At 41.8% G+C, this 251,481-nt stretch overlaps 7 protein-coding genes and 1 long non-coding RNA gene across 20 annotated transcripts; 4 read left to right on the plus strand and 4 right to left on the minus strand.

Annotated features, from left to right (window-relative positions):
• Nucleotides 1–1,176: 1,176 nt before the first annotated feature.
• LOC118398155 (ectonucleotide pyrophosphatase/phosphodiesterase family member 2-like) lies at nucleotides 1,177–36,749 on the minus strand. 2 transcript variants are annotated; one of them, XM_035793220.2, is made up of 26 exons: nucleotides 36,344–36,749; nucleotides 34,785–34,890; nucleotides 34,187–34,342; nucleotides 33,506–33,631; nucleotides 33,015–33,075; nucleotides 32,645–32,742; nucleotides 32,191–32,270; nucleotides 31,852–31,971; nucleotides 31,556–31,611; nucleotides 30,839–30,904; nucleotides 28,854–28,926; nucleotides 28,417–28,525; nucleotides 27,867–27,992; nucleotides 27,699–27,730; nucleotides 27,435–27,562; nucleotides 27,218–27,302; nucleotides 27,024–27,111; nucleotides 26,692–26,861; nucleotides 22,845–22,890; nucleotides 22,473–22,529; nucleotides 21,295–21,434; nucleotides 20,471–20,612; nucleotides 20,159–20,236; nucleotides 19,207–19,339; nucleotides 8,368–8,521; nucleotides 1,177–2,986 (listed from the first exon to the last, which is right to left on the minus strand). In XM_035793220.2, the coding sequence occupies exons 1-26, from the start codon at nucleotides 36,359–36,361 to the stop codon at nucleotides 2,816–2,818; spliced, it is 2,619 nt and encodes an 872-aa protein (XP_035649113.1). In that variant the 5' UTR covers nucleotides 36,362–36,749; the 3' UTR covers nucleotides 1,177–2,815. The 2 variants fall into 2 exon arrangements, with proteins under 2 accessions (XP_035649113.1, XP_035649114.1); XM_035793221.2 differs by lacking the exon at nucleotides 22,473–22,529 and having other exon boundaries at nucleotides 36,344–36,741.
• A 17,007-nt stretch (nucleotides 36,750–53,756) lies between these two features.
• LOC118398156 (DEP domain-containing mTOR-interacting protein-like) lies at nucleotides 53,757–55,977 on the plus strand. The gene is made up of 5 exons (XM_035793222.2): nucleotides 53,757–53,976; nucleotides 54,704–54,835; nucleotides 54,962–55,032; nucleotides 55,184–55,288; nucleotides 55,469–55,977. The coding sequence occupies exons 1-5, from the start codon at nucleotides 53,958–53,960 to the stop codon at nucleotides 55,595–55,597; spliced, it is 456 nt and encodes a 151-aa protein (XP_035649115.1). The 5' UTR covers nucleotides 53,757–53,957; the 3' UTR covers nucleotides 55,598–55,977.
• A 3,295-nt stretch (nucleotides 55,978–59,272) lies between these two features.
• LOC118398157 (collagen alpha-1(XIV) chain-like) lies at nucleotides 59,273–160,106 on the plus strand. Of its 8 annotated transcripts, none has more exons than XM_052470417.1 (48): nucleotides 59,273–59,441; nucleotides 62,120–62,245; nucleotides 65,861–65,977; nucleotides 69,072–69,212; nucleotides 69,387–69,479; nucleotides 83,717–83,869; nucleotides 84,194–84,313; nucleotides 84,591–84,755; nucleotides 85,078–85,239; nucleotides 86,348–86,635; nucleotides 88,290–88,435; nucleotides 90,345–90,474; nucleotides 98,069–98,208; nucleotides 98,526–98,652; nucleotides 98,996–99,135; nucleotides 99,633–99,765; nucleotides 100,118–100,186; nucleotides 102,087–102,229; nucleotides 104,606–104,735; nucleotides 106,149–106,271; nucleotides 107,905–108,054; nucleotides 110,576–110,692; nucleotides 118,356–118,502; nucleotides 122,584–122,658; nucleotides 124,166–124,305; nucleotides 124,795–124,918; nucleotides 126,000–126,143; nucleotides 126,308–126,472; nucleotides 126,578–126,616; nucleotides 127,019–127,157; nucleotides 127,768–127,910; nucleotides 128,211–128,320; nucleotides 130,182–130,340; nucleotides 131,105–131,182; nucleotides 131,465–131,551; nucleotides 131,805–131,858; nucleotides 133,167–133,262; nucleotides 134,247–134,300; nucleotides 135,128–135,181; nucleotides 138,413–138,466; nucleotides 138,763–138,834; nucleotides 139,829–139,864; nucleotides 141,632–141,698; nucleotides 141,912–142,100; nucleotides 143,282–143,359; nucleotides 144,552–144,707; nucleotides 156,349–156,417; nucleotides 158,618–158,767. In XM_052470417.1, the coding sequence occupies exons 2-47, from the start codon at nucleotides 62,155–62,157 to the stop codon at nucleotides 156,381–156,383; spliced, it is 5,373 nt and encodes a 1,790-aa protein (XP_052326377.1). In that variant the 5' UTR covers nucleotides 59,273–59,441; nucleotides 62,120–62,154; the 3' UTR covers nucleotides 156,384–156,417; nucleotides 158,618–158,767. The 8 variants fall into 8 exon arrangements, with proteins under 8 accessions (XP_052326377.1, XP_052326379.1, XP_052326378.1 ...); XM_052470419.1 differs by having other exon boundaries at nucleotides 156,355–156,417; XM_052470418.1 differs by having other exon boundaries at nucleotides 158,570–158,717.
• On the plus strand, nucleotides 70,462–82,885 carry LOC127909379 (uncharacterized). The gene is made up of 2 exons (XR_008070980.1): nucleotides 70,462–71,029; nucleotides 80,095–82,885. It is a non-coding gene; the product is annotated as an uncharacterized LOC127909379 (long non-coding RNA).
• Nucleotides 160,107–170,111: 10,005 nt separating the features above from the next.
• LOC118398158 (zinc fingers and homeoboxes protein 2-like) lies at nucleotides 170,112–197,423 on the plus strand. Its single transcript, XM_035793224.2, has 4 exons — nucleotides 170,112–170,265; nucleotides 181,904–182,039; nucleotides 193,161–196,157; nucleotides 196,456–197,423. The coding sequence occupies exon 3, from the start codon at nucleotides 193,332–193,334 to the stop codon at nucleotides 196,152–196,154; it is 2,823 nt and encodes a 940-aa protein (XP_035649117.1). The 5' UTR covers nucleotides 170,112–170,265; nucleotides 181,904–182,039; nucleotides 193,161–193,331; the 3' UTR covers nucleotides 196,155–196,157; nucleotides 196,456–197,423.
• A 10,034-nt stretch (nucleotides 197,424–207,457) lies between these two features.
• On the minus strand, nucleotides 207,458–214,757 carry LOC118398159 (zinc fingers and homeoboxes protein 1-like). Its single transcript, XM_035793225.2, has 3 exons — nucleotides 214,388–214,757; nucleotides 211,003–213,793; nucleotides 207,458–210,762 (listed from the first exon to the last, which is right to left on the minus strand). The coding sequence occupies exon 2, from the start codon at nucleotides 213,660–213,662 to the stop codon at nucleotides 211,017–211,019; it is 2,646 nt and encodes an 881-aa protein (XP_035649118.1). The 5' UTR covers nucleotides 213,663–213,793; nucleotides 214,388–214,757; the 3' UTR covers nucleotides 207,458–210,762; nucleotides 211,003–211,016.
• Nucleotides 214,758–215,465: 708 nt separating this feature from the next.
• LOC118398161 (ATPase family AAA domain-containing protein 2-like) lies at nucleotides 215,466–231,079 on the minus strand. Its single transcript, XM_035793226.2, is given in 29 exon segments — nucleotides 215,466–215,977; nucleotides 216,181–216,309; nucleotides 216,498–216,622; nucleotides 218,206–218,346; nucleotides 218,979–219,101; nucleotides 219,422–219,581; nucleotides 219,900–220,063; nucleotides 220,066–220,095; nucleotides 220,213–220,348; nucleotides 220,555–220,740; nucleotides 221,005–221,191; nucleotides 221,324–221,441; nucleotides 221,660–221,974; nucleotides 222,179–222,269; nucleotides 222,404–222,563; nucleotides 222,677–222,765; nucleotides 223,000–223,174; nucleotides 223,476–223,591; nucleotides 223,729–223,837; nucleotides 224,443–224,535; nucleotides 224,674–224,691; nucleotides 224,978–225,095; nucleotides 227,803–227,943; nucleotides 228,029–228,107; nucleotides 229,208–229,283; nucleotides 229,645–229,750; nucleotides 229,963–230,012; nucleotides 230,303–230,397; nucleotides 230,645–231,079. Coding segments are annotated over 29 exon segments (3,480 nt in total). The 5' UTR covers nucleotides 230,762–231,079; the 3' UTR covers nucleotides 215,466–215,944.
• Nucleotides 231,080–234,891: 3,812 nt separating this feature from the next.
• LOC118398162 (zinc finger protein 239-like) lies at nucleotides 234,892–241,564 on the minus strand. Of its 5 annotated transcripts, none has more exons than XM_035793228.2 (2): nucleotides 241,093–241,564; nucleotides 234,892–237,107 (listed from the first exon to the last, which is right to left on the minus strand). In XM_035793228.2, exons 1-2 carry the CDS (start codon nucleotides 241,307–241,309, stop codon nucleotides 236,236–236,238), a joined length of 1,089 nt encoding a protein of 362 aa, XP_035649121.1. In that variant the 5' UTR covers nucleotides 241,310–241,564; the 3' UTR covers nucleotides 234,892–236,235. The 5 variants fall into 5 exon arrangements, 2 of the variants coding, with proteins under 2 accessions (XP_035649121.1, XP_035649123.1); XM_035793230.2 differs by lacking the exon at nucleotides 241,093–241,564 and adding an exon at nucleotides 239,520–239,846; XR_004828573.1 differs by lacking the exon at nucleotides 234,892–237,107 and adding an exon at nucleotides 240,396–240,723.
• Between the last annotated feature and the right edge of the window lie 9,917 nt (nucleotides 241,565–251,481).

Consider the following 251,481-nt stretch of genomic DNA (forward strand, 5'->3'; position numbering starts at 1 on the left):
TAAGAGCAGTTGGAGGCCATGGAAGGAGTGTTGTATGGCATTGAGGCTCGTCTGAAGGTTAATTAACACAGTGTCCAAAGAGGGGCCAGAAGTATACAGAATGGTATCGTCTGCATAGAGGTGGATCAGAGAATCACCAACAGCAAGATCGACATCATTGATGTACACAGAGAAGAGTCGGCCCGAGAATTGAACCCTGTGGCAGCACCATAGAGACTGCTAGAGGTCCAGACAACAGGCCCTCCGATTTGACAACCAAGGCTGTTGAGTCTGCCGATAAGAATACGGTGATTGACAGAGTCAAAAGCCTTGGCTTGTTCAATGAAGACGGCTGCACAGTACTATCTTTTATCGATGGCGGTTATGATATCGTTTAGGACCTTGAGCGTGGCTGAGGTGCACCCATGACCAGCTCGGAAACCAGATTGCATTGCGAAGAAGGTACGATGGGATTCAAAATGGTCGGTGATCTGTTTGGTCATTTGGCTTTCGAAGACTTTAGAAAGGCAGGGCAGGATGAATATAGGTCTGTAACAGTTTGGGTCTAGAGTGTCTCCCCCTTTGAAGAGGGGGGTGACCGCGGCCCTGACTCCCTGACTGTTTGATAGCATTTTGTGGAAGACAACCCAGACATTATCGGACGGGCCTGAGTGCTTTATACAATAAAAAGGGCCACACTTTGACACCCGGCGAACTAGTGTCGATATCATCCACAAATTAAATTATGAACCAGGACTACCACGATTTACTGGCACCAAATACAAAGCCTAACGGCTCTTTGAAGGAAATCAACACTTCCACTGAAGGAGGGAACGGCGCTTCGTACATTATCTGGACTTTGCAAAGCCAGTCATCTAAATCTGACATAACAACCACCCAGATTTTAGTGGGTAGCTTGCACAATCGTTTCTCATGGACAAACAGCCAATCATAAACAGCCCTGAATACTAATTACATTGGTAACCAGTTTATAATAGCAATAAAGCACGAGGGGTGTGGTATATTAGCCATATACCACACCCCTAAGGTTCAAATATTGACTAGATGGTGCTCTCAAATGTCTCTATACATAACATTAGTTCTGAACTATTTTTGGCGTGCCAGGCTTCCTACTGTATAACCAGTTATTTTAATTTCATGGTTATTGAAACAAAAATGACTCAAATGCTCATCTGCAACATTATAAGAATTTATTCTGATCAGAACCTTGCCACATGTTAATAATACACCATTTAGAAGGCAAAAACATAACCAGATACCAGATACAATGGAGGTTGTATTAAGTGACATGAAAATGTTTGTTAATTGTGCTGAATCTGTAGGACTTTCAATGAGTCAAGTGTTCTGCAAGCAGGGCCGTTATCAGTAGTAGATTTAGTACAGTACACTCAAAGCCAAACTGCCAAACACAGCACTTGACTCCACTGTCATAAGCATCATATACCAGTTGCTAAAGTTACGTTATAACACAGTTATAAGAGCACTTTTAACACCCATAATGCCAATGCACACCACTAGCCTGTTAGCTAACCTGAACAACACTATGTCACCAATAAAGTATTACAGAAAATTGTCATTGGTGTCTCGACTGTTTTTAACATTTGCTGTGTCATCCTTATGTAAACCTTATGTAAGTGTAGGAGGTGGCAATAAAGTCTTCACACCAATTACAAAGACACGTCAGGCTATAGTAGATCATCACTCTGCAGTATTAATAGATATAACCAGTGGTGTAAAGTACTTAAGTAAAAATACTTCAAATTACTACTTAAGTCGTTTTTTGGGGTACCTGTGCTTTAATTCACTATAAATATTTTTGACAACTTTTACTCTTACTTCACTACAATCCTAAAGAAAATAATGTACTTTTTTACTCCATATATTTTCCCTGACACCCAAAAGTACTGGTTGCATTTTGAATACTTAGCAGGACAGGAAAATGGTCAAATTCACGCACTTATCAAGAGAACGTCCCTGGTCATCCCTACTGCCTTTGATCTGGCGTACTCACTAATCATACATGCTTCATTTGTAAATGATGTCTGAGTGTTGGTGTACCCCTAGCTCTACGTAAATTTTAAAAACAAGAAAATGGTGCCATCTGGTTTGCTTAATATAAAGAATTTTAAATGATTTATACTTTTGATACTTAAGTATATTTTAACAATTACATTTACCTTTGATACTTAGGTATATTTAAAACCAAACACGTTTAAACTTTTACTCAAGTAGTATTTCACTAGGGGACTTTCAATTTTCTATTAAAGATACCTTTACTTTTACTCAAGTATGACAATTGGGTACTTTTTCCACCACTGGATATGACATCATCTTCCTGCAACCGAAAGCTTCCATTAACCTAATCCAACCCATTCCTCCACTTCCCCAAACAAACACTTAATTCACAACACAACACTTTCTCTCAAACCATACACAACAAAAGTCTAACTCCACTCCTATTTCGAACACAAGAGCTCTCTGGATTAGTGTGACGAAGTGGCAGCATTATTATCCTCTACATAATAAATATGACAAATACTATAAAAAATATACACCTAAGGATCAGACATGTACTGGGGAGAGAGAAAGAGAAAGAGAGAGACCCCACTGGGCACACACGGTTTGAATCAAAGTTGTTTTTCACGTCATTTCAATGAAATGACATTGAACCAACGTGTAATAGACGTTGAATTTACATCTGTGCCCAGTGGGACAAAGAGGGGCGAGACAAAGAGTGGAAGTGAAACACAGTATGAAATTTGAGAAGAGAAAACGATACAGAGATACAGTGAGAGTGAGTTTGTGTGTGTCTGTTTTAGGTGTCACTCTCGAAGGTGTGCAGGTAGGTCTTGAGGGAGAGGATCTGGGTGTAGTTCAGGGTGGTGGAGCGGTACATGTCCAGCCCTGTGAGGATCTCCACGTCTCTGACCCGCGCTGTGTGCAGCTTCAGCAGCTCCTCCACCCACTGCGACTCGTCCTCTGAGCTCTGCAGGACCACCACAAGACGAGATGAACATATTTTGTATGTGTGTTACATATAAATCGTATGTCATTTGGGCATTATCAGCTGGCTCATTCAATCTCGGTATTATTTATAGAAAGCATTTCAAAAGACTACACACAGCGTTACAAGGTCATCAATATTGATAGAGCGGAAATTACAATGACGTTACCAGAAAAAAATAGAGCTGCATTGATAGGAATCCCACTATATGACTGTCACAAGTAGGGCTGTTGCAGTGACGGTATCATCACCACACCGGCGGGTCACGAAGGCAGGAAGGCAGTCAAATTCCACATGACCGTTTAGTCATGGTATTTAGTCTTCTCCAAGCTCTGATGCTGCTGCTGGTCATTAGTAGCCTACTAAACTTGCTAACTGTCTGGTACTCAGCACTCTATTGTCCCTGTAATCACTCTGACATCAATGCAAATGTATTCGAAAATGTCATCAAACACTTCATGGGAGCCCATGAGCTCATTGTTGTGCAACTTTTCTATAGGCTATACAATTGCGGGAGAAAACAGAGTGATGGCCGCAAAAATAAAAGAGGAGGATCTCATCAGCATTCTATAGGCTAGGCCTACTCTATTTCTCAACTTTCCTAATATTAAGCATCTTACTTATATTTACAACAGGAGTATAGCCTACCTGATTGCCATGAAAATAAACCACAGGGAAAAGCGTCCTTTTTACTATTTAAGTGCATATTTTAAATAAAAGATTTGCCGCTGCCCCTGTTTTGATACAGGTGCAAGATAATGGTCCATTCTAAATCAATACAAATGTCACACATATATTATTTAGTATATATAAAGACAGGATTAAATCAAGAATAGTCTGATTGGTGACAATATTAGCCTATCACTTGTGAATTATATATTATCACTTGTGAATGATGCCCAGCATAAGAAACAATGGCCTTTTTTGAAAACTTTTTTCCTATCATGGTGGTAGTCTACACCTCATGTAGCCCAGCCCATAGGCCTATATAAGATTAGTAGCACAACTAAAGTGGCCAAATAACTTCTTAACATTAAGCACATGAATCCGCTTTACAAGGGGTGTAGAGCCTAACTGGCATATATAAGCAGTACGTGAGTTTCAAGTTTGGAGAAGATACATTTCACCATAGAAACCTTTATAATTAAAGCATTACATGCATATTTTCATTTGCAGTCACTTTTGATAATGGTGTTTTCCGCTAATGGAACATTCACGCTTACAGCCTACTACCATGTGCACATTGCTGAGCTTATAATGTGAAAAAAATAGCCTAATAGTTTACTAATATTTTACGCTACACTTTCTGATCTGTTGCTTCAACCACGTTGCATAAAAAACGTTTTTTGATGCTAGTGGTTCTATTGATTTGGGATCTATCCCATTCCATAACTGTCCCAGACTATGTTTGGAACATATACAGAATAGAATAGGTTGACTTTTGTACTAGGGGGCATAGTAGATTGACATAGGCTAGTGCTTTTGCTGTTCGTTAGGCCTACTCATCTTGTTGGTAAATGTGGACAGTTCTTCCAATATCTTCAATATGCACCTTGGAATTGGATAAGGACGTGCGCAGTTGCGTCCCAGATGTGTCTGTCTTCACTTGTAGCCTGTGAGAAAGACCTGTTCACGTGAACGCCTCTAAGTCAGAATCCCCCCTAAACGTAATGATACTGTAGCGCCGTGGAGCTTCGGTCGGCCCGGGATAGCCTGCCTCTTTTGGCAGGTGAGTAGAGCCGTTCGTGACAGGGTCGGGGTGCGGCAGAATGAGTTGCCGCCCCTCTCCTGATGCGCACCGCATGTTCGGATTGCGCAGCACACTCAGGGAGAAGGGCACAATGCAGAACCACTGACATCGTGGGATGAGTGGTCATGTAGCCTCAGACGATTAATTACAGTAAGTTCAGTAAAAGTTACAGACCGATAAGTGGTCATGGTCATGTAGCCTCAGACGAGCAATTACAGTAAGTTCAGTACCTAATCCATCAATTACAGTAAGTATAAAAAATATAAAGGATGATTATTCTTCCGATACACACTGGCAAATGGATGGATTAGGTATTGTCAACAGGGTTGTTGTCTCTAGTGTGTGTGTGGGCTGGTTAACACTGGGATAAAGTGATTAAAGTTAACGGTATAACTAATACAATAATTGGCTTATGGAAGCACTTCTCTAAGCGAGAGAAAGGTATATTATATATTTCCATATAAGCTATTTATGCTATATTTTATATTCTTGATCCTAATGATATAGACCTAGGTGTAAAACAGCTGAGGTGATAGAGCAATGACCCTGGAATAAAAAACATCATGTGTAGGGTGGAGAGAGGGTTGGTTTTACAAGTTTACTCACGCCGGATTGTCACTACTGCATGTGTTCTTGGCTGTCGTGCCGTGGCTGTGTCGGAATCCATTGTGAGTTTGAACTTGAGTATGCCTTCCCATTAAAGAGTGCCCGGTGTTGGCTTGCAGTTGCCTCTAGCACAGCCATTGTATGATACAACAGGATATAAGTTCATGCCTAAGACACATTTTTACTGGCAGTCATTTAGCGGCCGTTAGAATCTACGTTCCTTGTTCCTTTTACTGTCGGAATATAACATGATATAATGAAGACTCCATTAAATATGTCTTGCATGTAATGGACATAAAAAATGACTGGTCTTGCGATATATTTATGTCGTTTTCTCTTTTTACTTTTTTTTTTAAACGAACAACTGTATCCCATGAACTGAGCAGGCTAGGCTGACATGCTTATAGCCTGCTAGGACGTTCAAATATGATCATTCATGTATATGTATATACAACCTATCTCCTGATTCTGCCTCCTCAACCCTCCTCTCCTCCCTTTCTGCATCCTTTGACTCTCTATGTCCCCTATCTTCCAGGCCGGCTCGGTCCTCCCCTCCCGCTCCGTGGCTCGACGACTCATTGCGAGCTCACAGAACAGGGCTCCGGGCAGCCGAGCGGAAATGGAGGAAAACTCGCCTCCCTGCGGACCTGGCATCCTTTCGCTCCCTCCTCTCTACATTTTCCTCCTCTGTCTCTGCTGCTAAAGCCACTTTCTACCACTCTAAATTCCAAGCATCTGCCTCTAACCCTAGGAAGCTCTTTGCCACCTTCTCCTCCCTCCTGAATCCTCCTCCCCTCCCCCCTCCTCCTCTCTGCAGATGACTTCGTCAACCATTTTGAAAAGAAGGTCGACGACATCCGATCCTCGCTTGCTAAGTCAAACGACGCCGCTGGTTCTGCTCACACTGCCCTACCCTGTGCTCTGACCTCTTTCTCCCTCTCTCTCCAGATGAAATCTCGCGTCTTGTGACAGCCGGCCGCCCAACAACCTGCCCGCTCGACCCTATCCCCTCCTCTCTTCTCCAGACCATTTCCGGAGACCTTCTCCCTTACCTCACCTCGCTCATCAACTCATCCCTGACCGCTGGCTACGTCCCTTCCGTCTTCAAGAGAGCGAGAGTTGCACCCCTTCTGAAAAAACCTACACTCGATCCCTCCGATGTCAACAACTACAGACCAGTATCCCTTCTTTCTTTTCTCTCCAAAACTCTTGAACGTGCCGTCCTTGGCCAGCTCTCCCGCTATCTCTATCAGAATGACCTTCTTGATCCAAATCAGTCAGGTTTCAAGACTGGTCATTCAACTGAGACTGCTCTTCTCTGTATCACGGAGGCGCTCCGTACTGCTAAAGCTAACTCTCTCTCCTCTGCTCTCATCCTTCTAGACCTATCGGCTGCCTTCGATACTGTGAACCATCAGATCCTCCTCTCCACCCTCTCCGAGTTGGGCATCTCCGGCGCGGCCCACGCTTGGATTGCGTCCTACCTGACAGGTCGCTCCTACCAGGTGGCGTGGCGAGAATCTGTCTCCTCACCACGCGCTCTCACCACTGGTGTCCCCAGGGCTCTGTTCTAGGCCCTCTCCTATTCTCGCTATACACCAAGTCACTTGGCTCTGTCATAACCTCACATGGTCTCTCCTATCATTGCTATGCAGACGACACACAATTAATCTTCTCCTTTCCCCCTTCTGATGACCAGGTGGCGAATCGCATCTCTGCATGTCTGGCAGACATATCAGTGTGGATGACGGATCACCACCTCAAGCTGAACCTCGGCAAGACGGAGCTGCTCTTCCTCCCGGGAAGGACTGCCCGTTCCATGATCTCGCCATCACGGTTGACAACTCCATTGTGTCCTCCTCCCAGAGCGCTAAGAACCTTGGCGTGATCCTGGACAACACCCTGTCGTTCTCAACTAACATCAAGGCGGTGGCCCGTTCCTGTAGGTTCATGCTCTACAACATCCGCAGAGTACGACCCTGCCTCACACAGGAAGCGGCGCAGGTCCTAATCCAGGCACTTGTCATCTCCCGTCTGGATTACTGCAACTCGCTGTTGGCTGGGCTCGCTGCCTGTGCCATTAAACCCCTACAACTCATCCAGAATGCCGCAGCCCGTCTGGTGTTCAACCTTCCCAAGTTCTCTCACGTCACCCCGCTCCTCCGCTCTCTCCACTGGCTTCCAGTTGAAGCTCGCATCCGCTACAAGACCATGGTGCTTGCCTACGGAGCTGTGAGGGGAACGGCACCTCAGTACCTCCAGGCTCTGATCAGGCCCTACACCCAAACAAGGGCACTGCGTTCATCCACCTCTGGCCTGCTCGCCTCCCTACCACTGAGGAAGTACAGTTCCCGCTCAGCCCAGTCAAAACTGTTCGCTGCTCTGGCTCCCCAATGGTGGAACACACTCCCTCACGACGCCAGGACAGCGGAGTCAATCACCACCTTCCGGAGACACCTGAAACCCCACCTCTTTAAGGAATACCTAGGATAGGATAAAGTAATCCTTCTCACCCCCCTTAAAAGATTTAGATGCACTATTGTAAAGTGGCTGTTCCACTGGATGTCATAAGGTGAATGCACCAATTTGTAAGTCGCTCTGGATAAGAGCGTCTGCTAAATGACTTAAATGTAAATGTAAATATAGATTATAACTTCTCATTTCCGACTAATTGAAAATTATTTTTTCTATAAAGTATCGCCCTATCTTAAACAAGCCATACAAAGCTGGTTACAATTTCAGTTTTATCCTCCAGAAAAGGAAGAACAAATATTACAACAAATGCTATGGTTAAACTCAAATATATTGATTAATAAAAAAAGGTAAATAGGTAAATACCTTGTAATGGTGTGTGGTGAAATACATACATATTTAGAAATTGTTTTTGGGATTCTATTTCTATGGGTTCTGTATTCTAGATCTGTGGTTTATGACAATTTCTTGAGTAGGCTTCTTCAAGCAGAGAGACAGCCATAGACATAGTGCCCCTATGTGGTGAGAGAATTACCTTGCAGCTCTCGTCGTTGTCTGAGCGGTGGGGTAGGAGGAAGGAGAAGACATTGAGGGGGCCGTCACACACCCCGGCCGTCTGGTTGACATCCTGACAGCTGGTGATCACTACATAGTAGTGTGTAGGGACTGGAGCCGAGACTGCGGCGTATCTGGGGGTCATATGTGGGCCACAGTCATAAGTAGTCACGTTAATGAAGATACAGGCAAGCACACACACGCACACACACACACATGGAAGGGTGGCAGGCTGTTAAGCTAGCTGTTAAGAGCATTGGGTCAGTAACCGAAAGGTTGTTGGTCCAATTCCCTGAGTCAGCAAGGTGGAAAAATCTGCCGTTCATGAACAAAGCAATTAACCTGCAACAAGAACTGCTGAAGTGTTCATTTAGGCAGCCCTTTGCAACTGTCTGATTCAATGGGAGACATATTTTGATTGAATGCACTGAGCTGTGCAACTGACTAGGTATTACGCTTTTCTTTTACACAGAAAGACGCACTATTGCAGACACAAAAACAAACATGATCAGAGGAACCTGACCTGGTAGGTCTTAGTTTTTTTTATAGCTTGGCTACCATTTTCACAAATATGTGGTGAATTTTCTAAATCTTAGAACAAAACTCCAAATTGGTAACACGTGTAACAGCCAGTTTTACATCCAACACTTTTTTTTATTGTACATTAATTTTGTTTGTAGACATCTTTTACCACACAGCCATTGATCCAAAATGTTTACTGTGAAATATAATGAGTACATTGGTTTAATCACAAAAACAGAACGATATCTTTGCAATTGAGTAATTTTAACAAAGTTAATCCAATAGAAAAACATGTAAGATACATGTTCCAAAATTGTCCTTTAAATGCAGTACACTACAGTACTGTAAACTACAGTACATTACACTGTTTTCACATTAGGCAGTATACTTGCACTACCCATAAAAATGTACTGACCATCAAATGTCCATAATGTCTATCCCATGTGTGATCAAAGGTGTGATCATTGAAGACATCTTTCACAATGTAATGAATTGAAAGAAATGAAAGAAAAAAAACATAATATTTAGCAGCACTAGTTTGCATCAAGCCTGTCTAGAGTATTTGGCCATAAGTTGTCATCGAAATCACAGTAAATATCCTCATTGTTCATGCAGCTGCGGAAAAACCTGGCGAATCCAAGCCTGACATACTGCAGGTCTGGATTGAAATCATTGCATGCCTCATCCATGGCCTTCCACCTGTATTGTAATCGTATATTGTATTTTACAGTATTGTATTGTACTTCTGTATTGTAGTGGTCCTGTACGTGGTTCAGTTCATAAGAGCATGGGTCAACCAACTAGAGTTTTGTGTTTGACTCCCACTGTGGTCACATACCAAAATGTATGGACTGTTGTCACTTTGGATATAAGTGTGTGCTATATAAACGGCATATATTATGGTATTACAGTACTGTATAGGCCAATGCAATTTTAGTAAAGCAGTGTGAACCCCCCCCCACAATCATCAAAAAGATCCCAGCAACTTCATTTTGGATACAGTGCCTTCAGAAAGTATTCAAAACCCCTTGATTTATTACACATGTTGTTGTGTTTCAGCCTGAATTCAAAATCTATTAAATTAAAAAGATTCTACACACAATAACCAATGACAAAGTGAAAACATGTTTTTTGACATTTTTACAAATGTATTGAAAATGAAATACCAAAAAGGCATGTTGAAGACTATGGGCATAAGGCAAACGATTATGTGATTTGATGAGACAAAAATGTAGATCTTTGGCCTGAATGCAAATCGCTATGTCTGGAGAAAACCAGACGCAGCTCATCACCCGTCTAACACCATCCCTACCGTGAAGCATCATGCTATGGGGATGCTTTTCAGCAGAAGGGACTGCAAGACTGGTAAGAATAGAGGGAACAATGAATGGAGACAAATACAGGCAAAGCCTTGATGTGAACCTGCTTCAGAGTGCAAATGACCTTAGACTGTTGCAAAGATTTAGGTCCCAACAGGACAATGACGCCAAGCAAACAGCCAAGTCAATGCTGGAATGGCTTCAGAATGTGAAAGTCCTTGAAAGTCCAAACTCGTCCAAAGTCTAGACTTGAATCTCATTGAAAATCTTTGGAAAGACTTGAAGATTGTTGTTCACAGCCGCTCCCCATCTAACTTAACAGAGCTTGAGAAAATCTACAGGGAAGAAATCCTGATGTGCAAAGCTGATACAGACATATCCAAGATGACTCAAAGCTGTAATCTCCGCCCAAAGTTGCTTCTACAAAGTATGGACTCAGGGGTGTGAATAGTTATGCAAATAAGATATTTCTGTATTCCATTTTCAATAAATTTGCAAACATTTCTAAAAACATGTTTTCACTTTGTCATTATGAAATATTGTGTGTAGATGGATGAACAAAAAACGATTTAATCCATTTTGAATTCAAGCTGTAACACAAGAAAATGTGGATTAAGTCAAGGGGTATGAATACTTTCTAAAGGCACTGTGCATGTTTAATGTATAGTGGATGCATTTGTCTTGTTTTGAACTTATTGGATTATTTCGTATTGGTATTGTATTGATATTGTATTACTCCACTTTAGGAGCTACAAACACAAGCATTTCGCTGCACCTGCTGTAGCATCTGCTAATCTGTGTACCCGAACAATAAACTTTCAGATCATTTGATTTGTTACATACAGTACATTTCTGATCTTGATTTGTATTTTTGAATCAAAATATCATCATTATACTTTTTATGTTTCTACTTTACAGACATTTTCAAAATCTGTGCTAGACAAACCAGTTCACACCCTGGTCTGTTTCACCTGTCTTTGTGATTGTCTCCACCCCCTCCAGGTGTCGCCCATCTTCCCCATTATCCCCTGTGTATTTATACCTGTGTTCTCTGTAATAGTACAATATATCAAAAGTAATGTGAGCTTTGAATTGTGACAGGTAATTACTTTATAAGAACATGTATTGCCATCTTAAAATGTATTTCTAGATGAAACAATGATCAAATTTGGTGAAAAGGTGACTGTATGATTTTGTGTGTTATACTTGTACTGTTCAGAGTTTTGAAACAACTGCCTTTTTAATTATAACTTTTAGTTTTGTACTAAGTGTTGTAAAAATGTACCACATGAAAATTGCACCAAAGCGATAAAAAAACTGTTGTAAATAAACAGCATGCCAGTTACAATTTCCTTGAACCAGAATGAGGCTCTCTCCTCACTATATTGTTAATTAACTAAGGAATTACCATCTTCAGACAATCTGCAGATAATTGATGTCTGGAGCTCAGTAGTAAAAGTTTGCAAATCAGGGAGCCAGATGAAGGCTTGCTTACCAAAAAGAGATGTTAAAAAAGAGCCGTTTGTTCGCGAAAGACTCATCACTACTGGCTACACACGGAGTAATAGAAAAACGCCCGCGCCACACAAACAGGAACGGGAAATATTGCTGGAAATTGATTAGCAAATATTATGTTAGGTTTGCCTTTTTAAGCCAATGTCATGGCCGTCAAAAGAAGTGGACCAAAGCGCAGCGTGGTGAGCGTACATTTTCCTTTATTATGGAATGACGCCAACAAAACAAGAAACAAGATCAACAACCGTGAAGCTTACGAGGGCTAAGTACCACTAACACAAGTCAACTTCTCACAAATAACAAAGGGGAAAAGGCTGCCTAAGTATGATTCCCAATCAGAGACAACGATAGACAGCTGTCCATGATTGAGAACCATACCCCGCCAAAACATATAACTAAAGAACATAGAATATAGAATGTCCACCCAAATCACACCCTGATCAAACCAAAATAGAGACATAAAAAGGCTCTCTCAGGTCAGGGCGTGACACAATAGTGGCTAACCAGGGGTGGGGTAATGTCAATGTTGCATTGGTTAGATAGTAGCAGGGAGCTTGCTATGTCTGATACTTGTCAGATTTGTTTATGACAGTTTGCGGTAGAACACGTGAAAATTGCATGTACCGTAATTTCCGGACTATAAGCCGCTACTTTATTCCCACGCTTTGAACCTCGCGGTTTATACAATGACGTGGCTAATTTATGGATTTTTCCCGCTTTCACAAGATTCATGCCGCCAAAAAACTGAGCACCGTCACATAATGTGACGTAAATCGAGCGCGCTCAAACTTCCCATCATTCTGATTACGGTAGTCATTTTGTCACCCTCATATGCAGCTTTCAAGTTGAAGGCGATCAATCTGGCTTTTGGAAAAGGAAATAGAGCTGCTGCACGGGAGCTTGGCCTTAATGAGTAAGACGTTGGAAACAGCAGCGTGAGGAACTGACTCAGTGCAAAAAGACAACAAAAGCTTTCAGAGGGAAGAAAAGTTGATGGCCCAAAGTATTTGCAGCCACTCGACATCAGTGTAAATCGTGCATTTAAGGTGGTGCTCCGTGTTCAGTGGGAGGCTTGGATGACAAGTGGGGAGAAATCCTTCACTAAAACAGGCCGCATGCGAAGAGCAACTTATGGTCAAGTCTGCCAGTGGGTCCTGACAGCGTGGAGCATTGTCAAAAAATCCACTATCATCAACGGGTTTGGAAAGGCTGGACTGCTGCATGTTGAAGAGGGCAGCATGAGCTCAGCGGGTAATTTGCCTCCGGATGAAAGTGAAGAGGCGACAATGAAAACGATCCAACATCGGATTAAGCAATTCTGAGGCTATTCAACTCCGACACCGAAGGAGATGACTTCAGTGGTTTCAGTGCACAGGAGGAGGAAGATAGTGACCAATTACTTTCTTGGTAGGCTACTGTTTACTGCTATTTTTTTTTTTACAAGCAGTGTTTCGTTAAAGCATATACATTTTTTTACAAGCCGTGTTTTGTTAAAGCCTATTTATTTTTGTTACAAGCCGTGTTTCGTTTAAAAGCCTATTTATTTTTTTTACAAGCCGTGTTTCGTTTAAAGGCTATGTAAAGTTATTTGTTTCAATGTACCGGTAGGCACCTGCGGCTTAGAGACATGTGTGGCTTATTTATGTACAAAATACATATTTTTTTATAATTCAGCGGGTGCGGCTTATATTCATGTGCGCTTAATAGTCCAGAAATGACGGTACTTTCATGATTGTTTGGTGGCTACTCATAGGTCTGCAAGCTACTGGTAGCTCGCAATCGACCTGTTGGAGACCCTTGATTAATTATGTATTTCGGGCTCCTGAGTGGCACAGTGGTCTGAGGCACTGCATCTCAGTGTCGCTACAGACCCTGGTTTGATTCCAGGCTGTATCCCAACTGGCCGTGATTGGGAGTCCCATAGGGCGGTGCACAATTTGCTCCGCATCGTCCGGATTAGGGTTTGGCCGGGGTACGCTGTCATTGTAAATAAGAATTTGTTATTAATTGACTTGCCTAGTTATGTAAAGGTTCAATAAAAATTATTTAAAAAACAAACAAATCAATCCAGATTACTCCATTGGAACAGCCATAACCATATGAACATAAAAATACAATAACACAAACCTGAGTGAAAGGGCAACATCTTGACCTGTCACTAAGGCTGGGAATTGCCAGTGTCCTCACAACATGATATTATCACGATACTTAGGTGCCAATATTATCTGTATTGCAATTCTCACAATACTATATGAACACTCACCCATAAAAGGATTGATTTCTGACCTCAGCAGTACCAACCTTAACTACGCCATTAGAGGAAAAACAGTAGAAATCGCGAAAAATGCTCTCCAAAATCAACCATTGGGCGCAGGCCTTGTAAAGGGTCTCTCCAGTTTAGCCCTGATGTTTTGCCATCTGAGATTGGCATCGGTCCAATACTGCAGTGCACAGCTGAAGCACGAGCAGGAAATGGTAGACAAAGGGACAGGTGGAGAGAATCGAGGAAAATAATGACAAAAGCAGAAATGGGAAATATTATGCTAGCTGTAGAACTGCGGTTGAAAGCTGAACAATTAAATGTAATTGCAAAAACGTATGATGATGATCGAGCAAACTCTTCAGCAAAATCGTCTTCTACAGGAACAACTCGATTTAGCCAAAACTAAATACGACGATGTCCAAGCCAAAACTAGATTAATCTGACGAGTTATCTACAAACAGGAGCGCGCGACTTGATAAAATGCATGCAGTTTTGTTGAACATTACTCAAAGTAACAATGTTCTACTCCAAATGCTGCAGACCAAAGACGATTAGTTAATGAACACAATGACTAAGTTGGATGACAAATCAGCATAACTCATTAAAGTCGCTGACCAAATGAATGATGAGAGAACTCAGGTGATGAAGATGGAAATATTGATTTCTAAGGAAGTGGGGGAAATCTCATCACTGAATCTCTCGCTACTTACTCAAGACCTCTATCTGCAAACAATGACAGATAAGTATGAGACCGAAGGGAGCAAGTGCTACACTCACATGTCCAAAATCTGCAATGAAGCAGAATACCACCCTTAGGTACCATCTTGAGGAATTCCAGAATGGTCACACACTACAGCTTGACTACCCAACCAAGCAACCGGAGCCCAGTACTCAAAGGAGTACTTTTTTCATCCCCACAGGATGAAGCCAACCCTCTTCGCCCACTTGGCGCGGAATGCCTTGACAAACTCGTCCAAAATTTTCCCACCTCGTTCCAGGTCAGCCAAACGACACAGAGAAATTCCTAGCTGACATAGAGGACGCATTGGATGGCTACCCAAATGCTACGGGTTATAACAGGCTTTACCAGTTGAAGCGAACGTGACGAAGTTCATTAGTCTACAACAGCAACAAATGCTAGATGACTACGCTAAACTTGCCACAGCTTTGAAATTAGAATTCAGTGGTTCTGCGACTCACAAACACAATAGCTCACTGGCTAACACTGTCAAATAAGCTCGTCATGAACACCCACAAGCTTACTATCATAGGCTTCATTCAGCTTACTTTGGCCTACTCACTGAAACAGGAATGGAAGAGCTGTTACCATACAAACAAACACAACGCTAAGAGCCCTGACCAGGAGCACTAAATCCAGTTAGAGGGTAAATTATCAGGTAATGACGCACAAGAACGGTTTCTACCATGAAACCACGACTCCAATAACCACCGCGGTCGAAATAACTGTACAGTACGTCGCCATCGAAGTGACTACCACTACAATCAACCTTTTCGGTACGTAACTGCACCTAACCCACACAAAGTGTCAGAGCACAAGGGTAACAAAGGGTTAAAGGACAATCAAAACATAGACCAATGTCCTCATTTAAAATAAAAAGAAAGATGTTGAAACTTTCACACGCTGAGCTTTGGTCTCATTCCAGGAATTAACAACCTTAGCAAGGACGTTAAAAGAAGATCCCACCACCAAGTGACCCTATCCAGGGCCGTGCCCAGGAGTGGAGGACATCAGGCTTGGACCTATAGACTTTGGTAATGGCAGGGGACAAGACCCTGCCATGGAAGCCCACTCAAAGGCAGAAAAATCGAGGACCTTGAACTAAAGATCAGGCAAATCTTGGACACGACGCACTCCACTTTGTGGGGAATATGTCCACTAAAAGCCACCCCCTATTTTTGGGGACTGCTTAACTTGTCATAGTGCTAATTGATTCGGCACAACCGCTCATCTCTCAAGGGTTCAATGATCCAGAGCCAGTCAGGGAGTCAAGTGAGGAGCTCAACGCAAGATTCCGGAGACTAGGTGCTCACGTTGAGAATCATGCTGAAACAGAGCTAGGGTGTGCTGAGGAGCGTGACCATCCTCAAATCTGTGCTACTAGGAGCTGACTGTGGAAAACCAACCATGGTTTCACAGTATCTGGCCTCCACTGCAATGCAGTCATCCATTTTTATTTTATTTTACCTGTGTAACTAGGCCTCCGTAAGAACACTTATTTTCAATGCCCTGGAACAGTGGGTTAACTGCCATTCAGGCACCATTTGTTATCAGCTGGGGGTTTGAACGCAACCCCGGTTACTAGACCAACGCTCTAACCACTAGGCTACCCTGCCGCCCTGAGGGGCCATGAGGGGTGTCAGGTTTTGCTGCCGGCAGAATCCGATCCAAGTGGATATTACGATAGCTCAACACATTCAAATAGCAAACATGATTGACCATTCTTTTCATGATTTTGAGCCAGCAGTCTCTGAATAAGCAACTTCCCTTATCCTTGAAGTCATGCAGGTGTGATTTGGGTGGGCATTCTAGTTTTCTATTTCTTTGTTGCCCGGGTATGGTTCCCAATCAGAGGCAGCTGTCTATCGTTGTCTGACTGGAAATCATACTTGGGCAGCCTATTTTCTACCTGAGTTTGTGGGATCTTGTTTGTGTGTAGTTGCTTTCTGCACTGCATATAGCTTTACGTTCGTTTTATATTTTGTTGTTTTTTAATTTAAAATAAAAGTATAATGTATGCCTACCACGCTGCACCTTGGTCTCCTTCTAACAACGGATGTAACACATCATACAAACTGAGGCATCAGACTTTGTGAAAATGTATATTTGTGTCATTCTCAAAATGTTTGGCCACGACTGTACACTTCTCAATTTTGGGGTTTGCTTCTGAGTGTTGTATAAAATATATGATAAAATAAGAAACTATTTGTGAGAAGATGATGTTAGCCTTCTAAATGAGAGTATGTTTTTTTATATAAAGTTATAACTAGTCAGTGACCACACCCCGTGAGCATAGACATTTACATCAGCATCATGGAACGCCCCTTTTCTACTCCAGAATAAAATGGCTTGTGACAAAATGTACATTTAGTCAAGATAACAGGGTCCCCACGTTGAAATAGCTATTACTTTAGACCAAAACGCCGGGTGATGCTGGTGTGTGAAGTGGTTTAAACTACAACTCTACAAAAGCACAAGACCAGAGAACATGGAGATCATCCCCACGCTGAAATGGTGAAGAAATCTACCAACTAAAGACCGATTATTCAGGCTGCAGCTGTTTAAATACTTTAGTCTGGTAAATGCATCCGATTTAAGAACATTTTCAAATGGTATTCTGACGTATCCTCTCTAACAACCTACAACCACGAAAGACCTTGGAACTTCTGGAGAACGCAACCAGAGACTCTCTGATGAACTATTATCTAGCAGACGGACCGGCGATCACAGAAAGGGACAACAAAGGCATACACTCGCAAATATGTAAATTGCTATTTATTTTCTAATGAGCGGCTGTTCATGTTCAAAGTATTAGCATTTACATGAGTGTAGTTATGAACTGTAATACAGTGGGTCCACTCTGAGTTTCCCGCTCTTGAGCTGTCCCCACCCTTTTCCTTTGTCTACCAAGCTGTCATATCAGTTTCGTCCACTAGGGACTTTTCCATGTGTCATGTGACTACCCATTGTATAACTAATTGTGTGTGTGTTTATGTAATTTGGGGATTGATTAGTTAGTTAGGAAATAAATAATAAAGCCAATTTGTATATCGCTGATTCATGATTTGATGCTAGGGTTCGTGCAAATATCCAAGAGTTTGCGATGTTCAGAAATTAGCCTGATGAGGTAACAATACACTAATAGAAGACTAATTGATAAGATAATAAAATATCTGAAGCGTCATATTCGGGAAATTAAAAAAAAACATTTTCCCGTGGTGCCCCAACTTCCTAGTTAATTACTATTCCGTGATTCATTGAATTATGGAATAATTACACATAGTGAATTGATTTGATAATATTACAGTCTTCACATTTAATGACAGCAAATGCTACAACACACCAATAAGAAGAAGAGACTTGCTTAGGCCAAGAAACACGAGCAATGGACATTGGACCGGTGGAAATCTGTGCTTTGGTCAAAATTTGAGATTTTTAGTTCCAACCGCCATGTCTTTGTGAGATGCAGAGTAGATGAACGGATGATCTCCGCATGTGTGGTTCCCACCATGAAGCATGGAGGAGGAGTTGTGATGGTGTGGGGTTGCTTTGCTGATGACACTGTCAGTTATTTATTTAGAATTCAAGGCAATACACCATCCCATCTGGTTATCACTTAGTGGGACTATCATATGTTTTTCAACAGGAAAATGACCCAACACACTGTGTAAGGGCCATTTGACCAAGAAGGAGAGTGATGACATCAGATGACCTGGCCACCACAATCACCCGACCTCAACCCAATTGAGATGGTTTGGGATGATTTGGTTGAGAGAATGCCAAGAGTGTGCAAAGCTGTCATCAAGGGAAAGTGACTTTATTAAATATTTGTATTTATTTAACCAGGCATGTCAGTTAAGAACAAATTCTTATTTACAATGACAGCCTAGGAAAAGTGGGCTTGTTCAGGGGTAGAACGACAGATTTTGACCTTGTCAGCTCAGGGACTCGATCTAGCAACCTTTCGGTTACTGGTCCAATGCTCTAACCACTAGGCTACCTGCCACCCCAAATACTTTTAAGAATTTTAACACTATTCTATATTTGTTATTTTATAGTTACTATTTCTAAAATGTAGAAAATGTAAAAATAAAGAAAAACCCTTGAATGAGTAGGTGTGTCCAAACGTTTGACTGGTACTGTTAATAAAGTGTAATTTTGGGATGTAAACTCAAAATGTAAAATTGAATACATTTCAATTCTATATCTGACATGGTACAGGTGTCTTCTTTTTTTAAGCCCATAGCCATGTGTGTGAGGTGTATACTTTTGTTTCAAAGAATCACTCTGTGTGACCCTGATTTAGCTCACTGCAGTAAAGTGAATCTACTGTAGATGTTTGACTGCCGACATTCTTCATGGGATTCAATATGTAAAATCGGTATGCACTCGGTTCGCAAATTACGTTCAGAGGTGCTAAGTGCTCTCGGCCAGCAAACGCTATTGTTCTGAGCCTCTTACTCTTTGATCTTCACGGTGGTGTCCCGGAGGCCATCATAGTTGTTGTCAAAGATGGGACCGGTGACCACATTGATGCCGTTATTCTCCTCTGCGTAGCGCTTGAGAAGAGTCCCCTGGAGGTAGCTCCATATTTCTGCAGAGTTGAAGGGAAAAGAGAAAAAGGTACAAGCAAATGTGGTTTTGTTTTGGTACAGCAAAACAAATAACCAAAACAAATTCTTTCTAACATTGTCTGTAAAACACCTGTTGCATGAATGCATTTGGGACGTTATAAGTACTCATGAACTGAAATTAATTCTTATAGCCAGCCTTGAAAAATACTCTCTAGACTGCATCTGAGTATAGCGTTTTGTGAATACATGTTATTAATGTGGTCTTACACCATTTAAATTATAGCAGGGCACCTTGTAAGCATTTCAAAAGCCAAAGTCTGGTTTAATTTTGATGCACATTCCTTCAAGAAGAAGTAAAACTCATGCCCTGCTCTAAAAGTCCCCAGACAAGGGAACTGCTCTTCACATCCATCTCTACATGAGTGAGTGCGTGGGTGGGTACTGGACGTCTCTCTCCAGTGAGAGGACAATGGGTGTCAGCCTGTCCCTTCTCTCCCAGACCTGAGGTCATCAGACTAGCCTCCTTCCTCACTCCCCCTCCTACCTCTCCCTCCACACATTAGCATGGCCAGTCCAAGCAAAGATACAGCACAACACTCACAGAGGGCCACATGTACTATATACTATGTGATTGGTAACTGTAATAGCTTTGGAGGGAAGCATCTACCAGAGAAAAACAAATATTGAGCAACAAGGATCTCCTTAGAGAACCGATAACAACAACCTGCTTAACAAAACACAGTGGCAGATTTATAAAGCATTTGAACCAGCATTTTCAAATGGGTTGGAAATATACAAATAAAAATGTAATATGTAAATATAAATAAATGAATACTCACTTTTGAATGCAGGGTACATGGGAACGGTGTTTGTGATCAGTGATGCATCATATTTTGATTCAGGAGACAGGGCCAGCTCTAGCATAAAACATGTAAATATATACTTTAATTTACCTCCCATTTAGGCCTGGAAAAAAGCCTGCACACCCCCAAGACCAGGGTCATCTTCATTAGGTACCAAACTGAGTGAAACGGGAGATACTGTCTGAACTTGTCCAATAACATACGTTTGTTTTTATTATGCATTGCAAAACTTTTTGCTTCAGTGTGCCTTAATGAACATGACCCAGGGTGGACTAGTGTGCAACTCACCTGGTGGATAGAGGAAGCCATAGGAGACGTCTGTATCCTGGCTGTAGGTGGTGCAGGCCTGGCTGTGTTCAGGAGGAACCCGCAGGTCTGCTCTCACACACTCACTCATTGGCTCAGTCTCAGGGAGGGGTGTGACTTCTTCCTGGAAGGGAACATGTTCTCATTGGTAACACATTGTGAAATCCCATCGTAAAATGAGATAGAAATGGCAAACACCCATTGTTTACAAACACCCAATACAGTGTTTCTGTGTGTGATTGGGGCCATGTCATTAGTTGATTTGTGTGCTGTATCGTTTCTAAATCTGTATAGGGTTCTGTTAGGTTAGTGTTACGCAAGTCCCTATCCAGGCTCTCTCCCTCCAATAAATCAAAACCAGGCTCATTCTAATACAAAATGCAATTAACCAGTTGAGTCAAAGACCAAAATTACATTTACGATCTCCGAACAGGACTACTAATTGTTTTCATGCATGCTACTCACTGCACCCACTCAAGTAAACAGATACATTTCAAAAGAGCTTTGGAAAGATATGACCTAATACAATGTTTCCAAAATGGTGGCTCCAGACATACTGGTAGGTCCCTGACCAAAGACTGGGCTGGGGCTATAACAATTTTTGTGTGTCTATTCTATGGGTAACAAGAATAGCTACTAGAATAGCCTTATGTGGGTCACAAGTTTTAAAAAAACATTCGGAAACCACTAATCAACTAATCAACATGACAGAGGTCTGAGGACAAACTCTCAAATCATATGGATCGAGTCATTAAATGACTTGAAGTCAGTTTCATTTGTTGTGTTCCATGTGATGAATATCCTACTTGTTTGGGCACTGTGAATGACGTCCATAGGGGCATGGAGAGCTCCTGGCTGTATCCACTGATGAAATCACTGTGGAGGAGGAGGCTGTATGTCGTTTGGAAAATAACCGCTGGTCGACCGAAGGGGAGGTGTGTGGCTTCTGTGGAAACACCAGTTAATCAAGGAAGGAGAGCAGTAGTAAACCTGGGTTCGAAATGAGTCACTTTGTATTTTAATTCTACAGTGTAGCACTCTTTTCATGTTATATTGTCTGAATATTGCATGTTTCACGCATACTACGATTTTCTGGTTGTTGGCATCTTTTAAATTACAGAATGTAAAAAATATGTTTTCACATGTAGACACTGATATGATGCTCGCGATAATAAATGCAGTTATCACATTAGCATTAGTATTAGTATCAGGGTTAGCATTAATATTAGGGTTAGCATTAGCATTAGGGTTAGCATTAGCATTTGCATTAGTTAACGCATTCAAAACCATGGGGAAAATGTGTTGGAGTTGGCTAGAGACACTCAGGAGTGGAAAATGAACATGTGCGTACAATGTGTAAACGCTCTGCACTACGGGTTCTCGACCAATCACATTCACATGGGTTGTCTGTAACCGAGTTGAGTTGGTAAAGCTCACTCTTCAGCTTGAAATACCACCACCTGTGCCATTTAATTGCTTTTCGTGGCTAAGCTGACTAAGGTGTTTCAAGAGGACGGTCACGTGTATTTGCGAGACAGAGGACGCAAGATCAATCCCTCTCAGCAGTGGACTTGTGAGCGAGGAAGCAAAGCTGTTAAGCAAGTAGCATGCCGCCGGTTAAAGTGGTGTCGTGAACCGGATCTGCAGTTGCACTAAGGCTGGGGTTGCTGTGGACTGAGAGGAGCGAGTGTAACCACGTTGAGTTGATAAAGCTCACACCTCAGCTTGAAATACCCCCACCAGCGTCATGGATGTGACACAAGAGGGTGGTCACGTGTTTGGGATACAGAAGACATAAGATCAATCCCAGTTGTGGACGTGTGAGCGAGGAAGCAGAGCTGTTAAGCCACACAATGCCACCGGTTACATGTCAGGTGGTTGCTAAGCTCTTAGTCACTCAGTAAAACGGGAATGTCGGAGTATGAGTTTCAGATTAGTTAAAGGGATAGTTCACTCAAATTACAAAATTACGTAGTTTCCTTACCCTGTGAACAGTTTATGGACAAGGTAAGACAGCAATCCATGCTTTGGTTTTGTTTACCTGGACATTTGTGTCCAAAATCCAATGCAAGTCAATCTCCCCATATTAGCATTTTTCACGTTTCATGTCACACCTTGTCAAGAGAGACTAAGCCAGTTATAATACTTTGAATGCACCACTAACTGATACAATATTTCATAAAAACTGTTAGCCAGGAGATTCTGGAAGTTGATAAATAACCTGCTAACAAACTTTAAAATGGTTTTGATGATTCCACCCTAAATGGTAAGTGGAAAATAAGCTAAAACGTCAAAAAAGATAACTATCCCTTCAAGTAAACTGTAAACGACCACACTCTAAAAGATAGACACTTACCATCTGCTGCTGGGCTGAATCTCTGATTGTTCTCCTCTACTTTGTTCTGTAACAGAAGACAGTGACCTTCAGGGCTCCTGAGTGGCACAGTGGTCTAAGGCACTGCATATCAGTGCAAGAAGTGTCACTACAGTTCCTGGTTCAAATCCAGGCTGTATCACATCTGGCAGTGATTGGGAGTCCAATTGGGCAGTGCACGTTTGGCTGGGGTAGGCCATCATTGTAAATAAGAATTTTGTCTTAACTGACTTGCCTAGTTAAATATATATTTAAAGGCCCAGTGCAGTTACAAATGTGATTTCCTTTGTTTTATAAACGCAGCAAAAAAATAAATGTCCTCTCACTGCCAACTGCAGCAAACTTAACATGTGTAAATATTTGTATGAACATAACAAGATTCAACAACTGAGACATAAACTGAACAATTTCCACAGACATGTGACTAACAGAAATGGAATACTGTGTCCCTGAACAAAGTGGGGGTCAAAATCAAAAGTAATGGGCAGTATCTGGTGTGGCCACCAGCTGCATTAAGTACTGCAGTGAATCTCCTCCTCGTTAACTGCACCAGATTTGCCCGTTCTTGCTGTGAGATGTTACCACACTCTTCCACCAAGGCACCTGCAAGTTCCCGGACATTTCTGGGGAGAATGGCCCTAGCCCTCACCCTGCAATCCAACAGGTCCCAGACGTGCTCAATGGGATTGAGATCCGGGCTCTTCGCTGGCCATGGCAGAACACTGAACGAGCAGTACAGAACGAGCAGTATGGCTGGTGGCATTGTCATGCTGGAGGGTCATGTCAGGATGTGCCTGCAGGAAGGATACCACATGAGGGAGGAGGATGTCTTCCCTGTAACGCACAGCGTTGGGATTGCCTGCAATGTCAACAAGCTCAGTCCGATGATGCTGTGACACACCGCCCCAGACCATGACATACCCTCCACCTCCAAATCGATTCCGCTCCAAAGTACAGGCCTCGGTGTAACGCTCATTCCTTCGACGATAAACGCGAATCTGACCATCACCCCTAGTGAGACAAAACCGCGACTTGTCAGAGAAGAGCACTTTTTGCCAGTCCTGTCTGGCCCAGCAACGGTGGGATTGTGCCCATAGGCGACGTTGTTGCCGGTGATGTCTGTTGAGGACCTGCCTTACAACAGGCCTACAAGCCCTCAGTCCAGCCTCTCTCAGCCTATTGCGGACAGTCTGAGCACTGATGGAGGGATTGTGCGTTCCTGGTGTAACTTGAGCAGTTGTTGTTGCCACCTTGTACCTGTCCCGCAGGTGTGATGTTCAGATGAACCGATCCTGTGCAGGTGTTGTTACACGTGGTCTGCCACTGCGAGAACAATCAGCTGTCCGTCCTGTCTCCCTCTAGCGTGTCTTAGGCCTCTCACAGTACGGACATTGTAATTTATTGCCCTGACCACATCTGCAGTCCTCATGCCTCCTTGCAGCATGCCTAAGGCATGGGACACTGGGCATCTTTCTTTCGGTGTTTTTCAGAGTCAGTATAAAGGCCTCAATAGTGTCCTAGGTTTTCATAATGGTGACCTTAATTGCCTTCCGTCTGTAAGCTGTTAGTGTCTTAACGACCGTTCCATGTTCATTAATTGTTTATGGTACATTGAACAAACATGGGAAACCCTTTACAATGAAGATCTGTGAAGTTATTTGGATTTTTATGAATTATCTTTGAAAGACCGGGTCCTGAAAAAGAGACGTTTCCACACTATGAGGTTGGAATAATACTGTGAAATTGTGAAAATTATGATAATGCACTTTTAGTGCTGTTTAAAAAACACACCTGAAATTTCAGCCTGTTTTAGTGGGATGGAGTTTTGGCCTGCCTGGTGACATCAAATCAAATGTTATTTGTCACATTCGTAGGCCTTACCGCGAAATGCTTAACCAACAATGCAGTTCAAGAAATAGAGTTAAGGAAATATTTACAAAATAAACTAAAGTAAAAAATAAAAATAGTAACACAAGAATATTACATAACAATAATGAGGCTATATACAGGGGGTACCGGTACCGAGTCAATGTGTGCTGTTACAGGTTAGTCGAGGTAATTTGTAAAGTGACTATGCATAGTTAATAAACAGCGAGTAGCAGCAATGTAAAAACAAAGCGGGGGGAGTTACATGTAAATATTCCGAGTGGCCATTTGATCAATTGTTCAGCAGTCTTATGGCTTAGGGCTGAAGCTGTTAAGGAGCCTTTTGGTTTTAAACTTGGCGCTCCAGTACCGCTTGCCGTGCTGTAGCAGAGAGAACAGTCTATGACTTGGGTGACTGCAGTCTTTGACAATTTATCGGGCCTTCCTCTGACACCTCCTAGTATACACAGTGGGGAGAACAAGTATTTGATACACTGCCGATTTTGCAGGTTTTCCTACTTACAAAGCATGTAGAGGTCTGTAATTTTTTATCATAGGTACACTTCAACTGTGAGAGGCGGAATCTAAAACAATCTAAAACAAAAATCCAGAAAATCACATTGATTGTATGATTTTTAAGTAATTGTGAAGACTTACAGAAAACGTTTGACCTCTGTCATTGCCAACAAAGGGTATATAACAAAGTATTGAGATAAACTTTTGTTATTGACCAAATACTTATTTTCCACCATAATTTGAAAATAAATTCATAAAAAATCCTACAATGTGATTTTCTGGATTTTTTTTCTCATTTTGTCTGTCATAGTTGAAGTGTACCTATGATGAAAATTACAGGCCTCTCATCTTTTTAAGTGGGAGAACTTGCACAATTGGTGGCTGACTAAATACTTTTTTGCCCCACTGTAAATAAGAACTCTCTTGGTAGACCGTGTGGTCTAATGCTTATCATGAGGTATTCTACCTCAGGCAAGCAATACCTTGAGACTTCTTTGATATTAGACATCGCGCATCAGCAGTTATTGACAAATAGACACACACCTCCGCCCTCTTCTTACAAGACGTAGCTGCTCTGTCCTGCCGATGTACGGAGAAGCCAGCCAGCTCTATATTATCTGTGTCGTTATTCAACCACATCTCGGTGAAACATAAGATATTACAGTTTTTAATTTCCCTTTGGTAGGATAGTCTCAATCGTAGATCGTCCAGTTTGTTTCCAATGATTGCACGTTGGCCAATAATACGGAGGGAAGTGGTGGTTTACCTACTCGTCGGCAAATTCTTACAAGGCACCCCGCCCTCCTCCACCTTTTCCTCTGTGTTTTCTTCACGCTGATGATGGGGTTTTAGGCCTTGTCTTGACAAAGCAGTATATCCTTCGCGTCGGATTCATTAAAATAAAGTCTTTGTCCAGTTCTAGTTGAGTAATCGCTATTCTGATGTCCAGAAGCTCTTTTTGGTCATAAGAGACGGTAGCAGCAACATTATGTACAAAATGAGTTACAAACAATGCGAAAAAACAAACAAAATAGAACAGTTGGTTAGGAGCCCGTAAAACGGCAGCCATCCCCTCCGGCGCCATTATAAGAAAGAGAGTTCCAAACCTCTCTGTCAATACCAGCTAGTTTTTAGTTTTACCTTCCCTAATCAGAGCAGTTCCAGACAGTCCTAGCTAAATTCTTGCTTGAGAAATTGCTCTTTGATAAGAAGCTATTTTTGTTTATTTTTGAACATTTTAATTGAAAACAACAACAGTAAGGTACTTAATTGTTACCTTTAAGAAGTGATTTCAATAATGTATGTGTCATTAAGTTGAAATAAATGGAAAGGAATTGCAATTTTAATGTAGCTCCCAAATGACCTGAAATTAAAATGGAATGGACCCCAACCCTGTTACTCTATGAAACTCTTTGAGTTGGTTTCCAGTCATGACCTCACCACTGACCTCATTGTCACAGCTACATCCCAAGTCGTAGGTTGTGGCAGAGGTGGCGTCAGAGGTGGTGGGTGCGGTCACTTCCTCTGGCATGATCGGTGTGAAAGGAGGAGCTTTCAGCATGTCATTCAGACTGCCATGGGTTCCATTGTTAGGGGCAGGGACTAAGCCCAGGAGGTCTGGGAAAGAAGGGCATATGAGATGGATGCTACAAAGTTTCCACAGAGACTTTATATTTCCTGGTTATGAAATAACTCTTGTAAATATTGGTTTCAGAGTAATCAGGGGTGCCAACAAATAAGCTCGTACTAGCACTTAATAAGTACAGAAAGAAATCGTACCGCACATGACATTGTACAACTCAATATTTTCAAATTCTGCCACTTTGGTCTGGAACATAAAGCTTGGTCCATAGCCCAAAAAGATTGTCTATATTGGGAACAAACATTGGAAACAATGTAAGCACAAACAGCTAAGAATAGAATACAGTATGTGAAAAATGTTGCACTGATAGAATGTTAATTTAAGTGGTTACCCGCATACTGGTGATCTTATTGTCAAATCCGTGATCACCAAAGAAACCACATCTCCCAGGATGCCTCCTGTTTTCAGGTACTTTCCTGCATCACATAGAAAGAATACACAAAATAAAAAGCATTACACAAATACCAGTTAGTCCACAAATTCCATATAATGCTTTTAACTTAATCTAGTTGAGTTGATAGTATTAGTAGTGTAGAGAAATACAATACCAAGCAACGTGCCACTTTCTCTCCATGAGTAAGTGGACAGCCTCAATTCTGCGGTTGTTGGCGTAGTGAAGCCGTTTCGGGAGGTGTTGTTTCAAGTAAGGCTTAAAGTGCTGGGTTGGCATTTTACACTGAAAAACAAGGTCATTACATGGACTCTGTGACCACACATGTAGATGACTTCCTGTAAGTTCTACACAGCCAGCAAAATATCTAACAAAAACATAATAATTGTTTAGTTTTGTTCGTTTTTTCATGTGCACTTACTGTAAGATTTGCCACAACTACTTTTGGGTCATCTAAAAAAAGTAAACATAAAAAAGTAAAACAGATACATAGGAAAATAAACTAGAAATAAATAAATATGTGTGAACACATTCTAGTTCACACATCTAGCCTGCTACATCCATTCTCTTACAGTACTGTGTAACTCACAGGTGGTTGATTTGGGATCCCGGGCCCGGATTCTCCCAAGAGATCCATGGATCAGATTGATCTCATCCACGTTCACAGGATAGGTACTGAGGAACTCAGTCCTATCACAGTGGGCCTCCTCCATTCCTAGGGGGGAGAGACAAGTTAACATAAGCCAAAATAAACATTATTTTATGCTTGTAAAAAGGTTTTCTGGTTGTAGAGACATCAAATAACCAGATTACAACAAGGTACAATGTTATCAAGACATCAGGGAAAGACATCTGGTTTGGGTGTTATTCAGGGGTGGCAGGTAGCCAAGTGGTTAGAGTGTTGGGCCAGTAACCAAAAGGTTGCTGGATTGAATCCCTGAGCTGACAACGTAAAAATCTGTTGTTCTACCCCTGAACAAGGCAGTTAGCCCACTGTTCCCCGGTAGGGCCTCATTGTAAATAATAATTTGTTCTTAACTGACTTGCCTAGTTAAATTAACAAAATATTAAGTCAGTTAACCAGAGTAGACATAGGCTAGTGCAGATGCAATTCGAAATTGTGGTCTATTCTTCCATACCATGGTCTCCAACGACAATGATGTTGACACAGCGGTGTAGGTTCATCTGCTTCAGGCCATTCAACAGCTGTCCAATGACATTATCAATCTCCCTCAGGGGGTTGTCCAACTACAGCACACAAAACACACCAAGGTTACTACAAGTCATGCCTCAAGAACAATCTCTGGAATTTGTCAATTGTGGTTCATGATAACATTTGACCTGTATTTACAGTATCGATGAGTAAATATCACCGTAGTTAGAGAGCACAGCATTATTTAGCCGGTTAAAATGAGTTGTTCTTACGTGAAACATCCCCCACAACACCCACACCATCCCATAGCGACCTTTAACCATCTTTGGCCTAATTTCGTCCACCAGCCAGTTCTCGCTCTCTCTGTCGAACCAATTTGAGCCTGGGGATGAGGTTATTTCTGGCCCAATCAGAGGAGCTCACCTCATTGCTGAAGGGCCCCAGTCTGTGTCCGAAGGTGTCTGGCTGCTCTGAGTGGACAGCGTACACATAGGGCCTAGAAATAGCACACAGACACACATCTCAACCACTGACCTCAGTACAGACACACAGCTCAACCACTGACCTCAGTACAGACACACAGCTCAACCTCTGACCTCAGTACAGACACACAGCTCAACCACTGACCCCAGTACAGACACACAGCTCAACCACTGACCCCAGTACAGACACACTGCTCAACCACTGACCCATAATTAGTACAGTAACTTGCTTCTCTATTCAGTATCTATTAATACTCTTATATACACTGCTCAAAAAAATAAAGGGAACACTTAAACAACACAATGTAACTCCAAGTCAATCACACTTCTGTGAAATCAAACTGTCCACTTAGGAAGCAACACTGATTGACAATAAATTTCACATGCTGTTGTGCAAATGGAATAGACAACAGGTGGAAATTATAGGCAATTAGCAAGACACCCCTAATAAAGGAGTGGTTCTGCAGATAGTGACCACAGACCACTTCTCACTTTTGAATGCTGGTGGTGCTTTCACTCTAGTGGTAGCATGAGACGGAGTCTACAACCCACACAAGTGGTAGTGCAGCTCATCCAGGATGGCACATCAATGCGAGCTGTGGCAAGAAGGTTTGCTGTGTCTGTCAGCGTAGTGTCCAGAGCATGGATGCACTACCAGGAGACAGGCCAGTACATCAGGAGACGTGGAGGAGGCCGTAGGAGGGCAACAACCCAGCAGCAGGACCGCTACCTCCGCCTTTGTGCAAGGAGGAGCAGGAGGAGCACTGCCAGAGCCCTGCAAAATGACCTCCAGCAGGCCACAAATGTGCATGTGTCTGCTCAAACGGTCAGAAACAGACTCCATGGGGGTGGTATGAGGGCCCGACGTCCACAGGTGGGGGTTGTGCTTACAGCCCAACACCGTGCAGGACGTTTGGCATTTGCCAGAGAACACCAAGATTGGCAAATTCGCCACTGGCGCCCTGTGCTCTTCACAGATGAAAGCAGGTTCACACTGAGCACATGTGACAGACGTGACAGAGTCTGGAGACGCTGTGGAGAACGTTCTGCTGCCTGCAACATCCTCCAGCATGACCGGTTTGGCGGTGGGTCAGTCATTGTGTGGGGTGGCATTTCTTTGGGGGGCCGCACAGCCCTCCATGTGCTCGCCAGAGGTAGCCTGACTGCCATTAGGTACCGAGATGAGATCCTCAGACCCCTTGTGAGACCATATGCTGGTGCGGTTGGCCCTGGGTTCCTCCTAATGCAAGACAATGCTAGACATCATGTGGCTGGAGTGTGTCAGCAGTTCCTGCAAGAGGAAGGCATTGATGCTATGGGCTGGCCCGCCCGTTCCCCAGACCTGAATCCAATTGAGCACATCTGGGGCATCATGTCTCGCTCCATGCACCACAGACTGTCCAGGAGTTGGCGGATGCTTTAGTCCAGGTCTGGGAGGAGATCCCTCAGGAGACCATACGCCACCTCATCAGGAGCATGCCCAGGTTTGTAGGGAGGTCATACAGGCACGTGGAGGCCACACACACTACTGAGCCTTATTTTGACTTGTTTTAAGGACATTACATCAAAGTTGGATCAGCCTGTAGTGTGGTTTTCCACTTTAATTTTGAGTGTGACTCCAAATCCAGACCTCCATGGGTTGATAAATTTGATTTCCATTGATAATTTTTGCGTGATTTTGTTGTCAGCACATTCATCTATGTAAAGAAAAAAGTATTTAATAAGAATATTTCCTTCATTCAGATCTAGGATGTGTTATTTTAGTGTTCCCTTTATTTTTTTGAGCAGTGTATATTAATGCCCCCGCCCCCTCCCAAATTAGTCCATCTGAGTGTCTAGGGGAAATTTGGTTGGACAAATTGGTGGAAGTGAGGTTGGCACAGGTTGATGTTAACATGAAATGAGCATTGGGGATGAATATCTAACCTCTCATCGTCAGGAAGACTTAGCCAACGCAAGATGGTCAGGATTCTCCTCTCCAGTGGAATCACCCTGCAACGACACAGATATGTCAGTCAAATATACTTGCAGGTATCTCATGGTTTAGTTCTAGATTAACTGCATGTTATGGGGGTAAAACATTTTAGAAAAAATCCAAAAGGGTGCCAAAACATAGAAATATCAACCAAAGTGTTCGTCTGGCAGTCTAACGTGGCTCTCATGTGTGTATACTAATTAGCGAAACTTGCTAGCAAAACAAGCTGGGCTCTACGCTACCATGCTTTGAGAGCTCAATGGCCAATGTGTCTGCTTGAATGGGGGGTATTGTTTGTAAAGATGTGCTGTAGGAAGGACCAGCTCCCTCGTGCTTATTAGGTCATAGATATGCAAATGATTTGCGTCATTGCACAAGTAAAATCACAACTTATGTGTATTTATATTGACCCTTATCATCTTTAAACTACGTTTCACCACTCAATGGGGGGGGGGGTGTAAAGATGGTAATACCATGGATCCGTTAGCTATTTGATTTGGAATATTAGGACTCCTTTAGGTATAAAAAATATATATAAAAATGATTTGATACAATATTGAATTTGGCCTTTACTGCTATAGCCCATAGAAACGCACTGAATAACACATTCATAAATGGTAAAACTGACAGTCAAAAAACAAAGTAATTAACAAAGAGAGTGAACACACCATGGCCAGAAGAAGGTGCCTGCCTTCACCCCTTGCTTCTCTGCAGTGATCCAGATCTACAGACATACAGGGAAACAAGCATTGTTCCAAGCACAGATATAAAACATGAGGCATACAGTATGCAAAAAATCCATCCATTCACTTATTATCTTATCCATTCCTAACCACTTGCTACTGCTCCAAGTTGCTTTCTTACACTACAAATGTCCTTGTGCTCCTGCAAACGTATTGGTCTATTTCCCTAAGTTTAAAAAAACGTGTAAGTGTGAAGAATTGGACAGTATCTATACACTCACAGGTTGGCCACCCCACCAGCGGTGGTTCAGTTTCTCCCTCCCCCTCAAGTGGAAATTGGCGTCAAACACGGGGTCGTGCATCGAGTTTCCCACTATTCCATGAGACTCAGGATAAAGCCCCTTAAAAACATCACAACTCACAGAGTTATGAGAGAAACATCATTGAAACATCATTAATCGGCTTGAAAGTTGTTACAATGTTATTATAATGTCGTTACATGTTTTTACACTGTACATGGACATGTATTGGAAACCATCTACTTGAAAACCTATTTTATTTCAAGTTTCAATAAAACAGTGTAAATTCATATGGACATGCATCGGAATAAGTAAACATACCGTGGCAAGAGTATACAAATTGGGGAAAGTTTTGGAGGGGTACACTGGTCGCATGTAGGGTGCATGAGTGCCACATGTTCCTATATGGAAATAAATTAGCCAATGATCAGAAGCCTAGAATCTTTCATCACACTGCATGATAACTAAACACATCCATTCTGATCTAAAACATAATAGAGTAGAGTAGTAGGGTTTTTTCCCCCTCTAGAGACCCCTATGCCTTCTAGGGAGTTTTTCCTAGCCACTGTGCTTCTGCTTCTGCATGGCTTGCTCTTTGGGGTTTTAGACTGGGTATCTGTAAGGTACTTTGTGACAACTGCTAACGTAAAAACAACTTTACAAAATAAATGTGATTGACATGCAAGTTATCTGGGTACTTCACCTTTTCTGCCTTCAATGCCATTAGCTACAGTATGGCCTATCTAGTGTCAGGATGTGAGTGGGAGTGACTTACTCAGTTTCTCCATGTTGGGGATCACTGCTTTGCCCTTCTTCATATAGGAGGCCCGGAACCCATCCACCGACAGCATGATCAGAGGAGGGCGGATAAAACTGGGAAGAATGATCAAATACTCAAAAGCTGTCATGGAAAATGAAATGTTGATAAGATGTCACTTCTTTAGTTTACACAAATTATATGGGAACCATATGGCCTAGCAGTGTTAGGTCAAAAAGTGCCAACAGGGCTACTGGTTCCAGTCCAAGTTGGAGGTGACTGCTCAACTGCTGCCACTTTCCCCAGACCATGAAGCCATTGTCGCTGTTTCTGAGGATAAAATCATAACTAATAAGAAAACATTCTTGAGTTTTTGATTCAAACTTACCCTGCAGGACATTCAGGGCCTGTGATGTCCTCACACTCACCATCCATCCATTTAGTGTCTCCTGCAATAGGAGAATTTGAAAAGTCTAGCACATGATCTAGTAAAAGTCTGTTGCCGATACATTGGAATTTGATTCAAATTAAGAATTTTCTTCACACTGCTTGTTGCAAAGTTTCACTTCTTCATTTCGAAAGTATGAAGATTAGCAAGGTTTGTCAGAGTATGAGGATGATACATATAATACATGTATACCATGAAGAATGTGAAAGTTACTCACAGTTTGCACTTTTTATCGGTTCATTGTAAGCAAACAACATATGTGAAGCTAATGCACTTCTGTCCAAAGGAAGATGCAAGACAAGAACCCAAAGCCCACATCCTATGTCACCTTCTAACCAAATGCCTTCCCATTTGGGTCTCAATATGGAATGAACTGACCTAAATTAACTTTCTTCAACAGCCTTTCAGACATCCCAAGTTTGAGTGTGTACCTTTGCAGAGGGCTTTGTAGTTGGTGCAGCAGTCTCCTTTCTTCAGACAATCTTCTGAGCAGTGGCATGCATGTTCATCATTCCTCATCTCCCCACAGCGATCTTCACTGCACTCAAAGCCACCCGCTGCACCAGGGAAGGGACATAAGAGTCTGTATTCAGCATCAACAACTAGCTACAACAGGACCAGTCATGACTCATGGACCCAAATCAATCAGAAAGCAAATTCAATATCAGCCATTGTTTAATTTGGTTGAATTATTTTCAACAGTAGTGGATGGTTATAATCTGTTCATATTGGGGATTGTAGACTTGGTGGTTCGAGCCCTGAATACTGATTGGCTAAAAGCCATGGTACATCAGACCGTATACCATGGGTAAACATGTATTTTTACTGCTATAATTATGTTGGTAACCAGTTTATAATAGCATTAAGGCACCTCGGGTGTTTGTGGTATACGGCCAATATACCACGGCTAAGGGCTGTATACAGGCACTCCTTGTTGCGTGATGCTTAAGAACAGCCCTTAGCCATGGTATAATAGCAATAATACACTTCGGGTGTTAGTGGTATACGGCCATATAGCACAACCCCTCGGGTCTATTGTGCAATTATACCATGGCACCACAGTAAGAGACACCGTAAGAAAAAATAGTTCAAAGACAAGCTGGTACACAAACCTGTTTTTAAACAGTGCTCATCGAAATCTGAGCAGCAGCTGTAGTAGGTTTTGCACAAGTTGTCACATCTGCAACCTGGCGGTAAAGCTTCTTCCAATTCGAAACATCTGCCCTTACATGATCCTGCTGAGCTCACCCACAGGGAGTCTGAGATAGCTGGGACAAGAGAACACCATTACACAATGCTAAAGAGACACGCCAACTCCAAGTGACTCTGACTCAACTTCCATGGACGTGTCCTCGTATGGATACCACATTCACTAGAAAATACGTCAGTGCATTGAAAATGTAGCCTGGTAAACACAGCTAGTGTGTTGCACATAATAAGCTATGGCATTATGACAAGACAAAGGCAAAAGGCGATCAAGCTGAAGAAAATGTAACGTCAATCTTAAATATTGGGTTACTACAGTTCCAGAAAAAAGGTGCAATATGGAAGAAAATGAACAGTGGTGATGCCAAAGAACCATTTCCATCTTTGAAGGGACAAAACAGTTATATTATTCTCTATTTTACTCTACTGTAATAAAAGCATTATTAGCCAATTGAGTGTCAGGGCAGGAAAGGCCAGATGTCAACACAGAGATGTATTTCTCACTTTTGGTTTGTGGCGGAGATCCTGCATCTTCTCCAGGTCGACTTGCTTGAAAGACATATGCCACACTAACACTGGATCCCGTAAGGAGTGCGAAGAGAACAACTAACTGAGAAGAAGAGATAGATGTCATCCTAAAGCTGTTCATACAACATCAGAATCAAGGAGTCAAGCCTAGACCATGAGGTATTCCACCTGATGAATTCAAACAGATCCAAAAATAATTTTCAACTAGTGCGAAAGTACCAGTTATAGGTAGGTACTGTGACAACTTAGATATTTGTATACTGGTCGATGTCAACGACATTCAAATACTCAAGCTGAGCATGATTTATCTTACACTGTAAAATGTCATCAATGGAATAGTCCCAAAAGTGCACATTTACAGCAAAATCAAGTGCACCTCAAATAGGCTAATAACTATTTGACCTACAGCCTATATTTGACTCTGGTCTAACCATAGCGCCATCATTTTGGCAAATATTTTGTTACTAGAGTATGTACTGTATGTGTTGAGCTTGAAATATGATTCAACAATCATTGAAGAGAGGAACATAATATTTGTTTAGCTTGAAATACTCCTTTAAATTCATCACAACAAGTGGTTGTCTTTTGTTATTCCATAAACAGCCCACGAATTGACGCAGTTTGAAGAGAGGTTTGTTTTCCTAATGGAGAACAGAGCATCTGAATTTAGGTATAAAAACTTAATTATCATGGCAAAATATTTCCTACACAAATGTTGCTTTTTAAAAACTACCCCACATGTTCTTGTATTTTGAACGAGGTAATTTGATATTTGTATAGACCACCAGGTGTATTTATTTAGATTATTATTTATTTTTTACTGGGCTATTGAAACAAATATGTTTATATGTGACATTTTCTGGTGGGGATAAATAAATAAACATCTCAATAAGATGCTGAGTAAATTAAGAGAAGTACATTAAGAGAAGACTTAAATGAATGTGATTAATTATAGGCTAATCAATCTGAACAGACGATTCCTGTCACTCATTTGCGATAATATTGTTTCAAGTTCATCCGAACTGTTGCAGTTAAACTGATACATCTGACACAGGCCTGCCTATTCCGTTTCGGTTGAAACGTTCAAATAATAGCTGGCACCATTTAAAATGAATGAAGAACAATTCGTCACAGAACAGAATGGAGCCTTAGAGTACATGACTGTTCAAAATATTAATCATTAGCCAATTAGCTTGTTTACTTGCCCGGGTAAACAAGTGCGTGTGCCACTATTTACAGACTGTAGCCTATCGACAATTAGGCGTAGCCTACCGACAATTAGGCTATTAATGAATTGTTTATTTTCGTTGAAGACAAAATATTAATGAATAGGATGAATAATTACATACGTTTACTAATAGCCATCTTGCAAGATCTGGACGCCTGTCAATAAGATTCAAAGTACAATTTCTTCCCTACACCTATCAATATGTTGCAAGGACGCATTTAGCATTTTGTCAGGTTGTCCAAAAGAAATCCCAGAATTTCAAGACTACATTTCAGGATACAACAATTATGCAACAACTTTACCGTACCAATTTTCCCAGTAACATGTTCCAAATAGCGTATCCTCCTCTTTAGCATTCCCCAAAAGAGTCCAAAAATTGTGGGCAAAGTCCACCCCTGACCGTTCTGAATCGATGACCAGGGCACAGGGGTTCAGCGCTGTTGAGTTGTCTTGCTCAATTTGCTTTTTGCTGCAAACCAAAGCGGATTAAGTAATGGTGACAGTTGCACTGTGGTACAATGGTGCTGCTGGCAGATGTTCTGTAAACCATAGTCAGCACTAAACTGTGGGTTCACTCGACTCGCGCAATGACAGAGGGAGAGGGAGAGAGAGGCGCTCAGAGAGAGAAGGGGGTGGGTTTTTATAAAAACAACTTTCTCTACTACAGTTTATGTTGAAATGACAGCTGTAAAATCATGTAGCTGCCAACTTTGAGAAAACACCACCCCAAGAACTTGCTTGGAAAAGGCCTTGGGAGCATAGATGAAATTGCCATGGGGATGGGTGTGTGTGTGTCCCCAATGATACATATGCTATATTTTTTTTTTGGGGGGGGCTTGGAGGTCAGAACAACCCCGATAGTATAGAGACATGTCATTAGCAATGTCAACATGTATAGAATTGCGGGAAATTTGCTTTAACAGTTTACTTTGGGCACGAACAAAAGAAATGGGGTGTGCCTTTGGTAGTTCATCGATGTGTGATTTTGGTCATGTGTGCCATGACCAACGTAGCTAGTTTGTTAACTAAGCTAGCCACTTGTAGCTAGCCAGTAACTCCTCCAGTATGTCTTGATGTCATTTCACAGGATTTGTTTTTGGACGGAAGCAGTAGAGATTGGTAAGAAATGGCACTTCTGTTGCCAAATGTCTTATTCATTAATTTATTTAGATTTTTAAGCATTAAATGACCTGGTATGGTGGTGCATTCATCAGTTCTACAGCTTAAAGCGGTTATTTTTGCGTTTTCGCCAACCTTTAAAGTAACTGTCCAGTGTTTGCAGATTTCTTTGAAATATGACCTATAGTTAATTACAGCAGCTTTTCTGTGTTGGAATGGTGTGGGCGTACCCCAACAACAGAATGGTGTGAGCGTATACCGGTCATACAAAATATTCCTGCGAGTAGAACGGTGATTGGCCAAATCATCCTCCTCTATAAGGACATAGCAAGCATTTTTTAACAGCATGTTTGAGATACAAGTTTGAGGTGGGTTTTTTTAAATAGTTTTTTTTCTCCTATTTATGCTGTGGCCACAAATATGAGTATAGGATGAGTCAACAACATTACTTGGGTATGAGTTAAAAGAATATTAACTACTAAAAGTGAGATTTTCACTTTGACTTGAAATTGACACCTTATTGAAATAGGTTTTGAAAATGCATAGAAAAGAACTTCACTTGCCCTTTTGTAATTGCCTGTGTGATGTTGACAGTGTAACACATACCTTTTTAGGTATGAGGCCCTGATTTCATTTACGACAACAAATACTCCCCATTCTGTATAGTTTACCGATCATTCTGTTCTGTTTACTGAGTCAAAGGGGGATGTCACAATGCAAAGGGAACAGTTACTCAATGCTCCTCTCAAGGCTGTCCCAGAAGTATAGAGGGTTCAACCCGCCCACAGGGGCATCTTTCAGTGCATGCTGACATACAGTACAGTACACAATGTTATATTCCGTTCATTTCGCAGGGGCTCTGATTCACAGAATTATAAAGACGCCAATGTTACCAATACTCTGAAATCTGTATTTTTATGGCAGTCAAGCTCTTTACAGGAGCCTCTCTGTCACTGCTTTACTGTTTTGAAACTAATCAGGACAACCTTTGCTTGAGGGCATCCACTCCCTAAAATGTACACTGATGTTATGAAATATTTATGAATCAATGTTTTTTTATCCAGCCGTTGGAGGCTTAGGGAGTCATGGGTAGCTGTTGAATGACACAGCATTAAGACTTAAAGCTTGTCCTGTCTAATTAAGCTATTAGGCCTCTGGAGCATTATCTGGCATGGCCATGGAACAATTTGATTGGACCGTGAACCTCTGCTACATGGAGCTATGCTTACCTCTCTGATCCTACAGGAAGTTGGATTGGATAGGGTTTCAACTTCCATGTCACCTGGGAACTAAATTAATTAAACATTTTCTTTCCCTCTCTCTCACTCTCTGAAAAAGGGCTTCATTCAACTTCCGACACGGACTAAAATGACAGACTGTCTTGGATTGGACACAGTCTCGTTCCCCCTCAGGCTCTGGTTGGCTAACTTTACAATAAGGACACTTATTGGATATGGTTTCTAACAACGCTATCTTGCCATTTTTGACCAGAGAATCCTGCATGTAAGAGCCCTGGAGTTTGTTTTTTCTAACTCCAGATACACACCACAAGTTGAAATGGTTAAAGAAAATACATTAGACAAAGAAGAATATTATGAATTTGTGAGTTTATCACTGCTCCACATGCAGTATTGCTCAAGACCCACCCTGCTTCAGTCTTTGTACAGTCAAAAGTGTCACCCACTATGACAGACCTAAAAGGAAACATTGTTGCTACTCTAGATTAATTGAACATATTAAGAATTGCCCAGGAATAAAATTGACAGTAATATGGTTATAGGAAGTCAGGTCAAGAGTATACTCAAATAAGCTTGTGCTGACATTGCTCTCAAACAATGTGAAAGAGCACACCACTGCACTTTGGACAAAGTTTGTAAATATTTGCCCTACCACACACACACACAGTGTTCACCTGTAACAACGTAAAGATTACTTGTCAGCCTATGAGGCATTTCTCTGATCTTTATTAGCCAGTGTACCTTATTGATGCCATTGGGTTTCTTTCTGACAATGATGGTGTCTGTCAGCTAATCCCAGCAAAGGTCAACCAGACAGTTCAGCTAGGTCCAAATGCCTCAGTTAAAGTGAATGGAAAATATGATTTTATTTGGTGCTTATCCATCTATTTTTGGGGGGGAATGTAGCTGGATCTACGCAAACATTGGAATCATAATGAGACTACTTTTGAGGTCTGCAAACATTATGATTTCGAAGTGGACTGTCCTTTTAAAGACAGCATTGTATATTTGTGTATGTTACCCTTTTCTTAGAATATGTATTCCATGTAATGTTTACAGGAGACTAATCATATAAAAGAACCAAATCTTGCTTGACAGCTAGCTTCCCGCCAGCTTCTAGATTTGGGTCTGCGGGGAAAGGCTGAGATGTTTCGCCTAGTACAAGTGGCAGAACCACGGTGGACAAGTCGGTAGCAGACAAAATCAACATCCCCTCCCTTCTTAAAGCCTCGGCCAAGTCTAAGAGCCAAATGAACCTCTCCTTTTTCCAAAATCCAAAAGATGCCAGCCAGGTGTAGGTACACTCATACAAAATTGTGATTTGTCCAAAGAAACAGTGACACAAAAACCAGAGCACCAGTAGAATTGTTCCTCATAATACTAATATCACATAGCCTATGGACAGATGTAATATTTGACTGTTTTACCTTATTCATGTTGTTTATTGCTCAGTGTGTAGTGGCGAGTTGCGTAGAATTGTGACCACACAGCCCACTAATGTAAGACCATTGACCTACAGTTGAAGTCGGAAGTTTACATTTACATTACATTTACATTTAAGTCATTTAGCAGACGCTCTTATCCAGAGCGACTTACAAATTGGTGCATTCACCTTATGACATCCAGTGGAACAGCCACTTTACAATAGTGCATCTAAATCTTTTAAGGGGGGTGAGAAGGATTACTTTATCCTATCCTAGGTATTCCTTAAAGAGGTGGGGTTTCAGGTGTCTCCGGAAGGTGGTGATTGACTCCGCTGTCCTGGCGTCGTGGGGGACTTTGTTCCACCATTGGGGGGCCAGAGCAGCGAACAGTTTTGACTGGGCTGAGCGGGAACTGTACTTCCTCAGTGGCAGGGAGGCGAGCAGGCCAGAGGTGGATGAACGCAGTGCCCTTGTTTGGGTGTAGGGCCTGATCAGAGCCTGGAGGTACTGAGGTGCCGTTCCCCTCACAGCTCCGTAGGCAAGCACCATGGTCTTGTAGCGGATTACGAGCTTCTGGAAGCCAGTGGAGAGAGCGGAGGAGCAGGGTGACGTGAGAGAACTTGGGAAGGTTGAACACCAGACGGGCTGCAGCGTTCTGGATGAGTTGTAGGGGTTACATACACTTAGGTTGGAGTCATTAAAACTAGTTTTTCAACCACTCCGCAAATTTCTTGTTAACAAACTATAGTTTTGGCAAGACGGTTAGGACATCTACTTTGTGCATGACACAAGTAATTTTTCCAACAATTGTTTACAGATAAATTATTTCACTTATAATTCACTGTATCACAATTCCAGTGGGTCAGAAGTTTACATACACTAAGTTGATTGTGCCTTTAAACAGCTTGGAGAATTCCCCAAAATGATGTCATGGCTTCAGAAGCTTTTGATAGGCTAATTGACATCATTTGAGTCAATTGGAGGTGTACCTGTGGATGTATTTCAAGGCCTACCTTCAAAATCAGTGCCTCTGCTTGACATCATGGGAAAATCAAAAGAAATCAGCCAAGACCTCAGAAAAAAAATTGTAGACCAATTTCCAAACGTCTGAATGTACCACGCTCATCTGTACAAACAATAGTACGCAAGTATGAAGACCATGGGACCACGCAGCCGTCATACCGCTCAGGAAGGAAGTGCGTTCTGTCTCCTAGAGATGAAGGTACTTTGGTGCAAAAAATGCAAATAATCTCAGAACAACAGCAAAGGACCTTGTGAAGATGCTGGAGGAAACAGGTACAACAGTATCTATATCCACAGTAAAAAAAAAAGTCCCATATTGACATAACCTGAAAGGTAAGGAAGAAGCCACTGCTCCAAAACTGCCATAAAAAAAGCCAGACTACGGTTTGCAACTGCACATGGGGACAAAGATCGTATTTTTTGGAGAAATGTCCTCTGGTCTGATGAAAGAAAAGTATAATTATAATCCTCTGACAAATCAACTGTAAATGTAGGTGTTCCTCAAGGTTACGATTTGGGACCACTATTGTTTCACTATATATTTTACCTCTTGGTGATGTCATTCGGAAACATAATGTTAACTTTCACTGCTATGCAGATGACACGCAGCTGTACATTTCGATGAAACATGGTGAAGCCACACAATTGCCCTTCCTGGAAGCCTGTGTTTCAGACATAAGGCTGCAAATTGTCTACTTTTAAACTCAGACAAAACAGATATGCTTGTTCCAGATCCCAAGAAACAAAGAGATCTTCTGTTACATCTGACAATTAATCTTGATGGTTGTACAGTCGTCTCAGATAAAACTGTGAAGGACCTTGGCGTTACTCTGGACCCTGATCTCTCTTTTGACAAACATTAAGACTGTTTCAAGGACAGCTTTTCTCCATCTACGTAACATTGCAAAAATCAGACATTTTCTGTCCAAACATTATGCAGAAAAATTTATCCATGCTTTTGTCACTTCTAGGTTAGACTACTGGAATGCTCTACTTTCCGGCTACCCGGATAAAGCACTCAATAAACTTCAGTTAGTGCTAAACACGGCTGCTAGTATCTTGACTAGAACCAAAAAATGTGATTATATTACTCCAGTGCTAGCCTCTCTACACTGGCTTCCTGTTACGGCAAGGGCTGATTTTTTAGGTTTTACTGCTAACCAACAAAGCATTACATGGGCTTGCTCCTACCTATTTGGTCCTGCCTTACATGTATGCTATGGTCACAAGACACAGGCCTCCTAACTGTCCCTAGAATTTCTAAGCAAATAGCTGGAGGCAGGGCTTTCTCCTATAGAGCTCCATTTTTATGGAATGGTCTGCCTACCCATGTGAGAGACGCAGACTCGGTCTCAACCTTTAAGTCTTCATTGAAGACTCATCTCTTCAGTAGGTTCTTATGATTATGTGTAGTCTGGCCCAGGAGTGTGAAGGTGAATGGAAAGTCACTGGAGCAACGAACCGCCCTTGCTGTCTCTGCCTGGCCGGTTCCCCTCTCCACTGGGATTCTCTGCCTCTAACCCTATTACAGGGGCTGAGTCACTGGCTTACTGGTGCTCTTCCATTCCATCCCTAGGAGGGGTGTGTCACTTGAGTGGGTTGAGTCACTGCCGCGATATTCCTGTCTGGGTTGGCGCCCCCCCTTGGGTTGTGCCGTGGCGGAGATCTTTGTGGGCTATACTCGGCCTTGTCTCAGGATGGTAAGTTGGTGGTTGAAGATACCCTTCTAGTGGTGTGCTTTGGCAAAGTGGGTGGGGTTATATCCTGCCTGTTTGTCCCTGTCCGGGGGTATCGTCGGATGGGGCCACAGTGTCTCCCGACCACTTCTGTCTCAGCCTCCAGTATTCATGCTGCAGTATTTTGTGTCGGGGTGTCACGCCCTGACCTTAGAGAGCCACTTTATTTCTCTATTTGGTTAGGTCAGGGTGTGATGTGGGGTGGGCATTCTATGTTTTCTGTTTCTAAGTTTTGGCCGGGTATGGTTCTCAAAACAGGGACAGCTGTCAATCGTTGTCTGATTGCGAATCATACTTAGGCAGCCTGTTTTTCCACTTTAGTTGTGGGTAGTTATCTTTGTCAGTGGTCTGTATAACCCTAGGAAGCTGCATGTTCGTTTGTGATGTTGCTTGTTTTGTTGGCGACATTCTAAATAAAGGAAAATGTACGCTCACCATGCTGTACCTTGGTCCGGTCATTTCCCTGACGACGTTCGTGACACGGGGGGCTAGGGTCAGTGTGTTATATCTGGAGTATTTCTCCTGTCTTATCCAGTGTCTTGTGTGAATTTAAGTATGCTCTCTCTAATTCTCTCTTTCCCTCTTTATTTCTTTCTCTCTCGGAGCCCCCCAGTCCACCTGGCCATACTGCTGCTCCAGTTTCAACTGTTCTGCCTGCGGCTATGGACCCCTGACCTGGTCATCAACATGCTACCTGTCCCAGACCTGCTGTTTTCAACTTTCTAAAGACAACTGGAGTGGTAGAGATACTCTGAATGATCGGCTATAAAAATCCAACTGACATTTACTCCTGAGGTGCTGACCTGTTGCACCCTCAACATCCACTGTGATTATTATTATTTGACCCTGCTGGTCATCTATGAATGTTTGAACATCTTGGTCATGTACTGTTATAATCTCCACCCGGCACAGCCAGAAGACTGGCCACCCCTCATAGCCCGGTTCCTCTCTAGGTTCTGGGAGTTTTTCCTATCCATCGTGCTTCTACACCTTCATTGCTTGCTGTTTGGGGTTTTAGGCTGGGTTTCTGTACAGCACTTTGAGATATTGTAACAGTTTTCTTCCTCTGAAGGAGAGGAGGACCAAAATGCAGCGTGGTTAGTGTTAAACATCTTTAATAAAGACGATAACCGAGAACACTACAAAAATACAAAACAATAAATGTGAAAACCGAAACAGTCCTGTGTGGTGAAACAAACAGACACGGAAACAAATCACCCACAAAACAACAGTGAAACCCAGGCTACCTAAGTATGATTCTCAATCAGAGACAACTAACGACACCTGCCTCTGATTGAGAACCATACTAGGCTGAACACAGAAAAACAACCTAGACACACAAAACATAGAATGCCCACCCAACTCACGTCCTGACCAACAAAACAAACAATTAACACAATAACTAGGGTCAGAACGTGACAGATATCAGCTGATGTAAGAAGGGCTTATAAATACATTTGATTTAGAACTGTTTGGCCGTAATGACTATCGTTATGTCTGGAGGAAAACGGGGAAGGCTTGCAAGACGAAGAACACCATCCCAACTGTGACGCACAGGGGTGGCAGCATCATGTTGTGGAGGTGCTTTGCTGCAGGAGGGACTGGTTCACTTCACAAAATAGATGGCATCATGAGGTAGGAAAATTATGTGGATATATTGAAGCAACATCTCAAGACATCAGTCAGGAAGTTAAAGCTTGGTCGCAAATGGGTCTTCCAAATGGACAATGACCCCAAGCATACTTCCAAATGGCTTAAGGATAACAAAGTCAAGGAATTGGAGTGGGCATCACAAAGCCCTGACCTCAATCCCATAGAAAATTTGTGGGCAGAACTGAAAAAGCGTGTGCGAGCAAGGAGGCCTACAAACCTGACTCAGTTACACCAGCTCTGTCAGGAGGAATGGGCCAAAATTCACCCAACTTATTGTGGGAAGCTTGTGAAAGGCTACCTGAAACATTTGACCCAAGTTAAACAATTTAAAGGCAATGCTACCAAATTCTAATTGAGTGTATGTAAACTTCTGACTCACTGGGAATGTGATGAAAAAAATAAAAGCTTAAATAAAATCACTCTACTATTATTCTGGCATTTCACATTCTTAAAAGTGGTGATCCTAACTGACCCAAGACAGGGCATTTTTACTAAATGTCAGGAATTATGAAAAACTAAGTTTAAATGTATTTGGCTAAACTTCCGACTTCAACTGTAGTTCAAACAATGTAATGTAACTAAAAAAAACATATTTGAACTTCTTGTACTGCATGCTGAGAGGCCGGTTGAGGGGTATTATTCATTTATTGTATTTTGAAGGCCAAGCCATAGTTCACAAGTTTGAGAATTGTGAGCGTTGGCAGTTTGCTCCTTGAAAGGCTGACAGGTTTGAGGCTGTCTCTATGCTCTGCACAATAAGCAGCTTCAAAAGACATGTCTCCGCATGGAATTAGTATTGTTCATCGGGTGATTCCATATGAGATTGGCCCAAAGATTTTAACTTTGTTTTGGATATTCAAGAAATGAAATCCATAGAAAGGTCATTTTGGGGAAGGATGTTTGGCGTACCTTTGAACTCTGTTTCCCAAATAATTATTGAATTTGGGAAATTTGTTACATTTTGGCCTTACCCAGTCCTTCCTTTAGACACTACAACGATGAAGGCCAAAATGTCACTAATTTCCCCAATTGAATTCATTCTTTCTCAGTAGTCATTTTGGATACAGACTTCAAAAGGTATGCCAAACATGCTTCCCCCAAATGACCTTTCTATGGATTGGTAATGGATAAAAGCACAAGAACTACTGTACGTAAGGTTTGTCCTCTAATGCACTGCCCTTCAAAACTACCACATCCATAATGCCATGGGATATGTTTGCGCTTTTGTGCTTTGTGATGCTCAAGGTACATAGTAGAAGAGGGTCCCTTAACCACAAATCTAAAATCACATAACCCTACTGCCAATTCTAATCTTAACCATTTGTGGGATTAAAAAATATGTTATACTGTGTCAGTTTTCAGGAACTTGAATGTCATTGGAGGAAGGGGAGGAACATTCCTCTATTTAAATTGAATAAAACACATATATCCGCTCTAACCACTAGGCTACCATATTTAGTGATGAGACATGATATTTATTCAGTATAGATTAATCTAAAATTATGTTTTTCCCTTCTATACTGAATAAATATCATGTCTAGTCACTAAATATGGTAGCCTAGTCGTTAGAGCATTGGGCCAATAACTGAAAGTTTGCTGGATTGAGTTCCTGAGCTGACAAGGTAAAAATCTGTTGTTCTGCCCTGGAGCAAGGCAGTTCTGTTCCCTGGGCGCCGAAGACGTGAATGTCGATGAAGGCGGCCTCCCGCACCTCTCTAATTCAAAGGGGTTGGGTTAAATGCAGATAACACATATCAGTTGTACAACTGACTATGTATTCACCCTTTCCTTAAATACAGTATCTGGATAAAAAACACTGTTTTGCAATACAGTATCTGTATTTAAGGAAACAGCACACCCTATTTTCTGTCCTCCTCTAGGTTACTATTCAGTATTTAAAAATGGTTCATGGCTTTATAATTGACACATTCCTGAATTCCCAATTAGTTTGTTAAGCCAATTAACATTTAATGTTAGTTAGCAAGCAAACACAATCTGATACATACACTATACTGTCTATACAAAAGTATGTAGACACCTTCTCAAATGAGTGTATTCGGCTATTTTAGCCAAACCCGTAGCTGATAAGTGTATAAAATTGAGCACACCGCCATGCAATCTCCATAGACAAACACTGGCAGTAGAATGGCCTTACTGACTCGCTCAGTAACTTTCAACTGTAATAGGATGCCACCTTTCCAACAAGTCAGTTCGTCAATATTGTGTCCTGCTAGAGCAGCACCGGTCAACTGTAAATGCTATTATTTTGATGTGGAAACGTCTAGGAGCAACAATGGCTCAGCCATAAGGTGATAGTCCACACAAGCTCACAGAATGGGACCACCAAGTGCGTGTAGCACATAAAAATAGTCTGTCCTCAGTTGCAACACTCACTATCGAGTTCCAAACTGCATCTGGAAGCAATGTCAGCACAATAACTGTTTGTCGGGAGCTTAATGAAATGGGTTTCCATGGCCGAGCAGCCACACACAAGCCTAAGATCACCATAGGCAATGCCAAGCGCCGGCTGGAGTGGTGTAAAGCTCACTGCCATCTGGAGCAGTGGAAACACGTTCGCTGGACTGATGAATCACGCTTCACCATCGGACTGATGGACGGATCTGGGTCTGGTGGATGCCAGGAGAATGCTTCCTGACCAAATGCATAATGTCAACTGTAGAGTTTGGTGGAGGAGGAATAATGGTCAGGGTCTGTTTTTCATGGTTCGGACTAGGCCCCTTAGTTTCAGTAAAGGGAAATCTTAATGCTACAGCATACAATGACATCTAGACGATTCTGTGCTTCCAATTTTGACAACAGTTTGGGGAAAACCCTTTCCTGTTTCAGCATGTCAATGCATCCGTGCACAAAGTGAGGTCCATACAGAAATGGTTTGTTGAGATTGGTGTCAAAGAACTTGACTGGCCTGCTCAGAGCCCTGACCTAAACCCCATCGGACACCTTTGGGATGAATTCGAACGCCGACGCCGAGCCAGGCCTAATCGCCCAACATCAGTGCCCAACCTCACTAATGCTCGTGGCTGAATGGAAGCAAGTTCCAGCAGCAATGTTCCAACAGCTAGTGGAAAGACTTCCCAGAAGAGTGGAGGCTGTTATAGCAGTAAAGGGGGGGGACCAACTCCATATTAATGTCCATGATTTTGGAATGAGATAGTCGACAAGCATGTGTCCACATACCTTTGGTCATGTAGTGTATGTCTTGAATTTTCCCTTCTGTTCTTCTGCTTTCGGCACCCGTATGTTTTCATCTGTCCATTTTTCTATAGTTATTAAACTTATCGGTGGGATATTTTGCAAGTTTCTGGTCAAACTACCCACCATTGCTGTTTTGAAAGGTAACTTGAGTTCTGAATGTTTTACATTACCGAGGGGAGAATGAACAGAACCATTCAGATCTCTTGCAGTAGCAATTGAAATCTTTTCCATCCAATCGATGATTGAATGATCTGACATGCACGTTCAAAAGATTTGTGAATTTGGGGGCATATTTTTGGGAGAGACAATTTTTGCTAGATACTGGTGTAAGGTGCTGCAAGACTTAAAGGGGCAATCAGCAGTTGAAACAATAACAAAGCGTGATCCCTGTCACTGTTTCAGTAAAAGGGTAAGGGATGGAGCTAGAGAAATGTAGCCACTCAAATGTATAGACTTAGCTATGGATGCAAGGACTGATGATCCATGATATAAAACTATAAACATAACCATAGTTTGAGGCAATAGTGTTTGTTTACATTTACTTTATTTACAAACATTGGAGTAAAAAAAGTGTATATTTTGGGTTCTGATGGGGTGCACCAGTTGAACTAAGTTCATGATGCATTTAATTTATATTCTTCATGAATCATTCAGAACATACAGTTGAAGCCGGAAGTTTGTCTACACTTAGGTTGGAGTCATTAAAACTTGTTTTTCAGACACTCCACAAATTTCTTGTTAACAAACTATAGTTTTGGCAAGTCGGTTAGGCCATCTACTTTGTGCATGACACATGTCATTTTTACAACAATTGTTTACAGACAGATTATTTCACTGTATCACAATTCCAGTGGGTCAGAGGTTTACATACACTAAGTTGACTATGCCTTTAAACAGCTTGGAAAATTCCAGAAAATTATGTCATGGCTTTAGAAGTTTCTGATAGGCTAATTGACATCATTTGAGTCAATTGGAGGTGTGCATGCGGATGTATTTCAAATCATATCTTCAAATTCAGTGCCTCTTTGCTTGACATCATGGGAAAATCAAAAGAAATCAGCCGAGACGTCAGAAAAAAATTGTAGACCTCCACAAGTCTGTGGTTCCGTGTGGTAGAGGGGATCAATCCAATTCGCAAAAAAATTGACAGTTATAGAGGCCCAAGAAGAAAAAAAATAATAATAATTGTCCGATAGGTGTATTCAGATAGCAGCCGATAAGACAACGATTAGCAGACCGCAGATGGGCGTTCAGGTAACGTTGTGACGGAGGAGCCAGCTGGATAACAACATCGGTAGTCCAGTTGTGAAGGCCCGGTGGGGCTCCGTGTTGGCAGTAAAACGGGTCCGGATAGGTGATTGTAGCCCAGGAGTGACTGATGGAACACTTCAGCTGGCTAGCTCCGGAATAATTGATGTTTGCTCCGGAATCGACGTAAGCCGATAGTCACATGGATAGCAGCTAGCTAGCTGCGAGATCCAGGTTTAAATGTCCAGAGCTTGCGGTTGAAATCCGGGGACATGGAGAGAAAAATAGGTCCGGTAAGTTCCAGTCCGAGCCGCACCATACAAAACTGGCGATAGATTTAAGCTAAAGGATAGCTGATGACCACAAACCGTGGTTAGCGGAATAGTAACGATTAGCCAGTAAAGAAGCTAACTAGCTTCTGGCTAGCTTCTGTGGAGGATTACAGATTTGAGGTAAATAATACTTTTTCTTTTTTATATAAATTGGTGAGGCGGGTTGCAGGAGAGTGTTTTGAAGATGAGTTTATGGAAAATAAAAAATATATAAAAAGGTATGGGAAGATTATATATATATATATATAGGAAACAAGGACAAAAGACATCTGACTGCTATGCCATCAAATGGACAATGACCCCAAGCATACTTCCAAAGGTGGCAAAATGGCTTAAAGACAACAAAGTCAAAGTATTGGAGTGGCCATTACAAATCCCTGCCTCAATCCCATAGAAAATTTGTGGGCAGAACTGAAAGTGTGCAATCAAGGAGGCCTACAAACCTGACTCAGTTACACCAGCTCTGTCATGAGGAATGGGCCAAAATTCACCCAATGTCACAAACGTTTTAAGAAGCGGACCAAAATGCAGCGTGGTATGTGTTCATTGTGATATTTTAATTAAAGAAAGCACTGAACACAAACCAATAAACGAAAACCGACCGTACCGCTATATACCAAAATGTACTAACATAGACAATCACCCACAATGACAAAACAGGCTACCTAAATATGTTTCCCAATCAGAGACAACGACTAACACCTGCCTCTGATTGAGAACCATATCAGGCCAAACACAGAAACAGACAAGCTAGACATACAACATAGAATGCCCACTCAGATCACACCCTGACCAAACAAAACATAGAAACATACAAAGCAAACTATGGTCAGGGCGTGACACCCAACGTATTGTGGGAAGCTTGTGGAAGGCTACCCGAAACGTTTGCCCCAAGTTAAACAATTTAAAGTCAATGCTACCAAATTCTAATTAAGTGTATGTAAACTTCTGACCCACTGGGAATGTGATGAAAGAATGAAAGCTGAATTAAATCATTCTCTGTACTCTTATTTTGACATTTCACATTCTTAAGATAAAGTGGTGATCCTAATTGACCTAAAACAGGGACATTTTACTAGGATTAAATGTCAGGAATTGTGAGTTTAAATGTATTTGGCTAAGGTGTATGTAAACTTCTGCCTTCAACTGTATCATCAATTTTTAAGTAAAAAAATGTAGGAACTGCAAATTGCCGTTTTAAACAAATTTGCACTTTGGTGCTGTAGCGTCGACAGCTTGATTAAAAATAGGTATTTTTGAAAATAATTTACCAAGTCTAAATCTGACATTGATTTGAATTTAAAGAAAAATACAGTATGATCTACTACCATCTGCATTGGGATTCTTGAACTCCTCATGCTGAAACATACTGTCTCTGCTGGTGAATAGTGGTACTGTCGTAATTTCTACTTCTGTGTAACCTACGGTCATATGTTCTTTGTTACAGCACTGTTGCTGTACGACCACAAATATAATCTGGCTGGATCAGGACTGCTTGTTATTTAACTTGTCCATTGTTAGAAACAAATTTAGATGTCCTCAATAATTATGATCAACAAAATGGTTGTGGTTTGGTAGTCACTGTTAGTCCGTCTATGGCCAGTAGATGGCAATGTCATCTATAATACATGTCCATTTTAGTAATTTAGCAGACACTTATCCACAGAAACTTACAGTAGTGTGTGCATACATTTTTCTACTGGTCCCATGGGAATCAAATCCACAACCCTAGCATTGCAAGTGCCATGCTCTACCAAGTGAGCCACATGGGGGTAATACAAAAAGCACCGTAACAGTGGTCACCAACCCTGGTATTGTTAACACTTTTGCTCAAGCCCTGCACTGCAACACTACATCCAGCTGACCAACCATTGTCTCTTGGAAAGTGTCTCATTCCTTCAACCATCTGTCAACTGACTTTAAATGGCAAATGTTAAAAAAAGCACTGAAATGACACTGTGTGCCTGCTATTGCTATCATGTGGGCCTATAGCAAGGGTGGACTCTGTTACACATGATACAAAGCAAGGACAAATTAAACTACATTTGTGGTTCAAATGTATTACATGTGCTGATAAACAGTAAGTCGTGGTAATACTATCATGTTGACTGTACTGTCATCTTGCAATTCTCTAAACTTAGCTTATCGTCTATATTTTTGTCACTGTTCAGTGCAGGCTTTTATGGTCATCTTGACATGCCTTGAAGGACGTTAGTCCACATACAGCATAGTACATACTTTACAGCTTACTGCACTTTATAAAACAGTGGCCTTATGTGACTCACACACTACCTTTTCTGGAATTCCGGAGGCATCTATCTTTGAGCAGAGCCTAACTGTTAGTATTAGTAGTATAATATCCAGGAACATTCTGTTATTTTATTTGGAGACAAATGGGAAAGAGCTTTGCACTACATGTGGGTTTTATTGAATTGAGCCCTAAGTCTACAGATGAAGGAGCTTAATTTGTGCTAGTTTGTTACAGAAGGAAAATGCAGCAACAAGAAATGTCAATCATAATTCATGGACAGGTTTTTGTAGGGGTTGATGCATTTTTCATTAGGACAAATCAAGTCTGACATTTTAAAGTGGAAATTGCAAACTTTAGAAGCTTTTTGAAACCTTGAATAGCCTACAAGTTTGCATTTCCTGCTGAGGCAACAGAATAGTGATCAAATGAAAATCGTACATCTGTATGTAAGATAAGGCCTATATAAAGTTATTGAGCTGTATGTTTTCTAAATACCAGAGGCAGTGTGTCATCCATATCAGACTTTATCGGCCTATTGATCATGACTCACCTCTATACAGTGGGGTGCCAGGACAACAACCTCTCCCTCAATGTGAGCAAGACAAAGGAGCTGATTGTGTTCTATAGGAAAGGAGGGCCGAACTGGCCCCCATTAACATTGACGGGGCTGAAGTGGAGCTGATTGAGAGTTTCAAGTTCCTTGGTGTCCACATCACCAACGAACTATCATGGTCCAAACACACCAAGACAGTTGTGAAGAGGGCACGACAACACCTTTTCCCCTTCAGGAGACTGAAAATATTTGGTATGTGTCCCCAGATCCTCAAAAGGTTCTACAGCTGCACCATCAAGAGCAGGCCTGGGCAATTCGAGTCATTGGGGGCTTGATTGGTGTCATACTTTTCCCCCATCCCTAGCAAACACACCTGCTTTAAACTAATAGAATTTTTATTAACTGAAGATTAACTGAAGGTTAGTTGATTATTGGAATCAGGTGTGTTAGCTGGGGCTGGGGCAAAAGTGTGACACCAATCAGGCCCCCGAGGATTGGAGTTGCCCAGGCCTGATCAAGAGCATCCTGACAGGTTGCATCACCGCCTGGTATGGCAACTGCTCGGCATCTGACCGTAAAGCGCTACAGAGGGTAGTGCGTACGACCCAGTACATCACTGGGGCCAAGCTTCCTGACATCCAGGACCTATATACTAGGCGATGTCAGAGGAAGGTCCAAAAAATTGTCAAAGACTCCAGTCACCCAAGTCATAGACTGTTCTCTCTGCTACAGCACGGCAAGCGGTACCGGAGCGCCAAGTCTAAGACCAAAAAGGCTCCTTAACAGCTTCTACCCCCAAACCATAAGACTGCTGAACAATTAATCAAATGACCCCCCTTTGTTTTTACACTGTTGTTACTCACTGTTTATTATCTATGCATAGTCACTTTACAGATTAACCTGTACCCACGCACATTTACTTTGTATATAGCCTCGTTATTTTGATGTCATTTTATTGTGTTATTTTTTGATTTGATATTTTAAAAAAAAATTTTTTTTTTAATTTAATAAATATTTTCTTAACTCTATTTCTTGAACTGCATTGTTGGTTAAGGGCTAGTAGGTAAGCATGTTGTATTCGGCGCATGTGAGAAATGACATTTGATTTGATGTATGTCTCTCCTCTCACATTGCTAAAAGGTAAAGAGACATTGCTATTGCAGAATAGAGGTCATTAATGTTATACTACGGATTATGGTGCACTCAGTGTTGGTGTGTGGTCAATGATCATCTTGGTTTGATGATCATCTTGGTTTGTCATTGAATTATACAATAAACTTTCTCTTGGATATAGTTCACATAATCTAGGACGGTGATAGTAAACTATACAGCAAAATCACTGTATCATATTGTTTTAAAAGGGGTTGAACAGGTTCATTGACCTCAATGACACCCAGCAAACTCATGGACACTTTTGTTTCTAGAAACAAGTATGTTTGATCCTATTATGTTCTATTTGCTACTGCTCTTAAATTTCTGATAGCTTATTTGTTTTCAAATGACCAATGCTAATATATAGGCCTGTTATATAATTGGGTAAATACGTTGAATATTGTATTTGTAGAAGCAAATACCTCATGCTGACAACAGCTAGGAATGTTCTTGATTTATCTCACAGAATGCCATTATCACTAGGCCATTATCAGCAGTTTGTTTGTCTATATGTCATTGTGGATGTTGTTGTTGTTGATAATGTTGAACCTTCCTGCTGTCCATGTCTCTCATCCATATACCATGTCAGAGAATGTGTGTGTATGTGTGTGTTTATGTGTGTGTATGTGTAACAGAGAATGTCCAGTCATTCCACTCCATCTTGCCTGACCACAGTGACCAGTGGAAAACTCCACTGTGTCTGTCCCTACCTCCATTAGAGCATTAGTGATCCCAATGCCTTTCTCAGCTCTTATCTCCTACCCTGGGATAGCCTGGCAACAAGGCATCCCTCAACTCCTCCCTCCCTCTCCCTCCCTCCCAGCAAACCTAGACTGTTTACTCTTTCTGGGGGTTAACATTTAACATTTACACCGGAGCACCATAGCTGACTGCAGCATCAGAAATATTAGACAGCAACTTCCCAAGTTACTTGGCACTTTGGCTGGCAAACCTTTGAAGTGAATTTAATTGTATTATGGGACCTCGGACAGCTGGTAAGGGCTACTTTTATTATGTGAGGCAAATATGTGAAAAGTGTTGAGTTTAGGTATATTGGAATTGTCCACAAGTAAATGTGGAACTGTTTTCATTTGTACTTGGGCTCAACTAAGTATTTTTAAATGATCACATTTATTTGTTATTTTGGAGTGATTGAGAACAATTTTATTGATGACAAATGATAGATCAGTCCAATTATATTAAACTATAAATTAGAAGAGCTACAGAACATAGATGAAAGCATTATCACATTGAGTTTGACGGGGGGTGAATTCCACCTTTATTTTATGTGCCATCATAATGGTATGCTGGTGATTGTTATGTAGCTAAGTGCAGTATCCATAGCTACATGGATAGGCTGGTACATAAATATTAGCTTCTCAGGAAGTGTTATTGTGATATCAATCAGGTCAGGGATTGTTGATACAGCACATTGTGTGGCTATATTTGATTAACAGCAGACGCTTAGTTCTTTCAAAACACTCAGATATGAAATGGGAGGCAGGGGGTGTGTGTGGTGTGTGTTTGATGTGTTCTACTATAGATACTACAGCACAGTAAACAGTTCTGAATGTGTGTATGAAATTTCAGAATGAATAACATGGCTTCCTTTCGTTATTAGTGCTTTTTCCTCTCAGTACACTTTGTCAATCACTCTCAATTATACAACATGTATATGTTCTCTCTGTGCGATATCTCTATATATTCTTCTTCTCCTCTCAGTCACTCCATCCAAGGAAAGAAAGATGGTGTCTGGGGCGCATGATAACAGTCTTAGTAGTGGCAACAGTGGGTATTATAACAGAGGCCCCACGCTTACCCCTACCTCACCTGTGCTGTCAAACCCCAAATCAGGTAAGAGTCTCTTTGGTCTTCATCTAAAGCTCTATCACATCCTATCTACTATACAGATTCAATATAAACACCACTGTTCATGATTACACTGAGAACCTGCTAATTAAGTGTTTGTTCCATTGACAGTGCTGAAGAGACAAGTGAGTCCAGAGGAGCTGCAGAGACCAGGAGGCCCATATATAAAGAGGACATTTACAGTACGTTACCACAGTGTTATCTCTTATTCATACCAAAAGCATGAAACTCAACCAAATATCATTCAAATCCATAACCTTTTTCATGAGTACATTATATTTGTGATTTTACTGACTATTTTCTTTTTAAGTAATCTGATCAATCTACCTCCAGATTGTGGGTGATGCGGTGGGCTGGGGATTTGTGGTCAGGGGGAGTAGGCCATGTCACATCCAGGCAGTGGACCCCAGTGGGCCTGCAGCAGCAGTAGGAGTGAAGGTGAGTACCATGGCATTGTGGGACATGTAGTGTAAAGAGCAGCTCCAGTGCCTCCAGGTTGATAGCTTTGTCAAATCAATATTGTTAGATGGGTACGCAATAAACGTCTTCCTCTGCTATATGCAGCTCTCATAAATTATATTCAGTACGTACAATATTTGACCAAAGTCTGTTTTCCAGGTGCGCCAGTTTGTGGTCTCTGTCAATGGTCTGAACGTCCTGTCTCTGGACTACAAGATGGTCAGAAACCTCATCCTCACTGGAAAACGAACCGTGGTCATGGAGATTATGGAGGAGTCTGATTGTTGAGGATGAGGTTGTATTGTATTCGGTTACAGTCAACTTAAGGTCTCAGTCACCCATTGGCTCTTGGAGGCGGAAAGCGTAGAGTAAGAATGTGGACTGTATTGGCCCAAATAAATCCATAGAAACCTTGTGACCTTGATATGGAGCCATATGGACTTAGCTACATCATCGACCTGAGACGAGGGTCACAGAAACAGCGACCCCACAGAAACCTGATGGGCCCCACTGTGAAGACGTGTGTTTACATCATCAGTCCAAGACTGACCAGTGTTCCGTGGTTAACATGGTTCCAGCTTGTGCTTTTGTTCTCTTGAGGCGGTTTAGACTTTTGACCTGTTCGCCTACTCATTGCCATCCCCCTGCTGTTTGCTTTTCCATCCACTCCCTCTTATGCTCCAATAGAGGGTTCCTTCCTAGAAAGACTAGTAATTTAGGTAGTTGTTGATAAGTGAGGTGGCACATATTGTAAACAACTCCATGCTTTCTGACATGGCTGAGGTGTTTTTAAATATAAGTTGTTTTGTTGAATTAGCTTGGCATTTTGCTTTGAATATGTTTGGCATTGAATTCTTAAGTTTGGTAACAGGAGCAATTTAAACATTCTACTTATATTGGCCTGGAAATAGCACAATACTGTCAAACTGCAGACCACATACTGCCAAGCTGCATAAAAAGGCTTGAATGTCATCTCAGTTTCTCAAATCAAATTAAAACAAATCTGATTCCATTGCAATGTTTTTGGAAACCCACAATACTGACAAAAGTTCAAATAATCAGTCAGTAGTAGCCTATCAATATGTTAATCCTTTTTTATTTTTTAAACAACAAATGAATGTATTATGTCAAAGTGAAATAGATAGGTTATAGCAGTGATATTGTGCATATTGTAGAATACTTCAAGTGTAATGCATGATCACATGGTCCAACATAAGGTATGAAGGACCAAAAGCACTAAAGGATGTGTACTTGTATATAGCCATACACTGTAGCCTGACCCTACACATTTGCTATGATCAACTGATCTTTAGAGGGTATTAGTGCAGGCAGGCCAGCAAGCAGTATCTACATTTGTGTTCGTGTTTGATCAGTGTGTAAATATTTAAATTAGCCAATGAATTAATAAAATAAAGTAATTCAATTCAAAATATTAGCAAATGTGTATTTCAATGTATCAATGTTTATGATATGAATCTTTTAAAAAAAAGGAATCACATCAAATGAAGCAAATTATTTTAGCAACATCAAGATTATGGCTAGAATTTTTACTCAGCTTCAATCTAATGGCAATAAAGTAACAGCATGTATTGAACCATGACAGGTACTTTAAACTGCAATAAAATAAGAAATTACCTTGAAGATCAAGATCGACAGGATCACATTGGCATTCATAAATTAAGTGGACATAATATATGGTCAAGGAGAGCATGGTGCTATTAAATCGTAGATTACATAATGAACATAGTATAAGGAACAACATTCAACAACGTAAACAGAACCATAGATTATATATGACTCTGACCACCAGGTGGCAGTATGTACCACATAAACAACTCATATTCGCAAATTGAATATCATTGAATGAACATCCAAATCTCTTTAACAGGCTTTTTCAGTACTTTAATATGTTTTTTTGTTTTGTCATCATGTTTGTTTGATGTCCCATCTGCCACAATAATATTACAATCAATCGATCACATTTATTTATAAAGCCCTTTTTTACATCAGCTTATGTCACAAATAGCTTATACAGAAACCCAGGCTAAAACCCAAAAGAGCAAACAATGCAGATGTAGAAGCAAGGTGGCTAGAAAAAAACTCTAGAAAGGCAGGAACCTAGGAAGAAATCTAGAGGGGAACCAGCTTCTGAGGGGTGAGGGGTGGCCAGTCCTCTTCTGGCTGTGCACAGTGGAGATTATAAGAGTACATGGCCAATAAACAAACTACAAGCTATTTCCCTGCATTATAGATTGTTTTCCCGCATTATAAATAGGGCTGCTATCACTACAGAGTAATAGAGGGATACAAACATATCCATCTTCGCGCCAGTTAGTGTAGGAAATGTAGGTTAAGATATCTCTCTTGAGGGCATTACAGGGGCTAAGGGCTCAATGGTTTAAGTGCAGTAGCATAGCATGCTCTTTAGATGGGTCAGGGCATGTGTCAAGGGCAGAAATAGTGAGCTATTTCAAACTCCATCTAGTGAGGGGATTATTATAAATATGATTCTTTATCACCTCTGTCATGACCATGACCTTGCTGTCACTATACCTAAAACATGGCGTTCCTAACTACCCCTCTGTGCTTATAGAGAAACAGCAGCAGCGTAGCCTAATGGTTAGAGCGTTGGACTAGTAACCGGAAGGTTGCAAGTTCAAACCCCTGAGCTGTCAAGGTACAAATATGTCATTCTGGCCCTGAACAGGCACTTAATTTGTTCTTATCTGACTTAAAGGTAAAAAAAAATAGAGAAACATTTGACATTGGGCCAACTGGGAAAGGTCCGTAGCCTAAGACTGCATAGGGTTACCCATGCTAACTGTACTGCATTCAGTCATCCTTAAGTCAATGATGTGTTAACTGCCCATTGATGAATGAGCAGTAGTTTGATGTGAGATGGTCTAATCAAAACAGCTATCCTGAAGTAAAAAAAATAATAATAATTTCAACAGCAAAAACAGCACTTGCTGTTGAAAAATATATATATATTTTTTTAACTTAACTTTGGGATAGCTGTTTTGATTAGACCATCACATCAAACTACTGCTCATTCATCAATGGACAGTGTGTTTGGAACCATTTAATTAAAAAATGAATTGTGTGAAACATTAAACTTGATTGGATATTCATAAAAAAATGTTTAGGCTGCACTGGAGTGCCATCCTACTCATAACACCAATATTGCAAATTCAGGGGTAACCTGCCAGGGACTCTGACCATCAGTTCAACACCTTAACCATTAGTCCAATAGGTCCAAACATCTTCAAGCAGTTGCTAGGTTGTACTAAGGTTGTTGCTATATGTTCTAAGTTAATAGTATCTTAACTTGGGTGCGTGCTATATGGATCCTTGGGACGCCCCTACCCCATTGAAGTTGACATTTAAAAAGGTTAAGGCTAGGGCTAGGTAAGGGTTATGGTTAAAGGTTAAGATTAGGGCAGGGGTTAAGGTTAGGGTTTTCAGGTATGACAGCCAGATAGATGGAATGCAAACAAATAATAGATATTATCAATTGAAACCTAAAATTGTTGACATATTCAGATTTTGAGAGGACTAGGCTACTCGGAAACCACTCATGTAGCAGGTTCACAGGTAAATATTGTTGTTATAGGCCTACGTAACAACACGAATGTGTGTGTGGGTGTGTATGTAATATAATAATAATAATAATATGCATTATGCCAAGATGCCATATGGCTGGCTGATTAAGCTACCTAAATGTTTCAGCCAAATCAGTACATTCTCCCCTAAGAGGAACGAACAATTGCACGCGCTCGTGCTGACTAGAAGCGCGCGAAAAATACATAAAATGAAAAAAAGGTCGCAGACGAATGTTAAAAACAGGTAGATTGCCCCGCGGGCGGTCAGACATTTATCTGCCTCTATCGAGATTTAACGAGGTGAAGGAATGAATAGCTCAAGGGACGGGTGAATGATTGGCGCAAGGGATGGGTGAATGAATAGCTCAAGGGATGGGTGAACGAATAGCAACGCGGGATACACCCACTTTCTCAAATCTGACACTGAAGAAGCGCGAGCTGAAGATAGTTTGCCAACAGCCGGCGAAGGAAGACACCCATGAGGGGTCCATTTGGAGCAATACTACCTGTAAACAAATGTTTTGAAAAAGGTATGATATATTTTCTTTAGTTTGGGATAAAGTCAGTGTTTTATGTCTACACATTCAAAGTAGAAGTGGTAGGAAGTGGAACGTCACCTGTCAGTGGTGGTCGTGGGGGCGCGTTTGATTTATGCAAATTTGGTTTTGTCAATTTACTTTATCTGTTGTATTTTGTCGATACTGTGTGTTTATCTCATTTATAATTTAAATATAACGTACAGTCGTTTTCAATATTTTCCTCAATCTGTAGGCCTACACGAACCATCATCGAGGATAGTTGACTTCTACTGTGCTTTGCCTGTAGGTTACTCCTGCAATTTCTCAAAAATGCAACGATTAGAATTCTATTTATTAGCCGAGGAGAATGATTTGTCATGTCGAATTGAAGTGCTCTTTGATATGTCAACAAGCCTAATGATGAAGTATTCCTGTTGAAATGTTTGCATAAGTTTGAGATAAAGGTAAAGGTGTGACATCTTTTTTTTTACACCCTCATTTAAAAAAAACAAATACTAATTAATTTTGCATAATTGCATGCATTTTATTCCTGCCACGGTACACTGCAGGATCATGCCACGTTTCAAAGATCCTTTGAATGGTTTATGGGTTTCAGTATGGTTATGTCAAAGTTTAAATGCTTTTGATGAGTTCGTAGTTTCCAAAATTATTTGAAATTTAAATGGGAATTCACTTTTGTATCTAGATTAATAATATTTATTGTATTGCTCTATAACTTATAGGGATGTGCATCTTTCCCTTTCAAGATGATTTATCCATGTGTTTGATGTATTTGATACCATTCCACCCACTCCGCTCCAGCCATTACCACGAGCCCGACCTCCCCCCCAAAAAGTGCCACCAACCTCCTCCCGTGCTAGATACATGAGCTCCAATACGATACAGGAACAATACGTTTTAGTTTGAAATGATTCCATGCGAATTGGTTTGATTAGAGAACGAGTCGAAGCTATTTGGTTTGATGTAATACGATACGATGCACTAACATTTGTTGGGTAAACATGTACATTTTCTAGTCTAAATTCAAATCTGCTGCTGATGGAGCTCATGAAATGGGCCTTTCTGTGCTGGATTTGTGTGTGTGTGTGTGTGTGTAAATTATGTATGTATATGGTGTATGTACAATCTAGGCACTTTAGCTGAGCCATAAGGGAGACAAGGCATCTACCATCCCAATACCACCATCAGATTGGGGGGCAATGTAGCCTAAGTTTTTTGTCCACCCCCCACTTTGGTTCTGAAATTGTCACCCACTAATTAACTTGTCATTTTTGCATATTATGTGTGTTGAGCTACTAATGTATCAATATTAGTTGTTTACAAATTAGTTATGACATAACCAATGAATATATTGCACAACTTTGGATTCCACCCCATCTCAAAATGGAATTGTTTTGACCATTTGGGAGTTTTTACTGAGGGATCTTCTCTTCACCTCTTTCTTTGGCCATGCAGTGTGCCTTGTGTGATTACTGTCCTCATTATGAAATGATCAACTTTACCTTGTGTATCTACAAATAGTTATATACACTGATTGTTTAAAGTAAAACTACCAAAACTATTGCTGATGGTGAACCTGAACAATACAAATAAAATCTATTGTAGTAAGCCCTGTTCAGCAGGTATAGCCAGATGAGAGTTTCCACTGGGTACAGACCTCAGTTCAACGTCTAGTTTTGATTTACATTGGGTTGAGTTTTTAACTACCGTGAATTCAACATCATTGGATTACGTTGAAAAGATGGGTTAAAAAAATACAAAATGCCCTTACGTTAATGACTTTTAGCAAATCCAAACAGTTTTCCACGTTGATTCAACGTCATCACATTGCTTATTTTGGGTTGAAATTATGAGGAAACAACACTGGGTTGTGTCTCAGGTAGCTTAATTTTATACCGGTAAAACACAATTTTCAAAAGCACATAGATAACAATAACCTAGCAAATTAAATAGGTTGTCACTCAACTAATAATGCCTAATATCACACACACAAGCCATTTTAATGTTTGAATTCTGAAGGTGCCACGCAGATGTGCAAGATCAGGAACATGCCGCATTCAGCATGCGAATCTGGGCACAATGTGCTGTTTGACTAGACTACTGATATTGCCTGGGGTTGTTCGGCATGCAAAATGACATTTAGATCAATGACTGTCAACACAGTTACATCTAGTTCGACAGTGAAGGAGAGGACGCATCAGTTGTCACAAAATATTAGGTTTTTGGAAGGTAGAAAGAATGTAATATGAGAAAATAAAATTGTGAACAGACGATTTGTAATGTTGTTACATTTGGACCTGTTTGGGGTCCACAAACCTACGCACTTAATCGGGGACCTATGCATATCTGTGAATTGTTACATCCATAAGAACTTTTCTAATTCCATCCCTTATTTTGAAAATGCATTAAAGGGATAGTTTGAGATTTTCAGTAAAGCTGTTCCAGTTCTAGACTTCCAGTTATTGCGCTAACGCTATTTAGCATTGGCTCGCAAAACTACCTCTAACTTACTTCGTACTGGACGCAGACACATAAAAATGGTATCCACAAGTTCATCTGACTCTGGGAAGGTATAGATAATTGTGAAAACCCCAAATTATCCCTTTAATAATGGAAGTAATTTTTTTCTATAACATCAAGCATTGTCATTCCCTTTAATGTCTCCTCAGGTTTTCTGAGCTCCTCTCCTTTACCAGTGTGAAGGATGCAAGCTATAGGACTGAAGATGTGGGTATGGAGTCCTCTACTCTGTCTGGTTCTTATCTCTCTCTTACCTGTGCAAGCTCAGGGTCAAGGTAAACACAATCGTATAGGCTGCTCCTTATCCTCTGTCGTCTGGTGTGTGTCTTTTTGATGTGCAGCTTTTGTCGAAGTATTTGTCTTTGTGTTGCTGTCACTTTGTGATTATTTTACTTCAAAGGGAAAAGTCACTATCTTCTGGTATATTGGCAGATTTTTGTGTATAATATCACCTCATTAACATTCCATTTGCAGTCGACTCAAGTGCTTTCAGAATGTGCTTTGACATGAACTACCTACCCTTACTGTATATATCTGCCTTTGACCTTAACCTTGTTGATGCGAAGAAGAACAATAACTGCATCCTCAAACAGCTGCAGTTTGTTTATCTGGGCTTGTCTTGACACCGTTGCCGTCCTCAAGTGAAACAAACCACAGCATTCCACAGTATAGTGCCGCTTTGAGTTGTATTGTAGCATTACACCTTGGACAGCATCCATTAGTTGTCGGCAGAAGCCTTCTGTTCTGAAGAGCTGCCCTCTGGTTTAAGATAAACAACCTGTCCCTTTTACAGGTCTGGGTGGCCTGTCAGTTGTCTTCAATAGAAGTTTCCTTCAAAGTACAGTACACCAGAGAGGTTTAACTGAAAGCATCCAGACCTTACGGCGATCAACAAGGGAAGGAGGTCTGGTAACACAGGCCACTGTCACCCAACGGCATGTGGCCACATGCCCATCACCCAATATGCCCCTCCTTATAATCAATCAATCAAATGTATTTATAAAGCCCTTTTTACATCAGCCGATGTCACAAACTGCTATAGAGAAACCCAGCCTAAAACCTCAAACAGAATTCAATGCAGATGTAAAACCACGATGGCGAGGAAAAACTCCCTAGAAAAGCTGGAACCTAGGAAAAAATCTAGAGAGGAACCAGGCCCTGAGGGGTGGCCAGTCCTCTTCTGGTTGTGCCAGGTGGAGATTATAACAGTACATGGCCAAGATGTTCAAATGTTCATAGATGGCCAGCAGGTTCAAATAATAATACGCACAGTGGTTGTAGAGGGTGCAACAGGTCAGCACCTCAGGAGTAAATGTCAGATGGCTTTTCATAGTTGATCATTCAGAGTTCGAGACAGCAGGTGCGGTAGAGAGAGAGAGAGTGTCGAAAACAGCAGGTCCTGGACAAGGTAGCCCGTCTGGTGAACAGGGCAGGGTTCCATAGCCGCAGGCAGAACAGCTGAAACTGGAGCAGCAGCACGACCAGGTGGACTGGGGACAGCAAGGAGTCATCAGGCCAGGTAGTCCTGAGTCATGGTCCTAGGGCCCAGGTCCTGCATGAGAAGAGAGAGAATTAGAGGGAGCATACTTAAATTCACACAGAACACCGGATAAGACAGGAGAAATACTCCAGATATAACAGACTGACCCTAGCCCCCCGACACAAACTATTGCAGCATAATTACTGGAGGCTGAGACAGGAGCGGTCGGGAAACACTGTGGCCCCATCCGACGATACCCCCGGACAGGGCCAACCAGGCAGGATATAACCCCACCCACTTTGCCAAAGCACAGCCCCCACACCACTAGAGGCATATCTTCAAACCACCAACTTACTACGCTGAGACAAGGCAGAGTTTAGCCCACTAAGATCTCCCCCATGGCACGAACCCGAGGGGGGGCGGCAACCCGGACAGGAAGATCACGTCAGTGACTCAACCCACTCAAGTGACACACCCCTCCTAGGGACGGCACGGAAGAGCACCAGTAAGCCAGTGACTCAGCCCCCGTAGTAGGGTTAGAGGCAGAGAATCCCAGTGGAGAGAGGGGAACCGGTCAGGCAGAGACAGCAAGGGCTGTTCGTCTCTCCAGTGCCTTTCCATTTACCTTCACACCCTTGGGCCAGACTACACTCAATCATAGGACCTACTGAAGAGATGAGTCTTCAATAAAGACTTAAAGGTCGAGACCAGGTGGGCGTCTCTCACATGGATAGGCAGACCATTCTATAAAAATTGAGCTCTATAGTAGAAAGCCCTGCCTCCAGCTGTTTGCTTAGAAATTCTAGGGTCAATAAGGAGGCCTGTGTCTTGTGACCATAGAGTACGTGTAGGTATGTACGGCAGGACCAAATCGGAAAGATAGGTAGGAGCAAGCCCATGTAATGCTTTGTGGGTTAGCAGTAAAACCTTAAAATCAGCCCGAGCATTAACAGGAAGTCAGTGTAGAGAGGCTGGCACTGGAGTAACACATTTTCACAGATTATTTAAAATGCATTACACTTTCCATGTCTGACTTGTTCCAAACTTCCCATGGGTGCTTGAGGCCTCATAAACCCTCACCAGCCTTCTGGCTGTTTGCAAAAGACAGCTATGAAAAATATATATAAGAACTTAACCCTATCTTCACACAGGCAAGTATTTTGTCTTGGAGATGTTGTGCTACTAGTTTGTTTTGGAAATGTGCAAATGAATGCAACAAGTCTCTGAAGGTAAAAAAAAAACACACACACAAACAACACAATTTCTAATTCTCTCACTCGGGGAAGCGACATTCTTCATAGAAGAGGTATCTTTTTCCAGAGAGTTAAGCCCTGCTGAATACCCACCCCCCATTTTCAGGTTGGTGAGCTCGGTACAGTATTATCATTTGCATGCACCATCTTCGGGCTCTTTACCTTCTGATGAGTTACCCCTTTCTATGCGCTTGATTGTATTGTTTCCATACCTACATTAATGTCTGAAGGTATTTAAAGGATACATTGGCAAAATATATCTTGCCTGCTCTTAATGAGGACACAAACAAGACAAGTTTGTGTGACTGTTTGCAGTCTTTTCTGTTGTTACCAAATTGGATGGGGAATGTTTTTTTTGGGTGTTTGTTTGTTTTTGTTTGGGATTTGGTAATGCCTATTACTGCCTGATGTGCAGAGCTGATGGGATGTTGACCCAAGAGGAAGTGGTGAAAGTGGTATATCGCTCTACTTGCAGATAGATATCTTCTTGAAGACAGGATTAAATGCTATTCCAGTGCCTTTCAATTTGTTGCTGCTGCAATTGAAAAAAAAAGGCACATTCTACTCTGAAAAGGCCTCAAAGTAAAGAGCACACTCTTTGTAATACAATCTCAATTCGACTGCTCCGGTGAAATGCAATCATGATGAGATCGGGGATGGTACTTTGGTGTTGAGATAAGTGCTTCACAAAAGACCCCCCGCCAAAAGAGATATGAGAGCTATCAATGGCAAAGGAAGGGAGAGAATGTGACTTTGCTTTTTTGTGACATCTGTGGTACTCTTTGAATCTGTATCTTTTTAATTGGCCAAGATTCAATCTTTTAGGACTGTTCAAACACAGATGGAGAGTGCCTGTTACCTCGCCAAACACTGGCTGGAGTTCAATCTAACTGTTTCATAATCACTTTTAACTGGGGAATCTCGAGTTTCATGCATTTCCATTGGCAAAAAAATCCCCAAACCCTTCACACTCTGCTAATTACTGAATTTGGATATTGTTTTTTCAAAAAACTTTGGTTTTTACGCCTTATTGAACTCCAACCACTGTCTTGGTGTCATTAACCATGCATTCAATATTACTTTTGAATACTATATACAAACGCTTCTTGAGTTAGTCAGTTATTGTAAAACTGTGTTTCGTGTCTTTTTTTGTCTAGTTGCCACCCCACGAAGACTTCGTTTCAAAGTCCTGAGCGCAACCCAGCTGCATGTGTCATGGAAAGAACCGAAAGGAGAATTTGAAAGCTACAAATTTATTTATAGCACACAGTCAGGTAAGGTCCAGCAATGAGAACGAACGATCAAGTTACGATTCGGCCCTGAAGGAGGCTGTCTAACTTATGTTGCGTGTTTCACAACAGCTTTATACTTGCCGTGTAGAAAACATAATTACATATCAACTAAACATCAGATGGGTTATTACTCATCTCCTATGACATGAATGTCTTCTGGAGGTTTGACTATAGTCATGATAGTTGGAGTAGGAGTTGAAGAACACACAGACTGATGGGTAATAAATCATGAAGAAAAGAGGAGAGTGGCACACACTTTTGTACACCCATTTTCTTATTGCAGTGAGAGAGCCAATGTTTTTGGCGTGCACTTGCAGTAAAGAAATAGGAGTACTACAGAGTGTGTGATTTTCCTGTATTTTATAGTCACGATGAGAAATTAACCCCAAACATCGATTTTGTAATCTCTAATAATCACTATGATTGATACACCTATTAGGTGACTCACTGTGTAGTACAGCCTACCATTTCACTTCTCAAGTTGTTCTTAAGGAAACATATTAATAAATGGCCCATTCTCAATATATAGATAGACTCCATGACATTCTACCATGGCTTTTACTTTGTCCTTACTTGAAGCTGTAGCTTCAGTGGCTTGCCTGGCCTTGAGTTGGTGTTGATCAAGATAATGGAGTAAGCGTCAGATAAGACTCAGTGAGCAGAGCAGAAGCAGCTGTATCTAAACTGCCTGAGGCCAGCCGGGGCATGGGACACAATCTCATCCCACCCCTGGCACCCTGCTGAACGAGCACATTTCCCCACCAAGCTGGCTTCCTCTGGTGAACTTCTCTTCATGCCAGCTGCAGAATGGAGGATATTTCAACCTTTTCTTCCAGACCTGGGTTCAAATAGTATTTGTTTGTCTTTTTAAATGCTATGAGCTTTTGATCGAGCCTACCTGGAGTACGGGTGGCGAGTCTTGCCCTTTTGGGGCTATTCCGTTGGTTCCTTTGCACCAGGCAAGCTCAATCTAGCGCAGCTGAAGTATTTTAGTATTTTAAAGAAAACTAATGCTATTTGAAACCAGGTCTGATTTCCCTCTTCTCTCTTTCTCTCCACCCCTGCAGTTCAGTGTTTGTCATTGCTCAGAATGGCATTCCAATTGCGGAGTCAGTCAGAGTTTTTATATTACGTGTGGGTTGAAATGGGAGCTCCTGAGAGAGGCTAGTCAGTGAGCCTTTGTTCGTTGAAGAAGACTTGCTTTGACAGAGGGTGACACCCGCAGACATACACAAATCATCATGATTGGGGTGGAATTGAATGCAGCACTGGATTGTGGGTAATAACTCTTACTCCCTTCTCCAACACTTAGGGCTCTATTTTAACAAACCCAATGTAATGGTAAATCTTAGCACTGGCAGTAGCTCTATAGGTTTAGGGGTGTGTCAGACATATTTTTGCTATTTTCACAACCAGAATTATAGCCGTAGTAGACCATTATTTTAGAAACCCTTTATCGATAGTCTCCTTGGCTAATGCATGGCCAGGATAAGAAATATAAATAAAAAGGGGATATCCGCTCACATTTTTACTGCTCCCAAATATGATCTTTTAATACAGCTTTGGTGATTAAGATGTATTTCAAAGCGGTCTCACGGGCCAAACCCTTAATCAATTGTCTTGGGTACTTACTGAATGCATTGGGCAGGACAAATAAAAACAGCCTTCATTGAGAGGAGGGGAAGCAATGCTTGGATTTTAATCAAATGAAAGGAAATGAGGTTGAGGTTTAGGGACACAAAAAGAACACCTCTCTTGTTCCATGTGCATATTTGCGCATATGGGCTCTGTACATCACGGAAGGATAGGCTGCGTTTCTGCTGTCAAAATCCATGTCGTTACTGCTAAGACCAGCTTTTGGTTGGTCTTAAATATCCCCACCAGCGCTGCCTGAAATTGGCATTTTGGTGTACGTTTTTAAGGACACACTTTGCCACCCCTCCCACCTCAGCGCAAGAGAGCTCATATAAAGAAAGGTAAATTACCAATCCTGGCGCATGTGTTTGAAAATAGCAGAGCGCCGGTCTAAATTGCCAATGAGCATGATTTTGACATTGCACTGGCTTAACACCAGCCGAAAATAGAGCCCTTACACTCCCATCTTCGTCAGGTTTGACCGTTATAAGATTCAGGGTAAGGTAAGTGTGACCACTGTGCATTTCTGATGCATTATGTATCATGTATACGGAGTGTGCTGTATCAACATAGACATTTTGCTGAAAAATATAAAACAATCAGTGGTTTTCAAGTATGCTGTGGTACATTCGGAAGTATTGGTCAATAATGCCTATGAATGACCTATGATGGACACACCCCCTCATTACATAGTTTTTTGAATCATCTTTAAACAAGATCTGGCAAGGTATGACACCCCCATTTCTACAACATGCCCACTCACTTCCATTTGCAACGTGTTGCCTTCAGGTCATGCAAAGCAGATGTACCATAATTGTAATAAAGGAGGAACTGAAATATGAGTGTTAAATGTCATGATAATTGTAATTCTGTAGTTCTGTTCTGATATGCAGAACAATAATGACGAAACCTAAGGTCAATGCATAAATAGGACATTTTAGCTACTTAGCTACATTACCTTAAGTGCTTCAATGCTCTGCCAGTGTCAATTGATCTAAATGGATTTTGAATCAGTAGGCGACACTGTGAGTGCATTCTCCTGTTTTTTTTTGAAGAGAGAGACAGTTGAGTGAGTACAACTGAGGTTCTTCATGTACTGTGGGTACTGCTTAAAATAATTCAGGTGTGTTGGAGCGCGGAGGCCTCTCTTTACTTGTCCTGCAGCAGCCGTTTAGCCGCTGACTAGTTCGTTTACTGCCAATATACCCCCGTAGCAGTAGTATCCTTCATTGCGACCAGCACGTCAACATCATTGTCATTCCTGACATTTAACCTGAAAAGGAGATTTCAAAAAAGTCTAATTGAAAATGTTTTTGTTTTTTTAACTCTTTTTATTATGATAAACTAATTTTCAATAGAATGCATTTAATAAACAAATCAGAACACAAGTGAAACCAATTTCTAAGTTTTGGTCTTGTTTGTTACTTTCTTCCAATTACAGATGCAGAGGAGACTGAACTAGAGATGACAAAAAAGGAAGCCAAAGTGATCATAGACTTTGACCCCAGAAAGTTGTACACAGTCAAGGTCACTGCTGTGAAAGGTGCTCAGGAGAGCAAGCCACTTCAAGGAACATTTAAGAGTGAGAAGAGCCTTTTAACTTTTACAGCTTATTCTATGATTTCATGAGGTTGTTTTATCAAAGGAAATAGTTGATCTGTGTGATTGCCATTGTTCTTACATCTTTGACAAAATGTATTCTACAGTATAATGTGTCAATGGAAATGTGTTTGGTTTGTTTCTGCCCAACTTTCAGAGCCTGACAATGAGAACGTACAGCCCCAGAATGTACGACCCAAAAACCAGAAAGACACCAGTGTCACTGAGGAGAACAATGAGATATCTGAAGGTAAGGTGGAAGGTAGGAGTGACCAACCTCTGAAATCTGGAAATTGCTGTGGCTCAGTCTTCAAATCGCAATTCAAAACCTGGATTTCAACCAGGATCTCAGCATAGAGAAGATTCACTTGACGATACACAGGTAAGTTTGAGCTCCAGAGGCCTCTTGGTTGGTGCTGAGGCTATCCCTGGCGGTGGAGTGGACTGCTGTACATTTGTCATTGGGAGTGGATGCGACAATTAGAAAACATTGCCCTTGATATTTCTGTTTGAACTTTTCTGAAGAAGAAAGGCCTTGAATGTGATCCTCATTCCCACTCGCTCTTTGGAGAAACAACTGCAATGTGCTTCATTTCAAGTAGACTTTGAAGGAAAGTTCAGGGTTGGAAAATGGTCAATTAAAAATAAGCACAGTACATTTCAAAGCATTTTGGAGCAATGATCTATTTGTGATTGCTGTGTTGCACAAAACCAAGGTAAACCTTAACTATTTTCCTTTTAAAATGAGCATGACGTTGTTATAAATCTGTCATGACAAATGATCGCCCAGGATCTAAAAACAGGAATGACTAAGTTTACCAACAGTCATCACGAACCACCAAACATGGTTGTAGATGTCTATACAATTTTCAGAGAAGAAACAACAGTAGAATATACACATACATTACATCAAATAAATAGTGCATTAACCCTGATAGAAAGCTGTAGTGTCATAGGAGTCTACAGCTATGTCTCAGGGCTAATACTGAATAGGAGGATTCAGCCCCAAATGAAATAACCTTTACCCTTACAGATGTTATGTATGCAATAGTTGCAGAGGTGTTTTAACACTCGTTCAAACAGATAAAAGAGATGTAAGGGAATAAGTATTGATTCTTTGCAACGGATTGATCTCAAAGTGTCTGAACAGAGTTGTCTGCAAGAAAAAAAAATTCTGCCACATTATTGCAACTTGCCTGTATTCAGCGTTATTTAAAAAAAAAACAGGGATTTTGTAAGAGCTGTTGGTGGGCTGAAACAGGCTATTAGTGGGAGATTTAGGAGTTTGTTTTCAGACAAAGAGCGTAACAGTGTTTATAAAACTCCTGTGGTGTGTGTGTCTCATGGCGACCTGGACCTCGTCTGTGTTTCTGGCATAAAGAGCTATGATTTGGCCGAGGTGTCAAAAAGTAGTTGAGGGAAGGCTTTGCAATTATGGAATGTGGTGTAAGGATCCCTGTGGTGCTTTGAGATCTGCGGTCGATCACCTGCCGTCTCTTAAAATGCCTATGGGTAAAAGACAGAAGGGGGAAACTAACTCAAGATATAATGATGCTGCTTTGGTTTCTCCCTCACTCCATCTTCTTTCTCTCTTTTCCTCCTCTTTCTTTTCCTCTCAAGCTCTCATTTATTCCTCCTCGCTGTTTCTCTCCTTTTTCTCTTTCTCCCTCCCTCTGCACTCTCCCTCGCTCTATCCATTGCATGTAGACAATTGACACAGGCAGCTATCTCCTTGCCCACACTTGCAGAATACCGTTGCTATGTTATCGTGGGGCCCGTTCAAGGATGTCTCCAGCCTTGGTAAGTAAACCCCCTGTAGCTCCCTGCCTGCTTGCCTGCCTGTCTGGGTGTGCAGGGATGCCAGAGGGCATACAGGTGTGCCCAAGGCCTGGCAGACACCTCAGTCCCACACAACCTAGCACTTAGCTCCATGTATATACTCTCTGAACTGGTCCCAGGAAGGATACTAGACTCTGATATTGATGCCCTAATTGAATATTCTGGGGCCAAACTTCTGGGGCCACTTCCGGCGTGGCGGTGGTGTCATAAGGGACATATACAAGTGATTAAGGCCAGATGACTCATGCGTCACCATAGCAGCGCTTATGTTGTGCAGGGGCTCGGGGTTCATTGACACATTATTGAGCAGAAAAATGATTGGTGTCAGTCAGTTAAAGCATAAAATGGCGTAGCTTATGTATGACAAATTTATTTTCAGCCCCGTTTGGCTCAAGAGAAATAGACGGTTATGGGCGTGTGCTGTGTGGTATATTACAGTGCCGTAACATTATCATAGGCATTACTTAACCTCTTAATTTCATTCCAGTTTGTGCTTCCAATGCCAGCTTTTAGGTATATTCTATATGCAGCAGCATAAGCAGTTACCAGTATATCTGAACCGATAACCGCAATCAGTACCAGACCATATCCTTTACCTTTCAGCTAGACTGCTTTTAGTTCCTGCTACCTGCTCAAGTTAGCATTACCTTATCTGCCCTGTCGCGTTGGGGTCAAGGGAAATATTACGCCTCCTCAATGTCCCTTAACTAGCAGGTGGTTGGGGAAGTGGTACAACCAGACATTATTACGCTGCGATGACATGTCCCATTTGTTTAACTTTAATTACACGGTCATTTGTTCACACGGAGGCAATTGGACCGTATCCGGAGAGGCCGGCGAGATAATGAGATCACAGCTTGCTCCTGATGTCCCCCACTCATCAGGGGACCCTAACGAGCTGTAGTGTCGCCCCCAGGAACCACAGGTTATATTTTAAGCATGAAAGACTTTTAGTGGTCTCCAGTAGCCTACAGACAGGGCTGCTTAGAGGACAGAGAGGTTCTCTCTAGTCTCATGAATAACAGCTAAGAGATGTGGACAGAAGATGTAATGGTAGTGGTATCGTTTGAGGCCATGTTTAGTGAAGGAGGAGATCGTTATCTTGCCTTTCTGTTGGTTAAGATGTGATTGAATATCTGTGCAGTAGTGGATAAAAATGTGACAGTTTGCACTAATTCAGTACTAACAGGCATGGATTACTTTCCTAATTCTCTTGGCTGTCTGGAAAACACAGTGTTTTCATAAGACATAAGAACAACCCAAGGTAAAATAATATAGCTACAGTATCTCTGTAACCATGGGCACAGTCACAGACATGGTTTTGAAGGCTGAACTAGTACAAACTGTTGGACTTCTCTGTTCGGTGTCAAAGGCACTAATCAAACTAATTAATTTGTTTGGTAACAGGCTGTTTTTGTACCTTTTATATTCAGCCTTAATGCTGTCCATTTAAGACTTGCAGGAAAACTGTGAAGTGAAAATAATTTGATGGACAAATGGAGCATTGGAACTTTTATGCTGGACACTCAATCAACTCAAATGTATTTATGTAGCCCTTCTTACATCAGCTGATATATCAAAGTGCTGTACAGAAACCCAGCCTAAAACCCCAAACAGCAAGCAATGCAGGTGTAGAAGCACGGTGGCTAGGAAAAACTACAGGTCAGGGTTCCATAGCCGCAGGCAGAACAGTTGAAACTGGAGCAGCAGCACGGCCAGGTGGACTGGGGACAACAAGGAGTCATCATGCCAAGTAGTCCTGAGGCAGGGCCCTAGGGCTCAGGTCCTCCGAGAGAGAGAAAGAAAGAGATAAAGAGAGAATTAGAGAGAGCATACTTAAATTCACACAGGACACCGGATAACACAGGAGAAATACTCCAGATATAACAGACTGCCCCTAGCCCTACTACTACTGGAGGCTGAGACAGGAGGGGTCAGGTGACACTGTGGCCCCATCCGATGATACCCCCGGACAGGGCCAAACAAGCAGGATATAACCCCACCCACTTTGCCAAAGCACAGCCCCCACACCACTAGAGGGATATCTTCAACCACCAACTTACCATCCTGAGACAAGGCCGAGTATAGCCCACAAAGATCTCAGCCACAGCACAACCCAAGGGGGGGCGCCAACCCAGACAGGAAGACCAAGTCAGTGACTCATCCCACTCAAGTGACACACCCCTCCTAGGGACGGCATGGAAGAGAACCAGTAAGCTAGTGACTCAGCCCCTGTAATAGGGTTAGAGGCAGAGAATCCCAGTGGACAGAGGGGAACCGGCCAGGCAGAGACAGCAAGGGCGGTTCGTTGCTCCAGTGACTTTCCATTCACCTTCACACTCCTGGGCCAGTCTACACTCAATCATAAGAACCTACTGAAGAGATGAGTCTTCAATGAAGACTTAAAGGTTGAGACCGAGTCTGCGTCTCTCACATGGGTAGGCAGACCATTCCATAAAAAATGGAGCTCTATAGGAGAAAGCCCTGCCTCCAGCTGTTTGTTTAGAAATTCTAGGGACAATTAGGAGGCCTGTGTCTTGTGACCGTAGCGCGCGTGTAGGTATGTACGGCAGGACCAAATCCGAGAGATAGTTAGGAGCAAGCCCATGTACTGCTTTGTAGGTTAGCAGTAAAACCTTGAAATCAGCCCTTGCCTTAACAGGAAGCCAGTGTTGGGAGGCTAGCACTGGAGTAATATGATCACATTTTTTGGTTCTAGTCAAGATTCTAGCAGCCGTATTTAGCACTAACTGCGGTTTATTTAGTGCTTTATCCAGGTTGTCGGAAAGTAGAGCATTGCAGTAATCTAACCTAGAAGTAACAAAAGCATGGAATAATTCTTCTGCATTTTTTTGGACGGACAATTTCTGATTATTTCAATGTTACGTAAATGGAAAAAAGCTGTCCTTGAAACAGTCTTGATATGTTCGTCAAAAGAGAGATCCTTCACAGTTTTATTTGAGACGACTGTACAACCATCAAGATTAATTGTCAGATTTAACAGAAGATCTCATTGTTTCTTGGGATCTGGAACAAGCATCTCTGTTTTGTCCGAGTTTAAAAGTAGAACATTTGCAGCCATCCACTTCCTTATGTCTGAAACACAGGCTTCCAGCGAGGGAAATTTTGGGGCTTCACCATGTTTCATTGAAATGTACAGCCGTGTGTCATCCGCATAGCTGTGAAAGTTAACATTTTATTTTCGAATGACATCCCCAAGAGGTCAAATATACAGTGAAAACAATAGTGGTCCTAAAACGGAATCTTGAGGAACACCGAAATTTACAGTTGATTTGTCAGAGGACAAACTATTCACAGAGACAAACTGATATCTTTCCGACAGATAAGATCTAAACCAGGCCAGAACTTGAACGTGTAGATCAATTTGGGTTTCCAATCTCTTCAAAAGAATGTGGTGATCGATGGTATCAAAAGCAGCACTAAGGTCTAGGAGAAGGAGGACAGATGCAGAGCCTCGGTCTGACGCCATTAAAAGGTAATTTACCACCTTCGCAAGTGCAGTCTCAGTGCTATGATGGGATCTAAAACCAGACTGAAGCATTTCGTATACATTGTTTGACTTCAGAATTGAAGTGAGTTGCTGCGCAACAGCTTTTTCAAAAAATTTTGAGAGGAATGGGAGATTCGATATAGGCTGATAGTTTTTTATATTTTCTGGGTCAAGGTTGGGCTTTTTCAAGAGAGGCTTTATTACTGCCACTTTTAGTGAGTTTGGTACACATCCGGTGGATAGAGAGCCGTTTATTATTTTCAACATAGGGCCAAGCACAGGAAGCAGCTCTTTTCAGTAGATTAGTTGGAATAGGGTCCAGTATGCAGCTTGAAGGTTTAGAGGCCATGATTATTTTCATCATTGTGTCAAGAGATATAGTACTAAAACACTTGAATGTCTCCCTTGATCCTAGGTCCTGGCTGAGTTGTGCAGACTCAGGACAACTGAGCTTTTGAGGAATATGCAGATTTAAAGAGGAGTCCGTAATTTGCTTTCTAATGATCATGATATTTTCTTCAAAGAAGTTCTTGAATTTATTACAGCTGAAGTGAAAGCCATCCTCTCTTGGGGAATGCTGCTTTTTAGTTAGCTTTGCGACAGTATCAAAAATAAATTTTGGATTGTTCTTAAATAGGATGATCGAGCAGCAATGAGGGCTCTTCGATACTGCACGGTACTGTCTTTCCAAGCTAGTCGGAAGACTTCCAGTATGGTGTGGCGCCATTTCCGTTCCAATTTTCTGGAAGCTTGCTTCAGAGCTCGGGTATTTTCTCTATACCAGGAGCTAGTTTCTTATGACAAATGTTTTTAGGAGTGCAACTGCATCTAGGGTATTGCGCAATGTTAAATTGAGTTCCCCAGTTAGGTGGTTAACTGATTTTTGTCCTCTGACGTCCTTGGGTAGGCCGAGGGCGTCTGGAAGGGCATCAAGGAATCTTTGTGTTGTCTGTGAATTTATAGCACGACTTTTGATGCTCCTTGGTTGGGGTCTGAGCAGATTATTTGTTGCGATTGCAAACGTAATAAAATGGTTGTCCGATAGTCCAGGATTATGAGGAAAAACATTAAGATCCACAACATTTATTCCATTGGACAAAACTAGGTCCAGAGTATGACTGTGGCAGTGAGTCGGTCCGGAGACATGTTAGACAAAACCCACTGAGTCGATGATGGCTCCGAAAGCCTTTTGGAGTGGGTCTGTGGAATTTTCCATGTGAATATTAAAGTCACCAAAAATTAGAATATTATCTGCTATGACTACAAGGTCCGATAGGAATTCAGGGAACTCTGCTGTATATGCTGTATATGCCCAGGAGGCCTTTAAAAAGTAGCTTTAAAAAGTGATTGAGTAGGCTGCATAGATTTCATGACAAGAAGCTCAAAAGATGAAAACGTTGTTGTTTTTTTGTAAATTGAAATTTGCTATCATAAATGTTACGACATTTGTGGGATGCGCAGGGGATATGGTCACTAGTGTAACCAGGAGGTGAGGCCTCATTTAACACAGTAGATTCATCAGGCTTAAGCCATGTTTCAGTCAGGCCAATCACATCAAGATTATGATCAGTGATTAGTTCATTGACTATAACTGCCTTGGAAGTGAGGGATCTAACATTAAGTAGCCCTAAATTGTGATGGAGGTATCACAATCTCTTTCAATAATGTCAGGAATGGAGGAGGTCTTTATTCTAGTGAGATTGCTAAGGCGAACACTGCCATGTTTAGTTTTGCCCAACCTAGGTTGAGGCACAGACACGGTCTCAATGGGGATAGCTGAGCTGACTACACTGACTGTGCTTGTGGCAGACTCCACTAAGCTGGCAGGGCTTGCAGCTCAGCTATCCTAGCCATAAGGCTACCGTTCTCCTGTATATTATGAGTACAGCGATTGCAATTAGAAGGCATCATGTTAATGTTACTACTTAGCTTCGGCTGTTGGAGGTCCTGACGAACCATGTCCAGATAAAGCGTCCGGAGTGAAAAAGTTGAATGATAAAAAGTTGAGTGAGGGGAAAACAAAAAATATAAATGTTAATTAAAAAGTAAAACCGTAAAGTTGTCTGGTAGCAAAGTAAGGTTAGCAACAAAACACACAGCAGCACGTAAACAAGTCTGCAAGTTGTAACCGGAAATGACAGCGATCAGTCAAAAAATGATGAGTGAGATAGGGATACTAGGTATACTACTTCCTATTGAGACAGGCATTGTGTCATTCATAGGATGGTGTTATGATATGTTTTATAACAGTTTCATGGCCAAAAAAATACCTGGCTGGCTCGGTCAGTCAGCTTGTTGTGAAAGGAACCTGTTTACTCTATATGGCTCTAGATCAGGAATGGCCAACATTGATGGGGTTGGAGGCCACAAAAAATTCTGAACTCATCTTGAGGGGCCGCAGTGGATCGCGGGGCTGCGTACCCACATCCAAACCCACACATGCAGTCAGAGTCGGCCGTAGCCTTTTGGGGGCTCTAAGCTAAATTTTGTTGGGCTATTTGAGTGACTGTCAGTGACTGACATAACAAGAGAAAAACTGCTGATGCACAACCAATTTTCAAAATTGCACCTTGTGTATTCTACTATTGATCCGCGGACTTACAAAAGGGGAGCCGCGGGCCTCCAGTTGCCCATCCCCGCTCTAGCTGATGGATACATTGCATACCACTGCAAACTTACAGCATTTATTATGTACAAAATCAGCAAAAAATAAACAACTCAACGCAATTTAATTTCCCCATGCTACAAAACCATGATGAATCAACAAAGCATGCCTCATCGCAGACGGATGCACTGTTCATATAGCCAAATTGAAAGTGAGCAAAAGAGGGCTGTAGCCTAGCCAGAGAGAGTCTGGGATTCCATTAATGTAAGTGCAGGCTTTACTGAGTTATGAATCATGGAGCAAAAGCTCCATCAATGTAACTTGACATTGAAACAGAGTCATTTGGAGGGGATAGGAATGTGACAGGTGACAGATGCTCTCAGGCGGGTAGGCAGGCACCAGTCTAAAGGCACCTAGTTAACCCCCGCCAGAGAGAAGATCCCATGTGATTACGTCCATATGGTCTGGAGGAATTGGCCTCTGTTGACCAGCATCATTCATCATTCATTACACTTTCTGAGAGGTCTCTCTCTCTCACACACACACACACACACACACACACACACACACACACACACACACACACACACACACACACACACACACACACACACACACACACACACACACACACACACACACACACATTCTCACTCTTAAACACAAGCACACAGGTGCTGTCACATCACCCAACACTTCCCGTCTGTTGTTAACTGTTTCTAGCGACAAGTGCATTTGAATATTCGCAGGATGCATCTGGCTTACAGTAATTTCCCCCGGGTTCCCACGACAACGTCTGAACGATGTCACATTGTCTGTTCATTGTTTGTTCTCTGCCAGATGATGCTGACAGATGTTACTTGTTAATCTTCGCTCGATCGACAGCGTGGCCCTTTCTCCATATGTTGCATCGCCTCACAATCACAAAGCCAATACCCAGAGGTGAGGTTTTACCTGTTCCACTCTGCCCCAGTCGCTGTAGTCCCATCACTCACTGGGAGTGTGGCCGTATGGCCTCTCAGCTTAACATCTTCACAAATAGGCTTATGGTATGATGAGGTATGGTGGAAATATGCAGACAGAAGGCCATACATTCTGTAGACACATTTTGGATTTTATTGGACAAAAGGCTTTGAACAAGGTGATTTTTCTGTCACAACAACCTTTATCAGGCAGAGGCTGAAGTAGATTTTAAGTTGATTATTTTTAAAATTAATAATCGAAAGAAATTAGCCTATACCTGCATTGTTTATAGAAATGCGTGAGGGAAAATCCACCTCGACCCCCTAGGGAATAATGAATGCATACACCATCCCATCACTATTAATAAGGCACTGCCCATATCTAAACCCTTACATATTTCAGCCACATATTCCAATATTCCATATACTAGTATAGAATTAAGAGACAACTAGCTTGGCTATTTTGAGGCTTGTATTTATTGCCTCTTGTCTGTGAGATGCCTGTGGGAGGGAAGCATGGAGATTCCTCATGATGGTATGGTCTGCATGATTGAATTATTCTCCTGTATGGTGGAGCTCCTCGAAGACATCTCCTGTGAATAATGTCAACCCTATGAGATGATTAGGGTTTGATTTGCTACTGGGGTATGGGGGAGGGTTGGTGTTGAGCTCCACTGGCTGATCACATCTATTATTGTCAGAGGGAGCTACAGTAGTTCGTTTGGAGTTGTTGCAGTAGTTGTAGTTGCATACATTCATGGTATATGTGACAGGATTTTATATTCTTCTTACTTGATTATTTATAGGAATAAATGTGTGTGTGCGTATGTGTGCACGTGTCACTTTTGTCATAAGTAGCTTTCACTAATCCATCACTTTAACGCTGCAATTTGTTCATACTGTAGATGAATGAGTAGACCTTTGGGGATACCTGCCTAGTGGACACACACGTGTGGAATCTGCAACTGGCTTCTGCACACAACTATTTTGCCCTTTTATGTCTTTGAAGAGGAATGTTAGGCCCTTAGCTTGAGGTTATGGTGTCTTCTCTCCTCTGTGTGTAAATTACACACATTATAAATCTGGATGGGATGAGAGAAAGGTGCATGGACCAGCTTTGACATGGAGAAATGGGAACTCTTGGCTCCCTCTTCCCCTAGGCGTTACCGCAGTCGCCTTAACCCTGACCCCGCCTTGGCCTTGACTGTTGACACTGTGACCCGTCAGAGCCACAAGTGCCTGAGGTTCTCCACTAATAGCTATGTTCTAAAATAATCTCTCCCTCGCCCCTTTCTCCATTCTTACTATCCAACTCTCTACTTTTCAGTATCCTTCTCTCTCGCTCTCCCCCCTATCTATCCACCTGGCTATGTTTGTTGCCCTGCTATTAAAGGCACTCAGACAATGCTCTTTCACTCAGTCCAAAATTGTTCCCTCCAATTGAATGTTCAGAAAACAGAATTCAATTTTGGGAGGTTATTTTATGAGGTTGACACACAAAGCACTTTATACTGTAAAGTTATTTGACGTTTTACTTCCTTTACTAAGGTCTATTATGATGAGATATTGATTGGTTTTCTGGTATAATCTGGAAACTGAAACTCCAGGATTGTACAGACTTGTAAGTAGACCACCCAGACTTGTAGGTAGACCACTCAGTGGTAGGTAGACCACCCAGACCTGTAGGTAGACCACTCAGTCAGTGGTAGGTAGACCACTCTTGGTTTCGTAACATGTTCCAGCCTGGTAAAGCAGTCATTTTATCTGGGGGATAATATTTTTATATTATATTATATTCTCTCTTTTCCAATGAAAAAAGTATGTACAACTGTTTCATTTGTGTATGTTTTGGAATGGATTTGATAACTGAAACACCTTTTTGATTGTAACCATATTTAAATGATGATCTCTACATTGCCTTGATGTTCTGTACGTTCTCTCTCCCCAGAGATAATGAGCAACACTTCCAGAAGATGTCTGTTCACCGAACTCTGAGACTGAATCTGTGTACCACTGCAGCTGTGTGCATGGAATGCTCTATGGGAAAAGTGGCATATACAGTGCCTTCAGAAAGTATTCATACCACTTGACTTATTCCACATTTTGATGTGTTACAGCCTGAATTAAAAATTGATTAAATATATTTTTCTCACCCATCTACTAACAATACCCCATAATGACAAAGTGATTTTATTTTTGCACATTTATTGAAAATGAAATACAGAAAGGTCTCACTTAGATAAGTATTCACACCCCTGAGTCAAAACTTTGTAGGATCACCTTTGGCAGCGTTTACAGCAGTGAGTCTTTAAAGCCTTGTTCAGGCCTTAATGCTCAAATCAGTTTTGTTTTTCAAATCTGTTTTGGACTACTGGCTGTCCAAACAGCAAGTTACAAGTGACCAAATTGGATTTGTGTGTGTTCAGACAGCAGTCATTTGCTGACAAGGCTATGCTAGTTGTCATAGTAACGGGGGGGTGTACAGTGGTGTAGGTTGATTGGTGGTGGTGCTCATGCTTCCTGTCACTCAGAAGTTATGCAGCGGGGCTTCCTGAGTGGCCCAGCGGTCTAAGACACTGCATCACACTGCTAGAGGCATTACTACAGACCTGGGTTCATTCCCGGGCTGTGCCACAACCGGGCCGTGGCCCGCAGTCCCATAGGACGGCGCACAATTGGCCCAGCGTGGTCCGGGTTAGGCTGGTGGGGCTTTACTTGGCTCATCTCGCTCTAGTGACTCCTTGTGGCGGGCTGACTCCTGTCGCCAGTTGAACGGTGTTTCCTCCGGCACATTGGTGCTGGCGGGTGTTAAGGAGCGCAGTTAGGTGGTTCATGTTTTGGAGGATGCATGACTTCGTCGAGCCCGTTGGGGAGTTGCAGCGATGAGACAAGATGGAAAATTGGGGAGAAAAGGCCACTTTTAAAGCCTCAAAAGGATAAGAGGATCCAACTTTCCAACTAACCCTAACCCTAACCCTAACCCTAGTTAACTATTTAGCTTTCTAGCACATTCACTGATTTGTTTGTAAAAATTAACAAGCTAGGTAGCTACCACATGTTCTTTTCTAACTGTCAACAGAGTAGCCTAGCTAGTAAGCAACAAGATATGCCAAATAACAGTCTAAAAAACACTTGATGGCAAATAATCAGATGGCCAGGAATCAGATTTGTACCTGAGCTTCATGGGTGGTTTGAAATGTGGCCTGATATATCAGATTCCATGTGCTTTCTGGCTATTCAGACTGCAGGAAAAGTAACAGATTCTAATTAGATATGCAAATAAATAGGATTTGAGTCACTTCAAACTGCCAATGTGAACACGGCATTAGAGCTTTCCACACCTGGATTGTGTAGCATTTGCCCATTATTATTTACCCAAATTGTCAAGCTCTGTCAAATTGGTTGTTAATCATTGCTAGACAACCACTTTTAGGTCTTGCCATAGATTTTCAAGTAGATTTAAGTCAAAACAGTAACTCGGCCACATTCATTGTCTTCTTGGTAAAAACTCTAGTGTATATTTGGCCATGTGTTTTAGGTTATGGACCTGCTGAAAGGTAAATTAATCTCCCAGTGTCTGGTGGAAAGTAGACTGAACCAGGTTTTCCTCTATGATTTTGCCGGTGCTTAGCTCCATTACATTTATTTTTTATCCTGAAAAACTCCCCAGTCCTTAACGATTACAAGCATACCCATAACATGACGCAGCCTTCACTATACTTGAAATATGCAGAGTGGTACTCAGTAATGTGTTGTATTGGATTTACCCCATAACACTTTATATTCAGGACAAAAAGTTAATTGCCTTGACACATTCTTTTCAGTATTACTTTAGTCCCTTGTTACAAACAGGATGCATGTTTTGGAATATTTTTATTCCGTATAAGGCTTCTTTCTTTTCACTGTCAATTAGGTTAGTTTTGTAGAGTAACTATTCTGTTGTTGATCCATCCTTTTTTTCCCCTATCACTGCCATTAAACTAACTATTTTAAAGTCACCATTGGCCTCATGGTGAAATCAATGAGCTGTTTCCTTCATTTCCGGTAACTTAGTTAGTAATGACGCCTGTATCTTTGTAGTGACTGGGTGTTATGATACACCATCCAATGTGTAAATAATAACTTCACCATGCTCAAAGAGATATTCAATGTCTGCTTTTGTAAATGTTTTACCCATCTACCAATAGGTGCCTTTCTTTGCGAGGCATTGGAAACCTCCCTGGTCTTTGTGGTTCAAATCCACTGCTCGACTGAGGGACCTTACAGATAATTGAATGTGTGGGGTACAGAGATGAGGTAGTCATTAAAAAAATCATGTTAAACACTATTATTGCACACAGAGTGAGTCCGTGGAACTTATTATGTGACTTGTTAAGCACGTATTTACTCCTGACCTTGTTTAGGCTTGATATAACAAAGGCGTTGAATACTTATTGACTCAAGACATTCAAGCTTTTCGTTTCTAATCAAATCTGTAATAAAAAAAAGTGAAAAACATAAATACACTTTGAAATGATGGGGTGTTGTTTGTAGGCCAGTGACAAAATACATCTACATTTAATACATTTTCAAATTCAGGCTGTAACAATGTGGAAAAAGTCAAGGGGTGTGAATACTTTCTGAAGGCACTATACCATTCAGAATCTGAAATCAATCATTGTAATCCACGATAAAGGGTTATGGAATGTTGGATCACTTTTACAGTATTTTGCTTTTAATCAATAAACTGCTGCCCTTTTCTTATTTGTGTCTTTGCTGGTCACACAATTTCACAATTTTCACACACACACACACACATCAGTTTGTATAGGAGAAATATACTGTACAACAAAAATAATAATCTTGATTCCGGGTATATTATTTATTGCGTAAGACTGAAAGCCTGACAGTTTTCTGAACTGTGAAAGTCAAGAGTTTTTTCCTGAACTTAAGATACATAAGCATATTCAATGCAGGTTTGTGCATATCCTGCAGAAACCTTCTGAATCCACACAAAGAGTTCTGGGTCAATGCTTTTCCCTCACACTGAGTGTGTTGGATCAGGATAATAGCGCATTGCTGTCATGTCTGTTTGTGCTCTAATGACAGGCCTGTCTCTACTTAAATGGATTGGCACAGATTGTGAGAGGAGGCATAATGAGATATATTATTATGTGAAAGGCTATGTAGCAAAGTGTTGAAATAAAATGTCACCTAATTAAGGCATATTTTCTTTCATTGACTGGGTGTATTCGTAAGCACTAGAATAATTTAGCATCAATTATACTCTAAATTGTCCTTCAGGGAATTTTGTGGGAAAATGGTTTGAACTGAATAAACAAATGCTTTGGACCTAAGCTGCACTTCAAATAATGAAAAATGAATTTAGAAAAATCATGATAACATTTTAATTCTTTGATTCAGTTTACCTGTATTTGATAAGTTACTCTCTTCAGTGACCTTACTTTCCCCTTTATGCTACAGTAGTGGTGTGTTGTGCATTCTTGTGTTTTATCTAGGTTAATGTTTTAATGCTTTGTCATTAGTATGTTGGTATTAACAGATTTGGTCTGTATTTCTTTCCTTTACAGAGCAGTTCATGTGTAAGACCCCGGCCATTGCAGATATTGTGATCCTGGTGGACGGATCATGGAGTATCGGACGGATAAACTTCCGTCTGGTCCGCATGTTCCTGGAGAATCTGGTTAGCGCCTTCCATGTGGAGTTTGACAAGACACGGATAGGTGAGGAAACAATCTGTCATCTATTCTACTGGTTTCTTTATCATCATCATCATCATCGGTGATGTTTTTTCCCTATCATTGCCATCATCATTATAATTATGAGAAAGCAGTATTGCTAAAGTGCTCATGATTAGATGGTGATAGCCAATTAGCCATATGGCCATGGCCATATCCTGTCTATTCCACCCACTGGAGTCACAGGTACTGTAGTTTCTGTGTTGTCGTGTTGCTGTGTTTCATCTGGGTAATAAATGATTATCGTCAGTACAATAATGGAGTGTGAATGTGTGTTGAGAGAAGCTCATAGTGTTACCCTGTTCACAGGTCTGGCCCAGTACAGTGGTGACCCCAGGATGGAGTGGCACCTGAACACTTTCACCACCAAAGAAGCAGTCATCGACGCTGTGAAGAACCTGCCTTACAAAGGAGGGAACACATTGACGGGTACTAGAAAATAATCCTTTCGTCCTCTGTACTCTGTAATACTACTGAACTCCACATAATACACATTACCCACCTGGCACAAATTACGTTCATTATTTTATTCTACCACATTGTATTAGATGTCCCGATAACATGATTCATCTGTTTTCCATGACATTTTGAGATTTAGACAGGTAACCCAATAATCTTAACAAAGATGCTAATACTGTATGTGACACTCCTCAAGAACCGCTGTGTATGCAGGAGTTAGACAGTATGCTGATATTCTTCTATCTAGGTCTTGCATTGACGTACATCCTGGAGAACAGTTATAAACCTGAGTCCGGATCCAGGGCCGGCGTTCCCAAAATTGGAATCCTGATCACAGATGGGAAGTCTCAAGACGATGTCAGACCCCCGGCTCAGAGTCTGAGAGAGGCGGGAATAGAGCTGTTTGCCATTGGTATGAGACAAAGCCTCATCTTAGTTCTCTCTAAATGCTCATATATTTCTGTAGTTAAAGGGATAGCTTGAATGCAGATGCACTTTTCTTGACGGATGGAGGACAATCTTTCACCTTTAACATTTATATTTATGAAAACTGGTTTGAGTGTGAAGCCACGTGTTCTGACACATGCTCAGTGTAATGATATGAAATCTAGAGATGTCTCATTCTACTCATCCTGATCATCTTTCCCTCTCTTAATGTCGGTATCTCTCTCTCACGCGCTCTCTCTCTCTCCCCCTTTTCCTCCTTCACGCTCTCTACCTCTTTCTCTGCAAAGGTGTGAAGAACGCCGATGAGAAAGAGCTGAAGGCCATCGGCTCACCTCCAGAGGAGACGCATGTCTACAACGTGGCCGACTTCAGCGTCATGAGCTCTATCGTGGAGCGTCTGACCAGGACCGTCTGTGACCGGGTCGAACAGCTCGACAAGGCCATCAAAGGTGAGTCCGATTCAAGAAGAGTAGTAGATTCAGAAAAGAGAATTGAGAAGGTTAAATCCAGACCTGGGTTCAAGTACATGTGTATTTCAGTATCTGCTATTTAAAATCTGTGGTTATGAGTATTTTCAAATGCACAACCCAAAACAAGTACTTCTATTTGAGTCATTAATTGAATGGTTATTTGTAAAAACCAAATAGTCTACCAAAATATATTTGACAGTATTTTCAAATACTTATTTCAAATACTATTTTCAAATACCTGGGTTAAATGCATGGCAGTATATTTGAGTATTTTCAAATACTTTTCAAGTTTTTGTCACCCCGCTCCTCCGCTCTCTCCACTGGCTTCCAGTTGAAGCTCACATCCGCTACAAGACCATGGTGCTTGCCTACGGAGCTGTGAGGGGAACGGCACCTCAGTACCTCCAGGCTCTGATCAGGCCCTACACCCAAACAAGGGCACTGCGTTCATCCACCTCTGGCCTGCTCGCCTCCCTACCACTGAGGAAGTACAGTTCCCACTCAGCCCAGTCAAAACTGTTCGCTGCTCTGGCTCCCCAATGGTGGAACACACTCCCTCACGACGCCAGGACAGCGGAGTCAATCACCACCTTCCGGAGACACCTGAAACCCCACCTCTTTAAGGAATACCTAGGATAGGATAAAGTAATCCTTCTCACCCCCCCCTCCCTTAAAAGATTTAGATGCACTATGGTAAAGTGGCTGTTCCACTGGATGTCATAAGGTGAATGCACCAATTTGTAAGTCGCTCTGGATAAGAGCGTCTGCTAAATGACTTAAATGTCATGTAAATGTAAGTTTATTTTCAAATACATTAAAATATACTTGTCTTTTCAACAAAAATCTATCTGAATACCTACTTCGAATGTATGTGAAAGTAATTGAGATATTTGGAACAGTATTTGAACCCAGGTCTGGTTACATCACAGGTGAGCATCATAGACATTATAGTCATATAGTATCCCTTTTTACAAACAAACAGTGTTTGAAATGTGTCACTTCAGCCATTTCGGAAAAATCCAGATGAAAGCAAACAAATCCATCCTCTCACCCTTTCTCTTTCTTCACCCACCCTACATTCTCTCAGGCGACAGAGGCCCAGAAGTCACCATGACCTCTCCCAGAGGCCTGGTGACCTCAGAGGTGACAGCCAGGAGTTTCCGGGTGTCGTGGACCCACGCCCCAGGGACGGTGGAGAAGTACCGGGTGGTGTACTACCCTGCCAGCGGGGGCCAGCCCGAGGAGAAGGTAGTGCAGGGCACAGTGGACACAGTGGTGCTCAACTACCTCCTCTCCCTGACTGAGTACCAGGTGGCCGTGTTCGCCATCTACGCCAGCTCAGCTAGCGAGGCCCTCCGAGGCAGCGCTACCACATGTAAGTCTAGTTACAAAACTGAATCTCATCTGATTTAGTGAGGGCTAGAAGTTGATGAAGGACAAAGAAATCCCCCTTGGATATCTGTGAATACTAAGTACACAAATTACCTTAAAGGGGTTAAAAGGGGTGGTGAGTAACCTACCACTGTCAGACTGACATACAGATGGAGGAGGAAGAAAGACAATTTACGCCATCCAGTAATGCTGTAAATGCTCTCACTTTTGGAGCGCTTAAGTGTCCCGTATTGCATTTAGGCCTATATTTATGTATTTCTATAGACCAGTAATTTAAGGGAGGGGATGTGGCCACTCTCGGCCAAACAGGTTAACGGGAATGGAGATTACTTTGCTGTGTGAATTGTGAGTTATGCCTGTTAATTTAATTGTTTACAATTTGACTTTTGTTTCTCCATTTACCATGTTACAAAACTGGTTAGCAAACCTACTCTCTTAGAAAAAAGGGTTCCAAAAGGGTTATTCAGCTGTACCCATAGGAGAAACTTTTGAAAAACCCTTTTTGGTTTCAGATCGAACCCTTTTGGGCCCCTATGTAGAAAGTTCTGTGAAAGAGTTCTTTATCGAACCCAAAAGGGTTCTACCTGGAACCAGAAGGGTTATGCCTGGAACCAAAAGGATAATACCTATAACCAAAAGGGTTATACCTGGAACCAAAAGGGTTATGCATGAAACCAAAAGGGTTATACCTGGAACCAAAAAGGGTTTTCAAAGGGTTATCCTATGGGGAGAGCTGAAGAACCATTTTAAGTTCTTGATAGCATCTTATTTTCTAAGTGCATATAAACTCTGGCCAATCAAGGGAAGCTAGGACATACTAACAAGTCTGTAACCTTTGAGTCGAGGTAAGCGAACAGGGTGTTGTATGTCTTTGTCCCTAGTGGAGACAGCATAGCCTACTCACCAGGGTCCAGGGAGAGTTCAGTCGGGACTCTGTAGTCGGCCAGCCCAAGCAGGTTATTAGGTTCAAATAGTGACAAAGATAATAGTATAAAAAAATATTTAAATAAATAAAAAAAGACATACAAAGGAAAAGTATTCAGACACAAATGGTAAAACCCTGCCTGGTCAGGAGGCTACTCCCAATCAGCATCTCAGCTAGATAATCACTCCTACCTGTGAGCAATCACTCCCTACCGGCACTCCAAGCACCTGGCCCGGCTGCTGCTGGGATATAAAGAGGGAAAATGGACTGCTAACTGTGTCCTAACCTCCTCCCTACCTCTAACTCCTGATTAGACAGAACAGGGCTGGAGCAAAAACCTGCATATGCAGTAGGTAAATATTTCATTGTTAGTCTGCACCTGTTGTTTACAAAGCATGTGATGAATAAAATGTGATTTTATCTGAGCTCTCCATGAAGAGGGTTTTGCTAACACTGGTCTACTGGTCTAAGTCATGTCCTAGTCTTAACCCTGCGGGAACTGTGTGTGACCTCTGTGTGACCCATAGAAATAAAATTACTAGAACAGGCTGAAGCGCCTCTGACCTCAGCAACTTGACTGCACCCTCATGGGTACACTCAATTTGATTGATATGGAATTGTAATCCTAAACGTTGACTTGAATGTTGTTGCATGTTCTAGTAATTCTATGTTGTCACCCATATATGACCTATGTGACCCTTGTGTGTTACAGTGGCCCTGCCCACGGTGAACAACCTGGAGCTGTTTGACATCACCCACAACACCATGAGGGCCCGCTGGAGGGTCGCAGAGGGGGCTTCTGGCTTCATGATCCTCTATGCCCCGCTGACCGAGGGAGACGACGCCGATGAGAAGGAGGTGATAAAAAGGAAACAGAAGGGATGATAGAGAAAGGAGGATGAGAAAATGAGAGAGAAGAGGAATGAGATGGTAAAATAAAGACAGAGTGGAGGACAAAAGACTGTCAGAAAGAAAAGGAAAGAAGACAGATGGAGAGGGAGAGAGAAGAGGATGTAAGATATGGAGTGGTTACATTTAAATACAAAGGAAAGTAAAGAAGTAGTAAGAGAGGGAATTTAGACTCAAAGCAAGGAAATATTTAGAAGACACTCTAACTCAGTGTTCGCCAACCTTTTCTGAGTCAAAATGCAAGCCTAGATTTACCGCTCCAATTTTTTTTTTACTTGACTTAAAAAATGTAACCCTATTCAACATTAACCAACTAAAAATGGAATGAGGTTTGTGCAGTAGACTATAGGCCCAATACATTATCACTGCATATTGGCTACACTTGAATTGCCCTGCCAATGTTGTTTTCTTAGAGGTTTTGAAATTATCTAAAATAAATTGTAGGTATATGATCACACTGGTAATAAATAATGTGTTGTATTACTTGAGGCACAGCTTAGTGAGCATAATAATGTGTTTTTTTATTTACTGGACTGATGGCCTGCATCTGATGGTCAGTCTGAGGGGAGGGAGCAGCGGTGAGGCTGTCTATCACTCGACTCACCATCCCTCCTCACTCTCTCACTCCGCTGAGAAAAAAGAGGACACAGTCTCCCTGATGGCCAAACTTAAGTCGCACTGCATTATTTCTGCCTCATGCACCAATTCATGGTGTTTCTCCTATGACCAGAGAAGTGAAATATTCCTCGATATGAAAAAATACACAAGCCGCTAATATATATAATAACAACGCAAGTTTATGGAAAAACCTTGCTGTACTTATTGATTGCAGCTGCAGTGCTGGTTGTAGCGTGAGTGGAAGTAGGGAGCTTGCATTTTATGGCTTATAAAACTATTGAACAAAGTGTTGACAGTGCTGAATAACAACTTAATCATGAACTTAGTCATAAAAACAGCAAGTCTCTAGTCATGATTTTAACATTTTAGAAATCTCACATGATCAACTTTGCTGTGCCTTCGATGCTATGGTGCTATGGTGCGAGGAAACTGTGCAGACACGGTGATCTGAGCTATCTGATTGGCCAGGTGTAGGCCTATAGGTGCACTTGATTTACTCTCTGGGCCTGCCAGGTAGGTTCTACCTTCAGAAACATAAAATGGTTCATAACCTTTTTCTCTTGCTAGGGCTGCTGAATCAAGTGCACCTATTACTAACAGCACAAAACGAAGAAAAAAATAGGAACGCAGGGCATTATCGTTGTTTTTCTTACAGAAATGTTTGGTGTTCGACTAGGAATGGCTTGGAGATCGACCAGTTGGTGACCACTACTCTAACTAGTGCAATGGAAAGGGGGGAGGTGAGATGGAGAGGGAGAGAGAAGTTCCTCCACCCAACAAATTCCACCCATCCTGTTTGTGCTCATTAAAAAATAACACTCTCTAGGCACAGTCATCAGTTCGGGTTCACAGTCTCACTTGCTCAGCCTGTTGGGGCACAACACTTGAATCCTTTTTCAAATAAAGTTATACTGGTTGTTGTCGATCAATTCAGACAGGTATTAAGTGCATATCTCAGTTGTATAGTTAAATGATTCAGCCTCTAGCTAGATTAGCATAAAACAAAAGGAATTCTAGGGCAGAATGCTCCATTCTCTAAAAAGTAGTTATTTCACATTCTTATGTATCACGTCTGGCTGGCTGGCTGGCTCGCTGCCACTTTATCTAGCCATCTTGCCCTCGTCTGTTTGATGCTTGCTTCTGTCTTCATCAACCCCCTGTATATAACTTGTTCCTTTGCCAACTTCTCTGTTTACCTGTCTGTCACCTTGTCTAAGGTCTCTGATGACTGTTTGTACAGGTGAAAGTGGCTGAGACGGTGAACGAAGTGGAACTGGAGAACCTGACCCCAGACACAGAGTACACAGTGACGGTGTACGCCATGTACGGAGAGGAGGCCAGTGACCCTATGACCAGTCAGGAGACCACGCGTGAGTAACCGCCTCATACACTCGTACTCATGCACGTGCATGCACAGATTCACACACGCATGCATAAGCAGGCACACACACATGACAATTCCAGAAACACTGATCTACCCGTAAGAAAACAGGTGTGTCGCTTGTAACAACATGAGTAGATGAAGCTGTCGTAAATAAATGTAAATCTCTATCAGAACATGAGATGGATATCTACCGGCTGAGCATGAGATATTTACTGTAGGTGTTTAGATGTTTGGTTAGCCATCAGGCCTAGTGAATTTGCATACTTCTGCCTGTATCTTGAATGAGCGATATCAAGCCCTGGCAAGCTTTAGAACAAGACCGAACGAACAGGCTGCCAAAACAATGGTGTTTGTGCTGATTTGACATTTCAGAGCTATTTGGGGGCATCATGTTAGTGTTGAAGTTGACAATCTGTCAGTCACCACTTTGCTAATTAATGTGTTATTATCTTTCTTTGAACGTTCGTAAGGGAGATGTCACGACATGTACTGTAGATATACAGTTGTAGTCGGAAGATTACATACACTTAGGTTGTAGTCATTAAACTTGTTTTTCAACCAATCCACAAATTTCTTGTGAACAAACTATAGTTTTGGCAAGTCGGTTAGGACATCTACTTTGTGCATGACACAAGTCATTTTTCCAACAATTGTTTACAGACAGATTATTTCACTTATAACTCATTGTATCACAATTCCAGTGGGTCAGAAGTTTACATACACTAAGTTGACTGTGCCTTTAAACAGCTTGGAAAATTCCAGAAAATTATGTCATGGCTTTAGAAGCTTTTGATAGGCTAATTGACATAATTTGAGTCAATTGGAGGTGTACCTACCATCAAACTCAGTGCCTCTTTGTTTGACATCATGGGAAAATCTTAAGAAATCAGCCAAGACCTCAGAGAAAAAATTGTAGACCTCCAGAGGTCTGGTTCATCCTTGGGAGTAATTCCAAACGCCTGAAGGTACCATGTTCATCTATACAAACAATAGTACGCAAGTATAATCACCATGGGACCATGCAGCCGTCATACCGCTCAGGAAGGTGATGCGTTCTGTCTCCTAGAGATTAACGTACTTTGGTGCGAACAGTGCAATTCAATCCCAGAACAACAGCGAAGGACCTTGTGAAGATGCTGGAGGAAACAGGTACAAAAGTATCTATATCCACAGTAAAACAAGTCCTATATCGATATAACCTGAAAGGCCGCTCAGCAAGGAAGAAGCCACTGCTCCAAAACCGCCATAAAAAAGCCAGACTACGGTTTGCAACTGCACATGGGGACAAAGATCGTACTTTTTGGAGAAATGTCCTCTGGTCTGATGAAGCAAAAATAGAATGGTTTGGCTATAATGACCATCGTTATGTTTGGAAGAAAAAGGGGGAGGCTTGCAAACCAAAGAACACCATTCCAACCGTGAAGCACGGGGGTGGCAGCATCATGTTGTGGGGGTTCTTTGCTGCAGGGGGGACAAAATAGATGGCTTCATGAGGCAGGAAAATTATGTGGATATATTGAAGCAACATCTCAAGACATCAGTCAGGAAGTTAAAGCTTGGTCACAAATGGACAAGCATACTTCCAAAGTTGTGGCAAAATGGCTTCAGGACAACAAAGTCAAGGTATTGGAGTGGCCATCACAAAGCCCTGACCTCAATCCCATATAACTTTGTGGGCTGAACTGAAAAAGTGTGTGCGAGCAAGGAGGCCTACAAACCTGATTCAGTTACACCAGCTCTGTCAGGAGGAATGGGCCAAAATTCACCCAACTTATTGTGGGAAGGTTGTGGAAGGCTACCCAAAACATTTGATCCAAGTTAAACAATTTAAAGGCAAAGCTACCAAATACTAATTGAGTGTATGTAAACTTCTGAACCACTGGGAATGTGAGGAAATAAATAAAAGCTGAAATAAATCGTTCTCTCTACTATTATTCTGGCATTTCACATTCTTAAAATAAAGTGGTGATCCTAATTGACCTAAGACAGGGAATTTGTATTAGGATTAAATATCAGGAATTGTGAAAAACTGAGTTTAAATGTATTTGTTAAGGTGTATGTACACTTCCAACTTCAACTGTATTTGTCGTTCCACGAAATGAGTGCCTTTTGCATCCCTTTGATATTTTAAGTAGAAATTGTGCACCCATATTACATTTTACAAAACTGCTATATTGAATGAAGTGTCCTTTAATATAGACCACATGGAGAATTCAATCAATCAGATTTTTTATATGAATAAAGACTTGCTAAAGTGCCAAAATTCAGCATTCAGACATGTCCCTCCATGCACCCTCTGTCACTTCTAGGAAGATATAAACCCCCTTAACACCATAATTACTCCACGTTTTCACCGTCATTGTAAAGCCCTAGATATTTTGTTGATTTAAAACCTGTTAAGACTCTATACTGCCCCCGTTGGAGAAAGTGCGTACCCATAGTAAAGTGAAAATATTTTTTCCCAAAATTGCTAATATATGCATATAAAAATTATTATTGAATAGAAAACACTCTAAAGTTTCTAAAACCATTAAAATTATGTCTGTATGTAAAGCAGAACTCTCAGGGCAGCCTTTCTCCCAAACTCTCTCTTGTGAAGAGAAAAGTTGGGTCAACTTTGACGTCATGGCCCCCACCCTTCCCAGGCAGCTACCGATCCAGGAACAGTCTCTATCTCTTCAGCGCGATGCCTGCTTTCAAATGGCACGTTCATTGTGAGAATCCCACGAGCCCTCGACGTTTGGCGGGCGAAATTGCTCGTGTCCCTCTGAAAAACAGGCACTCTATTGCGCGCGGCCGATTTGGAGTACGTTCTTTTCCATGATCCAGCATTTGAAGCCGGATTGTCTGTTCGCGCTGATCTTTGTTCTACATGCTAAAAACATCATAAAGCTCGATTTTTCACATTGTTTGACCAGTTTAGTGGACATATAATATGTAAATTGGAAGTTTTGATGCGCAAGAGTGCTGGACCAGAAGTCATTTTGGATGCATTTCAGCCGAAGCTGTTAACATGTGCTAATACAGAGACACACAACGTGAAACCAAACGATGTATTGGGTAAGTATGACTCCTTCTACGTCTTCTGATGGAAGAACATCAAAGGTAAGGGAATATTTATGTGGTTATTTGGTGTTTCTGTGGACTCCAAACGTAGAGGAGACATACTGCTAATATCTGAGCGCCGACTCATAGTATAGCCCAGTGAACGATGTCTGTAACGTTAAAAATAAATGTAATACAGCGGTTGCATTAAGAAGAAGTGTATCTTTGTAAATATATGTAGAACATGTATATTTAGTCATGTTTATTGCTTGTTATCTGACGTTATCTGTCGGAGCTATCATCATTTCTCCTGACATTTGAGTAGCATTTTTTTAAATGTCGTCATTGTAAACAGAGATTTATGGATATAAATGGCATATTATTGAAAAAAAAAAACGTACTGTGTAACATGTAATATTACTGTCATCTGATGAAGATTTTCAAAAGGTTAGTGAATTATTTATTTTTTAATCCTACTTTTAAATTAGATTTTTTCTGGGACAAAATAGCCACCGCTTGCCTTTTGTTTCGGTGGTGATCTAATATAAATATGTGCTATGTTTTCGCCGTAAAACATTTTAGAAATCTGACTTGCTGGATAGATGAACAAGGTGTTTATCTTTCATTTGAGCTATTGGACTTGTTAATGTGTGGAGGTTAAATATTTCTAAGAATTTTTTTTTGCATTGTGTGTTATGGTAATGAGCTTGAGCTGTAGTCACGATCCCGGATCCGGGATGGGGAGTTCTAAGATTAACAAAGTCATTTCTGAAGATTATTATTTATTTAATGTGATTAGTGATTCATTTACATGTGTCCTTCATTTCAACCCTGTTACGTGAACTGAAGTCTCGTTTTAATATTGTGAAACTATTCCTTAATTTTTTTGAAGAAACATTGAACATCTAATAGTCAACTCATTGTGTTAAAGGAGGTGAGCTGGATATATTGTTTTTGTCAATTTTCTAGTGTTTTGTAGTGGAAAACAGCTGGTCAAGCATAACACATCAACCCTTGTAGTGGAAAACAGCCGGTCGAGCATAACACATCAACCCTTGTAGTGGAAAACAGCCGGTCGAGCATAACACATCAACCCTTGTAGTGGAAAACAGCCGGTCAAGCATAACACATCAACCCTTGTAGTGGAAAACAGCCGGTCGAGCATAACACATCAACCCTTGTAGTGGAAAACAGCCGGTCGAGCATAACACATCAACCCTTGTAGTGGAAAACAGCCGGTCAAGCATAACACATCAACCCTTGTAGTGGAAAACAGCCGGTCGAGCATAACACATCAACCCTTGTAGTGGAAAACAGCCGGTCGAGCATAACACATCAACCCATGTAGTGGAAAACAGCCGGTCGAGCACAACACATCAACCCTTGTAGTGGAAAACAGCCGGTCGAGCATAACACATCAACCCTAGATAGACTGGCAAGAAATGTTTTAACAATTTAATTTGTTTTGTAAAACTTACATTCAATTGCCACTCCCTGTTTCACACATCAAGTTTCCATTCCACCTGTCACAATAGGATTTATGGCTGAGTTAAGATGAAATTGTCAACCTTGTTACGGTCATCCCAGTTACATTATTTGGCACTTAATAGGCACTTATTATAGTCATTTTTTGTATGTAACCTCTTGAGATGGGAAAACATGTTTTTTATTAAGTTGAACATGTGCCCTTTATGACAGAATGTTAAAATATAGTAAAATCCAACGTTTTTTGGGGACCAAGTTATACTTCTCAAAAGGCACGGAATGGGTGGAACGACCCTTACAGAGACTTAAAAACAGTTTAGAAAGTAGTTGTCCTTACACGTTTTGTCTGTTTTAAGGCTACAGGATAGTGCCTTAAAGGGATAGTTCACTCAAAATAAAACTTTGTTGGATGTGGTGTAGATCCAGCCTATATGTCTCAACCCTAATAGAATGGGAAAGATAAACACGGTCTTAAATACTGTTAGAATTGAGGTACGTAACATGATATAAATAACATATTGTGTATTCTCAACTCATTTCAACATCTGTCCTATGTCCCACTGTTCAGCAGCCTGATGGAATGAAACTTGCCCTCTCCTATTCTTACTGAACAGTGGGGACCCTTAATCTCCTTCCAGAGGGCAACAACTCGAAACATTGGGCAAGATTGTTGGTGGGGGTCCTCTCTGATGCGCTTGGCATTGGCCCTTGCCCATTTATCGTAGAGGCCCTGAAGCCCCTTGCACTGCAGCCCACAGAGCTTGGAATCCAGGTTCATAGTCTTCCTGTGGACACCTTTATGAGCCACTGACAGCCCTCTGTACCAGACCAGGAACAGAAAGTCAGCACACTCTCTATACGACAAGTGTAGTAGTTGGAGAGTATCCAGGTGTTGACATTTCAGTTGTCTCAGTCTGCGCAGGAGTTGTTGCCACTTTTTATTGATGTTCTGGGTGTTGGCTGTCCATGATGATTGCCAGCCACTGGGGAAAAACTGGTTGAATCAATGTTGTTTCCACGTCATTTCAACCCAAAAATTAAATGTGATGACGTTGAATCAACGTGGAAAATTGATTGGATTTGAAAAAAGTTTCTTCACACTACTTTTAACCTAATTCCAATGACATGGTGAAACTTGTTATTGATTTGACGTTGAATTCACACTAGTTGACAATTCAACCAAATGTACATCAAAACTAGACGCTGAGCTGACGTCTGTGCCCAGTGACCAGGTAAACTCCTCACCCTGTCTACCTGTTTACCACCCAGGACTAGGTGGCTCACTGGGTCTGCCTTTCTCCTGAAATCAATGAGCAGTTATTTTGTTTTGTTGATGTTGAGTGTGAGTGTGAGGTAGTTGTTATTGCACCAGTAATGAATCCTGTTCACTTCTGTTGGGAAATGCAGTCATCTGAGAGGTCGACAACGGCGCTGTCACCTACATATTTCACTGCCAAGCAGTCCCTGTCGGAGACACTCAGATCATTGGTGTATATGGAGAATAAGACTGGGGAGATGCTAGTTCCTTGGGTGGAACCGGTAGATGAACACAGAGGAAGGGATGTTGTGTTGTTGAACTTAGTCCAGCACCCGCAAGGTAATGCTGGGGTCAATCTATAGGTAGGAAAGAAGGTGAGGCTGCATGCAGTTAAAAGCAGCGTAGAAGTCGAGGAAAAGGATGCACACATAAGAGTGAGCCCTCTCCAGGTGTGTCATGGCACTGTGCAACAACGTCAAGACTGCATCCTCCACTGATCTGTTCTTCCTGTATGCAAACTGCGTTGGAATACACTACCGTTCAAAAGTTTGGGGTCACTTAGAAATGTCCTGTTTTTTTTTAAAGAAAAGCGTTTTTTTTTGTCCATTAAAATAACATCACATTGATCCGAAATACAGTGTAGACATTGTTCATGTTGTAAATGACTATTGTAGCTGGAAACGGCAGATTTTTTATGGAATATCTACATAGGCATGCAGAGGTCCATTATCAGCAACCATCACTCCTGTGTTCCAATGGCACGTTGTGTTAGCTAATCCAAGATTATCATTTTAAAAGGCTAATTGATCATTACAAAACCCTTTTGCAATTATGTTAGCACAGCTGAAAACTGTTGTCCTGATTAAAGAAGCAATAAAACTGGCCTTGTTTAGACTAGTTGAGTATCTGGAGCATCAGCATTTGTGGGTTCAATTACAGGGTCAAAATGGCCAGAAACAAATAACTTTATTTTGAAACTCGTCAGTCTATTCTTGTTCTGAGAAATTAAGGCTATTCCATGCGAGAAATTGCCAAGAAACTGAAGATCCTGTACAATGCTGTGTACTACTCCCTTCACAGAACAGTGCAAAGTGGCTCAAACCAGAATAGAAAGAGGAGTGGGAGGCCCCGGTGCACAACTGAGCAAGAAGGCAAGTACATTAGAGTGTCTAGTTTGAGAAACAGACGCCTCACAAGTCCTCAACTGGCAGCTTCATTAAAAAGTACCCCCAAAACACAAGTCTCAACATCAACAGTGAAGAGGTGACTCCGGGATGCTGGCCTTCTAGGATGTTCTTTTAATGGACCAAAAATATGTTTTTCTTTAAAAAATAAGGACATATTTAAGTGACCCCAAAATTTTGAATGATAGTGTAGATCCTTGCCAAACTTTAAAACATTTTTCTCCAACTTTATTTCCAATTCCCTCATGAACCCAGTTCACCTTCACTGCATCCTTTTCATGCTCCCTGCGTCTATAACTAAGTGCTGACCCTGATTTAAATTGAGGTGAATGAAGCGCAGCAAGAAAATCCAGGGAGTAATTCTAAGCAGGACTTCTATCCCTACCTAAAGTGAAGCTCCTTGTTAAATTTTAACTTTGCCAGAGAATGTGTTTTGTGCGCAAAAGGCCATTCTTCTGCCCTTTTGTTCCTCGGAGAGGAACTCTCAAACAAAAAGAGTCACGTCATGCACCGGTGGAAGGGTGACTCAGGTTCTTGTGTTTAATTGCAACAATATTAGGGTTGACCTGTGAGCCGTGTTCCTGTTCTCTGCCCCACTCTTCTCCCAGTACCCCTGATCCCTGCGCGGAACCTGCGCTTCTCCAACGTCGACCACAGCTCTGCCAGACTCACCTGGGAGGCGACGTCCAAGAAGGCCAGCGGTTACCGCATCATGTACGTCAAGACCAATGGAGTGCAGACCAATGAGGTGAGTGCTCACAGCACTTGGCCAATAACGTAGCTGGACTTTAAGCCCATGAATAGATTGTGTTAATGTTAATGTCACACACTTTCCCCCTAAAGAAAAACTTTCAAAAAACAGTTAGCATTTTGCTAACATATAAACCTTATAGAAGGTGATATATAATCTGATATATGATTCTGCCTGATGTATAGAAAAGTAGGCATCACTGGAAGGATAAATACAATAAATAAATATATTTATATACAGTATATATGTTTTATTGTCACATAGAGGGACTCACACTGACTGTTAACCCTGACCTCTCTCTTCGGTGGCTGTAGATGGACGTTGGCCGTATCACCACCCTGTTACTAAGGAACCTGACGTCATTGACCGAGTACACGGTGGCCATCTTTGCTATCTATGATGAGGGCCAGGCAGAGCCCTTGACTGACAGCTTCACTACTAGTAAGACTGCCTCTACCTGTATAAGCAATGTTATTGGCAGCTCTTGGCTTTCAACAACAGCCTTTATAATACAAAAAAGACCATAAATGTTGTGGCTTCTAGAATGTGCCATAGAAATATAATTATTAAAACGGACGTTCCCATTCAATTCAACGTTCCGTGATGGATGGGCATTCTATTTCTCTGGAAAGTGGTACCAAGTCATGAACACTTTCTTACATGTGATAAAGTGTATCTAAAAGAGAGTGCTGACTGAATATGACCACTCATATGTGGGATGCCAAAATGATGTGGAACTCCTTCCATTATTTTGAGGCTTCTTTACCCTTTGTGTCTAAACCAGAGACGGTCCCAGAGCCTCTGAACCTGAGGAGCAGTGAAGTCTCCACAGAAAGCTTCAGGGTCACCTGGGAACACTCAGCCCAAGATGTGGTTCTTTACAGACTCACATGGACCCCCATCAGAGGAGGAGACACTAAAGAGGTCTGTGTCTGGCTGTCTTATCCAGCTGACTGACTGACTGGCTGGCTCGTTGAATGGATGCACAGTTCTCTTTCTGTCTCTTACTGCAATTATGTTTCATTCTGGTGTCTCACATCAGCTACAGAATCTATGACTGCAATTGAATTGTCTCTGCTAGAAGGTTTTCAGCTAAGTGATTTCTCTCAGGTTATGCATGCTGTATTGGAAGTTGTATGACTCACCTCCCAATGCTTGGCATACTTTCTATCACATCCCTGAGCAGTTTAAGATTGACCATCTATCAGGCATTCATTGAATGTTGACACAAAGCCAGTCATGCTAGATACAAATATGGATTGCTTACTTACCTTCTACAGTATGTGTTTGAAGGGTTATTTTGAAGCCCTTTTGGTGACTGTAGAATTCCAGTCCGTAAGTGCATTTGGTAGCAGCAGAAATATCTGACGTTGACTCAACTTCTCAATACATTCTCCTCCCTCCTTCCCTCTATGGTGAAGATGCCAGTGAACGGTAAAATGAATAGCCACCTGCTGACTGGACTGAGGCCCATTACTGAGTACGAGGTCTCTCTGATTGCTGTCTTCAGAAACGAGGAAGAAAGCAACGCTGTGACCCTCACAGAGTCAACAGGTAATTAAAGAAAACTCCACTCCAATCAGGGTTAATTGAACATTGGGGATTGTATTGATTTAGTGTTGCCACTGTGCTACTGCTTGCTCTTTAGGGGCTTTGAGGCGGGTTACGAGTAAGCACTTTGTGACTTTCGATGCATTTGTTAGAATCGTGCATGTCCACCACACACAGCTTATATACATACCCGTGTCTTGTATGTTTGCTACAGTGAGACTGGTCTTGAGAAAGACCTTGGTGCTGAAACATTGTCATTAAACAGTCTAAACTATAGACTCCCCTCTTATTTTTCTTTTGAAGACTCAATGTACACATTTACTTAATTGATCTGACCATTTTGTCTGTTTTTCAGTGGCAAGAACAACGACTACCACAAAAGCTACTACTACCACAACTACCACACAAGCTACCACCACAGCAGGTAAATTAGATTTTTTCAGTCTTGTACTTGTCGTGTCTTTGGCTATGCCGGATTAAGTGATATGACATGCTATTCTATAAGATCCTTTCTCTGGAATTAATATTACCTGATTGAGCTAATCATGTAACTGTAATTAACTAGAAAGTTGGGGCACCACAAAATACTATTTATGGAGCTTTTATCTTCCGAATAAACTCTTAAAGACCTAGTAATATTTTACATCAATAGCAGTCAATATTAATCGTCACCTTATTTCAGTCTCATCTGAAAGTTGTAAATTCTTGGTTATCTTCACGAACCCTTGTAAACAAGTTGAATCAGCAATACAAAATTGGGTTTAATCATTTATTTACGAAATACCTAACTAATCACACAGAATTACATATACACAGAATGAATGATACCTTGATTACAAATTATATCATGAAGGAAAACGTCCCTAGCGGAGGGCACAGATTTGACAGCTGGTTACACAAAGAAAAGGGGCTGGGTTTGAGTGAAAGAGCGGGAAGACTGAGGAACAATGGGAGCGATGTCTCTATCGTAAATACATTATCTTATGCATTCTAAATTACCGCCCATTTGGAAAAGGATTATGCAATAAATATTTACTCTGAACTGCACTTCAGTAGGTTGGGGGTAGATGGAAGGCCGTGTTGCCCAACCGAGTCCTTTGAAAAATGTCTCTGGTGGTAAATTGGATATGTTGTAGTAACATTGTTGTGTGGTAGACGGGATACTCTGTTCTTTCCTAGCCCACGTTTGCAGCTGCTGTTGCTAACTCAATGGCTAGGAGGTATCACTTCTATAGTGAATAAGTTCAAAGTTCATACCATTCGCAACCAAAGCTCACGCTGAGGTTGGCTTAGTTCTGTAGTTGACATGTTAGTCCTTTTAACATATGGACCGTCGTCCTCACATCCTCGGAACAGGAGGTTATATTTTCGTCAAGTCTTTATATAGTGGAGCGAGGAGGATGTGTTTGAAAAGTTTTATAACCCATGTCTCTTCACAGGGGCGGGCCACTGATTGAGCAGAGCCCTAACCTTATGAAAACCCAAATCTCTAATTTGGAAGCTAAAATTACATTTCATCTCTTCACCAATAATTTTATATTCAAACATTTAAATTGAACAACAATTCCATGTGAATCCGATAACTACAATGTGCAGACTTTCCACTGTAGAGTTTATGTCATCATATCATTGATGAGAATGTCTCAGATGACAACCGAACTGACATCATATTCATTAAGTACCACCGCATATGTTCAATTGGTCGGATTACCAGAATATAGTTCATTTCCCCCCACCTTCTGATGTTTCCAGAATATCTCTAAGTTAACCAAGGGATTTTCAAATGTCACATCAGTAGGGTAGAGAGAGGAAAGGGGGGAGAGGTATTTATGACTGTCATAAACCTACCCCCAGGCCAACGTCATGACATACTGTAAAGATTTTTATAAAGGGATTTTTTCGGGAGCTTTTAATAGTATTTTCCCCAACTTGTCCTGTTGATTATAATAGTGATGGTAATGATAATGGATTGCATTTAAATTGTGCTTTTCACTTGGTTTTAAATTGCAACTCACCTCATCAATAATATGTAGCTATGATCTCACCAGGATCTCTGTGTTTTTGTTTGCTGTTTCTTTCTGCACTGTTGCGTCATTAGTCTAATGATATTGTGTTTATTCAAATGTATGCATCCACCCACACCGTCTGCATAGTAAAGCCACCTGGTGTCTCTCTCCTCGCCCCATTTTCCACCTCCCTTTCTCAACTCATCCTTTTCCAACCTCTCCCTCCCTCCACCCTTACTCTCCCTCACTACCCTCTTTTTCTACCTTCCTCCAACCTCCTGTACCCTCTCTCCCTCCCTCCCTTCCTCCTTCACCCAGTTGTGCGTCTGGGTGTGAGGAACCTCCTGCTCAGCGATCACACCACCTTCAGCATGGAGGTGTCCTGGGAGCTGCAGGACCGCAACGTGCGTCAGTACCGCGTCGCCTATGTCACCGCCAGGGGCGATCGTGCCGAGGAGACGGTAAGACGCAAACAAGAAGAATTCCTTTCTTCTCCGTTAGTATGATTCCCAAGATCTCCACAGCCTAGCTCTTTTCAATGTCAGCCCTTCCTCTAATTCATATTTAAGATAAACAAAGTATGACCCCCACCACGCTTCCTAGTATGACCCTCTTATATGGCCACTACAATAAAACCAGCCCCTCGCTCTCCCATTAGCGATAAGCTTACATTGTCTGAATGGATTAGTGTTGATGCCATTCATTCAGCCAGTGTCTCTTGAGAACGCACTGCTCTTGGTGACCTTCCAATGATTAGATATGTATGTATGGGAGAAATTGGGGTTGTATGGTAGTTTGTGGCAGATGCATAGTGATATAGTGTTTAATCAGATTCTTTATCTATTGATGTCAGAATGTTGTCGTCCGCTTTGTATTTGAAAACTGGTGGTGGGAATGTTGTCGATAAGTAGTACTTATCTCTTGTATAAACTTTGCTGGTTTTGTAATGCGGCATCCCAAACCAATGTTACAGCCTCATTGAAAGATAACTTTACAATGCAATCATGACTTTCAATGACAAAACACCAATTCATTCCTAGTCCACTGCTATAGTACAGGAAAACCGGGAAAAGCCACTAACGCCTCGCATTTTGTTTCTGATTTCACTGGCAACTTTCAGCACCACAGCCTGAACAGCTCCCATCCAAACACAGGTTATTGAAGGCCAGCCAGGGAATAAGAGCAGTAGAGTGGAACCCACAGCCATACTTTGTAGTAAAGTTAAGGGGATTGAGAGTTTGCATTCTTCACAGATACTTCATTCCCAACTAGTTTGAACCGGATAAATTATAAATAGTTTGAGGGAGCGACCAAGTTATAATTTTTTTAGGCAACGACGGTAGCACTGGGACTTGGCTACTTGGGTCACACTCCGTCCTGCGGTCCCCCCCTTCGAAAAAGATAGCTGCTATTTTCATCAAGTTGGCCTGAAATTGATTTGTCAAACTCGCCACTTGTCACGGCTGTGGAACTTTTTGGGATGGAGACGAGGCTAGACCGCACACGTTCGGAATGCAAACAGGAATGAGAGGAGGAATGGAGAGTGGATGAGGGAGAAACAGAGACGGAGAGAGAGGGAAGAGGAGGAGACGTGGCTGCAGTCCAAAAATGACAGACATTCTAGGTGATTCTGAAATTAGACAGCCTACATTACGAATTCACAGTGTTCACATGTTGAGTTATGCGTTGTGCCGTACATTAGTCAATTAACTTCTATAGCCTCTATAACTTCTAACTCCTGAAAGTTTAAGTATCTTGTTTGACTATTTTTCCAATTAAATGTACTGATATCAGTGTTTAGATAGACATTGAATTCGAAATGGGGGTATAGACTATTATTAATTACATTTGTTCATAAATTGGGGGCAAAGTACAAAAAAACATACTTTTAATTGTTTACTTTTGTAGTCCGACAGTCCAGGTCTCGTTTCGCCCACTTTTGTCTCTCACCTCTGCCCCTTTGTGCAGGCTGCTATCCTCCTTTATCCCCAAGCACTCCCTGGCTTAACGACCCACAGCCTTTCCTCATTGTGGCAGGAAGTCCATATAAGGCTTGGGGGTGGAGCCAGGTACCTGCAAGATATCTCTCCTCAATTACCACTCCCCTCAGCTCTCCTTGCTGTCTGCCACAGTACATACAGAGATTCATACGCAACCAGAGCCAGTATGATTCAGATATTTTTTTTTGCTCAAGTGCATTCCTGACATGTTCTTAGCTATTTTTGGGAGGAATTCTTCTTTGTCATTAACTGATTCCCCTTCATGCCCTAGACTAGAGATTCTCCTGAATACAGTATCAACTTCCTTCATCTGTGTCTTGTAATCATTCAGTTTACTCAGTCATTTGCTGAATGGTTTTCTTCAGTGTAGCATGTTCATTCATGCACTATCACACGTTATTACACATAACGTAAGGAGATGAAGATTTGCTTGGCTGCAGGTATCCTAGCTGTTAAGAGCGTTGGGCCAGTAACCAAAAGATCACTGGTTCAGAGCCTATTTGAGCAAGGCACAAACCCAATTGCTGCTATTAGTTGCTCTGGAAAAGAGCGGCTGCTAAATTATGTAATGTAAAAGACGTGAAAACGGAAGTCAGATCAATTTCTCTGTTATCACTAAAAACAAAGACATCACAGAGCTCCTATTAGCTAGCCTGATACCAGATATTTTTGGCTGTCTTGCCAACTCCTATGGTCAGACAGGTCTGCTACAAGGCTACAACTCCAGTACATTTAATCACCAGTCACATTGACCCAGCATGTCCCTCCACTCCAGACAATACCAGAACCTTGTCGTCCTCATATTGTGATTGGCAAATGTGTGTGTGTGTGTTCTAGAAAATGGTCCCAGGTGGTCAGAACAGCCTCCTGCTGCAGCCACTGCTGTCTGACATGGAGTACAAGGTGACGGTCACCCCGGTCTACGCCGACGGAGACGGCCCCGGTGTTAGCCGCATGGGACGCACCTGTAAGTCTGTCTGCATGACCTTCTCTCCATGGTGACACGGACTCTGAGATATACAGTACCAGTCAAAAGTTTGGATACATCTACTCATTCCAGGGTTTTTCTTTATTTTTACGATTTTCTACATTGTAGAATAATAGTGAAGACATCAAAACTATGAAATAACACATATGGAATAATGTAGTAACCAAATAAGTGTTAAACAAATCATTCTTAAAAATAGCCACGCTTTGTTTTGATGACAGCTCTGCACGCTCTTTGCACACTGAGTGTACAAAACATTAAGAACACCTGCTATTTCCATGACATAGACTGACTAAATTAATCCAGGTGAAAGCTATGATCCCTTATTGATTGATGTCACCTGTTAAAATCCACTTCAATCAATGTAGATGAAGGGGAGGAGACAGTTTAAGGAAGGATTTTTAAGCCTTGAGACAATTGAGACATGGGTTGTGTATGTGTGCCATTCATAGCGTGAATGTGCAAGACAAAATATGTAAGTGTCTTTGAACAGGGTATGGTAGTAGGTGCCAGGCACTCCCGTTTGAGTGTGTCAAGAACTTAAATGCTGCTGGGTTCTAACGCTTAACAGTCTCCCGTGTGTATCAAGAATGGTCCACCACCCAAAGGACATCCAGCCAACTTGATACAACAGTCGGAAGCATTGGAGTCAACATGGCCAGCAGCCCGCCCCCGGTGGTTGTCAGAAGCTGAAAGCACTCACATCATTAACAAACATTTTTGAATGGAATTCACATTTTCATTCTTTATCTTCCTAAAAAGCTTACATGAGTAATTACTGATTATTTTCCCTGCTCTGAAAATAACAGTCCCTGGACACCAATTTGAAATGTATTGTCCACTTTAAGAATGAAAAATGAGGCAATCCCTCAAACAACAATGTCACATTGAATGTGTGTGTGTGTATATGTATGTGTGTGTGTGTATATGTATGTGTGTGTGTGAATGATTTGTACTGTATGGAAATGGTCTGGAGAAGTCATGCTAACTCTACTGAATCCAGTTGTAATTCAGTCCAATGCTGTGAGTCTGACTCAAAAAGTTAGTAATCTTAAAGCCCATCAGACATGTATCGTGTTTAATTTAAGAACTCCCCAGTGTGCTTCTCCTTTTAGGACAGGAGGATGGAGTGACTCATATGTACACAGAGTTTCTCATCTACAATTCATAACTGTACTTGATGAAAATGTACCTTATTACTGAGTGAGTTCTGTTCTCTCTCTCTCTCTCTCTCTGTCCATTGCTCACTCACTCTATACCTCTATCTCTCTCTCTCTAACTTTCTGTCTGTCTCTTCTGTTCTTTTTCCATGTAACTCTCCCTATATCTATCTGTCTCATGTCTCAATACTTATTTCCCACCTATCCATCTCTTCTTTCATTCATCCTGCAGTGCCACTGTCTGCTCCTAGGAACCTGAGAGTGTCGGAGGAATGGTACAACCGCTTCCGTATCACCTGGGACACACCCCCATCCCCAACTATGGGCTACAGAGTCGTCTACAAACCCATCTCTGGTATGTACACACACATTCATCCCCCCCCACACACAGTACTGATTATTTCTAAAGACAGCCCATCTTACCCACATAAACCCTACATTATCTATACTGATTATTAAAAGCATATATTATACAGTCCATCTCTTCCTTTTACTACTACTACTACTACTACTACTACTATTATTACTACTACTATTACTACTAATTTTACTACTACTACTGCTATTACTACTACTACTACTACTACTATTGCTACTACCACTTTTACTACAACTATTACTATCCACTTTTACTACAACTATTACTATTACTACTACTGCTACAATTACTGCTACTATTACTATTGTTACTACTACCACAATTACTATTACTGCTACTACTACTATTACTACTACTAATACTATTAATACTACTATTACAAGTACTACTATTACTATTACTACTATTGCTATTGCTGTTATTACTACTATTATTGCTGCTACTACCATTGGTCTATTACTACTACTACTATTATTACTACTATCACTACTACTACTACTAGTACCACTACTGCTGTTACTACTACTATCAGTACTCCTACTATTACTATTACTATTACTACTATTAGTATTTTACTACTACTACTACTATCACTACTAGTACTACTACTACTATTACTACTACTACTACTACTACTACCATTACTACTACTACTATTAATATTACTACTAATGTCACTACTATTACTACTACTATCAGTACTCCTACTACTACTATTACTACCACTACTAGTAATAGTACTACTACTACTACTACTATTACTAATACTATTACTATTACTACCACTACTATTACTAATACTAATATTACTAATATTACTACTACTACTACTACTCGTACTGCAACTACTATTACTACTACTATCGGTACTCCTACTACTACTACTATTACTACTACTACTACTAATACTATTAATACTACTATTACTATTACTGCTACTAATTTTACTACTACTGCTACAGTATTGCTATTATTACTACTCTTATTACAACTACTACCATTAGTATATTACTACTACTACTATTATTACTACTATCACTACTAATACTAGTACTACTGCTATTACTACTATTACTACTACTACTACTATTGCTACTACCACTTTTACTACAACTATTAGTATTACTACTACTGCACAAAATGCTTATTAACAGAGAAATACCTATCATGCTATTGATAGGATGCCCTCTCGTAGAGGGCAAAACCGCATTGACACAAAACATATTTAAAACTTTCCACACAATTATGTCTAAAGCTGTTTTCTGACTGACAAGCCACTACACTCAACTCCACTTCACCCTTAATACGATGCAGTATTCATGAAATTCATGCAATCACGGACAGCTGAAAAAAAATCAATAATGTTTTAAATGCTCCTTAGGCGAGAGTAGCCTACGAGTTCTGCAAGCAGTGTGCTGTAGTATGTGTGGTAGTGAATGTGAGCTGTCTATCTCTCACACACACACACACACACACACACACACACACACACACACACACACACACACACACACACACACACACACACACACACACACACACACACACACACACACACACACACACACACACACACACACACACACACACATACCTCTCTTCTCCACAGCTCCGGGACCTGCTTTGGAGACCTTTGTGGGCGAGGACGTGAACACCATGCTGATCCTGAACCTGATGAGTGGTACTGAGTACGGCGTCAGGGTCATCGCCTCCTACACTACCGGCTCCAGCGAGACCCTCACCGGCAAGGCCAGGACATGTGAGTAGACTAGCCCCAGGTAGAATGGGACTTGAGAATGGATACTTTGCATAATAAACAGTTAATGAATCGATAATTCAACTTATTTAACTTATTTAACTCAGCGCCTCCAGGTAGAACGGGACTCCAGAATGGACACTGTGTATACTGTAACTGCATAATTACTTACTTACTTATCCTCTTCATGCCTACAGAACATAACAAACCTTTATACTAAACAGTTTAATACTTACTACAAGATTTTTGGTCACATTGATCGCTCATCAGAAACAAGAAAATTTACATCAAATAATGACATTTTTAGATATTATACCACTTTCGTTAGTCATCATCTTTTTTCCAATCCAATGTAAGGTTGAGTTAGACCCCTCTCTACATTTACACAGAGTGATTAGGGTTCAGTGCCTTGCTCAAGGGCACGTCAACGCATTTTTCACCTATTTGGCTCAGGGATTCGAACCAGAAACTTTTCAGTTACTGGGCCAAAGCTCCTAACCTCTAGACCACCTGCCGCCCCTGTAGGTTGACTGGAACTGTCTGAGTCAGTGTGAATTATTGAGTAGCATAGCTTCACTCCATCAGAGACTGAAGACGCCAAAATGATATCAAGTGGCCAGGCATGCGTGCCTAATGTAGTACCAGTGTCAGCAACTCAGCACTGTAACAGAGATCATTGTCTTATTAGAGCTGGCAGCTCCCAGATAATCAGATTGTAGGGAGGAGTGGAGACTAGAGACTCGCATTCGTTTGCGTTAAGACTACGCTATCACCTTGTGCATAATAATTAAGCAAAGCACGCTTGGGTAGCGTGCAATTTTGAAGGGCATAGATAGCAATATAGCCATCAGGATAGGGGTGTCTCTTGGGTGGAGTTTGATGCCTGACTGACATACAGTGAGCATGTTAATGAACACAGCACTATAATAAGAGAAAATGGGGATGGCTCAATGTCATGTTCAAGATCTCCTTGTCTTACTGTTATTTTTAAATATAGTTGTGTTGTGTATATTTTATGTTATGTAGTATGTAACGCAGTCTACCTTAAACATTGTGAATTTAGTCATATGCATTGTGAAATTAGCATGTTCCAAGGTATGCAGATGAGATTATTTACCAAACAGTTGTGGGTAAATTTGTTTTTGTGACTCTCAGTACAAAACATGGACAAAATTTACTCCCCAAAACACTATATCCACCAATTTTTCACATTTGTGTTTTTTCCTCAGAAATGATTGCTTATGGGTACTTTCATGTGTGTGTAAAATATAACTGTTCTCAGATTTTGATGCATATATTTTAAATGTGTAGTAAAATGTTTGTTTTTTTGCAGAACGCTATATATCCATTGTTTAGCTGGATGCAATGTTCGCATCCTATATATTTAACTGTGATATGTGGTTGTCTCCCTTAGCTATTGTAAGATAAATGCACTTACTGTAAGTCGATCTCGATAAGAGCTTCTGTTAAATGACAACAATGTCAAATGCAAATGTTATACATACAAATCTCATATTACTGTATTGAGTTATTATTATTAGTTTAAAATTTAAATATTGATGTCACAAATGTATAATTTGTACATTTCTTTGTTAAAAATGTAGTTATTTGTTACATTTGACTGTAAAACATAGCTGTACTACTTATTTCTCTGAGAGTGAGGCGGATATATAGCATTTTGCAAAAAAACATAATTATTTGTCTCTCTGAAATTAAACCATCAAGTGATAGATTTTAAACGAATACATGTCTGTCATTGAACAACATGCCATGATTAAATAGTGAAAAAAACATACCAATCTTTTTCATATTTTCTTTAAACAATAAAACCTCATTTACTAACATTTCTGAAAATGGATATGTAGCGTTTTGGAATGAAACTGTACTGTATGTCCCACTGAAATATTCAAACCCATAGCAGCACGCAATAATGAGATTAAGAAATGCATGCATATATTTGCATAAATGGTTTGTACTGTTGATCGTTAGGAGTAACATACCGGCACCATATTTCAACTCTCAAAATAACTTTTACGCAATGAAAAATGCATGCGTGGGTTACGGAAGCCAAGGCTCCATATATTTAGAGTCCAATTCAAATGGAGACATATACTGTGTGGCGATAGATGTACTGCCTGACGGTAAATGTCTGCTCGGTATCGTTAAGGATATGCAGGTCTTGTGCTGTATCATTTTATCACTGGTGTTTTTACCGTCACTGCTCTGGTTAAAGTCAAGTCACGATGACAAGATTACAATCCAATATGTTGCAGTATAGCATTACAGTCTACTGGATACTGATCCATAGACATGCTTTTCAGTATTAGGCCCGTTGTGAAATGGGTTCCAGTATGATATGGTGGATCTGCCACATGCAGGACAACAACAAAGGAGTTGGCTCAAGCAGAGGCAGATCTGGCATCCATGCGCACACTATGTATCTCCTTCAGAGGAGTGGTATGGTTGCCAGTGTGATGTGGTGGATCTATTACAGTAATAATGTGCCTGTCTCTCTCTGTCACAGTGTACCTTGGAGTGACCAATCTGAACACCTACCAGGTGAGGATGACCAGCGTGTGTGCCCAGTGGGGTGCCCACCGCCACGCCACTCTGTACCGTGTGGTCATCGAGTCGCTGCTCAGTGAGTACCGAGCACCACACAAACATACATTATTATCAACTTCCCTGTGCCTTTTGAACCAACAACAGTTTGTTTACGGTATTGAGCATACTAAAAGCAAGTAATTTGTCGTGGCAGGAAAATATCCACACCCTCTCCTTGACAGTATTTTTTTTTTTTTTTTTTCCACCTTTATTTAACCAGGTAGGCTAGTTGAGAACAAGTTCTCATTTACAACTGCGACCTGGTCAAGATAAAGCAAAGCAGTGCGACATAAAACAACAACATAGAGTTACACATAAACAAACGTACAGTCAATAACACAATAGAAAAATCTATCTACAGAGGAGTAGGGAGGCAAGGCAATAAATAGGCCAAATAGGCTAAATAATTATAATTTAGCATTAACAATGCTGTGTTCAGACTTACACTGTACAGTACAGTATATGCAACCAAATCCACATTGGTATTCCCACACACTGACACAGCCACTCTAGTGGAAGGAGGTGATTACCATGCGGCCACACGTCTCCATGTGGATAAGGCTGTCAGCTCACCCCTAAAATCCACATGTGATCCCGGTCAGGAATTATACTCCTGGCAGGGAATCACGGTCGGGACACGGAAGCCTGCCAGGAGGAGGATTCACTTGTAATCCTGACAGAGATTTCACACATCCCAACATAACTGAATAAGGAACTGGGGGATAGTCATTTGTAACATTATTCAAATGCTGTGATATACCATGTTATTGTCACGGCAGATTTCCTTCTCTTCCTCTGAAGAGGTGAAACAAGGATCGGACCAATATGCGGCGTGGTAAGTGTCCATGGTATTTAATAAGAAAACTCAACATGAACACAAATTACAAAACAACAAAGTGAACTGGCAACGAAACAGTCCCGTGTGGCACAAACACAGACACAGGAATCAATCACCCAACAAAATACCCAAAGAACATGGCTGCCTAAATATGGTTCCCAATCAGAGACAACGATAAGCACCTGCCTCTAATTGAGAACCAATCTAGGCAACCATAGACTTAATAAACACCTAGAAAGGAAACAGCCATAGACTTAATAAACACCTAGAAAGGAAACAGCCCCATAAACAAACAAAACCCCCAGACAAGAAAAAACACATACAGCACCCATGTCACACCTTGACCTAACCAAAATAACAAGGAAAACAAAGAACACTAAGGTCAGGGTGTGACAGTTATATTATGCTATATTATATACAGTATAAAGCATAAGATATAACATCAGTAGGACAGACTGTACAGGTTTGGTATAGGGGCTAGTATTTGGGGTTAGAGTTTTGGTTTAGAGTCATATACAGTACAGTAGGCCTACAAGGCTTTAAAAAAGGTGAGCTGATTTGACATTTACATATCCTATAGTTAAAAAAGTCAATGATGGCTAGCCAAGTGTGAGTGGGGACAAGATATACAGTACATTCGAAACTATTCAGACCCTTAGATTTTTTGTATGGATAAAGCCTATTTCGAAACATTTTTAAATAGTTTGTTTACCTCATTAATCTACACACGATACCCCATAATGACGAAGCAAAAACATAAAAAACTGCAATCACATTAACATAAGTATACAGACTCTTTACACAGTACTTTGTTGAAGCACCTTTGGCAGTGGTTACAGCCTCGAGTCTTCTTGGGTATGACACTACAAGCTTGGCACACCTCTATTTGGGGAGTTTTTCCCATTCTTCTCTGTAGATCCTCTCAAGCTCTGTCAGATTGGATGCTGAGCATTGCTGCACAGCTATTTTCAGGTCTCTCCAGAGATGTTAGATCGGGTTCAAGTACAGGCTTTTTTACCTGGGCCACTCAAGGACATTCAGAGATTGCGTTGTCTTGGCAGTGTGCTTACATCCCCACAGCATGATGCTACCACCACCATGCTTCACCGTAGGGAAGGTGCCAGGTTTCCTCCAGACATGACGCTTGGCATTCAGGCCAAAGAGTTCAATCTTAGTTTCATCAGACCAGAGATTCTTGTTTCTCATGGTCTGAGAGTCTTTAGGTGGCTTTTGGCAAGCTCCAAGCGGGCTGTCATGTGCCTTTTACTGAGGAGTGGCTTTTGTCTGGCCACTCTACGATAAAGGTCTGATTGGTGGAGTGCTGGAGAGATGGTTGTCCTTCTGGAAGGTTCTCCCTTCTCCACAGAGGAACTCTAGAGCTCTGTCAGAGTGACCATCAGGTTCTTGGTCACCTTCCTGACCAAGGCCCTTCTCCCCCGATTGCTCAGTTTAGCCAGGTGGCAAGCTCTAGGAAGAGTCTTGATGGTTCTAAACTTCTTCCATTTAAGAATGATGGAGGCCACTGTGTTCTTGAGGACCTTCAATGCTGCAGACATTTTTTTGTACCCTTCCCCAGATCTGTGCCTCGACACAATCCTGTATCAGAGCTCTACGGACAATTCCTTTGACTCATGACTTTGTTTTTGCTCTGACATGCACTGTCAACTGTGGGACCTTATATAGACATGTATGTGCCTTTCTAAATCATGTCCCGTTAATTGAATTTACCACAGGTGGACTTCAATCATGTTGTAGAAACATCTCAAGGATGATTAATGGAAACAGGATGCACCTGAGCTCAGTTTCGAGTCTCATAGCAAAGGGTCTGAATACATAGGTAAATACAGTATTTTTATTTTTTAGGTTTAATACATATGCCAAAAATTTCTAAAACCTGTTTTCACTTTGTCATTATAGGGTGTTGTGTGTAGATTGCTGAGGATTTTTTAAAAATGTAATCAATTTTAGAATAAGGCTGTTACGTAACAAGTGTGGAAAATGTCAAGGGGTCTGAATACTTTCCCAAGGCACTGTACTTGTTATGCGGATGACCGTAATTGCACCTCATTTTTGAAAATGTTAGGATGAGAAAGAAAAACAATTGGGTTTCTTGTTCAACGTGCTCTGACAGGGAGTTCCAGACACTTTTGTTCCAGATTGTAGTTAACTAGATACTGAATTTGCATCGAAGCAGCACATTATTAGGCAAAACAATTATATTCAGGAAAAGATTCTAGGAGCCTTTTACCTTCTAAGTAACAATTATCACTTCACAGACGTGAGACTTCCAACCAACTGTCAGTGTGGGTGGGTGTCTGGAAGTGAAATTAAACCTGATGTCAAAGTGAGAGTTTGCTACTCAGTCAGTGCCGTAGTCCTAAATAGATATTTAAAGTTTATGAGAAGTTTTAATGCCCTCAAATTGGTCTAAATTCCATATTGTATGCCCTTCCATAGGATTATACGAAATAAGTCCTGAATTAATGAGAACCTGGCATTCATCTAATTCTAGACAATTAATGACATCCAATTAACAATTTATCCTAATATACAATTAACATTTAGTGGGATTTATACAACAGGTGGAATATGTCACGATCGTCGTATGGAGTAGTCCAAAGCGCAGCGTGGTGTGAATGCATAGTTTAATGGATGACGAAAAAACACGAAGTACACTGAACAAACTAACAAAACAACAACCGGCCATGACTGCCAATGAACAATGTGCTAACATGCAACATAACATAGACAATAACCCACAAAATACCCAAAGAATATGGCTGCCTAAATATGGTTCCCAATCAGAGACAGCAATAAACACCTACCTCTAATTGAGAACCAATCTAGGCAACCATAGACCTACATAAACACCTAGATGGAAACAACCCCATAAATCTACAAAACCCCTAGACAGTGAAAAACCCTAGATGAGACAAAAACACACATACCACCCTCGTCGTGACCTAACCAAAAAAAAAAAAAAAAAAAAGAATACTCAGGTCAGGGCGTGACAATATTTCAGTTATAGAACATTTAAAATGTCTATGTCACATCAATGCTGTGTCGATCCAAATATGAGTATAATCTGTCAGATAGGGAAATAATGCAAGCAATTCATCAAGTTTAACACTGAGACCAAAACTTCATTATTATCATGTAGCGTTTCGCACATTGCAATTTCACAGCATTACCTTTGGGAGCTCCTGAAATATTACATCTATCAGCCGGCATTAGGCCCAAATTAGGATTTATGATGGCTAGATAAATATATAATTACCCAGAGAAAATACCACCTCGGTGTATGTTGGAAAATGGCTTGAATTGAGGCCTTAAGGGGAACGTTCCGAAATAAAAATTATGGGGTGAGAAATGAGCCCGCCACCTATACAGGAGACCTAATAATGAGATTCTATTCAGATTAAGGCCACCGCTTGGGTTGCCAGATTTTTCAATAACCCCCACAGTTTGTGTAAGAGGCACAGGTGTTTAAGGCATACATGTTTAAGACACAGCTTTAGTATGTTCAATAGGTGCTAATACTGTGTGCATATTCAGCTCTGTGCTTTTTGATGACTTAATATAGTGTTAGACACAGTAGTCATTGGAAATTACTGAATAGGATGTGTTTGTAATGAGGCTTTTACTTTGTCAGAATCTCCCCACCTTTATGTTCTATGTATTACTCGGCTACATTGTCAGTGATTACAAAATATGCCAACTGTACCCTGGTATCATCTGTCATTATGGCTGTAATAATACTAGTCCTCCAATTCAGAAGATGCTTCACTTTTGTCACGCTCAGATATTGATATTTACTTGATGCTTATTGATGCAGGATTTTTGCAATGAGGCCCTTTATCTACAGTGCATTCTGAAAGTATTCAGACCCCTTGTCACATTCGTTATAAGGATCGGACCAAGGTGCAGCGTGGTATGCGTACATTCTTATTATTTAAAGAATGAAACACTGAACAAACTAACAAAATAACAAAACGAAACGTGAAGCTATACAAACGAGTGCTGACAGGCAACTACACATAGACAAGATCCCACAAACACCAAAGGGAAATGGCTACCTAAATATGATCCCCAATCAAAGACAACGATAAACAGCTGTCTCTGATTGGGAACCATATCAGGCCAACATAGAATTACAAAACCCTAGACATACAAAAACCCTAGACAATAAAAAAAACCTAGACAATACAAAACTAGCGTACCCACTCTAGTCACACCCTGACCTAAACAAAATATAAGGAAAACAGAGACATCTCAGGTCAGGGCGTGACACCCCTTCACTTTTTCCAAATGTTGTTTACATTGCAGTCTTATTCTAAACTGGATTAAATAAAATACAAAATCTCATCAATCTACACACATTATCCCATAATAAACAAAGGGCAAACAGGCTTTAATTTTGTTATGTAAATATATTTTAAAAAATGTTTACTGAAATTATTTACATATTTATTCAGACCATTTGCTATGAGACTCGAAATTGAGCTCAGGTGCATCCTGTTTCCATCGTTGAGATGTTTCTACAACTTGATTAGATCATTCTTAAATGAAAGAAGTTTGGAACCACCAAGAATCTTCCTAGAGCTGACCGCCTGGCCAAACTGAGCGATCGGGGGAGAAGGACCTTGGTCAGAGAGGTTAAATGCGGTGGTTCGCACTTTTAGTTTTGCACGAATGCTTCCATCTATCCACGGTTTCTGGTTAGGGTAGGTTTTAATAGTCACAGTGGGTAAAACTGATTTGCCGAAAGGAGGTCGGGGGGCTTGTAGGCATGTCAGAAGTTGGAGTAACAGTGGTCGAGTTTTGCAGCAGCGCGAGTACTACAGTCGATATGTTGATAGAACTTCTGCAGCCTTTTTCTCAAATTTGCTTTGTTAAAATCCCCAGCTACAATAAATGCAGCCTCAGGTTATGTGGTTTCCAGTTTGCATAAAGTCCAGTGGAGTTCTTTGAGGGCCGTCATGGTATCAGCTTGAGGGGTGATATACACGGCCGTGACTATAACCAAAGATAATACGGTGATAATTTGCTTTTGCTTGTGAGGTATGTAATCGCAATTACACCATCGTTAATCATGAAACATACACCCCCGCCCTTCATACAGTATATCCCGAAAGAGCCATGTTTCCATGAAGCAGAGTATGTTACAATCCCTGATGTCTCTCTGGAAAGAGACCCTCTCCCTGAGCTCGTCAACTTTATTATCCAGAGACTAAACATTAGCGAGTAATATACCCGGAAGCGGTGGGTGGTGTGTGCGCCTCCTAAATCGGACTAGAAGACCACTTCGAGTACCTCTCCTCCGCCGGCATCGTTTTTGGTCAGTTTCTGGAATCAGTTAAATTGCCTTGGGGGGTGCGAACAAAGGATCTGCTTTGGGAAAGTCATATTCCTGGTCGTAATGCTGGTAGTGCTGGTGAGTTACCACCACTCTGATATCCAATAGTTCTTCCCGGCTGTATGAAATAACACAAAACATTTTCCTAGCTAAAAATGTAAGAAATCATGCATAAAAAAACTAAATACTGTAAAGTTTCTGATAAGAGAATTATGTTCTCCAGGTACATAACCCAATTTAATTATATTACTCTCAGTCTGCAAACCAGAATTTGTAAGATCCTGGTCGAATTAAACAGACGGAGGCCCAGCTAAAATAGTCAAAAAGGTTTATTCACGGGAACGTTCTGGCGTGCACAGTACAAAGCAATTCATTTTATACTGACCTCATACGCACGCACACACATACACACAACCATACGCACACACATACACAAAAACAGACGCACACACATACACACAAACAGACGCACACAATGTCCTGCTACGCAAACACTGTCTGTCTCACTACCCAGCCGACAGAGATTAGTGACCTTGTCCTTGAAACGTACTCCCCGTTCTCTCCAAAATCTCTAGTCAGGTCAGCACTGAGCTCAGACAGTCTGTGTTTTAAAATACCATAAAGACATATTGTTTTACCCTAATTCTGACTAGGACTACACATTTATTGACTATGATTTTATACGTTCTAATTATTTCCATACAATTATATGTTTCAGGGCGGAATATTCTAATCATTCAATTGACAACTAACAGTTTCCTAAGAGCAAGAAGCGAGGCAGCCCTCTCTGTCGGTGCCATCTTAGATACCCAAGAAGACTCGAGGCTGTAATCGCTGCCAATTTTTTTATTTGCAAACATTTCTAAAAACCTGTATTTGCTTTGTCATTATGGGTAATGTGTGTAGATCGATGAGAAAAAAACTACAATTTAATCAGTTTTAGAATAAGGCTGTAATGTAACAAAATTTTGAAAAAGGTCAAGGGGTCTGACTACTTTCCGAATGCACTGTCAGATGTTATGTCTCTGTGTCCAGTATGAAGGAAGTTAGAGGTAGTTTTCCGAGCCAATGCTAGCTAGGGTTAGTTCAATGACTGAAATGTCTATGTGTATCTACCAGCTTGCTTTGCTAGAGACCCATAGACTTCCACTAATTTTGTTAACGCTAGTTAGCATTGGCTCGCGAAACTATGTCTTACTTCCTTCATACTGGACACAGAGACATACATTTTTTATCCACAAGTTCATCTGACTCTGGGGAAATAGATAAAGGGCTTCTGCCAAAATCACGGTGTATCCCTTTAAAGAAATATGGTAGACCCAAACCCTGGAAGAGAGGTTGTACAATAGAATGTGGACATCTTTGAATTGGAATTCTAAGAATTGGAATTCATTACATACATGTCTATGGTGAACATGCTCCTGCTAATGACAACAGCATTGACTGTGATGGTAACTAGTGGTAAACTATGTACAGTATGTGATGGTAATTCTGTCTTCATTTTAGATGGATATAAGCAGGAGGCGAGACTGGGAGGAGGAACCACCCGGCACTGCTTCAATGACCTGACAGCTAACACTCAGTACAAGATCAGTGTGTACGCCCAACTCCAGGATACAGAGGGACCTGCAGTCTCCACCACAGAGAAGACCTGTAGGTGTTCTCTTCAACAGCTGCTTAGTGTACACTCTACGATAGCCCTACAAACGACTTGCTACTATGCTCAGAAAGGTTTCTTACGATATTGTGACAATATTGTGACCCACATATGTTCCAACATCACCACTGTAAAGTCCTGTCGCTAACATTCTAGCTTAGGGGTTGGCAACAGGCAGCTCGCGGGCCGTAACTGGCACCCAAAATGTATTTTGGCCCCCCAAAGTGTTTAGTAAAAAAAATTAAAGACTGTAAAATCACCAGCTAAAAATGTTTAATTTACGAAATCTATTCCTAAGTATCCCTGCTGTCTGGGTAGGTTCCTTGTTTCTTGTCCATCATTGGCTTAGTGGTGAAATCACCAGCCAGACAATATCTTCTTTAAGTAAATCAATCAAACCTTTATTAATGCAATTGCAGACAGAAGTTGACAACGGAAACACAGCACGTATGTTTCAGAGTAAGTTCTGCAAAATAAAACATGTCAAAGTTGCTTTAATATATTTGCAGTCAACCCCTAGTGATGTAACTGCCTACATCAACACCTTCTACTCATGAGACCAAACCCGTGCGTATACAGTTATACAAACTTGCAGGGGAAAACAATAGTCCAGTGTTTTCTAAGGGCTCGGGCAGTAATTTTCCATTCACGTGTGGCTTACAGTGGTATGTCTGACTAGTCTCTTATCTATTTACTCCCCTGCAGGGGTCTGTGTCTATCTCTTTTAGACTTGACGCGCTTTCTCACAGACACCCAGTTTTGACCGCAATGGCTCACACATCTGCTCAGACCGTTTCTATAAGAGGCAGAGACTAGAAAAGAACTGTGGAACAGTATTAAACCTTATAATGGATATACAGTGGGGCAAAAAAGTATTTAGTCAGCCACCAATTGTGCAAGTTCTCCCACTTAAAAAGATGAGAGAGGCCTGTAATTGTCATCATAGGTACACTTCAACTATGACAGACAAAATGAGAAAAAAATCCAGAAAATCACATTGTAGGATATTTAATGATTTTTTTTGCAAATTATGGTGGAAAATAAGTATTTGGTCAATACTTTGTTATATACCCTTTGTTGGCAATGACAGAGGTCAAACGTTTTCTGTAAGTATTCACAAGGTTTTCACACACTGTTGCATAGTTGCATAGTCATTTATTATAATATATCAATCATTTGGTGCAGCCCCTATCATGACCCCCATCACCACACATAAAAAAATAGAATACAATATATGATTGTGTCTCAATGTAATCTCGGTATGAAATGATAGTTATTTTGAAATACAATCTCTTTTTGGGTTTAGTTGTGGTCAATTTGCAGTGTACAAATGATTTGAATTATGTTCCGGCCCTCCGACCATTCTTTCCGACAAAAAACGACCAGTGTCTGAATCTACAGTGCCTTGGGAAAGTATTCGGCCCCCTTGAACTTTGCGACATTTCAGGTTTCAAACATAAAGATATAAAACTGTATTTTTTTAAAGAATCAACAACAAGTGGGACACAATCATGAAGTGGAACAACATTTATTGGATATTTCTTTTTTAACAAATCAAAAACTGAAAAATTGGGCATGCAAAATTATTCAGCCCCTTTACTTTCAGTGCAGCAAACTCTCTCCAGAAGTTCAGTGAGGATCTCTGAATGATCCAATGTTGACCTAAATGACTAATGATGATAAATACAATCCACCTGTGTGTAATCAAGTCTCCGTATAAATGCACCTGCACTGTGATAGTCTCAGAGGTCCGTTAAAAGCGCAGAGAGCATCATGAAGAACAAGGAACACACCAGGCAGGTCCGAGATACTGTTGTGAAGAAGTTTAAAGCCGGATTTGGATACAAACAGATTTCCCAAGCTTTAAACATCCCAAGAAGCATTGTGCAAGCGATAATATTGAAATGGAAGGAGTATCAGACCACTGCAAATCTACCAAGACCTGGCCGTCCCTCTAAACTTTCCGCTCATACAAGGAGAAGACTGATCAGAGATGCAGCCAAGAGGCCCATGATCACTCTGGATGAACTGCAGAGATCTACAGCTGAGGTGGGAGACTCTGTCCATAGGACAACAATAAGTCGTATATTGCACAAATCTGACCTTTATGGAAGAGTGGCAAGAAGAAAGCCATTTCTTAAAGATATCCATAAAAAGTGTTGTTTAAAGTTTGCCACAAGCCACCTGGGAGACAGACCAAACATATGGAAGAAGTTGCTCTGGTCAGATGAAACCAAAATTGAACTTTTTGGCAACAATGCAAAACGTTATGTTTGGCGTAAAAGCAAGACAGCTCATCACCCTGAACACACCATCCCCACTGTCAAACATGGTGGTGGCAGCATCATGGTTTGGGCCTGCTTTTCTTCAGCAGGGACAGTGAAGATGGTTAAAATTGATGGGAAGATGGATGGAGCCAAATACAGGACCATTCTGGAAGAAAACCTGATGGAGTCTGCAAAAGACCTGAGACTGGGACGGAGATTTGTCTTCCAACAAGACAATGATCCAAAACATAAAGAAAAATCTACAATGGAATGGTTCAAAAATAAACATATCCAGGTGTTAGAATGGCCAAGTCAAAGTCCAGACCTGAATCCAATCGAGAATCTGTGGAAAGAACTGAAAACTGCTGTTCACAAATGCTCTCCATCCAACCTCACTGAGCTCAAGCTGTTTTGCAAGGAGGAATGGGAAACATTTTCAGTCTCTCGATGTGCAAAACTGATAGAGACATACCCCAAGCGACTTACAGCTGTAATCGCAGCAAAAGGTGGCGCTACAAAGTATTAACTTAAGGGGGCTGAATAATTTTGCACGCCCAATTCTTCAGTTTTTGATTTGTTAAAAAAGTTAGAAATATCCAATAAATGTCGTTCCACTTCATGATTGTGTCCCACTTGTTTTTGATTCTTCACAAACAAAAATCAGTTTTATATCTTTATGTTTGAAGCCTAAAATGTGGCAAAAGGTCGCAAAGTTCAAGGGGGCCGAATACTTTCGCAAGGCACTGTAGTTGCCTACCCCTGGTATAGATGCTTAGTATTCTTTACTCTACATGCGACATACAGTACTACTACAACCAACTTGCTACATACTATTCTCACAGCATAGTTACAACATTGTCACAATGTTGTGACAACATTAGTTACAACATCAGTCCACAGGAAGCTGATAAGAAGCCTAAGAACAATTGACACATTCCTCAACATGAACAAAACACTGAGAACATAATTGTACTAAAAATGATTCCCTCTAGACTGTAGCAACATTCTTAGAAGATTTTCCAAACCAAACATACAGCTGCATGATTTACAGACAATCACAACATTTTCACAACATTATTAGTCTCCTGTGAGGCACTTTAATTCCTCCCTGCACTGTCGGAACTAGAAGCACAAGCGTTTCGCTACACTCGCATTAACATCTGCTAACCATGTGTATATGACCAATAATATTTGATTTGATTAGGAGTGAATTGTGATTGGGTCTGTGGCCAACTCACAACAGTAATCAAGGCACTCTGTCCAACCGACCAGGCATTTGTTTGCATTGAGTTGATTTACGTTGAGTTTAGACACCAATTTATAGCTTTGTTTTGATACAGATTACAGCTTAAAGGCCTTTTTAAATTGCCCTGTGTTTCCCCAGGCTGCCATCAAAAGTAATTCCCAGTTTGAGGTAGCTGAATTACTATGGCGATAAAGTCTATGTGGTTTTCAGCAGGGTTTCTGAGCTAGAAAAAAACGGTACAATTCATTTCAATTTGACTACCGCTGCTGGTAGTGATCAAGCTAGAAAATTACATGGGTAACTTAATCATAAACTCAGCATGCTTCTAAGCATAAGCTACCATCTCAGATTTACTCTCTTAATTCCTTCTGATTCTTCTACCATCCGACTAATTATATATATTATGTTTGATGGTAGTATCAATGAGGGATCTTCTGTGTGAGGATTTTTTTTTTTATGTAAATGAAAGCCTCACCAAGCATGTTTGTCAGGTGAGGTGACATAGACATGTAATAAGGATGTTATAATGATTTGTGTGTGTCTTATGTCATTGCTTTCATGCAGTCCCTGTTCCCACCCCGGCACCCACCAGACCACCCACCACGACCGCTCCTCCCAGTATACCCTCAGTCAAGGAAGGTAAGACAAAAGGCCTGTTGTTAACAAATACCTGTGGGCCCTATTGTGGTGCACTCTTCTAATTAAGAGGGTATTTCCACTCCATTTCTATATGGTGACCAGCACTTATGTCATCAGTGTTTTCCTTAGTAATATCTTGGGTGGGCTGCTGGAGAGAAATACTTTAGGTCCGTATATTATTTAGTAAGCTATAGTGCTTTTGGCTTGGTCTCAAAGCACTTCATGTACCTAAATGGGGTAAAGGGAACTCATACTGTCCACCACCACAGTAAACATCTACCTGGGTGGTGTATCGTAGCCATTTTGCACCCGAATGCTCACAAGTCACCAGGCATTGGCGAATATATACTGTAGAGATATCCCCTATGGTAGATTATCGACACATGTATTTGTGTGCAACTCACTTTGAGTGGCATTAACCATTAACATAATTTTGTCTGGTGCTCAAGGAAATTCGAAGGGCTTTGGCTTCCAGGCAATGCCCCCAATGGAATAACTAGCATTAGCGCAGTCAGGACTAAAGATATTGAAGGTAAATCAGAGAGCCCTCAGAACAGGCAGTTACCATGGAAATCACTCTGTCAAGTTGCTGGGTCAATTTTCAACTGGTCTGACATTCAAACGTCAAATGACTCCTGACACAAATTTGTGAATCTAATATAAGTTCATATACGCAGTGTCTATTGCAGTCATGACTACAGACATCTTAAACGATAGTAAAGCTGTTTAATGTGCTTTTGGAATAATCATAAATCTTTTCAGACTCCCAAAAATGGTCCCATTATGAGCTTTTGAGTCTGAGATAATACTGTAAGCCGGAACTTGTGTTACAGTCTTGTATCAAGTCAGAATATTTCATAGTTTACAATTCTCCAACAAACACATGCAACATAATATTATCTGATGATATAACCTGTAGAAAATAAGTAAATGTTTACCTTTATTTGCCGTTTTTGAGAACAATCATTTTAGCAGTTTTCTGGGATGAGTTTTGTAAAAGTTAATTGAAAACTCACTCCCTCTCTGTTGGAACTCAGACCAAGTCCATTTTAAAGCCTGTAAATCATTTTTTAAATTTTTATTGTTGGCATAGGAAATATCAACAAATGCAACTTTTAGTTTACTTTGCATCCCACATACTAGCAACTTGGTTATTATCTTTGTTTCCTTTGAAAATCACAGAGCAGAACAGAACAAAAAACGAAAGCAAACAACAGGAACTTAGGTGTTATACTGGTCAATCTGACCCTGGCTGGCCCTGGTATTAGAGAGGGAAGTTGTTGAGATAATTGCCAATCATCACAGCTCCTCTCTCGTAAACTGTGGAGAAAGAGAACGCTCTCTTCACTCTCCATTTTGATTCTTCCACTGCTGCTTGCTGAGGCTAGTATCCATTTGTATTACCTCTATATATGCTGTCTGTCAGAACTCTTTTTGTATGCACTGAATTTAAATTGCTCTTGATAAGAGCTCTTTCTCTCTCCTCTCCCTTTTTCTCACCTGACAGTTTGCAAGGCGGCCAAGGCAGACCTGGCATTTCTAGTGGACGGCTCCTGGAGCATTGGGGATGACAACTTCCTGAAAATCATCCGCTTCCTGTACAGCACCACAGGAGCCCTCGACATCATTGGACCAGATGGTACTCAGGTAAATATTGACTAACCAATGGTCCTGTGGCCAGCTAGCACTTACAGATGTAGGATCTTAATTGGATCACCCTGTTGCAGGAGAACTTTCCTGCAATCCAGGAAATATAAAACTTATGGTGTATTTGAGGTTTAAAAAGGCTTCTGAAGTTTGACATTTCAGATTTTATTTTCCCTTGTAAATTGTATCAATCTCTATAAAAATGTCCATTAATTATAGTCCACATTATACTTCCTATTTCCTGTTGCTGCAGGATTATTTTCCTGCTGTACCAAACTAGCTCAAATTACGATCCTACATCTGTACAGTATTTTACTTAATCTTGGAAGTGATATACTCAAATAAATTGTCATAAATGGTCTTGGAACACCTATGTTTGACTATGTGTCACGTGTGCGCTTTTATGAACAATACATTTATGCTGTCCATTATTAGTCCACTCATTTACTACCCCCCAAAAAAAAAAAAAAAAAATCTTTCTCCCATCAGGTGGCAATTGTCCAGTTCAGTGACGATGCCAGAACCGAGTTCAAACTTAACTCGTACGACAATAAGGAGAGGCTGCTAGAGGCCATTAACCACATCTCCTATAAGGGAGGGAACACCAAGACAGGCAAGTGGACATCGGGCCTTATTCACTATATTAAAAACAATGTTTTGACCATCAAGGCAAACCTTTGTCAAACCTTATTCACTCTCTACCAATGTAGAGTTTCATACTATTACTCTGACGCATACTTTAACGGGAAATGTATTTTAAAAATCTACTTCATATTCAACATCTCCAGCACCACCCCAACATCAACATATGTGAAAATGGCACGTTTCTATGTTTTGTAGTAAAAAAAAATAGAGGAAGATAAGTGTTTCCAATGACATCATCAACCAATTAGTAGACAATTAGTAGGTAATTAGTAGTACATACTTACTCACAATTGGTCAAAATCACACGAACACAATCACACGAAGTCATTGGAAACACTTATCTTCCTGTTTATGACATAACATAGAAACGCACCATTTTGACATATGTTGATGTTGGGGTGGTGCTGGAAATGATGAATATGAAGTAGAAATATTTTGCAGTTTCCCTTTAAGTTCCTTTTTCTTTTCTTTTTTTTTTCATGTCTAAATGGACTACCATAACAGTAAATTAACAGGATGACTGAATCCCATTGAGACAGCTGTAGATGCCAGATGAACAGAAATACCCTTTATTGACTTTCCTTTTGTAACCTGCTGAAAAAGAATCAGTCATTGTAATCAAGCAGGCCAGAGTAATCAAGCCCAGCTTCCAAAGAACAGTGAGATGCTGTCATTAATCAGTGGATCCCCAAGGGAAACGATAATGCATTCATCTAACAATATATATATTTTTTTCAAACGGGTGCAACGAAGAAGTCCGCTTGGTAATGCTAATTGTTGCATTGTGTTCTCCTTTGAATATGCTGTATTTGTGTGTAATGTGTATTGTTGCAGGTGGGGTGGGAATAATAACAAAGAAAATGTGTTGTTGCTGAATATTTTTGCAGTGATACTGATAACCCAACACCACGATCCTCTACCAAGGAGCCTGGCTATATCCTGCTGTCGATATCGCTTTGAGTGTAACTCCTTTCTTTATCTTCCCCTCCTATCCTCCCTCTCTCTTTCTCTCCCTCCCTCCATCCCTCCCTCTAATTCTCTTACTGTAGGGCTAGCCATCCGACATGTGAAAGACACCATCTTCACAGTGGGAGGAGGTATCCGGAGGGGCATCCCCAAGGTACTGGTGGTGTTGACTGACGGGCGCTCTCAGGATGATGTCAACAAGGTCTCCAAAGAGATGCAGATGGAAGGTGAGGCACATGATGCAATAATTTCATTGAATAGATTGTGGTACAAGAAAAGAACATTCTACAACACAAAAAAAGTATCTGTATATGTTAATCCAACAAAATGTTTTAGTTAGGTATGTACATAACACACTATTGGCAATACTGTATGCTTACCTTCTTCACAGGGTACATTGTTTTTGCCATTGGTTTTGCGGATGCGGACTACGGGGAGCTGGTGAGCATCGCCAGCAAGCCTAGCGAGAGACACGTTTTCTTTGTGGATGATTTAGACGCCTTCAAGAAAATTGAGGAAAAGCTGGTCACTTTTGTTTGTGAGGCTGCCACTGCCAGTGAGTCCTACAGGAGCACAATCTAAATCTGTCATATAAAAGCACAGGGGGCATATTATTGTGTGCATTTTATCCATGCAATGACATAAATGTTTTGTCTTTCAGCTTGTCCTTCGGTGGCGATGAGTGGCAGTACCTTGCCAGGTTAGAGACTGAAGCATACTTACTTATTCATGTGTCCTGGCACACAGGGCACAGTCAAGACCTCTCTATTCTCATACCCGTTGACTAGTTATGACCCCAGTATAACTGTTATGCACAAAATCACTGTAAACTGGACAGGTACAGTACAGTTGACTTCTGCTCAGTGCACATCAGATAAGTGAAAACTCTGGACTTAAGACTACGTAAAATGGCCTCTTTCCGAGTGCACATGTAAGTCAGAATGTCTTAACGATAAGAAGTAGAAGCTCAGAATTGAGAAATCATGATGAAAACAGAGCCAGTCACAATTTTAAAAAAATATTATTTTTACTTGTCAGTAGTACTGTGCATGGACATGTCTGCTTTTAAACCAACTCATGGTTGTTTATGTTGTGGCTGCAGGTTTCAGGATGATGGAGATGTTTGGTCTAGTGGAGGGTCTGTATGGACATGTATCAGGAGTGTCCATGGAGCCTGGCACCTTCAACAGCTTCCCCTGCTTCCGCCTGCACAACAACTCCCTCCTTGCCCAGCCCACCAAGTATGGACACTAGCATCTTAACTAAAAGGCATAACAGTACATTGCCTTCTATCAATCATGTAGAATTTAGTAGACACTCTTGTCCAAAGCGACAAAACGTCAGTGAGTACAATGAGCATGATACAGGTAAAGCTACTCTATGACAGCGGTAAGTATTGGCACCACTTACCCAATGATAACATAAACAACACCTTACAACATACAACTTACTCTACTCCCCTGAATTGAATCCTCTTTTCCTGACACTTGGCCTGAAAATGCTGTTATTACAATGAAGAGGTGGTGATAATGACAGACAGCTGGCCTCACCTGGTGTATTTCATCTCCTTCATCTGCAACAATCCCACATCACAGAAAACATAGTCATTTTGTGTCTCATTCTCAAATTATAATGCAGCAAATGTGGTACATATACAGTATGAAGAAACAATAGCTTCCTGCTCTTAGCCTCTTTTAAGAATTTAATGACACTATTGAAGGAATTGAATTGGCAAGTTGAAACAGCTTTTGAAATGGTGTTTGATAGCAGTTGAGCTCTGTAAAGGTGCTACAACAAACGCCACTGTATGTTCAGACTAGAGCCTATTGTTCTGGGAACTTTCCACCCCAGGTTTATCCACCCCGAGGGTTTGCCCTCTGATTACACCATCACTATGCTGTTCCGCCTGCTGCCTGAAACGCCCAAGGAGCCCTTTGCATTGTGGGAGATCCTCAACAAGGACAACGAGCCCCTGGTGGGCGTCATCCTGGACAGTGAGTAGGATGCCTGGGGACGGGACTGGGTCTTAGCTGGGACCGTGTGTCAAGTTCCCATTGTTTGGTTGCTGTCATAAGATAGGCAAAGCAATGGACATTTTGCCAGGTGTCTTTGCTCATATTGTGAGCAGCACAATGATTTGTGTGTAAATCGTAGGCTATAGTAGGCTACAGGTCTAGTAAACCATCTATGCCTCCTCTATTTGAAACAAGAACATTCCTCACTATTTTCGAGTTTGTACTGAATATGTTATGAAACTGCAGAAAGTTAGGCAAACATTCTCTTTCCAACGTTAGACGGTGGCAAGACCCTCACCTTCTTCAACCATGACTACAAAGGACAGTTTCAGACTGTGACCTTCGAGGGACCTGAGATCGAGAAGCTCTTCTACGGCAGTTTCCACAAGGTCAATGTTCAAAAACACTCTTTGTTATCTCACTTCCTCAGTGCAACGCTGCTGCAACATCACCCTAACACCTCAGGGAATGTCCTGCTTCCTGGCTATAAGCCAGCTTGTTGAGTGATGTTAAGTCACTCATGTCTGGCTTTCAGTGGAGCTTACAATACCTTTGCCCTGAGACATGTCTGTAGACTCCCATGTTATCAGGGCTAACAATACCTTAGGCCTGAGACATGCCTGTAGACTCCTATGTTCTAACAATACCTTTGCCCAGATCCATGGCCTGCTGCTTAAGTGAATGATGATATGCTTTTTCTCTTCACTGGCACAGTTATCTGATAGTGTATTCAAGTCACCCACTTGCCAATGTCATAATCATCCTCTTTCTATTGATGCCAAAGCTTTGCTTGGCAACTTACATTATCATCCATGAGTGAGATGTAGCACCTGAAACAAACACCTACCTTTTTTGATGCAGTTCTTAAATCACTTATGTTTTGACTATTCAAATAGTTTCAACTTTTTTGCTGCACAATAATAATATAATATTCCATTTAGCAGATGTTTTTATTCATGCATACGGGTAGCCCCAGTGGGAAATGAACCCACGACCGTTAGTGTTGCATACACCGTGCTACCAACTGAGCCACACAGGACCACTAAACAGTGTGTAGCTGTAGCATTAATATATAGTGTGGGTAGTACTGTGCCATTTGATGTTCACAAGAAATGGCCATCATATTTGACTTGCTATCTGCTGAAATAAAATAAAATATTTTAAAAAATGCTAACCATGTGGAATGAAGCTGGCACCCGAAATATTGCCAGGATAACGTATGCAAATTTGAATCATAGCCACTTTCAAACAAGCTAAACAAACTAAACTATGCAGGGAGGAGGAAATTGATGTGACTGAAAGCGACTATGGCCTGGATTCATGTAAACCACTGTTGCCTTTTTCCTCAGCAAATTATCACCAGTGATTACTGCAATTCTTTCTCCTGCCAATCCATAAGTATTCTCATGTGTCATCTTGTCAGCACTTCGCCCATCAGGCTTGGTGATAATGTGGTAACATATTAGATGACCTCTCAAGAGGACTTGACTAACGGTTAGATACTTCTCTGACTCCTTGCATTGCAGTAGGTGTTTTTTTTAAGACGCCTAATTCAAATGATTCATCGGGAATCTGTTTTTGTCACAAAAAAAGGTAAATAAAAAGGAAATGCTACAGTTCCATCCTTATCAGCGCTTTAACATAGTAATGCACCAATGTCAAACAAAGCTGAAAGTGCTGTTTTATAAAGACATACGTTCACAGTTGATAATCAGGTATGAATAGATATTTGCTCGAATAATGTCTTGAAATTCCCCAATATACTTCCCCCACGAGACATCCCATTTCCAACCAAGCATACAGGGGAAACTTGACGTGTCAAAGGGAGAAAAACGTCTGCAATCCACCGACTTCAAAACCGACTCTAGTTTCGGGTGACTAGTGGAATGCTTGCGCAGAAATCTGTCCTTCTTTTACAGCCTGTGTCTCTTTGAACCTCTTTCTGTTTTCTGAAACCGTAACTCTTTAATGCTCCCCAGTGATTTATTGAGACGCGCATATGAGATGTTTCAATCGCACTGCGTCTGTGTTCCAAACAGACCTGGGTTCAAATACTATTTCAAATCATTTAGGATCATTTATCTGTGTTTAGAATTGAGCTTGCCTGTCGCCATGGAACCAATAGAATAGCCGCAAAAGTGTAAACCCTGCCAAACTGGCACTCCAGGCAGGCTTCGGCAAATGCTCAAAGTATTTGAAAGATTTAAAATAGTATTTGTACCCAGGTCTGGTTCTTCATTTTCCCTGTAGCTGCACATGGCTATTAGCAAGACCAGCGCCACGGCTGTCATTGACTGTAAGCTAGTAGGGGAGAAGGCCATCAACGCGGCGGGCAACATCACCACGGATGGCCTGGAGGTGCTGGGACGATTGGTGCGCTCCAGGGGGAAGAAGGACAGCTCTGCACCGGTAAGCTGTGACAGATAGATCAGAGAGGGTATACAAGAAGACGTTTTGACATCGATGTAGAATTACTAGAATATACTGTAGTTCTAAGGACATCCCCATTCAATATCCATGTCAATATTCCGTAATTAGATTTCTATGCATTTTTAACCCCTTGATTCTTCTTATTTTATGTGCAGTTGGGCTGAATTCTAACATACACTATGGTGTTTAGTGTCATGGAGTATTCAATAGAGTGGTGATAAACTACCTAGGTTATGAATTCTTAAAACAGCATTAAGACAGAGAGTTTGAATAAAGTATAATCACATCAGCACGTCAAGATCTATTTTCCACTAAATATAAACAAGTCATAGAAACAACTGTACTTTTCATATCCAATCTCCCAGTTCCATAAATTGCCCAGATATCCTCATACAGGAATAGCAGTGAGATGTACTCTCTGATAGGCTTGATCATTTTCTTTATTTGACAAAAAACTCTTCACAATTCTCTTTCAAATTGACCCCTTTCAGGACAGGAGAAAACAGAGCAATCTGTTTGGAGAGACCAATTATTGATAGATTCTTCCTCCTCAATAAGAGATGTGCAACAATTCTGTTAACAATGCGTGATACTGAATAATTATCATACTTTCTCTCAGGTCTTATTTAGGAGATTCACAGCTTGCTGCTAGATCTATCAATAGACAATTAGTCAAGTAACAACATGTTTGTAGTGAATGTAAGAAAGGATGTGTGTGTGTTTGTTGCTCTTTTTGTCCTCAGTTCCAACTGCAGTCGTTTGACATCGTCTGCAGCACGTCCTGGGCCAGCCGAGACAAGTGCTGTGAGCTTCCTGGTTTGGTGAGTTCACACCTCGCTACTGATCTCATCTACTGACTGATGTGGGATGACCTTAACCTTTGTTGTAATGTGTCGTAGGATGTTGTAGGACAGTGTCATAGATGTCATATTGTGTCATCTTGTTATTGTGTTATCATAAGGTCATTATCCTATTATTTGTTTTAGCATTATCGTCATTATCATTATGCTTTGGTCATTATCATAATCATTAGGTCATTGTACTCTTGTGTTGCATGTATTGTCATACAGTCATGTTATGGTGGTATTTGTCTCATCTCTAAGAGGAAGGAGGAGGACTGTCCTGCCATGCCGAGGGCCTGCACCTGCAGCCAGGAAAGCAAAGGTCCCCCTGGCCCCACTGGACCCCCTGTGAGGACCCTCCTTCTCTCCTTAATCAGCATCATGTGTTACTTACAGCTGTTGTTGAGCTAGGATTTCATTCATTCATTGCATTCAGTGGCTGATGAACATAACACAGTGTGACATATGGGGATGGAGAGTACATACACCCGGTGTGTGATAGTGTGTTTAGAATGTGTTGATAGTGTGTGTCTTTAAGGTCTGTGGTCCTTATCTTAATGGTGTGTGACAGAGGGTGTGTGGGTGTTTGTGTTATCAACAGGGAGGACCTGGGATCAGAGGAGGGAGAGGGGACCGTGGAGAACCAGGAGCTGTGGTACAGTGTATACACACACACACACACACACACACTCATGTAAATAAAAACACAATGAAAGTCAATGCAGCTTGTAACAATTCCACAAGCACTCAGTGGGTGGGTGGGGGGACAGACACATACCCTCATTGATGGATACCAGACACATACCCTCTTGGATACCTCTCTTCCATAAAATATCCCTTGTGTACTGCTAAGCTGAAAATCCACTCTTTCTATAAATGCCATTTGCAAAGTTCTAATCTTTTATTCATTTCTCACTCTCTCATGCTATTAGACTTGGATTGCACGGGTCTTGAAAGTCCCAGAAAATTGTACTGGTGTTTGAATGGGGTGTTATTATAGCATGTAAAGGTCCTTGTAATGCCGCCGTCCTCGCAGTGCACCCATGCTGTCTTTCTACTCTCATGAATTTCATATTCATTGGAGATGCAACGTGCCCCCATGAAAGTCAATGACCTGCGACTGGTAGGCTCATGACAAGACAGACAGAGAGCAGCCTCGCTGGTCTCTGATTTGCAGTTAAATCACTGAGTTAGCCTAAAGCCCCCTCTCAGACACCCAGACCTAGGTCAGGTAATGTATAAAGGATGAAGACAGTTGTATGGAATAAAATATATACAATTTAGTGGATTCGGCTATTTCAGCCACATCCGTTGCTGACAGGTGTATAAAATTATGTCTGAGTGTTGGAGTGTACCCCTGGCTATCCATAAATAATAATAATAATGCCGTCTAGTTTGCTTAATATAAGCAATTTGAAATGATTTATACTTTTACTGATACTTAAGTATATTTTAGTAATTACATTTACTTTTGATACTTAAGTATATTTAAAACCAAATACTTTTAGACTTTTACTCAAGTAGTATTTTACTGGGTGACTTTCACTTTTACTTGAGTCATTTTCTATTAAGGTATCTTTACTTTTCCTCAAGTATGATAATTGGGTATTTTTTCCACCCCTGGTTAGGTTAGCCAATCATGTGAGTGCATGCGTACTCCAAAGATGGAGAGGGACAGTTTATGGCTTGATCAGTGGAAGGTGGTCAGGGAGATGGTTGATTAAAAGGTTGTCTGGTGACGATCTTATCTTATTATTGGCCTATATGTAAATAAAAAATGTTTACAGTACTAGTGTTCAGTTAGATTTTACTTTGTAATTTGGTGTGTATTTCCTCAATTTGTTCCAGTGATACTAGATTGTTGTAATAACTGTAGAAAGCAGGGAATTGAACTAGAACTATAGTCAAATGTTAACTATATTCTAATCTACTTTATCAATGTGTTCTTCTGTCTCTGTGACAGGGACCGATAGGTCCAATTGGGGACGCTGGTTCTCCTGGGCTGCAGGGGCCTCCTGGACCCCAGGGGCCCAGCGGACGTACCATCATGGGCCCTCCGGTAAGCCAAACATACACATTAATTGAGACACACACCATCTAATACTGCACATATTAGAGGAGTCTAGTATCCCAACACACATAACATACAGTAGCTACAGTACCCGATTTACCTAGGCATGCTATAAAGACTGCCTTTTAAAAGGTGTTGTAATACTCAGATGTTGATTCTTTCGTGCCCAAGGGATGTTGTTAAACGTAAGCTGTAAAGGAGGGAGGATGTATCGTAACCTAATAGACTGTAAACAGAACAGTCAAATATGAAGTATTGGGTTACACCTGCATTGGTATTAACAGATCAATGACTAATGAATGACAGGTAAAACATTAAAGGATACGCCCAGATGTCTTAACTTTACTAAGGCCATGTTGAAGCCAGCCTATGGTAAAGTATTTGATGGTATAACATACAGAAGTGCTATATTTAAGACATTATCTATTTGTTGTTAATTCAGGATTATTGTCATGATTGTCATTGTCATTATTGCCATGATTGTGATAAGAGACCAAGTTGAGTTCCATATCTTTATTACGGCGAAACTTCAAACAAAAACAATAAACCAACAACGAAATGTGAAAGTAGTGGTGCCACATGCACATACACAAAACAATATCCCACAAAGACAGGTGGGAAAAATGGCTACCTAAATATGATCCCCAATTAGAGGCAACGATTACCAGCTGCCTCTAATTGGGAACCATACAAAACACCAACATAAAAATAATGAACTAGAACACCCTCTAGTCACACCCTGACCTACAACTCCTTAGAGAACCAAGGGCTCTCTATGGTCAGGGCATGACAATTATGGTGACAGGTAGGGGATAAGTAAAGGTACAGCTACTGGAAGAGTTTGGAAACAAATGGCATTTGTAGTTAGAAAGCACACTGTGACCAGATAGTGACGACCCCAACTTATGAAATAGCCTCCAAATAAGCTTGATATTTGCTGTTGATATTTATTGTTGTTTTTTCCAACTTCAGGGTGGTCCCGGAGAAAGAGGTGAGAAGGGTGCAGCTGGCGCTCCAGGAATACAGGTAAAGACCACCATTTACTTCCTGCCCTTTCAGACACACTTTCCCTCATCACAAAATGGCATTTAGTCTTCAAATGACATTCAAATGACATCACTGCACCAAAGGGAGATCTTTTGAATGGCATATTGGATATCTATCTCTGTAAGGTAACTGTAATGGGAACATGTCATTCTGAATTCTGGTATGAGAGTTGCTGCATAATTTGAGTGAAAGAGCTTCTGCTACCGTTTGGTTGATGGGATGTCAGTTTTATTTCAATGCATTAAAGGATTTACACAGGTAATAAATAAGAGGAGAAGGAAGAAGTTGGTCTTAACCACTGATACAGGGTCAGATATTTTCCATCCTCCTAATGGTAAATTTGAGCATTGGCGGTTGGGTAATCTGATTCTAGATCTGTGGTTATGGGCAGCGCCTGCCTGGACCGTAACAAGACATCACAGCAGTTTTTACAAAACAACAGATATTTCCCCTCTGTTGTAATGACTCATGCCTAAGATGTAATACACTTTCATTATAATCAATCTCTGAGCAAATTAAGATGGATCCTGTCAATAACTGTAGAGGTTGGGAGATGTATACTTTTGTTTGCCATTGGCATTCAGTACTCGTTGTGTCTGAGTGAGGGAATTTGACTTTGACGGCTGTGAAGGTCATACAAGAGACTGTGTATTACAAACAGCTCCAGCTTCACAACATTAATTATCTGTAATGAGTTAGGATAATGGTCCAACCATCCGAGCCTGTCAATACAAATGTATTCATGCTGACACCCTTAACTGGCCTTTTTGTTTTCACCATTTTGTTTTCTCTCTCTACGGTTGCAGGGCATTCCTGGATCTCCTGGGTCATCAGGTCGAGTGGGACAAACAGGAACAAGGGTAAGGTCTTGTCGGTCTGTTTACAGTGCATTCGGAAAGTATTCAGACCTCTTCCCTTTTTTCCACATTTTGTTATTATTTACATACATTTTCAGACCCTTTGTTATGAGACTTGAAATTGAGCTCAGGTGCATCCTGTTTCCATTGATCATTCTTGAGATGTTCCTACAACTTGATTGGAGTCCACCTGTGGTAGATTTAATTGATTGGACATATAAGGTCCAACATTTGACAGTGCATGTCAGAGCAAAAACCAAGTCATGAGTCAAAGGAATTGTCCGTAGAGCTCTGAGACAGGATTGTGTTGAGGCACAGATCTGGGGAAAGGTATAAAAAAATATCTGCAGCATTGAAGGTCCCCAAGAACACAGTGGCCTCCATCATTCTTAACGAGAATAAGTTTGGAACTACCAAGACTATTCCTATAGCTGGCCGTCCGGCCAAACTGAGCAATCGGAGAGAAGGGCCTTGGTCAGGGAGGTGACCAAGAACCCAATGGTCACTCTGACAGAGCTCTAGAGTTCCTCTGTAGAGGTGAGAGAACCTTTCAGAAGGACAACCATCTCTACAGCACTCCACTAATCAGGCCTTTATGGTAAAGTGGCCAGACGGAAGCCACTCCTCAGTAAAAGGCTCATGACAGCCCGCTTGGAGTTTGCCAAAAGCCACCTAAATCTCTAGTTTGATGAAACCAAGGTTGAACTCTTTGGCCTGAATGCCAAGCATCACGTCTGGAGGAAACCTGGCACCATCCCTTCGGTGAAGCATGGTGGTGGTAGCATCATTCTGTGGGGATGTTTTTCAGCGGCAGAGACTGAGAGACTAGTCAGGATCGAGGGAAAGATAAACGTACAGAGAGATCCTTGATAACCTGCTCCAGGGCAGGGTAGCCTAGTGGTTAGAGCGTTGGACTAGTAACCGGAAGGTTGCAAGTTCAAATCCCCGAGGTGACAAGGTACAAATCTGTCGTTCTGCCCCTGAAAAGGCAGTCAACCCACAGTTCCTAGGCCGTCATTGAAAATAAGAATTTGTTACTGACTTGCCTAGTAAAATAAAATAAAAAATACAAATTCAGGACCCCAGACTGGGGCAAAGGTTTACCTTCCAACAGGACAACAAGCCTAAGCACACAGCCATGTCCATGCTTGGCTTTGGGACAAGTCTCTGAATACCCTTGAGTGGTTCAGCCATAGCACGGACTTGAACCCGATCTAACATCTCTAGAAAGACCTGAAAATAGCTGTGCAGCGACGCTCCCCATCCAACCTGACAGAGCTTGAGAGGATCTATAGAGAAGAATGGGAGAAACTCATCAAATACAGGTGTCAAGCTTGTAGCGTCATACCCAAGAAGACTCAAGGCAACTCAAGGCAAAACTGGCAAAAGTGCTTCAATGAAGTACTGAGTAAAGGGTCTGAATGCAGTGCCTTGCGAAAGTATTCGGCCCCCTTGAACTTTGCGACCTTTTGCCAATTCTTCAGTTTTTGATTTGTTAAAAAAGTTTGAAATATCCAATAAATGTCGTTCCACTTCATGATTGTGTCCCACTTGTTGTTGATTCTTCACAAAAAAATACAGTTTTATATCTTAATGTTTGAAGCCTGAAATGTGGCAAAAGGTCGCAAAGTTCAAGGGGGCTGAAGACTTTTGCAAGGCACTGTACTTGTGATATTTATCGGCTGCCTTCGATACTGTGAACCATCAGATCCTCCTCTCCACCCTCTCCGAGTTGGGCATCTCCGGCGCGGCCCACGCTTGGATTGCGTCCTACCTGACAGGTCACTCCTACCAGGTGGCGTGGCGAGAATCTGTCTCCTCACCACGCGCTCTCACCACTGGTGTCCCCCAGGGCTCTGTTCTAGGCCCTCTCCTATTCTCGCTATACACCAAGTCACTTGGCTCTGTCATAACCTCACATGGTCTCTCCTATCATTGCTATGCAGACGACACACAATTAATCTTCTCCTTTCCCCCTTCTGATGACCAGGTGGCGAATCGCATCTCTGCATGTCTGGCAGACATATCAGTGTGGATGACAGATCACCACCTCAAGCTGAACCTTGGCAAGACGGAGCTGCTCTTCCTCCCGGGGAAGGACTGCCCGTTCCATGATCTCGCCATCACGGTTGACAACTCCATTGTGTACTCCTCCCAGAGCGCTAAGAACCTTGGCGTGATCCTGGACAACACCCTGTCGTTCTCAACTAACATCAAGGCGGTGGCCCGTTCCTGTAGGTTCATGCTCTACAACATCCGCAGAGTACGACCCTGCCTCACACAGGAAGCGGCGCAGGTCCTAATCCAGGCACTTGTCATCTCCCGTCTGGATTACTGCAACTCGCTGTTGGTTGGGCTCCCTGCCTGTGCCATTAAACCCCTACAACTCATCCAGAACGCCGCAGCCCGTCTGGTGTTCAACCTTCCCAAGTTCTCTCACGTCACCCCGCTCCTCCGCTCTCTCCACTGGCTTCCAGTTGAAGCTCGCATCCGCTACAAGACCATGGTGCTTGCCTACAGAGCTGTGAGGGGAACGGCACCTCAGTACCTCCAGGCTCTGATCAGGCCCTACACCCAAACAAGGGCACTGCGTTCATCCACCTCTGGCCTGCTCGCCTCCCTACCACTGAGGAAGTACAGTTCCCGCTCAGCCCAGTCAAAACTGTTCGCTGCTCTGGCCCCCCAATGGTGGAACAAACTCCCTCACGACGCCAGGACAGCGGAGTCAATCACCACCTTCCGGAGACACCTGAAACCCCACCTCTTTAAGGAATACCTAGGATAGGATAAAGTAATCCTTCTCACCCCCCTCCCCTTAAAAGATTTAGATGCACTATTGTAAAGTGGCTGTTCCACTGGATGTCATAAGGTGAATGCACCAATTTGTAAGTCGCTCTGGATAAGAGCGTCTGCTAAATGACTTAAATGTAAATGTAAATGTAATATTTCAGTTTCATATTTTTCATAAATTTGCAAAAATGTATAAAAACCTGTTTTTGCTTTGTCATGATAGGGTATTGTGTGAAGATTGACGAAGGGAAAAAAACTTGAATCCATTTTAGAATAAGACTGTAACGTAACAAAATGTGGATAAAGTCAAGGGGTTTGAATACTTTCTGAAAGCATTGTAATCAAAATGAATAGATTTATGTGAATATGAAGTTGTGGTATATGAGCTGCCATAATAGCACAGTCTCATAGGCATTAATATGTACTTGTAACACCTTTCCACAGGGACTTCCTGGTAAAGATGGACCCCAGGGGCGAACAGGACCTCCAGGGACTATAGTGAGTATGATTGTTTGTGGATTTAGCATCAGGAACTGATGAATTAATTTGATTTAATGTCAATGAATTGTAAAATTTAATCTGCAATTTACAATACTTTCTTGTCAAAAGTACTGTCCCTGTAGGTTAATTGTTTGTGCTCCTTGGCGAATGTGACTGTTTTCTTCTTTGCTTCTTGGCCAAATGTTTTGTAGTACCTCAAGTTACCACTGGAAAAACTAAAGTTACACATTGTACGTTTGAGTGATTGCTCAATCAGTGAGATGACAATTTGTTTGTTTGTGTTTCACCCACAGGGCACTCCAGGAGCTCCTGGGTCACCAGGGTCAAGTGGACCTCCAGGGTCGCTGGGAAACCAGGGACCTCCTGTGAGTTATCTGAACCTCTATGTCCATTACTACTACTGAAGCAGAGCTGATCCACTAGCTGAGGAAATACCCAGCAAGCGGAACTGATTGAAATTGCAGCATTACAACAAGATACGTCAGTATGATGTCATTTCAATCAGCTTTGCTCGCTTTTTGTAGAATTAGGGAGGGAGGTCTTGGGAGACAGCAAAGCCATATAGTATGTACATATATTGTACATAGTCCTACAGTATAGTGTATCTATCATAATTAGACCCAGAGTTTTTACTGACTGCATGACTTGACCAACGAAAGTTACACACTCTAACGAACACAAGGCATTATTCTAGGGCAGGTCACATGGTCAGGAATATACCATATTTCTATGTGTATGTGTAAGGATCTGGGAGAGAGGGCAACAGTTCAGAGACAGGGGAAATTATTTAAGGAACTACACAGTGAAGTTAAAACCTGTTTTCCCTTTGTCATAATGGGCTATTGTGTGTAGATTGAGGAGGAAAACACAATTTAATCCATTTTAGAATAAGGCTGTAACATTAAAAAAATAGGTGGAAAAAGTCAAGGGGTCTGAATACTTTCCAAATGCACTGTATATTAAGTCACCATAATCAATTTCAGAAAGAAAAGTGGCTTGAACAAGCATCTTTCTAGCCTCAAATGGGAAGCAAGCCTTGTTACGAGAATAGAATCACAATTTCAGTTAAACTTCCTCACAAGATTATCTACATGAATTTTTTAGGACAGCTTATCGTCCAACCAAAGACCAAGAGCCAGAGAAGGTTAGCAGTTATTACATAGTAGTGCCTCTATGTAATAACTGGTACTGCATAGTTATTATATGACCTTTGCAGAGAAATGGTTATGCCAGGGTTCAAATAAGGACCTTAGCAAAAAAGGAAAAAGATGACAACAGCAATTGAAAACTCAAAAAATGTGTACAGTTTTACTTCATTATTTTCTGTCCATTATCATTCTACCTCTTGTTCTGTTGCAGGGTCCCGCCGGAAACAAAGGAGAGAAGGGAGAAAGAGTAAGTCATAGATAACAAACATATTGCTTTGGCAGCAGTGGCAACCACCCATTCATGCCAAAACAGCTTTTATTCAATTTAATTGAGATATCTTATGATACTTACCTTGTTCTGTATAATATAATTATGTGGCGTAAGTACTGTTCTTAACATCAATTTTCAAAACAAGTAATGCCCTCCTTTCAAGTAATTGCTGCTCCTCAGCTTGGGGTTATAGGGGTTCTCTGACAGTCTGACAGTAAACAATTACCATTACAACAAGTTTTCTTAAGAGAAATATCACACGTTGTCCTGCAACCAGAACCCATTTTGCATACCTTATAAGCTAAAACTTTAGAGCCGTGTTACTCAGCTGTAGAAAAAGGGTTTCTACTTCACAGCAGTTATATTTTAAAGAGCTATTGTTCTAGTGTTCAAATCAAATTTATTTACATAGCCCTTACATCAGTTGATATCTCAAAGTTCTGTACAGAAACCCAGCCTAAAACCCCAAACAGCAAGCAGTGCAGTTGTAGAAGCACGGTGGCTAGGATAAAACTCCCTAGAAAGGCCAAAACCTAGGAAGAAACCTAGAGAGGAACCAGGCTATGAGGGGTGGCCAGTCCTCTTCTGGCTGTGCCGGGTGGAGATTATAACAGAACATGGCCAAGATGTTCAAATATTCATAAATGACCAGCATGGTCAAATAATAATAATCACAGTAGTTGTCGAGGGTGCAGCAAGTCAGCACCTCAGGAGTAAATGTCAGTTGGCTTTTCATAGCCAATCATTAGGAGTATCTTTACCGCTCCTGCTGTCTCTAGAGAGTTGAAAACAGCAGGTCTGGGACAGGTAGCACGTCCGGTGAACAGGTCAGGGTTCCATAGCCACAGGCAGAACAGTTGAAACTGGAGCAGCAGCACGGCCAGGTGGACTGGGGACAACAAGGAGTCATCATGCTAGGTAGTCCTGAGGCATGGTTCTAGGGCTCAGGTCCTCCGAGAGAGAGAGAGAAAGAGAGAATTAGAGAGAGCATACTTATATTCACACAGGACACCAGATAAGACAGGAGAAGTACTCCAGATATAACAAACTGACCCTAGCCCCCCGACACATAAACTACTGCAGCATAAATACTGGTGGCTGAGACAGGAGGGGTCAGGAGACACTGTGGCCCCATCCGATGATACCCCCGGACAGGGCCAAACAGGAAGTATATAACCCCACCCACTTTGCCAAAGCACAGCCCCCACACCCCTAGAGGGATATCTTCAACCACCAACTTACCATCCTGAGACAAGGCCGAGTATGGCCCACAAAGATCTCCGCCATGGAACAACCAAAGGGGGGCGCCAACCCAGACAGGAAGATCACGTCAGTGACTCAACCCACTCAAGTGACGCACCTCTCCTAGGGACGGCATGAAAGAGCACCAGTAAGCCAGTGACTCAGCCCCTGTAATAGGGTTAAGAGGCAGAGAATCCCAGTGGAGAGAGGGGAACCGGCCAGGCAGAGACAGCAAGGGCGTTCTTTTTAAAGTACTTTACGGATTGGTGTCGCCCGTAACAGCATTGAATGGCTAATAAGGTTTTTAGACAAGGCTCAAAAGGCAACATCTAGGCTTGGCCACAACAGCTATGTTTTCCAATTAAAAGAGTTGATGTCAAATTCATGGCTGGCAGGCTTTCTACCTAAGTAATGGTGGAGGATATTTTACCTGTGGGGACGATAAAACAGGTTGGAGTGTAGCCGTGGACTTGGTGTCACCATGTGTTTTTTCCTCTCCAGGGTGACCTGCAATCCCAGGCATCGGTCCAAGCAATCGCCCGGCAGGTCTGTGAGCAACTGATACAGAGTGAGTCATTTTTTAAATCCTCCATCTGGCTCTCTTCCTGTGTGTGTGTGGATGTGTGATTGCATAGGTCTTGTGTCTTTGAGTGTAAGTATATTCTGTGGAAGGGGTATACAGTACATGAAAATGTGAGTGTTGTCTATGGAAGTGTAAGGGTATTTTGCCATTGTCATCCGTTCATGCGCCACTGACCTCGGCCTGACGTCTGTCCCACAGGTCACATGGCTCGCTACAGCTCCATCCTTAACCACATCCCCAGCGCACCCGTCTCCGTCCGCACCGTTCCAGGTCCCCCAGGAGAGCCTGGGCGGCAGGGCGGCCCAGGACCACAGGGAGAGCAGGGGCCCCCGGGCAGACCAGGGTTCCCCGGGTCCAACGGAGAAAATGGACAAGCAGGAGCCAGAGGTACTGTATAGAGAAGGCTCCGATTTAACTTAAGCTTTCAAGTGAAGATATAGTCATGTAACCTATGCCATAAGCTTGTGGGATACGATATTACAGTAAATGATACTGCCAGGTAACGTATTAAAACATAATTTATCAGGTTTCAGGTATGACCCAGATGCAGACAGTGTCGAAGAAACAAAAATGTATTTCTAGTACAGGGGCAGGCAAACGAAAGGTCAAAGGCAGGCAGATGTCAGTAATCCAAAGAAGGTACAAAAGGTCCAGAACGGCAGGCAGTCTCAGGGTCAGGGCATGCAGGGGTCAATAATCCAGTGAATTGGGCCAATGTATAGAACGGCAGGCAGGGTCAGGGCAGGCAGGGGTCAATAATCCAGTGAGGCAGGGCCTCCCGAATGGCACATTGGTCTAAGGCACTGCACCACAGTGCTAGCTGTGCCACTAGAGATCCTGGTTCAAGTACAGGCTCTGTCGCAGCTCTAGCGACTCCTGTGGCGGGCCAGGCGCAATGCACACTAATACAGTTGCCAGGTATACGTGTTTCTTCCTACATATTGGTGCGGCTGGCTCACGGGTTAAGCAGGAATTGTGTCAAGAAGCAGTGCGGCTTAATTGGGTTGTGTTTGGGAGGACGCACGGCTCTCGACCTTCACCTCTCCTGAGTCCATATGGGAGTTGCAGCAATGGGACAAGACTGTAACTGCCAATTAGAAACCACGAAAAAGAGAACATCTTTTTTTAAATAACAAAAAACATTTATCCAGTGAGGTGGGGCAAGGTATAGAATGGCTGGCAGGGTCAGGGCAGGTAGAACGGTCAAAACTGTGAAGGACTAGAAAACAGGAGCAAGCACAGACAGGAGCAGGGGAACAAACGCTGGTAGGTTTCATGAAACAAAATTAACTGGCAACAAACAAACAGATAACACAGGTATAAATACACAGGGGATAATGGGGAAGATGGGTGACACCTGGAGGGGGTAGAGACAAGCACAAGGACAGGTGAAACAGATAAGGTGACACACTAATATAATCAGAATAAAATGATTACACAGGTAGATCTACAATATTGTTCATGCCACTTTTAGTGCTGATGGTGATATAATACGGAAAGGAGATAAGCATGCCCACTTCTCTGCATTTTGTCAAAGTGTGTGTCCCGTTGGTCTCTGTCTGGTCCAGGTTTGTCAGGAGAGAAGGGTGACAAGGGAAGCCCAGGCGCAGGAGTCCAGGGTCCCAGAGGCCCTGTCGGGCCCCCAGGTAACCAAAACAATGCCCGCTGAACCCCCCAAAAAAACTGCACAGTTCCAACTTCAATTTTCCTCCAGGGACTTCCTTTGCTACTGAGCCTTTGCAGAGGAAATCAACATCTGTTGAGCAGGTGGATTAGAAAATAGGAAGTCATCCGATCTGCTTTTGATTAAGCACTCCCGTCTTGATTCAAGGGTGAAATATGAAATGGAGAGGGTAGCTGGAGTTTTATTTAATTTACTTTGGTTGTTATTCATTAAGCTGCCCTTACTGGTTTAATGAAACCTTATTAGAGGGCATAGCTATTTACTCCTGTATTGATTGTGGTCTAGCTGATACAGTGTGTTGATTGAAATCCTGAAGCAGTTGCCAGGTTGGGCCACAGGAGAGAACTCTGAGAGAACACTTCAGGAATCTGGCATGCGCGAGATGAGTACCCCCAAGGATATTTGAAAAAGGATATTCATAGCATTTCCTGATAGAGACAGCTCAGTAATAATAGCATTTTGGGTCTGATGAAAAGACACAAAAGCTTATGCTTATTGGTACTGAATGCTGGGTAATGGTAAATGTGCGGAAGTGTGGCCTAATCATGGATTCTGTTTCAAAGCACACTACTAGATTTAAAGGGATAGTTCACCCAAATTATAAAATTATTTATTGGTTCCCTTAACCCTGTCAGCAGTCTATGGATAAGATATGACAGCAATCCATACTTTGGTTTAATTTCTCTGCCACTGCTTCCACATGCTAATGTTTTATCATTTGCGGCACAAATCGCATTCAAGTCATGGGACTGATATTAGCATTATTCGCACATTATCTTCAAAACATCTATAAATGACTTTGTTGAGCTTTATAATACATTTTAGATACTTTCCTATTATTTGGACATGATGCTAATATCGGTCCTGTGACTTGTTTGGGATTTGCGCCACAAATGGGTAAGGAAACCAATGTGTAATTTGGGTGAACTACCACTTTAACTTGGTGAATTCTACCTCTATATGCAGTGTTCTTAGTCACAATGAAGACAATAATAATGCCATCATGTTTCAAAGGTTTGTCTTAACATTTCACATGATGATTTCACTTCGGAATGTAGCTCAAAATTAAAACCTTCATTGTTAATTGAACATTTATTTGTTGTATTAAAACACACTTCCTCCCTTTCTCCGCCTTTTCCTTACCTCTCCTCCAGGACCAACGGGTCAGGGCCGGACAGGTAGCCAGGGTCCATCTGGTCGGCCGGGGAACCCTGGAACCCCTGGGAGGCCGGGTATCCCTGGACCAGTGGGGTCGGCTGGACCTCCTGGATACTGTGACCAGAACTCCTGTGTGGGCTACAACGTAGGAGGTAATTATGACAATCGTCATCCCTTACCACTGTAAACACACCAAAACACAACAAGGCAACATAAAATGAAATAAAATACAAAGTCCAATACATTAGATCTAATTTGTTTTGCCATGTATAGAGAATTCCATTGTCATTCCCATCATGTTGTTGGGTAGATAACACTTACCTGGGGATACACTCTCTGAGAATGCTTTAAAAACCCTAAATTCTTGAGTAAGGCTGAGGGTTTGTAATCAGAGAATATGTCAAAGGGTTCGGACTGAATCTGGCCTTTTTTTAATGTCTTTATATCTGATGTATTGTATCATACCCTGTCAATCAATCACTAACGAATTTAATCCATCAGAAGCTCTTTGACAGGGAGACCTGAGCAAAGAGCTCTCATTGGGTTAAATCCGCCAGAGGGTTGACCCGAATCACACCTTTATCCACACTCACTGTATTTCAAGGTGAAGCTAAGACAACATGACTAGGGTTGAATGGCGGTAACCCGGTTACCTCCCAAAATCACTCCCTTTTCCCGGGATAAATAACTGTGAGAACTGTCAATTATTATAAATTGATTTGATTTGATTTGAAAATTATTTGTCTGAACAGCATGGCGTGAAATGGAACTGTGAAAGGGTATGCGATGTCTAAATCTGGCCTCTCTTCAGCATCTGCATGATGAATTAACGCTCACGGTGGGGACAGACATCCCATGTCTGTATGGAGCGCAATTCACAGTGCATGTAGACCTACTGTATCATCTCATCATGGTCACTTTTTTTCCTGAGACAGGTAGGCCTACATTTGCTGCAGCATAGCCTATGCTACAGTAATATAAAGACCGAATGCGCCTCTAATTTACCCATATCCATCTGAATTTCAGGTGTCACCTTGTTTTGTAATTGTAAAGATTTTTATTTATTATTTGCAGCTGCAGGGAAAAAAAGCATATCACTCGAATATCTTTGCTTTAAATCAGAACACGTGCAAGCAGTCTCTCGCAGTCTTTCTCTCTCTCCATCAATTCCATTCCAATTTTATACAAAATAGATCATCCTCTTCTATATTTGATATATAGCCCTATACAGTATATGTTCTAGCCTACCTCTTTCAGGTAATAAAGTCAATGCAGTATTAGCCTTATATTTAGCTAATTAGTGATGGGTTATGTATAATTTACATTTACATTTAAGTCATTTAGCAGACGCTCTTATCCAGAGCGACTTACAAATTGGTGCATTCACCTTATGACATCCAGTGGAACAGCCACTTTACAATAGTGCATCTAAATCTTTTAGGGGGGTGAGAAGGATTACTTTATCCTATCCTAGGTATTCCTTAAAGAGGTGGGGTTTCAGGTGTCTCCGGAAGGTGGTGATTGACTCCGCTGTCCTGGCGTCGTGAGGGAGTTTGTTCCACCATTGGGGGGCCAGAGCAGCGTACAGTTTTGACTGGGCTGAGCGGGAACTGTACTTCCTCAGTGGTAGGGAGGCGAGCAGGCCAGAGGTGGATGAACGCAGTGCCCTTGTTTGGGTGTAGGGCCTGATCAGAGCCTGGAGGTACTGAGGTGCCGTTCCCCTCACAGCTCCGTAGGCAAGCACCATGGTCTTGTAGCGGATGCGAGCTTCAACTGGAAGCTAATGGAGAGAGCGGAGGAGCGGGGTGACGTGAGAGAACTTGGGAAGGTTGAACACCAGACGGGCTGCAGCGTTCTGGATGAGTTGTAGGGGTTTAATGGCACAGGCAGGGAGCCCAGCCAACAGCGAGTTGCAGTAATCCAGACGGGAGATGACAAGTGCCTGGATTAGGACCTGCGCCGCTTCCTGTGTGAGGCAGGGTCATACTCTGCGGATGTTGTAGAGCATGAACCTACAGGAACGGGCCATCGCCTTGATGTTAGTTGAGAACGACAGGGTGTTGTCCAGGATCACGCCAAGGTTCTTAGCGCTCTGGGAGGAGGACACAATGGAGTTGTCAACCGTGATGGCGAGATCATGGAACGGGCAGTCCTTCCCCGGGAGGAAGAGCAGCTCCGTCTTGCCGAGGTTCAGCTTGAGGTGGTGATCCGTCATCCACACTGATATGTCTGCCAGACATGCAGAGATGCGATTCGCCACCTGGTCATCAGAAGGGGGAAAGGAGAAGATTAATTGTGTGTCGTCTGCATAGCAATAATAGGAGAGACCATGTGAGGTTATGACAGAGCCAAGTGACTTGGTGTATAGCGAGAATAGGAGAGGGCCTAGAACAGAGCCCTGGGGGACACCAGTGGTGAGGGCGCGTGGTGAGGAGACAGATTCTCGCCACGCCACCTGGTAGGAGCGACCTGTCAGGTAGGACACAATCCAAGCGTGGGCCGCGCCGGAGATGCCCAACTCGGAGAGGGTGGAGAGGAGGATCTGATGGTTCACAGTATCGAAGGCAGCCGATAGGTCTAGAAGGATGAGAGCAGAGGAGAGAGAGTTAGCTTTAGCAGTGCGGAGCGCCTCCGTGATACAGAGAAGAGCAGTCTCAGTTGAATGACTAGTCTTGAAACCTGACTGATTTGGATCAAGAAGGTCATTCTGAGAGAGATAGCGGGAGAGCTGGCCAAGGACGGCACGTTCAAGAGTTTTGGAGAGAAAAGAAAGAAGGGATACTGGTCTGTAGTTGTTGACATCGGAGGGATCGAGTGTAGGTTTTTTCAGAAGGGGGTGCAACTCTCGCTCTCTTGAAGACGGAAGGGACGTAGCCAGCGGTCAGGGATGAGTTGATGAGCGAGGTGAGGTAAGGGAGAAGGTCTCCGGAAATGGTCTGGAGAAGAGAGGAGGGGATAGGGTCAAGCGGGCAGGTTGTTGGGCGGCCGGCCGTCACAAGACGCGAGATTTCATCTGGAGAGAGAGGGGAGAAAGAGGTCAGAGCACAGGGTAGGGCAGTGTGAGCAGAACCAGCGGTGTCGTTTGACTTAGCAAACGAGGATCGGATGTCGTCGACCTTCTTTTCAAAATGGTTGACGAAGTCATCTGCAGAGAGGGAGGAGGGGGAGGAGGATTCAGGAGGGAGGAGAAGGTGGCAAAGAGCTTCCTAGGGTTAGAGGCAGATGCTTGGAATTTAGAGTGGTAGAAAGTGGCTTTAGCAGCAGAGACAGAGGAGGAAAATGTAGAGAGGAGGGAGTGAAAGGATGCCAGGTCCGCAGGGAGGCGAGTTTTCCTCCATTTCCGCTCGGCTGCCCGGAGCCCTGTTCTGTGAGCTCGCAATGAGTCGTCGAGCCACGGAGCGGGAGGGGAGGACCGAGCCGGCCTGGAGGATAGGGGACATAGAGAGTCAAAGGATGCAGAAAGGGAGGAGAGGAGGGTTGAGGAGGCAGAATCAGGAGATAGGTTGGAGAAGGTTTGAGCAGAGGGAAGAGATGATAGGATGGAAGAGGAGAGAGTAGCGGGGGAGAGAGAGCGAAGGTTGGGACGGCGCGATACCATCCGAGTAGGGGCAGTGTGGGAAGTGTTGGATGAGAGCGAGAGGGAAAAGGATACAAGGTAGTGGTCGGAGACTTGGAGGGGAGTTGCAATGAGGTTAGTGGAAGAACAGCATCTAGTAAAGATGAGGTTGAGCGTATTGCCTGCCTTGTGAGTAGGGGGGGAAGGTGAGAGGGTGAGGTCAAAAGAGGAGAGGAGTGGAAAGAAGGAGGCAGAGAGGAATGAGTCAAAGGTAGACGTGGGGAGGTTAAAGTCGCCCAGAACTGTGAGAGGTGAGCCGTCCTCAGGAAAGGAGCTTATCAAGGCATCAAGCTCATTGATGAACTCTCCGAGGGGACCTGGAGGGCGATAAATGATAAGGATGTTAAGCTTGAAAGGGCTGGTAACTGTGACAGCATGGAATTCAAAGGAGGCGATAGACAGATGGGTAAGGGGAGAAAGAGAGAATGACCACCTGGGAGAGATGAGGATCCCGGTGCCACCACCCCGCTGACCAGAAGCTCTCGGGGTGTGCGAGAACACGTGGGCGGACGAAGAGAGAGCAGTAGGAGTAGCAGTGTTATCTGTGGTGATCCATGTTTCCGTCAGTGCGGGGAGACAGAGGCATTAATCTTCTAATTTAATGCCTCTGTCTCTTGCGCAGTATGCAAGCACCTGTGCTCCGCAGACCTCTCCTTAATAAACGCTCCTTAGCTCTTGGAGTCACATGCAGGAAAATCTAGACTAAATAGCTTGCTGGACATAACTTTTTTAGCATTTCTTATACTAATAGACTATTCGAAGAGGGGCGCAAGCTCTTTTTTGCTGATTGATAAATACCTCCAGCCAATAGAACTCACGGGTAGTTTGAAAGAAGAGTGAATGTGCGATGGTGGTAGGCTATAGCAGTTATTTAGCCTTCTGCATCTAATTCTAGTCCTATATTATTCAAGGATAACATTAGAATGAGGAAGATGATGACCACGAAACGTTTTCCATTTAACTGTTGAAAGCGAGGAAGGAATAAAGCAAAAATAGAGTGAGAAAGAGTATGTTGGCTAATAACATTAGGGGAGATATTATGAAAGCTATATCAAATCAAATGGTATGTGTCACATGCACATACAACACGTGTAGACCTTATCGTGAAATGCTTACTTACAAGCCCTTAACCAACAATGCAGTTCAAGAAATAGAGTTAAGATAATATTTACTAAATCAATAAAATTAGTAATTAAATAAAAAGTAACACAATAAAATAACAATAACAAGGCTATATACAAGGGGTACCGGTACCGAGACAATGTGCGCCAGGGGTACAGGTTAGTCGAGGTAATTTGTACATGTAGGTAAGGGTAAAGTGACTACAGAGGTAATAAACAGCAGAGGTAATAAACATCAGTGTAAAAACAAAGGGGGGATCAATGTAAATAGTCCAGCTGGCCATTTGATTAATTGTTCATCAGTCTTATGGCTTGGGGGTAGAAGCTGTTAAGGAACCTTTAGGTCCAAGACTTGGCGGTCTAGTACCGCTTGCTGTGCTGTAGCAGAGACAACACTCTATGACTTGGGTGACTGAAGTCTTTGACAATTTTTGGGGCCTTCCAATTATACAAATGTATGTTTTATTTATTTATTCTTGGCTGCATTGTTGGTTAAGGGCTTGTAAGTAAGCATTTCAGTGTAAGGTTTACTACACCTGTTGTATTTGGCGCATGTGACAAATTCTTCATATGTTATTTGTCACATGCGCCAAATACAACAGGTGTAGTAGACCTTACACTGAAATGCTTACTTACAAGCACTTTATATTTCAAAATTAAAATTAAATTTGCTAGCGTATACTTGTAACTTTTTAGGCCTCATGTTTCGCACCAGAATTGCATGTTCTCTTCTGCTTTACCATGGTTTGAACGATTTGTGTAATTCAGTATATTGCAATACAATACACACTCAAAAAGATTAGCCTACTGGAGCTAGTTAAACTTATTTCCCCAAGAGAGCATAGCCTATAGCTAGGTACAACTATGGGCTTTTATATTTTTCTGCCGTGCATAATGTGCAGTAGTCTACTGTATATCATAGCCGGATATGGCCGGGGTAGGCTGTCATTGTAAATAAGAATTTGTTCTTAATTGACTTGCCTAGTTAAATAAAGGTTAAATAAAATATATCAGTGCATTTGGAAAGGATTCAGACCCCTTGACTTTTTTTGTTACGTTACAGTCTTATTCTAAAATGGATTAAATATTTTTTTCCCCTCATAAATCTACACACAATAACCCAATATGACGAAGCAAAAACCATTTATTTACATTTTTTTGCAAAACGATTATTAAGTATCACATTTACATAATTATTCAGACACTTTACTCAGTACTTTGTTGAAGCACCTTTGGCAGCCTCAAGTCTTCTTGGGTATGACGCTACAAGGTTGGCACTGGGAAACCTAGTCAGTTGTGTTATTTGGGGAGTTTCTTCCATTCTTCTTCGCAGAGCCTCTCAAGCTCTTTCAGGTTGGATAGGGGGCATCTATTTTCAGGTCTCTCCAGAGATGTTTGATTGGGTTCAAGTCTGCGCTTTGGCTGGGCGACTCAAGGCCTTTCAGGGACTTGGCTGTGTGATTAGGCTCGTTGTCCTGTTGGAAGGTGAACCTTCGCTCCAGTCTGAGGTCCTGAGCACTCTGGAGCAGGTTTTCATCAATGATCTCTCTGTACTTTGCTCCGTTCAGCTTTCTCTCGATCCTGACTAGTCTCCCAGCCCCTGCCGCTGAATAGCATCCCCACAGCATGATGCTGCCACCACCATGCTTCACCGAAGGGATGGTGCCAGGTTTCCTCCAGATATGACGCTTGGCATTCAGGCCAAAAAGTTCAATCTTGGTTTCATCAGACCAGAGAATCTTGCTTCTCATGGTCTGAGACCTTTAGATGCCTTTTGGCAAACTTCAAGCGAGCTGTCATGTGCCTTTTCCTGAGGAGTGGCTTCCCTCTGGCCACTACCATAAAGGTCTGATTGATGGGGTTCTGCAGAAATGGTTGTCCTTCTGGAAGGTTCTCCACAGAGGAACTCTGGAGCTCTGTCAGAGGGACCATTGGGTTCTTGGTCACCTCCCTGACCAAGGCCCTTCAATTTTGAGTCTTATAGCAAAGGGTCTGAATACATATGTAAATACGTTTTTTTTGTTGCAAAGATTTCTAAAAACCTGTTATTGTGTGTAGATTGAAGAGGTAGGGAAATAGGGAAGGGGTCTGAATACTTTCCGAATGCACTGTATGTATTGGATAATGGGAATATGACTGAATATAAATAGTGTAGTTATTCCCTCCGCAAGACAATCAATAAGCGAAATGCAAGTACAGGGACAAGGTAGAGTCGCAATTCAACGGCTCAGACACGAGACATATGTGGCATATGTCTACAGGAAATCAGGGACTGCAAAAAGAACCTGCCACGTCACGAACAACGACGTCACACTTCCAGACAAACTAAACACCTTCTTTGCCTGCTTTGAGGATAATATAGTGCCACCGTTGCGGCTCCCCAAACAAAGAGCAGGCCAAAATATCCCTCTCAGCACTGCCTGGACTGCGCCAAAATGCAAACTCATTTATTTTGAGGTGTATTATAATATAATTATTTTTAGGATAATACAGTGCCAAGGACTACGCCTCCCCCTCTCCTCTGTGGATGATGTGAGTAAAATATTTAAACGTGTTAACACTCGCAAGGCTGCTGGCCCAGACGGCATCCCTAGCCGCGTCCTCAGAGCATGGGCAGACCAGCTTGCTGGTGTGTTTACAGACATATTCAATCGCTCCCTATCCCAGTCTGTTGTCCCCACATGCTTCAAGATGGCTACCATTGTTCCTGTACTCAAGAAGGCAAAGATAACTGAACTAAATGACTACTGCCCTGTAGCACTCACTACTGTCATCATGAAGTGCTTTGGGAGACTAGTCAAGGATCATATCACCTCCACCTTACCAGCCACCCTAGATCTACTTCAGTTTGCATACCGCCAGATCCAGAGATGACACAATTGCCATCACACTACCCTATCCCATCTGGACCAAATTAATACCTATGTAAGAATGCTGTTCATTGACCTCAACTCAGCATTCAACACCATAGTACCCTCCAAGGTGATCATCAAGCTGGAGGCCCTGGGTCTCAACCTCGCCCTGTGCAATTGGGTCCGGGACTTTCTGACGGCCCGCCTCCAGGCCTCCAACTCAATCATCAAATTTGCATACAACACAACTGTAGTGGGCTTGATTGGCAACAACGACAAGACAACCTACAGGGAGGAGGTGAGGGCATTCGGAGTGCGGTGTCAGGAAAACAACATCTCACTCAACGTCAACAAACCAAAGGAGATGATCGTGGACTTCATTAAACTGCAGAGTGAGCACCCCCCTATCCACATTGAAGGGACAGCAGTGCAGAAGGTGGAAAGTTTTAAGTTCCTCAGCATACACATCACAGACCAACTGAAATGGTCCACCCACACAGACAGTGTAGTGAAGAAGGCTCAACAGCGCCTCTTCAACCTCAGGAGGCTGAAGAAATTTGGCTTGTCACCCAAAACCCTGACAAACTTTTACAGATGCACAATCGAGAGCATCCTGTCGGGCTGTATCACAGCCTGGTACGACAACTGCACAACCCTCAACCTCAAGGCTCTCCAGAGGGTGGTACGGTCTGCGCAAAGCATCACTGGGGGCAAACTACCTGCCCTCCTACAGCACCCGATGTCACAGGAAGGCCAAAAAGATCATCAACGACATCAACCACCTGAGCCACTACCTGTTCACACCGCTACCATCCAAAAGGCGAGGTCAGTACAGGTGCATCAAAGCTGGGACCCTGGGACTGAAAAATAGCTTCTATCTCAAGGCCATCAGACTGCTAAACAGCAATTACTAACTCAGAGAGGCTGCTGTCTCCATGGAGACCCAATCACTGGCCACTTTAATAAATGGATCGCTAGTCACTTTATACTATGCCACTCTAAATAATGACACATTAATACTGTTTATATATTTTACATTACTCTTATCACATGTACAGTTGAAGTCGGAAGTGTACGTGCATTTAGGTTGTAGTCATTAAAACTCGTTTTTTCAGACACTCCACAAATTTCTTGTTAACAAACTATAGTTTTGGCAAGTTGGTTAGGACATCTACTTTGTGCATGACACAAGTCATTTTTCCAACAATTGTTTACAAACAGATTATTTCACTTATAACTAACTGTATCACAATTCCAGTGGGTCAGAAATTTACATACACTAAGTTGACTGTGCCTTTAAACAGCTTGGAAAATGATAGGCTAATTGACAACATTTGAAGGTGTACATGTGGATGTATTTCAAGGCCTACCTTTAAACTCAGTGCCTCTTTGCTTGACATCATGGGAAAATCAAAAGAAATCAGCCAAAACCTTAGAAAAAATTGTAGACCTCCACAGGTCTGGTTCATCCTTGTGAACAATTTCCAAAAGCTTGAAGGTACCACGCTCGTCTTTGGTGCAAAAAGTGCAATCCCAGAACACCAGCAAAGGACCTTGTGAAGATGCTGGAGGAAACAGGTGCAAAAGTATCTATATCCACAGTAAAACGAGTCCTATATCGACATAACCTGAAAGGCCGCTCAGCAAGGAAGAAGCCACTGCTCCAAAACCGATATAAAAAAAGCAGTTTGCAACTGCACATGGGGACTAAGATCGCACTTTTTGTTTCCTCTGGTCTGATGAAACAAAAATAGAACTGTATGGCCATAATGACCATTGTTATTGTTTGACGAAAAAGAGGGATGCTTGCAAGCCGAAGAACACCATCCCAACCGTGAAGCACAGGGTTGGGGCTGCCTTGCTGCAGGAGGGACTGGTGCACTTCACAAAATAGATAGCATCATGAGGTAGGAAAATTATGTGGATATATTGAAGCAACGTCTCAAGACATCAGTCAGGAAGTTAAAGCTTGGTCGCAAATGGATCTTCCAAATGGACAATGACCCCAAGCATACTTCCAAAGTTGTGGCAAAATGGCTTAAGGACAACAAAGTCAAGGTATTGGAGAGGCCATCACAAAGCCCTGACCTCAGTCCCACAGACAATTCGTGGTCAGAACTGAAAAAGCGTGTGCGAGCAAGGAGGCCTACACACCTGAATCAGTTACACCAGCACTGTCAGGGGGAATGGGCCAAAATTCCCCCAACTTATTGTGGGAAGGTTGTGGAAGGCTACCCGAAACGTTTGACCCAAGTTAAAACATTTCAAGGCAATGCTACCAAATACTAATTGAGTGTATGTAAACTTCTGACCCACTGGGAATGTGAGGAAAGAAATAAAAGCTGAAATAAATCATTCTCTCTGATATTAGTCTGACATTTCACATTCTTAAAATAAAGTGGTGATCCTAACTGACCTAAGACAGGGACTTTTTTTACTCTGATTAAATGTCAGGAATTGTGAAAAGCTGAGTTTAAATGTATTAAGGTGTATGTAAACTAAGGTAAACTTCCGACTTCAACTGTATATACTGTATTTTTTCCATCTATTGCACCTATGCCGCTCAGCCATCGCTCATCCATATACTGACATGTACATATTCTCATTCACCCCTTTAGATTTGTGTATATTAGGTAGTTGTGTGGGAATTGTTAGATTACTTGTTAGATATTACTGCACTGTCGGAACTAGAAGCACAAGCATTTCGCTACACTCGCATTAACATCTGCTAACCATTCTTATGTGACAAATACAATTTGATTTGATTTGATAATGGGACTGTCATTTGGACTTTTTGGGGCTTGGGTTCATAACATGTATTTAATGTTTGGCCCACCAGGCTCAGGTAGCATCAGGCTTGAATGTTCATGCTGATCAACCCTCTAATCAAATTCAGACATATGTATATGCTTTATAATGCTTTAGAATGACACCCGGGAAATTCCGGGTTACCCAGGAGAAAATGTATTTATTCTTGCGATGGAACATTTGTAAAATACCGGGAAAATATTAAACCCTAAACATGACCTATCTTGAAAAGAAAGTTCTCAGAATCATCTACTCTATTGTAGTACTAACTTACCAGTTACCCAAATTTAATTTGGATGCCCATACTGAGATATATTTAAGTAATTGGCATTTATTTTATGATTTACTTTATACTTAATAGACTTCAAATTCAAATCAATTGAGGCTCACTTGATTAACCTCAGGACTGAACCTCATTAAAATAAATGAGTGGATGTCCTTTATTCTCTGTTTTTGACAGCTCAGGAAAAATATTTGCCCATTCTATTATCTGATGGTTTTACAGTAAGATGTCTTTGAGCATATGGTTTAATTATGAATCCAATAGTTCCTGTTGTCATTTAAGCACCTTGAAATACAAAATGCACCCAAGATGCAGAATTTAGCTTGGAAACAATGACTTACAATGTGTTGAATTCATACAATGAATGGTATGTGAGAAAAAAAATGTTTTGCCGCCATGTCTTTATCCCAGTATCTTAATCCCAGTATCTTAGGTTGTGGAATTGAATTCAAACAATCTTGCTTGTTTAAAGTTCTATAGACCTAATAGATATTTGTGAATGCTTGTGACATCATGTATTTATGTCAAATATAGTTATTCCGACAAAATATCTATAAACTTTTAAAGCCTTATCACAATAAGTCATATTTCAATATGTTCATGTACATACCACGCTATTGCGTCAAGTATGGCCATATTTTACCAAGTTTCAAAAAGACAATTCTGCATCTTTACAGTCATGTGATCATGATTAATTCAACATTATAAACTGGGTGGTTTGAGACCTGAATGCTGATTGGTTGACAGCCGTGGTATATCAGACCGTAGAGCATGGGTATGGCAAAACATTTATTTTTACTGCTCTAATTACGTTGAATAACCCATTTAGAAAAGCAATAAGGCACCTTGGGGGTTTGTGGTATATAGCCAATATACCACGGCTAAGGTCTGTATCCAGGCACTCCGCGTTTGTCGTAAAAAAGAACAGCCCTTTGCTGTGGTATATTGGCCATATACCACACCCCCTTAGCCTTATTTCTTAAATGGTTCATCATCTAATATAATGGATATTGTGAGTGTGGATACAATCTGTAGCGCCCTAACTGTAAATGCATGTGTGCATGGACACCTAGACCATCGATGATGTTTGTCTCTATCACCCTTTTCTCTGAGGAAAAGACGGTACGGTGAGCACACTGTACGGCTAGAAAGGCCGGCGGTGTTCTCCATGTACTCCTCAGTGTGAGTAATACCAGCATGTGATTTTGTCTCATCTGTCTGACCTGTGGTATGTGTGTGTCTCCCTCTTTCTCCCTCTACTTTCTCTTACTGAAGTCCAACAAAAGTATTGGTAGCGAGCAGCATTCAAAAAGGGTTGTAGTGGAGGTGTGAGGCTAGACAGGCTTGTCGCTTCATTCTACCCCCTTCCAATATCCCCTGTTTTTTTTCGGTCAACAACAACTACTGCTTTGTTTCCCATAAAGATGTTCAAAGTCCTTCTCTTTGTAGAAAAACATTCTACCTGAGCCTGAGACAATAACTAATTTAGCCATAAATGCATTTTTATGTTTCAGCGCATACAAGCTAAACTCAGCAAAAAAAGAAACTGTCAACTGTGTTTATTTTCAGAAAACTTAACATGTGTAAATATTTGTATGAACATAACAAGATTCAACAACTGAGACATAAACTGAACAAGTTCCACAGATATGACTCACAGAAATGTAATAATGTGTCCCTGAACAAAGGAGGGGTCAAAATCAAAAGTAACGGTCAGTATCTGGTGTGGCCACCAGCTGCATTAAGTACTGCAGTGCATCTCCTCCTCATGGACTGCACAAGATTTGCCAGTTCTTGCTGTGAGATGTTACCCCACTATTCCACCAAGGCACCTGGACATTTCTGGGGGGAATAGCCCTAGCCCTAGCCCTCAACCTCCAATCCAACAGGTCCCAGGCGTGCTCAATTGGATTGAGATCCGGGCTCTTCGCTGGCCATGGCAGAACACTGACACTCCTGTCTTGCAGGAAATAAAGCACAGAACAAGCAGTATGGCTGGTGGCATTGTCATGCTGGAGGGTCATGTCAGGATGAGCTTGCATGAAGGGTACCACATGAAGGAGGAGGATGTCTTCCCTGTAACGCACAGCGTTGAGATTGCCTGCAATGACAACAAGCTCAGTCCGATGATGCTGTGACACACCGCCCCAGACTATGATGGACCCTCCACCTCCAAATCGATCCCGCTCCAGAGTACAGGCCTCGGTGTAACACTCATTCCTTCGACTGTAAATGCGAATCCGACCATCACCCCTGGTGATACAAAACCGCGACTCGTCGGTGAAGAGCACTTTTTGCCAGTCCTGTCTGGTCCAGTGACGGTGGGTTTGTGCCCATAGGCAACGTTGTTGCCGGTGATGTCTGGTGAGGACCTGCCTTACAACAGGCCTACAAGCCCTCAGTCCAGCCTCTCTCAGCCTATTGTGGACAGTCTGAGCACTGATGGAGGCATTGTGCGTTAATGGTGTAACTCGGGCTGTTGTTGTTGCCATCCTGTACTTGTCCGGCAGGTGTGATGTTTGGATGTACAGATCCTGTGCAGGTGATGTTACACGTGGTCTGCCACTGCGAGGATGGTCAGCTGTCTGTCCAGTCTCCCTGTAGCACTGTCTTAGACGTCTCACAGTACGGACATTGCAATTTTTTGCCCTTGCCACATCTGCGGTCCTCATGCCTCCTTACAGCATGCCTAAGGCACGTTCACGCAGATGAGCAGGGACCCTGGCATCTTTCTTTTGGTGTTTTTCAGAGTCAGTAGAAAGGCCTCTTTAGTGTCCTAAGTTTACATAACTGTGACCTTAATTGCCTACCGTCTGAAAGCTGTTAGTGTCTTAACGACCGTTCCACAGGAGCGTGTTCATTAATTGTTTATGGTTCATTGAACAAGCATGGGAAACAGTGTTTAAACCCTTTACAATGAAGATCTGAGAAGTCATTTTTAAGAATTATCTTTGAAAGACAGGGTCATGACAAAGGGATGTTTCTTTTTTTGCTGAGTTTAGTACATATTTTATCCAAGGCTTCTCTATGCTTCTGCAGTGAATGTGTACAGTTTTTATATTCCAAAAGGTGCCAGTGGTTGACTAATACTGATTGTCATTTGATGCGTTATTCAGTTGAGCTTTCTCATATATTTAGTAAGAGAACCACTTAGATCTCCTTACCTTGTCAGTGTTGCTCCTCCCTACTCCTCTTTAACTCTTCTGGCCGCTTTGATGTCGACGCTAACACTGTTCTTCCTGTGTGTCTCTGCCTCCTTCCTGTCCTGTCCCGCTAACCCAATCAAAAACAAACAAACACATGCACGCTTTGGGGGTGGCCACGGTGGCTATAGAGGGTGGCATCGGTGGTGACACATCTGACCGCCACAATCTTCCCTTAGTCCAATTGCCCCCCAACACCTACCAGAACTATGACGAGGTGGAGGAGGAGGACCCCTATAGGTATGGCGAGGGGGGCTACCCCTCCGAGTACTATCAGCCCAACTACCCGGCGCCTCGACCGGTCGTGCCCGAGGACCCAGGCCTCACCCAGGGAGACGAGGTGCTGAGGACCCCCGGGATCCACCGCTCCTACAGGAACCTGGCTGACAAGAATGATAAGAAAGAAGAAGAGGGGCCGGGGGAGAGGAAGATGGTTGTCCCATGAGGGAGAACAAGCTAAGGAGAGCCTTGCGGAAGTCGGGGATACACGACAGGAGTTGGGACTGTTCAGTTGGAGGGAGAAATATCCAAAGGGGGGTCTAAGGACTATCATAAAGTGCCTGATGTCAATGTCAAAGGGACATATAGGAGGGGAAGGGTGGTGGAGGTTGGAGGAGAGAGTGGGAGGGACCATCTTCTCCTTTTCTTCTCTCTGGAAGTGTTGTGGTTGGTGGTGTAGATAGGGGTTATGTACTGTTGGTTCCAGTGTGGTCAGATTTTTGTGTGTGTAAATCAGTTACATCAAGAGATACATTTGTATTGTTGTTTTCTTTTCGTTTTCAGCATACAACCTTATCTCATTTAATGCAATTTATCAATATCCTGGTTGCGGTTTACTTCAAGTGCTCGTTTATGATCTTAGTAAATACTGGAAGGCCTACAGTGTAGTGTAGTATAATATAATATAGTTTAGTATGTTATAGTATAGTATAGTAAATAGTATAGTAGTAATATTTCAGTTCAATGGGAGCTTTTCTGGCTAGGATATTACTCAAGAATGGATAGCAAGTGCTATTTGAACATTTTGAAAATAAAATGGAATATTAACGATCTACTTGGTCATATTAGTAGTGAATATAACTACCTATATTGATAACTACCCAACTAACATTATAAACAGACTCAATATGACAAGTTATTCTCCAATTATTATTATTTATTTTGAGGAAATGTCCCATATTGTAATATTTGCATGTGTGTTTGTTTATCATCTAATCATTCCATATCAATTTATAGTGCTATTTTGTCCCCAGCCAAAGGATACAACATATATGTGTTCATATCTTGACAGGGTCAAGCCATATAGCCCAACTAATACCTCCATTGCAGTGTTCGCTACAAACATGTCTCTCTTTGTATTTTTAGGATGTCTTCAAAGGGTGTTTGAGAAGGCGCTAAACATGTAATATAACAAGATTATTAGTTTAATTATTTTTTAATAAATGTTTGTTTTATTGCAAGTGTCTCGGAATATGGTCTCCAGAACCCCTAAAGTATTGTGATGAGTTGTTAGGCCTGTGGTCTATTAGCCTTGCAGAGCTCAAGAGATAAACTATGTGGAACAGGCCACTGTGGCCCCTCTCATCAGAATATGGTTCTATCAAGAAAGTCATTTATTTTTTACTTGGTATTGATTTTTCAAACAATAAAATTGAAGTATAACCATTAGTCACAGTGGGTACTCTCAACACTGCTTCTTTGTTCATATGGATGTGTTTGTTTTCTCCGACTAGCAGGCCTAATAGCATGCACTTCAATTGAACCAATGGTAGAACTTAAATTACATTTTCAGTTAAAATACTTTTCATTACTAGAGGACCCGCATAGATGGCAACTCCAAAGCAATGTGTACTTGCTATAGCTGAGAGTCTTCTAGATGACATCCTTAATACTTGTCGTGGTTTTCTTAGCAATCGGCACTTGAAAAGGGATGCATTGAAACTTTGCAAGCAAGCAGTGGGCAATACTTTCTTATTTTTAATCACTAAGCTATACACTATCACAGCTTTTTCAGTACATTGCCTTTTTCCCTTTTCTACCTTCGTCATCAGCATCTTGCACTCTACATAGGACTTACAACCAAATGAACTGATGGAACTGACACACACCGAAACGGTGTGACACCAGAAACGTTCTCCCTCTGTCTAATTGCAGAGTGAGAGTAGAGTCTGCCTCGCTATTATTTCTGCCGCCTCCCTAGGGGAGGTGTAATTACATGTTCTGCACCTAGGAAGTCTCCAGGCCAGATGTTAGATCCCCTGGAATCACGCTGCTAAGTGGGGCCTAGTGACAGACAGACATACAGACAGACAGGTACCCCTGTACATTGGTCTGCCTTTTTTCTCCAGGTGATGAAAGATCGTTGCTGTGAACACCATGGACTGAATGTCATTGCCACAGTCATGAAAGATACACACCGAAATATGTGCAATTAAGTGTGCAAGGCTTTTGATAAGTAGTATCTGATAAAATTGCGCTCTTCTTCCTCTATGATCTCTAATCATGCTCTTGCTCCATTTCATCCTGCTGCTTCCCAACAGCCAGCCAGAGCCCAGATTGAGCAACTTGCCCTCAAACCCACCTTGGGGAAAAGCTTAATTTCCAGATGATTAGCCCAGCCCAGGCATTTACTACATTTACCTCCATTCAAGTGCTTCATAGCCATAGGGAAACCACTACCATGCCTTAACTTTTTATGGCTGCAGGGGCAGTATTGAGTAGCTTGGATGAAAAGGTGCCCATTGTAAACGGCCAGCTCCTCAGTCTCAGTTGCTAATATATGCATATTATTATTAGATAGAAAACACTCTAAAGTTTCCAAAACTGTCAAAATATTGTCTGTGAGTATAACAGAACTGATATTGCAGGCAAAACCCTGAGGAAAATCAAAACAGGAAGTGGCATCTATTTTGAAAACTCCAAGTTCCATAGCCTCCCTTTGCTGGATTTAAAGGGATATGAACCAGATTCCTTTTCCTATCGCTTCCTCAAGGTGTCAACAGTCTTCAGACATAGTTTCATGCTATGTCAGAACGATAACATCGCTCGCGCAACAGAGTTTGGATAGGTATTGCTTTTCGCTCTCCTACTGTGAAAGTCATTTGCGGTTGGTATATAATTGATTATATATTTTAAAAACAACCTGAGGATTGATTATAAAAAACATTTGACATGTTTCTGTGGACATTATGGAAACTATTTTGAATTTTAGTCTGCGTTGTCGTGACCGCTCTTTCCTGTGGATTTCTGAACATAATGCAACAAACAAATGGAGGTATTTTGGATATAAAAACAATCTTTATGGAACAAAAGGAACATTTGTTGTGTAACTGGGAGTCTCGTGAATGAAAACATCCGAAGGTAAACAATTAATTTGATTGCTTTTCTGATTTTCGTGACCAAGCTTCCTGATGCTAAGTGTACTTAATGTTTTGTAGTGCGATCGATAAACTTACACAAACGCTTGGAGTGCTTTCGCTGTAAAGCATCATTTCAAAATCTGACACGACAGGTGTATTAACAAAAGGCTAAGCTGTGTTTTCCTATATTGCACTGTGTAGTAATATTTATTGAATGTAGCGCTATGCTATTCAGCGGTTGTTGATGACACTTATCCCGATAGGGGGATTGCAGCCATAACAAGTTAAGGAAAACTACAGTAGGTGATGACACTTGGCTTTACAGTGGAGCTTTGAGGCCATCAAAAGAAAAACACAATCACAGAGATGGCATCAAGAAGTGGGTGTCACGCTCCTGGGTGTTCTGTTGTCCCTTGGTGTGAGAATCTCTGCGGCTGCTTCATAAACAAAGGCGGAAGTACTTATCTTCTCTGGAGGCCTCCACCATCCCAATAACATACAGGCCTACATCATCCCAATAACATACAGAGGCCTCCACCAGTCCAATAACATACAGGCCTACATCATCCCAATAACATACAGAGGCCTCCACCATCCCAATAACATACAGAGGCCTCCACCATCCCAATAACAAACAGAGGCCTCCACCAGTCCAATAACATACAGGCCTACATCATCCCAATAACATACAGAGGCCTCCACCATCCCAATAACATACAGGCCTACATCATCCCAATAACATACAGAGGCCTCCACCATCCCAATAACATACAGAGGCCTCCACCATCCCAATAACAAACAGAGGCCTCCACCAGTCCAATAACATACAGGCCTACATCATCCCAATAACATACAGAGGCCTCCACCATCCCAATAACATACAGGCCTACATCATCCCAATAACAAACAGAGGCCTCCACCATCCCAATAACATACATGCCTACATCATCCCAATAACATACAGAGGCCTCCACCAGTCCAATAACATACAGGCCTCCACCATCCCAATAACATACAGGCCTCCATCATCCCAATAACAAACAGAGGCCTCCACCATCCCAATAACATACATGCCTACATCATCCCAATAACATACAGAGGCCTCCACCATTCCAATAACAAACAGAGGCCTCCACCATCCCAATAACAAACAGGCCTCCACCATCCCAATAACAAACAGGCCTCCACCATCCCAATAATATACAGAGGCCTCCACCATCCCAATAACAAACAGGCCTCCACCATCCCAATAACATACAGAGGCCTCCACCATCCCAATAACAAACAGGCCTCCACCATCCCAATAACATACAGAGGCCTCCACCATCCCAATAACAAACAGGCCTCCACCATCCCAATAACAAACAGGCCTCCACCATCCCAATAACAAACAGGCCTCCACCATCCCAATAACAAACAGGGCTGCACCATCCCAGTAACAAGCAAACTGCCCCCTTATAAACCATGTGGCAGGTACAGTTGAAGTAGGAAGTTTACATACACCTTAGCCAAATACATTTAAACTTAGTTTTTCACAATTCCTGACATTTAATCAGAGTAAAAATTCCCTGTCTTAGGTCAGTTAGGATCACCACTTTATTTTAAGAATGTGAAATGTCAAGAATAATAGTAGAGATAATTATTTATTTCCGCTTTTATTTATTTCATCACATTCCCAGTGGGTCAGAAGTTTACATACACTCAATTAGTATTTGGTAGCATTGGCTTTAAATTGTTTAACTTGGGTCAAACATTTTGGGTAGCCTTTCACAACCTTCCCACAATAAGTTGGGTGAATTTTGGCCCATTCCTCCGGACAGAGCTGGTGTAACTGAGTCAGGTTTGTAGGCCTCCTTGCTCACACACACTTTTTCAGTTCTGACCACAAATTTTCTGTAGGATTGAGGTCAGGGCTTTGTGATGGCCACTCCAATACCTTGACTTTGTTGTCCTTAAGCCATTTTGCCATAACTTTGGAAGTATGCTTGGGGTCATTGTCCATTTGGAAGACCCATTTGCGACCAAGCTTTAACTTCCTGACTGATGTCTTGAGACGTTGCTTCAATATATCCACATCATTTTACTACCTCATGATGCCATCTATTTTGTGAAGTGCACCAGTCCCTCCTGCAGCAAAGCACCCCCACAACATGATGCTGCCATCCCCGTGCTTCACGGTTGGGTTGGTGTTCTTCGGCTTGCAAGCCTCCCCCTTTTTCCTCCAAACATAACGATGGTCATTATGGCCAAACAGTTCTATTTGCGTTTCAAAAGACCAGTGGACATTTCTAGAAAAAGTACGATCTTTGTCCCCATGTGCAGTTGCAAACCGTAGTCTGACTTTATTATGGCGGTTTTGGAGCAGTGGCTTCTTCCTTGCTGAGCGGCCTTTCAGGTTATGTCGATATAGGACTCGTTTTACTGTGGATATAGATACTTTTGTACCCATTTCCTCCAACATTTTCACAAGGTCCTTTGCTGTTGTTCTGGGATTGATTTGCACTTTTCGCACCACTCCTTCCTGAGTGGTATGACGGCTGCGTAGTGCCATGGTGTTTATATTTGCGTACAATTGTTTGTACAGATAAACATTGTACATTCAGGCGTTTGGAAATTGCTCCCAAGGATGAACCAGACTTGTGGAGGTCTACAATTTTTTTCTAAGGTTTTGGCTGATTTATTTTGATTTTCCCATGATGTCAAGCAAAGAGGCACTGAGTTTAAAGGTAGGCCTTGAAATACATCCACAGGTACACCTTCAAATGTTGTCAATTAGCCTATAATTTCCCAAGCTGTTTGAAGGCACAGTCAACTTAGTGTATGTAAACTTCTGACCCACTGGAATTGTGATACAGTTAGTTATAAGTGAAATAATCTGTTTGTAAACAATTGTTGGAAAAATGACTTGTCATGCTCAAAGGAGATATCCTAACCGACTTGCCAAAACTATAGTTTGTTAACAAGAAATTTGTGGAGTGTCTGAAAAACAAGTTTTAATGACTACAACGTAAGTGCATGTACACTTCCGGCTTCAACTGTACATGTGATAAGAGTAATGTAAAATATATAAACATTATTAATGTGTCATGATTTAGAGTGGCATTGTATAAAGTGAGTAGCGATCCATTTATTAAAGTGGCTAGTAATTGGGTCTCCATGTAGACAGCAGCCTCTCTGAGTTAGTGATTGCTGTTTAGCAGTTTGATGGCCTTGAGATAGAAGCTGTTTTTCAGTCTCAGGGTCCCAGCTTTGATGCACCTGTACTGACCTCGCCATCTGGATGGTAGTGGTGTGAACAGGTAGTGGCTCAGGTGGTTGATGTCGTTGATGATCTTTTTGGCCTTCCTGTGACATCGGGTGCTGTAGGTGTCATGGAGGGCATGTAGTTTGCCCCCGGTGATGCATTGTGCAGACCGTACCACCCTCTGGAGAGCCTTGAGGTTGAGGGTTGTGCAGTTGTCGTACCAGGCTGTGATACAGCCCGACAGGATGCTCTCGATTGTGCATCTGTAAAAGTTTGTCAGGGTTTTGGGTGACAAGACAAATTTCTTCAGCCTCCTGAGGTTGAGGAGGCACTGTTGAGCCTTCTTCACTACACTGTCTGTGTGGGTGGACCATTTCAGTTGGTCTGTGATGTGTATGCTGAGGAACTTAAAACTTTCCACCTTCTCCACTGCTGTCCCTTCAATGTGGATAGAGGGGTGCTCACTCTGCTGTTTCCTAAAGTCCACAATCATCTCCTTTGTTTTATTGACGTTGAGTGAGATGTTGTTTTCCTGACACCGCACTCCGAATGCCCTCACCTCCTCCCTGTAGGCTGTATTGTTGTTGTTGGCAATCAAGCCCACTACAGTTGTGTTGTCTGCTAATTTGATGATTGAGTTGGAGGCCTGGGGGCGGGCCGTCAGAAAGTCCAGGACCCAATTGCACAGGGCGGGGTTGAGACCCAGGGCCTCCTGCTTGATGATCACCTTGGAGGGTACTATGGTGTTGAATGCTGAACGGAGGTCAATGAACAGCATTCTTACATAGGTATTCTTTTGGTCCAGATGGGATAGGGCAGTGTGATGGCAATTGCGTCGTCTCTGGACCTGGCGGTATGCAAACTGAAGTAGGTCTAGGGTGGCCGGTAAGGTGGAGGTGATATGATTATTTTTTCTATAATAAAAATAATAATATGCCATTTAGCAGACGCTTTTATCCAAAGCGACTTACAGTCAGTCATGTGTGCATACATTCTACGTATGGGTGGTCCCGGGAATCGAACCCACTACCCTGGCGTTACAAGCGCCATGCTCTACCAACTGAGCTACAGAAGGACCAGGATCTGAGGTTTTGGTGGATTTCTTTTGATTTTCCCATGATGTCAAGCAAATAGGCACTGAGTTTGAAGGTAGGCCTTGAAATACATCCACAGGTACACCTCCAATAGACTCAAATTATGTCAATTAGCCTATCAAAAGCTTCTAAAGCCATGACATCATTTTCTGGAATTTCCCAAGCTGTTTAAAGGCACAGTCAACTTAGTGTATGTAAACTTCTGACCCACTGGAATTGTGTTACAGTGAATTATTATAAGTGAAAAAAATCTGTCTGTAAACAATTGTTGGAAAAATGACTTGTGTCATGCACAAAGTAGAAGCCCTAACCGACTTGCCAAAACTATAGTTTGTTAACAAGAAATTTGCGGAGTGGTTGAAAACCGACTTTTAATGACTCCAACTGAAGTGTACGTTAACTTCTGACTTCAACTGTAGATGGTAGATCAATCATCTTCATTTTGGTGGATGTAAGTGCAATTACAGTTTTGGAGTTTGAATACAAGTGTAGACTACTGCAATGTGCTATTTACAGGCTGTAATAGTTCAAATAGAAATTCAGATAGCTCAAAGTTGGTCTATCAATGCATAATGAAGGCATAAAATAACATCATTGTCAAAGTGTACCTTTGAACTTTATCTCAAGACAGAATGCCTGACTAATTTCTGACCTTAGACTTCATTCAGTTACTTGTGGGATATAAGGGCGTTTGAAACGTAATAGAAACAGCAATAATGTGAAGAGGAGCCTGCCTACATAACTGCCTCCATACTCAAAAAAAGGATCCCCTAAAGGCAAAGTTACAAATCACTTTCTCCTGGTCTTTCTCAATTCTCTTCTCCTCTCTTCCTCTTTCACTTTCACAAACTCAAACACACAAAAAACATAAACACCCTATAAGGAATGTTTTATCTGATTTCAGACAAGTCATGTCACGATCACCTCTAGGTTACTAAGTATTTAGGTCAAGTGAAGGAAGAGAAGAAGTATCATCCGGGGGAAGAATACAGAGTGGCAGATGTTTCGCTCTCTACTGTGCGAGCTGTCAAAGCAAACAACCAGGTAATTTACAGGTACATTCCGATGACAGCGTTACATAAAGATGCCACAATTACCATGTTTTACACCAATATTTTTCACTTGTGTTGTCCGTTTGTAGAGAAGTATCTTGTAAATGTAAATGTTATTGTTCTACTTTCACTGTGAGAGAACGTGAGAAACTTGCAGCCTTGATAATAAGCTTGAGAAAGGATTTGCAAATTTGGACCTAGTTCCCCACCTAGTGTGGATTTTCAGATGATGCATGATCTGGAAAGAAATGTATGCGCTGTGCATACATACTGTATATATAATATTATTCCATTTGATATATATTGGATGTGTATGGGTTACATACATTTTGAAGAACGTCATTATCTCAGATCACTAAATAACGGTAGGTCTGATGAATGTGATTACCACAGTCATTCTTATGTTTTGAACAAGACATTAGATGGGCCAAACTGCCCGGGAAAAAATATCTAATCTTTCCAATAGGGTAGTCATTTGGATTTGAATATATCAGAGCATGTGGAATTAGATTAGATTGTTTGAAATTAGATTAGATTTTCATAATCACATTCAATCAAATTAGTCGTGCCTGTTGACGTTGTCATTGGGTCTCATCGTTTAGACCACAAATGATGTTACTGAAGTCCGTTTCTACGTCTTGATCACACCTACATTGTTTGCATTTTGGTACACCAGAAGTCAATTTATTCCCAATGGAACTGGTGCGTTTTCCTTGCAGTGTTGCAGAGGCAATTGCAGTGTGTTATGTGTGGTGCATAAATTCGATTTATCGAACGTATGCGTCAAACTGTATGGGTAGGCGGCTTGACAGAAATGGTAGCAGAAGGTGAATGTTGAACTTTTGTTGCACAAATATACAGATGAATCTGCGTACCATTTTGCGCTAAACTCTGTCGGTGTGATCAAGGCGTTACTCTTTACCATAGATAATACAACTAGATTTGAACTGTTTGAAGAAAAAGTGAGATTTCAATCATTTTAGTTCTGATGTCTGACATTGAAATATATATCAGAAGGTTGTGATTGATATATCAAGATAAATAGTCTATTCTCGGATGTTCCAAAATGGAGAGAACATGCTTGATGTGCCAAATGTACTTACATGCGAATGTGATGTAACATACATACAAAAAAATAAGTTACAAAGCAAAACGTTCTCTTTGGTCTGGTATCACTATATAGATTAAATATTGATAGATCCTACACCGTGCATGCAATCATAAACACTTAAACAGCACATGACTATGTGTGTCTGTGTGTGTGTGCCTGGTGAGGTGGGCCTTATTATACAGACCAGGTGGATCCATGAAAGAATTTGAATAAACACAATATCAAAAGACTGATGATGCAACAGTGCCGAAAATACACAATGCCTTCAACCTGCTCCATGCACCAACAAATTTACAAGGGTAACGTAAACAAGAAGACAAATGATCACTTCAACAAACTTGATGAAGTGCTCAAAAAACAGTAGCAGAGTGCATACTCCTTTGCCTTACAATAACACTGATACTGTATTGGGTAGTGACATTTATAATTGGCATCCACTACATCAGTGGCACCGAAGAAAAGTCGTGGAAGCGACGGGCCAAAGACAGCAGCAGAGGGGTGTATTAATAATGAATTCAGAGCTCATTTGTATGTAAATGTGCCCAGACACCATCGCGGTCCAGTTTTGCCTCATGAATATTGCATGAGGCGAGCATGCTGCAGTGGAGTGCAAATAACTTTTTCTCACAATTTATCATGTGTATTTCCCCTCACTTGTAATTCATCGGATCATAACAGACAGAGTTAGAGGCGAACTCACTGTACTTCATCAAAAGTGTAGTCATCCACCTTTCTGCTTATTCAATGTCACTCCTGGCCCTAAGGTCACTGAATCCAGAGGAGTAGCCTAAGACTGACTGTTGGTGTGCATCAGTTGTAGGTGTTCTAAGGGGTGTAGCATGTTTGTCACGTGGCTATTGTAGTATCAATGCCTAATCATCAGTGACAAGCAGCTACATACTCCTCTTCAATGTGTTCATATAAAAAAAATAAGCCATTTAAGAGTTAAAATATTATGGTATGGTGGTATCCCCGGACTCGGCTGCGTGTATTGTATACATGTATATACATATTGGTTGCTGTTCTCCATATGGACAGAAGATGTCGCTGTCAGTCATGTTTGTACTAGAGCTGGACAGTGGCTACATTGACGTTGTATTATTATTTTGAATTTGGTCATGTACATTAAGTTCCTGTTCACAGACAATAGAAATTGTAAAAGTAGATATTTGAAACGTTGAGATAGGCTGATGCCTTTCTCCCATCAAAGTCAATTGCATTGATAACCATGCATGCCAATCAATTTTCCATGCGAGGTCTATACATTTAATATAACATATCTATAATGTGATTGATGCCCAATAATATTTTTAATGCTAGGTTTATAACATGAATATTATTTCTAAATAGTCTAGTTTTCCTTATATTTCTTTGTTATATCTTATTTCAATTCATCGTAGTGTACACTATGAATTAACAGGGTTTTGGCACAGTCTCTAACCATAGAATCCAATGAATAAAACATGATTTATAAAGATTTATTGGATAAAACCAATCACTGGAGGAAATGTGAAAATGACTTGAATTCAGATTGTGTATTTCAGCGTGTTATTTATTATGTATGTTATAGTATACACATTAAGTGTGTTGATATGTAGTGTAGACAATGTTTGAAGATGCATGCGAATATAATCTGCTCACCAGAGTAATTCGCACATTTTGAGTATTTATCTTGTCTTCAATTGGCAAATGTATATCGCCATATAACTTTGAAGTACATTTTCATGGCACTTGAATTAAACATATTTTTGGCGTCGTATGCAAATATATGCTGACGTAAAAGATCATGTGGTTTTTGTCGTAGATCTATGAACGACGACCTTTTTTTTTTCTTCTTCCTACTGTTGTCTTTAGGTTATGCCAGAATCTTTAGAATTACCAGCGCTATATGCGCGTCACCACAGACTACTTATAATTGGGAATTTTACTGTTAGTTTATCGTCCCAGCACCGAAAGGCTCTAGGCAGGTAAGAATACTATATACATTTTCAAGAATGGTGAAGAATATTGGACAAAACAAATTTCAAAGATTAAGTTATAACCGGTTTGGTAGCAAGCGAGACGAGCCGCCTGGCTTGCCCAGCTCGTGTGGCTGTGCTAGCGACGTCCCTTCCATCACTACTCGCGCATTGTTGTCACACTTGATTTAGAATCAGCTTGCCATCAAATCACGCCAAGAAAACCTAAACGTCTAGTTTACTCTGACTAACTACATTAACTTGACGTTTAGATAAATATACTTTTTTTGTAAACAAAAATAGTTAGGCGTTTAACTTTTGTGCCCATTTGAAGTGGGCACCTGAATGTATCGTTGTAAGACATTTAGCTTGCCGTGTCACCTAGCTGGCTAGCTAGTTTGCTAGCTCGCGACCCAGTTCACTTCTGAAGTTTGAAAACGTGTTAAAGACCCGTGCTTTAAAACTGCTTATGAACTGGTTAGTTATACATTGTCGGTTTACATAGTTAGCTAGTTAAATAGTCCCATAATTATTTGAAGAGTTGGCCTACGTTTGTCGAGCTTGTTGACTAGTTGTGAGTTTATACTAGCTACTGGTAGCAAGCTATAGGACAGTAATGGGAACCATCCTACCTACATATTAGACAGCCCAGCCATTGCCTTTCTCCTATCACCGGCGAAACGTAACGTTACCTAGCTAGCTATGTGAATATTTTTTCGTCTTTTGTCACGAAGTGCATTCGTTTTGTCTCACAAATTAGTTTAATTGAACAAAAGTCATGTTTATGAAGAGACACACTTAGGTAGCTAATTTAGTTATTGTAAATCGCTCTGGATAAGAGCGTCTGCTAAATGACTTAAATGTAAATGTAAATGTTAATTTCTGCTATATAGCGTTGTTTTTTGTTGCGTAGCTGGATGACGCTAGTATGTTAGCAGCCTGGCTATAGCAGATAGCCAGCCAGGCAGATAGGTTAAATGAGGTGACGCCTACCGCGGTATAGATTGGTGCTGGCACAGGCAGCGCGCGCGGCTATGCTGCCCAGTGACAGCAGTGTGGTAAGTTCCACCAGCAGTGGCGAACTGGGACAAGAATTCGGCCTTGGCATTTTATCTACACCAGCTTACATCACTACCAACTCTTCCCCCGGCGGGCCACCAGCCATGCACACACACCACATACACCCTGACCCTACACACCCAACTTAGACACAGGCAGAAGTGCTGACACATAACATTGTCAGTTTACAGTACAGCGTTTTTGTAGATGTGACTGGCGAGACGCTGTCCCCCTTTTTTCTTTTTTAACAGGCTCATGTTTAAAATAAGTACAATATGTAAAAAATAAAACAACTGGAGCATGCACTCCACAGAGAGCTCAACCAGTGCGCAAACACCTGCCTGTTTGTCCTCCTATGAGAGAGTTCCCTTTTGGCCTCCTATCTGCTCTGTGGATTTTGTTAATTTTATGAATTACTTAATTTAATTTAGTCTCTTAAATATATATATATTTTAAATGTAAAAAATTGCATGTCAAACAAGCTAATTTAATTTATCTTGAATCTTGGAAAATACCCACCCTCCCACCTCAAGCATGCACTCTCCTGACTTCAGCATGCTAGTGCCTTGTGCTGGCTATGGGTGCCGGGCAGTGAGTTTGAATACTGGTAGGCTACATTTGAGTTGGACCTGTAATGTTTGTGAAACTGTTATAGACTGAGAAGGGGTTAATTCAAGTGTTTTTAGTAAGAGGCAGAAAAACTAGCAGTTTTACCTCCTTATTAATTTGTGATAGCTGATAGCCCCTTTTTTCTTGATGTCACTCATCTCACCTCTAGTTAGTTGCCTACTAGAAGTCACTGCCACTAGCTTCCTTGTGATGAGTGTGTTGCAGAAAATAAATAGGCCAGGGTTTAAAAAAAAAAAAATGTGCACCTGCCCACCCCCCATAGATCTGTGCACGGCCCTACGCTAGAGATACAACTCAACACTATAACTGTGCCTCTGCTCTAGCCAATTTGTTTAACTCCCTGTTGCTCTGTCTCTGTCTCAGCATCTTCTCTGTGTCACTCTGTGCTTCTTGTTCACTCTGTTTGTCTGCTTAAGCCTTAAGTTATTAAAGCCAAGCCTACGACTTAGGCTATATTGCAAATTAGTGCCTGTCATATGTTCCTCTGAATCAACACCTATTACTATTAGAGCGTTCCAGACAAACATTTTCCCCTGGAGTCACTGGTGCCACTAACTTTTACTGTTGGTTGCACCAGTCCATTATTTGGTTGGATCCAAATCATGAGTAATCATCTTATAAAGTCATTCAGGGCTCGACATACAGGGCTGGCCTGGGGAGGTTTTGGGAATTTCCTGGCCAGTCGATCATCCCTGTACACTGAACAAAAATAAAAACGCAGCAGGCAACAATTTCAACGATTTTACTGAGTCACAGTTCAAATAAATAAAAAATAAGCCAATAGAAAAAAATTCATTAGGCCCTAATCTATGGATTTCATAAGACTGGGAATACAGATATGCATCTGTTTCTCACAGATACCTTAAAACATTTTTTTATTTTTTTTATTAAAGTAGGTCGTGGTTCAGAAAACCAATCAGTATGTGACCATTTGCCTCATGCAGCACAACATATTTCCTTTGCATTGAGTTGATCAGGCTGTTGATTGTGGCCTGTGGAATGTTGTCCCACTCTGCTTCAATGACTGCGAAGTTGCTGGGTATTGGTGGGATCTGGAACATGCTGTTGTACATGTCGATCCAGAGCATCCCAAACATGCTCAATGGGGAACATGTCTGGTGAGTATGCAGGCCATGGAAGAACTGGGACATTTTCAGCTTCTAGGAATTGTGTACTGATCCTTCCGACGTGGGCCCGTGCATTATCATGCTGAAACATGAGGTGATGGCGGCGGATGAATGCCATGGCAATGGGCCTCAGGATCTTGTCACGGTATCTGTGCATGCAAATTGCCATCGATAAAATGCAATTGTGTGTCTTTGTCCGTAGCTTATGCCTGCCTATACCATAACCCCACCATGGAGCACTCATACACGCTGTCTGCCATCTGTCTGGTACAGTTGAAACCGGGATTCATCCGTAAAGAGCACACTTCTCCAGTGTGCCAGTGGCCATCAAAGGAGAGCATTTGCCCACTGAAGTCTATTACGAAGCCGAACTGCAGCCAGGTCTAGACCTGGTGAGGACGACAAGCACGCAGATTTTCCCTGAGATGTCTGTCAGACGGTTTCTGATAGAAATTATTTGGTTGTACAAACCCACAGTTTTATCAGTTGTCCGGGGGGCTGGTCTCAGACGATCCTGCTTGTGAAGAAGCCGGATGTGGAGGTTCTAGGCTGACCTGGTTACACATGGTCTGCGGTTGTGAGGCCGGTTAGATGTGCTGCCAAATTCTCTAAAACGACGTGGAAGGTGGCTTATGGCAAAAAAAAATAACATTCAATTCTCTGGCAACAGCTCTGATGTGTATTCTTGCAGTCAGCATGCCAATTGCACGCTCCCACAACTTGAGACATCAGTGGCATTGTGTTGTGTCCCCAGAACAAGATGCACCTGTGTAATGAACATGCTGTAACAGGTCTGTAATTTTCATCATAGGTACACTTCAACTATGACAGACAATTAGAAAAAAAAATCCAGAAAATCACAGTGTAGGATTTTTAATTAATTTCTTTGCAAATTATGGTGGAAAATAGTTATTTGGTCAATAACAACAGTATCTCAATACTTTGTTTATATACCTTTTGTTGGCAATGAAAGAGGTCAAATGTTTTTTTCACAAGGTTTTCACACACTTGCTGGTATTTTGGCCCATTCCTCCATGCAGATCTCCTCTAGAGCAGGATGTTTTGGGGCTGTTGCTGGGCAACACTGACTTTCAACTCCCTCCAAAGATTTGTTTATGGGGTTGAGATCTGGAGACTGGCTAGGCCACTCCAGGACATTGAAATGCTTCTTACGAAGCCACTCCTTCGTTGCCCGGGCGGTGTGTTTGGGATCATTGTCATGCTGAAAGACCCAGCCACATTTCATCTTCAATGCCCTTGCTGATGGAGGTTTTCACTCAAAATCTCACGATACATGGCCCCATTTATTCTTTCCTTTACACGGATCAGTCGTCCTGGTCCCTTTGCAGAAAAACAGCCCCAAAGCATGATGTTTCCCCTTCCATGCTTCACAGTAGGTATGGTGTTCTTTGGATGCAACTCAGCATTCTTTGTCCTCCAAACACGACGAGTTGAGTTTTTACCCAAAAGTTCTATTTTGGTTTCATCTGACCGTATGACATTCTCCCAATCTTCTTCTGGATCATCCAAATGCTCTCTAGCAAACTTCAGACGGGCCTGGACATGTACTGGCTTGAGCAGGGGGACACGTCTGGCACTGCAGGATTTTGAGTCCCTGGCGGCGTAGTGTGTTACTGATGGTAGGCTTTGTTACTTTGGTGCCAGCTCTCTGCACCATTCACTAGGTCCCCCCCGTGTGGTTCTGGGATTTTTGCTCACCGTTCTTGTGTTCATTTTGACCCCAAAGGGTGAGATCTTGCGTGGAGCCCCAGATCGAGGGAGATTATCAGTGGTCTTGTACGTTTTCCATTTCCTAATAATTGCTCCCACAGTTGATTATTTCAAACCAAGCTGCTTACCTATTGCAGATTCAGTCTTCCCAGCCTGGTGCAGGTCTACAGTTTTGTTTCTGGTGTCCTTTGACAGCTCTTTGGTCTTGGCCATAGTGGAGTTTGGAGTGTGACTGTTTGAGGTTGTGGACAGGTGTCTTTTATACTGATAACAAGTTCAAACAGGTGCCATTAATACAGGTAACGAGTGGAGGACAGAGGAACCTCTTAAAGAAGAAGTTACAGGTCTGTGAGAGCCAGAAATCTTGCTTGTTTGTAGGTGACCAAATACTTATTTTCCACCATAATTTGCAAATTAATTAATTAAAAATCCTACAATGTGATTTTCTGGTGGTATTTTTTTTTTTCATTTTGTCTGTCATAGTTGAAGTGTACTTATGATGAAAATTACAGGCCTCATCTTTTTAAGTGGGAGAACTTGCACAATTGGTGGCTAACTAAATACTTTTTTGCCCCACTGTAATTGATTAATAAAAAGATGGATTCCTGAAGCTGTTTGTGATGTTGATTATTTATTGCACGCTGCACACACATATCCTATAAATAATCTGTTGTGCAGAGTGCGCAGCTCTCAAACAGCTGGTTGTTATATGGAGCAGCTCACTGAAGACCGGTAGGGGTAGGAAAGATGTTTCAAGTTATCTACCAGTAAATGCAACGTCAATAATGGGTATGCAAACCAGGTATTTCAAAAGTTCATAGTCTTGGTTGAATATATGCGATGCACAATTCAGTCATCATGGATTAGCATGCATTGAAAATCAGACCTTTCATCTAGGCTTTTTGGTTCTTGAATAGTCATTGGAATTATGATGGTATATTTGTACCTTCTACTGCTCCAATATAATTATTGTGTTTTTAATTTCTGATCAGATTTTATGAGAGATGTAGCCGCTTTAGTTTGTTTCCTGCTGTTTCAATTGAAGGGTGTTGTTCACCTAATACCTTTTATGCACTGTTGGTTAGAGCCTGTATGTAAGCATTTCACTGTAAGGTGTTACAGTGTTGTATTTGGCGCATGTGACAAATAAACGTTGATTTGAAAACTTTGATTTGTGTTGCACTAGTCTGTTTCGGTAAAACCACGTGTGGTTATTAGGAGCAAGACAACATTGAATGTTAGCATCAACTATATTTCCATACAAAGGGATTTGGTTTTTGGTCGCTTTCTCATTTTTAAACGTGATCCAATTACTTTTCAACATCTGAAATGGTGAGACTATCTACCACATGGACACTTCATTAGTGTGTTTGTCGGGAGCATGCTGTCTATTTAGGCAGACAATGGCCATCATTATTCTGACATTTTAGAATGTAAAAATGAGGTGAATCCACTTATTGGATGTGTCTCCAATACTGCCCAGTGATGTATGTATGTATGTATGTATGTATGTATGTATGTATGTATGTATGTATGTATGTATGTATGTATGTATGTATGTATGTATGTATGTATGTATGTATGTATGTATGTATGTATGTATGTATGTATGTATGTATGTATGTATGTATGTATGTATGTATGTATGTATGTATGTATGTATGTATGTATGTATGTATGTATGTATGTATGTATGTATGTATGTATGTATGTATGTATGTATGTATGTATGTATGTATGTATGTATGTATGTATGTATGTATGTATGTATGTATGTATGTATGTATGTATGTATGTATGTATGTATGTATGTATGTATGTATGTATGTATGTATGTATGTATGTATGTATGTATGTATGTATGTATGTATGTATGTATGTATGTATGTATGTATGTATGTATGTATGTATGTATGTATGTATGTATGTATGTATGTATGTATGTATGTATGTATGTATGTATGTATGTATGTATGTATGTATGTATGTATGTATGTATGTATGTATGTATGTATGTATGTATGTATGTATGTATGTATGTATGTATGTATGTATGTATGTATGTATGTATGTATGTATGTATGTATGTATGTATGTATGTATGTATGTATGTATGTATGTATGTATGTGCGTGCTCTTTTGAATTGAGCATCTTGGCAGAAACACCCCCGCCACTACCTTTTCTGCCACGGCTGAAGAAAATCCTAGGGGAAACGGAAACATCCACTGGTCTTGATGTTAGTTAGTGATGTCAGATAAATCTAAAAGACTATCCCTGCTAAGAGTCATTGGAGTACATAGGCTACTCAGAGGGGAGCCGACATGTATCATACTGCCTTTTTCAGAATGACAATCCTTCCTTGACACAAGCACATCACAGAAGCTGATATCACTCTGTGGAGTTCAATGCCCACAGCTCATTCTATTTTACTGATAAGGCTTACTGTATGGGAAGGTTTAGCTGGAAATGGTCAGACATGGTTTCTCGTTTGCGAGTAAACAAAGCACTAGGGTTGTCGGGCTCAGGCTCCTTTTATGCTGTATCTCTAAGGCCCGCTTTGAATTACCGGTATCACTGTCCCTTCACTTAAAAGTAGGCTCAACTCTTTTATAGCCATGGCCAGATATGGTGACATGGTAAGAGGCTAATAGTAAGTCTATGTTTTTGTAGTTTGGTGTCATGTTTTGTAGCCTTAATTATGTAGGCCCAATAATAGAAATGTAAGGGTTCTTGACAGGACCCCATTTCCTTAAGCCATTGCAACATACTGTAGGCCTACACTGTTCTGTCACTCACTCCCCTTATTTCAATACAAGGTGTTAAACAAATCCATTCTGCTGAAAGATATTTATAAAATGGCAACAATGTGGAGACATTACAATTTGAGCTAGGCTGATTGCCGACTAGTTTTTAAAGCCTCGGAGTCTCTGTGCCCAAACAATAAAGTAATGCCTGTCATTTCCAAATATCGTGTTCCATGCGAGAGATTCTCGGTTCATGGATAAATTATGCAAAATGGTGTTAATCATTTTAAAATGTGATATTATGGTGATCAGTTACTTGTTAGTTTTGAGTGATATAAGTATTGTACTATTCTTATCAGTGGTGCTCAGCAATAATCAGAAAAACACAGATGTTTCCATTTTGTCTTCAGACTAGCCCTTACTGAACATTTTGCTGCAAAATCTGGTGCTACTCGATTTTTGGTTCCAGCTCAAGGAATTAATTCATCTGCATCTTATTTGAATTTCCTGCTTGCATAATTCTTGGTTAATGTGAGCTCCAGAGGGCTGCTTGGCAAGCATGCACTTGTGCCAAAAATGTGAAAGTCATGTGGTGCAAATACAAACAATGTGCTCTGACGTCCCCCCCCACACACAAGCCCAAATTCGGCAGCTTGGTTCTTGCCCTCTTTCCTCCACTGTACCAGGCTTGCCTAATTTGGATTTTAACATGCATAGGCTACTCCATTTTGTAACATGCAGACCAAGCAAGGTGTAGTATACCAAGCCTGTGAATACACTACATGACCAAAAGTATGTGGACACCTGCTGTTAATTAAAACTTCTTAAGGATGACGCAGAATATAGTTCCCATGCAGGAACATCAATCAGCGGAAATTCAGAGCGCCACCTATAGTTTTTGATAACTCAAACTTTCATTAAAACACACATTCAAGGTAGTGAATTAAAGCTACATTCGTTGTGAATCTATCCACCAAGTCAGATTTGTAAAATGCTTTTCGGCGAAAGCATGAGAAGCTATTATCTGATAGCATGTACCCCCAAAATACTGCAACGTCACCTAACACGACAGATTTTGCGGTAGCCGGCGCTACCCGAAACGCAGAAATAAAATAAAAAACATTCATTACCTTTGACAAGCTTCTTTCTTGGCACTCCTAGATGTCCCATAAACATCACTATTGGGTCTTTTTTTAAATTAAATCGGTCTTTCACAAAACACTTCGAAATACTTTTGTAATGCAACTTTAGGTATTAGTAAACGTTAATAATCATCAAAATGATCACGGAGCGATGTATATTCAATAGCTCCACGTCCTGATATCATGCCCAAATATTTCTCAACCAAAACATCCGGTCGGAGACCGGAAGAAATGCCCTGCCTTGTGTCCGTTTGACCAAGAAACAAATCCGAGACAAATGACAAGACTGTTGACATCGTGTGGAAGCTGTAGGTATTGCAACCTCGGCCCCATTTAATGTGGTTTCTTTTCAACAATACATTCAAGTGGCGCATTGATATATTTTCCAGTTGTCAGTGATCAGATTTTCCTGTGCTTTTCGATGAAACGCACGTTCTGTTATAGTCACAGCCGTGATTTAACCAGTTTTAGAAACGTCTGAGTGTTTTCTATCCACACATACTAATCATATGCATATACTATATTCCTGGCATGAGTAGCAGGGCGCTGAAATGTTGCGCGATTTTTACAAAAAGCTGTGAAAATGCGCATGATCCATAACAGGTACATCTCATTCCAAAATCATGGACATTAATATAGAGCTGTAACAGCTTTAACTCTTCTGGGAAGGCTTTCCACTAAATGTTGGAACATTGCTGCAGGGACTTTCTTCCATTCAGTCACAAGCTTTAGTGAGGTCGGCACTGATGATAGCCCTTTAGGCCTGGCTCGCAGTCGGCGTTCCAATTCATCCCAAAGGTGTTCGATGGGGTTGAAGTCAGGACTCTGAAGTCCAGTCAAGTTCTTCCACACCGATCTCGACAAACCATTTCTGTATGGATCTCGCTTTGTGCACGGGGGCATTGTCATGCTGAAACAGGGAAGCTCTTTCCCCAAACTCTTGCAACCAAGGTGGAAGCACAGCATCGTCTAAATGTCATTGTATGCTGTAGCGTTAACTTCTTAAGTAAAAAAAGGAAAATAAAAGTAATTAAACTGCAGCAGTAAAATAACAATAGCGAGGCTTATACAGGGGGTAGCGGTACAGTGTCAATATGCGGGGGCACCGGTTAGTCGAGGTAATATTTACAAAAGTGACAATGCAACTCAGTAGTGATTGTTGCAAATGAGGACATACGGTTTTTATGCGCTACACACTTGGCGGCCCCATTCTGTGAACTTGTGTGGCCTACCACTTCGACTGAGCCGTTGTTGCTCCTAGACGTTTCCACATCACAATAACAGCACCCACAGTTGAACGAGGCAGCTCTAGCAGGGCAGAAATTTGAACTGACTTTTTGGAAAGGAGGCATCCTATGACAGTGCCATGTTGAAAGTCATTGAGCTCTTCAGTAAGGTCATTCTACTGCCAGTGTTTGTCTATGGAGATTGCATGGTGGTGTGCTCGATTTTTTTATAGACCTGTCAGCAAGGGGTGTGACTGAAATACTTTTGTACATATAATGTACTTCATAAGAGTACGGCTCCCGAGTGGCGCAGCGGTCTAAGGCACTGCCTCTCAGTGCTCGAAGCGTCACTACAGACACCCTGGTCGAATCCAAGCTGTATCACAACCGGCCGTGATTGGGAGTCCCATAGGGCGGCGCACAATTGGCCCAGCGTCGTCGGGGTTTGGCCGGTGTAGGCCGTCATTTTAAATAAGAATTTGTTCTTAAATGACTTGCCTTGTTAATTAAAAATGGTAGAATATAGATTAGACAACTTCTGCATGCTGCATTAGATTCATATTTAATGCTTCAGGTAATGCATTTGAATTCAGTTCTCACTGAATCAAGTGTCTGTTTCTTTCCAGAGAGCTGCATGTGGGAGCTACTGTAGCCATGGAGTCTGTAGTGTAGAACCGCAGGTTCACAAACATCATTCATGGCATAGTTAGCCCGGTTTACAGAAAAATAATCAGCTAGTCTGCTCACCCCCTTTGAATACCATAGTCCATTAATTGCCAGAACAAAAAAAATGCATATTGCACAATGTGCTGATTTTAAGATATGCAAAACATATGAAAATGTATTTCAGTGCTTCTACATGACCTACTTGTTTATCAATACATTGAATGGGAGTAGTTGGTAGTTCTATGTGGCAACCACTTGCTACGGTTCTCATGTGGATGCTATATTTTTGGTGACTAAGCAGCATTTTCAGGTGGACGGATGATGGTACTCCTGTGGGTTTAAGCTCCCTTGAAAGCCACGTTGTTGTACTCTGTCGTCTGTAGCGATGATCTCATCCTGAGGGGGAGCTTTCCAGTGGCTGTCTGGTTGTACTGTACAGTCTGCAACCCCTTTTGTCATTAGTGCTGTATGTGGGGTGGATCATAGGCCAGTATCGCGATATCGTTAGTATTGTGGCAAGACAACAAAACACTAAGCAACTTTTAGGAGAACTAATGTTGGAAACAAAGCATTATGTTGTCGTCCAGAGTCAGTTGTTTATTTTCCAAGCTATAGCACACAAAGTATTTAACATTCAGCAGGTATTTAATGGACCAAATATTGGTCTATTTCGTGTTTTAATTTTTGCCATCTAAATAACATTGAGATACTGGTATCATCCTGTCCCTAGGTGGATGACTCCATTTTGTTAAGATGTTGTGTTTTTGTTTGTCATAGATATCCTGTAACATACAGTATGTTTGGCATATTTTCCAGAACATAGGCCTACATGTATTGTGTATTGTAATCGCTATCTTCGAACAAGCAGCAAAAACAAGATGGTTCCCTCCTAGTAGGATAATGTGGCTTGCTGCCTAGCCCCATTTTACACACATTCCTTCATCATCCCTTTAGGCTGATTGTTTGTTATAAAATGGAACTTTCTGCTCCTGGTTTTATCCCACTCTTGCACACTCTTTTTAAAGTAGCCTAACTGTATCAACGATGAGTTTAACTCGTAACAGCGTTCATTGACAAGTCGTAATGTGATTAATTCTAATAAGTGAAGCACAATGAAACGATACATCCCAGGTGGTGTTTGTCATTCAAATAACCTTCCGAAGCTGTCTGTCTCTTTCTTTTGGAACATGTTTCCAAGGTAACAACCTTCTATTTTTCGGCAAACACAAAGCGGTGCAGTCTTCCGGGCCTTTGTGGGGCTCTGCCTCCGAGCTGCCCCCCCTGACCATTCTCCGCTGCTGACATTCTTTTCTCGTCTCAGATTCCAGAAGAGGCTACCCAGAGTGCCGCTGGACCGGAGACCAAAGGAGAGCTGGAGAGGGAAGAGAGTGGAGGCGGAACTGGAGCCAGATAGGACACCTCCACCCAGGGAAGCCCCACCCTACTGCGGAAGTGCAGTGAGTACCTTTTCACCACGGGGCAACACTCTGGTGGGGGTGGGATGCACAGGGGGGAAACCGGTACCAGTCTAGTACAATTGTATTGGCTATGCTTGCTCAAATAGGCCCTATTTAGACTTAGCAATTACAATCGGCTCTGCCTTTCATTGACATAAGATGTGCACTTTTTCAATTTTATGTCACCTGTCACTACTTTCTAGGAGAGGCATTTAAATGTATTTTTTTTTTAATCAAAATTAGTTTTTTGGCAGAAATGCCTTCTGGAACATGTGAACTTTCATGTGCCTTATTAACAATTTGTATGCTATCTGTAAATATTAATACAATTGTTAAATTATGAGCCTAGTTGGTTTAGCCACGGATTGGTCTGCCTTGTAGCACGCTTCTGTCTATTACATGAGCTGGTCAGCATGTGTAGGTGGTCCTTTTCTAGCACAGCTTTTTTAGGGGAACTGCAAAGGTGTTGCGCTCTACTTTCTGGAGGAGCGAGTTTTGAAATCAGTGGAATTAGAGTATGATAGCAAAGGAGATGGAGAAAATTCTGGCGTTTTGATTGCAAATATTCAGAAGGAGTCGAAAAGAAACACGCCGAAGGCTGTTGTATAAAACACCTGTCTCCGGATTACATCTTCAAACTCAGGGCAACCATGGCAATCGTGACAGAGGGAGAAGCGTCCATCCATGTACGCTACCAGTCAAAAGTTTGGATACCTACTAATGTTTTCTTATTTTCTACATTGTAGTATAATGGTGAAGACATAAACTATGAAATGACACATGGAATCATGTAGTAACCAAAAAAGTGTTAAACAAATCAACATATATATTTTTGAATTTCTTAAAGTAGCCACCCTTTGCCTTTGACAGCTATGCACACTCTTGGCATTCTCTCAACCAGCTGCAACCACCTGTAGAGGTCGACCAATTAATCGGAATGGCCGATTTTAATTGGGGCCGATTATACGTTTTCATAACAATCGGAAATCATTATCTTTGGACACCGATTTGGCCGATTTTATATATTTTATATTATTTATTTTATTTGATCTTTATTTAACTAGTCAGTTAACACATTCTTATTTTCAATGACGACCTAGGGTTAACTGCCTTGTTCAGGGGCAAAACGACAGATTTTTACCTCGTCAGCTCGGGGGATTCAATCTTGCAACCTTACAGTTAACTAGTCCAACGCTCTAACCACCTGATTACATTGCACTCCACGAGGAGACTGCCTGTTACGCGAATGCAGTAAGCCAAGGTAAGTTTCTAGCTAGCATTAAACTTATCTTAGAAAAAAACAATCAATCAATCATAATCACTAGTTAACTACACATGGTCATTATTATAAATACATTTTAAAAAATCAGCTGATTAATCGGTATCGGCTTTTTTGGTCCTCCAATAATCGGGATCGGTGTTGAAAAATCAGAATCGGTCGACCTCTAGTCACCTGGAATGCGTTTCAATTAACATGTGTGCCAATCAGTTGTATTGTGACAAGGTATGGGTGGTATACAGAAGATGGCCCTATTTGGTGAAGACCATGTCCATATTATGGCAAGAACAGCTCAAATAAGCAAAGAGAAACGACAGTCCATTACTTTGACTGACCTTCATGTCTTAATGTGGAAACTTTCAAGAACTTTGAAAGTTTCTTCAAGTGCAGTTGCAAAAACCAAGCGCTATTATGAAACTGGCTATCATGAGGACCACCACAGGAAAGGAAGACCCAGAGTTACAGTGAGGGAAGAAAGTATTTGATCCCCTGCTGATTTTGTACGTTTGCCCACTGACAAAGAAATGATCAGTCTAATAATAATAATAATAATAATAATAATAATAATAATAATAATATTCAGCTAAATGGCATATATTATTATTATTAGTCTATGTATTTTAATGGTAGGTTTATTTGAACAGTTAGAGACAGAATAACAACAACAACAAAATTCAGAAAAACGCATGTCAATATTTTTTTATTATTATTGTTTGTTTTGTTTTTTTCTGCAATTCTACAAATGTATCCATTGAGCTGAGAGATGTTTACAGTGTTAAATCTAATTTCCTACAATTCTACAGATATTGCCATGGACCAGAGAGAAAATGTTGCCGTTTTAAAGCTAATTTATTGCAATTCTAGAATTTGGTGGTTTTTAAAGCAAATTTCCACTGATTCTATGCATTTAGCCATAGCTCAAACATGATAACAATATAAACTGCCAAATTCATTGTTTTGGGAATTTTTCAATTCTCCCTGACTGTCTAGCAGTTTATTTTGTGATTGTTAGTTCTCAACGATGATAGTATTTTAAAATGTTTACAATACCGTTCAAAGGTTTGTCACTTAAATGTCCTTGTTTTTGAAAGAAACTTTTTGTCAATTTTTTTAAATATTGTTTATCAAATTGACCTGAAATACAGTGTAGACATTTGTTAATTGTCTACACTGGAAATGGCTTTTAAAAAATAATTTATGGAATATCTAGATAGGAGTACGGAGACCCATTATCAGCAACCATCACTCCTGTGTTCCAATGACACGTTGTGTTAGCTACTCCAAGTTTTATCATTTTAAAAGACTAATTGATCATTAGAAAATTATTTTGCAATTATGTTAGCACAGCTAAAAACTATATAATAATATAATAATATATGCCATTTAGTGGACGCTTTTATCCAAAGCGACTTACAGTCATGTGTGCATACATTCTACGTATGGGTGGTCCCGGGAATCGAACCCACTACCCTGGCGTTACAAGCGCCATGCTCTACCAACTGAGCTACAGAAGGACCAAAAACTGTGCTGATTTTAAAGAAGCAATCAAACTGGCCTTTAGACTAGTTGAGTATCTGGAGCATCAGCATTTCTGGGTTCAATTACAGGCTCAAAATGGCCAGAAACGAAGGACTTTCTTCCGAAACTCGTCAGTCTATTCTTGTTCTGCGAAATGAAGGCTATCCCATGTAATAAATTGCCAAGAAACTGAAGATCTTATACAATGCTATGTACTACTCCCTTCACAGAACAGTGCAAACTGGTCTAACCAGACTAGAAAGAGGAGTGAGAGGCCCCGGTGCACATCTGAGCAAGAGTACAAATACATTAGTGTCTAGTTTGAGAAACCGACGCCTCACCAGTCCTCAACTGGCAGCTTCATTAAATGGTACCCACAAAACACCAGTCTCGATGTCAACAGTGAAGAGTCGACTCCGGGATGCTGGCCTTCTAGGCAGAGTTGCAAAGAAAAGGCAATATCTCAGACTGGCCAATAAAAAGAAAAGATTAAGATGGGCAAAAGAACAGACACTGGACAGAGGAGAGGGGGGTGTTATGTGGACAGTCTAATCTAAGTTTGAGGTGTTCGGATCACAAAGAAGAACAATCATAAGATGCAGAAAAAATTAAAGATGCTGGAGGAGTGCTTGACGCCATCTTTGGAGGCAATGTGATGGTCTGAGGGTGATTTGGTGGTGGTAAAGTGGGAGATTTGTACAGGGTTAATAGCCTTCATTTAAGATCCCATCACCATACCCTGTGGACAGTTCTTAATTGGATCCAATTTCCTCCTACAACAGGACAATGACCCAATGCACAGCTCCAAACTATGCAACAACTATTTAGGGAAGAAGCAGAGCTCGTATTCTGTCTATTGGAGTGACCAGCACAGTCACCGGATCTCATCCCTATTGAGCTGTTGTGGGAGCAGCTTGACCGTATAGTACGTAAGAAGTGCCAATCCAACTTGTGGGAGGTACTTCAGGAAGCATGGGGCGAAATCTCTTCAGATTACCTCAACAAATTGACAACTAGAATGCCGAAGGTCTGCAAGGCTGTAATTGCTGCAAATGGATGATTCTTTGACGAAAGCAAAGTTTGAAAGACACAATTATTATTTCAATTAAAAAAATATTATTTGTAACCTTGTCAAATGTCTTGACTATTCCTTTTGCAACTAATTTCAAGTGACCCAAAATTTGTGTCCATTGTATTTTCTACATACTTTCTACTTTTTTTTTTTTGTCTTTTTTTTGTCATCTAAATTTACGCTGAAAGTGTTTCCATCCCAGATGGTTAAACATGCACCAAAGGGAATTCCAGAATTCCAGTGTTACCTCTAGAATACTGTACACGGTAATCACTACACACATGGATTGCATTTTTCACAAATTTCTTGCAAGATGAATGTGTCTCAAAGTTATCTTAAAGGGTTCATTCAGGGTTTATTAAAGTGTAGTAGATGCTTCATTCACCTAAAATTTGACAACACCTCTTTGCTTCTCCCATCTGGTTCAAGTTCATTGTAGATTCCTCAGACTTTTTCAGGGAAACAAGCATACAATATACAGCATCTAGCCTGTTATTCCATCTACTATAAATAATGAGTTTTGGTACAGATAAGTGAATATTGTGTCTGGAATTAATGGGCCGCATAACAAATTGCACTTTTTAGTATTTATTTGAATGTTTGAGCGAGACCCATCTGGGGTTTGTTTATTTGTGCAATGGCGTGTCACCAAGGGTCATGCCAGTCTTTGATCTGTCTCACACGTCACTACATTAGTTCTCCTCGACCTCCACCATTAAAGCAGTTCACCCTAGTGATGTCTCCTACCTTGCCAGTGGTAATGGAATAATTCATATCGGTCAGGAAAACAGTGATTCTGGTGCAGATTTAGACTAGGTCTTTCAACAGCTTCCCATACAACCATGAAGAATGCCCAACGTTAAAAGCCATGCAAGGAACCTGCAATGTAAACACTCACACATAATGTATATCTCATACCTGATGACAAGCACACCTTAATGGCAGATGCTCTCCCCAATGTATTCTCTGGCATCAAGTGATCTATGTCCCTCTCCTTGAATCTCACCTGTGTGCTTGTCCTTGGTACATGGGAGGCTTAATTCAACTTCCATACTTTTTTTGCCTATGTTTAGCCATATTTTTGGCTGCTCTCATAATTCACTTACACCCTGCCTGGACAGTGTTAGAAACTTCATCTCGCATGCATCCTACCTACATGCATACATTGTTGGATGAACATTATATTTTAGACGGACAGTCTCCTTCATTTGTCTATGAAGATAAAAATACCTGCCAGGATAATCTGTTGCCCCCATTTAGTTTTTTTCTCTCCAATTTTTTGGTATCCAATTGGTAGTTAGACTTGTCTTATCGCTGCAACTCCTGTACGGACTTGGGAGAGGCGAAGGTCGAGAGCCGCGCGTCCTCCGAAACACAACCAAGCCACACTGCTTCTTGACACAGTGCCCACTTAACCCGTAAGCCAGCCGCACCAATGTGTCAGAGGAAACACCATACACCTGGCGACCGTGTCAGCGTGCTCTGCGCCCGGCCCGCCACAGGAGCCTCTGCGCGATGGGACAAGGTAATCCCTGCCAGCCAAACCCTCCCCTAACCCATACTATGCTGGGCCAATTGTGCGCCGCCCCATGGGTCTCCCGGTCGCGGCCAGCTGCGACAGAGCCTGAACTCGAACCCAGATTCTCTAGTTGCACTGCGATGTAGTGCTTTAGACCACTGTGCCACTCGGGAGTCCCCTTGCTACAAGTTCTGATACAGTTTTATTCCCTAGACCATGTGTCTGGCAAAATATATGTATTTGCTGTCGAACAACAGCCGAAAACTCTGCCCACTCCTTCCGCCTTGTCTCCATCAGACCCCCTTGTCCCCCTCTCTCTCTCCCCCCAGACATCCCCTCTAAACTCTCTGGGAAAGAAGCCATGGAGTCTGCCGCTCCACTGGCTCCAGTTCCTGCTGGACATCCCCACATGTAGAGAAGCAGCTGGCTACCACACAGTGATTCAGCACACACCCCTTCCAGCGCGTGCTCTCACTCACTCACTCACTCACTCTCTCTCTCTCTCTCACACACACACACACACACACACACACACACACACACACACACACACGAGTGCCTCTCCTCTACGTAGCCCTTTTCCCAGTCTGTTTGCACTTACAAATGAATGGTTTCTCCACCACAGATTACAGCATCACACTGTAATGGGCTAATGTATTGTTTCATAACTTTTCATAAGCAAGCTCCAAATTTGAGTGGGTTGACGTTTTAGCCTTTCATCCGCAGGTCAGTGGTCAGCAGAAAATCGTTTACTGCGTTTTTGCCATTGTTTAGTGACCACAAACCCTGCTTTACCACAATGTAAGGATCAATTGTTTCTTTGTCTGCAGGGGTGTAAGCAGGAAAGCATGAACAAAACACAAAAATGTTGCAGTTTTCCATATCGGAGCTTAAACAAGCAGCACAGGATGTGCAGCCAAACTATTTCCCTGCTTGGCTGGTGTTTGTGAAATAAACGTCTCTTAATGTGTGGAGTTTGCGGACAAGATGGAGTCCTCAGTTCTCTGAGAACAGCAGTCCCTGTGGATGTCATGTGGTCTCGTCCCTTTTATTCATAGGTGGGTGGGACGGGATTCTGCCTAAACAGTTCTAATCCTTTGTCTGTCTGTGTGTTTGTTTGTACTTTTCATTTCAAAGACTAAGTTTAGAGATTCTCTCTTACATCATAGAAATGTCAAACATCAGTTTGTGATATATTCGCAGGAGAATAAACGTGAAGAAACACTAAGGACAAGAAGCAATAGGAATATTTAACACAATTGTTGGCCCAAAAATTGACAATTACACTCCAAACACTCCAAACCAAAATATAAATGAATGTCCTTCAACAGTATAAAAAAGAAGCCCCTCGCGTCGCTGAATTTAATCGTAACGAAACAATTTCCATCAAAAGGTCTTGGAGTAGATTGAATCACTCTTATCTCCGGTTTGGCGGTTTCCATAGCAACATGCCAGTCCCATGGCCGTCTGAGGAAAATTCACCCCTGTAGCCTGGACCCAAATCTGCCATCAAAGTTTCAGGGGCATCAATCTGAGCTTAACGATTGAACATGGTAAGAGTTGTTTGGAAGGAACCCTTGCACAATAAAAAAAAAAAAAAAAAAAAAAATGATGCTACTACCATCTTTTCCCTACCATTTATATAGATATGTAACCCCCGCCTATTACATCCCAATATTTGTGTGTGTTTAGTAGTATTTATTGACTTGTAGCACATTGTTTTTTTAAGAATTTGTACACACTTTATATACAAAAGTATGTGGACATCCCTTCAAATTAGTGGATTTGGCTATTTCAGCCACACCCATTGCTGATAGGTGTGTAAAATTGAGCACACCGCCATGCAATCTCCGTAGACAAACATTGGCAGTAGAATGGTCTTACTGAAGAGGATGCCACCTTTTCAGCAAGTCAGTTCGTCAAATTTTTGCCCTGCTAGATCTGCTGTTTTTGTGAAGTAGAAACGTCTAGGAGCAACAACAGCTCAGCTGCGAAGTGGTAAGCCACACAAGCTCAAAGAATGGGGCCGCTGAAGTGCACAGCGCTTTTTAAAAATTATTGATTGCAACACTCACTACTGAGATCCAAACTGCCTCTGGAAGCAATGTCAGCACGAGCTGTTCGTCGGGAGATTCATGAAATGGGTTTCCATAGTCAAGCACCCATGGTCAAAGCGAGGTCCATACAGAAATGGTTTGTCGATTGGTGTGTAAGAACTTGACTGGCCTGCACAGAGCCCCGACCACAACACCATCGAACACCTTTGGGAAGAATTGGAATGCCAACTGCGAGCCAGGCCTAATCGCAGTGCCCGGTCTTACTAATGGCTGAATGGAAGCAAGTTTCCACAGCAATGTTCCAACATCTTTTGGAAAGTCTTCCCAGAAGTGGAGGCTGTTTTTATAGCAGCAAGTGGGGACCAACTCCATATTAATGGCCATGATTTTGGAATGAGATGTTTGGCGAGCTGGTGTCCACACACTTTTGGTCATGTAGTGTATGTTGTACAGTTCTACACTGACGATATTAAACTGACCTATGTTGCCAAAGACAACAGCACAGTGCATAACTTCCCATGAGCTATTCCCCTAAAAGGTAACGGTCTAACCACTTCAATTAGGCTACACTGACTTACGAAACACCAAAGGGGGACTAATGAGAACGTCCGTTGTCTCCATGCAGAACTGATAAGGTATTAAAGGGCGGCCTGATGAGATTTAAATTAATTCTGTGCCCGTCTCATTGAGATGAGCTGCTGTATTATTTGGGTTTAGTCTCCTCTCACTGGCAAAGCACTTCTTAACAAAACGTTTAACCAAATGGAGCAAGATTTAGCCGATGAGCTTAGATTTAACATGCTTTTGAAATCAGACCCATGCAAAGTTTCCTCAGTGCACTGCACTATTTGAGGACTTTGATATTGAATGTCAGTCAGTCACCACCTTTTGATCTGGAAATGACTACAGGGGGAAAAGAGAACATGATCCTTTCTAGAACTGCTTGTTTGGATTGCATGATGCTGAATGAACTCTGCTGTCGGTGCTTTCGAGGACAACAAATGAAAACCTGTTTTCATTTGAGAGAAATGATGCCTCGTTGTCTTTAGGGGGTGTAGTCTAAAATCCTACAGGAATCCTTATCCTTACTGGTGTTAATATTCAGAGGATATAATCATAGTTTTATATTAAATAGGAAGTTCCTTTTTGTGTTAGTAATTAGCCTACAGTCTGATCACAAATGTCGTTATCCACTTGTAGAATTGGTTTGGACCCAACAGACTGAGCATGTTCTTGTTTTTCTCTGTCCCCTCTTCTCCCCTCTTACTTTCTCTCTCTCTGTTGTGATGGAGAGCTGACTGCGGGGCAGGGCAGTGTGTATGTGACTCAGTAGAGGCTGCCTCAGGGGTTTTACCCAGTCGGCTCTGGCTGCACAGGACATTGATCATCCACGATGATTCATTGCATTTGTTCTCTCAACTGGCACCGGAGGAGTTCCCTGCACCACTTAGAAATCTTTCAGCACTTTTTTCGCACTGTATATATCCCTGAACATCCCTGGCATATGTCACTGTCAGTCTTTAGAGGGAATTGCCTTGATTTTAGGCAGTCGGTGTTGCCACCATTTATGAAGTGAGTTAATCTGCCAGTATGAGGTTTAAGTCATATCCCAGGCAGTCTGGAGGCCGGCTTATGTCCCCCTTGGCTGACTGGCGCTTTGAGAGTTACCCGAGGACACGAGACAGACAGGCTCATGCATGTTTGATCAGCCCAGTCCTGCTGCCTCCGTGGCGTGGTGAAGGCCTGCCCAGGCGAGCGTCACTGATCAGCCGGAACGGATCGTCCCGACGGGGTTTGCAGAGGACCCTTCGCCACACGCTGTTCACTGTGGCTGGCCCGAGCTCTGCTCGACAGCAAGCCCTCCTCGCCTAATTAGCACCTGTGAGAAGAAATCGTTAATATGCAGCGGTGAGGTAGCAGAAGGGCACCTCGCTGTCTCTGCTGTTGCCATAGTGACACCATGGAAATTAAGGCAGTCTTAATTTTGTACGTTTTATAAGGAGCCACTGAATCTATTTCATTTGGGAAGGAGGATGTGCCCATAAAATACTTATATAAGAATTATTTATTAATCTTTGAGTTTATTATTCAGTTCTGGGCAATGTGGGCATGAAAAATAAAGTTTGAGTAGAATTCGGCCTGCCTTGATGAGGCTGAATAATGTTCGAGGCAAGTGTGTTTGAATAATCTTCCATATTTTAAGGAGAATCTTTTGTGGTCATGCCATAGACTGTTTTTCAGGTAGAAGTGAGGAGATACATGGCATGTTGCATTCTTTAACTGCAAGTAAACATGATCCCTTTCAGCCCAGTATGTTGACAGACAGAGTGAAGACACTGTTGCCAAGCTTTTTATACAATATTACTTTGATTACAGAATATTGGCCTAGAGCTGTCAGTTTTTGTTTTAAAAACATGCCCTGTTTTTCTGCGTCACATGAATAGTCAATACTGTATGCAAACTTCAGGAAGGAAGTCATATGGTCAATTTATTGGTGTGTCATGTGCCTTTAGGCACATTGACACTATGTATCCTATTTACTGTTTCAGGCCCTGTGTGGATAATGAATGATTGATTTAATGAATGCTTTTTAGACACGCGTCTCATGGTGCTAATGAATATTTAACATGGTTGTTTTCCTACAGAGCATAGTCATGCTATTTTCAGACTGGTGTTGAAAGTTCTAGGTGTCATTTAAGTTCAGAGTATTTTAAACTAGATGTAAAGTTTGTCAAGACAGACTTAGGTATGCAATTGATAAAACCACGCTGACGTGGCATAATGATACTTCTGTCTATTAACCTGAACAAAAAACGTTCACGGTTTTGCTAGGGGCAATTAAGTTTGTTGGTAATAAAATATACTATAGGCCTAAATGAATGTTATTTAGTTACTGTAGGCTAGCTTGGGTAGAACCATTGCATGTAGCCTACAAATTGAATTAAAATGATAAAGCTACAAGTTCAATGACTTAAAATGGCTAATACATTAAGGTTTCGGATACTGTCATTATTAGATAAGTAAGTTGTCTTGGATTTTTACTTCTCTCCCTCCTCCCCCCCCATCACAAGTCTCACTCAGGCCCTGGCCTAGTTTTTCTGCTTTGTGCTAACATCGGCACACATGTTACGCTTCAGAATGCCTGAATATGACTCTTTCGGCACTCAAAAACGTTTGATTTTGCGTGAATGTCAGAAGAGTCTACCATAAAATGACACAAGGATATTCTTTGAAGTTACACTTTGTATTGAAAGTCACACCTCAGCTCTGCAGTTTAGGCCCACTCTCTGTAGATATTTAATATGTAGAATTTATAGAGCTACTGTATAGCTGTAGTTTTGAACTAGTTTTACAAGAGTGAGATTAGAAGGTGATGTCAGGGCCAAACTACATTGCTACATACATTTTTGGACTATCAATGAATGATATGTACCCATTTTATTCATGAAGAATAACTTTTATAAATACTTCATGAACTTAGTTTAACAAACTTTAACTGTCATACCCCAACAGAACCCAAAATATAAGCTTGTTAATAACTCCAATGTTTGTATACAAAGTAAATTTAAACAAACTATATAGCCTCAAAACATGTCTAAAACTATCATTTTGATGTCAGCTTTTTTGAACTGCGGATTGCCCCTTTAACATTTCATTTTTTCCAATTTTATTCCAGGTGAATGACATCTGTGATGAACTCTAATGAAGCCGCACACGGGAGCTGACGTCCACAGTCAGCAGGAGACACCACTGCAAACCCAGGACAGAAGTGGAGCAGGGTCTTCCTCAAACACTGGAGACTTACCCTCCTTTTGACCCAAATAACATCTCACAGCAGTCACCAGCAATGTCCAGACGCAGGAAATCCTCCACCCCCTGCATGATCCGGGTAAGTGACATGATGGAGCAGGATGACTCGGAAGAAATGGAAGTGTCTACTGACATTGTGACCAAAAATGGGTCTTCAAAGTCTGTTGAAAATCAAGACCAGACATTACAAGACACTATAGAAGCAAAAGTTGTGGCAGAGGCTGATCCTATGCCCCGGCGGAGGCAGCATGGAGGTTATGAGTGCAAATACTGTACCTTCTCCACCCAGAACCTGAATGACTTTAAAGAGCACGTAGACTCCAGTCACCCTAATGTTATACTTAACCCCCTCTACCTGTGTGCCGTGTGCAACTTCAGCACCAAAAAGTTTGACTCTTTAACAGACCACAATGAGACCCAACACCCTGGAGAGACCAACTTCAAGTTCAAGAGGATAAAAGTGAATAACCAGACACTCTTGGAGCAGACAATCGAAGGCAAGACCAATTCAGTTGTCTGCGATACTGCAGACGGACAAGGTGGTAACGGCTTTGTCACTTTTCCACCGAGAAAACCAACTACGGTGAAGAACGGCAAGCCAAAAAAGAACATACATTCCCTGTACCAAGGGAATGACTTGGAGAACCCGTTGGAAAACCTTATCCCAAAAGATCAAATCACAGCTGTGAACATAAACGGCACGATGATCATTCCTGACCCAACGATCATTCAAGGGCTCTCATATGTAATGCCATTGCTCCAACGACCACCCAACTTCAGTTCTGTACCAACAATTGCTGTTCCTCTGAACTCCAGCCAATATAATACTTCATTGGACAATAATACAACCCTAATGACATCGTTTAACAAATTCCCTTACCCAACCCATGCTGAGCTGTCCTGGCTCACTGCTGCGTCCAAGCACCCAGAAGAGCAAATAAAGGTGTGGTTCACTACCCAACGGCTAAAGCAAGGCATCACCTGGTCACCAGAGGAAGTTGAGGAATCCAGGAAGAAAATGTTCAATGGCTCCATCCCACCCATGCATCAGACTTTCACCGTTCTGCCTACCCCAATCTCTCAGCCTGCCAAAGCCACCCAGCCCCTTATTCAGACTAGCTTTGGGCAGTCTAGTCTAGTACTGACAAGTATTGCTAATGGATCAACCATGACCTGTGCTCCTGTTGCAGTGACTGTAGCCAGTTATGTGCAACCTCTCAAGCGACCCCTGACAACTCCTTCATTCGCCCCAGATTTAAAGCGTCCTATGGCGGCCCCTGCAGAAGACCCAAAAGAGAAGATACTAATGGCCCCTCCTCCAGTTCCCCGAAAAGAGAAACATCACATGGCCCCACCCCCAGTCCCACCTGAACTGAAGAGATCTTTAATAGTTCCTATTATTGCCTCTGAGATGAAGAGGTCCTCGGCTGCACCTCTCATGGCATCTAAAGGAAAACTGTCCATGGCACCTCCACATGTGAACCCCAAAAACAAGCTGCCAATGGCACCTTCTCCAGTCTTCCCCGAGATGAAGAGACCTATTGTGTCCCCTATTGTCGCCCCTCAATTCAAGAGTTGCATGCTGCCTCCTCCTTCATTAGTCCCTAAATACAAGCTTCCAATCACCCACTCTCTATTGGCTTTAGACTTAAAGTTACCAATCTCACCCCCTCTCATTGCCCCTCAAGTGAGGAGGCCAACCATAATCAAGTCAGCACGGACTTCCCTCAAGGGCCCGTTCCAGCTCCCTAGCTTTTCCCCAGACAGCAAGAAAACAAAAGTGCAAATAACAGAGCTGAAAGCCGGATATATCAGAGGACGTCTCTCGGAGGACAAAGTGCTCACCCCTCTTGGGGAAGCCAATGGTGTCTCTCGAGGGGATGCAAAGTGGGTTCATGACCAAGGGCTTCATGCAGACAATGGCATTCTACAGTTGGACAATGAGCTAGCATCGAAGCCAGAGCAGCAAAAATCAGTCCCCACTCAATTTCCACTCTTGGAGAGAATGAAAGGAAAGACCTCTGAGCAGCTGAAGATTCTAGAAGAGAACTTCCAGAGAAACAGCTCTCCAACATACAATGACGTTGACAATCTGGTAAATGCATCCCGACTGTCACGGGAGGAAATTGACAGCTGGTTTTTAGAGCGCAGGGCGCTGCGTGACAACCTTGAACAAGCCCTTCTAAACTCCATGGGCTCAAAGAGACTGTACATTGATAAGCGGCAGCAACAACATGGACCTCTGAATGGTGTGTGTAAACAAGGTGGCCATCCAAGAAACTCTCCCCTTGCCATCATTGCCCCAACCACCACTTGTTCGGTGCCTCTAGACAGCAAATCCTTGGGGCTTCTCAAGGATGTTTTTGCACAAACTCAGTGGCCTTCTCCTGAACAATACAATCAGCTTGAGGACCAGACAGACCTGGCTCGCACAGAAATCGTCCACTGGTTCAAGGACAGCAGGTCAGCCCTGAAGAGTGGGACCTTGGAGTGGATGGAGCTTTTCCATAAACTGAACAGCAGTGGGAAAAATGGCGAGGGGGCGCTACTGAGCACAGAGAATGCTTTCAGCATAATCAAACGCTACCAGGAAGTAAAAGCACCCAAGGTGGAGGATATTGGGAGGCTAGCAGAGCATGCCAGTCTTGGCAGCCAAGAGATCAAAGAATGGTTTGCTGGAAAATTTAAACAAAACACATCTGATGACAGCCAGAATGGTGGCCAAAATGGAGGCTTTCGAGAGGAGTTCGGGAGCTGGATGGATGAAACCAAGGGGATGGATGGACTCATGAGTGCTAAGGAACTGGTCTCTGACAAAGACAGGGTGATGGAGGATGCTTCTGGAAGGGTGACTGGATAAAGGGTAAGAAAGTGTATCAAACTTGATTAAATAACATTCCAAAAAAACAACATAGAAATCAGTCTCATACTAATAGATGTCTGGGAGTAGTCACAGGTTTTATAGAATAGCGCATGTTTTTTACCATAGTAGCTGCATTTCACAACATGTCCTAGTTACCAATGGGACCAAGGCATTGAAAGCCCTGACTGCTGGCAGTAGAATAGCTTTTTAATCCCTTTGGGGAATTATCAGGGCTCTTGTGAAAGTGTTATTCCAACTGTGTAAAATTTAATGACTGGACAATTTTTCTTCCTTGCAGGTGAGAAAAGTTGCCACTGTCAGTTGCACACAGGAGCTGAGAAGAAAAGGAAAGAGTTTAATTATTGAATATTGTATTTTCTGAACAAATTATTTCTTGCTTGTTCCATCCCAGTTTGTGCCCAACATTTCCTCAAGGTTGAGCTTACTTCGTAGAACGTTTTTAAAGAAACATGGTGGTAATGTTGTGTGTGATTTAGGATAAAGTAGAAGACACAGAGCACTGAATGTGTGCCTGAAGCACAGACCAGGTGGTGATCATAGAGTGCCAAAGCTGGATTTGCTGCATTATTACACTTTTAAAAAAAGGTTATTGTAAATATATTTTTTTCTGTATTGCTACAGATTTGTAAAATTTTGGGGGAATTTTGTTACATTTTATAATGGGGGCAACTTGCCCCTTTTTTTCGCTCCAGTTGGTCTTACAGTGGTCTGTCTTACAGTGGTCTGTCCTACATTTTGTAATGAAACACAATGAACCACTACAACTGTTGGCAATACTTCAGTCAGTTTTCTAATGCTGAACTTCCGTTGCAGTTCCCTCTTGTCATGTGGACTTACTTCACATCAAATCAAACTATTTACTGTTCTGAAGTGCTATTTTTGGCCTCAGCCAAACCTGCACTCTTGTAAGGAACATGCTTGTTTGACCATGTGATGTTGTGGACCTACGTTAGAGAAAAAGAACGGTCAGTGGCAAAACCAGAAAGAAATAATCACATTGAAACAAATCCAGAATCATGCTGCCTGCATCATATTCTAATATCTTTCTTTATTTGATTTATTTGTTTCTGCAGATGAACATACACATGTGTAATAGCCTTTATACATACATGTTGGCTTAATAGAATTAGTGCTAGTTCCATTCAGACAGTAGAAACAAACCAATACAAGCTCTTTATGTACTGCTTCCGCCGTAGTGTCATGGTCAAGACATACTGTATCAATAAATACTGTATTTATGCCAAGGTCCTGCTTACTCTTTTCAAAAACCAGTTAATGTCTGCTGTAATCGAATAAAAACAGAAGCCTTTAAAAAAAGGTAGCAGACGGTGTTTACTCTTTGTCATATGTATGCAGCATGTCATGAGGTTTCTTGGGTGCAGTGTATAGTAAAGAAACCTTTCTGAGATCAGCTACATTTGGATCTTGTGTTAAATCCTGTGAGTGCTTTCGGCTGGACTACCAATCAAATTACCCTTGGCTCACTAACCTTTCACTATTAGTCCTGTGTGAACCATTATGTAACCATCTTATTTGTGTGGTTATAATTGAGAGGGCTGTTAATAGTGGCCATCTTTCCATGTAGCCCACAACAAAGCTTGTGAGAGCCAACAGTCTAGTTCGTATGCAATTATCATAACATAATGTATCTATTGCTTTTGTTTTGGATGTTTTCATTATTTAAACTTGAACAAGCTCCACCTTGTAATGTTACCTAAACATAGTGTATGAATGAAGTAATTCCTGCATATTGGAAGTGTGCTCTCTCCTTTTGGATCGAACAAGCTTGTATGGGGTGTATCAATGAGGATTTGTTTTTAAGCCTTTACCTATAACACATTTTACCACTTCAGACAATATGGGACTTTACTGTTATTGCAGGAAACTTGTACTGTTTCAGTGCTAATGCGCTAATCTGCAGACTGTTTATTTGATTTCCAAAACACAGCTTCCTGCTCTAAATGAACCACTTTGCCAATCTCATGGCACGAGAGGGGACTATTTAGCCTGTACTCCACAATGATGATACATATAACTCTGCTCAGCTTTCAATCTTGTGCCACTATTGGACGGGAATATGATTTCTGGCATTTGCCATCTACTTCTGGGGGGATTTTTTTTTACATCCAATATATTAGTGGTTCACTTCCTGGAAATCTTCCACTTCCTGATGGCCAGGGCCATTTTTTAACAAAAATTATTTTGGGATGTCGGTATACCATCTACCAACCTAATTTTAAAGTATGTTAGAGGCTTAGAGAGGAGAGTAACAGCTGTAATGGGGCACAGAGTGCACTGGCCTGGCATACTCTCCTCTACTCTTGGCAGATTTAATGTGTCTCGGGAGGTTTAGCTGGAGATGTGAATGGTACAGTACAGAGCTAATCCCTCTCGGCTGACTGACCATGGCCCCACCAACAGAACCCAATACTCCAGTGTGATTCGTTTAGACAAACAGCAAGCCTCCTGTTTATAGTATTCTCATACGTGACAGCACAAGTTGTCCCAGTGAGTACACAAAGTTAGCAAAACTTTAGTTTTGAAGTGTGCTTTACTTGTTATTTTGCCACGATATCAAGAAGAAGAAAATGGAGCCTGCGAAACCATCTGTAATACCTACAGGCCTATGTTTTGGCTGGTCAAACACAGGAATAATGGGCCAGGTAAAACAGAAATCAGATACCCCTCCAGGCTGCTCACTGTTGGGCCTCCGAGCCAAGGTCGGCCAACACTGCGAAGTGCTTAACAGGAGGAAGTGATAATGAGCTCACAGGAACTTCGGTGTCAACAAAAAGGTGCTGCCGCCCATGTCTACTCAAACATTAGGAAGGTGAGCAGGTGGTCCCTCATCGGCTCCCCAAAAAAACTGAAAGAATTGATACTTAAACCCCTATCATAATGTTTTGGTCCAACATCTGAGAGTGAAAGATAATGAGAGAATGAATTTGTTGAGGATTAGAGTTAATAGACTAATAACCAAGTACATCTGTCATCAACACAGCTGAAGGATCCTACGAGTGGCACACATCTGGCTATGGAACAGATCTCTTGGTCCATTTTTCAGATGTCACAGACTAATTCGTGTGACTTGCTGAAAATATGAATCTAAATATTTGTATTGACCTGAGACACGAGGGACAAAGTATGCATGTATTTGTCGGGTCTCTATCCATGTTTATACCTGCTTCTAACATGCACCCTTTGTCATGATCTTGTCCTCATGTTGATTGTGCCTACATTTTTAGACCAGTGTAGACAGATGCATTGTGAACTTATTTTGATCAGATCTTGCAAGTGTAAACTGGCAAGATGAGGACACATGTAAGCTGCAGGTATAAACTGAAGTCAGGAAACAATCTACAATGTCAAAGAAAACCTCAGGGACTAGTGACTTTGATCAAAATGAGAGAAAAATATATATAGTTGACCATAAACAGATGCACCACAGGAGGAAACTGCACCAGAGAATGTCAAAGGCGCTTTGAGGACACTGCATTCTCTTTGAGGACCAAATGGCTGACTTTACTATCGGTGGCCGTGCAGGAAATGCATCTACATCGAAACTAAGAGGGGGGTACAACATTGTTCAAACGTCTGGGAACAGTTTATTAAAACTGCCATTGAAGGATTGGTTAGAGCGAGCGTGATTAAAATGTCTGTACATAAACCTGCACACTGGTTTGACTTGGTGCGATTGGCAAGGTACCTCGCTGACACAACTCAAACGTCAGGCAGACTAACGTGAACTGGTAACAATGCAAGGTGGACTACCGGAACCAGGAGGGTTAGGGTATGGCACTTCTCTAACCCCAAGAGGAACTTTGCTGTCAGCAGTGACTGCATTGAAAGAACACGTCAGACGCAACACAAACTATTCAGAACATACACTGCATGACCAAAAATATGTGGACACCTGCTCGTCAAACATCTCATTCCAAAATCATTGGCATTAATATGGAGTTGGTCCTCCCTTTGCTGCTATAACAGCCTCCGCTCTTCTGGGAAGGCTTTCCACTAGATGTTGGGACATTGCTGCAGGGACTTGCTTTCATTCAGCCACAAGAGCATTAGTGAGGTCAGACACTGATGTTGGCCAGGTGTTCCAATTCATCCCAAAGGTGTTTGATGTGGTTGAGGTCAGGACTCTGTGCAGGCCAATCAAGTTCCTCCACACCAATCTGAACAAACCATTTCTGTAGGACCTCACTTTGTGCATGGGGGCATTGTCATGTTGAAACGGGAAAGGGCCTTCCCCAAGCTCTTATCACAAAGTTGGAAATACAGAATGTCATTGTATGCTGTAGCATTAAGATTTCCCTTCACTAGAACTAAGGATCCATGAAAAACAGCCCCAGACCATTATTCCTCATCCACCAAACTTTACAGTTGGCACTATGCATTGGGGTGGGTAGCGTTCTCCTGGCCTCTGCCAAAGCCAGATTTGTCCGTCGGACTACCAGAAAGTGAAGCGCTATTCATCACTCCAGAGAACGTGTTTCCACTGCTCCAGAGTCCAGTGGTGGCAGACTTTACACCACACCAGCCAACGCTTGGCATTGCGCATAGTGAATTTAGGCTTAACAGCACTTACCGTTGACAGAGGCAGCTCTCGCAGGGCAGAAATTTGACGAACTGACTTGGCGTCCTATGGCGGTGCCACGCTGAGCTCTTCAGTATGGCCATTCTACTGGCAATGTTTGTCTATGGAGATTGCATGGCTGTGTGCTCGATTTTTTTTTTTTTGACCTACCTATCAGCAATGATGTTGCAGATATAACCGAATCCACTCATTTGAAGGGGTGTCCTCATACTTTTGTGTATAAATAGTGTATCATGACTTCAGCATATGAACATCAATATCATTGGATTGTATCACTGGGGCAATGAATGCATACATGTCAGTCAGTATATCGATGAATAATGGGATATGACGTTGTGAGCAGAGAGAAGACAAAGTTAAAGCTAGACATGAACTTGAAATTGGGTCACTACCCTGTTCAGGATTATTATTATTTTTGTCTATTTACTCTTCACATTGGTTTCAACATGAATATATGAGACTAGTGGAACCATAACAGAGACAATGTCCCAAACTATAAATGGTGAGATGAAAATACCTGCTTCCTGTGTCCAACTGTAAAGCTTGTGCAAGAGTCACAAAAACATTACATCATTACACAACAGTACAGTCATTACAGTAGCAACACATTTATTCGTTCAGACAAGTCATTTTCAAGACCGTTCCACTGCGATACATTGAAGGGGGGTCTCCTACCGATTTGAATGGGATCACCATGCAGCCTTATTCAGGTAAGAAACTGATGCAGCCGAGAACAATGTCCATCAGCCACCAGATGGCAAATGTGATTTTAAACAGAACATGCTGGCCAAAGAATAAAGCACTGCTTGAATACGTTCTTTGTAGCCTTCAGACTTCAATGCCCTCAATTGTGTAACAGCCCCCTTTTCAGACAGGGAGATCCATCTGTGGTGTCTTCAGCCCAGTTTTTTTAGGCTCAGCTCAGCAGTGCTGCGCAGTACATTGAGAACAGAACTCTGTTCAGCAGTGAACCCTTTACCCTGGATCATACCCCAGTTTCAAACTCAGAAGACAAAGGCAAATATGAGACGACAGACTGGATTCGGTCTGATGAGTGGCGTGCGTGGGCAGGACTGTTTGGGAGTCTAGAGATGGTGGCCTAATGGTATATCTGTCAACAGCTATACAGCATGAATTCCCTTTGCCTTGTGAACCAGGGTATTGTAAGGACAAGTGCAGGGGAGGGGCATCTCTGGACACTGCCATAGCTGTGTCACTCAAAGCAGTCGCTCTCGTGGTTTGATTCAGCCCAGTAAAGAACTGTGAAAGTAAGGAACTTGGTTGTTCGGCTCTGCATTAAACACCAAAATTGGTTAAAGATAATTGTGATAAATAAAAAAGTATACAAGTTTCATTTAAGGACCAAAAAATGTACAGATGTGCCATATAGATTGGAAAATAGTTGGGGAAGATATTTTGGATGTTCCAATTCCATGGCATATGATTTATGAACTGATACACAAAACAATGCCGGCTTCAAAACTTACAAGAGTTTTTCAATTTAAATGATTATACAAAATTCTTGCAACCAAGAGAATGTTCTATTTATGGGGAATACAACCATCCCAGATCTGCAGATTTAGCTGCGAAGAAACAGAATCATTAGATATTTTTTTTTGCTACTGTTCATATGTAGCTTGTTTTTGGTCGCAGGTTCAAGAATGGCTGAAGAATTGCAACATTTACCTGGAGCTAACTCTACAAATAGCACTGCTGGGTGATTTGAAATTTTTAATTTACAATCTGTATAAACTATGAGAATTGAAAGGTTCAGAACTTTTGTGAAACATCACAGCACAGTTGAATAATATATGGCAAATAGAAGTCAAAACTGGATGGTGTTCTGAGACAGATCGGTGTGTCATGTCCTGACCTTAGTTCCTTTTTTATGTCTCTATTTTAGTTTGGTCAGGGCGTGAGTTGGGGAGGGACTTCTATGTGTTGTTCTATGTTTTTGTATTTCTGTGTTTGACCTGGTATGGTTCCCAATCAGAGGCAGCTGTTTATCATTGTCTCTGATTGAGAACCATACTTAGGCAGCCTGTTTTCCCACTATGATTTGTGGGTAGTTGTTTTCTGTCTTAGTATTAGTTACCAGACGGAACTGTTTCGGTTGTTCTTTTTGTTTGCTTTGTATTGTAGTGTTCAGTTTAGTTTTAATAAAATGACGAACACTTACCACGCTGCATATTGGTCCGATCCTTCCTACCCCTCCTCAGAAGAGGAGGAAAACCATAACAAGATAACGAATGTAAAATATACAGAGTCCGTAAAATATATATAGTTTCAGAAGTTTTGTGAAACAGCACAGTTGAAAAATATATGACAAATAGAAATCAAAACGGTCTTCAAAGATAGAAGGGAGTGTTTGAGGGTAGCTGAAGGATGGGACTAAAAACAAACAAGAGATAACTATTGTAAAATATACTGTGTCCATAAAATGTATATAGTATGTATAAACTGGAAGTAGAAGCCTAAAGTGTTGTCCGTAAGTTTACTCTAATTAGGGGAGGGGTGGTAGGGTTAGGAGAAAATAAGAAAGGAAAATATCTAAAAACATATGTACAGTACCAGTCAAAAGTTTGGACACACCTACTCATTCAATGTTTTTTCTTTAATTTGACTATTTTCTACATTGTAGAATAATAGTGAATACATCAAAACTATGAAATAACACACACGTAATCATGTAGTAACCAAAAAAGTGTTAACTAATCAAAATATATTTTAGATTTTATATTCTTCAATGTAGCCACCCTTTGCCTTGATGACAGCTTTGCACACTCTTGGCATTCTCTCAACCATCTTCATGAGGAATGCTTTTCCAATAGTCAGGAGGAGTTCCCACATATGCCGAGCACTTGTTGGCTGCTTTTCCTACACTCTGCGGTCCGACTCATCCCAAACCATCTCAATTGGGTTGAGGTCGGGTGATTATGGAGGCCAGGTCATCTGATGCAGCACTCCATTACTCTCCTTCTTCGTCAAATAGTGCTTACACAGCCTGGAGGTGTGTTGGGTCATTGCCCTGTTGAAAAACAAATTATAGTCCCACTAAGCGAAACCAGAAGGGATGGTGTATCGATGCAGAATGCTGTGGTAGCCATACTGGTTAAGTGTGCCTTGAATTCTAAATATATCACTGACAGTGTCACCAGTAAAGCGCCATCACCCCTCCTCCTCTGTGCTTCACGGTTGGAACCACACATGCAGCGATCATTCCTTCACCTACTCTGTGTTTCACATAGACACCGAGGTTGGAACCAAATGTCTGAAATTTGGACTCATCAGATCAAAGGACAGATTTCCACCGGTCTAATGTCCATTGCTTGTGTTTCTTGGCCCAAGCAAGTCTCTTCTTATAATTGGTGTTTTTTTTGCAGCAATTTGACCATGAAGGCCTGATTGATGCAGTCTCCTCTGAACAGTTGATGTTGAGATGTGTCTGTTACTTGAACTCTGTGAAGCATTTATTGAGTCTGGTAACACTAATGAACTTATTCTCTGCAGCAGAGGTAACTCTGGTTCTTCCTTTCCTGTGGCGGTCCTCATGAGAGCCAGTTTCATCATAGCGCTTGATGGTTTTTGCGGCTGCACTTGAAGAAACTTTCAAAGTTCTTGAAGTGTTCCAGAGTGACTGACCATCATGTCTTAAAGTAATGATGGACTGTCGTTTCTCTTTGCTTATTTTAGCTGTTCTTGCCATATTATGGACTTGGTCTTTTACTAAATAGAGCTATCTTCTGTATACTACCCCTACCTTGTCACAGCAAAACTGATTGGCTCAAACGTATTAAGAAGGAAATAAATTCCACTTAACTTTTAACAAGATACACCTGTTAATTTAAATGCATTCCAGGTGATTACTTCATGAAGGTGGTTGACAGAATGCCAAGCGTGTGCAAAGCAAAGGGTGGCTACTTTGAAGGATCTCAAATATAAAGTATATTTTGATTCGTTTAACATTTTTTTGGTTTCTACATGTGTTATTTCATAGTTTTGATGTCTACGCTATTATTCTGCAATGTAGAAAATAGTTGTAAAAAATAAAAACCCTGTAATCAGTCGGTGTGTTTAAACTATTGACCCAAAAATATATATGTGGGATTAGAAATGATGTAGACAATTACATTGATAGAAGCCACAATCTATTTGCAATATTTAAGCTGATCTACCCCCTGAATTTTTTAAAAGAACTCTGTGTTCTGTATTCGTAACATATAGGCTACATCCCAGGTGGGGGCGATAGGGGATTAACTGGATTTTAAAAACTGTGTACACTGCAGACCGCTGTGCGACAGACATTGGGAATGCTTTATTTGCAGCGTGCCGCATCATGGGAGCAGGCAGCCAGGCGTTTTGATATGTAGGCGGACGCAGTGAGCAGGGACCTCGGGCTGCAGCAGCAGACGCGTGGGGTAGGGAGGGGAGACCGGGGGAGAGTCGTCCTTAGCATGACCCAGTGAGCACCAGAGACTGGTTTGCGCTCTCCTCGCACACCCTCTGCTACGTAATCGCTGGGAAATAAGCAGGGCTGCGGCTGACGCAGATGCCGCTGCTGCCATACGTATTTACGTAGCACTGCCTGGGTATGTATATTTGGGTCAGTAGAGAAAGGCTATTGTATTCTTGTCTATCTCATTGCTGGTCGTTGACACCCTTTAAAAAAAACTTGTGTCTATCTCATTGCTGGTCGTTGACACCCTTTAAAAAAAACTTGCATATCTACTTTTCTTTTCCCTCTCTCTTCCCCTCTCTCTGATTAGGATGGAAGCCCACAGCTGGTCACACCCTTGATTTGGATAGTTCTCTTTAACATTAACTCTTCGATGGCCAAATATCAAGCAGGCTCCCAATGAGCAAGGCAATACATATTAGTGGGGATTTTCAGCCTGCCAACAAAATTTTTGTAGTGAGTTTCAGCACTGCGGGACATTTCTCTTTGGGTAAATGTATCTCCAGTGAGGCCCAATACCACACTTAGAGTACTGTACTACATGAAAATGTAGCTGTTCCAATTCACAGTTTTCAGTTTTCAGTTATGCCTGCTTAATCTAATTTACCAACTGTGCAGTTGGTAAATTAGCCCCCCCCCAGAATTACACTGGACATAATATAATGAATTATATGAATAGAATATAGGTTGACCGCAAAATGTACTTTAGTTTTACCAATCCAGTCCCCTACACCAGGGTCTGTCCGGGGCCTCCTCTGGGTGCACATTTTGGTTTTTGCCCTAACACTACACAGCTGATTCAAAGAGCCAAAGTTTGATGAAACAGCTGTGTAGGGCGAGGCAAAAAAAACTAAACGTGCACCCAGGGGGGCCCCAGGACTGACTGGGAAACCCTGCCCTACCCCATCTCCATCATTTTAACACTGATAGGACGGAGGATAACAATTGAAATTATAGTCAAAGCTACTTCAAATTTTATACCATCCCATTCTGGCTTACCTTATTCAATGTTGGCTTAGAAAAACAATAACATTGCAAATAGCTCCACCTCCTGGAATAAAAAGACATCCATACCGGAAGAAAGGAACCATACAGTATACCTCAGCATGGCGTATTCTTAATAAACCTACCTCAGCATGTCGTATTCTTAATAAACCTACCTCAGCATGTCGTATTCTTAATAAACCTACCTCAGCATGGCGTATTCTTAATAAACCTACCTCAGCATGGCGTATTCTTAATAAACCTACCTCAGCATGGCGTATTCTTAATAAACCTACCTCAGCATGGCGTATTCTTAATAAACCTACCTCAGCATGTCGTATTCTTAATAAACCTACCTCAGCATGTCATATTCTTAATAAACCTACCTCAGCATGGCTTATTCTTAATAAACCTACCTCAGCATGTCGTATTCTTAATAAACCTACCTCAGCATGTCGTATTCTTAATAAACCTACCTCAGCATGGCATATTCTTAATAAACCTACCTCAGCATGGCTTATTCTTAATAAACCTACCTCAGCATGTCGTATTCTTAATAAACCTACCTTAGCATGGAGTATTCTTAATAAACCTACCTCAGCATGGCGTATTCTTAATAAACCTACCTCAGCATGGCTTATTCTTAATAAACCTACCTCAGAATGTCGTATTCTTAATAAACCTACCTCAGCATGTCGTATTCTTAATAAACCTACCTCAGCATGGCGTATTCTTAATAAACCTACCTCAGCATGGCCTATTCTTAATAAACTTACATCAGCATGGCTTATTCTTAATAAACCTACCTCAGCATGGCTTATTCTTAATAAACCTACCTCAGCATGGCTTATTCTTAATAAACCTACCTCAGCATGGCTTATTCTTAATAAACCTACCTCAGCATGGCTTATTCTTAATAAACCTACCTCAGCATGGCTTATTCTTAATAAACCTACCTCAGCATGTCGTATTCTTAATAAACCTACCTCAGCATGGCGTATTCTTAATAAACCTTCCTCAGCATGGCCTATTCTTAATAAACTTACCTCAGCATGGCTTATTCTTAATAAACCTACCTCAGCATGGCTTATTCTTAATAAACCTACCTCAGCATGGCTTATTCTTAATAAACTTACCTCAGCATGGCTTATTCTTAATAAACCTACCTCAGCATGGCTTATTCTTAATAAACCTACCTCAGCACGGCTTATTCTTAATAAACTTATCAGGTGGTATAAATACAACTGGTTTGACAAATATTGCCATTTAATGATGTAAGGTTAAAATAATGACATTCAATCATATTAAATCATATTTCCCTCAGACAAGTATTTTTTTGCTGCGTAATGTCTATTAAAAGACTTCTGAAATGGCATGTCAGTTATGATACAATGTTGAACACAAATGCATCATGACTCAAGTTGAGTTTGTAGAAGATAGAACAACAATTGCACAGAAGTCAAAAATCAGGTGGCAGTGTTCTGCATTGGCAATGGATTTCCACACTTCTAATAACAAGCATTTCACAAACAAATGTATTGTCCAACTGTAAAATGTGGTAAATTTAGTATTGTGGTTGATTTCAATGGCTAACAGAGTTAGTTGCACTTTTCCTATGGCTTGACAATGACTACTGAAAATCTGTTTCTTACCTGCAAAAGCACTGGTCTGAAACTAAATACATTTTCTTGGCAAAGTATTCACGAAAGTAAGATATAATAAATAAATAAACTAATAATACTAATAAACTAATCATTATATTACCGCAATTAAGGATGCCAACAGGCTTATACCATATTGCAGAATTCATAAGGGTCCTTGTCATTACTGAAAACATAGAGAAGCAAAACAATAATTTATAATTCACCATCTCCTCATTGACTGTTCTTTGATGTATAGTTGTATAGTTGCATATAAAAACCTGTACATCCAGATTTGAGTATAGACCTACAAGATAAGAGGAAGATAAGCAGAGGAAGAAAAGTTAAAAGGTTGACTAAAGTCAAATTGGCTCTCGTTAAAAGAGGAACCATACCAAGTGTTTGTGGTATCTTCACCCTATATCGTTGTCATTGTACACCTGAAAGATTTTAACCCGTATTTTTTTTTTAAGTACAACTATGCATTGAAAGTTACTTACTTTAGAAAAAACTGCCATCTCAAGCAAACTGTGAATGAACCTGTGTATTTTTAAAACCCATTTAAATTGAACAAAGTCACTGTCTTCCACTCATAGCTTAAAAGACTGAGGTAATGTTTACTAAATCCTGAATGACAGCACACATGCCTTTTTCATTTGGAAAACCAACATACAAAGAAACCCACCCCAAAAAACTGAGCAGAATATTAACCTGGATTACTCCATATTTTGTCATTTAAGACCAACAAATTATTTGAACACATATAAAAACAGTTTTGTAGAACCACTGATTCCATTTAAAACATAATCCAAAAACAGATGGCACTGATTTAAGTCATATTCACAAAACTGTGAGATTAAAAAAAAAAAAAAAAAACATTTTGTCAGTACATCAAAGAAAAAACATTTTGAAATTCCCTTCAACCTGGACACAATTTCACGATTTAAAAACATTATTACGATTTTAAAAGTTATTACATAACCTACAAGAAAAAAATGAGGATTTACCAAATCGAAATGTCTTGGATTTAGTTAAGATAGCAAGGTACAATATTACTGAAATATCCCAGAAAAACCAAATAGTATTTTCAATTAAGGTCATGTATGATATATATGAGTTACAGTACATTTAAGGAAATCAGTCAATTGAAATAAATTCATTAGGTCCAAATCTATGGATTTCACATGACTGGGCAGCCATGGGTAGGCCTGGGAGGGCATAGGCCCAGCCAGTGGGGAGCCAAGCCCACCCACTGGGGAGCCAGGCCCAGCCAATCAGAAGTACTTTTCCCCACAAGGGAAAAGGGTTTTATTACAGACAGAAATACTGCTCAGTTTCCATCAACTGTCTGGGTGGCTGGTCTCAGACGATCGTGCAGGTGAAGAAGCCAGATGTGGAGGTGCTGGGCTGGCGTGGTTACACGCGGTCTGTGGTTGTGAGGCCGGTTGAACGTACTGCCAAATTCTCTAAAACGAGGTGGCTTATGGTCGAGAAATGAACATTCAATTATCAGCCAACAGCTCTGGTGGACATTCTTGCAATCAGCATGTCAATTGCATGCTCCCTCAAAATTTGAGACATCTGTGGCATTGTGTTGTGTGACAAAACTGCACATTTTAGTGCCCTTGTATTTTCCCCCAGCACAAGGTGCACCTCTGTAATGACCATGCTGTTTAATCAGCTTCTTGATATGCCACACCTATCGGATGATGGATAATCTTGGCAAAGGAGAAATGGTCACTAACAGGGATGTCAATAAATTTGCACAAAATTTGAGAGAAGTAAGCCAGTTTTGCACCCTCTCGGGCTTGTGCGGTGAAAGAGATCTTTGTGCACTATACTCCGAAATGTCTCAGGGCAGTAAGTTGGTTGTCTGTTTAACTCTCTATTGTTGTGGGGCTGTGCTTTGGCAAAGTGGGTGGAGTTATATCCTGGCTGGTTGGCCCTGCCCGGGGTTATCATCGGACAGGCCCAGTGTCCCCCGACCCCCTGGTCTCAACCTCCAGTATCTATGCTGCAATAGTTTGTGCCAGGGGGGGGGGGTCACTATTTCGTATCTGGTAAAATTCCCATCTTATCTGGTGTCCTGTGTGAACTTAAGTATGCTCCCATCTCTCTCTCTCTCTGAGGACCTGAGCCCTAGGACCATGCCTCAGGACTACCTGGCCTGATGACTCCTGGCTATCCACAGTCCACTACCTGGCCGTGTTGCTGATCCAGTTTCAACCCTGGTTATGGAACTCTGACCTGTTCACCAGACATGCTACCTTGTCCCGGACCTGCTGTTTCGATCCTCTCCCTCACCTGCTGTCGCGACCTCTGAACAAGCCATGAAAAGCCAACTGACATTTAATCCTGAGGTGCAGACTTGTTGCACCCTCTACAACCACTGTGATTATTATTTGACCCTGCTGGTCATCTATGAACATTTGAACATATTTTTGAACGATCTGGCCTTAATGGCCATGTGCTCTTATAATCTCCACTGGGCACAGCCAGAAGAGGACTGGCCACCCCTCAGAGCCTGGTTCCTCTCTAGGTTTCTTCCTAGCCACCATGCTTCTACATCTGCATTGCTTACTGTTTGGCGTTTTAGGCTGGGTTTCTGTATAAGCACTTTGTAACATGATTTAAAAAGGGCTTTATAAACATTTGATTTGATGATTTGTGCATATGGAAAATTTCAGGGATATTTTATTTCCGCTCATGAAACATGGGACCAACACTTTACATGTTGCGTTTATATTTTTGTTCAGTATATAATCCCTTGCTAAAATTATTTGGCATCATACATCTTCTCGCTTCTTTGTGCCTGGTTGGTCCACGCAGTTTAACACCAAAACACTTGGTACATTTCACCTGTGTTTTCCATCTCTTCTCTTCCGTAGGCAACCAATGAGAATTCTGTGGGAGCAAAAACATCATAATTAAGAAAACATGAGATTAGTGTGCACATTTCCTCACTGACTGTATAAAAGAGGAAATATCAAGGTCAAAAGTAATTCAATTTGTATTAGGCTAAATTCAGAGGAAAGATCTTGACATGTTAAAAACATTTAATAATAATAATTCAGGACACTCAAGTAACAAATGCCTTTACAATTAGAAAATGTACTCATTCTACACATCCTTGTCATCACTCACCTGGACCTTTTAAATCACTGATCTTCTGGTTCTGACTGTGATTGCTTGAAACATAGAGGCTCTTCCGTGGTTTCATTGTCATTCGTTTCATCTTCATCATTGTTATTTTCATCATCTTTGTTGTCAATGTCGTTTTCTTCATCATCCCCTTTCTCTTTCACTTCCATCTCTCCCTCACTGTCACCGTGTGTCTCCTCTTTACCCTCACTGAAAGGGTCAAGGCCCTTCTCTTCCCTCCTGCTGATCTCCGCAAACCAGTCCCGCACCTGCTCATAGCTCATACTGGACTTGGCCACCAGTTCATCCAAATCTTTCTCATTTAAGACCTTATGCTTGAGGTAGTGCTCCTTTAAAATATCTTTACCCGTCTTGACTTTGATGGTAGGGGGTGTTTGTTTGCAGGGGTATGGCCGCCTCGTTCTCCTGGACCAACCACGAAAGCGTTTCCGTGGTTTCTTCTTAAGTTCACCTCCGTTCATTGCCTCGTTAACCTTTCCACTCTGATACAAGTAGTACCACTTCAGGTTACTGTTCTTGCAGGCATAACGGGTGTCTCCAAACCAGTTGACAATGTAGGTTCTGGGTAACCCGCTCTCCTTGGCCATCTTGTCGTACTCTTCAGCAGAGGGCCACTGGGTACGAACAAAGGCGCTTTTCAGGACGTGGAGCTGCTCTGGGGTTTTCTTCATTATCTTTCGGCCGCTGGATGGCGTCCAAGCTTCTTGCCCAGAGGAAGGCACTTTGACCATTTCACTCTCTAGCTCCTCTGTGCCATCAGAGTCCAGTGGCATTTTTCTCCTCTCAGAGAACCATGCGTCCACCTCTCGCCTGGTCAGTTTAGTCTCCATCCTCAACCTACTTAGCTCCTCATCGCCTGGCGTGTCAGACTTCTGGTAGCTGGCCTCCAAAAGCAGAAGCTGCTCCGGAGTCTTTTCCTTGAACTTCTGAGGTGTGAAGTCAGGAAAGGCGTGGCGGAACTTGATTCGTGGATCATAGATGGGCCCTTGGGTTGTGAGAGAGGATTCACTGGCTTCGTCGCTGGAGTCGATCACAATGGCTGTGCTGCTGCTGGCGTCGTTACTGTTGGTGTTGACTGAAATGTCATTTAAGGCAACGCCTTGGTGGTCCTTTGAGTTGCGTTGGTTGTAACGTGTGTCACTGAACCACTTCTTTATTGCTCTTTTGGTGAGGTTAGTGACCTTCATCAGCTGAGAGATCTCTGCCTCAGTGGCAAACTGTCTCCTTAGGTAACTGGCCTTCAGCTCTGCTAGCTGCTCCTTGGATTTTTTGGGTCGCGCTCCCAGGGAATCGGTACTGAGTGGAGAAGCGGTCTCAGAGGTGGAGGGTTCTGGCACCTTACTGACACTGGTTCTGGGGTTGGGGACCCCAGCAACAGCTAACGTGATGGGTGAGGCCACAGGGACAGCGTTGCCACCCCCTACCTGAGTCAAAACCATCCCTGGTTGCCCTACAATCTGACAAGTCTGAAAGATTGACTGCAGGCCATTGGCTGCCGTAGCAAAATTGGCTGGGATGACAGTGATGGTCTGTGACACCGCCTGCACTGAGCCATTGAACTTCTTCCTCCTGGCCTCCTCCACCTCCTCTGGGGTCCAGCTCACACCGTGCTTCAGCCGCTGGGCAGAGAACCACACCTTTATCTGCTCCTCTGTGAACTTGGTTTGTACTGCTAGACCCATGATCTCTGACACAGATGGGTAAGGGAACCTATTATAGGCACTGACCAGAAGGACATTATTGTCCATGGCCCCATTGTATGTGGGGATACTACTGACCGGGATGAGGAGCTGGGTCTGGGAGGTCTGCTGATTCTGCAAGGCAGACAGAACTTGAGCCAATGTCCCTGGAGGGATCATTGTGGTGGAGTTGGTGGTCTTTATTTGGAGCACATTTGGGCTGTTGACCATTATGCTTTGCTGAATAGGTTGAATGGTCAGAGGGGTTGACACAGCCACTACAGTGGGGGTGACAGGAGGTGGGGGCACCTCCTCTCTCTCTTCTTCCCCATCACTCTCCACTTTAATGACACTGTTATCTGCCATTTTGTGTGACCCTGTAAACTTCTTGGCCTCAGCCCTACTCTTGAGCTTCATGATTGGTGTCTTGCTTAGGGCAATACCCTTACAGGATGTGCCCTCATCCTCCTCAACAAAACTGCCATCAAAGGTCAAGTCATTGACTCTCTGCTCAAAGATGGTTTGATTGTTGCTCTTCACCATGGTCCTGGTGAAATTGTCTTCTCCAGGATGGTGGCGTGCATTATGCTCCAACAATGCATCATACCTCTTGGTGTGAAAGTCACACTCAACACACACATAAGATGAGTTTAGAACTATATTTGGGTGCTCAGTGTCCACATGCAAGGTAAACATATTGAGCTGTGATGTCTGAAAGCTGCAGTACTTGCACTCATAACCTCCTTCTGCTGTACTCGAGTCCATAGTTTTAATGAAGTGGTCCATGGCCTGTGTGTCTTCCTCACTCGGGTTGCTTTCAGTTGAGTTTTCCACAGGACAGTTAGCTGCCCCCTCGTCAGTCTGTTCATCTCCCTCTGTAACGACCTCCATGTCAGGGTCTGAATCCACCATTTCAACGGGGGGGAACATGCAAGGCGTTGTTGATTTTCTTCTGCTCGCCATTGTGTCTTATCTGTGCTTGTGTTGAATATATAAATATATATATATTTTTTTTTTAAATCAAAATTTTAGTTCAGCCCTTGTCGATCCATGCAGGTTACTTCAGGAGTTCAAAGTTGACTTAGCCTTAAATCCTGCAAGAGATAGATCCATATTATATGCACATAATTGAGAGAAAAATTCAAGGTCTAAACATATCTACTAGAATATTTAAGAGGGGGGCCTCTACTGCAGTGTCCTTTAACATATTGTTGTAGGTGTGGTGGGACATGTATAGAAATTTTAATTTCACTAATACATTTGCAAGTCGCTACATTGTTTCCACTGCCAATACTAAAAACTCTCACAATTGAAGTCTTCAAATAGCGCAAGCGCTCCACAGAAACACCATTAATAAGTGGCTGTTTATATGCATTCTGGCCCAAAGCAAAATGATTTGAGAAAACTGCAGGACAATACATTTTATTCCTAAACCGATGTAGTATTACTAATGCTTCTGTATCGTATCATTAGTCTGCTAACTACCAGTTTGTTAACCAACTTGTCAGTCAGTCACACTGCAAATAATATTCATCTGTCACTTGTGCCGGTCACGAGTGTACGTATTTTTCTGTTTTGGGGGGGATGGGAGTATTTAGCAAAAAGTGGGAAATGATAGTCAAATCTTATTCATTTTAACTATTACGTGTGTAAAACTACCTTCACGTGGTGTTCATTTTATTACCTACCCGTGTAGAGAACTGTCGCTTACAAGCATCTTGCAACAACCAGTTAGCTTCCAATCTGACTGCTGATGCGCCGTCTTCCGCCTTTGCCGTCGTTCCCTCCCCAACAAATGCACTGTCGACTCCGGCAGTGGCCCACAGGAGCAACGAGTCCATCTGTTGTTATCATAGACGCAGAGCAGAATAGTGAATGCGCCGAGATTCGGTTGGTTTTTCACTCCCTTTCCCTTTGCCTACAAAACATCACCTTGTTTGGTTTGTTCATGCATTTAAACCAGCCTAGATGTAGACACCCACGGCTCATCGAATTTAACGATAATCATTTTTTTATTTCCTTCTTCCTCTTCCTCGGTGGGGTTTATCGGCGGTTGGTATTCAACGTTATGGTGCATTAACGCCACCTACTGTACTGGAGTGTGGGCCAGCCCTGTTGCTTTTAAATAAGATAAAATATTTGATATTATATCTAATGACGTTCTACTCAATATACTCTTTAAATTAATGTCCGGTATCTAATTCTCCCTCTGATACTGCCCACAATGTACCAATACATGTTCCACGGTCTCTGTTTCCTGGCAGTAATCACACATTCCTGTTGAATGCTTTCCTATCACATTTAAAGTCTTATTTCAACCAGCTGTGTCCCACCCTTAATCTTGTAAAAAATAGCCTATCCTCCCCTCACCAACTTTCCTCTGCCCTGAGTATCTCTATTCCACTGCCGTCTCTGCACCATCACTGTCCATATCAGGCTTTTTGCCCTCTGCCTTGCTCATTGAAACTACAACATCCCAACTACTAAGTGCTTATTTAGCCAGTACATCAACTCCCTCGTTCCCCTCCACCCCCACATGGACTGGGAGCCAACTAAATCTTATCTGTATACCCATCTGTCTAATCCTGCCATGTGGGTTTGTAGTACATCATAAAGCAGGTATTGTCGGCTACGTGAGGCTCATTATGTAGATAATCTTAAGAAGAACTAACCCCTTCTCAAATATCCTAAAGGCCCATAATAATGTTGTGAAATGTTGGAAAAGGAGGATAAAATTGCCCCATAAAGAAATCAAAAAGCCATACAAAAGATATACATACTTTAATATTATGCAATTAAAAAGGTAGACTCAGTGATATGACATAGATGCAGAAAGTAAACCGCATAGTTGTTGCAGAAATTGACCCACTAAGAGTGTTGAAGCACAAGTTTCAACTTCTCCACTGTTTTGGTCCCGTGGCTCCCACACTGTAAGAGCGTGAAGTGAACCTGTGCATATGCGCACATGCTGTGTGTGACTGTGATTTCAGACATAGTTCAAATGCATATGTAAAAACACACACTGTGTTAGAGTCAGTCACAAGTAAGAAAAATATACACGTCTCAAGTCAATTCTGACTCAAGTCCGTGCCTCTGAAATACTATAAATTATGGTAACTACATTTCTGACCAATGTAATGCATGATTAGGCTCATTGTAATAGGTAAAAATAAAAAAAAACGGAAAATCTTGAAATGCATCATTTTATTACAATATGGAAAATAGGAAAACATCAAGCGAAGAAGTTAGGAAAAGTTGTCGATTTCTCTCTTCATTTCCTAAAATGAGTGGAAGGAAATTAAAATGTATGTCAAAGTATAAATCACTTATCAGGATTTTAAGTAATTTAAGTGACTCACATGCACATACACCAGTTAACTAATTATGCACACATTTCAATGTAGGGAATGGTTTGTTTCCATACTCAATATATTTCCTACAACAAGTGACGTAAAAAACGGGGAAGTTGTAAGCCACATACCTGTAAGAGCTCTGTCTTATCAAAGTTCTGACGGTGTCTGTAGATGCTCTGACACAACAGAGCATACAGCTTCTCCAGCTGATGCACCTCATAGCCCTCAGTCTTGGACACAACTCTTTTGAGCAATTCCTGGACAATAAATGATACACAAATCAATGTATGAATATAGGATGAATGAATAAGTGTTTGGCTGTGACTTGCCATGACCATATTTCTGGTCTCCAATTTTCTGGGTGTACTTCTGATACAACTACATTGTAAGAAACATGGCCTAACCTTCTAAAAAAAATGTTTAAAAAACATTTTCAGGAGGTTACCTTGAGTTTGTCGTGGTCCACGACCAGCTGAGGGGTCTTCTGGGTCAGGATCTCCAGGGCCCTGTCCACGTCGATCAACTGCTGCTGCTGCACCAGAGTCCTGGTGGCACGGGTCACACGCCTCACTGTTGGAAGGAAACACAGGAAGCAATCAGGAGGGTGTGATGGGGAGCTGATAAGCTCAAGTCCCTTTAATCAGTGCTGGCTGAACAGGCTAATGCTAACACAATGGGCTATTGGTGTTGATATGCATATCTCCTAACATGCAAATGAGGTTTCTACCCAGTAACATTGGATCTCAAGCATTAAGTAGGGGGGCATGGTTTCCTATTCTAGAACTAAGGCACAGAAGACACAATTACAAGCATTTGCACTATTAATGTAGTTTGATTTTCTACAACAAAGTCAACCTTTTTGCATGCGATCATTGGCCCTCATGCTGTGGTGAACACATTTACAACCAAAGGAACTCACTCTTACAGAGTATTTAAATCAGTGCAGCCATGGATGTATCCCTTTAACCGATGTGCTGTGTTGAGTTAGAGCTCCCCAACAGCTGGAGCCCAAGAGGCCAAAGGTCAGTGAAACTGAATGAGCTGTTCCCTGAGGCCAGAAGAAGTAGCTTGCTTGCTGCCCGGGTCTGGGACCCTAATACAGACCTATGTCCCAGTCATCCTCCAACCTTACAGGCTCTTTGGTCTTTGTGGTGTGTTTCTCCCCCTGATCTACCTCCTCTGGCGGGGTGTCGTTGACTGGACTTGGGCCATGTTCCACTGGAGGGCTGGCAGGCTGGTGGTTGACTCCATTGACTGCCACCACTGGACTGGCTTGGATCCCAGATTGGACCTGTGTGAGGCCTGGCTGGTGTGAGTCGTCTGTGGGGTCTGGAGCTCGCTGTTGCCAGTCTCCATTGGGGATGGGAGTGGTGGTGGGCTGCTCTGCAACACAGGCCTCTTCCACATCCTCAGCAGGCTTAGTGGTCTTCTCTGAGGTACACTCCATAGGGGAGTCTCCACAGCCGTTCTCTAGAATAGTCTCCAAAGCCTGAGTTTGTTTCTCTTCGCCCTCCTCTATGCCATCACTCACATCCTCTTCTTCCCCCCCTGAGTTTGTGATCTCCTTGTTCGAAGAAAAGGAAGAAGTAGGTTTCTTTTTTCTTCTTCTTTATGACGCCGAAGCGCCATTTGCTTTCGCGTTGTGTTTTGGGCGGTTTCTTTTTACGGGCTAGAGGACAGGCTAGGAAAGTTAAATAGAGAAGAGAAGGTCCTTTAACATGATAGAGAACGGGACAGACAGATACTTCTCTATATCAATGAATATCATCTTCCTCTCCTCCCTGGCTCTCAATTTCTGCTCTTGCCTGCCATCGTGGTTTTCTAACTCTGGTCTTGTCTTTTGACTGGTTCACTCAACTGGAAAGAATCCTCTGCTTTCACTGTGGCTATTCTGTTCCTGTCCTGATCCTTGGCACTTCCACTTTCTATCACTCGTAACACATCTGGGAGGTATTAGTTTTTTGCCCTTAAACGTTTAAACACTGATAATAATAACTGCTTATGTACTGCAAATCAAGCAGTAAAAAGCTAAATCCTGAGTGCTGTCCCTCGGTGGTTGACCAGTGTCTACCATCATTTCCACTGGATGCTCCTCTGCTCTGTAACAAATAACCTACCAATAAACAGTTAAGGAGTAGAGTGGTGAGACTTACGTGCGGGCCGTGGGGTGTTGGCAGTGAACGGGGTGCTGGCGTCTTTGCCAGTGTTACCGCCTAGCCTCTTGGACTCGGCAAATCCTTCCTCTCTGGGCAAAGTCTGGTAGTAGGAGGGGACAAACTTTGAGGACGTGCACCCTGTTAGTAGACATAAACATGTTGTTAGCATTGTCAATGAAAACAAAGATGTTTTAAGGAAAATAAGAGAGGGTTCATCTAATCATTGGACAAATAGTTAAAGAAGCCGACACGAGACAATGAAACTAATACAATAGCTAGCTGAACTCACATTATTTAATTTTTTGGGTTATTTAAGTAGGCAAGTCAGTTAAGAACAAATTCTTATTTACAATGACAGCCTACCAAAAGGCAAAAATGCCTCCTATGGGGACAGCAAAACACACAAACATGGCAAGAGAGACAACAACTGGAGACAGGTTGCGCGCACTTTATTTGGATAGTCCGGATTTCCATCTGTAGATGCTCTACAGATGGTCATACTGTCAACAAACTATCTGTTGATAAGCAACTGCTTGCTAAGGTACGGTTAGATTTAGAGTAAGGATTAAGGTTAGGGTTAAGTTGAGGGTCAGGTTAGGGCTAGGGTTAGTACATAGTTAGTTGAAATGTTACTGATTGCAGAGCATCTACAGATGGACTACAGACTATCCAAATAAAGTGTTACCGAGAGGTTTTATCATGTAGGCTAGGTCACTACTTCAGTGTTCAAGTCACAGCAATATGTCAACGTTATAAGCAGCAGCAGTTACCTCTCTTGTTGCGCGACTCTCTGATCTGCTCACAGGTTCTGTTAAAGTCCTTGTCTAGTTCGTCGCGGATGATGGCGTGGGTCGTGTCCTTCAGGGCACAAGCCCGGTGACGAATCTGACGATCTGGAAACACAAAGAGAGAGACATTGATGACAGAGGTACACAGTAGAGGGCCTCGCCATCCATGGGACCAACTAAACTGCAGCAGAACAATGAGAACGGACAAAGATATCTTCAGAGAGATACCGAACAAAAAGAATATTGGAGTAAGATTAGCCTGGTCCCAGATCTGTTTGTTATGTCTTGCTAACTCCTATGGTTGTTGGCAAGACAGCGCAAACAGATCTGGAACCAGGCTAGAATTACACGTCAGTTATAATATAATAATAATAATAACGACAACAGCACTCGGTTTAGTGAGGTGGAGACGGTTGTAGGTATACCAGATGGGTCACTGTCAGGGTTGTACTCCAGGGCGTTCTTCCAGATCAGGTCCACGTCGTTGACAAACTCCCTGACAGTCACGTACTTGTGGAGGTCGACCTTGGACAGTACAGTGGAGAGGTCCATGGGATGCCTGATCACCTTAATATAGTCAGGAACCTGGTGAGAGAAGAAGACAAACCATTGATAAGATGGGGGACACAATACCACTCTGGTTGTTTCGGATGAGAGCGTCGGTAAAGGAGCGAAGCTACAGAAATCTGAGGTGACAACAGTGCATTCCACTAAGGGACCAGAGCTCACTTAGAATGCATGTGCTTGTATTCAGACTTGCTAGTTAAGTATTGACTACGTTTGGGTCAGTCAACATTTAGCTTCCATTAGAGTAATCTTGACTAGCACCCTGGACTACAACACCACAAAAACACCTCTTTCCTTCCTTGTTCCTCTCTTTTTCCCCCAGTGTTTTCTCCCTACCTCTTCGATGTCCACAGGCTTAGTGAAGGCCTTGAAGCGTTTGTCCTGGGAGAGGCGCTCGGTGACGTTGCGCAGGAACAGCCTCAGTTCCCTGAGTGTGTCCTCCTCTTGCTCCTCCAGACGCAGACGCTCCCTCTCACTCATCTGCCTGGGGGAGGAGGGGGGGCAAGGGGGAGCACCTCCATGGCATGCATCACTGAGTCAGGGGAGGGGGAGGAAGAGGGGGGTAAAGAAGGAGGGTTAAAATGGAGATGGGACACAAACAGCAATTATACCAAATGATTATCAAAAGGCATAAATATCTAGTAGGTACAGGCTTTCTTCTTGGACGCGGGTGCCTTGGCAGTCTGGCTAAGGATGAGATTCTCAAAGAACTTCCTTCTCTCCTGCTGGGTGGGAATTTGGATAGAGTGCACCTCTCCGTACTCCATCCGGAACAGAGTCTGGATCTGAGAGAGACAAAGTGTAGAATAGTTACCTCAGTGACTATTTAGGGTCTGCACCTCTACAAAGAGTATTTACTGAAGTGTAAAAAAAAAAAAGAACATGGTTACGAATCTACTCATGGGTTGAGTAGCCCAGTAAGGTCCAGGGATCACTTCTCTACAGTACTTGTAGTGTAATGCATGGCGGGAGAGGTCCAGATATGACCTACCTCGTCGGCCAGGTTGCGGTGAGCCACGTTGCTGGTGGCCAGCAGCATGATGGGGGAGAAGGAGGGGATGTCCTGCAGCAGGCTGAGGAAGGTGGCCTTGAGGGCCGAGCCCACCGTGTCCCACCACTGCTGGATGTGGGGGATGTACATTATGCTGGGTGAGGTCCGCTTGGCCTCGCAGAACACCTGGGGCAGGCAGGGCGAGAGGGGCTAAGAGGTCAATGACTGTGTATCACTTGCCAACCTAGCAATTAGGTCGGGATTGAAACCATCAGCACTGCACCGACATCTCGCTGCATTTGACTGAGTAATTATTTGCTTGATGGAGTTAGCCTTTCTACAATGAAGTCAACTCTGGGGCTATAATTCTCTGCACCACAAATGAGTGTAGCAAGTCGGTGTGCATTTTAACATTTTACTTCTAAAGGCTACATTAGTTCCAGCCAGTACCTGTGCACAGGCCTCCTCGGGTGAGGTACAGCTGACTCCAAACAGCACAGCCATGTCCAGGGTGTAGACGGGGAACTTCTCCAGGGCATGGAGCACGGCGGGGGCCAGGTGGGAACTCTGACCCGCCCCGGGACGCCCAGCCAGCAGCAGCCTGGGCCGGTAGGTGGTGGGGTGGCAGATCGCACTCCTGAAACAGAGGCGAGCGGAGAGGTGAAGTGAATGGAGACTCAGGGATGTGATTATGAATGGAAACAATGAGAATAGGGTATTTCTTTCAAGGCAGAACGTATCTACAAATGACAGGTAGGCTATATCTTACCTGGCAAAATGGAGGAAGCTCCCTTTGGTGGTGGCGTGTTTGGTGATGGAATTATTGGACGAGGGGCCCTCGTCCCCACTGTACATGATTTCATCCTCCAGAATGCTGTCTGTCAGATCTGATCAAAGGAAAAACTTGATCAAGTAATTGCAACAACTGAACTTAACCAATGATCCTCTCTAATAGTGACCTAGCTTGGTCCCACATCTGTTTGTGTTGTATAGCCAACATTGGCATGACATTGACCATAGGATTCGGCAAGACAACACAAATCAATCTGGGACCAGATAACAATGGCCGTGACTTAGTTCTCAGACAAAACTTAACCCGACCCACCTGCATCCCTCTTCCTCTTGAGGCCCTGTTCGGCGTGGGGGAAGAGCTTCTGCACTGCGTCCAGCACGTTGGTGAGGGCGGGGCCCAGCAGGGGCGTAACCACAGGGGTCAGGGCCTTGGCAGGGGACGACACAGCCCTCTGGGAGGCTGGCACCATCTTCCTCATGGCGGCCACAAAGTCCCGGCTGTTGATGTTGATGGAGCCCACGTCCAGCAGGAGCTTCTGGGACGTGCCGTAGATCTGGGGGTAGCGCCGGCGCAGCGCGCACAGGGCCGCCTCGGCACACACCGCCTTGATGTCGGCGCCGCAGTAGCCTGGGGTGCATAAGGGGAAGGTTGTGGTTAATACGTGGCATGTGTCAGATTGACTGTGGAACTGTGTTAAATCGATAGATTAATTGTGGTGATCTGTCTGAATATTATGAGACAACAAAACAACGTATTTTTGTTCTTACAATTATTGTACAATCTTGACTTGCCCAACGCTAGAGTTGATTTGGTATACATTAAATCACCTACCGACACATTTATCAGCCAACTCTTCCAGGAAAGGATCGGACGGTGTAGGATTCCATTGTCTGGTGTGAATCTTTAGGATATCTTTCCGGGACTGAAGTTGTCGACAGAAATGAAAGACAAGTGCACGAATAAAAAGTAACTGCATGTAGGCCTCTCAAGTCAAAGGAAGATTTGGATGGACATTTGAGTTTTGCACGCACACTTATTAACTAAAATGAGTCTTACCTCGCGATCAGGGAGGCCAAAGAGGAACTCCCTGTCGAAGCGTCCGGGGCGTCTGAGGGCGGGGTCGATGGAGTCCAGTCGGTTGGTGGCGCCGATCACCACCACCTCTCCTCGGCTATCCAGGCCATCCATTAGTGCCAGCAGGGTGGACACGATGGAACTGCAGGAAGGAACCACGAGTTGGGAGTATACAATGTTTAGTATGCAGGCACAATCAATGGTAAGTCTCTGTAATCAGTGGAGTGAGAAATGAGAGTGGCTGAAATGTCTCACCTGTGGATCTGGTCTTGACGACTGGAGCGAACCGGAGCCAACCCATCGATTTCGTCAAAGAAGATAATGGCTGGCCGCATCTGGTAGGCCTGTGGGTACAAATAATGAATTGTCCTATCAATGCAAGTATGTCCCTATATAATAGACATGACCGTCAAACACAGTATAGCCAGCCACCCATTTCACACCAAGAGACCAATAGTGACTTGAGCAGGAAATGCTGATAGGCAAATACTAGACTCAATGGTCTCACTAAGACTGAATGCACCAGTGATAACTATATTAATGATCTTTAGTGTGCTGTATGAGGGACTGTACTGTACCTGGTCAAAGAGCAGCCTGAGCTGGCGTTCCGACTCTCCCACCCACTTGCTCAAGCAGTCGGCCCCCTTCCTCATGAAGAAGGCCACCTTCCTCTCCCCCTGGCTGCACTCGTTGGCCAGCGCTCTGGCCACCAGAGTCTTCCCCGTACCAGGGGGACCGTAGAACAGGCAGCCCCTGCAACAGACAGGGAGTTTTCTTTGAATGGATCCTTGCAAAGGACTCAAAGGATCCAAGAGCCAATGAAATGAAGAGTGAATGAGGCTGTGATTAGAGTTAGGGTGGGGTGGGGCTTCAGTCCATTGACAGGATCCATTCTAGTTGCTCACCCAAGTAAGTTCCTCATCCTGTTGTAGGCTAATTCCTCACAATGTCATTATGGTAAGCTACCCCAAAGGCAATATAAATCAATAGTCAAAATAACTGCAAGTTACCCAACAAAATAAGTTAGCTATTCAACCCTAAAACCATTTCTCACCTTGGGGGCTGGATCCTGAACTTCTCAAACACCTCTGGGTAGAGCAGAGGGAAGACTACCATCTCCTTCAGGGCAGAAATGTGGCTTGTCAGACCGCCAACAGTGTCAAAGCACACCTTTGGAGGGAAGAGAGGGGGTTGGATCTTTACATAGGAGATGCAGTCTGATAACTTAAAGATCATATAATGTAGGCAAACCAACTTTTGAGATTAAAACGGCTTCAAATAATTTAATTGTGATGTTTAGAGCTCACCGACTGGTCAATCGCCATGGGGTCGACATCTGCAAGACTCGCACCCATCTTCATTCTGTCCTTATGGATTCCCCAAATGTCCTCTTTGCGCAAATTCAGCGGCAGACACCTGAGAGGGATTCCAAATGAAAGAGATTGTGGTTTTGGCAAGCTTATTCTGACCAGAAGCTCAAAACCACACTGGATTCCACTGGTGTGAAATATTGGACAGATTTAGCTTTAAAATCCAAATAATTATGTTCTGTACGTGGTGTCAGTCTCATACAGAGAAACTCTTGAGCAACATCATGTGTTCACTACAAAAGGTCTGGCACCCAATGAAGCTCACCAAGGAGATATCACCAGAATAACCAAGATGGAACCTTCGTCTATTATTATTACATCATCGATCACCACCACTCATGATGTCATAGACACAGTTCAAAAACATTCAGGAATGGGGAATCATTGCTCTGCTCACCCATGTTCATTATCCTTTAAATATGATTCAATCGTGTCCAAGATAATATGCCATGGCAAATAACAGATGATCAGTAAACAAATATAAAAAACAATCAAGTAATATGTAACAAAACATAGTTTTCTCCTTTCTTTAGTACTACTTTCTAGGGTAGATTTCAACTTTGAACTAAATTAAACATGTTATCATTATAGGGACAAGTCAAACTGTTGAAGTGTGTCAAATTGCTTGCTCATGATGACATGTTCACTGACCTGTTATTGGCTTCTTGCTCTGTGTCTTCCTCATCAGAGGAGTCTTCCTCATCAGAGGAGCTGGCTTTGTAGGTGTGCGAAGCATGCTTTCTCCTGTGGGTCAAAGCAAACCATAAGGAGACAGAGAAAGGAAAAAGCTTCACTGCTTTACTGTACTGCTCTCTCCCAACGTTGTCAGTTCCCAATAACAAATGAGAGACTTAAGTTGTTTAAATTGTGCCAAGGACTCACCTGCCTATGGACCCAATCCTGTTGTTTGAAACAGTGAAAAAATAAAATTATTAACCATCACAATGAAAAGTAATATATATTGACAAGACCCTACAATAATAGCCCATAGTCATATATAAAACCATAACCATTTATAAGGACCCAACCCATGAAACATAGCATTAATGGACCTTACAACATATTTTGGTCAAAACAAAGATTTTTTTTGTGTCAAAACAAATATCTGGACACTATGAAACCAATGTACGGGCTAAGACTATTGGTAAAGTGCCAGTACTGTGAAGTACAGTACTGTGGGATGGACCTGCCACTCCTTCGGCTGGTGGTGTGGACACTCCTGGGCACTGAGGCACTGATGCGGTAGCTCTCTCTAGTGGAAGATGCCTGGCGGTCGAAAAACATGGGAGGCTGCTTCCTGGATTCTACAGATGAAACAGTGAGAGAGGCGTAACATCATGATAAGCACTGATCTTGGCCACTAGTCAATCATTTCAGAGTGGGAGTGCTGATTGTACTGTACTGTGCAGCCGTCTTCATCGAACTGGCCAAGGCTTTCGACTCTGTCAATCACCGTATTCTTATCGGCAGACTCAACAGCCTTGGTTTTTCTAATGACTGCCTCGCCTTGTTCACCAACTACTTTGCAGACAGAGTTCAGTGTGTCAAATCGGAGGGCACGTTGTCTGGACCTCTGGCAGTCTCTATGGTGGTACCACAGGGTTCAATTCTTGGGCCGACTCTTTTCTCTGTATATATCAATTATGTCGCTCTTGCTGCGGGCGATTCTCTGATCCACCTCTACGCAGACGACACCATTCTGTATACTTCTGGCCCTTCCTTGGACACCGTGCTAACTAACCTCCAAACGAGCTTCAATGCCATACAACACTCCTTCCGTGGCTTCCAACTGCTCTTAAACGCTAGTAAAACCAAATGCATGCTCTTCAACCGTTCACTGCCCACACCCGCCCGCCCGGCTAGCATCAACACCCTGGACGGTTCCGACATAGAATATGTGGACAACTACAAATACCTAGGTGTCTGGTTAGACTGTAAACTCTCCTTCCAGACTCATATTAAACATCTCCAATTCAAAATCAAATCTACAATCGGCTTTCTATTTCGCAACAAAGCCTCCACTCACGCTGCCAAACTTACCCTAGTAAAACTGACTATCCTACCGGTCCTCAACTTCGGCGATGTCATCCACAAAATAGCTTCAAATACTCTACTCAGCAAACTGGATGCAGTCTATCACAGTGCCATTCATTTTGTTACCAAATCACCTTATGCCACCCACCACTGCGACCTGTATGCTCTAGTCGGCTGGCACTCGCTACATATTAATCGCCAGACCCACTGACTCCAGGTCATCTACAAGTCCATGCTAGGTAAAGCTCCGCCTTATCTCAGTTCACGATAACAACACCCACCCGTAGCACACGTTCCAGCAGGTATATCTCACTGATCTTTCCTTTAGCCAACACCTCATTTGGCCGCCTTTCCTTCCAGTTCTCTGCTGCCAGTGACTGGAACGAATTGCAAAAATCGTTGAAGTTGGAGACTTTTATTTCCCTCACTAACTTTAAAAATCAGCTATCTGAGCAGCTAACCGATCGCTGCAGCTGTACATAGTCCATCTGTAATTAGTCCACCCAATCTACCTACCTCATCCCCATACTGTTTTTATATTATTTACTTTTCTGCTCTTTTTCACACCAGTATCTCTACTTGCACATCATCATCTGCTCATTTATCACTCCAGTGTTAATCTGCTAAATTGTAATAATTCGCTCATATGGCCTATTTATAGCCTACCTCCTCGTGCCTTTATTTTTTTCCTACTGTGTCATTGACTTGTTTATTGTGTTATTGGCTTGTTTATTGTTTACTCCATGTGTAACTGTGTTGTTGTCTGTGTCACACTGCTTTGCTTTATCTTGGCCAGGTTGCATTGGAAATGAGAACGTGTTCTCAACTAGCCTACCTGGTTAAATAAAGGTGGGGGGGGTTATGTTTTGCTTTTTAGATCAGAATATTTTGTGGAGCTATGCTCTGATGAAGGTTGACTGATCGAAGGCTTACCTACTATTAAAATACATTTGTATCTGACTTGAGGTGTGCATAGACATTTTCCTGTTTTTCCAGTTTCATATTTTGCCTCCAGCACCCTTTACTTATTGGTTTTGGGTGTGCGGTAGACTCTTATTATTATATACGAGATCATCATGAATAACATGGACTGGGAACCTGATCCCAATCAGCACTGCGGCATTCTTCCACGAAATGTGTGCCTTTTGATATTTTAAATAGAAATTGTGCACCAATATTGAATATTAAAAGCCTGTTATATTAAATGAAGTGCCCTTCAATAAAGACCACATGGAGAATTTAATCTGATTATTTATATAAAGACTTGCTAAAGTGCCCAAACTCAGCATGTCCCTCCGTGCACCCTCTGCAGATTTGAACTAACTCAACCCCAGAATTCCTCAAAGTTTTCACCATAATTGGACAGCCCTAGTTATTTTGTTGCTTTGACAAAGTCATTTCTGAAGATTATTATCTATTTAATGTGATTAATTGACATCTTTCCCTCATTTTAAGGTCAAACCTGTTATGTGAAACAATTCCTTAAAACATATTTTTGAAAGAAATTGAACATTGAATAGTCAAACCCTAGTGTAAAAGCTTGTTCTACTCTTTTGGACCATGTTGCTGGTGTTTTGTGATGGAAAACACGGCAAGCCTGTTACCCATAGATAGATAGACTAGAAATGTTTTAATTACATTTTTTTGGGGGGTGAAAAAGGGGGATTTATGGTTGAGTTAAGAAGAAATCGTCAACCCTTTACGGTCAACCCTGCTACTATATTTGGCACTTATGATAGTAATCTTTTCATTTAACCTCTTGAGATGGGGAAACATGTTTTTTTTATGGAGTAGTTGAACATGTGCTCTTTATGACGGAATGTTTCAATTAGATTAAAGAAAGTTAATTGTTTTTTTGGACCAACTTCTCAAAAGGAATTGGTGGAACGACCCTGTTATGCTCATTAATTCAGATGAATAGTTAAGTAAATGATGGAGAACATTTTTCAGAAGACTAGTTCAGCAAAGAGTAATAACCATCCAGAGGGGCCTGGTAGCGAAGCACTGCTTTTTTCTGTCGAGGTTCATAGCGCTTGCTGTTATTGCCGTCTTCATCGTGCTCCTCATCTCCGTCGTCCTCATCATCGTCATCCTCCTCACCATCGTCACCAGAGTGCTCTGGAAATAGGTATTGGATCAAAAGTTAATGAAATCATGTTATGGTCAAACATGACTTTGACCTAAAACTACAATAGAAACAGACCTTCCGTTTCTTGTTTGGAAACTGCTTTTACAGTTGGACAATCAGTGGTCTTCTTCCGCTGGGCTTTAGAAGAGATCCTCTGAAATTCAAACAACTTCATAGATACAACTGGTATGGTATTGCCAATTCCTTTCATCAGTGGCCTGCATGACACAATGGCACATATCTCAGTGAGACTTCAATCTCAAAAGGTATTATTGGTCATTTCCTTCCACTAGTCTTATTTCCCATATCTCAAGATTAATCTGGTGAAATTCAAATTAACGTTCACTGAATATACAAAAACATTAAGAACACCTGCTCTTTCCATGACATAGACTGACTAGGTGAATCCAGCTGGAAGCTATGATCCCTTATTGATGTCACTTGTTAAATCCACTTCAAAAATCTGTGTAGATGAAAGGGAGGAGACAGGTTAAAGAAGGGTTTTTAAGCCCTTGAGACAAATGTGACACGGATTGTGTATGTGTGCCATTCAGAGGGTGAATGGGCAAGATAAAAATAATAATAATAATAATAATAATAAAAATGTAAGTGCCTTTGAACGAGGTATGGTAGTAGGTATTAGGCACACCGGTTTGTTAAGAACTGCAACGTTGCTGGGGTTTTCACACTTAACAGTTTCCTGCATTTATCAAGAATGGTCCACCACCCAAAGGCCATCCAAACAACTTGACACAACTATGGGAAACATTGGAGTCAACATGGGCCAGCATCCCTGTGGAACGCTTTTGACACTGTGTAGAGTTTCAGTCAGCTGCTGGTGAATGAGGCAACAATATGACAACAGTGTGAATTCGGTTCCTAAATACACAGCACAGAGGGCTGCTGAGGGCAGAGAGAGAGCACGAGAGAGATAGAGGGGGGTGGACCACAGATGGGTGCAACACCCTTACAATGGCCTGATAAGAGATTGTGTGTGGCAGCAGAAGATATAGAGCCTAGAAAAAGTGGCCTGTTATTATGTAAACACATTTCTACAGTGCAACAAGCCCTTGTGTTTGGGTAGAGTTAGTGTGAGTCTTCAATGCCAATCTCAAAGGGGGAGCATGTCAATTAATGGTTTCTTATTATTTGATAATTATACGGCATAAATATAGCCCTGTATTGTATTTCATCCCCGTCTTTGTGGATGGCTGAATGACAAAATTATATTTTACGAACTGGAAAAAGCCTCACTGTTTGTTCTGAGTTTTTCAAGTGGCAGCGCATCTTATTCATGTCATCAATCTTGTGGAGGACTGCCTCAGCAGCGCTATGGAGAAAAACAAGTAACAATAGAACTGATAGTATCTTTCTTCAGCATGATTTCATGGAGGCTTTTGGGTCCCAATGCAATAACAATTAAAATGGTGTACTTATCATTTTGGGGCAGAAGTAGAGGAATTAGTAATAAGCCTATAATAACCAACATGCCTGACATCTGTAATAACCCTCACATAACCCTCACAAATTGTTCTTAACTGACTTGCCTAGTTAAAGGTTCAATAAAAAATATTTTAAAATACTCCCTGTATTAGGACTATTCCCATGATACACACTCTACTGGGGAAGTACACAAGAGACTGTGGAGCAAGGACACATGGGGGGAGGGGTTATGTGGTGACGCTCCTTACTTAGGGATGAGGCAGTAAATCATGGACTGTTGGTATCTGGTGCTGCGTCGCACAACCCCATGGGGTCCCTCTGGTCTAGGAGACCCCTCTGGTCTAGGAGACCCCTCTGGAACAGGTATTCAAAACAATTCATGTCATCCACAATTTCATGTAGGTAAATGAGTCTGTGAATGAGAATGATTATTTAAATGGAGTAGATTGTGTGACATCCTCGTAAAAAGTGTTTTGTAGTTGTGTGTGTTATGACATGCATGTCTAAATAGATGTTCTAGGAAAGATCTTGTTTTCATCATAATGTGAAACATGCTTTAGGCTGACCAGTTTGGTCATCTTCACAGGCCTCATTGACCTGAAACCTGGGTGATTTCCTGTGAAGGAATTAAAAAAAATAACAGTAAAATATCATAAGAATGCTTGATGGTATCTGAATCAAAACTGTCTGTAGGACTAGCCTGGGAAACATTATGTTTAGTTAACATTCCACTCCCTGTAATTCAGCAAATACACAGAGTAGGCCTACAAGGAGTGGAAAGTTAGATAAACAGACTGGTACCCATGCTACTGACTCCTGACAAAGACACATCTGGACTTTATATCTGGTTTATGAATAGAAACATTAGCCTACCAATCAATATTTAACTATTGAGAACTGAGTTACCTTGTTATCTTCTTGACAGGTCTCCCATTCTCTGGTGTTTGTCCATTTAGCTCTTCCAAGAGGATAATATGCCGATCATTCTGACCAATATATCCCTGAGAAAGCGAACAGCAGAACTCAAATAAAAATGTATTGGTCAACCTTTGAAGGCATTGACAATCAATTGTCTTCCATCTGTTGAATATAAATTAAGTTTGTTTTGACAAAGTTTAGAAATGTTCTGCATAGCTAACCCACAATTAAGATTTGAAAAATTCCGTGACCTTATTTACAGATTGCCGTTTGCACAGAGGACACCGTAGAACGTTTGTTCACACACTGACTGTCATTTGTTCAACTCACGTTAGTCAAGCTTGCGGACTTTCTCCATGAAGTCTGCTGGGATGGAACGTCGGCGTCTGGTTGTGAAGACTGAAGTGTTGATTGGTGTGCTTCCGAAATGCTATGTATGATCACCATCGTGTTGAATAAACTGCGCGTTTAATGAGTTTACTAGGTAATACTATGGTCAATTATTCACAATTGCAATGTTAACAATGGTATGTATCGATCTATCCATCTCCATATAATTGCAGATTGTTAACGACCTTCTAGCAAATTTGAGATGTCAAAACTACTCTGCGTGTATAATTTCAAAACACAGCATTCTGGCACCATCCACGTCACAAACCGTATGCCTGGCTGCGTTCGTTTAACATCGCCTGGGGTGGAAAAGATATAGGGGGATTCCCTTGCAAAATGTTTTTTAAATGGAAGGAAACGGAACGAAACGGAGAGGGACTGACCTGAATTTGTCCAATAGAAACTCTCGTTTTAGTTGCAAACGTTCAACTGGACTAATAATTGCCAGTGGTGTGAAGTACTTTAGTAAAAATACTTTGAAGTACTACTCAAGTAGTTTTGGGGGGTATCTGTACTATACTTTTTATATTTCTGCCAACTTTTACTTCACTAAATTCCTAAATAAAATAATGTACTTTTTACTCCAAACATTTTCCCTGACACCCAAAAGTACTTACATTTTGGCAGGAAAATGGTCCAATTCACACACTTTTCAAGAGAACATCACTGGTCATCCCTACTGCCTCTGATCTGGCAGATTCATTATACACAAATTCTTTGTAAATGATGTCTGAGTATTGGAGTGTACCCCTGGCTATCCATCAATAAAAGAAAAACAGTTGTTTGCTTAATATAGGGAATTTTAAATTATTAATACTTTTACTTTTGATAATTAAGTACATTTGAGCAATTCCATTTACTTTTGATACTTAAGTATATTTAAAACCAAATAGTTTTAGACTTTTACTCAAATAGTATTTTACTGGGTGACTTTCACTTTTAGTTGAGACATAAAAAAAGTGACATTTATTTAACTAGACAAGTCAGTCTGTGTGGTATGACAAGTTCTCAATAAACAGCACAAAAGAGTCTTTCTGCCCAGGACACCATCCACCAATGAGGAGTTGACCAGAACAGACGAAGAGCATTCATTCAGTAGTTAAGTTGAGCTAACGTTAGCGAGGCAGACTAGCTAGCTCAATGGTTCCTAAACTAGGGTGGGGGGTCGCCGGATATGAAAATGGGGTCGGAGAAATTCCACAATCCTGGTAAAAAAAAAAGTTATATTGTAATATCATCTTTGTCTCTCAATCATTGTAATGTGCTTAACCTTAAAAACCACAATTCAAATTATTCAAATCTAAGTTCAAATTCAACCAGAGCACCCTGAGATCATGGGAATAGGCTGAACTAGAATCATTCCCACGGTGAATGGCTAAGCTCACTACACTATGAAACCACACACTATTGTAGAGACTTTGATATTACTGGCCGCAATTGATATGGTGAAAACAATGTGTGGGGAGGCAGAGGTACAGACACTCACATCAATACCTTTGTCAGATAACACTGTGAAACTAAGAATTGATGCTATAGCTAGCAATCAAGAGGAAACTGACTGAACGACTCAAACTCCCCCACCTTATGCTCTCCAAATGGACGTTAGCTGTGAGGGCCGAGATGCATTGACCTTTGTTCGCTTCATGTCGGGGGGTGGTATTCACGAGGACATTTTGTTCTGTCTCACGATTCCCGAGCATGAAATGGCACAGCGAATGTTCAGTGTGCTGCATAGCTATATTGATGAAAAACAGATTCCATGGGATCGAATTGTGTGCTTTTGAACAGATGGGGCTCCATCTATGGCAGGATGACGGGCAGGCCTCTGCACTCTAGTTATGAATGCGTTTCCTTCTGCCATATGGACGCATTGTATGATACACCTACTGAGCTATAATGGATACGCCGAGTGCAACTGGCAGCAAAAGAGCTGAGCGCAGAACTCTGAGATATGCAGCAGGTAACTTCGATTGTAGGCTAAACCACTGTTCGCAAAACTATGTAGAGCAGTGGAGGCTCCTCAGAGAAGGACCAATGATTTACAACAAAACATTTTGGTAAAACATTTAAAAAGTTCTCCTTTTTAGATAAAACTATACTAAATATAATCACCTCACCAAATCATTGATTAAAACATACTCTACAAAAAACATGGTCTACAGTAGTCCCAACAGCACTCTGTAGGGTAGCACCATGGTGTAGCCAGAAGACAGCTCGCTTCCGTCTTCCTCTGGCTACATTGACTTCAATACAAAACCTAGGAGGCTCATAGTTCTCACCCACTTCTACAGACTTACACAGTAATTATGACAACTTCCGGAGGACGTCCTCCAACCTATCAGAGCTCTTGCAGCATGAACTGACATGTTGCCAACCCAATCAAAGGATCAGAGAATGAATAGAGTAAGATAGAGTAGTTGACTCAGAGAGAAAAAGACAATAGTTGAACAGTTTTGAACAAATGAATTTCTTCCAAAATGGAGAAGCAATAGTGTGTTTTTTCCCTCACTTTCAGTTTCACTTAGCTAGCAAATGCAGCTAGCTAGTTTAGCCTACTCAAACAGAGGGATGCTATATTAGCTAGCTGTCTATGACTATCCAACAACACTGGAACTCTTGCAAGTCAAGGTATGCTTTCGGGTTTAAAAATGTATTTGCCCCCGGGGCCCGCCTGTGTAAGAGCTAAACTGCTTACTGACTGTACACTAATGTTACTGCATGATTGTAGCAGGTTTACAAATGCATTAGTTCTATTAGCTATGTTGACTATGTCGTTACTTTATGATATGGTTTGGCTTGGAAAGGTTGTCTCGCCTGATCATATACAGCTGATGTGTTGTGCATTGACGTCCACAAGCAACGAAGGGAAAAGGTGAGAGGAGTAGAGCACATAGATGCGAGAAGGAATACAACGTGGCTGTTATGAAAATTAACTGTGTTTACGTTTGATCAGGGGTGTATTCATTCTGCCTATTCTGTTGAAAATAAATCTTAAAACGGAACATAACAGGGATAAACATACATGATTTTGTCCAATAGAAACTCTAATTTGCAAGTGTTGGACTAATGATTACACCCTATATCAGCTAGATGCAGGCAAAAGTATGCAAGGCGGTATTGAATGTGTATTCAACAGTGCACCTACAGTACCAGTTTGATGTCTTCACTATTATTCTACAATTTAGAAAATAGTAAAAATAAAGAAAAACCCTTGAATGAGGAGGTGTCCAAACTTTTGACTGGTACTGTACATTATAAACGTTCATTCATAGGCTAGGTTGTAGCAACCTCATGATTGGTATAGGTAAAATTAGATGAATTATATAGTAGCCTAAACCCATCGCTGTTACATTGAACTAGGTGAATGGCATATGAATGACATATTTTCCTGGTTAAATAAATAATACAATATGCTGTAATATAAATATAAGGCCATGTTCATGAAGAAAAATAAACTGTCCTCCCTCATCTTAAAAGGCACTGACCGCCACTGATGTGGAGATATTTAATCATAACATGACAATGTTCTATTTCACACCGAGGCTTGGTGATTATCGAGGGGGAGTGTTGAAAATAGTTTTTCAATTGAGAGAGGAGCTGTTGTTCTTTTTTTACATCTATTGCGAATAACAACAAAAAAAAACAGACTGTTGACTTTCTGTGTAATGAAAATAAAATGTGTCTCCTTGCCTATGTAACAGGCATATTTGGGAAACTGAACAAACTGAATGCAAGCATGCAGGGGAAATACCAAACAATTATACAGATGAGTGACCGAATCCACAAAATCTGATCAGCAAAATGTTTGACTGTGATCCTGGCTTAGTTGACATGCCGGAAATCTAACAGCTGATCGAGCTGTCATGTGACCGAATGCTGCAGACAATGCATTCACGGGTCACTGTGGGGGGTTTTAGTTCCTGACTCAATGGGAATAATGTGCCGTCTCCCACCGTGCATTAAAACTCATGGTACACTGATTCAGTGCTCTCATCTGCATTAAAAACAAATACCGATCCAGGTTGGATGTGACAGGAGAGATGAGGTGCACACTGCATCATTCTTGGGGGATGGCATGTTTACTTTTGCCTTGTTTCCTTATTGATTTATCTGCTAAATATAAACCCCAAAAATGTGTATTAGCATATTTAAAATCATTTCATAAAGAATTCACATTATTTTTTTATTTTACCTTTATTTAACTAGGCAAGTCAGTTAAGAACAAATTCATATTTTCATTGACGGCCTAGGAACAAGTGGGTTAACTGCCTGTACAGGGGCAGAACGACAGATTTGTACCTTGTCAGCTCGGGGGTTTGAACTTGCAACCTTCCGGTTACTAGTCCTACGCTCTAACCACTAGGCTACCCTGCCGCCCCATTATCATATATTAATATCATAAGATAACAATTATTAGTCATAAACATCATTATTTCCAACACATTTCAGAACCAGTATCCAAATCATAATAATGACTTCAACATTACATAATTGCAGTGAGATTCATCATCATCATTATATAAAACCTATTAGACATAATTCTCATACTTCTTAAACAATAATTAACTCCAAAACATTTACAATATATATCCACCATAATTTTATAATTAGATCATTTCAATGCATATCCAAACAATATCCTCAGTGGCAACATTCCTTTGCCACTGAAGCAAAAGACAAAGAAACACAGGGGTGTATTTATTAAGCCGATTAGTTTACTACAAACTGAAAACATTTTGCAACAAAAACAAGTTCATTGGACACATTTAGATAGGTCCCTCCCTGTTTTGTTCCCTTTGCTCTGTTTTGGTTTTTCAAATGGTAAACCATTTCCATTACAATACATAATACATAGAAGGTGCACACACAGGAGTGTACAGTTAAAGGGACAGAGCCTTTGCTACACAATGAAATGATAAGCCAACACCTTAACTGTTACACCAAGAGGTCCCAAGAGGTTGCTAGGTGTTGGGTTAAAGCTGAGATCCGCGAAAGGTGAAACAGCGCCACTGGTTGCTCCAGGCACAGTTGTTATTGTTTTGTTTATTTATTTAACATCGTGGTAAAATACTCTGCTGTTCTATCAAGTGTGCAACGATGTCAGAGTAAAAAAAAAAAAGCAGTGTTAGTCATTGAAGTAACATCTGTTGTAATATCACCAACGGACGTGGCAGTTTCACCGCAAAAGTATATATATCGCTACAATATCATGGATGAGCAGCATTAGGACAGAATGGACCATTGGGTCAAGATAAATACTCAAATTCAAGGATACCATTTTCTGTAAAGTTCAATGTTTTCATGTATAAACAGTCTGAAAATGTTCTCTTCACCCTGACTGATACATTCCAAAACAAACAACCTAATTGTTAATTGGCTAATGTTTCAACGGGGTAGGTCTATTCATTTGAAACCTACAGCATGAAGGATCCAGTTTGGCGTTGTCCATATCCTGCCTTTTTTATTCCCATCTTCTGATAGATGTCTGTGTCCTGGTTGTCTTTCTCCATTCGGTTTTGATCCTGGTTTTGTTATTTGTGGACTTTATCCACATGCTTCAGCAGGTCAGCATTCTCAGCGAATCTTCTACCACACACAGAACAGCCATGCTGTTTCTCACCTGTGTGAGTCAGGATATGCCTGTTCAGGTGCGTTTTTCGACTGAAGTTTTTTCCGCAGATACCACAGCTAAATGGTTTCTCTCCTGTGTGAGTCCGTAAATGTTGGTTTAGATTCCCCTTCTGATAGAAGCTTTTCCCGCAGTATCCACAGATGAATGGTTTCTCTCCTTTATGAGTCTGTATATGCACGTTCAGCAGCCCCTTGCTATAGAAACCTTTTCCGCAGTCACCACAGCTAAATGGCCTGTCCTGTGTATGAATCCTCATGTGCTGGGATAGATGGTCTTTGTTTTTAAAGGTCTTGCCACAAACAGGGCAGGGTTTCCCACCGTGACAGAGTGGGACATGGGCCTTCAGTTTACATGTGGCGTTGTAGGGGCATTCAATGGGTCTCTCCCTGGCGAGAGTCACATGCCTCTGAAGGTCAGCTTTCAGAGAAAATACTTTGCCGCAGTAGTGAGATTTTTTAGACATGGTGCTGAGTTCAGAACAGTGTGCCCCCAATGGTGGTTTGGGATCCAATGGTGGTCTATTTACTTGGTCACTAATTACAGTTGAGCTGCGGCTTAAGGCCTCATCATCCCATTCCCTTTTCACACAGGGACCACTAAATATAAACTCTATGGTATTACCCTCCAGTCCGTGAAACTGCTCTTCCTCCTGGCTGGTCCTGAGTTCCTCCTTTTCCTCTTTAATCTGTGATGGCCCTGGTTCCTCCTGCTCACAGTGTCGTTGCTCAAAGGGAACCTCTTCAGAGACAGGTAGAGAGAGCTGCTGGGAGTCTGGAGGGGGGAGACAGTCGCAGACAAGCATGGTTACTATGGAACGCCGTTTGGTCTTTGCGTGTCAAAAACAAGAATACTATATGTGCGTTGACCAATCAGGACGTGAATATGACTGCACTTCACATAATAAATTAACGCGTTCATACATTTTTTACGTAGTTATTACACATTGATAACAATATCACACGTATTTCATATGTCACAACGATTCATCGATACGTGTGCTATGGTGCTGGTAAAGTTGTCTCGCGCACCTACAGTGTTGGTCATAAAAAAAAGCTAGCTAGCTGATAGATGCAAACAATGTTCTTCCCCAAAAACATAGCAAAGCGACATAATCTAGTTAACTATATAGGTAGGTGTCATCATCTAAAATAACCCTAATTTATAAAACAGTTCTTATTTGATTAATGGTGGCGGGACCATCTATGTGAAGCTAGCCACAATAGTGGACTTTGCGGTTAGCCTTCAAAATAAAAGTATGTCATTGATAGTGATGCGAATGAATACAAATAGTAGAATGCCATAATTGAATAGATCATGCTGAACGAGAATGTTGTTATATAAAATCAACAAAAGACAGTAATTTGTTAATTTGACAAAAATCTGTTGAAATCACACAATGTATTAGACTTTAGAATTGCATTGGGGACATAGTTATTTCACTGTAGAGCCTACCTATGGATTGTTGTTCAATGACATGGGGTACTCAGTGACACCCAGAGAACATTAGCATCATAGCTCTTATTACGGGACTCTGAAACAACTGTGAATTGAGCCACATGTATTGTCAACCTGCTATGTGTATTGAACACTATTTCTGATGAAAAACAGTTCTGCGTGGATGTTTTGGAGTCTGACAACTCTGAGGACGTTCATTGATCCCCAATCCGCCAGTGCAATATGAATGTCATGGCTGGGGATTTCACACATTTACATTACATTTAAGTCATTTAGCAGACGCTCTTATCCAGAGCGACTTACAAATTGGTGCATTCACCTTATGACATCCAGTGGAACAGTCACTTTACAATAGTGCATCTAAATCTTAAAGGGGGGGGGGTGAGAAGGATTATCCTATCCTAGGTATTCCTTAAAGAGGTGGGGTTTCAGGTGTCTCCGGAAGGTGGTGATTGACTCCGCTGTCCTGGCGTCGTGAGGGAGTTTGTTCCACCATTGGGGGGCCAGAGCAGCGAACAGTTTTGACTGGGCTGAGCGGGAACTGTACTTCCTCAGTGGTAGGGAGGCGAGCAGGCCAGAGGTGGATGAACGCAGTGCCCTTGTTTGGGTGTAGGGCCTGATCACAGCCTGGAGGTACTGAGGTGCCGTTCCCCTCACAGCTCCGTAGGCAAGCACCAATTAGCTACAACGCTAATATTTGTGTAAACGCTTCACAGTTGTGGTCTGTTGGTGTCAACGAGTAGACTGATACCCCATTTCATTACTTCACATTCCAACATTGTTTAACATGATCTAGTCTAAATACGGCAATGACTCAACCTTCTGCATCACTTCAAATGGGGACTTTTATTTTGAAGGCAATCGGCAAATTCGCCTCTTGTGCCTAATCTTTATTGTGGCTGGCTTCACAACACACAGCCTGGTCCGGTCTAGCCTCACTAGCCAGATGAAGCTAGCTGGCTGTTATTTATCCTTTATTTAACTAGGCTAGTCAGTTAAGAACAAATTCTTATTTACAATGATGGCATAGGAACCGTGGGTTAACTGCCTTGTTCAGGAGCAGAACTGCAGATTTTTACCTTGTCAGCTCGGGGATTCGATCTTGCAACCTTTCGGTTACTGGCCCAACGGCTACCTGCCCCAACCTGCTTATAACCTTAGCTTTGGGCAACAGGGTTCAATTTCAATAGGCGAACAACAAGTGGCTCCCTAGCCAATACTTACTCACAAGGATTCCTAAATCATTGCTAAGAATGATGAAAATGACTGCAGTTTCTACTTGTAATTGTTTTCAGACTGGTTGTATTGGTGCTAGCTTGGTACCAAGCTAAAGCTAGCTAGCCCAGAAATTGCGATCGAACAAATAATGCCGTATTACCAACGCGGTATTGTAAAACACAATGTTCGTGACCGGTGTGTGCTTGTTTGCAGACTTTTTTGGTACAGTTTGACAGTGCTACTGATAGTAGAGGTGGCGCTTGGCTTGCACGTGTAAATTCATGACACACAACATTCTATAATAATGTTATTATTTGACGTGTCAAATGAAAAGCTTATTTAACGCGTATCTTTTTTGACACGCAAAGATCCAAACGGCGTTCCATAGATTACACATGAATTTCGCGACAGCGACAAAATAATCATGCATGGTTCAAGTTAAACTAAAACGTTGAAATGTTCATCACTATTACAGTATATTAATTGAGTAGGTGAGATATACACACAAACCTGTTCTACATAGTTTTATCTCCGGTGTAATCCTTAGCTGTCTCCGTAGACTATCAATCTCCTCTTTAGATCGGGATATCTCCTCCTGGTACTCAGCTACTACTTTCTCAATTGCCCCCAAAATCTCCACTGCCGCCGCCGTTAAACACTCAGAAAGAAACGAATTCAAAGACTGTAATTTATACATTTTTGTAGACTTGTAGTAGCGGAATTATTATTGTCAAAAGAATCTCAATCTCTGGTTTTAACTAACTAGAATTCGTCTACGAAGAAGGAATGTAATATATATTTTTACTTGCTCTCCCCGTTCTACATCCGTGTTTTCTTCTTCTTATGTTCTTATGAGTGGGTATGGCGTACCCAAAAACAAAAGTTGGCGCCCCAGGTGGATCGGGTTTTGCTACAGATAACTCCATAGGGAGCAAAAAGTCATACTTTAACAGGGGGATGAATGCTTTAAGAGAGAACAGGCAACAAAAAAGTTATGGTACCTCCCTATTGATGAGATGATGTATTTAGTTTTTATGATAAAATATTGTGTTTTCATCAAGAGGGCCAAAATGGAAATACATTTGTTATTGTGTCATCCTCAATCATTTTAAATGCATTGTATCCACGTGTGGTTGTATTGTATTTTTAAATTGTAGGATATATAGGATGATACTTTTTTTTGCATGAACTTTAATAATGAATGGATGTTTATCAGAAGGAATTCAAATTAATGTAATCTAATTGGGACTGAACAACTGCAGTGCACATGCATATAAAAATAGTTTGCACTTTACAGGTGTCTATTGTATATCATGAATGAGTAGCATCAGGTGAAAATGGAAGATAAATACTCTTAAACAAATACAATGAGACCTCTTCTGCAATGTATATTATATTCTTTAATGTTATCAATAACATCAGTCTGACCATTTTCTCATCACCCTGAGAGACATTCCAAAACATTCAACCAGGAATTGTTCATTGGCTAATGTTGTGTGAGTCAGTATCGTCAGATGCCCCTTGTGATTGAAGCGTTTTCAGCAGTCACCACAGCTAAAATGTTTTTCTCTTGTGTGAGTCCGTATATGTTGGGTTAGGTTCCCATTCTGATTGAAGCTTTATCTGCAGTCACCACAGCTTAATGATTTATCTCCCGGACCCAGTTCTCATTTGCAAAAAATGCCTGGCCAAGTTGCCAAAACACAGCAATAGGCTACAATAAAAAGAGACACGGACAATACAAAAGGTTTTTTTTTTTAAGTTGAAACATATGTGCTAATGTTATGAGAAAACAAATAAATTACATATATATATATATATATTTTACCTTTATTTAACAAGGCAAGTCAGTTAAGAAGAACTTCTTATTTTCAATGACGGCCTAGGAACAGTGGGTTAACTGCCTTGTTCAGGGGCAGCACGACAGATTTTTACCTTGTCAGCTCGGGGATTCGATCTTGCAGCCTTTCAGTTACTAGTCCAATGCTCTAACCAATAGGCTACCTGCCGCCCCTTTACATTGGCTGTGCCCAGTCTGCTTGGTTCTGAACTGCCCACATTTTTGTCATGTGTTGCTACTGACCTTCCTTTTGTAGGCACGGCCCATTTTGTGGGTGGGTATGGTCACAGATGAAGCTGTTATGGTAACAGTGGGTGTTGTCTGTAACGTCACCTGGGGGAACAAATTGCATGAAGTACTGTCCAGAGACAGATGGGACTTGAACAACCAGACCACCACTGGTGCTACAGACAGCTGGTGCTTTGGTGAATAGCTGCCTCTGTGCAGGTATCTTTGGCATGATTAGATGTGGTCCAACCAGTGCCTGGCGTTTAGTTTTGGCCAGCACGGCTGTGTTTGGAGGTAGTTGATGTACATCCGTTAAACGCTCAGAAAGAAACGCATTCAAATACAGTCATTTAGACATGTTTTGTGGTTATTCACCCTCTTGAGTGTTTGGCTTCGTCCACAAGGAAAGAATGTTCAAAATAAAAACAAACTCCCACCTTCCTCTCAGTTCTACGTCCGTGTTGTTGATGTTTTTCGTCGTCCTCTTCTTCTTCTATAATATAATTGCGGGCCGCAAACAAACGTTAAAGGTGCATGCCGCCACCTACTGTGCTGGAGTGTGTGGTCAATCACGGTTTACAAAATAAGCTCCACATTTCTAAATCCTACCTAACTCAGTACTTCTGAGGGGACAAAAAACTGCCATACTAACTTCTAATAGACCCTCCCCCATCCCCAAAATCCCTTCGAACCCGCCCCACCCCCCAACCTCAATGACACTACACTCTTTCCCTCTCTTCAACATACTTATAACAATATAACAACACATGCTCCACCGTTTCAGCGACCATACACTCTAGACACAAACCATTTGCATGCTTGCCCACCAGATTTAATGATGTTCTAGGCACAATTGAGAAAACACAACCTTTTCCTTCCGAATCTGACCTTTGAATCTTGGTCCACCGACCTTACTTTGGAGGGCATATAAATGTTGGCCCTTGGGCTCAGAGTCCTATCTCTTCTGCTACACATCTATCAAAATGACTTTGATCTTACATTTGGCCTCACCTCTACCCAGTGGAACATTAAAATCAATTATATCTCATTTTAAAGCTCTTTTGGCTAACTGGTCTACAATTTCATTAGCTCCATCCTTTCCCAGCAGAGGGTTCTGGGTATCTTGTTCTTTGACTGGAGTTGAATGCCCTTCTCGCTCCCTTAAGATAAAAAGATGGTGATACTCATTAGGATATGTACGACACTGACTCTACACTATGGGGGCCGCATCCGGTCTTCAATGAGGTCCGGAGGGCAGCACCGTAAATTGCTTATATTTTCTTGTCGTCAGAATTGGCAAAACAGTCCTCTATCCATCGTTTTTGGAATTTACGATGCTACCTGGCTGTCTAGCTTTCATTTCGGTGATTATGCAGTCAATAAATTAATTTAGGTCCATTATCATTTCTACACAGTTTCAATTTGGTTTTAGTCATTTTTAAGGATATTGAGTAAGTTTCACCGCCCCCCCAAAACATATTTACACATTTTGTTTTTACACAAACCACCTGTGGGACGGATTTGACCAGCGGCCCCCGTAGTGTAGAGTCAGTGTCGTACATATCCTAATGAGTATCACCATCTTTTTATTTTAAGGGAGCGAGAAGGGCATTCAACTCCAGTCAAAGAACAAGATACCCAGAACCCTCTGCTGGGAAAGGATGGAGCTAATGTGTGTTTTATGCTGCTTTAAAATAGAGTATTGTATCAGCTATCAATAATGTAAACCAAGATACGCTTTCCCCCAAATATTCGATTATTTCTATAATTTATATTCTGCATATTTAACTACATGATCCTAATATATCTGTAATGAATACTCAGGGAGAAAAAGGTGTGGGTTCACGCGCCTTATAGCAGAATGCAGGAATCGTGGTCACAGGCTGGCAATGGTCATACACAGGTAGGCAAACAGGCAGGTGAATCAAAACTAGGACTGAAGGCTATAATTGGTTCTCACAAACGAGCTAGGAAAAGGCTTAGTAGAGTCAAAACGAACAATACTTCACAAAGGCACAAACAGAATGAACTGAACTAAATGAGGAGCTGATGAGACCAGGTGAGTAACTAACACAGGTAAAATCATTGAACAAAAATGAAAGACAGGGCTACCTTCAAGAACACAACGAAACAGAACACAAGGCTGACTAAGAAAATAAATACAGAACCTTACAATGTCATACTATTATATTTAACATTATATTATAAGTATCCTATTATATATCCTATGATGTGTATACTACATAAGTATTTGCAAAAGCGTAAGCGTTAGTGTTGTCTTGTAACTGTTTGGTACACCTTCTATCACCAAAGGGATATGTTTACAGTATATAATGTAGACATTAGTTTTCCAAATGAAATATCTAAGGGGCATGATGATGAGCGAACACAGATATGAGTTGGCTAAATCACAAACAGACTGGACCACCAGGCTAGCATAGTATAGACAAATAATATAGAACGGAACAAAGAATTTAAGGGAAATTCCATTACTGTGGATTGTTACAATCACTATTACTTTAACTACTGAAGTAGTACGGAAATGAAACAAAAAACGTAGATATAATGGGGTATGGTTTATTTAATGGTTTATCTAATCTTGGGTGTATGTTGCTGATAGCCCTTTTTTTTAAATACTTCAACAGAATGGGCTTCTTCGTGGTTATTTTACCACATACATTTAAGGGGATTTGTCGCTACAAAACAGTAGTAAAGGCATTTAATAACCCAATAAATTACATATGAAGGATTTCATATGAGCCTTTGACTCGTACATCAAGTAACAATGCAATAATAACTTCATTTGATTTAGCTAAAAAAAATGAGATGGGTTTGTTTCTTCTATCATCTTTTGGTATCTCATATGTAATTCTCAGACTTCTGACCTGATTTGTATGTTAGACACCACTGCTGTAGTCCACACAGTATGAAACTACCAGTATACATACAATCTATTTATACTATGAATATGTCACAAAGAGCCCCTGCATCTGTGCTAGAGATTAAATAGAGGCCTTAATATACACTGCTCAAAAAAATAAAGGGAACACTAAAATAACACATCCTAGATCTGAATGAATGAAATATTCTTATTAAATACTTTTTTCTTTACATCGTTGAATGTGCTGACAACAAAATCACACAAAAATGATCAATGGAAATCAAATTTATCAACCCATGTGGGTCTGGATTTGGAGTCACACTCAAAATTAAAGTGGAAAACCACACTGCAGGCTGATCCAACTTTGATGTAATGTCCTTAAAAGTCTAAATGAGGCTCAGTAGTGTGTGTGGCCTCCACATGCCTGTATGACCTCCCTACAACACCTGGGCATGCTCCTGATGAGGTGGCGGATGGTCTCCTGAGGGATCTCCTCCCAGACCTGGACTAAAGCATCCGCCAACTCCTGGACAGTCTGTGGTGGGTGCAACGTGGCCTTGGTGGATGGAGCGAGACATGATGTCCCAGATGTGCTCAATTGATTCAGGTCTGGGGAACGGGCGGGCCAGTCCATAGCATCAATGCCTTCCTCTTGCAGGAACTGCTGACACACTCCAGCCACATGAGGTCTAGCATTGTCTTGCATTAGGAGAAACCCAGGGCCAACCGCACCAGCATATGGTCTCACAAGGGGTCTGAGGATCTCATCTCGGTACCTAATGGCAGTCAGGCTACCTCTGGCGAGCACATGGAGGGCTGTGCGGCCCCCCAAAGAAATGCCACCCCACACCATGACTGACCCACCGCCAAACCGGTCATGCTGGAGGATGTTGCAGGCAGCAGAACGTTCTCCACGGCGTCTCCAGACTCTGTCACGTCTGTCACATGTGCTCAGTGTGAACCTGCTTTCATCTGTGAAGAGCACAGGGCGCCAGTGGCGAATTTGCCAATCTTGGTGTTCTCTGACAAATGCCAAACGGCCTGCACGGTGTTGGGCTGTAAGCACAACCCCCACCTGTGGACGTCGGGCCCTCATACCACCCTCATGGAGTCTGTTTCTGACCATTTGAGCAGACACATGCACATTTGTGGCCTGCTGGAGGTAATTTTGCAGTGCTCTGGCAGTGCTCCTCCTGCTCCTCCTTGCACAAAGGCGGAGGTGGCGGTCCTGCTGCTGGGTTGTTGGCCTCCTCCACGTCTCCTGATGTACTGGCCTGTCTCCTGGTAGCGCCTCCATGCTCTGGACACTACGCTGACAGACACAGCAAACCTTCTTGCCACAGCTCGCATTGATGTGCCATCCTGAATGAGCTGCACTACCTGAGCCACTTGTGTGGGTTGTAGACTCCGTCTCATGCTACCACTAGAGTGAAAGCAAAGCCAGCATTCAAAAGTGACCAAAACATCAGCCAGGAAGCATAGGAACTGAGAAGTGGTCTGTGGTCACCACCTGCAGAACCACTCCTTTATTGGGGGTGTCTTGCTAATTCCCTATAATTTCCACCTGTTGTCTATTCCATTTGCACAACAGCATGTGAAATGTATTGTCAATCAGTATTGCTTCCTAAGTGGACAGTTTGATTTCACAGAAGTGTGATTGACTTGGAGTTACATTGTGTTGTTTAAGTGTTCCCTTTATTTTTTTGAGCAGTGTATATACTTTCATTGTAATTCCAATTCATATTTACTTTTGAATGAAAAAAATCAAATTTTAGTTACTCATTTAGATGACCCAAACCTGAAAGGCTGTAATTAATATAGAGAGGGAGGTTGATATACAGACCTTCACCAGGTAGCAGTTGTTGGTTCTCATCAATATCATCACGGCTTCTGGTTGGTCTTCCCTCCTTACTAGAACCTTCACTAGAATGAAGGTTACAGGTCTGTGAGAGCCAGAAATCTTGCTTGTCTGTAGGTGACCAAAAACTTGTTTTCCACCATAATTTGCAAATAAATTCATTAAAAATCCTACAATGTAATCTTCCCCCCATTTTGTCTGTCATAGTTGAAGTGTACCTATGATGAAAATTACAGGCCTCTCTCATCTTTTTAAGTGGGGGAACTTGCACAATTGGTGGCTGACTAAATACTTTTTTGCCCCACTGTATATATATATATATAAAGATAAGTCAACTGATGTTGAACTTAAACAAAGTTTGGCCATTTTTCAAACTCATTGTATTCTGCCACAATAATGCTCCTCTTTGTGGCTCTTGTGTGGGAACATGACAACATTTATCAGTAAGTTGATTTGACCTTGAAGGATGATGATCTTATCCTTGTCGATCTTCATACTAAAGCTGAAAGTATGTGAAGTATCCTAGGTTCATTGTATCAAACAGAATGCTTGTTATTCTAGTGTTTCACTTTCTTGACAAATCTGTTCTTGATCATAAGTACAGTAACGGATCTGTCTCTCCTGTTTATGACTAATGTACCACGTGATTTACGATAAGTGATAAAAGCAACCTTTGCAATGAAAACAAGCATGAGTTTTTCATGGAAATTATTACACAGGGACACTCGAAGTCAATCTTAAATTAATCATAATTTATTGTAAGTGTGCTGGAGAGGTTCCAACCAACTCAATGCACCTACCACGTATTAGGGAAGACCCAGATGCAGACAGTGTCGAAGTAACAACATTTTATTACTAGAACAAGGGCAGGCAAAGGTCAGTAATCCAGAGAGTCCAAAAGGTACAGAACGGCAGACAGTCTCAGGGTCAGGGCAGGCAGAGGTCAATAATCCAATGTGGTGGGGCAAGGTACAGGACGGCAGGCAGGGTCAGGGCAGGCAGAATGGTCAAAACTGGGAAAACTGGAAAACAGGAACTATAGAAAAGACAGGCGCAAGGGGTAAACCGCTGTTAGGCTTGAAGTACAAAACAAACTGGCAGCAGACAAACAGAGAACACAGGTATAAATACACAGGGGATAATGAGGGGGGATGAGAGACACCTGGTGGGGGTGGAGACAAGCACAAAGACAGGTGAAACAGATCAGGGTGTGACGGCACCATAATAGACAAGTCAATCACAAGCTCTTCCTGGACAGTTCCAGCAGTTGTCTTATATACAGCTATACACAGACAAGTTATATTTGTATGATTTAGAATAATTAATCATTACCGTTTTGTTTCATTCATGTCACCGACCAATACTGGTTCATAACTTGTGGCAGACCAACACCTCACAAGGCTTCTTCTCTCTAAACTGAGACCTTGAAACTGAGATATATTTTGTTCTTTCTCAAAACAAGGTCTGGGTGTACTGCCAAATTGCAGATACTGATAAGTGAGGATTCGTTAAATCAGTCACTTGCACAAACACAGAAATTAGTTATCAGAAAAGCACAAACATAAAAATTCCCATTTCAAATTATTTCTAAATTGTTCCTCATGTAATATTTTTGTAAACTCTGATGTCTTTTTTGTATAATTCTTTGGTAAACCCAAGTCTTTTTCCACCTAAATGTTACCCAATAGTATCACTATACTATACATACGCAACTATAATCAACTACATTGACCATGTTATGCTCAATGTGCAAAAGTGCAATTACAAAGTCTTTGGAGAGCGGTTACATTAGCTATATATCCTGTAGTTTACCTGTTGACACTTTGATGGTCATGGTGTCACTTTCAAACTTGCCTCCTTGTATTCAATGTAGGTGTTCATGTTACCATTCATCTGCATCTTCACCTATGCAGAGAGAGAGGGAGGGAGAAAATAAAAGAGAGAGAGATTCAGTAAGCAACAGGGAAAACGCATTGAAGACTGGCTTGGAAGAGGTTAACTAACAGACCAAGATTAACATACAGACAGAAAACCTGACAGACAGACAGACAGACAGACAGACAGACAGACAGACAGACAGACAGACAGACAGACAGACAGACTTCTTTAGTGTCTCCCTCTCTGATTGGGATCCAGAACAGTCTGTAAAGGAGCACGTCTTGGCCTGAGTGTTCCCAGGTGACCCTGAAGCTCTCTGTGGAGACTTCACTGCTCCTCAGGTTGAGATGCTCTGGGACCGTCTCTGGATTAGACACAAAGGGTGAGTCATTTAAAAGAGAATACACATGACATACATTTTCCATCTAAATTGCATCCTAAAAACATTCATAATCTGTTGCACACAGGTAGTTCATAGAGAGTGTAACCAAATGAGATAGCTGCATAGGTTGGATGTAAAGGTGGCAATAAGTGTTACGAATTCCCTGCCAGTGACTCTTTTTAGCACCTCAAACCCCTAACTGTCGTCTGCGGGAAAATGAGTCAATGAAAATGACATATTTTTCCACTAAATCCTATTATTAAATTCCTAGGATAAAGAAAAGCAGCTCAGGACAGCAACACAGTACAGTACAGTAGAGTAGATTAATATTTTGGACTAGCAATTATCTGGCCATCAGTTGTCGTAGCTGAATCAGAATTAGTAAGGTAACATAGATAAACAAAATGTTTTATTTACTTTCATAATATGCTTATGTGAGATACTTGTCATTAGAATGTCTTCTTTTGGACTATACTGTTGGCAGTTGTATTTTTCCTTTCTTTTCTAGGGAAAAGTCACTTGGGGCCCAGAGAGGGGAGAGGTCAGGCTTGTCTTTTACATGTCTGGTAATATGCAGAATATCAGAAAGGGAGAAGTCAGAATTGAACATTGTCTTCATATGTGAATGTATCTGTTAAACCATGTGAAGGGCTCCACAATGTCTGTACGCCAGTTACTCCCTCCTTTTCCCATTGGGGGGAGGTGTATGGCAGTGTCTAGAACCATTGTATTACCCCTCTGATGTTGAACTTATCTTTCATAGTATATGACCTAGAGGCTCACTCCCCTCAGTGAGCTTGTCCAGGAGGGGGTGTATTTGAGATGGGAGTATCTAGAATTGACAATTGATATATGCCATCGGATGAGGTAATGTTTTGGTACTATGAAGTACCAAGAACGAGATTAGAACCTTGCCTTAGAGACCAAACTGAACGATAATGTATAGCTAATGCTATCTGGCTATGGGATACTCCTTTATCAAGTAAAATACCCTTTGTGAAGTTTGTGAGATCTGTGGTTGGTCATGTGAGTTGAGAGGGGTGTATCTTGGCTATAAAAGATACTAGTATTCTTTTGTAAGCACTCTCAGAATTAATTTATAGACATTGAATTGATCTGAGAGTCAAAGGGCTATGGTGAAGCTCATATAATTAAAGATGAAGTTTAAATATAACTCTGACTTGTGTGTGGTTTATAACTCATCATTTAGTAATACAAGCAATTACCACGACACAGTCTTCCTCCATCAGTACCACTGTACCATACAGCTCTCCACAACTAACAACTGGGGAGAACAGAGGGGAGAAGAGAGGCAGTCTTACTGGTGGTAAATCTGCCAGTCAGGGGCTTGGCGACCCCTATCATACAAAGCCAAGATGGTCACAGTGTACTCTGTCAATGACATCAGGTTGCTAAGCAACACTGGGTTTTCGTTGAATTCGCCCTATGGTTGAAGAAGAAGTAAGTGTGAAGGTGAGTATGAATTAATTTCATCTCAAAGATGTGTAGGTGGCATTATTGTCCTTCTACAGTATTTACATCCTAGCCAATATTGAAAACATTCATTCATTTTAAGAATAACAACAAATAACAATAACGGTACTGGAATGTCTGTGCTTCCTGGATTAGGCTTTTTTTACTGTAGTAATTTTCAATTTACATTTCAGAAGGTGGTAACATTGAGCACGGTTACATGCACACATTAATGCAATTATTGTGGATAGACAGGTTAATATAATAGTTTGTTTAAAACATTTACATGCTTTGCAAGAAGAACAATTTCCCTAATAATCCTGTTTACATGCACATTTCTGAAATCAGGCCACTGGTGGGATTTAGATAAATGCAGAAAATCGGCAATCAAAATAAACGTTTTACCACAGTGACCATGTTATTTTTGTGAAGACTTTGATTTGTGAAAACTATACACTTAACTAAAGTATTGATGTAAATGCAACAATTTCAGAGATTTGATTGAGTTACAGTTCATAGAAGGAAATCAGTCAGTTCAAATAAAATCATTAGGCACTAATCTATGGATTTCACATGACTGAGCAGGGGCGCAGCCATGGGTGGGTCTAGGAGGGCTTAGGCCCACCCACTTGGGAGCCAGGCCACCCACTGGGGAGCCAGGACCAGCCAATCCGAATGAGTTTTTCCCCACAACCCCCCCCACACACACATGTGGTCTGCGGTTGTGAGGACGGTTGGTTATACTGCCAAATTCTCTAAAACAACATTGGTATAGAAATTAACATTCAATCCTCTGTTGGACATTCCTGCAGTCAGCATGCCAATTGTACACTCCCTGAAAACTTGAGACATCTGTGGCATTTTAGATTGGCCTGTTATTGTCCCCAGCAGAAGGTACACCTGTGTAATGATCATGCTGTTTAGTCAGCTTCTTGATATGCTACACCTGTCAGGTGAACAGGTTATCTTGGCAAAAGAGAAATGCTCACAAACAGGGATGTAAACAAATTTGTGCACAGGATTTGAGAGAAATAAGCTTTTTGTGTGCATGTATAACATGGACGCAGGGAGGCTGGAAGCAAGTGAAGTTAATGAGTTTAATTACAAAGACCATGGAACGATACAAAACAAGGGACATGTCTAACATGTAAAACATAACAAATACTGCCTGAAGGGTGAATACAATGGAGTGTAGATAAAGGATGAGTAATCAGGGAAGTGATGAATTCCAGGTATGTCTGATGAGGCGCAGGAATGCGTAATGATGGTTGCCAGGTGTGCGTAATGATGGGTTGCCAGATCCTCACAAGCTCTGTCTGCACATGCACAGATCGTGTGCAGATACACAGCTGGAACACCAATTAAGCCATTTACATGTCCTAATCATTTTAAATATTGCTCAGAAAACCAGGTGTTTTAATTGGCGTATGCTTACTTCGATTATGACCTTATGCCAATTAAAATAAGCAGAGTAATGTGTTTACATGACTAATGCCATACGCGGCCAACTGCCATTATCAAACTATTAGTGCGCATATAAACATACTCATTATTTAATGTGTTGATGTAAGAACTAAGATTCACATGTTATCAAGTTTACCATGTGATTTGTTCTGGAGGGAAAAAAATGTATTTGGAAAGTGCAAAGCATTATTAGACACGTTTTAAACATGAACACTAAGGGCTCAATTCAATGCGTAGCACAGAATATCAGCGTTATCGAGCGGTTCATATTTAAAGGGACAGTCTGCAGTTGCTACACACATTTGGTCTTATAAATGAATGATATACAGTGAATTCAGAAAGTAGTCAGACCCCTTGACTTTTCCAAACTTTTTTATGTTATAGCCTTATTCTAAAATTAATTAAATCGTTTTTTTTACATCAATCTACACACAATACTCCATAATGACAAAGCAAAAACAGGCCATA

The sequence above is a fragment of the Oncorhynchus keta genome, chromosome 19 (genome assembly GCF_023373465.1).
Source record: "Oncorhynchus keta strain PuntledgeMale-10-30-2019 chromosome 19, Oket_V2, whole genome shotgun sequence".
In the NCBI taxonomy this organism is placed as follows: Eukaryota; Metazoa; Chordata; class Actinopteri; order Salmoniformes; family Salmonidae; genus Oncorhynchus; species Oncorhynchus keta.

What these genes read in the sequence shown, in the direction of transcription:
- LOC118398158 (XM_035793224.2), top strand. Translation starts at nt 193,332, where the DNA reads ATGTCCAGACGCAGGAAATCCTCCACCCCCTGCATGATCCGGGTAAGT.
- LOC118398156 (XM_035793222.2), top strand. An exon ending in GCTGTCAAACCCCAAATCAG is followed by an intron (nt 54,836 to 54,961) that starts GTAAGAGTCTCT and finishes TTCCATTGACAG; the next exon opens with TGCTGAAGAGACAAGTGAGT. An exon ending in CAGCAGCAGTAGGAGTGAAG is followed by an intron (nt 55,289 to 55,468) that starts GTGAGTACCATG and finishes TCTGTTTTCCAG; the next exon opens with GTGCGCCAGTTTGTGGTCTC.
- LOC118398159 (XM_035793225.2), bottom strand. Translation starts at nt 213,662, where the DNA reads ATGGCGAGCAGAAGAAAATCAACAACGCCTTGCATGTTCCCCCCCGTT.
- LOC118398155 (XM_035793220.2), bottom strand. An exon ending in TAGTTGTGGCAAATCTTACA is followed by an intron (nt 27,563 to 27,698) that starts GTAAGTGCACAT and finishes CTTGTTTTTCAG; the next exon opens with TGTAAAATGCCAACCCAGCA. An exon ending in GTTGTACAATGTCATGTGCG is followed by an intron (nt 26,862 to 27,023) that starts GTACGATTTCTT and finishes CTTCTTTCCCAG; the next exon opens with ACCTCCTGGGCTTAGTCCCT.
- LOC118398157 (XM_052470415.1), top strand. Translation starts at nt 62,155, where the DNA reads ATGCAAGCTATAGGACTGAAGATGTGGGTATGGAGTCCTCTACTCTGT. An exon ending in TTGTGAGGCTGCCACTGCCA is followed by an intron (nt 126,473 to 126,577) that starts GTGAGTCCTACA and finishes TTTGTCTTTCAG; the next exon opens with CTTGTCCTTCGGTGGCGATG. An exon ending in AGGCCCTGTCGGGCCCCCAG is followed by an intron (nt 143,360 to 144,551) that starts GTAACCAAAACA and finishes CCTCTCCTCCAG; the next exon opens with GACCAACGGGTCAGGGCCGG.
- LOC118398162 (XM_035793228.2), bottom strand. Translation starts at nt 241,309, where the DNA reads ATGCCAAAGATACCTGCACAGAGGCAGCTATTCACCAAAGCACCAGCT. An exon ending in GCCGTGCCTACAAAAGGAAG is followed by an intron (nt 237,108 to 241,092) that starts GTCAGTAGCAAC and finishes TCCCCCCTCCAG; the next exon opens with ACTCCCAGCAGCTCTCTCTA.